This window comes from Eublepharis macularius, chromosome 2, assembly GCF_028583425.1.
Source record: "Eublepharis macularius isolate TG4126 chromosome 2, MPM_Emac_v1.0, whole genome shotgun sequence".
NCBI classification, from domain to species: Eukaryota; Metazoa; Chordata; class Lepidosauria; order Squamata; family Eublepharidae; genus Eublepharis; species Eublepharis macularius.
In genome coordinates this window covers 206,015,951-206,270,809 of record NC_072791.1, presented here as the reverse complement: position 1 = coordinate 206,270,809, position 254,859 = coordinate 206,015,951, and the positions used below count along the sequence as shown (strand labels likewise).

Sequence of the window (254,859 nt, the reverse complement as noted above, 5' to 3'; positions counted from 1 at the left end):
GATAGATAGATAGATAGATAGATAGATAGATAGATAGATAGATAGATAGATAGATAGATAGATAGATAGATAGATGACTTTTTTTCAGTGGGAACATGGTGGAATGGAGTTCCGGCACCTCTTAAATATGGTCACATGGCCGGTGGCCCTGCCCCCTGATCTCCAGACAGAGGGGTGTTTAGATTGCCTTCCACACCATTCGGTGCAGAAGGCAATCTAAACTCCCCTCTGTCTGGAGATCAGGGGTCAGGGCCACCGGCCATGTGACCATTTTCATTGAGGGTGATTTAAACTTTTAAAAACTCCCCCCTTGTTCCAGCTGACCCAAAGTGACATCATTGTGCTGTCTTGAGTAGAGATGGGCACAATCTGCATTACAAAAAAAACCCCACGATAATGGCATTCGCACAACCGGGACCTGATGGATCGTTGTCTTCCACGGCAAACGATCCAGCGGTTGGGAGGGGGCTGGACCAGGGCTGGACGGGGCGATCATGATAGGATCGGGAAGCTACACATTCAGGCGCCAACAATCTATTCCCCTGACAACGGAGGCAGGGGAATGCCTGAGCTCTGTTTGAAACTTGAGAATATTTCCCTTAGCGAGGAAAAGCAAACAGTTGTGAGTGAAAAGGTGGCTTCCTGAGAAGAGATCTCTTCTCAGTGTTAACTCTTTCTTTTTTTTTTTTTTATATATAATTTTTTATTTTCAATATCTAACATACAACTACTACATACATACATACCCTACAGAACAGTAACTACAAAAGACTACAATAACACAAGGGATAGGAAAGAGGAGAGAAAAAAGAGAGAGGGAGGGAGGGGTGGAAAAAAGGGGAAGGTACCCTACAAACACTAAACACTACATTTCTGTTTTCCCTTCATACTGCCATTATTCAAAAGTTAAAGCTTTATATTATATTGATGGAGTGGTTGACCTTACTAAATGCAAATTACAATTTAATTTCAAGTTAAATTTTTCTTCCCCTCCTGGGTCCCGGACGGAGTTCTGTCTGCGCAACTGCAGCCGCAGTGCTCGTTTCCTCCCCCTCCCCCTCAGACTTCTCCTTTTCGTCTTGCTTGGTGCACTGGAATTCTGGGTTCCTGCCCTCAAAATCCCTTAGTTGATCTTCTGATAATATCTTAAAGGCTTGATCTTTATGGGTGAACCAGATTCCTTCCGGAAATAACCATTTGTACTTTATTCCACGTTCCCTCAGAAGAGCTGCGAACTTTTTATACTTAAAACGTCTTTTCCGGACTAGAAATGGGACGTCTTTCAATATGTTAATTTTGTTGCCCAAGAAGTCCAAATCCGCATTGTATGAATTGTATAGGATAGTGTCCCGGATCCTCTTAGATGAAAAATCGATGATGATCTTGCGCGGCAACTGACGCTTCATTGCATACTTTGAAGTAGCCCGACGGGCTTCCAAAATGGCGCTTTTAACTTCTTCTTTAGTTGCCCTCGCGGGTGTTGCCAATAGTTCCGAGACAAGACCCCGTAAGTCCTCGTTTTCCTCCTCTTTCACATTCTGGAGGCGCAAAATTGTCTGTGTTCGTTCCACTTGTAGCCCGATCAACTGATTCTCCACCAGTTTAAGCTCTTTATTCGTAGCCTTCACGAGTGACGCACTTTCCCGAGCAGACTTCTCTGCCCCCCCCGCTGCTTCCTTGATGGTTTTCACTTCGCTCTCAATTAAGCCCACCCTTTGATCTGTTTCATTCAGCTTGTCAACAAAGGGTTTTATAGCTTCACCAACTGCCCTCCGTACAATTTCCTCCAGCGATTCTCCCTTTAAGGCAGCCGAAACTGACTTGCCAAGGGCAGGACTTTGTTTTTTTGTTGCCATTTTGGGGGGGGGGGCGCCAACCAAATTTTGAGACTCAGCAAAGGGGAAGAGTGAGCCTTCTTAGCTTCAGATCTCACCTCTCCTTCACGTACGCTTGTAATAACAGAAGGAATTCGCTTACTTGTAGGCTCTCGCCTAGTTCTGCTCTTTGCCGTTTCTCATGGCCCGGCAGCACTCGAGGCGCCGCGCACGTCCGCCGGCCTCCGTAGGGACAAACGGGCAATTAACCCCCCGCATTGATTCCAGGGGGCTCTTCCCGCAGCGTCCCGGACCCAGCCTCCCTCACTGGGAGTTTTGGGGGCTAATCTTCGCAGATCAGCCGCCCGGACAGGGTGCTCGGCCGCTTCCTCTCGAGCCAGCGAAGAGGAGCGTCCGACATGGCGGAGAAAACGAAACCGAATCATCAGTGTTAACTCTTTCAACGCACTGAATGAAAACAAAAAACCCTTGCTTTGAGAGCAGCTATCAATTGAAGCTGTTTTGCGCTCCTCTCCTGAGTTCATTCAGTGCTTTGAAAGAGTTAACACTGAAAAGAGATATCTCTCTCCTCCTGGCTTCTCAGCCCAGTGCCTGCTTTTTGCAAGAAGTTGGTATGTGATTTGATGTTTCATTTGTGTTTTTCCTATTTACAAAACCATAGGATCCGCGAGGATCCATGTGGATCCTGGTTTTACTTTCTTCCTGTTTAAAATATGCTTTTGGAAGACTGGCTGCTTGCTTTTAAAATTGGGTAGGGAGGAATGGAGGATTCTATCCCTGCTTTTTTAAAAAACCTGGCTGAAACTTGTTGACGGGGTCTCTCTCTCTCTCTCTCTCTCTCTCTCTCTCTCTATTTGGAGAGGCAGGGATGGGTTAAAAACTCCCCCCCCTCTGCTCTAAATGCATGCGTGCATGTGTGTGTGAGAGAAAACGTTCCCTCCCTGAAAGGAGGTGGCTCATTGCTGGGTTAAAAACTTTCTCCCCCTCTGCTCGAAGTGTGTGTGTGTGTGTGTGTGAAAACGTCCCCTACCTGACGGGGGGGGGGGGCGGCTCGTCTGTGAGTTAAAAACTTTTTTCCCCATCTGCTCTAAGTGTGTGTGTGTGGGGGGGGTCTCCGATCCCAGATCCCAGATTGGAAACGGGACTTGATCGGAGTGAATCGGTGATCTGGGGTCGTCACCAGCGTAGATCCACGAACAGCTTGATCAGTATTTTTTTGGGGATCGTGCCCATGTCTAGTCTTGAGTTCCACCCCTGAATTCCACCACCTCTTTTCCCAGAGAAAAAGCCCTGGATAGATAGAGAGACATCGATGAAAATGAAAATGAAAAGAATAAGTCTGATTGCAGGTCATCAGACTACAATTCTTTTAGAAGCTGCTGGTGGCAAGGCAGAGTAAAACCTATTTGTGGATTGGAATGAGTGAGATACAGCTGGAGAAGTAAACTGTTCATGGTGTTCCAACAGCTTGAGATCAAGGACAGCTGAATAAATCCTTCATTCTCTGTAGTAAAACCAAGATCATGAGGGGTTCATTTTAATATTGCCCCTTCAGGCTCTCACTAGAAGCTAATGACACTCTCTGGGCCATTTTTTTTATTTTGATGAGTCCTTTAAAATGTTAAAAATATTATTCATTCATTACTGACATATCTAAGCGGTGAGATGAATTTGGTCTCCCAGGGATATGACTTGTTCTGTTCATTGAATTGACAGAACACTCCTACACAAGACATCTACGGAATAATAAACAGTATAATTAGAAATATCCATTTCCATGGTGTGTCTCACAAGGCCACGTGATGGCCCAAGAATGGCTTTGCTTCTGTTCCGTAATTAAAAGCAACATAGAACAGAGTTTTTATTGTAAATAAATTCTTCATAATTTTAGGATAATTTTTGAAGGGCTGTCATGAAGAGAGATTTATATTGCGAATGTATTTGTTAGACGTGTTCTTGTGGAAATCAACTGGGCAGTAAAAAATGCTTTGACAACTTTCTGAAAGAAAAATGTTATGTAAATGTAATGAATTTACACAAATTAAATAAGTCAGGCTGGGTGTCATTTTTGTTGGGAATTCTACAGCATCTTGGTTTCTGAGGTGGCCCACTTTGTGTATAAACAAGATGAGAACGCTACCAAATGTCAATGGACTGTGGTATCTTAGGGACATGCCAGTTTATGGTAGAATGAAATTTGTTAAACTTCTTTAAGCCTCTCAGCAGAAGCAAATAGCAATCATGGTTGGTGAAGTAAGTTGGTGGTCTGTGGTGATGGTACACATCCCAATTGTCTGGGTCCAGTGGGAAATTCCCAGCTTCAATCTCCCACACTTGAGAAATTGAAAAACAGGTGAAGAAGTGAACAGAGACTCATGAAAGCTCATATCCTACCACAAATTTTGGTGTTACTGGACTCTTGCTCTTTTATACTGCAACAGACAGGCTAACACAGCTACCCATCAGGAGAAAAAAAATGACTTGTAGGAATTTCCCCATGTCTTTATGACCTTCACCACAGAGATCAGGAGAAATTCCCAGAGCCTCACCCATAAGTGACATCACATCCTGCCCAAACTCCATCCTTCCCAGGCACTGCTCTCCAAATCTCCTTGCATTTTCTTAAGCGGTGTTGGGATCCCTAGGTGGTTGATTTTTCAGGGTGGCATTTGCTGCTAACACCTCACTTTCATTGGTGCCTCTGCCCCCCCCCCAGGAGCCACAGAAGTTAATGTTCCTTCCCTCCTCATCCCCTGGTAAAAACATCACAGCAAGGCACACGTGCCTAATAAAGCTTTTCTAGTGTTCTCATGCAGGAAGCCACGTTTGGCAAGACCGTTGTGGAACTAGGGGGGAGGGAGTGTTAGAGCCAAGCTACAAGTGACGCCTGACACAGGTTGGACACTTGTCAGCTTCCCTCAAGTTTTGATGGGAAATGTAGGCATCCTGGTCTTGCAGCTGTAATGGAGAGCCAAGTCACCATTTGCCTCGGGGGTCTTCAGAGAAGGGAAAAGGTTTAGTCCTTGCACTTCCATTCACTTTTGCTATTCAAAACAGGAGTTCCTACTTTGTTATTAACATTTTAAAGACAAACATTTTGAAACTCATTCCCCCTCCCCCCTTTACGATGATAATAGATCTGGAGATCAAGTTCTGAACAGTGAAACCAAACAGCGGTTGAGGGGTTAAATCCCTTCTCCTTTCTCTGCAAAGCCTGGAGCCAAATTGAGGCCATAGGACATTGCATTTTACATTCAATGGGTTGGATCCAGCACAAAATTTCCCCTTGCACTAAAGCTCTTGCATAAACAGAAATGCAAGGAAAAGATCAGCATCGCCACTTGTGCTAAGTCATATTTACTGTATCCTGACTTGCTTTTCTGCTTGCACAAGATATTGCGCAACTAATTTATGGGATATAGGGAGAGAAATGCTAGGTATTGAATAAAATCTTGCACAACACAAGTGTGCTAAGTCCATTTTTATTTCCCCTTGTGCGTTGCTGGATCCAAGCCTGTGGCTGGAATAAGATGCCTGATCATCATGTCATCTAGTTAGGAACTTTTTATAGTGCTCTAAACTTTGTTCATCTCGGAAGCATGGGGTGGTTATTGGTTCTCAAGTGTATACTAAACAGCAGACACTTAATGTCAGATTAACACCAGAGACTCCATGTCTTTTATTTTAATGATTATTTATTGCAAGCAGACCTCCAACTAAGACCAAAGTTGCAGAGGCAGGCAATGGTAAACCACCTCTGTTAGTCTCTTGCCATGAAAACCCCAGCAGAGGTCGCCATAAGTCAACTCTGACTTGAGGGCTGGATTTCACATACAGAACAGCTTTCTCTACTAGGTTCCTTTTGCAGTGTGATTTGTTTCCTCCTTTGCACTGTGTTGCGGCTTCTGTCTCCTCCCCTCTTCCTTGCGCCTAGTAGAGGTTCACATTTCACTACACTCTGGAAATATGTACCACTTCTCCTGGGAGTGCAGTGGTTCTCTAAGCGAGGATACTAGCTGACCTAAATTTCAAGAACAAAAATATTTCCCCCTGGTACCTGGCACGTGCTCTTTTATTAAAGGACTAAAAACAGCTATTATAGCCATTTGTTTTTCTTTCTAATTGCTGAAGAGTAAAACGGTGCCCCAATCATATCTAGAAGAGCACTGCAATGATATGGGATAATAATAAGTGTTTAAGGAAACTTATGGGGGAACTTTATGAGTCTCAATGGCTCATAAACAGCATTTTTATTGACACTAACCTAGCAAATGTCATCCCAACAGAGAGCTTAGTGGTCCAATGATAAGTGGAGCAGCCATTCACTCTAGAGTTTTGTGAGAAATCAGGGCCCATAAGATTAATTAATATGAAATTTATGTTTTGGAGCTCCTGGGCCCAATTGCAACAAAAATAAAAATATATGCAGTGTAGTAAATGTGCAGTAAAACACGATGCACTAAACCCTATTATGGGTCAAGGCTCATTAGAATAAAGGAGGGTTTTGTTGAAGCACAAGATGGTTGACTGTGCCTGAAGTCAGGAAATGAGTCCCTGGGGATTTATTTTTCATTGCACCCCATTAATCTCTGCAGAGACCCAAAGAATATTACAAACACTGCACACATGAAGTCACAGAATCAATTTATCACTCGTTTAAACGGGTTCTGCCCAACAAATATTAAAATATTGTGAATGTGAAAGTTTAGGGAGGTATTTTAAATGGGTGCTTAAAATAGCAAGGGTTGAGGATCACTGAAAGAAAAACCATTTAGATAGGCAAAGAAAAATATTCACATACCCAAATGCTCTCTGAGCTCCAACATCCTGCTCGTTCTTGGGTTGCGGGGAACACATTCATTACATTTTTTAGAACAACTGTTCAGCAGTGGAGCCTGAACCTGTCAGCAACCCACAAGCTTATAAAGAATCCCCCGAGCACAGATTAGAAATAGTTTTCAGATTGTGTGTGAATGGTTTCTTTGGTAAAATTTCTAATATTTCCTGTTGTCCCTGAAGGACGCTAATCAATAATAGCAGAAAATGTAATTCCTTATCCACAATGATGGATGTTCCACATTCACGACAGCCTATGAAATTGAAGGACTTGTAGCAGATATTCATAAAACATATTGCTATGTGGTATCTAAAAGGACACCACTTTTATTTTTATATTTATGGCCTCTTTTTCTCCCCAAACAGACTCAACAAGATTTATGTACAGCATTTCTAACTGCTCTTTCTCTGGAACCAGACTTATTACAAGGACAATAAAAACAATGATTAAAATCAGTAAAAACTATAAGAAGAAGCAATTGGATGGTCATGTCCAAAGCCCTCCTGAGTAATTCTCTTACACAACAGGGAGAATCTCAAGAATGAGGAAAATTTCCAAACAGCTTCTGGAAGGATATTCCATAGAACAGGAGCAAACAGTATAAAAGCACAGCTACCGGTGGCCAGCCATAACAATTCTACAAGAGGGAATAACCAATAGGTGCTGGTCCGAGGAATGGACATCTTGCAGGTGAGACAACATCCTGCAGGTGTGTGGGTCCTAAGCTATGAAGGCATGGACAACTAGCACTTTGAATTGAAATTGGAAACAAACAGGCAAACAGTGCAGAGTAGAGATGGGCATGAAATGGGAAAAAACGAGCCCTGAGTTTTGTGGTTTGTCGCATTCCATGAACCACAAACTTTCACGAAATTGTCCCGTTTCATGAAACAATTCATTAAGTTCGTGATTCGTCAGATCCTGGGGCCCTACAATAGCCTCGTTCATACCCAGAGATGCCAAACTCACAGGGAGACGTCAAAGGCACCCTGACCCAACAACCTGCCCAGTAAGGACAAGAGCAGAAAATAAGAGTCTTTTCAGTCTCTTTTGAAGCAGCAGCAAATCCAGCCAAAAGCTCCCAAATCCATTCTCTCTCACTCCAAATCCCAGCAACAGCTCCTCCCTCCCCCTCTGTCTACTGGAACTGAAAGCAGGGGGCACAGAGCTGTGCCTTATATAAGAAATGCTCACATAGAGCAGAACAGAAGCTCTCTGGTTGGCAGACAGACCTGTCTAACACGGTTTGGAGGGATGAAATTGGTGTTCCCATAGCTACAGAAGGCCCATTTCCCCCCTGCTCATTGCTTTCATAGAACAGAATGGGAGATATCAGGTTGGTATGGAGAGCTGCCTATCAAGGTTAAGATTGGGGTTTCCACAGCAACAAAAGATCTGCAGACATTCCGGGCCTATGTTGCCTAGAGAATCAATGGATCGGCGCCAGCCTGTCTGGCATCATGAAGCATTCACAAATCGAACTAATCGGCCCCAAAAGTGGATTTTATGAAAAACGAGGCCCCACGAAATGCGTTTTCGTGATACACGAATTGGCCCAATTCATCATGAAATTTGATTTGTATTTTGATTCGTGCCCATGTCTAATGCATAGACTACAGAATAGGTGTTAATATGTGCCAGTCAGCTGGTCCAAGCTAGTAAGAGGTCTGCCACCTTTTGCACTAGTTGACGGTTCCAAATTAATTTCAAGGGCAGCCCCATACAGAGCACATTGCAGTAATCTTCTTTCGATTTCACTGTCACATGGATTAGCATGGCCAGATTTGGTGGGTCTAGAAGGAGGCTAGTCTTCAAACTCAGCATCACTGATAGAAGACACTTTTCATGTTTAAAACACTCTCCTGTAATACAAATAAATATAGCCAGGAACCTAAAGCCAAGAGATTGCTGTCAGTCCTATTGGCCAGTTTCAAATACCCTCCGAAATAATTCAGCCTTACAAAGCCTTCTAAAAGGCAAAAGTGCAGATGTCTTCCTGACATTCTCAAAAAGGCCATTTGACAGCATTAGTGGTGACATAATAAACCTGCAAAATGGAGCCATGACAGCTATCAGATAACGAATAGAATAATATTTAGACACATTCCAAACTTGTGGCAGTCAGGGGTCTCCTTGGAAACATAGGCACATTGTCAACAGTGCATGGAGGTGTTTTTGCAGTCTGAAGTTGACAGTCTGTACATGTTGGCCTAAACAAGCATACTGTGTCCTTTTTTTTGCTGCTGTGAGCCAGGCTGGCCCCCTCCAAGCAGAAATTGACAGATTCCCCAAATCCAACTGGTAACCAAACTGAGTGTGTTACTCTAGCATATCTATCTCTGTCCTCATTTCCACATCCTACATCAAAACACTGCCTCATACCCAAACCTCAAAGCTCTCTCTCATTGGTTACACACACCAGCAGCACCTCCTCCTAAGGAACAACACGCAGCAGTAAGAGTTCTGGAGCATCACCACTTGAAGCAGTTACCCCACACTCATGAATGGTAGGGGCAAAGGCTGTTTCTCCACCATGAGAAGCAGCTCTATGCAGCTCTATGACATAATGCAAACCAAAGGTATCTCTTTTTATCTGGCTTAGATTGGGTGAGAGTCTTATTTTGGACATCCTGCTAAGGGCAAAGAATGGATAGATATTTACATTACAATTTCTCACGGGAACCTTGGAGATAGATAATCTGAGATGGCTAACACATCTTGGAGATGGATAACACATATTACACCTGCCATGATTATCATTTAGAAATGTTGGTGCTAAATTAATAGCTCCCAAAGCTAACTATGGGATATTCTGTCTTTGGCACTATCAAAAATGATAAGAGCACATCTTATCCATCTTTCAATAGATTGCAGTGATGGGAATAGAGGACCACAGAGTTCTCTGAAACTATCCCATAGAAATAGATCCAGAGTGATTCCGCACACTTTGGATAATGCACTTCCAATCCTCTTTATAGATCATTTGGAACGGATTTTTTTGTGTGCGGAACAAAAAATCCACCTCAAACGATTGATGAAATGCATTGAAAGTGCATTATTCAACGTGTGCGGAATCAGCCCCAGAGGAGTTAGCCATGTTAGTCTGTAGTAGCAAAATAGAAAAGAGTCCAGTAGCACCTTTAAGACTAACCAACTTTACTGTAGCATAAGCTTTCGAGAACCACATGCATCTGACGAAGAGAACTGTGATTCTCGAAAGCTTATGCTTTCCCATAGAAAGAAGTTGATATAAGAGGCCCATTAGTCTGATCTCATTGGATCTCAAAAGCTAAGCAGGTTTGGCCCCAGTTAGTCCTTGGACGGGAAGCCACCAAGGAAGTCCAAAGTTGCTTCAGAGCAGCAGGCAATGGCAAACCACCTCTGCTCATCTCTTGCCTTGAAAACCCTGTGGGCTCACCATAAATTGACTGTGATAAATTGACAGCACTGTATATGCACACAACCTGACTAATGCAACCCTCAATTCATGTATGGCACTAGCAGCCCATCAGGGGCTTGATATAATCCTCCTGTATTACCGGCCTAAGAGCCAAAACAGAAGTGACAATGATCACAGATTCTTGCCAGACCTGAAAGGACAAATCTGAGTGGCATGGTAAGGTGAGAAGAGATTTACCTTTTCGATGCTTGTTAAGTTTTGCTTATCAAAACAAGCTGGATGGGACTTTTCTTAGCATTTTGAAAATGAAAAGGGATTTTTTTTAAAAGGACAAGTCCCCCTTAAAGTGCACATAGAACCATAGAGGGACAAGTTTTGCTTAATGAAACAGACCAGGGGTAGAAGATTAAATCCCTTCTCCCCTGCCCACATTGGGCTGTATATGCATGCAATTTACCTTTAACGGATGAGCAAAGATCCATGATCTTCATCAGTCATTCATTTTGGCCTTAAAATTGCAAAAACAACAAATAATGCACAGTTGGTGTTGGGCTTGACCTATGTCCTAAATGGTGTATGCCGGCATTAGAGCTATTGATCTCGAAATATGTAGAGGAATTTGGGGAGGTGTAATTGTAGTCGTCACACTTGCCCTCATGTTATTAAGAAGGCTAATGAATATGGCAATATCATAATACCCTCTCCTCATGTGTTTAAAACACAGACAAGCTGCCTGGTCTGGACAGACAAGCTGCCCGGAAACGTACTGGAATGTGAGAGGTGAAGTAAGATTAACTTAACCCCATCCTGGATGTGTGCAAAACCATGGAACAATTGAGGTTTCCAGAAGTACTTGAATGAATCCATTCACATACCTTTCCAATTCTATCCTTACCCACTTTCCTATTATAGCCTCACCCATCCAGCCATTGTGGGTCATCAAATAATCTTTATACATCTACAGTTCCTCTCAGGAAGATCTAATCAAACCTTCCTAGTTCGTTGTCCCACCTTGGAGACAGTTTGCCAGTCTTATTGTCTCACCCTGGAGAGAGTTTCCCAATCCTTTGTCCCACCCTGGGAAGAACCATTAAGGCATTGATTTAGGGCAGAGACTCTCAGTCCTGCCTCAGGGCATGTTTCACAGCATATCTGACTGTCCTGCCATGTGCTCAGTGTGTGTGTCTGCTCTGGACCTTCCACACACCCTCAGATGGCATGCCTGAGCCCTTCTCCCTCTTCTTGCCATGAAGTGCTGGTCACCGAAGCTGCTCTCCCTCGGACATCTTCTACCTTCTGGACCTGGTAACTATAAGCTCAGCTCTGCAGCTCTCTCCAACTGTCCTCTCTTTCTTTTTCTAGTTAGTTCTGTGTTTGTGTTGTGTGTTTTGTGTGCAATTGATCTGTAGTATTTTAAATAAATACCCCTTTTTCACTGAACATCTGCCTGCTTATTGAAAGGGTTCTCTGGAGGAAGGGACCCTCGTATACAAAGGTGCAAAATATCCCAGTTACCTCCCTTTGCAAGCTTCTCCTTGTTGCTAATTCCCCCTACTCACAAGGAGACCTGCTCTTTGGGTAACATAAGCATCTGTGTGCTCAGTACCAAACAACTAACACACAATAGTGAAAGACCAAGTCAAAAATGCTGTGAGCTCATTTGCACAATCATAAAAATCTATTTATGTTGAGATCAGAAAAGGTGACAAATGAAAAATCTGTTTGTAATAATGAAAATATTAATGTTGAGCAGTACCATTTATAATACCAGTCTAGTTACAGCTATTAAAAATTTCAACCAATCAGTATTTTATTAGTTCAAACCTGACTCATCACAAGATAAAATTACTGGGCTTTTTAATGCAAAAAATATACAGGAAAAATGTTCAAATTAACTGCTAAATCAAAGAGGGCTCATAGCAGTCTGCCACCGTGATCTGAAGATCTGAGCTTTAGCGTTGCTACCACAAAGAGCCAGCCGCCTTGAAGTCATATCGCCATTGCCGGTATATATCTCATTTTTGCACCGAAAAACAACAAAGGGAGCAAGCCAAAAGATATATTGCTCTATGTACAAAATTACAATAAAAATTACCACAGTGAATAACAATTTGATACAACAACCATTAGGAGCAAGAAAAGTTCCAATAAATATCTTCCAACATCCAACAGGTAAGTGGTTCTGTGTTTAGTCACCTTTGAATGGACTTTGTATTGACTCTGTATTTGAATGGTTTCTTTCACGTCCTAAGACTATGTTGGAATTGAAATAGTTGATGGCCTGATGAAGGATTTTTCCTGAAACGAGCCAAATTAGATTGGACCGGTAAGCTCGTTGCCACTCAGCGTTTTTTTGATGTCTTCAACCAGCTCCTATGGACCTCGGGACATCATAAATTAACAGCAACGTGACTAAACACAGAACCACTTACCTGTTGGATGTTGGAAGATATTTATTGGAACTTTTCTTGCTCCTAATGGTTGTTGTATCAAATTGTTATTCACTGTGGTAATTTTTATTGTAATTTTGTACATAGAGCAATATATCTTTTGGCTTGCTTCCTTTGCTGTTTTTTGGTGCAGCCTTATTGAGGAAGCTTCTTCCCTTTCGGTGTTTGTTGATATATCTCATTTTTCCCAGGGCTTCCCCAAACAATCTAAGAATCTCTGGCGAGATGGAGAACTCACTTCAAGCTTCCCTAGCACAAGTAGCAGAACGAAAGTTTCCAGGAAATCTTATGATTCATTTATAATGGATCAAGGTTGAGTGTGCCAACCATATGCTGTGCAGAGGAAGTTGTGTACTGTATTCTAATCTTGCAACAGGAGCTCATACTGGATACAAGAATCCATATGCAGAGCTGGGAATCCAGCAGAGGGGCACAGTACCCCTTTAGCACGCATGGGACCCAATCCATCTATTAGAGCTGCACATGGAAACCTGCTGCCCCTCATAGATTGCACTGGTTTGCACCCTCATTTGTGAACAAGGAAGGACTGCCGTTTACAATAAGCTTGGGAGCCTCGACAAACAAGAGCAGCAGCAACCTGCCATCCAAACAGTATCTTTATTTATTATTATCGACCTCCATGTCCGTTTTTAATAGACTTTCTGCTGAGTGTTTCCAAAAAGCAATTAAAAGGCCCATATAATGTTAAAGCCCCTTGATAAATGCAATAAACAAATGACATATTCGAAGGAGGGAATCAACGTCCCATTAGAACAGGAAAAGAAAGATGAGAACAACATATGGTTGTGTAATTAGCATGATTAGAGAGGCATGGGAGAGAGCAGAGGAGATGCTTTAGGGAATGTGTAATAAGAAACCACATCTCTGGTTCATTGCTGAGACAACATTAAAATCACGCTTTATTTTTTTTAAAGGGGGGTGTAGAAAAAGAAAGATATAAGCCAGCCAAAGTTACGAGTTTCAGGCTACAGTTCTATGCACACTTACCTGGGAGTGAGTCCTATGGAGCTCAGTGGGATTTCCTTCCAAGTAGACCTGCATGGTTAGCAACCTAACAGAGATTTAAGCACATGCATCATTTCCCACAGAAACCCATCGCCACACTTCCCCACAAACCCTGCTCCACCACATCAATAAGGAGCCGAGGCAGAGTCGGTCGTTCAAGGCCTTGGCTTTGGTTGTTGATGGTGTCACGATTATGGAGTGATTCTTTGAAGGAAGCCCAACAGACTCTTTGCTTTCTGCCGGTCAGTGAAAACCTGAAGCTGCGTTCTGTGCAATGCCAGTGGGAAGTACTGGTGGAGATGGACTTTCTCCTACCTCCTGCTTCCCCCAAGCTATGGGTTTGGGGATCACATGGATGAAAAGCCATGCAACATTGAGTAGAGGAAATGAAATTGTCCCTCTCTGCCTTGCTTGACAGGAAGCAAAGGTGGCAGAAAAGACACAATGGGCAGTTTTCTCCTTCTAAAGTTCAACCATCTATATTGCATGTGTGTCCTCTAGCCCGGGGAATCACATTCAAGACTCCCAAAGGATGCCACTAGGGGAAGAGGTGGGAGAGGGAAAATGTGTTTCCGCTATCCCTGATTGTTTCAGAGGGCTTTGGTGATCAGCACAATCGTGAGTTGTCATATTGCAGAGTGTTGACTATTGAGAGGTCTTCAGTGCCTTGCTAGTGTGATTTCTTCTACTGTGGCCGTTTCCACACTGCTTACCTTGTTCCGGAAAACAGCGAAATCTCGCAAGAAGATGCTGTTATTGCGCGAAATCTCGTGAGAAGACGCTGTTATCGCGCGAAATCTCACAAGAAGACACTGTTATCGCGCAAAATCTCGTGAGAAGATGCTGGCATCGCGCGAAATCTCACAAGAAGACGCTGTTATCGCACGAAATCTCACGAGAAGACGCTGTTATCGTGCAAAATCTCACAAGAAGACGCTGTTATCGCGCGAAATTTTGTGAGAAGATGCTGTTATCGCGCGAAATCTCGTGAGAAGACACTGTTATTGCACGAGAAGACGCGATAACAGCATCTTCTCGCATGATTTTGTGTGAGATTTTGCTGTTTTCTGGAACAAGGTAAGCAGGGTAGAAACGGCCTGTGATTAGTTTAGGTTGTGTTGGACAAATTTTCTTTGTATCATTTTTATACAGTTCTTAGTCACCTTAGGAATTCTTCAGACAGTCAAAACAGAAATATTTAATATAAATAAATTGACATCTGGTTGCCTCAGGGAAAGAAGTGAGATAGCGAGGGATTGGCTTGACGGGAGCCAACTGCCACTTGCTTCCTCTCTTCCCAGACCTTTTTCTTAGCACCCATTCGACTTGGTCATTTGACCACCTTTTGGAACTATTGTTTCCTCACAAGGTGCTGCTAGAAAGAAAACTCACCACTGAAGATAGATAGTTGGGCAGCGTATGAAGTGTTTGTGGTGTAGACAATTTTATTGTTTTTGTTTCATTCTCAAAAGCTTCAGAGGTGTTATTTTAGTACAGAATCGACTGAGATCCCAAGCCCTTCCCAAACTTTTGGATCAAAGTGTTAGAAGTAGGATAAAAATTCTCTGGCTAAACCCTGGCCTTTGAAGATAAAGCACAATGGTTGAGGATAATTTTACCTGAACTAATACATCTCCTGTGCAGAGATCACATTTTCTCAATATTCAAAATGCAATTTTGATCTTCTGAGGTTAAAAAACCAAAACAAAAAACACCTCTCCACTACCAAACAAGCACTCACATTGCGTTTGTGATTGTTGTATATAGGAATGAGACTCCTGCATGACACTTTGGTTGGGGACCTTTGTTATCACTGTGATGAGTCACACGTCTGTCCCCATCTACCCACATCATTTTCCGAAATTTGATTTTCTCTATAGAAACTCTTTTATGATTCTTTGTCATGCCATCCTGCTGGGCTACACCAGGGTTTCCCCAGGCCTCAGAACAGAAGGGCAAGAGGGGTGGGGGTTAAACCATACCTTGGTCCTCTGCACTGCTTTCCTGGGAGAGCTGACCGCTCAGTGCCCTGGCCAACTACTCTGTTCTCCTCCTTGGCCTGGTTCAGGAAATTCTCTTTTATCCCTCCCCCCCATCAGTGGCTCTAACCCCCTTCCTGGGCCCATTCCCCAGGGCCAGAGGCTTGAGCATCACGCCCCCGCCCCCCGATCTCCACATGGGCTTTCACTGGCTGTGCTTGAGGCTGAGCTCCTGTCCTGGATCAGCTGCAGGCCAAACATCCAAATGGATGCAGGCACCCCACCCCTTCCATTTTGATGTAGAGGAAGGGGGATGGAGTTTTTTGCTCTGGCTCAAAGGGAAAAGCACATGGAGTTACAAACATCCTACCCTGAATGAGACAACATCATGAGGAAGCAAGAAAAAAAAAGCTTGTTGTGGCTGAGGAAGCAGGGCCGTATTAACTCATGGCCGGGCCCCTAAGCTTTCAGGTATTTCAGGCTCCCTCCAGCACTTCAATCTTTCACCCCACTACAGCTGACAGCCTGACCCTGGTATGGTAGGTTCTAGACCGCAGTACCCCTACATGCATTTTGAAGGTCTCCTGAAGAATTCTATTTACAATTTTTTAAATATTTTTATTGCACGAGTGGAACTCTCCAGGAAAGCACATTTTGGGGGTATAATTGTTCAATACTGTATTATTTAGAAGTGAATAAAATTTTTATTATCTATTAAAAATATATATAATTTATGGATAATTGTTTTAATATAAGAGACAATTTGTTTCACTTCAATAAGGAAGCAGTTAATTAACCTATTAATAGAGGTTATATAAGAGAATCAATGAATTGTAATTTATGTGGGGGTGTGCCTTAACAAAAAAAAAAATTGACGAGCCCCTCGTCCCTGCGGGGCCCCTAGGCTTCGGCCTAGTCAGCCTTATGAATAATACGGCCCTGTGGGGAAGGATGGCAAAGCATAAACCCCAAGCAGAAGGCAAAGAGGTTCTCTGGACGTGGCCTTCCTTCTGGTTGGAAAGACTGTGGGAAAACACCGTCTTGTCTAAATGTATCTCGTCTTTTATTTTGAAGCATTCAAATCTGAACTATTTACAATCAATCTTAGACTGCATTCAGAGTTTAAGATGTGGCAGCACGAAAGATAAAAGGCTTAACATCTTTGCAAACTACATATCTGAAGTCATTAAAAACAAGAAGGGAAAAGGCTGTAAAAGAAAGGTCTCCCTCGGTTATAGGTTTTCACAGGCTATTTCAACAAACTGATGTCAATTCCACCATAAAATATTTCCTGCTGTTGGGTACTGAGGTGCTTTAGGCCAGGAACATGAAGCAACGAAGTTCCATTGTAAGTACAGAAAGTTTAGCAGTTCAGTTATTAACAAGAAAGATTCTCCCGCAGGCCCTCAGCACCAGTTATGGGCTCCACTCTTCATCTCTTTCACTGACCCCTTCATCTTCTTCTGGGAATGCAGAGCCAGTCTGGTTTTTCAGATGCTTGACCCCTGCAAGTAAAAACATTGTCTTTAAGATTGCACGAGCAAGCCAAAATTCTTCATCTTCTCTGCAAGAGGAAGAACTAAATCAGATCTAACAATGTATAGCATTGAGCCACATGAAGAAGAAATTATTCTTGTGGGTAAGATTATGTTTAAATGGATGGTAATAGTGGCATCTTGGGGATATCAGAGGAAGGAAGGGCAGGAGGCAGACAGGTTTCTCTCCATTTGTATCTGGATCCAGCTTTGACACATCCCTCCAACTCCCCCAAACCTACCCATCATTCCTGATTCCAGTTCCAGCTGCCCTCCTTCCTCCACCTCAGTATTGCCATTGATGAGGTCAACCAAGGGAAGGTAGGACACCCTTTTATTATTATACATGAATCCAGTGTTACCATCCCCAACATTTTCTTCTGTGTAACCTACACTCTCGCAGCCTGAATGTGTGTGGTGTGTGTGTAACTCCATGAGCAAATCTCATTCTCCTTGAGGCAAGCACAGAGTATGGGGATCAATTGCCATGTTTTATGTCTCAAGATGGATCCTGCTTAGGTGTGCCATTCCCCCACCCAGGGCGGGGGATCCCCTGCTCTCACCCTTCCCCCTGCGCCCACTTACTTGGCCATCAGGGGGACATACTCCCTGGGGCACCTCCAAGGTAGCGTGCCCCCGGGTGGCGCAGCACACTCCTGTGCCCACAGCAGTCTGAATTGCGCCCTGCAGCAGGCCATTCAGTCCCTTGGGAAGCACGGGGAACACCCTTTGATCTGTGGGGCTGCCCTTTGACCCACATGATGATGTCACTTCCCGGAAGTGACATCATCATGCAAGTCAGGAGCACGTGCGCATGCAAGAGACACCCCAGGGAACTCAGCAAGGTACGTGCCAGGCTCCCAATCTCCCACCAGAGGACTCAAGTGACCTAGCTCCAAATCCTGCTCCAAAACCAACAAGTTTTGAAGACGAAGCTTTTGGGCTGAAGAAACTAGGGATGGCAAATTGTGCAAATGGGGTGAAAGCAATCAAACCACCCCACGCTGGAAGCAAAGACACCACTGCCTTGTATTGTTCTTTTCATGGTAAAGCAATCACTGACCACTGGTGCAATTTGGACTTCAGTGCCTTGGGAAAACTGGGAGCATCTAATTCAAACCTTTCTCATTAGTTCAAAACTCCCATCACAGTTCTGTCTTTGTATCAGTCCCCAGTAATTCAATCATTATTCTCCCAATTCTATTGCCGTCTCCCTCGTAATTTAATCTACTCCCAACCATTCATTTATTCACTATTGCAATCTTTTTTGTCTTCTGAAAATCATCTCCAAAACCTATAACTAGCCTGGCTTTAGAGACAATAATCTGAGTCTCTCTCTGCACAAGACATCTTACGTGGGGACACTCGAGTGGCGTTCTTTCTGTGTGGTCTTATATTCGAGTGTGCTCTGTCTCCCTAGCAGGGCATGTGTATCCACAATGGAAGAAGATTCTACCCGTGTAAGATGTCTTGTATAGAGAGACTCTCAGTCGGAGTCAGATCCTGGCTACAACTTGGACTGCAACTCAGGCTCCAATTGCACTGGACCCCTCTTTTTCCCATCCTGATTTCTACACAGACCAGGAAAGGGATATCTTGGCTCCCCGTCTGGATCTATCATCTCCCCCTGTTTTCCAGCCCACAGTGCACCAAACAAAGAGCTGGCATTTTACTTCTCTCTGTGAGTTAGCAACTTATACCTGGAAACACCTATGTCCCAAAGTCCCCACTTCTCCTCTGTCCTGTTCCCCATTTCCCCCACATTTACACTTTGGGCTTAAAAGTAACCCTTGCTCCAAGTTGGAGTAATTCTGGTTGATTTCTGGTTGTTGTGATATTGTCAGAATCTCACTACACACGACATCTTAAACAGGGATGCTCAAATGGAAGATGTTACACTTATTCTCCCATTGTGGATACACATGCCCTGCTAGGGAGACAGAGTGCCCTAGAATATAAGATCACACAGAAAGTAAGTCACTTGAGCATCCCCGTGTAAGGTATCTTGTGTAGAGAAACTCTTAGGTCACTTCCACACGTTCTTAATGGGATGGCCTGCCAACAGAACTCTGGTGGGTTATCTCACTCATTTCAGGCTGATTCCACACATGTTGGATAATGCACTTTCAATGCACTTTATCAATCATTTGAGGTGGATTTTTTGTTCCGCACACAAAAAAATCCGTTCCAAATGATCTATAAAGAGGATTGGAAGCGCATTATCCAACGTGTGCGGAATCGCTCACACACGTCATCGTTTCCCATGCACGAGCAGGTCATGATGATCCTGGCTTTTAAGCATTTTTTGTGAAACTTGTTTTAGTTCTTCATTTTTAATGCCTCTTTTTCTGTGTGATTATCTACTGTATGAACGTATGTGGAGGCTTTTTTGTGCTTTTGAAGTGCCCTCCCACAAATCTCCAACCCCTCCTCTCGCCATTACCCGCCCCCCACACACACACATTTGCGATCATATAATTCCCTCTCCTTTTTTTACTTTTTTAAACAATCCTTGCGCTATTATGATATATATGTATGCAAATGGAATCATACTGCAGTGCTTGCTACATTGGATCACTCAGAAATCAGACTATCAGTCTAGGAACAACATTGAGAACAAAATGACATTTCTGATTTTATTTCAAACTATCAATAAGGCCTGTTGTTTGAGAAAATACAACAAGCCCTAGCAGTGCTTTCCCCCTCGTGCCTTTCCTTGTAGCATCAATCAAGGGGAGGACTAAGGAAGACCTCACGCACAAGCTTGGCTTGTACGTGGCCCTCTCAACGCCCCACGGAGTTGGCAGGGAGCCCTGCCCTCACTGCTGTGGGACCTTGGGAGGGCCTTGCCACCATGCTGAGCCTTCCCACAGGCCCTTCCAGGCCTCTGGAGGCCCCAAGGAGGCAGCAGAGAAGCAAACCATTTTGCCCCCCCCTCGCTTCTTATCCCTGTGTACTGTGCCTCCATGGGAATAAGGAGTGGTGGTGAACATATGGGGTTGTGCTACTCTACTGTTTGCATATTTATTAAGCACTTTTGCATTTAAAACTTTGAGTGGCAAATCAACGGTAGAGACTGGAGTACTATGCATTCCCAGTTTCTACAGGAGCTGAAAGCAGAGAAAGAACGTGTTTTCTGTTTGAGGACCTTTTTCCCCATGACAAACAGCCATAAAACACGCATGAGGCTGACGCATGTGAAAGGTGAGTTCTCGAAGCAGATCGGGAAGATGCAGCTTGGGGACAGGGAAAATTTAAAAAAAATGGAGCGTGTGGAAGCGGCTTTAGTTTGGATAAGGAATATGCTATCAGTCTGTGCCTTGATTTAATATTGTTAGTATTTGCTCAAGATAAGTTTTCCTTTCCCTAATATTGTAACAAATCCTTCAATGAACTCCACATTTCTTTAAAAACCATTAAATCTGATCTCTATTGTCCCTTTCCTACTGAACATGGTACTCACAGACACCTCTTTAGGTAAATTATTTGTTTTCTGCTTCCAGTGCAAACAAGCAAGCTAACTCCTAGTGACAGTCTGAACAAATGTCCATGCATTTGGGGGGTTTGTGATAATACCAGCTTAGCTGAGGAGTGAGGACCCCCTCTCTGCCAATCATTTCATTTCATTTCAGTTGTTATTTGTGATTTTCATTGTATCATATTATCCCATTTCACGTTGCATTCCCAGTTGGGGAAAGGTTGTGGTTCAGTGCGAAAGTGTCTGCTTTGCATAAATGAAAGTTCCAGGTTCAAGCTTAGGCATGCTCTGTTAAAAAGCCTCCACCTCAGACCCTAAAGAGCTGCTGCCAATTAGATCCAGAGGAGTTAGCCGTGTTAGTCTGTAGTAGCAAAATCAAAAAGAGTCCAGTAGCACCTTTAAAATTGGTTAGTCTTAAAGGTGCTACTGGACTCTTTTTGATGTTGCCAATTAGAGTAGATGATACTGACCTTGATAGCCCAATGGTGGATTCCAAACTTTTCAGACCCAGGACTCAACTTTAACATCCCAGGCAACAGCTGACATGTGCACATATGACTGGAAGTCACCTGACATCAAAGTCACAAGCGAGGAAAAGGGGTAGCCAGCATTATGACCTCACTGGTGCCAGGATTGTGGACAGTAGACCAAGAAAGCCAGAGGCAGGAAGAATAAGCCAAGCACCAGGAGGTAGTAGGAACTCCTGGCTTCCTTAAGGATGGTTCCTCTGTCCTACTGCTAAGTATGGCACTTTGCTAATCAAAGTCAATAATTAATGTATGTAAAATGCTTTGAGTACTCAAAAGACAATGCTAAGTATTTATAGCCCAGGTGAGTCTGATCTTGTTACATCTCAGAAGCTAAGCAGGTTTAGCCTTGGTTAGTAATTAGACATGGGAATGAACGGAAAAAAAAACCTTGAACACCTTGTTCAACATTCGTGCCATCCACGAACAATGAACAACGAACAGGGACGAACATGAACTGTTCCCGGACATGTTCGTTGTTCATTGTTTGTGGGGGCCAGAACCCCCCCACCCCCCAAACCCCCACTTAGCCCCCCTGTCTTCAAACCCACTTACCTGGCCCTTTAAAGACCCCTTTAAACTATCAGCTGGCAGGCACCGGGGGGGGGGGGAATTCCCCCTGCCAACTGCCAGCTGATAGTTTAAAGGGCCTGGAGAGCAGTCGCACAGCCAGGCTGCCTGCCCAGTGCAAGAGAGGTGGGGAGATTCTCCCCATCCCTCTTGCACCCGGGAAAATCTTCCCAATGTCCAATACCCACCAAATTTGCAGGGGATATAGTCATCACTATTCTCTGAAGACCCCCACCCCCAGTTTCAGAGAGATTGCATCCCAGAAAAGGCATGATCCATGGCTCTCCCCCTTTAGTCCCCACTGTCCTTTAAAGACCCCCCCCCCAGTTTCAGAGAGATTGCACCTCAGGAAATGCATGATCCATGGCTCTCCCCCTTTAGTCCCCACTGTCCTTTAAAGACCCCCCCAGTTTCAGAGAGATTGCACCCCAGGAAAGGCATCATCCATGGCTCTCCCCCTTTAGTCCTCACTGTCCTCTAAAGACCCCCCCCCCAGTTTCAGAGACAAAGGCATGATCCATTGGTCCTTCCCTTTGTTGTCATTTTCTCTTCACAGTGGCAAAAACAGGACTCTCTGCTGGAAGAACTTTGAAGGGTTAAAGCCAGAAGGCAAGCCAGAAGGAGTTCAGACAGAGTTCAGTCCCCCCCTCCAGTTGCCAAGGGGATTGATTGCAGCAGGTGCCAAACTGTCTGGCTTGGCGAACAGCTGCTGAAGGCAATGAACAAGGCTTTTAATGACCACCTGTTCGTTTAGGGTGGGGCCTCACAAACAGCTTGCTCGCAAACAGCAGATTGGGCTGTTCATGGGTTTTTTCTGTTCGTAATGCTGTTCGTACCCATGTCTATTAGTAATTGGATGGGAGACCTCCAATGAAGACCTGGGTTGCAGAGGCAGGCAACAGCAAACCATCTCTGTTGGTCTCTTTCCATGAAACCTCCACCAGAGGTGGCCATAAGCCAGCTATGATTTGAGGGCACTCTCTACCATCCTATTATTGTATTGTGTATATAATTATTATTATTTCTACTTGGGGACAAAATTATCTGATCACATCAGATAGTAGATTTTGAGTGCCCATTGAACAAGGAGAGTGGAAGACAGAAAGATGAGCTCAAGCTGCCATAACATTTTCCTGATCAAGCCCAACAAACATGAACAGAAATTATGCGCCTGCATGAATTAATGGAAGGTTGCCGTTTGAGTTTTCTGCTAAAGCTCCCCAAATAACGGCTTGGCCCTGGCTCCCTGGACTGAAAGGGTAGCATAGCAGCAAGGCAACCAGCCAACCTAATTAGGAAGGGAAACCATAATTTGTTTGAGCCTGTGGCTCCTCCTACGGGTTACTGGAGCAGCACGTCACCCGGAATCAATTTTTCATGCCATTCCAGAAACAGAAGATATAATATACCCTCTGGGTATATTAATATCCATACAGCTCAAAATGCATTTTCATTTTGCAGGGTTATCAAGGCCACTGCCTTGATGTGAGTTGCATAGCTGTTGACAACTGTCAATATAACCCAATGACTGTTTTGCAAAAGAAGGATTTTGTTTATTGTATATCAACCTGCTGCCATGGCATACCCCGTCTCTATTATAATTTAACACAGGGCTTTTTTTCTGGGAAAAGAGGTGGTGGAACTCAATGCATTGCCCTCGGAGAAAATGGTCACATGGCTGGTGGCCCTGCCCCCTGATCTCCAGACAGAGGGGAGTTTAGATTGCCCTCCGGGCCTGGAGGGCAACCTAAACTTCCCTCTGCCTGGAGATCAGAGGGCGGGGCCACCAGCCATGTGACCATTTTCAAGAGGTTCCGGAACTCCGTTCCACCGCGTTCCCACTGAAAAAAACGCCCTGATTAAACATAGTCCCCTAAACTTGCTTGCTATTGTGGCTATCCCCCTCACAGCTGCCTTGAAGTAATTCTGTTCACACTCTGCTGTACCTTTTGTGCTCTCCTTGCGCTTCTTATTACCGAATGGAGGTCTCTGAGCTCTGACTGAAATTCTGGTTGGAATTTCCACTTTTGTTCTTGGTGTTTTTCCTCTCTTGCCATCTGTCCTACGGCAAGGCTCATTCATTCTCTTTTCAGTATAAGTGTGATTTCCCTGGGTCCAGATTTTTATTCTACCAAACAACAATCAAAACATACCCTTAGGTTCACCTGCCTCAGAATTACCCTGATCAGCTTCCCTGATGTCACCAAATGAGCGAGAACACATCAATATTTGAGACTTATTTTGTCTCACTTCTAAAGTTTGCTGTTTTCTTCTTTCCTTTCCCTCAAAGGCTCAGATTTCACTGCAGGTAATATAATCCAATTAATGTTGAAGAAAGCCCGAATGCCGAGCCATTTTCTGTAAGCAGGCAGTAATACGCTTTGAACTGGTAATGCATTTTAGATTAAATCACCGCCTCAGAGCATATTTGCAGATTCGGGATAAATTATCTGTGCAAACGAGGCAACTTTCTGACATTTCCGCAGTTGTATCATGAAATCTCCAATGGGTACATGAAAACCTGACATCTGCTTAAGCCATCCAACTAAAAGTACACGGAATTTGAAAGTAAGTAAGTATTCAACAATGTGCCAGAGTGCTGCTAAAAATTCTGCTACAATAGCTAAAAAATTTGATACAAATCCAAGCTATTGATAAAATTCAATATATTAACATTTTTAAAGCTGGCTGTTAAACATCATGTGTGTTTTGTTACCCGTAGAAGAACTGATCTAAAGATTCTCTGTGGCACATCTGCGTTCATTGCCTTGACTCTGTGGATTTATTTCTTCCATTGTGGAAATGGAACTCCAGCAGAGCAGAGAGAGAACTCCAAATCATGGACTCTCTTCCCCCTATAGTTGCATTAACCGTTTTAAACAGAGTGTGCTACTTGGCAGCAGGTCACCATAGGTAAATTAACTCCAATTCTGCTTCTTTCTACATAAGAGACAGAGTGTATTTTTTAGATGGACACATACTCTGGAACAGGCTAAAATAAAGGTGAGATGGAATTAGGGTAGGGTTGCCAGGCCCCCTCAACCTCTGGGCGAGGGGTAGGGGCCTGGCACTTACCTTGGGGGAGAGGGGGTGCTCATGCACAAAGCACGCATGCGCCCCCCCCAACAGGCGCGATGATGTCACTTCAGAAGTGATGTCATCGCACAGCCCCTGGGAGCACATCCAGGCTCTGCAGGGGCTCAAAACAGGCTTGATCTGTGCTGAAATAGGCCCGTTTTTGAGGCACTGTGGAGCACAGGAGCGCTTCTGCACTCCGCAGCACCCAAAAACAAGCCTGTTCTGCTGTGGATCGGGCCTGTTTTGAGGTGCTGTGGAGTGCAGGCGCACTCCTGCATTCCGCAGCGCCTCAAAACGGGCCTGTTTCAGCATGGATTGGGCCTGTTTTTGAGGCACTGCAGAGTGCAGGAGCACTCCTACACTCCACAGCACCTCAAAATAGGCCTGATCCATGGCAGAACGGGCCCATTTTCAGGCGCTGTGGAGCGCAGGAGCACTCCTGCACTCTGCAGCACCTCAAAACAGGCCTGATTTGCACCGAAATGGCCCCCTTGGGGGGCTCTGTGGAGTGCAGGAGCTCTCCTTTGCTTCGCAGCACCCGAAAATGAGCCTGTTTTGCCACAGGTCGGGCCCGTTTTCAGGTGCTGCGGTGCACAGGAGCACTCTTGTGTTCCGCAGGGGCCCAATCTGGGCCAAAATGGGCCCAATCCCAGTGGCTGCTGCACACAGGAGCATGCAGCGCTGCGGGGGAGCCTGCAGGGAAGGTGCGCATCCCCCGCCGGTTAGGTAAGTGGGGGGGGCGGTGGCGGGGGATCCCCTGCCCCCACTGTGGGTCTGAGATTCCTAAACTTGGGATAAGAAGTGGCCAGAACATTTTAACACCAAAGGACTTAAAAGCTGACCTACACAATCCCCAGACTCTCCCAGTCCGCCGCTCCAGGATTCCACTGCATCATAATGTCTGTGTGGGAGCAGATTACTAAATACACTCCATAAAACAACTCTCTGCGGCTGAGAAGCTAATTTATCACAGGGGCAGAGTAAGCTAGATTTGCTGCCTTAATACATGACTGGGCATAGACCCAGTGCACCACCTGAAATAATGCTAAAGTACACTTGCACACCTAAAGATGTGTGTGCACAGAGCTGTCACCTCTCGGTAGATGAAAAGATCAACCAGAAGAAGATCAAGCGAAGGAATTGTATATGGGAATCAGTGCAAATATCTGGCCAGGCTACAGTCTGCAAAACATTAACTATTTTTACCCACTTCCCCCTTCTGGAAGGAGCTCAGGACCGCATATGTGGTTCTCCCTCCCTCCATTTTATCCTGCGATTGACAGAGTCACTGGCTCATGGTTACATAGCTTTATGACAGAGAGGGGATTTGAACTCAGGTCTCCCAAATCCCAGTCCAGTGCTCTGACCACTATACCACACTGCATCTGGGAGACCCAGGTTCAAATCCTCCCTCTGCCATGGAGGTGTACTGGATGATCTTGGGCCTGTCACTCTTTTTCAGCCTAACCTTCTCGCAGGGTTGTTCTGGGGATAAGGAGGGAAGAATGATGTTGTGAGGCACTTTGAGTCTCCATTGGGAAGAAAAGTGGGGTACAAACATCTAAATAAAAAAAAAATCTATGTCGCATAGGTAGACAGAAGAATTAAGTCTGATAGATAACAATGTAAACAATTTACCATGGCAACAACAACAACAACAACAACAACAACAACAACAACAACATTTAATGTATATACTGCCCTTCAGGACTTAACACCCACTCAGAGTGGTTTACAAAATATGTTATTATTATCCTCATGACAATCACCCTGTGAAGTGGATGGGGCTGAGAGAGCTCTGAGAGAGCATGACTGACCCAAAGTCGCCCAGCTGGCTTCAGGCGGTGTAGTGGGGAATCAAACCTGGCTCTCCAGATTAGACTCCAGCCACTCTTAACTACTACACCAAACTGGGATACAGACCACAGAGAAATTACAGCTACTTCGGAGTAGACATGGGCATGAATGGAAAAAAACCTAAACACCCTGTTCGTCGTTCAGTGCCATCCACGAACAATGAACATAGATGAACATGAACTGTTCCAGGACACGTTCATTGTTCGTGGGGGCCAGAACCCCCCACCCAGCCCCCTCCCCTCAAATCCACTTACCTGGCCCTTTAAAGATCCCTTTAAACTATCAGGATTCCCCCTGCTGCCTGCCAGCTGATCGTTTAAAGGGCCCTTTCCTGCCAGTGCAAGGGGCAGGGCCCTTTAAACACCCCACAAACTGACCTTCCCAATGTCCAATACCTACCAAATTTGCAGGGGACATATTCCTCACTGTCCTCTGAAGACCCGCCAAATTTCAGAGAGATTGCACCCCGGGAAAGGCATGATCCACGGGTCTCCCCGTTGGCTGCCATTTTCTCTTCACAGTGGCAAAAATGGGACTCTCTGCTGGAAGTACTTTGAAGGGTTAAAGCCAGAAGGAGTTCAGACAGAGTTCAGTCCCTCCCTGCCTCTGCTTGCCAAGGGGATTGATTGCAGCAGGTGCCAGACTGTCTGGCTTGCCAAAGGCTGCCAAAGGTAACGAACGAGGCTTTTAACGAACACCTGTTCGTTTAGGATGGGGCCTCACGAACAGCTTGTTCGAGAACAGCAGATTAGGCTGTTCGTGGGTTTTTTCTGTTCGTAATGCTGTTCGTGCCCACGTCTATTTCAGAGTATCGAATGTGGGATGATATTGTTCTTCTCAGGGTGACTTCTTATCAGGTTTGGCCTGTCCACTCGGTAGCCCTAGGCAATTGCTTCAGGCATGAGTGGTGGAGGGGTGCCAGACAGGCTGCCCACCTGGGCAGGGATGAGGAGGCCAGGACAAATCTTGCCTCCTTGCAACCTGGCAGAGGGCTGGGGAGTGAGGGAAGCAGGCACCACCTACCTTGGTGGTAGGGGAGGCTTTGGCATCCCAGGCCAAACTGATACTCATCCCATTGTTACCCAACAATGCTTGCAAATTTTTGTAATAGTTCCTCTACCAGGAAAAAAAATGTTTGTCCACAGCTGATCATGCAACAAAAGAAGCTAATTTCGACCACAGTATTCTCAGTTCTCTAAGGGAAAAAATGCCTCTAGCCTGATATAAAGCCTGGTTTTTTTCTTTTTGAATTGTGTGACATCAGAAGGCAATTGAGGCATTGTAGTATACCGAAAGGGAAAGTATTATATAGAAGCATCTTCAATCTTTGTTTAAAATCCAGGAATGGAAAGTAGAAACATTTGTTCTTGTTTTTTACAACTGGATCTATGAATGCCAAGGAAATGTGTCCAGCGTTTAGTGAAAGACAAATACCATGGCAATGTTAGTCTGTTACCATAAAATAAACAAAAAAACAGAATTTAAAGACTAACTGAGCTTTTGTGATCTAGAACCCATCAGAGATGCATGAAATCTATTCACAAAGCCCTCCGATTATTTTTTTTCCTTTAAGACTATACCTGTGTGTGTACATATACCCTCTCCCCAACTGATAGATCACTGCACACATGTGATCCACAAAATATTATGCCACAATAAATTCATTGGTCCTTAAGGTGCTACAATGCACCAGTCAAAATTTTATTCCAGCTCAAAGGAGCTCAAGCATTTATGGTTCTTTATATTTTCACAACAACCCTGTAAGGTAGATTAGGCTGAGAAAAAGAGTGGCTGAGCTAAGTTCACTTACGATCTGAACCCCGGTCTTCAAAGTCTAAGTCATGCACTCTAACTACCATACCACGCTGCAAGATTCCTTTATGTCTTATAAATGTGTCTATGAATCAGGGCTCATTTTGAGGGGGAACACGCAGGAATGTAGTTCCGGTAGTTCTCCATAAAGGTCACATGTCAGGTGGCTCTGCCCACCTGATTTTTGGTCATTTGGGGCCCATTTCGGCCTGGATCAAGGCCGAAATGGCCCAATTCGGGCCCAAAATGGCCAGGATCAGGCCCCAAACAGCCAGGATTGGTCCCAAAATGGCCAGGATCAGGCCTCTGACAGGTGGTGGATCACTCTCCTGCTCAGCAGCAGCCCAATCCTGACAATTTTGGGCCCCTTTTCAGCCATTTTCAGCCCCTTTTTTGCCACTTTGGGCCCAATTTTGGCTCTGAATGGCCAGGATTGGGTCCAAAACAGCCAGGATAGGTGATGTCAGGGGGTAGGGCATATGCAAATCAGTTGTGCTAATGACACACTTCCGGTGGTAGCAAGGGGCATGGCATATGCAAATGAGTTGTGCTAATGAGTCATGCTAATGAGTTCCTGCAGCTCTTTTTCTACGAAATGACCCCTGCTATGAATGTATTATGAATGATTTTTTCCCCTGCTCCCTTTTGTTTATGGGGCAGCGAGTACTAGTTGCAGGAAAATGGGAAAATGATGCTTATCCTCCTGAATCTCCCAGAGTGGAGAAATAAGGTTCACGAATATGCTTCAATGGCCAAATTGACTACCAACTTACAAAATAGACCGATAACCGAGTTTGGGGAAAAATGGAAGGATTTCTTCAATTACTTAGGCTAAACTAATTGACATAGAAGCTTAGAGGCAGGGAGGGAAGAAGAGAGAAGGAGAAATGTTATGTATTTAGACTTAGGGAAAACAAACAGGGCTTTTTTTCAGGGGGAACGGAGTTCCGGAACCTCTTGAAAATGGTCACATGGCTGGTGGCCCCGCCCCCTGATCTCCAGACAGAGGGGAGTTTAGATTGCCCTCCGCACCGCCAAGCGGCGCAGAGGGCAATCTAAACTCCCCTCTGTCTGGAGATCAGGGGGCAGGGCCACCAGCCATGTGACCATTTTCTCTGAGGGCAGCCCACTGAGTTCCACCACCTCTTTTCCCAGAAAAAAAGCTCTGGAAACAAATATGTAATGTTTTGTTTATCAGGTCAAAGAAACTTAAATGTATTGCTTGTTTTACTCCCAAAACTATCATTATTGTACTGTTTATATATTTATTGGTTGTATATGATGGGATAACTTTTAATTTGTCTAATTTAGAATCTGTATTACTTTTATACTATGCACTTACTTTATTTTCTTTAAATAAAATTCTTTTAAAAAATAAATTATGTTTATGGGAACGGTGTACCTCATTTTCTATATACAATGGAAAAACCTAGCCCGGGACTTTGGCCCTGATTAATCAACCCCTTTTAGATAAGGCATTTTAATTTGCAGCCCTGCTATATTAAGGTTTGCTTTGAAATAGTTTAAGGGGTCAGGAAGCATTAGGTCAGTATGTCAGGGAAGAGAAAGGAAAACTCTGGTCTCCCAAGAATCTATTTTGGGCACTGTGCTTGTGTTGTGTCCTTTTTCTAAAAAACAAACCCGTCTCTTGTATCTATATCTAAGATTTATTTGGCATGACCCGAACTCTGAAAATGTCATATCCAACAAAGTTCTGCAGCAGGCTGGGAGAGAGGAGGGTTTTCAGAAGGGAAATAAGAAACCCTTTGGGGCTCGCCCGTAAGTCTTTTTTCAACATGTTCATGAGGGTATTGTAGCTCCATAAATTGCTGCAGCCACTAAAACATACTAGCACTACAGTAAAACTATTAGAATCTTTTCTGCCTCAAGATGAGTTCGGAATTGCTATGGACTCTTCTTAAAAGGTAATGTTACCAGAACTCCAGTCTCTCAGCTTGGAGTTGTTATGCCTTTCCCCATATCCTTAATGGCCAAACAACCCATGGCCCCCTCCCATATTTATCCTATGGATGTAATAGTAATGAAATGATTTTCTAACAAATTGTTGCCTGTCAATAGAGTTTCCAGGTGTCCAGTTTTTCCCGGACAGTCTGGTATGTTGGGAGACTATTCGGGAAAAAATGTCCCACAAATATCGGATACCAAGCCTGGTCCCTCCCCCATTGGTTGCCTAGCCTGGCCATCAGTCTCCTGTGGCTTTGCAGCACTACCACCAGACTGGGAAAGCAACCTGCTTCCCTGGGAGACCAGCCGGCCTCCTGTAGCTGTGAGGCGCTGTTGCTGGGCCACAGAGGGGTCTGCCACCACAACTGCCTGGCTATCCTCCTGTGGCTTGTGCAGCGTCCCCCAGGAGTGGCCAGCCAGCCAGCCTGGGCACCTAGCCGGTCTCCTTTAGCTGTGTGGAACTGCCATCCAGCCGCAGAAGTGGCCTGTCACCTTGGGCAGCTTCCTGCAGCTGTGCAGTACCACACAGGAGTGGTGCCCAAAAGTTGGAATGGGTCAGCATGATGACATCACTTCCTGCAGTGACATCATCACGCTGCCCTGGGATCACATGCACGCTGCATGCATGTGCAAAAGGTAAGTGCCCTGGGTCTGGTATTAGTCTGTCCGTATCCGGCAACCCTGCCTGGCAACCTGTTGTGTTACCCGCTAGTGCCAGTGGGAGGACACGGGGGGCGGGGGACTTCACACTGCCACACTGTCACTTCTAGTAAAAACTGGAAGTGGTGTCATGGATGCTCTAGGATTTTCAAAAACTCTAGAGTTCTACCATACTTTTTGTAAATCCTACAATGCCTCATGGTGTCAGTTCCTTTACTGGAAATGATGGCAGAGTGCTAAAATGACTCCGGCGTGCCCGTCCCTGCATCTAGGTGTATCCAGGGTTCTCAGGGTGTATCCAAATGTAACACACGGCTTATAGAAAGGTCATTTTCCTCTTTCCTCTCTATCCGCACAGACTTCCAATTGGCCCGCCCTCCTGAAGATCCCTTCTCCTCCTAAAGCAGCATTTTGGGGTGATCCAGGGTGCTGCAGTGCAGGGGGAGGGGCACGCAGGAAAAGTGGGCGTGCCTTCCATGGGCAGAAAATGACCTTTGGAATAGGATTTGGTCCAGAGTTCCTCAGTTATAGAGCTACACAACACAAATCTTGAAAGGTGATTTATTTGATTTGAATATTTTGATCTAGTTTCTCTCATGAGAGAAACAAATATGAGTCTATATTTTTGCACCAGGTTCTTTTTTCTTGCGTCAGATTTTCATCTGTTCAAATTAATCTATTTTCATTATGATGTTCAAGTCAATTGTGTATAAAAGGCATATGAATGGCATACAGCGTATAAATTACATTGTCCAGTATTTTCAGTCCATGTTTCCTGGACCATCCAAGAAAATATCAGCCTGTCTGGGTGAAAACCGGACATCAGACAAACCCAGTACCGAGTACTATTGCCACCTCTGGGGCATTCGGGGCTTGGGTTGAGAGGGGAGAACATTGTGACTACTTTCTTTTTAAAAGAAAAAAGCACTGGCTGCTATTATACACAAGAACAACCTCAAGGTTGTTGAGGTGTATAATCCCCTCAAGGTGGGGCCTGGAGTTCTGCTGGAATTACAGCTTATCTCCAGACTACAGGGATCAGTTCCTCTGGAGGAAATGGCAACACTGGAGGGTGGACTCTATGGCATCACATCCCTTCTGAGCTTTTCCCCAAGCTCCGCCCTCTCCAGGCTCCACCCCCCTAATCTAAAGGAATTTTCCGACTCAGAATGAGCAGTCCAAATGACATGAAACGTCTCTTCTGAGTTCCCTCTCCTCCTCAAACTTCTCCTTCCCCAAGGTGGAGTTGGCAAATGTAAGAACGCCACAATATGGTGTAAAAGAAACAACAGGACCATCAATGACCCCATTGCGACTGAGGCAAACTGAAACCAATACATGAAATCAAAAGAAACAAAAATGGCCGTATCACTTCATCCTTACTCTAAGCAAAGTCAATGAGGTCATTGCTGCAGCCACTAAAACATACTAGCACTACAGTAAAACTATTAGAATCTTTTCTGCCTCAAGATGAGTTCGGAATTGCTATGGACTCTTCTTAAAAGGTAATGTTACCAGAACTCCAGTCTCTCAGCTTGGAGTTGTTATGCCTTTCCCCATATCCTTAATGGCCAAACAACCCATGGCCCCCTCCCTTATTTATCGTATGGATGTAATAGTAATGAAATGATTTTCTAACAAATTGTTGCCTGTCAATAGAGTTTCCAGGTGTCCAGTTTTTCCCGGACAGTCTGGTATGTTGGGAGACTATTCGGGAAAAAATGTCCCACAAATATCGGATACCAAGCCTGGTCCCTCCCCCATTGGTTGCCTAGCCTGGCCATCAGTCTCCTGTGGCTTTGCAGCACTACCACCAGACTGGGAAAGCAACCTGCTTCCCTGGGAGACCAGCCGGCCTCCTGTAGCTGTGAGGCGCTGTTGCTGGGCCACAGAGGGGTCTGCCACCACAACTGCCTGGCTATCCTCCTGTGGCTTGTGCAGCGTCCCCCAGGAGTGGCCAGCCAGCCAGCCTGGGCACCTAGCCGGTCTCCTTTAGCTGTGTGGAACTGCCATCCAGCCGCAGAAGTGGCCTGTCACCTTGGGCAGCTTCCTGCAGCTGTGCAGTACCACACAGGAGTGGTGCCCAAAAGTTGGAATGGGTCAGCATGATGACATCACTTCCTGCAGTGACATCATCACGCTGCCCTGGGATCACATGCACGCTGCATGCATGTGCAAAAGGTAAGTGCCCTGGGTCTGGTATTAGTCTGTCCGTATCCGGCAACCCTGCCTGGCAACCTGTTGTGTTACCCGCTAGTGCCAGTGGGAGGACACGGGGGGCGGGGGACTTCACACTGCCACACTGTCACTTCTAGTAAAAACTGGAAGTGGTGTCATGGATGCTCTAGGATTTTCAAAAACTCTAGAGTTCTACCATACTTTTTGTAAATCCTACAATGCCTCATGGTGTCAGTTCCTTTACTGGAAATGATGGCAGAGTGCTAAAATGACTCCGGCGTGCCCGTCCCTGCATCTAGGTGTATCCAGGGTTCTCAGGGTGTATCCAAATGTAACACACGGCTTATAGAAAGGTCATTTTCCTCTTTCCTCTCTATCCGCACAGACTTCCAATTGGCCCGCCCTCCTGAAGATCCCTTCTCCTCCTAAAGCAGCATTTTGGGGTGATCCAGGGTGCTGCAGTGCAGGGGGAGGGGCACGCAGGAAAAGTGGGCGTGCCTTCCATGGGCAGAAAATGACCTTTGGAATAGGATTTGGTCCAGAGTTCCTCAGTTATAGAGCTACACAACACAAATCTTGAAAGGTGATTTATTTGATTTGAATATTTTGATCTAGTTTCTCTCATGAGAGAAACAAATATGAGTCTATATTTTTGCACCAGGTTCTTTTTTCTTGCGTCAGATTTTCATCTGTTCAAATTAATCTATTTTCATTATGATGTTCAAGTCAATTGTGTATAAAAGGCATATGAATGGCATACAGCGTATAAATTACATTGTCCAGTATTTTCAGTCCATGTTTCCTGGACCATCCAAGAAAATATCAGCCTGTCTGGGTGAAAACCGGACATCAGACAAACCCAGTACCGAGTACTATTGCCACCTCTGGGGCATTCGGGGCTTGGGTTGAGAGGGGAGAACATTGTGACTACTTTCTTTTTAAAAGAAAAAAGCACTGGCTGCTATTATACACAAGAACAACCTCAAGGTTGTTGAGGTGTATAATCCCCTCAAGGTGGGGCCTGGAGTTCTGCTGGAATTACAGCTTATCTCCAGACTACAGGGATCAGTTCCTCTGGAGGAAATGGCAACACTGGAGGGTGGACTCTATGGCATCACATCCCTTCTGAGCTCTTCCCCAAGCTCCGCCCTCTCCAGGCTCCACCCCCCTAATCTAAAGGAATTTTCCGACTCAGAATGAGCAGTCCAAATGACATGAAACGTCTCTTCTGAGTTCCCTCTCCTCCTCAAACTTCTCCTTCCCCAAGGTGGAGTTGGCAAATGTAAGAACGCCACAATATGGTGTAAAAGAAACAACAGGACCATCAATGACCCCATTGCGACTGAGGCAAACTGAAACCAATACATGAAATCAAAAGAAACAAAAATGGCCGTATCACTTCATCCTTACTCTAAGCAAAGTCAATGAGGTCATTGCTGTTTTCAAAATTGCAGTTTGCATCATTGTTCTCTCAGATTGCCTGGCTTCAATTCTCTTCAATACACATTTTAAAAGCTGCTAAGAGCAGTGATGGCTCCTCATGATCAGAGAGAGGTTTCTTTAGCACCATGCTGCCATATCTGTCGAGTGAACAAAGTCTATGTGAGAGCTGAGAGTTGGTTTAGCTTGTGGTTGAACGACAGCACAGATCTTTTGCTGACAGGATTCAAAAAAATGGCAGCCTAAGGCTTTCGTACCTTCAGGCAAGCCTTGCCAGTATGTAAACATTTCACATTTGCTAATCTTCAGTTCCCTCACTAGTCCTCTAGCTGAACGCATCAGCTAGTCAGGAGACGTCAGATAAAAGAAATCACTGAGGTAATCTTAAAAGATTGCTGCTTAGTGGTTTTCACTGAAAGCAAGACAGCGTTTCTGTATTGGTCCCCCACCCCCAAGCCTTATAGTTCTTAGCTGGATACTCTTAACAATTGCTTTAGACTAGCCCAAGAGGTGAGAAAAACAGAATATTTTTAATAATGTTCCACATTGTTGTCACACAAGTGATTGTACAATGGAGTTTTCTTGACAGGCCGAACAAGATGAGTCTGTCCTTGTGAGCTTCATGACATTTTATTCAACTGTCATTTATCAGCTTATGCATTTTCGAATTTATCATAATATATGTTATGTACTAAAACTTCAAAACAAGTATTAAAGAATTCTCTGTGCTGCCCATCATAGAGACCAGAGTACGCCTGATTTACTTAAGCAGGAACCTGAGGTGTCAGGGATTGCCGATAGTAGACTCCAACTTTAAATGTTACTTGCACACACAAAAAAAACCCTTCCCTGCAAATAGTAAGCTAGCACAGCAAGGAGGAAAGTTACTCCCTCTTCTTTCTTGATGTGTTAGTTTTCTGTTTGCAGTGTTTTTAAAACTTCTGCACAATATTTTAAGCTTCTACACAATGCCAATGTAAAAATAAAGCTACAATTTGACTGATTCAGACTCGAGTACAGAAGAGTGAGTTCACAGCAGCAAACTCCATTGTTGAACTCTATGCATATATTTGAACACCAGTATAGAGCCTCTTGATGTACACATATGTCTGTGTTCATGCAGCTGGGAATGCCTACTGTGAACAGAACAGGCTATGTATATGCATGGGTTCTGTACAGGCACTCTGACAAATGTGAATCGATCGGGCAGAGCTTGTGGCTACCATCCCAATCCTCCCACCACTATGTATGTTTCTTATGTATTTTATTTTACTTCATTTATACCTCACTTTTCTCCACAACATGAACCCAAAGTGACTTACATCATTTTCTCCTTCTCCATTCACACGTCTCCCAGATCCTAGTCCCATACTCCAGCCACTACACCACGCTGCTTTCTTTCCCTTTAGCATCTTGTCTCCCCCACGCATTAGAAGGTTTGAAAAGGGATAAAGTAGCTTGTTGAAATGAGCATTTTTGCTTATCTGATGAAGACAGATATGAAAAACTGGTGGAAATGTGGAGAAATATAGCATCATAATGAATATATCTGATTCTCAACATGGCAAACTTAAATCCAGATACTGGTGCCATGAACAGAAAGGACAAATCTTTCTACAAACCTGATAAAAGCTCCAGATTAGTAGAAAATTGGAAACCTAAAAGGGGGGGGGGGGGCGGTGACTCTCCCAAGATAATAGAAGCATCACCTGTAGCTTTAAGAATCAAATGCTCTTAGTGGTCATTGCTAGGCAACCACAACAGTACTGCCAACATTCCAGCCTTGGTTTCCATCAATAAAAAGCTGGGGGAAGAAGCAGGGCCCTTTCTAGTCTTGTTTCAGCCTCTGAGGGAGGACTCATGGGAACCAAGCCTGGCACCAACCACCAGACAACTTGATACTATGCAACTTGCCTGACTCTCACGGGCGCAGTTGCTTGTTACTGTTGAACATCAGCCACCCCTTGAAAAATATTCAACAGCAGCCAGCTCTTGAAAAATATCGTGGAATAGAAGTCAGAGTTCAAGACTGAGATCTGGGAGATCCAGGTCTGAAGCTTGCTGGGTGATCTTGGGCTAGGTTCCCAAGTGCCCACCAGTGGCAGGCAAACTCCTGGGGGTTTGCCACCTTGCCAACCAACCTGCCAGTGGTCAGCGGGAAGTGGCAAGCTCCCAGAGGTTGCCTGCCACTGGCAGGCATCTCAGAAACATGTGCTGTGCGCGCGCTCCAAACAGGCACAGCGACGTCACTTCCGGAAGTGACGTTGTCACGCCGGCTACAGGAATGTTCCTGTGCTCCATGTCTCTGACAAAGAGAGCTATGGCTCTCAAAAGTTATGCTATAATCAAGTTGGTTAGTCTTAAAGGTGCAACTGGACTCTTTACTATTGTGCTTTGTTTGGGGCTGATTCGGGCCCCAAATGGGCTGAATTGGCCCCACATGGAGCGTGGGAGCACTCCTGTGGCTGGCATGATGACGTCACTTCCGGAAGTAATGTCAGTACTCAGGTGCCGGAGCAACCTTATCATGGGCCAGTCATAACCTCTCAGCCTAATGTACCTCACAGCTGGTGCTGTGAAGATAAAAATGGAGGCCAGACGAATGATGTCAGCTATTTTGAGTCTGTATTATGGAGGAAAGCAGGAGGTAACTGAAGTAAATAAATAATAAATGCAGCTGAAAATGGGGGGCACATAAAAGTGTGTTGATTGGTGGGTGGGAAGGAGAGACAGAAGCAAAGAAAGGTGACAATGTGGGGGTGCGAGAAGGCTAGAAAGAAGAAATAGTATGGGGAGGGGATACATAGCTAAGTGAGGTACTCATAAGGCTGCCAAACTCCTTGAGGGGGACTGGAGATCTGGAATTCAGCTGATTTCTATATTACAAAGATCAGTTCCCCTGGAAAAGATGGCAGCTTTGGAGGGTAAACTCTATGGCATTTTACTCCACTGAACTCTCTCCCCTCCCCAAATCTCCAAGGATTTTCATATGTGGAGTTGGTCACCTTAGGTACTTCCCACAAGTCTTTGTAGGTTCCTCACCCTGCAACTGAGCCTGGCTTAGCCAGAACCACACCACTTGGACAATGTGCAACTCTCCTCTCTCCAGGAGAATTTGGCAAGGGAGGGAAGGCGGGAAAGCTGAAGCCAGGGGGCAGATTGGCTGGTGAGTGAGAAGGAGAGACGGAAATAGGGAAATGGCTGTGTGGGCTGCCAGCAATGAGAAAGAGGCTGGGGGAATTTGAGGCCCTGCTTGTAAGATCTAAATGTCATTGTTAAGTGACTAGGGCAAAAAAGAAATCAAGGAAACTAGTGGCATAGTTCTTTTATGCACTTGTTTAGCCTGTAATTCCATTGATAGCCATCAGTAGAATTAAAAGGAGACAAAGCAAAGCTGACAGAACGCAGAAATCCTCTCATGAGTATATTAAAAGAGGCCTCTTCCTTGGTTACTATGCCGCCCAAAACAACCACCACCATTGTTCTCTTTTATGTCTCCCTATAAAGTATCCTCAAGAAGACATATTTGCAGAGACTCCTGCAATAAACAACACTGTCAAAAATAAATGTACGGAGTGAACATAAATAAAATGAGAACAATTCCATTCCCTCAGTGGAAACCAAATATTTATCTCCTCACATGCTTGTATTTGCCTGGATAGTGGATGGGAAGGGACAGTGGGGGGGAAAAAATCCCATGTGCATTTATGGAAGATAACTTATTTTAAGTAAGGGATTGGGGCTTTAATACCAATAAGTGCCTTTGCACTTAACCCAATAGAGCAACAGATGTTGCCTCAGAAGCCAGGGGGAAATGACATAGAAATCCACCATGAAAAAATGTTAGATATTTGAATTGGTTTAGCTGTAGGCAGCTGATCATCCTAAACTTTAGGGAAATGCAGGCATGAAGCCAAATAATACACTTCTTCTACACCTCATAAATTGCTGAGACGGAGCAAAGTTGATTTTCCAAGGGTACATTCAGTTTACTTCATTATACAGTCATATAAATCATTTCTAGAAAAGGGTTCATCAGCCAAGATTTGTACTCATTTGTTTTTTTTGGGGGGTGACTTTTATGGGCAATCTCCAGATCAATAAATATGGTGCATTTGGGAGGTAGGCTGTAATCCTATACACTTCAAAAGCCATGGGTGACTTATAGAATCATAAAATCATAGGGTTGGAAGGGACCTCTACGGTTATCTAGTCCAACCTCTTGGACAATGCAGGAAATCACAACTACCCCTCCTCCCACACCTACCCAGTGACTCCTGCTCCATGCCCAGAAGATGGCAAAACACTGTCAGGATCCCTAATCAAACTGGCCTGGGGGAAATTGCTACCTGACCCCAAGGTGGCAATCAGCATTACCCTGGGCATATAAGAAGGGCCATGAGAAATAAGCACTGATGTAGCCCTTCCTGCCCTCCCTCTCATGATCTGCCTAGATTCACAGAATCAGCACTGCTGTCAGGTGGCCATCTAGCCTCTGGTTAAAAACCTCCAAAGAAAGCCCTTCTCAGAAGGACCAAGTTAAACTTCCCCTCTAGTGCCAGGCCACTTCCGCACGGTCACTGCTATGCTCTTCAGAGATAGCCCACTTTGGCTTTTTAACAGAGGTCTGTCTGTTCCTCATAGGACAGCATGTGGAAGCTTGCTCATGCCCAGACCTCCCCCGTCCAAGTGCAGCTCCACTCTTGATGTGGGTATTAAGTGACTGACTTCCTTTATTGAATTAAGCCATCTCATTTTAGGTCTTCCTCTTTTCCTACTGTCTTCCACCTTTCCTTGCATTATTTTTCCAGTTGCCTTCTCATGATGTAACAAAGTACAATAGGCTCAATTTTGTTATTTTAGTTTCATGGGAGAATTCAGGCTTGATTTGGTCTTGATGGTATCCCTAAAACTCTTCTCGAGCACCACATTTCTAATGAATCAACTTTCTCACTGTCAGTTTTCTTCATTGTTCAACTTTCACATCCGTACATAATAATGGAGAATATCACAGTATGAATTATCTTGAACTTGGTCCCCAGAAACATCTTTAAGGATCTTTTCAAGTTCCTACATGGCTGGCTTTCTGAGTCTCAATCCCCTTCTGATTTCTTGGTTGCACTTTCCTTTTGGGTTGATGACTGAGTCAAGGAATAGAAAATCTTCATTGTTAATCTTAAAATTGTTTAATTTCTCAGTAGTCATTACTTTTATCTTCTGTTCAGCTGTTGTCCTGCTTTGGCACTTTCCCCTTTAACTTTCATCTGTAGTCATTTCAAGTCTTCATTATTTTCTTCCAGTATGGGTTGCAGTGGAGAGTGCTGTCAATTCACATCTGATTTATGGGAGACACCCCCCCCCCCGTGGGGTTTTCAAGGCAAGAGACTAGCAGAGGCGGTTTGCCCCTGCAACCTTGGTCTTGTTTTGAGGTCTCCCATCCAGTTACTAACCAAGGCTGACCCTGCTTAGCTTCCAAGACCTGATGGGATCCAGCTTGCCTGTGCTATCTAGATCAAGGCATGAGTTGCAGTACTTGGCCTGATTCTATAAGCAGTGTTAAACATTATAATTGTTATAAGAAATGTCAGGTGTTATGTTGACGGTTTCCACAACAAATGAGCCAACTGTGGAATTAAAATGTGTGTGTATACACATCACTAATGCATTGTGTGTGTCTCTGAGAAACTTGGTAGGATCTTCACATATGCATCAGCGTGCCCGCTGTCATGGTGAAGTCAGGATGTCACTTCTAGTAGTGATATCATCACATCGGAACCACTCTGGTATTTGGGCAAAAATGCTATGTTTTTTGCCCTAATATTGGGACTTCACAATGTGATGATGTCACTTCCTGACATACTGGAAATGACATTATCATGTTATAGGTGACATCACAATATCACCTGGAAAAACCCATGGGGACAGTGTAAGTTCCCTATTTCTTCCCCTGCTGGCCAGCTGAACAGCGGGGTGGGGGAGGGTGGGATAGCAAGCATAGAGCCCAAGAACATTCAGGATCATTGTTTTGTAGTAATATTTGCAGACTCTATTGTTTGCTCTACTTCCTGATAATCAGGAGGCACAGAAAACTGAAAATCTCATGAATCTTGGGAAGAAAAGATGCTCCTGACTATCTGTGGCTGCAGCCACACATATTGCATCACAGCAATAACTCACAACTACATTGTTGTTAAAGGTCTCAACTGGCTCCAAACAGCCCTCCCTGCCACCAGTTCTCCCAACTAGGGTTGCTTAGGAAATTCCTGGAACTATAGAGGTGATGCTTGCAGAGGCACAGTTTGGAAAGGGCGCTCAGGAGGGATTTGATTCCATACAGTCCACTCTCCAAAGCTGCCATTTCCTCCATGGGTACTGATCTCTGTAGACTGGAGCTCGGCTGTAACTTTGGGAGAAGCCCAAGATCCACCTGGAGGTTGGCAACCGTTTGCAAAGATTAGTGTGATTGGGGAGGGATATGACACCAAAGGTGATAAGTGATCTGCTACAGCTGAGCTGGCTCAATTTTCTGAGTTTTCTCAGAAAAAGCTTTAGAGGATCTGAGCTTTTTTTCTGAGAATTTGCTAAGAAAGCTTGGAAGCATTGAATACTTACTGAAATATACTGATGATTTTTTTTTCTTGAAAAGAATAAGCACTTAATGTCTGAACGCAAGTACAAATGGAATTTTAACTCTTGCGATGCAAATGGATGGAAATTTTCCAGGTGGACAGAATCTGTCCCTCTGATCTGCGCACATGCAGCTGACATCATGATGCCCAGCAAGTCACCAGTGACTTTAGTTGGTTTATCTGATGCAAAAGAAGACGGGCACTGGTTTAAAGTGCCGTTTAAAGTGCCATTTAAAGTGCCGTTTAAAGTCCATGTGAAAACTGTTCATCTGCTTAGCTCTCCCTTCCCTAAGTATCTATTTCCAACCAACTGGGACTGTGGAAACAACATGGAGTAATAGTCCCATGACTTTTGGGTGGTTGCCGTGAGGAGGGGGAAGGGATGAAATCATTGTTTTCCTTCTCTTCCGACAACAAAGTTCTGTTCATGCAAAAGGCAGGAAGGAGTGATTTTGCCCCATTCTCTCTCCCCCACTGCGACCTCCTGCCCCGTGTGCCCATTACTTCATGCAGGTCACATGACCCTGGGAATAAACTATACCAGGTTTGGAAGTGGCTGCTTGAAGAGTCACTGGATCCAACCTCCAAGGTCATTCGATGCACATAATGACATGCTATTAAAGCTGGATAGGTAAGGTAAGGTGCAAGCACCGAGTCATTACTGACATTTTCTTGGCAGACTTTTTGTGGGGTGGTTTGCCATTGCCTTCCCCAGTCATCTACAATTTACCCCCAGGAAGCTGGGTACTCATTTTACCAACCTCGGAAGGATGGAAACTGAGTCAACCTTGAACGGGCTATTTGAACCCTGCTTCCGCCAGGATCAAACTCAGGTCGTGAGCAGAGCTTGGACTTCAGTACTTCATCTTACCACTCTGTACCACAGCAGCTGGATAAAGCTAGATAGATCATATGAAAACTTGTGTCTGACCTATGCAGTTTATAGTTGGGTTTGCATTTCTTATTGGATTCCTATAAGAGAATTAACTGAAGTCTTGGGGTGAAATAACCGGTATTGTAAGGAAAACTCAAAGGAACATGACTATTTGGTCCCAATAAGACTTGGTTTCAGAATAGCAAAACAAAAATTAAAAATGTAATAAGCCTTCAGTACCACTAGAGGGAAGATAGTCACTAAATATAACAATTTGGAATCCAAGAATAAGGAATCTGTCTAGTTCCTGTTAGCTTATTCTTGTTGTATTTACAACAATGGAAATGTAAGTAATCTTGGAGCATTCCTCACTGCAATGCAAAATCTAACAGACCATTACATTAGCATAATGATGGTTGGACAGCAGAGGTCCTTTGCCCAGCATACAGCCACATGAGCTTGTATGCTTCCTTCCTTAAAACGACAAAACATACAGGAAAATTGTGGCTCTATGTGTTGTAGGTTGTAAAAGAATAATTCTAGGTTAATAATACCATTAATAAAGAACAAATTTGACTCTGATGTGCCCATTTTGCATACAGTGTGTGCAGGACAACTAAAAAGTCATAGCATAAATTCTCAGCAGATGTCAGCATAAATTCTCAGCACATGTTAAGAGTAACAGAATGTCTTACTGAAATCAGTGGACCTTGCACTGCAATTGTGGAGTCACACACTTCTAAGTTCATTGAAGTCAATGGGCTTAAAAGGGTGTGACTCTGCTCTGGGTGGTGCCATGAAATTGTGGCCTGGACAACATGGAAATGGCTGACATTAAACAGGAAAATAAACAAGGTGAATTCTGACTGTAGCCTGGTAGAATTCCCAAATATTGATATATCTTAATTATGGATCACATGGGGTTTTGCAGGAGGAAAAATGACAAAATTACACCTAGCAGGTGGTAGATGGTGACTTGGTTCCCATTCACTGGTGGTTCCCACATGAGCACCTGGGAAGTATTTTAATGGATCAGATGTATCCATCATAGCAACTGGCACCTCCATGTGAGAGGTACTTAGGGCCAAATTAGACGTTACAACATCCACAAGCCTGGCCCATGGACACTGGCACCATTTTGGAGAAGAATCTAACCATTAAAAAATTGTCATGAGGGCCTGATCCTGATGGGGCCCAGGGCATGGCAGAACCAGACAGTCTTGTCCCCTCCTTCCTGTGAGTTTTTCAAGTGCCAGCACAGCACCCCCTCACACACACTGAGCCAGTTTTAGGGCCCCTCCTTACTGCAGCCCACTGAACCACGTAGCTATTACTCTCTGTGGGACCCACACGCCTGGGAATTAACTTTCCTGGGGTCAGAAGGAAAGGCTAATGAGAGGAGAATGCCGAGAAGATCCACAACCATCAATACTTCTCACTGAGATCCAACATATCCTGTTTCCTGTTACTTCAATTTCAGTTCCCCCCCCCCCCGCCGAGTGGCTCAGCTGCTTCCAGCTTATCTTGACATGTATGAGAAGCAGGGTTTTTGCCATCCCCTCAAAAGCCAGACTGGTGTCGTGGGAAGAATGCTGATCTATGACAATGAAAATCCAAATTCAAATTACCACTTCACTATAGTGACCTCTGTTGAAGACTAAGCTACCTCACAGGGCTATTGTGAAGACTAAAGGACAAGGAGGAAATGACATAAGCCATGCTGAGCTCCTTGGAGGGAGGTTATGAAATCAATCAAAGAGGTAAGACCAGGTACAAAAGTCTCATTTGGAACTGCACCTGTTGTTTCACTGGCTTACATAGAGCTGGGATCTTTCTTATTTGTGAGTTTGTCCGCTTGTGTACAGAGTTAGCTCTCCAAGCAGAAGCTTCCAAAAATACTACAACCTCATGGAGACTGCCTCAGCTGCCCGGTTGTTCTCATGAAACGGCTTCACATGCTGATCCAAGAAGTTTCACCATGACAATCTACCCCAAAGGGGCTGCCCTGGGATTGTGAGAATGACCAGGTGGGCATTGTAAGCAGCTTCCCATGAATCCACATAGCTGAAGCTGCTATAGCACCAGGAAATGAATTCCTGACAGGTGTTACTAAACACACCAAGATGACCTGAGCATGTATTCAGAACAGATTGCACTTTCTGGCCTTGTATCTGCATATAATGATATTTCATTTTCACTTTGGAAAGCACCTCCCCTTTTATTACCACTGTTATCCTTACAACATCCTGTAAGATTGGCTGAGAGTAGACACCACACTGCAGACTGGGGGAGGAGCTGAAGCTTTTTGATTTGCCTAAAACCACATGGCTTCAGGACCTGGATAGCCCAGGCAAGCCCGATCTTGGCAGATCTCAGAAGCTAAGCTGGGTCGGCCTTAGTAATTGGATGGGGGACCTCCAAGGAACACCAGGGTTGCAGAAACAGGCAGTGGCAAACCACCTCTGTTAGTCTCTTGCCTTGAAAACCCCAGCAGGAGTTGCCGTAAGTCACCTATGACTTGGTGGTACTTTCCCCTACCAAAGCCGCATGGCAGAAATGAGTTTTGCTGGAAGACATCATGGAACACTCTTAGATATTCCACACAGCCATTGTTTGCTCATGTGAAGTACGTGTGTGTGATTAATGGAAATGGATATTTTGGTCTGAACATACAAAAAACGAGCCGAAGAACATAATCTGTTATGAACCAAAAGAACTAGAATCCCCCCAATCTACGAGGCTGCCAGGCACACATACAGTATGCCAGCATCCAGTCAGCAGCGCCAGGGAGCAGAGAATTTTTTAAGAGCAAAATGGAGAGACTGGCTCCCGACATCCATTAAGCGCAGAAACATAATCTTCGCGAGGATCCTGTCCTGAATGGTTCTCTGGCTGCTTTGCTCAAGAGATATCTTTGCAATCAATAGCACTCAGATTGATTTTTCCGGCACGGTGCATTCCAGTAAAACACATACATGCACAGAAGGGGAGGATGGTTTCCTGTCCGCTGGATAGAGCCTCTGCCCTTTTTGCAGTGCAAATCAAAACAGAGAAGAAGAGGATTTGAGAGAAAGCAAAGGGCTGTAAGTTCTAAGGCAGAAATATATTAGGTCTATGGATTAGCATCCTTGTTGCAAATAATAGCACATGGTATGCGATATCTAGATGGAACACAGAAACATAATGTAGAGGGCCATAGGGCAGTGGTACAGCAAACCTTGTGCATCTGGAAGATCCTGGGTTCAGATCTCATCATCTCCATGTTTTTTGGGCAGCAAGCAATGGAAAAGACTTCTCTGCCTAAGACCTAGGAGAGTTGTTGGCAACCAAAATGGACAGATCAACCTGTGGTATGACTGTTTGTAAGGAGGCTTCTCTGCATCTTCACAAAGTATGAGGTAGCCCTGAGGGACAATCTGCTTTTTCTATCTCAGCCTAGCACAAGACAGCATCACTTACTGTACCTTTTTGCTAAGAATTGTGTTTTCGAGGCCAAACGAAAGTTGATGGTGTCATCAGGTCTGACCGCCATTTTAAACCAATTTAAAAATTCCATGAGGGCCCGAACCTGAGGTGCTCTTGTTCCCACTTGCGTGCCTTCTCAAGTGCTGAAACAGCTGCTGTGGGGAGTGCTGACGTTTCAGCCCTTGAAAAGGTGTATGGGAGCAAACAAGAGTGCCTCATCCTGTTGCTCCGCAACCTGATCGGGATCGGGTCCTTGAGGCATTTTTAAATCGTTTTAAAATGGAGGCGGCATCCACAGCTCAGACCCGTGGATACTGCCATGTCTAGTTTGGCCCCGAGAATCAGAGTCAAGATGTGTTACCTTTGCTTGGACACTGACTTTGATCAAACTGGTTTCTGCATGTAAGCAAAGTAGTTTTCTATGCACAGGTGAATTTGCAGGATCCAGTTCTATCGAGAAGGGGAAGTATGCTTTGTGTACCTCTGGAGCAGATAACGGCCTGGTCAGCTATGGGGGCATCATGCTGAAAGGGCCTGATTTGTTAACATCTTTGTTTTAGAGATATGTGAGGCAGTGTGGTATCATGGTTAGAGCATCAGACTAGGACCAGACACCCAGATTCAAACCAACACTTAGCCCTGAAGTTTGCTGAGTGACTGCGGGTCAGTCACTCTTTCCTTCTCTAACTTACCTCACAAGGTTGTTGTGGGGACAAAATGTGGGAGAACCATGTATGCTGCTCTGAGCTTCATGGGGGAAGAGTAGGATAAAAATGTTCTACGTAGATAAATGATTACACTAAACACAAGGACACAATGTAAATTAGGCACACCTAAAGACCCACTACTTTCTGCACATCTGAGCAGTATACTGAGGCCACAAGTGCGAACATACTGACAAAGGTGCTGATGCAGCATCACAAAACACATAGGACAATATTGATAAATGACATGCTCACGTGAAATCAGCAATTCATGCTTCAAAAGCAGACAATATTGTGTTTGGGCTGGGAAGACAGAGGCGCAAATTACCATTTGACCATAAAGCTCACTGCAATATCACATCTACCTTACAGGGTTGTTGAGAGGATAAAATGGAATAATCCCCATGTAAGCTGCCCAAAGGTCCTTGAAGGAAGGCTGACATACAATTGTGGTAGAAAGATAGGTCGGTAGGTAGAGAGAGAGAGAGAGAGAGCCGAATAATTGCCTGATGGACTGAAATCCATGACTTGGATCCACCAGATTTCCACAGATGGAAGGGATTTCTATCCACAAAGTGCTTCCCTACTTCCTCCATCCCTCTGCAGTACCTTCCAAAATACTTGCTCACATGTGAAAGGAGAAACCAGAACTGCACGGATGAGGTAATCAGAGGTTGACAGTGGGTGGGAAACTGTGAACATTGCCCCCTTCCATCTACAGCAATCCTCCATGGGCTCCAAGCCCTACAGAGTGAAGTCTCACATCTTATAATTCACATGTACTTGCTTTGTGCCTGTAGCATTACAATGCAATCCTTTGCCAATTATTCCAATCTAGTCCCATTGAAATAAATGAGCTTTGGCTTAAGTAACTCAGAATCTTTCTACGAGTTACTAAGTGTCCGGGGTTGAGCACCCCAAGCACCCCGGACTTGCCACAGCCCCCTTACCTGAAAGCTGATAGGACACCAGTGGCAGGCGCAGGAAGCCCCTGGGAGGGGGTGCCGCTCCAGCCAGCAGAAAGGGAAGGGAAAAGGGAGCCAAAGGGAGAGACCAGCCAGGGGCATGCCACCCACCCCCACCCTAAAGGGCAACAGGAACCCACACCTGTCCAGAGTGCCAACAAGGGGGTAGAGGTACTGGAAGCCCTTGCCCAAGCCCTAGAGGAGAAAGAGGTAACCCAGCTACAGGAAGGTGGAGCAGCTCCCAAGCCCCAGAGGATCAGAAGGAGCAGGTGGAAGCCAAGCCAGCCCCACCCTCCAGTGGGAGACTAAGAGCCCAGCCAGGAGGGGGCCAGGGCAGAGGGAGAAAGTACAAGAAATAGGGGCAGCCAGCCCCCAGCCAGACAGCTACTTTACCGGCAGGACAGCAGAAGCAGCACAGGGCCACACCCCAAGCTGCAAATAGGGAGGAAGGGAGTAATAGAGACCAGCTGAGGCTGCTGGAAGCTCAGAACAGAGAAAGCTTGGCAGTCAGCCAAGAAAGCACAGCTGTAGCTGTCCAATGCAGCCAAATTAGCTACCCCAGCTGCAACTGTTTGAGGCAGCCCAGGCCAATGCTGGAAGGCAAAGGGGGTGTGTGGCCTGGCAGGTGGAGCCTGAGATGAGGGGCAAGATATAAGGGAAATCCACCCACAGGGTGTGTGGGTTGTGTAGGAGTGATGGAGTAGAGGAGGAGTGGAGAAAAGTGAGAGAGTGCAAGGAGGAAAGTTGATGAAGGAGGAGATGGAGGAGAGTAAGAGTGGTGATGGGGTCAGGTTGAACAGGCCAGCGAGTGGACTGAGAGGGAGCCAGGGTGAGGTATACCACCCCTCCTTCCACAGAGCAGGGTCCTGCAGTATCTCTGACACTCCCCTGAAGTCAGAGCCAGGCACGCTGGTGCCCCACCCAGCAGCGTCTGTGGTGAGCCCTGATGCTAAGTACTTAGGCATGCTCAAATGAACTTCATTTCATGTGTCCCCCCTCCAACTTTCCATGCACTCGATTGCACAATCACACTTGTGCATTGAGCAAGAACAGCCTGTATGTGAATTGAGGACTAGACATACAATCCTGCACTTGAGCGTCCTGAAGTACTTAGTAATGTGTACAGAGACTCTCAGTCATTAACGAATGACTCCAGTAGTATAGACAAAGGCATGTCTCACCTTCTGAGATCGGTTCATTCATTATGTTCTTCACCAAGTAAATTCAACTAATCACAATAAGCCAAACATGTAACCTTGATTGTGTCTCAACAAATCACAAAAATGACAGGGTGATTTTATTGCTAATTTTAAGTGGGAGACACCCTCACCGCATGCAACCATGGAGGAATGAGCTGTGATGTCCCCTTGAGAACCCCAGAGCTGGACCACACTTCTGACTTATGGCCCGTCTTCCCAGGAGAAATTTCATGACCTGTGTATGGCACCGTGCCTCTTTGCAGTCCATGTTATGATCCAGTTATGAGAACCAAGATGGGACTTGTTTTAGGTCTTGAGAAGTGGCACAAAGCCATGCACAGAAGTCATCAGCAAACCCAGGCCTTAGCGTTATAAGAAACAGTACCTGGACAGTACCTTTCATGGCAGGAGGGGTATAGACGCTCTGCTTCCTTTGTTTGGGGGAGGCATTCTGTGACTATGGATAAAGAAAAAGATGCTTTGAGAAAATGGAGGATAAAGAAACAATAAACATTAAATAGAATGAGTGTTTATTTCTGCTACTCAGTTACTAAGGCTCCTCAGTCTGTTAATGTTTGCATTAGGAAGGATCCAAAATGAGGGGGGGCACCACTTTTTATTAAACATTTGCACAGTGATAAAATATATTCCCCATTTTATGATAATCTGGGGTGGGAGCGGCCCTGAAATGGGATAACAGTATTTGCCCATTCAGAGTGAAAGTGAAGTCAGATCTATGAACAACTGTCCTGTCTCTCGCTCAGTTGGCATTGTGATGTCACTACCTAGTTAAGTCTAAGTGGTCATACAGTGTAATGATGTCATCACATTGACTATGTGATCCCCCATTGGCTGGAATCAATATTTCTGGAAAGGAAATGACCTCTTTTTGTGGCTTAATTCAAGCAAGGAGGCAACATCAGACAGGATACTTAACATAGGGCTGCCAGTCTCCTGGTGGGGGTGGGGGAATCCTCCACTCCCAGCCTCTGCTTCCCACTGCCGTTCACCTGGCCGGAGAGGGAAAAGGTCTGGGGAACAGCAGCACACAACAGGTGCACTCCTACCGAGCACGATGACATCACTTCCTCAAGTGATGTCATTGTTCCTGGCAGCGGGCATGCTCCCATGCTTTACAGGGGCCCTGTGAAGTGTGGCAGCATGCCCACTGCTGGGCATGATGATGTCACTTCCGGAAGTGATGTCACTGAGCCTATTGGGAATGCATGCATGCTTTGTACATGCACAAGATCTTCCAGGTAAATGCCAGGTTCCCTCCCACTTCCTGCCAGGAGGGTAAGGGGACCTGACAACCCTAAAAGAGATTTTATTCTTTTGTTACAGGCCCTGCTTTACTTTCTCCTCCATCTTTCTCCTTTTTCTTTCCCACTTCTGGTCTAGAGGGCCTAGTCTGTCTAGCAACCATCTCTGGTCTCCCTAATGAGACAAACTGCCAAATTTTAACCACGTGTTAGCAAAGCAGCTATTAAAACTCACCACCTCTTCTAAAGAAAAGTTGCCGAAGCAGTGGACTGTGGGATGAACATGCAGGAGGCAAACAGGGTTAGACAGAAATCTCCCTTCCAGCTCCCTTGAATCAAAAATAAGTGCAGCCCTTGTTCGTCAATTTTATTTTTTATTTCTGTGTCATGCACCCTGGGTGTCCCTGGTGTGAGGCATGTTTTTTGAAAAAACAGACTCAGTTAGCACTTGGCTCACAAAATTAGGAACTCTGATAACCTTCATTTAATGGTTAGATTAAGGATTGTCACTTGTACTCTGTAATCACTGGATCACAAGTGAGCCACTGTGAATGGCTGCTTTCCATCTTTGTACTGTGCTCACCAGTGTGCCCTACAACACACAAAAGCCACATGAACCCCTCTATTAGGGTTGCGAGGCGCCTATACCTTCCCGCTGGGAGGGGAAGTGACATGGCACTTACCTCGTGCCTATAGCGCCTGTGCAATGACATCACTCCCGGAAGTGATGTCATCACACCACCCACGTGAGCAGCCCCCCGCTTTGTGCAGGGCTGATTCTGCCCATTTGGGGCCAAAATTGGCCCCAAACAAAGCACGGGAATGCTCCCACAGCTGGCGCAATGACATTACTTCTGGGAGTGACATCGTTGTGCCTGCTGGGAACATGTGCACAATGCGCATTCCTGGAAAGCCTGCCAGCAGCGGGCAACCTCCGGGAGCTTGCTACTTCCCGCCGATCAATGGCAGGTCGGCAGGCAAGGAGGAAACCCCCCAGGAGTTTGCCCACCACCAGCAGGCACCTGGGAACCTTACCCTTTTTGCACAGCCCTCAAAATCCTCTCTGCCTTCCAAAGTAGGTCAACATTCCCTTGAACTAGCAAAAGTTAAGATAAGTGCTAATTGGTATCTATTTAACAATTTACAGATAAATATCAAATGTGAGCCTGCTGATGTGGGGAGGGCAGAATATAAATTGAATTAAATAAAATAAAAAAAATAAAACCCAGGCATGGCATTTGCCTGTGAAACAAACCTGTGCTCTCACTATATGGGAGCTGCTGCCCATGCCCTTCCCAGTCTGGTCTAGCATTACTCAGTCAAGTCCCCTGTTACAATTCCAATTGGCTTTTTTGCGGGGGGAGGGAACATGAATGATTCCTCCTTCCCAGTCCTGGCCCCAGCCTGGTGGAGCGCTCTGTCTAATGAGACCAGGGCCCAGCAGGAGCTGTTCTGCCAGGCGTATGGTTGATGCTAGGCGGAGCCCCCCCACCTCATCCAGTTGAGCATGGTCTATGCCCTCCCCCCCCCAGCGACATCCTCCATCTGTTGAGCTCCACTGTAAATGCTCTGGTGAAGGTGAAAGGGAGGTGCCTTGTGTATGCGTATAGTGCTTTTTATTATGCCACTAAGTATACGTGTATATATTTTAAATGTTAGAATGTTTATATATTTATAATTTTAAACTGTGTAAATTGTTAGATGTATTTTAAATGTATGTAAATTGTAATCTGCCATGAGCCTGCTGGTGTGGGGAGGGCAGAATATAAATCTAATAAATTAAATTAAATTAACACCTAGAGGTTTTCCGGCATGAATTTTCCATCAGAGTTGGACCTATGCTGCTTTGATGTATTCCCTGATTTCTGCATACCTTTTTGTCGCCTTTAGTTTTTGCTTCAGGTGTTTTGGTTCCCCCCCCCCCCCCAGTTTTTCCTGTTTCTTTAGAGACCACTTTTACCCTGATCTTTTTCTGGAAGCCAATATTGAGTCGATTTTTTCCCCTTGGGCATAATATTTCGGTTTTCTTTGTTCAGACGACTCCCACCCACCTCCAATGCACTTTTCGATACTGGAAATTCGTCATAGTCAAACTAGTCCTCCTCCACCTTCCTTCGTCCTCCAGCTTAGTTTTCTATCTTTTATGCTTAATCATCATTTTCATAGTTTTATATCAACCTACCATTGTAACAATACAGGCAGCAGATTCTCTGAATTCCCAGCTTTCGTTTTCTCTAGTCTATTCCATTGTGGACATATGCCTTTTTCTTTATAACTCTGTATTATTACAACAGTAAGTCAATATCACACTATGAAAATGATTTTTAAAAAAAGAAATTGTAAACGCTCTGGAGGCCTGAGGAGGGGGGCAGTTGCCACTTCTGGTGCCGGAAAAAGCATCATGTTTTGAAAAGCATATCGCTGCTGCCGCTCTAGTCTCTATCCCAACAGGGGTTGGTTTGCCCCGCCATGCTGGCCTTCACCTCCTAGCTCTGGGTCAGCCCATAAAAGGCTCTCTGGTTTGGACCACAGGGTAGGGGGAACGTAGGTATGAGTAGCAGAGCTGCTCCCTTTTTAGGTTTCCTCATGCAAAGACTTACCCATATGTTCATTTTTTATCTTCTTTTAAAAAATCCAGCCCTCATATTAATATAACATTATAAGCATGCAAAAAAAAAATAATTAAAAGGGTGTGTGTGGTGTGACATCACTGATGACGACAGCACCCTCACTTGAAAATCCTAATTATTTAAGGCACATGTGGAACGAAATAAACTGACTCCACAACTGTAAAAATGCAAAGGGAAGACAGACATGCAGAAAAATTGTTCCCAGATCAATTCTAATGCTTGGGAAGCAACTGCTAAGAAAATCAGGAATAAGTTGAGTGTGCAGAAAATCCCACCATTTGAGCTCAGATAAGCATGTACAACATGGGCTTTTACACGTGCATGGAAGGATCAGGGCTAAAGCTCCCCTTTCCCCCCATTATTATCAAATAGAATTATGTTGGTAAATGGATGGTTCCTGCCAAAATGCAACAAACAGTTAAGCCATCTACCAGTTTTAAAAAATAATTCTTGATGCTGTTTAAATGGAAAATTGACTGAGATTTTATAATAAACTGTTGGGTGTGAACGGCCAGTTCTTAAACTGTGCTCTTGCTTTATCAGTTTATAAGGAGCTGACACCACTGGAAATCATGTTTTTTGTTATTCATCATGCTAAAAATATTAACATTATTTTAAAATATCTTTCCTGCGACTGAGTACCACCGATATCACTTGAGTGGTATAAAATAATTAAAAGATGTCAGTTCTGCAGCACCAGAAAAGGTCTGCAAATGTACTTAAGCCCATACAATCTTCATGACATTGGAAAAGCTGAGACTATGTTAATGTCTTCATTTTAAAAGCTTTATTCCATTTCCTTGGATATTTAGGTCTGGTACATAAGAAATATATATATTTAACATGCTTAGTTTAACCAATGAAATTCAGCAAATATACCGTGTGTGTGTGTGTGTGTGTGTGTGTGTGTGTGTGTGTGTGTGTGTGTGTGTGTGTGTGTGCAAGAGGCTCATAATTTTTAATAACAATGGATGGAAAAATGCTTTTTAAGAATAAAAGATTGGGTACATTCTTAGAGTGCTAATTATATTTATTGCATGACAGGATGTTGAGTCTCATCACTGAGACTCAACATCCTTTTAAATGTTTGGGAGCTAAATCTGAAGAAAAAAATCAATAGTGTACATTGCTATTTAAAGCAATGCCAGTCTGTCTGGATCTCTGATGTAAAGAGATCTGGAATACAACAAAAGAGCACATAGAAGCAAAAGAAAGCAACCTGAAATGGCATTGCATATTTAAGGACTGATTGAGAGCCAAGCTACAAGAGACAAATTACACGAGGAAGAGCACATGCTTGGGAGTTGCAATGTTAGTTGGGAAGCTGAGTTTTAAGAGAGATTGGAAGGCTTTATCAATTTCCTCTCTCCACAGAGCCAGGGGACATGGCTCTGCAGAGGATTTGTTAATTTCCTCTTTGCCTTCTGAAGGCTCTGTCAGTTTCACCTTCCCTTCAAGGAGGCAAAGAGGAAATTAACAAACCCTCTGAGGAGAGCTCTCTCCCCTGGCTCTGTAGAGAGGGGAAACTGACAAAGCCTTCCAAGTCTCTTTTAAAACTCAGCTTCCCAGCTAACACTGCGACTCCCTTTACATGCATGTCCTCATGTAATTTGTCTCTTGTAGCTTAGCTCTGAGTGCTGAGTTCATGTTTTTATCAGGAGTAAGTCCTGAATTCAGTAGGCCTTCCATGTTAATAAATACAAGGTTGGATCCCGTCAAACATTTACACTGATGGTAGGATGATCACTGATTCTATTCTCCCACTATTGATGGGGGTCCCATCCCATAGAAGCAGGGGATATTTGGGGCTACAGTGGAGGGGAGGAAATAACACTTCATTGATATAAAATGCCCTTAAAGAATAGAAGGCGGAGCTAAGCTCTGTTCCCCTGCCCGGATTGGCTGCAGGCACAGCTTCCATATGTGCCTGCAACCGTACTACCATTTCCCCTTTAAGTTGGAGCAAAGGAGGTTTTCCTTTTCACTGGCTTAAAGGGGAAAGCTCTGCAAGACCCATCAACCATGCCCAGAAAGAGCATGAGGTAGCAGGGACTCTCCTTTAAATAGAAGGAGCGTGCTGTGTTCCATCTGGGGGGGAAAAATCTCTATGTGGAAGCAGAGCCTGCCATTGTGTTCCTGAATGAGTCAGTGTTCTGTATGTGCCATCTGCTTGGAAGAAAGCAACGAGCCACCTCTACAAAGCAAATACTGTTCTGCTTTTTCTGTATTTTGAGTGACTGAATGGTCGGTCCACTCATAAATGTTGCAGAGGTGGGCAAAACAAGCTCCAGATTACGGGGCTGGTCAGAAAGAATAAAGGCCAGAGCAGTGACTCTACAGATACCCAGCAAGTGCCATCTTCCACGAATCAGTGTTTTGGAATCCATGCACTCATATTATTTAATGTGTTTACTTTTTGCAACATGCCAACATGTCTCACTAACTCATCCTAAGAGACACATCAATTATTGTTACAGTCTAGGAGGGGGGAAAAGAGCATATTTTAAAATATTTCTTCAGCAGTTCTGGAGCATTAATTCCAACACACACACACACCCCACACACAATTAACTTACTTCTTCCTGAGAGTTGTTGTTCATTCTCTTGTCATCTATTTCTATGGGATGGAAAAACACAATTAGACCACATGGCAATTACCACATGAAAACAGTCCTTATCATACACAGCTGATATTTTGATCTAAACAGAGATATGATAATGGTGACTATGTCAACTCTACTCCCTCATTAAGCTGTGACATCTTTCAGCATGCCTGTGTTTGGATCCAGAGCACTGCATGTGCTCCTTTGCATACCTGGAGTATTGTGTGCAGCACATGCTAACTCTGTTTCAATTGAAATGGAAGGCAGCGGTGGCCTCTAAAAATGGGGAGCTCATTGCTCTCAAGGAGCTCCACACCCATACAGAATGTCTGAACCTCTTTCATTCCATTAAAGAATCAAAATTGGCCTAAGGATAGCAAATAGGCCATTGACCAATCCAGTGTCTTTACTAGAGATGGGCACGAACTAAAAAAGCTACAAACAGTCCAATCAGCTGTTCGCGAACAAACTTGTTCGTGAGGCCCCATTCTAAACGAACAAGTGGTCGTTGCAAGCCTCATTCGTTGCTGTTCATAAAGCCAGACAATCTGGACCTGCAATCAATTCCCTTCGGCAAATGGAGGCAGGGACTGCCTGAACTCTGTCTGAACTCCTGCTGTTGCCCTGGAAATCCCAATCTAAGCCCAATTTAGCTTGATAGGCAGGAATTCCTTTCAAGTGTGGAGCTCCAAATTTGTTACAAAGAAGCAAGGAGCAGGGGGGAGGGAGCTCCCAGCTCTGGTTTTGCAGACAGTGAGGGAGAGACAGTTGCTGTTGGCATTTTGAGAGAGAGCCAGGGAGAGTGCATTGGAGCTTGAATTTTCTTTGTGTGTGGTGGGATAGGAACTCTTCAAGTTCCATGGCTGCTGCCAGGCTCTGGGGCTAAGCTATTATTTATTACTGGTACCTTTCCTGCTGCCTGCTCAGGTAGGGTTTCTGGGAGTGGTGTGGTAGGGATCTTGATGGCTCGAGGAGAGCCTGCTGGCCCCCATGAACAATGAACATGTTTGTGAACAGGTCATGTTCGTCAATGTTCGTTGTTTGTGGATGGCAATGAACAATGAACACCACGTTTGGGTTTTTTTTCTGTTCGTGCCCATGTCTAGTCTTTACACCAGGGGTTCCCAGAACTGTTGAGCCTATGAGCATTTTTTTGAATTTTGAAAACAGACCATGGGCACCACTACAAAAGGCTGCCATGAGAGTGATGTGGCCAATCCCAAACATTAGATTTCCACAAAATGTTAGGAGGTTCCAAGCCAAGTATCCTCCTCTGATGGAGGCAGCTGTTTCCAAGTGAATACACTGGCTCCCGATTCATTTCTGAGCACAATTCCATGCGCTGATGTTGACCTTCAAAGCTCTATATGGTTTGAGACCAACATACTTGAAGGATCACTCACTCAATATAAGTATAACTTATATTGTGTAGTTCCCTTCTTAGTCATGGTACCAAAACTTTGGAACTCTTTCCCCAGATAGATTAGCCTGTCTCCTTCTGTTTCCATCTTCCACCATCAGGTGAAGACTTTTGTTTAGCATTTCCTCAGTGATCCCTCCATTGTTGTTTTAATATCTTCGTATGTTTTTAAGCTCTGATTTTAACTGTTTTATTGTCATTGTTTTAGTTGGTTTTAATAATCTTAAAATATAGTTTTATTATGTATGTTTAAATTTGTTAGCTGGTTGGTGGCCCTTATGATGGCAGAAAAGTGAGATATAAATTTGTTAAACAAACAAACAAACACCACCGCAAAGTTTAGCAAGGACTGATATCACTTCCAGGTTTTCCATGGAAGTGACATCACACCATCAGCCGGATGGCCATTAAAAAAAAAATATCCTGCAGCTACAAAAGGCACTGATAGGAAACAGGAGTTGGGGGCAGAGGATGTCCCACCTGGGATGCCCCACCTGGGGCAGAGGATGCCCCACCTGGGGGCAGTGTAGGACAATGTAGCTGTGTCTCCTGCCTCTCCTTGCATACCTGCTGAGAGGGCCAGCCGGATGACATGGCAAGGATTTCAGCAGAGGAGAAGATTACTTAATTCCTCTGTTCTTTGGCTTGTTCTTAACAGCAATAAACTTTCTGGTACTCAGTTTCTGTTTCCCACCCCTGATATCTTGATTTATTGCCCATTGCCTTGGCAGTGTATCGGTGAGTTCCTACTTCTGGCTCCCCCTGTCACTCCACTGTGATGTTATGAGACTTCCTGTCACATGCTTGCATCTCAGTGGCTTCCATGCTGCCAACTGGGGGTTAAAGGTTCATCCCAGATATGGAAAGGTTGAACAAAACTGGTCTGCAAGGTCAGTACTACAGCGTGTGTCCTTCGCAATAAGTATTAATGCATTAACATCTCTCATTATATTTTTCAACAATGCTTAAAAAGAAGCATAATGCTTTTTCATTAAAGCATTTTATAAGGAAATCATATTTTATTTGGAAGTTCTACTGTAAATGTGTGTCGTTCTTTATATTTTAGCTATCTTGTTAATAGACATGAAACTACTCAGAGGTTTGGTTTTTTTCACAGTGTTGAAAAACACATCCTTTTCTGATAATTTTTATTTTGGTATTCCTTGTGAAAATCTTAGTTTGTTAATTTTAATTTCCCTGTTTTGTTCTCATGCATTTGGCTTTGCTTGCCCTCAGAGATATCTTCACATACCCAGACCTTACTGGTTAACTGCTTAATCCCTGATTAGGTGCTATCACCAATGTGACTAGTTCCAGAAACACTGCGTTCGTTTTCCCAAGTGATACCATCATATAAATAAAATGGGGGAGGGAGTGTCAATGATAACACAAGTCTAGAAATTTCCCCCAATCTCTATGGTAAAAATCATAGAGAATTGAATTAATTTATTTGCAGTCAAAGACCATTATTATGGCAATACATCCTTTACAGTCTATAGAATAATTAATTCCAGCATAAAAGTGTAGAAGGACATAGAAAAATACATTTAGCATTTAAAATCTTAGAAGACACCTTAAAATGTATATAGTTCTCTAGGAACGGAAGTGACTCTAATATTTAAAATATCGACATTAAAATAGTTAAAATCGTAAAAAGAGCAGGACAGACTATGTATGGCCATACTTCTTATTATGGAACTAAACCAAATGGAGACAGAATTTGGCTATTTGCCTGGAGATAGCTGGATTTTCATCAATTAGGAATTTCTCTAGGCAGGCATTATTTGCCTCTGCAATTGGTCTGTCTAAGAGTGGGGAAATAAACTTGTCCCTCTAGACTTGATGGAAAGGACAGCAAAAGAACGTATGAATAAGTGATTCCACTTCACCAATGGAACAACGGCAGCATCTGTTCTAATATAGAGAAGGAAAATTCTTAGAGCATCACTCAGAAGTGACAATCATGTCTACCACCCTTCATCTGGAAGTGACATCATATCTTCCTTGCCACTCTATGAATTTCCCTGAATGGTAAACCACCACACACACCTGGTAAAGACAACAGGAACAGAGGAAATTTCTTGAGAGTTACCCAGAAGTGATGTCACATTCCCCCAAATGTCGATTCTCCCCAGGTACTGACCCCCAAATCTCCTGGCATTTGTCTGCGCAAGATTGTCAACCCTATGCACACGGAATGGAATGGCTCCATTAAACCCTATAATGATCACAATGGATTGGCTGAACAGTACTGAGCGCCAAGTGTTTATCCACATATATTTCTACTCCATTTGCAATAATTTGATGTTAGAAAATGAAAAATGGAGAGTATCTAGTGTAATAATTATTGATTATTGTCTTTAGCCATTTATGATATTCTTATTACATTTTCCAGAAAAAGAAAAAGTTACAGTCAAGTTAGAATATATTAACATATTAAATAGCTATAGCAACAAGGTCTCTTAACACGGACACACCCTACCTTTTATCATACCCACCCACACCCTTTCTTCTACCACACTCACTGCACTTAGCAGACATGGGAGATCTCTGTAGAAAGATGCAGGTGGGAGACACATCATCCACAGAGATCTCACAGGTTTAAAAAAATCTTCAATCCATTAAACCACTGCTAATTTGACCTTTCAGCTTCTTCTTGAGTTATAAGAAGTGCTGCTTTCTTCTTTTTATTTACCTATCAAGGAAAATCTTACGACTAGCTGCATGTAAATTATATGCCATTATTACTAGAGGTGTGCACCTGAAAAAAATCTGGGTTTCCAAAAATGTTCTGGAATAACCTGAAACTCGAAGTGGCAAGCCGCTTTGGGTTTCGGGTATTTAAATTGTTTTGGTATGCTCTGTAAAGATTCAGAGCATACCAAAGTGAGGGGGGAAGCTTTGTCCCAGGCCCCATCCCCACCCCTGCACCCCACTTACCTGGCAAGGAGGCAGCTAGGACAACCACCTAGGTGGCGGGAGTGCACGCTGCCACCACCTCTGTGGCAACCAGCAGAGAGGCAGGGAAGGCCTGGAGCCGCCTCTTCTGCTGCTGCAGCAGCCACCAGGGAGGTAGGAAGGCCCTTTAAACTTCAGCTGGCTTGCGGGGGGATTCCCCGCAGGCCAACTGAAGCCCAGGGGGGGCCTGAAGCTTCCCAAGCTACTCAAATCGCTTCAGGGAGCTTTGATTCAGGATTTCTGTATCGGGGCCAGCACACCCTGATTTTACTGATCAGGTCTGTTCTGGGTATTTTTCCCAAATCAGAAACCCAAAGTGCACACCTCTAACTATTACCACAGAAAATCGGGATAGAGCCAGCAGAACATTAGCATGGTCCTCTGTAGACCTCAGTTTGGTAAAAGTGCCTCAACAACATCGAGTAAAAGTGCCTCAACAAAACAACACTGGCCAGCTGCCATTGTATGTGTAGCTAGAGGATCTTTTTTATTATTGTGCCAGGGTTGAGAAGGGAATAAATACCATATAGTTCTACAGTATTTTACATACTAACCAGCATCTAAATTATTGCTTGATCCTTTAGGGAACTTGAATGACAAGACCAGAACACGAAAAAGTGCAAAACATCAAGGTATGATATGGAATATATCATGTATACTTGCTCTTTATTTCCTATTACACACACGTGCGAGCACACACAGATACTCATTAGGCTGGGGGAAAGGATAGGAGAACTAAGCCCAGACGGAGGATTAGTTGATGGCATTGCATGGAGAATAATTATACCTCAGGTTCTCTGGCTCATGTGGGACATTTTTAGTTTAACAAGAAAGGCCTGGAATAAATCATCCCTTTTTGCTGTAAAGCCCAGTTTTGTGAAGATTTCAGCTGACCAAAACTACAATTTATGATCTGGGGAAAGTCACATGAGCTTTAACTGGTTTGGGCACCTAGAAGGCTGTCAAGTACCTAGATGACCTATCAAGTACACTCAGGGTTGCCTGACAACCACTGGGAGGATTGGGGACAGAGAAATGGGGGTAGGGGGAAAGTAGGGTTGCCAGCCTCCAACTAGTGTCTGGACTCTGGAGATCTCCCAGAATTACAACTGATCTCCAGGCAATAGAAATCAGTTCACCTGGAGAAAATGGCTGCTTTGGAGGATGGTCTCTATGGCATTATACCCTGCTGTGGTCCCTCCCCTCCTCAAACCCTGCCTTCCCCAGGCTCCACCCCCCAAATCTCCAGGAATTAACCAACCCAGAATTGACAACCCTACTTCCCGCACTTCATTTGGGGTCAATTTGGGCCCCAAATGGGCCAAATCGGCCTTGTGCAGAGCACGGGAGCGCTTGTGTGGTCGCTGTGGTGACATCACTCCCAGAGGAAGGATCTCATTCCCGGCACAAGGTAAGTGTCAGGGACTCTACCCTCTTGACGGGAGGGTAGAGGGACCTGGCAACCCTAGGGGGAAGCAACATCAGATACGTTGGAATGTAGTGTAGCTCTAGGAATCACCAGAAATTCTGTGGTTTTACCTGGAAGTGACATAGTCACATTGCTGTTTTTCTTTTTTCTCCCAACACTGCTCAGAGCTGCAGTGGGCAATCAAGGCCTCCAGCAAGTGGCCTCCCACCACAGCAAGAGGCCTGGCACCCCGGAGTGCCCTTTACAGAAGGAGGACAGTGGTGAACCCCATCCATACTTGATGGCTATCTCAGGAGGATTTCCTCCCGATCTGATGCTTCTTGTGCACACTAACCAGGAGACCTTTGCAGTTCCCCTTCAGTCTCTTTAACCCACTCCTAGTTCTTCTCAAACTGTTCCCTGGTCTGCACCATTTTTGGAAGGAACATCTCCAGGCATTCCCCCACTTTCTAATTGGTCATAGATAAACCCCTCCTTCCCACAGAATCCATAAAGTAAGGACTAGCTTTTAACTATGAACCCTGAAACGCTTGGGCCACCTGCAAGGAACATAGGCATACTAGAGAATCCTTGTAAGTTTAAAGTTAGGGCCAAATGACACATTCAGGTTCTTAACGAGTTAACTCTTGTTCCCTGCAGCCACAAAGCAGCCTAGTCAGAACCTTCTGTAAACCGGTTCTCAACCAGTTTCTGTAAACTTCTGAGTTTCAGTCAGAACCTTCTGTACATTTGCAGCTGCTTCCAGGAACGTACATAAAGCTAATTAGTCTGATGAATGTCTGAGACTAACACCCCAGGTGACCGGCGCTGCCCACCTCTCCTGTCCCTTCGGGCGCTGGGCAGCTGATACTCCTTTCTTTGCTCCCCAGGTGCCTTGAGATATGAAGGTTCGAGAAGCTATTTGGGGCATGCAGAGCTTGCCCAATTCTAGATACCTGGTGAACGAGGAGCAAAGAATCATTGCTTAGCTATGCTTTTACTGTTAGGCGATCTGGAGTACACATACTTGCTTTATGAACCATGGAGATTTTAGGGTATTTTTAAAGGTTGACCTCACAAGACAGCAGTTGATCCACCCCTGATCTAAACCAGTTTGTACAACACCGTGCTGGAAGGCTGAGCCCAGTTAACCTGTGAGTCTGCTTTTGTGCTGCAAATTACACTGTGTCCTCTTATTCAGAGGCACCGCTTTCTTCCAACGCAGTATGGTTTTCTCTTGGCTGCCAGAGCTACAGGCTGGGTTTAGATATCAGATCAAATGGTGGTTTATTTTTGAAACAAGGGTTCTGGGTTCTGTTCACCAGCAAATGGTTTGCCTTGACAAATGTTGGCCTTATCAGTTTTTTCTCTGTAGCCTGGGAAGGCATTGCCAGGGACCAAGCCAGGATTGATCCAGGATGTCTTTATCGGTATATCATGTAAAAGCACAGTTTAAAACTATTCATGTTCAATCAACCAACTTCTGATGTTGGCTTTAATTCTTTGTTTCATGGACCCTGCCCACCATAACTGGTGGAACAGTCTGCATTCGATTACACTAACCATAGTTAGCTTATTTAAACCAGAATTTTATGTGATGTCTGAACAGACCCAAAGGGACATAAAACAAAACAGAGCGGCTCAAAGGTAGAACAGAATCTTCCAGGTGGAAGGTTAGTCCAGAGGTGGTCTTAGCCAAAGGGCATTCTGGGAATTTCCTGGAAGAACTTCTTTTAAGGAAGAAGTAGCTTTGGAACAAACATTTTTGAGAAGCAATAAAAGTGAAAGAAAATGTAATCCAGATTCTGCAAGATAACACAGTTGTGTTTAGGGGTGTGCAACAAAAAAAAACCTATTCGGTTTTCCCGCTTTGGAATCTCCAAAGTGGAAAAAGAGTTGGTAATAAGTGATTTTCAAAGTGGCAGGTGTTCAGTTTGAAATGCCTCACTGCTTTCTTCACCCAATGGGACGCTCACCCTCCCATTGGGTGAAGAAAGTGGCGAGGCATTTTGAATGCAGCAACATTTTTTTCACCACTTGCAAGCACGAGAAAAGTGTTCCTTTGAAACTTCCTGCCCTGCTGGCTTTTTCACCTGATGAGAGGGGGACGAGGGGGTTCCCTCCTCCCCTTCAATCGGATAAAAAAGCCAGCAGGGCAGGAACTTTTAAAGAAGCATTCCAAAAACTCCAAAGCTTTCAGAAAGCTTTGTTTCGGGATTTCCAAATTGGCCCAGCAATGCTGGGGCCGATTCGGAAATCCCGAAACTTTCCTAATAGGGCCCGATTCAGGTAAAATACCCGATTAGGAAACTTAAAGCACACACCCCTAGTTATAATCATAACACAGTTGGTCAGATTCAGTCTGGGGAATAAAAATTAAGAAAGAAGCCAGTGTGGTTTAATCGCTCAACAGTTGGACCACATCTGGGTTCAAAGCCCCACTCTGCCATGAAGTGCACTGAGGCTGCAACTTGAAAACACTTTCCCAGGAGTAAGCCCCATTGATTAAAGTGGGGCTTACTTCTGAGTAGCTATTCCTTGGGCCAGTCACTCTTTACCTTCCCTATCCTTCTTATGAAGAAGGGAGAACCACAAACTCTTCTCTGAGCACCTTGGAAAAAAGGCAGAATAAAAATGTACAAGGTAGATTAAAACGTAGCTGAAGCCCCAGGGTAAGGTGTTTGGTGCTTTATTAACGTGTGAGATAGACAACATATAGTAATAGAATAATCTCTAATTATTTATGTTTTTATTTAGGAAGTACCTCCTGCTTGAGTTATAGTAAAAAAAACCTATAAAACCATCATCAACTATCAATATAAAAAGCAAAACAAACCATTAAAATCAAGCTGGGGATATAAAAAGAGCATAAAGCTATCCATAAAATAGACCTCAGATCATAAAACACCAGAAAGGATAAAAACTCGTAATTATCAGCTTAGAGTAAAAAGAACTGTTTTGGTCTGGCACCTCAAAGATAATATGGAAAGAGACAGGAGAGCTTCATAGGACAGAAAATTTCAAAGGTGACCTCAATTGATTGTAGAAAACAATTTGATCATGTAACAGCGTATAATAGATATGTTCTTTTTAATCAAGACCTTAAATTAAAGGTCATCCACATGAGATAGCCAAATAAAATTTACAGTGAATAAGAAAGAAAGAAATCACACAAATAGCAAGATCAAGTTTTCATAATCCTCTTCACCCAGGAGGCTGTAATGAGGGATATCAATACTGAAAATGAAGGATACTAATTTATATTTTGGCTTGATTGTAAATGGTCTTTACAGCCATTTTAGTGGACAGGCTACATCTAAGCTGGGCTGGCCCCAAGGCTTTTGGTTTCTTAGCCCAGTAACAAGAGGTGCCCTCCCTAGCCTGGTTGCAGTTCCATTTCTACTGCCAACTGAGCACAGTCCAAGCCTCAAAGTTGCTGCAAAGCTAGGTGGAGAGGCGGGGAGCTTGATGAGCTGATGGCTCCTGCTTTCCCTCCCTCCCTCCTTCATGGAGATGGGGAAAGGCAGGTTGGGTGAGCTGCTACACCTTAAGCCCTCCTTCCCACCACAAAGCTGGAAGGAGAAAGAGGAGCCCTGTGTGGTGGATCAGGTGGCCACCTGTTTTTTCTCTTTCCCTCCTTCGGAGGAGAAGGCAGACAGGTGGCAGCTAGGGTTGTCAGGTCCCCCTGGCAACTGGATGAAGGGAGGGTGGGGAGGTGGAGGCACTTACCAGAGTTTATTTGTATGTGCGCTCCCATGACCAGCATGATGACATCACTTCTGGTGCGACCAGAAGTGACATTATTGTGCCAGGGCCAATTCAGCCCCCAACATCATTTTCACTATGTTTTGTGCTGATTGGCCCTGCCACGTTACTGTCTTTTCCCGTTAGACTGGAAGTGATGTCATTGCATGAGCAGCACTTGCCCAGAATGCCTGCCAATGGCAGGTGATCTTTGGGTGGCTTGCTTCCTCCTGCTGATTGGCAGTGACTGGCGGACAGAGGAAATAGCCATGAGTTTGCTTGCCACTGGCGGGCATCTGGCAAGCCTAGTATCAGCACTTGGGCTGGAGGCACTGCTCAGGGATTGACACCTGCTCTAGCCAGCATCTTTTGGTGCCCCTGGTACCCCGGTGCCCCTGCCCACTTGCACCCTAGGCAATTGCCTAGATCTGCCTAATGGGCAGACCGTCCCTGCATCAAACTGATTTCCAACGTTGACTTGAATCTTCTGCTTTAGAATCAATCTTCTTCTTTATTAAATATAGAGAGTCCATTTTCTATGGATGAAACCTAGATTTTTTTCACATGAAGCCCCTTCTCTAACTATACCAGATAAACTCTCAGAATTACAAAATGCTCAAGGTTTTTTTAAAAAAAACTTTCACACTCTGCCTTCATTAAAAAGCAAAAGAATCCTCATTCATCTGTTTCTTTCATCTGAAAACCTCTCCTGTCTGTCTATCAATCTTGTACATTTTTATGCAGTTTAACCTCAGTCAGAATCTTCTCTAAATTCCCATGTTGGCTGCTTCCAGGGTCTTACATAAAACTACTTACGGGCTCTGGTCTGATTAATGGATTTTTCTTAGTCTGATTAATGGATTTTGCTCTGTCTCTGTCCCTGTCTTCAGTTCTATATCATTTGGCTTGCAGAAATCAGTTCAGCGCCTCATGGAAGATCAGTGCCATAGGCCAAATGTTGTTATCTATCACATTTCTATATTATTTCTTGTGAGGATAAGGTTAAGAGATGGGCGGAAAGAAAAAAAATTAAACAAGACTAATAATATACCAACCAGAGAACATCACATTTGGTTCATCATATTAATAGCTTGAGATGTCTTATTTGTATACTGTTTTTTCCTGCTTCGGGTGCCCCCACCTTCTGAGATTAGGTTGTTGGCAACTTGGGAGGGGGCCTTCTCAGTCGTGGTACCAGAACTCTGGAACTCTCTTCCCAGAAAGACAAATCTGAGTGATTCCGCACACGTTGGATAATGCACTTCCAATCCTCTTTATAGATCATTTGGAATGGATTTTTTTGTGTGCGGAACAAAAAATCCACCTCAAACGATGGATAAAGTGCATTGAAAGTGCATTATCCAACCTGTGCGGAATCAGCCTCTATCAACTTTTACCATCTTCCACCCATGAGTGAAGACTTTTTTTGTTTCACTTGGAATTCCCTTAGTGATCTCTCCTTCCTGCCCAATGTTTTATTTGTTGTTTTTGTGGAGTTTTTGTGCATTTTAGCTCTGGTTTTAATTATCTTAATGATGTATTTTTGTTGGTCCTAGTGGTTTTTAAGAAGTGATTTTTATTACGTATTTTTTAAAAATTTGGTAGCCACTTTGGTGGCTCTAATGAGGGCAGAAAGGCAGGGTATAAATTTTGTAAAATGAATAAAATAAATAATGTCAAACAAACCCTTAGTTACCGGACATGAGAAATCTTTATTATTGCCACGTTAATATGCATGTGATTTAGTTGTATATTTATTGCTATTATGATGCGGCATGATCTTCCCAGGTTGGGAATTCCAGTACCCAAAAAGATCCAGAGGAGTTAGCTGCGTTAGTCTGTTGTAGCAAAATAGTGTGCACTCTAAAAAAAAAAGGGAAATAAATTCGGGGGGGGGGGGGAATTGGAAAAATTTTTTTGGAAAAACAATCCAGAATAACCCTAAACCTGAAGCAGCAAGCAACTTAGGTTTTGGGTATTTAAGCTGCTTCGGACTGCTCTGTAAATATTCCGAGCACACAAAGCAGCACTTAAGAATCATAGAATCATAGAGTTGGAAGGGGCCATACAGACCATCTAGTCCCACCCCCTGCCCGGTGCAGGCTTCCCGCAGGCTTTTTCATCCGATGGGAGGGGGAAGAGGGAGTTCTTTCTTCCCCCCTCCCACTATTTGAAAAAGCCAGGGTGGAATTTTGAAAGCTCAAAGCAGCCCTGAAAAGAGCTGATTTGAGCTTTTAAAACGTCCAGGCTGGCTTTTTCATCCCTTGGGTGAAAAAAAGGTCGGGGAGCTTTGACCTGCAGCAGCAACACTTTTCTCTTGCTCAGTTTGCAAACGGCAAGGCAAGTGCTTCTGCTGCTGCTGCTCTACACAAAGCTTCCCGAAGTGTTCCAAAATGCTTTGGAAAGCTTTGCTTCGGGATTCCCTAATCGGCTAAGCAATGCTGGGGCCGATTCAAGAACCCCGAATCTATACAAATCAGGCCGAATTCGGGTTAAAAACCCAAATGGGAAACCCAAAGCGCACACCCCAATCCTTAAGGACTAGCCAACTTTATTGTAGCGTAAGCTTTCGAGAATCACAGTTCTCTTCATCAGATGCATCTGATGAAGAGAACTGTGATTCTCGAAAGCTTACGCTACAATAAAGTTGGTTAGTCCTTAAGGTGCTACTGGACTCTTTACCAGTATCCAAAAAATAAGAAAGCATATGGAGTTAAGCAAACTAATGAGCCTCCTCTTGCAACCTTGGCAGTGTTTCATCTTTCTGTAGCTATTGCTTCTGGTCTATAGAGATATTGCTCTACTTCTTGATAAGAAGCAACCAGATGATAACAAAAACCGTCTACAGGCTTATTGGTCTCCGGCACTGAGTAATAAAGCAGCGCAAGTATTGTAATAGGAAACCATTTATATTGAAAACGATGTGTAAATAATTCCCTGAAATGGTGGTAGGTGGTTTCTATGGTTCTGCTTGTAAAGAATGATGCAATCCGAGAAAGGAGACAAGGTTCAGTTAGAACATTATCAAGTGCCTTTCCAGATAACTTCATTTCCAAGTGCTCTCCGACACACCCAGAGCCGGTCAAAAGCAATCTGTTGGCAGGAAATTACAAAAAAAAACACCCTGTTGAGATTATGCCTGTGCTGAATATATTTCAAATATAAATTTCAACAAGGTTTCTTTTTTTTTAATGCCTACTTTCATAAGGTCCTGTCCAGGGACACAAAACTACCTGCAATAATCTATTTAAAGAATTTCGTAAGGCATAAACTTGCGCTGCATCCAACCAATGTACCTGGTGTAGAAGAGTATTAATAGTGCGAAGTCAGTGGCTTCAATAATGTTGGCTATTTCTTCCAATGGAAGGAAGTGCCAATTTTCACTGATTCCCCCTTCCTCTGGCAGACCTACAATCCTGCCCTCATACCGTTCCTGAGAGTCCCCTCTATCCCCCTCAAACAGCATTTTGGAGGCATTTGGGGTTGCAGTGAAAGGGAGGAGGCAAAGCGGTTGTACTCCTCTGACAGAAATCCCTTCTGTCAATGGAAACTTTTGGATCCAAGCCAATCCTTTCCAGATGCCAGAGCTTAATTTAAATAAATCCTGTTTTAAAACTATTATTAGTTCTAATGCTCTAGTGAACAGTGCTAAGGAAACAGAATCATCACTCAAATTTTTTAAAAAAAATTTGTATCAGATTTGTAAGTTGCCCATCCTTAAAAATAAATAATTGCCCCACCTTTCTTCCTAACTTCAAAACAACCCTTTGAGGGAAAGTGACTGGTCCAAGGTGGGTGAGTTTCATGACAGGGTACAGAATTCAACCCTGGTCCCCCCCTCCCAGCTGTAGTCTAGCACTCCACCAGGTACACCACTGCTTCTCAGAGATGGGTAGCCATCTGTAGCAGTAGAAAAGAGCAAGAGTCCAGTAGCACCTATAAGACGAACAAAATTTGTGGTAGGGTATACTTTTGTGAGTCACAGCTCACTTCTTCAGATATGGTATCTGAGGAAGTAAGCTGTAATTCACATAAACTCATATCCTACTACAAATTTTGTTAATCTTATAGGTGCTACTGGACTCTTGCTCTTCTCAGAGAATCGGTAGGGGTGCAAAATACATTTTCAGTTGATGAACTCCAATGTTGATGAAGTCCAGTAAATACGAAATCTATTATGCAGGTTTCACAGTTCTGTCATTTGCTTTGGAGTAGACTAAATGTTTAGGCAGGGGAGTATGACAATACTTAATAACAATACTATATTTATCCTCAGGCTATATTAATGTGTAAGATTTTTCAGTTCCATTTCCCGTATACACTTCAATTCGTTATCTGATATTGTTTTACTGAGCTCTTATGTCATTACTTTTGAGGTTCATTTTGGGTGCAATCCAGTCCAGGACTCTGTCTCTGCAGTTAGGCGCATGCCACCTTTAACATGCAAACTCAAGTATTGATTGCTATTGATTGATTGATTGATAACATGCAAACTCACGGGACAGAAGAGGGGGAAGGTGGAATTCCTGGGTAGGGTATTTGGCATACCAGAGTAGCATGCACAGGAATGAGAGAGGAAGATTCATTGGGGTGTGGGGTTGTTTTTTGCTGTTATTTTTGATTTTTAAAGAAAATTAGAACTTTCCATTCTCTACCATTAAACCGTGGCACCAGATCTCTTTAGCATTTCTTAGGGGCCTTCCCCAGTACCACCCTCATCATTTGCTCAAGTAAGTCCTTACTAATTTCTATGGTTGCTGTACAATAAAGGTGGCCTGTCCCTTTAACTAAAATCTCTCATGCTCTCTTTGTAGGTTTAGAGCCTGTACACCCTGGAGACTCGGCCTTACTTTGGAGCATCACAACCAGTGGCTCAGATCTTCAGATGGACGTTCCTTCCATGCTGAGATCCTCCTGATGCCTCCCAAGAGCTACAACAAGAACAGCCATCTTGCTCCTCCTCCCAGAGCTAAGTAACTCCTGGTATATTGGAGAGAAAAGTGCCTGCTATTTCTCCACCTTCCTCTCCTCGTTTCCTTCCAGGGCCATACTTTTTATCAGGTTCTGACTCAAGATGGGAAATCTGCCCTGTCTGTGGTAGACCCATACTGTTTCCACCTTGGCCTTGTTTAAATCCAACTGGGCCAGCAGCAGTGTGAGCCGAATGTATGGTCCATGCAGCCACCTTCCCTGTACCCACTTTATCAATCCAAAGTGACCGTGCAGACACCGTCTCTTCCTACTTCTCGATCAATACATACAATCCAAAACCACTCAAACAGATAAACAAGAGCCATATGCTATGATAGAAGGAAAATGAAGATTTGGCGGTTTTCTCCAGCAGATAGAACAGGCTCCATCAAAAAATTAGAAAGTAGACCACATGTATACTAGTGTACGCTAGTGACCTCTGAGATGTCTTTTTACCCATTTTATTTTTATTTATTAAAATATTTATAACCTTCTGTTCCCACTGTCTGTGGCATTTCAAGGTGGCGTAAACTCGGTCAGCGTACTCATTGACAAGATCTGTCAATTGTTGTTGACAGATTGTTGTTTTTATACTATGTGTGTTAGTTACTGTAGTCTATGTTGTTAATTTGGTAGGGTATTGGGGTTTTGTGTATGTTTGATAGCTTAGTCTGTGATAGTTGGTGGGCTGTTGATTTTGTGAGGGTGGTGGGTTAGCACTATGATCATTGGTGAGGAGGCCGGCTTGGGGTCAGGGATCCCAGTGATCCGGGGACGCGGGAGGTATGGTGGTGGGAGCAGATTATGGAAGGGAAGGGCATTGAGACATGGTAGGGCTCGGTGCCCTTCCAATCTGCGTCCCATCCCAAGATATACCTGTTGTGGGGCTAGGATATTAAACCACTCTCCGACACTGGCGCTGTGCAATGCCAGGTCCATAAATAATAAGACCAAAACGCTGCAAGATTATCTTGCAGCATTGAATGTGGACCTGGCTTGCGTGACCGAGACATGGGTGAGGGAGGGCGAGACGGTCGCTTTGAAAGAACTAGCCCCCCCAGGTTATACGGTCCTCCACCAGTCCCGGACAAGTGGTCGGGGGGAAGGCGTGGCTTTGCTCATTCGGGAGTCTTTCTCCTTCAGACCACTCCCCACCCCAAAAATTACTGGCATTGATTGTGTGGGCCTAGAGTTGGACGCCGAGGAGAGGTTGGCAATATGCGTGGTGTACCGACCGCCTACTGCACCTGCATCTTCCCTGTCTGGTCTCTTGGAGGCGGTGGCCAGCTGGGCCTTGGAATTCCCGAAACTTTTGGTTCTCGGGGATTTCAACGTCCATGCTGACGACGATGCCTCCATGCAGGCCATTGACCTAGTGTCCTCCATGGCAGCCCTGGGACTCTCCCAGTTTGTTTCGGCTCCCACGCATCAAGCAGGTCACACGCTAGATTTGATTTTTGGGGCAGGGATGACGGTGGTCCTGGATGCCTATGATGCAGTGCCATGGTCAGATCACTTTGTTCTGAAGGCTCGTCTGAGCATGCCGCTCCTTTCCCGGGTGGGCGGTGAGCGGATTTACGCTCGCCCGCGGAGGCTTATGGATCCAATTGGTTTCCAGGCGGCTCTGCGGGATCCGATGCCCCCTGGCAGTACGTTAGATGAGCTGGTGGATGATTGGCATGGCCGTCTTTCCGAAGCCATCGACGCTATTGCCCCCTGCCGTCCTCTCCGAGCCCGCAAACGGGTAGCTCCTTGGTTTACCGAGGAGCTTCGCCAGATGAAGCGGTCTCTGAGACGACTAGAGCGAGTGTGGAGGTGGGGGCGCGACGAAGAGGCAAGAACATCTTATAGGACGTTTATGAAAGCCTATGAGGTGGCAGTGAAAGCAGCAAAGAGGGATTTCTTTGCTGCTTCCATTGCATCCGCTAGCTCACGCCCGGCTCAATTATTTCAAACAGTTCGGTCCTTGGTCTCCCTCTCTCAGGGAGACCACCAAATTCTTAATTCAACTATTGGCTGCGAGGCTTTTGCGAGCTATTTTGCGGGTAAAATCTTGTCCCTTCGCCGTGGCCTGCCACCCACTGTTGATACAGTAAGGGAACTGGAGACCCCTTGGCCGTCTTCTGGGTCCGTATTAGACCATTTCAGGCTGCTCTCTCAGGACGATGTTGACAGGATCCTGCAGGGGATGAGGCCAACCACCTGTCCTCTGGACCCCTGCCCATCCTGGCTGGTGAAGGCCAGCTCGGAGGGGCTACGGGACCATCTGGAGGCCATTGTTAACATCTCCCTGAGCTCTGGGGTTTTTCCAGGACTGTTAAAGGAGGCGGTAGTGCGGCCCCTCCTGAAAAAACCATCTTTGGACCCCACCGACCCGTCCAGTTACCGCCCAGTGTCGAACCTCCCGTTCCTGGGCAAGGTGATTGAGCGGGCGGTGGCGGTACAACTGCAGGAATTCCTGAATGATGCTCTAGTCCTGGACCCATTCCAGTCTGGCTTCCTTCCTGGCCATGGGACGGAGACAGCCTTGGTTGCCCTCACAGACGACCTTCGCAGGCATCTGGATCGAGGCGGGTCAGCGCTGCTTGTGTTACTTGATCTCACAGCAGCGTTTGACACGGTTGACTATGATTTGTTGGCCAGCCGCCTTGCCGATGTGGGGATTAGGGGGACAGTCTTACAGTGGCTGGTCTCCTTTCTCCAGGGTCGGGGACAGAGGGTGGCGCTCGGGGGAGATCTATCGCCCCGTCACCCTTTGGTGTGCGGGGTTCCCCAAGGGGCGATACTCTCCCCGATGTTATTTAACATCTATATGCGCCCCCTCGCCCAGTTGGTGCGGAGGTTTGGGCTGGGTTGTCATCAATACGCGGATGACACCCAACTTTTTCTGTTGATGGACGGCCGGCCAGACACGGCCCCAGACAATCTGGCCAGAGCTTTGGAGGCTGTGACGGCATGGTTGAAACAGAGCAGGCTGAAATTGAACCCAGTGAAGACGGAGGTCCTGCAGCTGGGACGGGGGCTGCCAGATGTTGGGATCCAGCTCCCTGCCCTGGATGGGACACCACTGGCAACTTTGCCAGTGGTAAAGAGTCTGGGTGTGTTCCTGGATGTCTCCCTATCGATGGAGGCCCAGGTCACGGCGGTTGCCAAGTCTGCATTTTTCCATCTTCGTCAGATCAGGCAACTTGCCCCCTACCTGACGCCCCAGGACCTGGCTACAGTGATCCATGCAACGGTCACCTCCAGGCTAGATTACTGTAACTCACTCTATGCTGGGCTACCCCTGGGCCTGATCCGGAAACTACAACTGGTCCAGAATGCGGCGGCACGGGTCCTGACTGGTATACCTTACCAGTCACACATCACACCTGTCTTGCGCCAGCTGCACTGGCTTCCGGTTGAATTCCGAATCAGGTTCAAAGTGTTGGTTCTTACCTTTAAAGCCCTGAGTGGGTTGGGACCGGCATATCTTCGGGACCGCCTCTCCCTGTACGTTCCCCGGAGATCGCTCCGATCAGCGAATAAATATTTACTTGTGGTCCCCGGCCCTAAGGAAGCCCGACTCGCTTCAACCAGGGCCAGGGCCTTTTCAGTCCTGGCCCCAGCCTGGTGGAACGCTCTGTCAATGGAAACCCGGGCCCAGCAGGACATATTATCGTTCCGCCGGGCCTGTAAGACAGAGCTGTTCCGCCAGGCGTTTGGTGATTGAAGGGGGCGGTGCCATGTCGGCCTCCCACCTTTGGGGTGGGGAAGGTTCTCCCCACCACTGCACCTTGTTAATTTGTTTTATTATTTGTATATTGATTTTAGTTTTTGTTTTTATCAATTTTAACTGTTCACCACCCAGAGCCCCTGGGGATGGGCGGTATATAAATTGAATAAATAATAATAATAATAATAATCTGTGGCTGGGATTTCTTGTGTATTTTATTTTATTTTAAATGTTTCTGTGTCACTTTTGTCAATGGAGGGTCCTCAAGGTGATGGACATTAAAATGTTAATTTATTTATTGACTTCATTTATATCCTATTTTTCTCCCCAAAGGGGACCTCCATCATTCTCCTTTCTTCCATTTTATCCCTGCAACAACTCTGTGAGGTAAATTAGGCTGAGAGCCTGTGACTGGCCCAAGGTCACTCAGTGAGCTTCCATGGCAGAGTAAGGATTTGAACTTGGATTTCCCAGACCCTAGTCTCACACTTTAACCACTGTACTTCAATGGCTCTCACACTGGCATACGCAAAGAATGTAATGCCGAATAACCGAATGATAATGCCGAATGATAGTCCAAATCTTCTATCATGGGTTCATATATTATGAACCAAACCTTGAAGCTTGCACCATGAGTACACAAAATACACTCACAATCATATGTAAAGTTATGCCCTTCTAAACTCATTGACTTTAAAGCATTTAGAAGGGTGTAACTGAGCTGTCAATTTACTTGCTGATTTTATAATAGGTAGTAGCAAATGTGTATATGCCCTGACCTGGGTGGCCCAGGCAACCTCAATCTCATTAGATCTTGTAAGATAACCAGGGCCAGCCTGGGTTAGTAATTGGATGGGAGACTTACAATGAAGACCTAGGTTGCACAGGCAGGCAATGGCAAACCACCTCTGTTAGTCTCTTGCCTAAAAAACACCACCAGGAGTCGCTATAAGTGAGTTATGACTTGATGGCATTCTCTAGCACCAAATCTGTATTTATAGAATCCCACGCTCACTTCTAATTAAGGATCTTAGGAAGCTAGGCCAGGTGAGATATTTGCCTAGCAAGTCACTTAACAGGCTTGAGAACCGAAAGGTAAGAACCTTATGGATAATTCCTCTTTTAAATAGCTTTATGCTTTATAGATGAAAGGAAATGCATTCGCTAGAGACTAAAAATTAATACCTCTGATGAATGTTTCCATTGTTTCTTCCCGTAGGTGACGTCATGGAATAATATGTACATAACAAATCATATCTTATGTAAAGACAAGTAATGATAAAGAAATTATATAGAGTATAAATTACAGCTAATATGCCGAATAGGAGTACTTCCACTTCCTCAAGCAATAAACCGAGCACTAGCTAATTAAATTTAACAACAACAAAATCAGATAAAGGAGGAATTGGGTGGGGGAGAATGCTCGGAGGAAGCTCTGGTGAGGTCCATCGTACTTTTCTTTTAATCCACTTCTCTGTACTAGAGTCAAACTCCACTAGTCCTTGGTTCCATTCCTACATCAATTCCTGAAAGAGCAAACAAAGGTTCCAAGTCCAACAAAACATCCTTGACAAATTAAATTGACTCTCCCTATGACCGGAAAGAAAACACTGAACTATCATTCAACAATGCCGTATTAAATCTAATTTACCCTCCTCAATGCCTATATACTACCCTGCTGCTCTCAGAGGTTTCTAGCAGGTTCAGCCATAAAGTTTCATTGTTGTTTGGCCCATACAGAAGAAAAAGGAAAAGATGACCTGCCCAACAAGATCGCTAGGAAAAGTGTATTATTGACAACTGTTTATACTAGGCTAACCATACCTATAGTAGTAAGCTGCGAGTAGCTACATCAGTGCTGATTCATACATGAAAATTGTTTGATATTTCATTACTTATTAATTGATGGTGGTGAATGTGACAAGAGGCTCCATCAAACAGCACTATGTTTGGGGTACCCTAAAGTGTTACAGATGTTCTATTTGGGGTTTTTGACCTTTAGTAGATCACAGGTAGGTCAACACTTTATACCTCTGTATACATCTGTAGCCACAGGTAGGTCAACACTTTATACCTCTGTATCCATCTAGTAGTGGACTTTATATTCATCTAGTAGTAGTGAACTGGCACGTGTTAACTGGGAGGAGGAATTTGGGAGCTTGGGCCAGCTGGGAAGTTCTGCTAAGCATCTGCTTTCAGGTACCTTGAGAAATCCAGTTTGCTAGAGGCTCAAGGCACCGATTTGTGGGCTGGTTTGAGCTACGGATGCTGTGAATTTTGCTAGAAATGAGAAAACTGGCTGCCTGATCAGGACTGGTGATCAGGACATGATCTGAACCAGCTAGTTTTCGAACATTCCTAGTTTGAGCAGTGTTTGTGGAAAGCAAGAATCATGCCAGCAGCAGAAAAAGAGGCTTCTTTTCCACTGGTGGCATTGCTGCCTGAGACCTTTTGCAACCCCTGTTCTTCAGACCAAGAAAGCAGGGTAAGACCAGACTGAAGGCTACCCCAACCAGCGAAGGTGGTGATGAGCGCTGATCAAGTTTATTGTGTTTCTAAAGTACTGTTTCTGCTGTATTTTATTCTTGCTTAATCTGTTTTCCCTTACCTTGTAGGAGGAAGGTGGGAGAGAAATATTTAAAATGAATAGATCAGCCCTTAGACTGATCCTGATGTTATCAAGCTCTTAATAAAAAGCCTACACCAATATTTCAAGGCGTGCACAACCTTCAGTGTAATATCCAACATCACTTACAGTGAAATCCAAAGTAGGGTTACTCCAGTCTAAGCCCATTGATTTGAGAAAACTGGCTGCCTGATCAGGACTGGTGATCAGGACATGATCTGAACCAGCTAGTTTTCGAACATTCCTAGTTTGAGCCATGTTCATGGGAAACAATTGATTTCAATGGGCTCAGACCGGAGTAACTCTGCTTAGGATTTCACTGTTAATGTGCTTTTAAATATATAAGATCTTTGCTGGATTAAAATGAAGGATCATCCAGTCTACCATCATTTCTCACAGCCATCAAATACTTCCAGGAAGCACACAAGCAAGAAATGGTGGCAAAAGATCACCTCCACCATTCCCCCAAACCACCTCTTTACTTCCATTTGGCTCTCTTAGCTTAAGCAGCTTGTCCCATACCTCTCAGTCAGTGACTTAACTACAGTTATCCAGGCAACAGTCAACTCTAGGCTGGATGACTATAACTCACTCTACGCGGGGCTTCCCTTGAGCCTGACCCAGAGACTGCAGCTGGTTCAAAATGCAGCAGCGCGTGTTATTGTAGGAGCGCTGACTGGAGTGCATATAACACCTATATTGCGCCAGCTGCATTGGCTGCCAGAGGAGTACTGGATCAGGTTCAAGGTTTTGGTATTAACCTACAAAGCCCTATGTGAACTGGGACCAGCATATCTGCAAGACCGCCTCTCTCCATATGTGCCCCAGAGGATGCTCTGATCAGGAGAGAAACATCTATTGGTGGTCCCTGGCCCTAAGGAGGCCCACCTGACCACAACCAGAGCCAGGGCATTCTCGGTCCTGGCTCCAGCCTGGTGGAACTCTCTGTCCACTGAGACCAGGGCCCAGCAGGATGTGTTACCATTTTGCCAGGCCTGTAAGACAAGAGATGTTCCGCCAGGCATATGGTTAAGGTTGGGCTTGGCCTCCACCAGCTGAAATAATGGAGAAGAATAAAATCTGAATCCTTCCCTACTAGGGTTGTCTACCACCTTATCTTGTCGAGCTGTCTGCTGCTATTGATTGCCACTATCTGAGTGTATATTTTCACGTGTGAAGTTTTAAAAAAAATCTATTTATGGTTTTAATTGCATAAGTTAATTTCAATGTGTTTTTAAAATTTTGTAATCCTCCCTGAGCCCTTTGTGGGGAGGGCAGAATAGAAAGCTAAAGAAAATAAATAAATAAATAGACCTACTTTCCATAAACAGGTCTCATCCCCTGCTGAAGCAATCAAAGACTTTCAGAAAAAAAGCAACTGCCAGTACACCTCCCATCCTGTTTACTGGCCATGAACAAGGAGCTAATTTTTTGATGACTGGCTCACCTGTTCATTGCCCTGTTTGTGGCTGTTCACAGGTTGCTTCACTGTATTCCTTCCTAATCAAGCAGCATAGCATAAATGGCCTTTTTGCTCATGTGCCTTCTCACATGGCCCAATTGAGTTCTACTCCCCCCATTCCCCACAGGTCCTTGCTGCATAACTGCTCCACTCAGCAGGCAATTGTTTAAACAGATAGTTAAATCAGCCAAAGAGAAAACCTACCCTCAGGTGTTTGTCTAAGTATTTGACACAAATGGCTGCTGATTGGTTTGAATTGGCAGCATCTTTGCACAGGCTCAGTTTTGCAAATGCAAATGCAAACCAGTCTGGCGTACGTCCGCAGCTATTCAGCATGAACTGGACAGGCTGGGTGGTCTCATCTGACTAACACCTTTGGACATAGTAAGTATGAACATGTTTGTGGTGAAATGTGCAGTTTCCTTAACAAGCTCAGCATATTTCTTTGCGTCAAAATAACTGAACAGTTATAAATGGACCTCTCTCCTATTCTCTCCATTATATGAAGAAAAACTTATCTTGAAACTGACCATAAGCAGGGGGAAGTAATCACGCCGGTAGAAAACCAGCAAGTTGGAGATAGGGTTGCTTGGCCTCCCACCAATTGCCACTGTGGCCCACCACTACTCTGAGCAGTGGCAGGAAAAAAATAGAAATAAAACCACCAGACCCCTCCTGCTGGTACACCACTTCTCAGCACAACCTAGAAGTAACAATAGTTGATTCCTAGAGTTACCCATTGTCACTTCTGAGTTGTATCCAGAAGTGACATAGTGATGTTGCTGATATCACATTCCCCATTCCCCCCCCATGTCCCCACTGGTTGCCCAGCTCAGCATAGTGTTGCCAATCCCTCTACCTTTAAGGTGGGGGAGGACGGGGTTGCAAGGCAGGTGTGGGGGCCCAATCCTGCACGTGCATGCTCAAGGTTCTGTTGGTGTCACTTCTGATTGAAAAGCAGAAGCTACGGGGCCTCATCAGGTCCAAAACTGGCCCAAAATACAGCATTTTCACTATGTTTGGGGCTGATCTGGCCTCACTGAAACCCTGTAGCTTCTGTTTTTCAACCAGAAGTGACATCGATGGTTGCGGTTGCCTTCGACAATACATAGAAGTGACATCATCAGGGCCTTCAGAGACCACACACCACTTTGCTGTGCGTTCTGACAGCTTCTGGCCTGCATCTTCTCTCCTTTGCTCCCCCTGGCCAGATGAACGGGGCGGAGGGTGAAAGGTGGAAGTTGATGGTCTGGCAACCTTCGCTTCTCACACTGGGGAGTGGGTGGACTGGCAACCTTACCTCAGACTGGCAACCATGCATACTTGGGAACTTGGTCAGCTAGGTAAATTCACATCCCTCATAGTACAGTGAGGTACCTGCATGAACATCACGCCACATAGGTAGTTAAAAGGAGGCTTATCAATCAATCCTGCCCTCGAATCAACCGCAAGCAGAACCCATTGCTGCCAGCCAGCCCAGCCCATGTCCTGTGAGCTGGTCTATCTAGCCAGGAGCATGGCTAAGGAAGCCCATTCATGTGCCACACACGGATCTTCCCCCTCCCCCTGAAGCATCTCCCTGATGTTTTGAGTTAACCTATCAAAATTAGAGCAAGCCTAGGAAGTCCAAATAAGATAGGCCTAATTCAAGTACAGACTGGTATGTAAGAGGACCCAAGTCCTCTTTCTTTTTCTCTCAAGTCATTCTTTCTGTGAATAAGAGACAGGGCTTTTTTTCAGCTGGAACACGGTGGAATGGAGTTCCGGAACCTCCTGAAAATGGTCACATGGCTGGTGGCCCCGCCCCCTGATCTCCAGACAGAGGGGAGTTGAGATTGCCCTCGGGCCTTCAGGCAATCTAAACTCTCTCTGTCTGGAGATCAGGGGGCGGGGCCACCAGCCATGTGATCATTTTCTCTGAGGGCAACCCACTGAGATCCACCACCTCTTTTCCCAGAAAAAAAGCCCTGATAAGAGCTAAAAACACTTAAAAATCTCTTCTATAAAGTAAGTCGTGGGCCATCCGGAATTGAACCTCTTATTCCAACGGCAGTACCATATTCACTGTCTCCTTTACTCAAACATTTCAGTTTTAGTAATAGTAAGCTTTCGAGAATCACAGTTCTCTTTGTCACGCATCTGACGAAGAGAACTGTGATTCTCGAAAGCTTATGCTACAGTAAAGTTGGTTAGTCTTAAAGGTGCTACTGAACTCTTTTCGATTTTGCTACTACAGACTAACACAGCTAACTCCTCTGGAGTAATAGTAAGGTAGATGAAATAGCCCTTGTTCTGTAAGCCTAAATCAAGTAAATATACAACAACAACAGCGCTTATATACCACTCTTCTAGACAGATTAGTGCCCCACTCAGATAGGTGAACAAAGTCAGTGTTATTATTATCTCCACAATACAGCTGGAGAGCTGGGGCTGAGAGGAGGGCCTTACCGAAGGCCACCTACTGAGCTCATGGCAGAAGCGGGATTCGAACCAGTAGAGTGCTGATTTGCATCCCAGCTACTTAACTACTATACTGCAGCAGAATAATAGCCCTATGTAGTATAGAATTAGAGAGAAAAAACAGCTGCATTCCCTGCTTAAAAAATATGTAAAAATCAGTAGTAGTTAATGATTGCTTTTACAGACACATGGCTTTTGTCAGAAGGCTGTATGTCTGAGGCCGAAGCAGAAATTTGCAATTGAAAACAGCTGTTGCTGGCTTTACTAAGCCCAAAAGATACAGCATGCCTTATTTCAAGCAGAAGCTTAGCCCTGTTGACAATAATGTCGACGTTCACAAGATAAGATTCTTTGAAAAACTTGGGATTCTATGTGAGTTCAGCCTTGTAAAACCTGAAGGATGCCTTAATCGTGCCAGATAAGCAGCGGGGGAAATGCTAAGCTTCAGCCAGGCTGTAATGTGTGGGAATTATTTGGAAAGAGCTTCTTTAGATCATTTCACTGGGTTAGATAGGGCTGAAGCTGATAAGCCATTATTTTTATACATACAGCACGGCCACTGAGCATGCAGTTTGAAGTGGAAGATTAGTATTGAGGTAGAAAGACTATTTCCCTTTTGAAAACTGATATCTGTCAACTCTTTCTATTGCAACTCTTTCTGTTGCTTTTTACCCAGTGTACGTCAGCACATTTGCCAAGGTTTCTTGTAATAAGGTTCACCTGTCTGCCTACAACAGATCTCAATAAGGTGGCTCATTCATTTAGTCAATGTTTGTTCCATAGAGTCTCCATGGACCTTATGATAGCATACGTGATCCTCCCAGCTCCCATCTTCCCAAAACTCCAAGAAAGGCTGCGTGTGTGACAGGTCCAAGGTCACCAGGTTTGAAAATACCTGAAGATTTGGTGGTGGAGCTTGAGGAAGTTGGGGTTTGAGAAGGGGAGGAACCTCAGCACCATGGAGTCCACCCTGCAAAACAGCCACTTTCTCCCAGAGAGCTGATCTGTGTAGTCTGAAGATCTCTTGGAATTCTGGGAGATCTTCAGGCCCTGCCTGAAGATTGGTTGGCAACCTTACCAGCCAAGGCACTTCATGACTGAGTGGGGTCTCCTTAGTCCTGGTCTGATATTCTAACCACTATACAACATTGACTCTTGACTCTTAGTAAGTGCATTTACAGAGCTTACATCTGGTCACATCACACACACACACACAGAGACATACATGTGACTGCTACTCGTTTTCAACATTCCAGAAAGAAAACCACCCAGTTGTTTTTAAGATATCACACAGAGAGCGAGCTTATTAAAACGTGTCAGCCTGTGCGATTAGTCACCAGCCCTTTGTACAGAGTGTTGCAATGCTTCTTCAACATCTGTTCTTGATATAATTTGGTACAGTGGAGCAACATTCCTCACAACAGGCAAAAATATTTCAGGGAAAGCCAAATGAACATTGAGAAGACACCTGCTGTACCACAGAAAGCTGACCTTCTCGGGATGACCTGAGGGCTGTGAAAACCATTCTTGCTTTATTAGTTTTTGGCTCGTAAAAATGGCTCACTGGAAACCTAGAAAGCTCTGAGCCTTTTGAAACTTAGGTTGTACCTGGATTCAGTGCAAGAAGCAGCATTTCCAGATTCAATTTTGCCTCATTTTCAATGAGGAGGCTTGGAAATCTATTTTCTCCACTCTGACTATTGTGCGTACAGGGGTATGTGTGAGTTGAAAGACTGCTAAGGTGTCCAAGCCATGCTGTGTTAAATTTCAAGGCATGCCTCTATATCTATCTGGCAAGAAGGGGTAAAATAAAAAGGGACGTGGGAGCATGGGCAGAGAAAACACAGGCAGATATCAGAACCTTGTGAGCAACCTTCTGTTATACCTCGTCTTGGAAAGTGACCTGGGCCTTGAAACAACCTTTTCTTATTTCCTTAGGATGTAAGGTTGATTAACTTTCTCTTGAGATGAGCTGTTATTGGTTTGCTTTATATCTACTACAAAAAGAGGGGCCCACAAGGACTTATAGAGAAGGGGGAAACCCCATTTCTCCACCAGCCCTCCTCTCCTCCACTGTGGGTTCAGTACTGCTTCTCTCTCTGCTCATCCATTCCTCCTTCTGGTCACACTTGCTGCTGCTGCAATGTTGGGTGCCATTTTATCTCAGAGCCAAGCTACAAGTGACGAATGACACTTGCCTGGCAAGTGAACAGACTCACATGTATTCCTCCCTGTTCACTTGCCATTCACTTGCACTCCACTTGTTTTCCAAATTCATCCACTGGGACTGCTTTTTTGAGGAGGAACAGGGTGGGGGAGTGAATCTTTATGAACCTTTTCCTCTCCTATGTTCCAGAACTTCACTTCCAAGCTATTTTACTTCCTACTGATGGGCATCTCCATTTTTCTCCAGCCAGGACACAAGCAGCTTGGAGTCACTTTTAACAGATGGAAAATGTCAGAGGAGCAGAGTCAAAGAGCCCTTCTAATTTCCACCCACCCCCTGTAAAAGCAGCCTCTGTAGCTTCATTTGGAAAAGAAAGAATAGTCTTTTAAAATGAACACTACAGAAAATATTTTAATTTAACCCTTATATATGATAAAAGTGATAGCCAGGGCTTTTTTTCAGCGGGAATGCAGTGGAACGGAGTTCCGGAACCTCTTGAAAAGGTCACATGGCTGGTGGCCCCGCCCCCTGCTCTCCAGACAGAGGGCTGGCAGGGCCACCAGCCATGTGACCATTTTCTCTGAGGGCAACCCACTGAGTTCCCCCACCTCTTTTCCCAGAAAAAAAGCCCTGGTGATAGCCCTCTTTTTTAAAAAAATATTTTTATTAACATTTTAAAATCAGTGAACAGAGTTAACAAAGAACAACAAAGTAATAGTTAACTATATACAATTATGTACAGGAATACTTAATCACAATTGGTATAGCTTTGAACAAGAAACAAGGATAACAGATAATAGTCAATAGGTCAGCTTTGTTAAGGTTCATATAACTAGATCTTCTTTGGGAGCTATTACTTCAATCTTGAGTAACAAAAAGTAAATGTTTGGGAGGATGCTGATCTATGATAGAAATAAATTCAATAAATGGTTGCCATTTTGCCATAAAATCAGTTTCCCTTGGGTAATGTTCAGTTTGATATATTTTATCATATATTTTTTCTTGTACATAGTGATCCCAAATTTTTTCTAACCATTTATCTTTTGTGGGGATTGTTTTGGATTTCCAATATAAAGCCAGCAAGTTCTTTGCCACAACCAAGAGATTGCCAATGAGGTCTTTTCTGATTTGTGGGATTTCAATTGTATCCCATAAATTTAAAAAAATGATCTTCGGGTCTAAAGGAATTTTATAGCCTGTTATTTCTTTAATATAATCTAAAATTTCGTTCCAAAAGGATTCTATCTTAGGGCATGGTGATAGCCCTCTTAGAAACACCACTCTAAATTGAGGGAGGGTCAGAACTGGGTAGTGATGTGAAGTTTGGAGCACTACCACTTTTGAAGGCTCACCAGCTGCCACTGATTTTTGAATCAGAAACACTCCTCTTCTAAAAACTAGGTGCTCGTTTGTGGAGTGACCTCAGTGGTGTATAATGCCACCCTTCAAAGCAACCATTTTCTCCAGGGGAATTGGTGTCTCTAGTCTGGAGCCTGGTTGTAATTCCAAGAAAACTCCAGGCCCCACCTAGAGTTGGGTTACTAGGCTGAGCCTAGCAATTGGTAGGAGGGTTGGAGATAGGAACATGGAAGGTGTTGCCACTATGATGATGTCACTTCTGGGGAGAACCCAGAAGTGATGGTGGGTAGCTCTAGGAATGTCTGAAAACTCAATGATAATTCCTAGAGCTACCCGCCATCACTTCCAGGTTTCCTGTTTCACACTGGTGTTGGTGCTGTTTTTTATTTGGCTGCAAGCAATGAGACAAGACATTTTTTTTACCAGACTTGTTGGCACCTCACAGTGGTAAAAGTGATGCTATTGACAACGTAAATGATGGGCTCAGGGGTCTTTATGCTGCCTTATAATCAGTGCCCTTAGATGACCTTAGAAAGAGACCTTAGTTCATAGAAACAGCTTGCTTTTTATATGAGAAGGTCTGAGGTTCAATCCCCAGTATATAAAAAAGGATCTCAAGAAGCAAATTTGAAAAAGTTTCCGGTGGGTAGCCATAAGATCCAATAGACTTTAAAGATAGAGCAAATGGCTGGGGGTATGTCAGTGTTGGTCTTTATGGTGCTCAAAACCTGAGAAAGAGGCTTTTTGAGGGCTACTGCTAATCCAATCCAAACAGTACTGGTTAAGATGGACATTTAGAATCTCTCTTTGCTGCCTCTCCGGAGAACCTGCCAGAGGTGGACAAATTAGATCTCACAGATCTGTTTCACTAACACCGGCGCCTCCCCTTGATGGAACAAGCACTTCTGTTGAGAGCCTTATGCACCGGTGGGAGCTGCCACTATTAATGGGATCCATCCCAGTGTAAGGTGGCTGCGTGCAGCCCACAATGGGAAAGCATTCTGTTGTAGCAGCATGAGGAAGTCCCAGCAGTGAAGGCAGCTCCTCTCAAGAACTAGTGGGGAAAGGGTTCTTTATTGCAGATGTTTGCCCGTTTTCTGTTCCTATATTCATTCTTAGAAAGTGCTGCAGCTGTTGAGAACGGACAGCATATCCCATGGACAATTGCTGAACTCTTCATGTGTTGCCATTAAGCGATTTTAAGTGTGTTGAGGAAGATGTTCCAATCAATGTCTCCCCCTCTCCTCCCACAATGAGCACATTTCTCAAAGCCAAACCTGCCGCCAATGTTTAAATCATTTAGTGTGGTCTGATGTGCAGCATCTCCTTGGAAGCAAAAGCTGAGGGAGTCAAGCAGGCTGCTCGGATCATTTCTGAGAAACAGCCATTAGATCAAAATGATTTAGCTGCAGCAACTGTTCCATTTTCCACACGGCATCGCATCAGTGTGGCTCCTGCTTATGCCAATATTGATAGACTCCTCTGCTTGTACACTGCAATTTGCAGTTGTGTCAGGAGGCATTAGGGTAGAGTGTAATAGCTCTCAGCTAAAATTCAAGACAGTTAAGGAAGCACAGGTACTTTGGGAGGACGGCCAGGCTCAGTGTCAGTTGGAAGAGAGGAGGGTGCAGAAAGCGATCTGGTGTCTCCAACTTCCCTCCCAGAGAAAATGAAAGTCGTTTCTCACGTCTGCTCCAGAAAGTAGATCTGTAAAGTTGCATAGCTATCCAGCACCCTTCTAGACAGGGGATCTGGGATCCCAGTGGGGGCAGGGGATCCCTCAATCCCACCTTCCGCCCCCCCTCCACCTGGCTATGGGTTCACTGCCGTCATTTTAAAGTGATTTTAAAATGCCACAAGTGCCTGACCCTGATTGGGATCTATGGGAAGAGCTCTTTCCCCCTCATCCCATGCCCGTACCTTTTCAATGCCAAAACAGCCTTAGGGTGTGTGGAAAGAGCTCCATGCTGCCGTCTCACAGCATTTTAAAGTCACTTTAAAATGGTGACAGCAAACTTGTGGTGACCACATGTTCATCATCACATTTATTTGTATTTATTTATGTATATCATTTCAACCCTGCTTTTCTCCACAGTGGGGAGCCAGAGTGGCTCACTTAGTTTTTTCTCTTCTCCATTTTATCCTCACAACAACCTTGTGAGGTAGGCCAGACTGGGTGTGTGTGACTGGCCCAAGATCACCCAGCACGTTTACACTGCAGAGTGAGAATTTGAGCTTGTGTCTCCCAGATCCTAGTCCGACCCCTTAACCACTACACCATGCTCTCTGTCACACTGTCCTCAACCCTAGTCCTTTTTAGATGGGCCATGAAGAACTGTCACGGACTGATAATCTGGGGTCATTTCTTTTCATGAGGATCAGGCAGACAGTGGCTGGTTCCACGCGGGTTGTGAGATTGTGTCCCTTCAGTGAGAAGTAGCAGCAAGTGTGTTAGAGGTAGGCAGGGACAGTATTCACATGTTGCTGTGTCCATGCCACTCCTTATTGGCAACCCTCCCCACCCCCTTTCCCCTTGTCAAATGGACACAGAAATTAGGGCTGCTAGTGCCACAGCAGGGATCAGGGATCCCCCGCTCCGAGCCTCTGCCTCCTGCCACCACTTAACTGGCAGGTGGAGGGGAACAGCATGGGGAACGGGCCCAGGAGGCAAGGAACCTCCTTGGCAAGTGCACAGTGGGTGTGCTCCTGGTAGGCACAACGACATCACTTCCTCAAGTGACGTCATCGTGTCCAGCAGTGGGCATGCTTCTGTGGTTCACAAGGGCCAAGTTTTGTCCCCAACGGGTTAAATTGGCCCCACACAAAGCTTCAAGGCACTCCTGCTGCTGACATGATGATGTCACTTCCTAGAAGTGATGTCTTTGCATTGGCTCCGGAAGTGTGCATGCAGGATTTTACTTCAAGGTAAGTGCCAGGTCCCTCCCTCCCGTTGGGAGGGTATAGGCACCTGGCAACCTTAACAGAAGTGCCAACCTGATGAGAATCTTGCCAGGCCTTTCTGCAGTCTACCAATCTCCCCTTCCAAAGGATTCCAGGTCCCCCAGTGGGGGCAGGAGATCCCTCCACCCCTGCCCTCCACCCCCTGCCACCGCTCACCTGGCCAGCGAGGGAGAGGGAACCGGCCTCCTATGCGCAGTGCCTGCGTGGTATGATGACGTCACTCCCAGAGCGATGGCATTGCTCCACCCTGAGAGCGCTCCTGCACTTTGCAGTGGGCTGATTTGGGGCCAAAATTGGCCTGCTGCGAAGCATGCATGCACAGGCCCAGGAGCACGTGCGTGTGAGGAGTCAAGAAAAGGTGATTGCGGGGTCCTCCTGACAGGAGGGAAAGAGGACCAGCCAACCCTACCTCTTCCCCACTAACGCCTCATACTTGAGCTGTCCCTCTGCTATCAAAGGAAAAAAAGCCCTCTTAAATAGCTGAAAGGGGAAGGAGAAAAAGAGAGCTTAGCTCCACCATTTTGAAGTTGGTGTTAAGCTATGCCTCGTCATCCAAATTGGCTGTGTGCACAACGTTCACATGGAGGTTTGTCACCATAGCACCATTCCTCCTTTAAGAGGAAGCAAAGGATGTTTTCCTTTGCTCCAGTTTAAAAGTGAAAGCCCACAAGCCTCGCTTGGAAAGAGCACAGCATTGTTTGGAAGGTCCCAAATAAAGTGTGGGGAGGGAGGGGATGCTGCATACCACTGGGGAAAACTCCCTGTGTGGAAATAGCCACTTGCACACTCATAAAGACAGGCAAAAATGATGCATTAAGTTCAGGCCCCCAACAATATGTTTATTTACTTTAAATGTTTATACTCTGCTTTATCTCCTTAGAAACCACTAACAAAATTATTGACACTAGTGGTGCCAAAAACTTGCACACTGCCCAGAACAGGTTTGAATTATATTTGCTAATGCTAAGGCAAACGAAATGTTTGTTTTAAAAATGTCAAAATATATTATTACATTCTCCCCACTTCCAGGGACAATGGTGGGTGAGGTTCCCTTTTGAGGAAACAGCACCAGAGATTGATGGCATTTTTGTAATATTTGCTGTATGTGCAAGTGCATGAAATGAGCACAGCTGAAAGCAAAGAGACGGTCTTATATGGCAGCACGTCCGCAAGGAGCCATGGCATAGGGGTAGTGCAACTGCTTTGCATTCAGAAGGTTGCAGGTTCAATTCCTGGCATCTCCAGTTGGAAGGATCAGGTAGTCGGTGATATGAAAGACCTCTGCCTGAGACCCTGGAGAACCATTGCCAGTCTGAGTAGACAATACTGACCTTGATGGACTAGGGTTGCCATCCTCCAGGTGGTGTCTGGAGATCTCCCAGAATTTCAACTAATCCTCAGGCCACAGAGATCAGTCCCCCTGGAGAAAATGGCTGCTTTGGAGGGTGAATTCTATGGCTATATACTCTGCTAAGCCCCCTTCCCTCCCCAAACCTCACCCTCTGCAGGCTCTACCCCCCCCCCAAATCTCCAGGAATTTCCCAGCCTGGAGCTGGCAACCGTATGATGGACCAAGGGTCTGATTCAATATAAGGCAGCTTCATGTGTTCCTCACCTCAGATCCTCAGAGGGTATGAGAGAATCCCTTCACAATAACTCTTCAGCCAGGTCTGAATTAAGACAAGCTGAGACCCTAAATTAAGTCAAGTTTAAGAGGCCCCATAGCATTTACCCTCCAAAGGGTAATTTAGTAATCTTAGCCTTTTAAATTGTTGGTCCATCATAATCTGAAGCCTTGAACTGTAATTTACTTCGCTTGCAGATTCAGCTGGCTTCAACTAGGGCCAGGGTCTTTTCTGCCCTGGCCCCAGCCCGGTGGAACGCTGTCCCAATGGAAATCCGGGCCCTGCGGGACCTTTTACAGTTTTGTAGGGCCTGCATGCAGAGATGTTCCACCAGGCCTTTGACTAGTAGCCAGCATTTTGTCCCCCCCTTCTGACCGCCATGCCTCCTCTGCAACCGGTCTGGGCCTTTATCATGGTGGTCCCGTGGTCCTATAGTAGTTTCGCAGTAGCCTGATATTGTTTAGAGATGCCTGGATTTTAGATGTTAAACTGGTTTTTATGCTGTTATGATGTTTTAAATTGTACTTTCTTGTTGTAAGCCACCCTGAGCCCGCTTGCGGGAAGGGCAGAGTATAAGCTGAATAAAATAAAATAAAAATAATAAATCCAGCTCTACCTTCAACCAGTGCAGAACTCTGTCTCTCTTTTGCTCTCTATAGCTGCTTTTATGCACATTGGACAATGCATTCTCAATGCAATAGAGCAACCCGTTGCAGCTGGAATTTCCTGGGTCAAACAGCTGCAAATGATTGCTGTAGTTCATTGACAGTGCATTCTCCAATTTGTGTGAAAGAAGCCTCTCCCAAAATAGCTTTTCCCCAACACAGATTCAGAGTCCTGCTCCCTCTTACACCGGGGAAGACAGGTATCACTTTCTCCAAGCTCCGAGAGATCCTTGAACAATTTCGCTAAGCTGGAAACCTGGCAAATAGCTAACACTGAAAGCCATCAAGAAATTTTACCAGTCTTTTGTCAAAGTCCCTGACTCCACAGAGCAAAACTATAGCAATAGACCATTAACTATAATCAAGTGGCAATCTCACAATATAATCCAGAAATAGGTACGCAAAATATTGTTTCGCTCAAGACCGAGCCACAAATAGTTCAGTCTTGCCTGCAAATTTGGGAACATGAATATTAACACTAAGGCACAGGTGCAGTGCTAAGAGAGCACTCTTAGAAACACAGAATGACAAGGAATAACAGGAAACGGCTTCTCGGTTAACAAGAAGACCCCCCTGTAAACCATGAAGGATTTCATATCACTATTTCAGTTGGGACCTCATAAGAGCGAGCTGAAAAATACAAAAGAAATTGCAGAATAGGGGCCAGTTGTCTCACACAAATGGTGTTGCAAGATCTCCTTATCAAAACTTTCCCACTGAGAACATCAGTAATGGTTGAAAAGCTTAGCTGACAAGACTCCCTGCTTATTGTTACTAATGTTCCTCTGCAATGCTCAGCTGTAGGAGTGTGTGTTCGAGCCTGCTTTCTCTGTTCACCAAGGGACACAACAAGCCCCCTCCCCCAAAAAACTGGCTTACACAGGGGTGTGACCAGTGTCTTATCCCAGAATTCTAGGGTTACCAGCTCCAGGTTGGAAAATTCCTGGAGATCTGGAGGGTGAAGAGGTCAGGGTTTGAGGAGGGATAGGAACTCAGGGGTGTATTGCCATAAAGCCCACCCTCCAAAGCAGCCATTTTCTCCAGGGAAATGAATCCGGGGAAGTCAGAATGGTTTTGTTCCTAACAGAACTTGCCAGACCAACCTGGTTTCCCTCTTTGATCAAGAGACCAGCTTACTGGATTGGGGGAACTCTGTTGACGTGATTTATCTGGATTTCAGTAAAGCCTTTGATAAGGTCCCCCATGACATTCTGTTGGGCAAACTGGAAGGCTGTGGACTGGACTATAGGACAGTTTGGTGGATAGGGAACTGGTTAGAGGACTGCACTCAAAGAGTGGTGGTCAACGGCGTTTCATCAGATTGGAGGGAGGTGTCCAGTGGGGTGCCGCAGGGCTCAGTTTTGGGCCCGGTACTTTTCAATATTTTTACCAATGATCTGGATGAAGGAGTGGAAGGGCTGCTCATTAAATTTGCTGATGATACCAAATTGGGAGGAGTAGCAAACACCCAAGAAGATAGAATTAAAATTCAACAAGACCTGAATACTCTGGAGAAGTGGGCAGCTGTGAATAGGATGCAATTCAACAAAGACAAGTGCACAGTATTACATCTGGGCCACAAAAATGGGAAGCACAAGTACTGAATGGGGGATACACTTCTGGGCAGTAGTATATGTGAAAGGGATCTTGCGGTAAGAGGGGATGGTAAACTAAATATGAGCAGTCAGTGTGATGCAGTGGCAAAAAAGGCTAATTCAATCTTGGGTTGTATCAAAGGGGCCATAGCATCAAAATCGCAGGAGGTCATAGCCCCTCTCTATACTGCCTTGGTCAGGCCGCACCTGGAGTATTGTGTGCAGTTCTGGTGGCCTCACTTCAAAAAGGATGTGGACAAAATCGAGAGGGTGCAGAGGAGAGCGACGAGGATGATCAGGGGTCTGGAGACTGAGCCCTATGAGGCAAGGCCTTGGGAATGTTTAGTTTGGAGAAGAGGAGGTTGAGGGGGGACATGATTGCTCTCTTTAAATATTTGAAAGGCTGTCATTTGGAGGAGGGCAAGGAGCTGTTCCAGTTGGCAGCAGAGGGTAGGACGCGAAGCAATGGGCTTAAATTACATGCAAAAAGGTACCGGCTGGATATTAGGAAAAACTTTTTCACGGTCAGAGTAGTTCAAAAGTGGAATCAGCTGCTTAGGGAGGTGGTGAGCTCCCCTTCACTGGCAGTTTTCAAGAAGAGGCTGGATGAATACTTGTCAGTGATGCTTTAGGCTGATCCTGCACTGGGCAGGGGGTTGGACTAGATGGTCTGTATGGCCCCTTCCAACTCTATGATTCTATGATCTCTGACCTGGAGATCAGTTGTAATTCTGGGAGACCTCCAGCCACTACCTGCAGGTTGGCAATCCTAGCTTTACAATTTTACCCATCCTGGATGATCTTACAGAAGTTAGATTCTGCAGTGTGACACTCAGTGGTCACATGCCTAGACTGCTTGTCTGAACAGCATTTAGGTTTTGTTGTTGTTGAATTGAACTGTTCCATATTGAGATTTTTGCCGGTGTAGACAAAGGGAAGCCCACACTGTATTTGGGAGCAATTTCACGGCATTGTGCCCAATGGAGGCATGACTTGTTTGACTCCCCGTATCATTCCCAGGTGACAGGGATTTTTTTTTGAAAAAACACACCTTTAATTTGGTTCACCAGGGAAATGGTGAGATTGCTCTAGGTGGAGCTTCTATGTAAATGCTCTGTCTGTAGCCATTTTGGTTTAGTGGTTAAGAGCAGCAGGACTCTAATCTGGAGAACCAGGTTTGATTCCCCACTCCTCTGCTTGGCCAGCTGGGTGACCTTGGGTCAGCCACAGCTTTCTCAGAGCTCTCTCAGCCTCACCCACCTCACAGGATTGTCATGAGGATAATAACACACTTTGCAAACTGCTCTGAGTGGGCATTAAGTTGTCCTGAAGGGCAGCATATAAATCAAATATTATTATTATTATTATATGGCCCTCCCCCTTGTAAGGTGTTTTTCCTCCTACTTTCCTAGCTGAACTGCCATGGAGCTTCCCACTGCAGCTCAGCTTGGAAGAACAAAAAGGGGAGGGGGACCAACAGCAAGACGGGCAAATGGGGCAGGCAGGAGATGGGGTCAGCTACAGCACTTTCCACTTCCATTCTGCTCACCGTCACTACAGCAGCAGAGGCAAGTTTTTGCAACCTGATGAGAAAACGTCCTAAATCAGCATTAGAACCAAGTTGGTGCGACGTAGCCCTGTGTGTGCATACGGAACTTTTCTTTTCACATCACAACAGCAGAGCCATCCATATGTACAAAATTTCCTGCAGAACAAGAGCGCTTCCCCATCCAAGCAATGGCACTAAGGGAGAGCCTCTTTCCCCCCATCTAATGGAAAGCCCTGCTGCTTATCGCCTGAGCAAAACTTATTTGAAACACGTAGCCCAGCATTTCTTAATGGTTATGATACGCTGTGAGGCTTCTGTAGGAAACGGGGAAGGAACATCAGTAAAACAGACATGGGGCTTTTCAAATGGCTTCTAAATGGACGGCGGTGAAAATTGATTGGGAAGTCTGTCGATGGCTTTACTTTGAGGGCGCATTAGCGGTACATGGATCTAAATTAGGACCTCTCCCAAGTTGCTGCACTGTAAGCTGAGAAGCATCATGCATAGAACACATTAAAAGGGTCTCTCCATTTTACCGTCAGGCAGGCAGACATCAAATGTCAAAATGTCATATTTAGTATATTTTCACCCTGCCCTTCCTCCAGGTTGCATGACTGGCCCAAGGTCACCCAGTGAGCGTGGAAATTCGAACCTGGATCTCCGAAGATCCTAGTCCAGCACTCCAACCACAGAATCTCTGGATCATAAGCATCTAGAGCCATATTTATCACTCTAGTCATCTTTAGATTTATGCTGCATTTATGCTGCATTTATGCTGCATGTGTAGAAATAGCCATGAATTACGTCTTTATCTGTAGGAAGCTATTTTAAATAAGTCTTTACTGCTTTAAGAAAACAGGGCCAGTCAAGAACTGACTGCGATGGAATTCTAAACTTCAATAAATGCGGCATATTGTTATAGAATGATCCCTGTCACATGCTTCATATTCTTAAGCTACCAATACACAAATGACTTTATCATATCCAGCGAGGGTATCACAGTATGTCTCCTTTCTCTCTCTGTCACTCTGTCGTTCACTTACAGACCCACACGTACAACAATAATTCTTGCTGTTAAAAAAACTTGCAGTTAAATCATTGTTGGTGTAATGTTGGGACAATGCTGTTCCTTAGAACAACATTCGGCTATAGCTGGACTTTTCAATATCCTATTCTCCCTCCCCATTCAGACAGGCCTGTTATGATGAATGTCCACAGAATAATGTAAGAATCATCCTGTGATGTACACAAAAAGTGTAGGGTTAACAGTAGCTGTTATCTGCATATCTATTTTCTTTAAGAGCGAATCCTAAAACCCAGGGGTCATTTCATAGAAAAAGAGCTGGAGGAATTCATTAGCATAACTCATTAGCATAACTCATCAGCGTATGCCATGCCCCTTGACATCACCAGAAGTGCGTCATTAGCATAACTGATTTGCATATGCCACACCCCTGACCTCACCAATCCTGGCTGTTTTGGACCCAATCCTGGCCTTTCAGGGCCAAAATTGGGCCCAAAATGGCAAAAAGGGGCTGAAAATGGCCAAAAAGGGGCCCAAAATGGTCAGGATCAAGCCACTGCTGAGCGGGAGAGAAATCCACCACCTGTCAGGGGCCCAATCCGGGCTGTTTCAGCCCCAATCCAGGCCGAAATGGGCCCAAATGGCCGAGATTCAGGTGGGCGGGGCCACCTGACATGTGACCTCTTTGGGGAACTGCCGGAACTGCGTTCCTGCACGTTCTTCCTCAAAATGAGCCCTGCTAAAACCACAGAAAACCATAATACTATGACTTTTTATTTCTAATTCTGCTTCCCCACCCCCATAGCCATTGTTCACTGAAGCACATAGCTAGCCCTTTTTGAAGCTACAGAAGTCACTTACCAGAAGGTGAATCGGTCATAATGACTAGTGATGCTGGAGTTGGCCGTCTTTTCCTAATCTGTGGGAAACAGAAGCCCAAACAGATTTGTTAAAAACAGCTACAACCAAAGTCAAGGGCAAATTGCTGAGCAGTGCCTTATGCTGGTAGCCAAAAAGCATTTTCAGACAGCATTCAAACTATCTCGTTGCTTTTAAGATCATCAAAAACAAAACTTACAAAGTTTGGTCAGGTCTATTTTAGAAATTAATACTTGTATGTTCCTCCACACTTACATTTATGGTTACAGTCTACTTAAATATAAAAATTCTTAAGTATATTTGGTACACTTTGTATTAAGCATACAAGAGACAGGATTGGATATTCGGTGCCATCTAGGGGTGCAAGACCTCCCAGCAATCTCCGATGTTGCCTGCCAGTGCCTCGAAGGCTAGTAAGGCGGGAAATAGAAGAAAATGGGCTGAATGAAGTAGCAATGAACTGATGTGTGATGTCACTTCTGGAGAAAAATGGTTTAACCATAAAGTTTTGGCGAATCCTGGAGTGGCACCCTCAACATGACATCACTTCCAGCTTATCACTGGAAGTGACATCGTGCATCAGCATGATGCTTGTGCACCTGTCCCTGCCCTCAAATCCTCCTGTGGGTGCCAAATGATGGCCTGGCATCAGTAGTGCAATCTCAATCAAACAGCTGGCATAAGTTGAAGAACATGGGAGAAACTGGATTGGCTCCTGCCAGCTTTTTTACTCAGTGTCATCCAATCTCCTCTCACACAGCTTTTGTCCATGATCCAACATCTCAGCATTGGTTTTTTTAGAGGTCAAAGGGGACTCCTTCCTTTTCCATCAATGGAAAAGCTGGTTGGATCCAACCCAGGGTTCAAGTCCAGAATCTCATGCTGTTTCCTGCAGGGCTGTACAAACTAGCAATGCATCCCACAATCCTTAGTAAAGTCACTGGAGATTCTGAGCTTTACTTTCAGTTTTAACAGTCTTCAGTCTTTTGATTACCTAGGGTGGAAAACTAATTCTTTGTGTTGGTTCTCTCTAGCTGTCCATTCTATCTTGGCCTCCTGTTCCACGCCCCCAACACTGTTGATAACAGTAAAGAAACTTTCATTTGCAGACATCTCTTTCTGTGAAAAATTTTCTTCTATTGTATCTGTTGGTTTTCTAAGTTTTATTTAGTCAGATGTATGCTCGGCATTTACACTTTAATAAAACGAATTACTTCACTGTTGGCCATGGTTTTGGCTTTGTGTTAACTATCGAATGACAATCTGCAGATAGTACATAAATCTGGGTCAGACCTTCTTCAAGTAATAGTAGTATAATGACAGTGTTGAAAAATATTCATTAGCTTTTTGATGAAATTATTATCAATCTAAGAGATCAAGAAACTAATTCTATGTGCACAAAAGGGATTTATAACAGTTTTTCTCTTTTGTATTACATGGCAAAATGCTTTGGAAACTTTGGAGGTTTTAAAAGTACTTTGTGATATAGCGTGGGAATTTATTTAAAAGAATCCCTCAAAATTCTACTGGGTTGGTCCAAACCCTTGGTGTGATTCTAGGCAGCTCTTTGGAACCCAGTCAGCAATGTCCGGCTTCTAACTATCAAATAATAACGGCATCAAAATGACTGGTCCAGGTGTCAATATTCTGTGTGCTTTTTCCTTAGCGTTCATTGCTGGTGAAGAAAGTGTTTGATCAGAGGGTAATATTTTGTCTTAGATAACCTGTATGCTATTAAGGACATTGGATGCTATGGAAGATATACAAAAGACCATTAAACAGTACAGGGCCTAGATTGTAACAATTTTGACGTCTATAAACAACGAAAAAAATCAAGCAAGGTATTTTATACATACAGTGGTATTTAATGATGGGCAGAATATTTAAGCTGTTGTAGGCTTGATCCTCGCTGATTTTAATGGGGACATGGTTCTAGTAATTACTTTTTCTTCTTCTGATGAATATGTAACATTCAGCAAACTGTTCTCTTTATGATTATCTCACTCTCAAGAGCTTTCACTGTGCCATTCTATGGCTACCAATACCAGCCCATCTCTTTCTTGCAAAGCTTGGTTTTTTCCCATAGAATATTTGGGATAGAACACTAATGTTATACAAATCCCTGTACTAAGCATGTGTAACCATGTATCATTATTGAATATGGACACAATGCTAGATAGTCAGAGCGGTGGACGCCAAACAATCAAACAAATATCCCATTATACTTTCAAGATTTCATCATTCTTGCGATGAGATAGACGTGGGTTTGAGTATATGCTTTTAAAAATTCAATTGACAATATATTGTGAAATGTAGGTAGATTCTCGAACATTCGTTTAGCCTGTGTGTGTGTGTATTGCCACACAAAATTATACGTGAAACTCTGAGAAGACTGTACTTTTTCTTGACATCTGTTTTCATAATCTGAGGATGCTCCACTGCTTTCAAATAAAACCCCTTTTACCAAACAGACTTCCTTGAAATCCTTACATATGTATGTCAGACAGTAACATCTTTTTTATTTTGAAATTCACTCAACTATATTTTTACACTAAATTAAAATGTATACACACACACAATACACACACATAGTAGTATTGGTAAAAAGCAAAACTATCATTGCTGCAATTTGTTGGTTCTTAAAGAATGAAGAAAATATTTTTCGGGGGAAATGCACACTATATTGAGAGTATTCAGAAGATAATTGTACTCTCTTGTAGCAATACATTTTAGAGAACTTCTGCAGAACGGTGTGCAATTTTTCTAAGCATCTCCCCTCTTAGCCCCTTTCATCCTCCGCTCTGGGCAGTGAAGATAAAACCTGCTTACCTGTTCTGCTGCTTCAGGATCTATTTGACTTTGAAATAATGGCACAGCAAATTGTATTTTTTTAGGGCTGTTAGGCTCCATGGCAATAACCAGAAGAGAAAAGACCCCCAGAACGGCTGAAAAACGAGACAGAGACAGAGAGAGAGTTGTTTCTGTGATTATCCCCTGGCACGCTCCCTGAAGCCACGCCAAGCGCTCCTTAATAACAGCTGTAATTCCCGAGTTAGCAAGCCAAGCTGCCCTGGACTGAGAAGCTCCCCTTATTCCACAGCAATGCCTCTGGCTGGAACCACAACTATTCTTCCTTTGGTCCTTCAAAATCCTCTCAGCACAAAGCTGAAGGCAACAATAAGCTAATTGTGTGCCGGTTGCCTTCTACGTATGCCAAGCATTCACTCAGAAGCTAATTGAAAATGCAATACTAGCCTAGCTTGGCCTGGTGCCCTGGGATTTGAAAGATGGGATCTCTCTGCTGTACATTACTAACTGGCTGCTCCGAAGTGCAGGGTAAGCGCCCTTCGGAGTATTGCTGATGGGCCATGAATTATTGATAAACGCAGAGATCAGGATGTTTTCGGATCCAAGATGTGAAGCGGCCAGGATGTGATCGCTTGATCCCCTTATGAAGTGCTTGCAGGATTCTTCCTCTCCCTCGTTCTCCATATCGTTTTGCGCCAAGTCGACATGACTGGTCCCCACTTGGCCCACACCTTACAAACATGTTAATGACAAATCATTTTCTGAATGTTTTCTAGGGCCTGAAAATATCATCCAGATGAATCTTGAGCTCCGTGAATTGGATCCTGTGGATCAGTTTCAAGTAGGGTTGCCAGGTCCCCATACCCTCTCAGTGGGAGGGGGAAACCCAGTGCTTACCTTCTCATTGCTTCTGGTGTGTTCCTTGTGCACCTACACTCCCGCTCCTGCACGATGACATCACGTCCAGGAAGTGACATCATCACATAGGCACAGAGTGTGCATGCTTTTCAGTGGGCCACTTTGGGCCCAAATCAGCCTGCTGTGAGGTGCAGGAGTGCAATCAGGGTGGCCCAATGACATCACTTCTAGAAAGTGACGTCATCGTGCTGCCCCAGGAGTGCACCCAGGAGGTCCGTTCCAGGTAAGTGATGACTGGTGGAAGCAACCAGGTAAGTGGTGGTGGGTGGAAGCGGGGAATCCCCCACCCCCATCAGGGGAATGGGATCCCTAGTTTCAAGTGCTGGGTAAACATTTCTGTCAGCAGAGCAACACTCATTAGGAGAAAGCTTTCACCAGAGGAAAAAGTCTTCAATACCAAAAGTATCTGTGCCCACAGGAGAGTTACTGCTTTGGGACACATGGAGAGGGGAAGTCCTATTCAGATGGAATCATCCAAGGAGCCTCTAGGGAAAGGAGTAGAGTTTCAATGGGACAAATTATATTGGGCAGGCGAGATGGAAGTCCCATGTATCCTTACGTTGCCCTAGATTTGGCCCTGTTGATGTTTTGAGTTAATGTTCCTGTTTGGATGAAATATCTGGAAAATTTTACATCCCACAAAAACACTGCAGGGAAGACGGGAGGCAAGAGAGTCTTCACACTTCTAGAGGCCAGGAATTTCCTTGTGGGAAGCACAAGCAGAAGGGTTTCCCCACGCAGCACAAATGCCAGCGATAGCCTGGGTCAGGGTTGACAGCCCTTGAGTAAGGCCTGGAGATCGCCCAGAATTACAACTGATCTCCAGATGGCAATGATCAGTTCTCCTGAAGAAAATGGCTGATATGGAGAAGGGGTGTGGACTCTGTGACATTATCCCTTGTTAAGATCCCTGAGAGAGGACAGAAACCTGTGCTTTTCATGTTAACACAACAATTCACAGAGTAAAAAACAGAGAGAAGAGAGAAGGCAGTTTGAATTTTGAAGGAGGAGGTGGAAACTATATGAATGAAACCAGTGCAGTCAATTTCCCATGGCATGGTGCCATCACTTAGGAGACAGGAAAGAGATAAGCCAATACTAGTCAAAGGCAGTTAGAGGGAAGCATACTGCATGCAGATGAAGAACTGGTTCACACATTACCACCAGTCAGCCAACTGCTGTAACTAATTGTTTGCGCAAGTGGCCTATTCACATCTGAAGTGAGAACACAGAGCAGGCTGCAGTAAATACTTCTGCAGCTAGATGTATTGCAGGATGCACTTTTTAAATCACAGACATATCTGCTGCCATCTTTTGCAGTCTAATACATAATGCAAAAACCAGCAGAAAACCTTAGCAAATTCAACATTAATCCCAGCTCTTATGTGGCTTTTAAACATCATAGGTGTGCCATTTATTTTATTTGGGGGATTTGAATGCCAGTTTGGTGTATTGGTTAAGAGCAGCAGGACTCTAATCTGGAGAGCCGGGTTTGATTCCCCACTCCTCCGCTTGAAGCCAGCTGGGTGACCTCGGGTCAGTCACAGCTCTTCCAGAGCGCTCTCAGCCCCACCCACCTCACAGGGTGATTGTTGTGGGGATAATAATCACACACTTTGTAAACCACTCTGAGTGGGGGTTATGCTTTCTTGAAGGGCGGTATATAAATCAAATGTTGTTGTTGTTGTTACCTCTCCAGAGACCTGTCTGAAAATCTTTTCCATAGGTTCATATCGTTCTGCCTGCTGTTATAATGGAAGGATTCCAAATCCTGAGGTGGCTACGGACATTTTTGGAATTTTGAGAAACAGTCATGGGTGTAATCATAAAATGGCCGCTAAAGGAGGTGGGACCAATAAAAATGGCTGCCATGGAGGTTATTAGAAAAGGTTGGGAGTCACAATCCATGTATCCTTCTAGGATGAGGGCTATTTCTGAATGGACACTACCTAGATACCCAAAGATGATGACTCCTGGGGCCTTCTGATCTCATCCTCAAATAAGGTGGAGGAAAGTCAAGACTGGCTTTCAGCTTTGAGGAAAGGATGTTTTCTGGGCACCAGGAAACATATATAATCACCAGTATTTATTACAGTTTGTAACCAGCACATATCGACCTAAATAAATTTTCAGAAACGCATATAAAAACGTTATAAATTTAAAACGATGCTCATAATAGACATGTAAAACATAGGCCTTGAGGAACTCTTGTTTCATGCCTCCGTGTCTCAACTTGAATAGGTTTGCAGGAATAAATACAAAAGTAGTATAAAATTTAAAATTTAAAGGCCAAGCTTAAGATGAGCAAATAAAACATAAGCCACATGGGAAACTCTTATATCATATATCCAATACCTTCTGTAGTTGTTCCTTGGGGATTCTATGTGCTACAGCAAGGAATCTAGCACATGCACATGGAAACATGTATTAAACATGTATAAAAATGTACCAACTGCACTGTGTGTACGCCTTCACAAATTAAGTTCACAGAAATTCACAATGCATCATCAAAAGGATGTTGTACAGAAACATGTCCCACAGTTTTGTTGTATTAAGTACAGAACATAATGTGTTTTTCCAAGAAAACACGCATTAGGCACATGCTGTTGGGATGGTAACCATACACATCATTGTTTAATGAGAACAGGAAGTGACACAAATTGCAAACAACGCAAAGGTGTTGTGGCCATTGACAGGAGTCCAGTGATAAAAGCCAATTTATCAAGTGTTTTTTTTTAAAGCAAACATGGATGGTTGCTCTGTCTTCCTTTATGCTAGTTTAGGTAGTTTGTGTCAACACATTTCTTTGGGGTTTGATAAGCCACCCCTCCACCAGTAGTATTTCGCTTTAAGAATGAGGCAACATGCTAGAAACAGGAACAGATTCTAGTGGGTAGATAAAAATTTGCAGCGAGGTCCAAACATCTTTTCTTTAACATAATAAATATTGAGTTAAAAAATAACGCTGCTTTGCCATCAAATCAAGCTGGAAAATGACAAGGGTTGGTGTTTTTAAGTGCATTTGCTGAGCTTCCTTATCACCGTCACAGCCAAAAACATCATCATGCTGTTAAAGTCAATAAAGCTTTGCATGCCTCATTTGTACAGGGGTTCATTTACAAGAATGGTCACGCAGCATGTAGAACAAGTGGGAACCATACTAGACAATCCATGCTCCAAATCTCTATGCATATAACCAAAATCTTACCTTAGATATATGCATCTCTCTCTCTTGATCTAGAGAGCTAGAAAGTCAGTGCGATGCAGTGGCTAGAGTGACAGACTAGGATCTGGGCAACCCAGGTTCGATTCCCCGCTCTGCTGAAGAAGTTTGCTGGGCGGCCTTGGGTCAGTCACAAACTATCAGTGTAACCAATCTCACAGGGTTTGTTGTGAGGAAAATGGAGGAGTGGGGAAAGATCTAGGTCCCAGCTGGGAAGAAGGATGGGGTATAAATGAAGTAAAATAAAATTAAAATACATACAGCTAAATCTATAATCTAGGAGTCTCTCTACATGAGACATCTGACATGTGAAGAACACGTGTTGGGAAATGCAGTTTTAACTGGGAAGGGTAGTTTTAAAAGTCAGAGCCAGCGGCAGGGCAAAGGCTTTGCTATACACTGGCACTGTGTGAAGGGGCTGTGAAATGCCAGAAGGGAAACTCCAGGCATTATAAACTCTCCAGGTCCAAGCCTGGTTCTGGAAGGCAGATCCAGCCTATTTCCATTCCTTGCTGTTCTCTAGTTGAGATCCCACACAGTTTGGAGAGGTGAAACTGACAGAGCCTTTGGGGAGGCAAAGATGAAATCGACAAACTGTCTGAGTCGCAATCTCCACTGGCTCTGTTTTTTTAAACTACATTTCTCCACTAACATTTTGTCTCCCTGCGCTAGACGAACACGCACCGAGGTGTCTCGTGTACAGAGACTCTAAATCTATATATATATCTAACAATCTCAACCAAGATGCTATTTAATGTATTGTTGATGCTATTTATTGAACAGGACAAACATGTACAGATACATCTATCGGGCATCGAGAAGCTCTTGGGGTTGTTGGGGGCCTGTTTTATAAATATTTATTTATTTTCGTAGAAAATATGCATGTCACTTCTTCAGAACCAACTCAAGGCAGCTCACAGCTAATATAATACCAACATGCCAATAAAAAGTAGCCAAGCCAATAAAGTCATCGTCAATAAAAACATACCAGAGCATAAAAGCATAAAATAAACACAGGAGTTTAAAATGATGACAGTTCTTAATAGGATCCTGACATCTATGAAAGCCCCTACTTGTGCACTGGATCCTTGCTCATTTTGGCTATTAAAATCAGTAAGGACTAGAGATGGGCACGATCCGCATTACGATAGAAAAAAACCCATGATAATGGCAATCGCGCGATTGGGACCCAGCGGATCGTGCTTGGCCATGGCCAACGATGCAGCGATCGGGGGGGGGGGCTGGATCAGGGCTTGATCGGGGCGATTGTGCTCAGATCGGGAAGCCAGACACTCAGGCACCAGCAATCTATTCCCCTGGCAACGGAGCCAGGGGAATGCCTGAGCTGTGTTTGCCCTCCTTCTGTCGCCCTGGAAACCCAAATGGAAGCCCAGCTTTCCTTGATCAGCAGGGCTTCCTTCCAACCACAGAGCAGCAAAGCAGTCACAAGTTGGGAGAAGACAGCCAGGGGAGGGAGGGGGAAGGGGGCGTTCTGTAGCCATGGGCACTCCAGCTCATCCCTGCAAACCCTGATAGGCAGCTCTGATGGTCAAACACAGGCCAGACCCCGCCCCCGCCGCCCCCTGAGGGGAGGTAGCTTGTCGCTGTCTCCCCATTCCTGCCGGGCCCAGCAGCCGCCGCCAGCACCCACCTTTCCACATAGCTAGGAATAGCAGTGTGCCCCGCTTTGGCCTCCACGATCCACGGCTCGGGAACAGGAGATGATCGGTGTGGATCGTTTATTGGGGATTGTTGCCGGTGCCGATCCATGATCGGCTGAATCGTTAATTTATTTTGGATCATGCCCATCTCTAGTAAGGACCACAAAGGTGGACCACTAAGGTCTATTGTAAATCTATCTCTGTTTCAGCATATCTTCAACCCTGTATTGGATTTTTTCTAATGTTAATACTAATGTCTTTTTGCTAATGTCTTTGTAAACTTGCATTTCTTTACCCTACGGCATTGTGTATTGAAATGTCCCTGATATTGACTGTACTATTCTCAAACTATGTAATCCACCTTAACTCTCGGTAAGAAAAGTGGACTATAAATGACAGAAATAAATAAATATAGAAGAATCTTCAGTCTCGGGCCAGACTGTAAATCAGATATATAGATCAGCAAGGTTTGAGTTCAGTAACGCCTTAAAGACCAACAGGATTTCCAAGGTCTAAGCTTTTGAGAGTCAAAACTCCTTTTTTCAGACACACAGTGGAGACTGGAAAATGATACCTCTCTCTCAGAAGCCCTGGGTGGAAGACCTCTCCTTGCCTACAGACAGCCCCCCAACCTTAAACGACTTCTCACTTACAATCATGAATCGGCCAGCAGGGTCACCAGCACAGGTACCAGGCCCTGCAACAGACCCAGATGCCAGCTCTGCCCTTATATCTACCCAGGGAATACAATTACAGGACCCAATGGCATCAACTACACTGTCTCTGGCTCTTACAGCTGCTCATCCTCCTATGTGATATATGCCCTCATGTGCCAACAATGTCCTTCTGCTCTGTACATTGGACAAACCAGCCAACCTCTACGCAAAAGAATAAATGGACACAAATCTGACATTAGAAATGGCAACATCCAGAAACCAGTGGGAGAACACTTCAATCTACCAGAACATTCCATCAAAGACTTAAAGGTCACTGTAGTTCAACAGAAACCTTTCAAAAACAAAATCCAACGGGAAGCTGCTGAATTGGAATTCATATGTAAATTTGACTCAGTTAGGCTGGGACTGAATAGGGACTATGAATGGTTATCTCATTATCAGAAGTAACTGATTTCCTTAACAAAAGCAAACTGATCTCCATATCAGAAGCAGCTGTTTGCATCTACTCCTCCCTCCCCTCCCCTCCCCTCCCCTATATCTGACCAGTTTCTTCTTGCCCTCCATGCATCTGACGAAGAGAACTGTGATTCTCGAAAGCTTATGCTACAATAAAGTTGGTTAGTCTTAAAGGTGCTACTGGACTCTTTTTGATCTTTGACTCTCAAAAGCTTATAAACTGAAAATCTTGTTGATCTTCAAGGTTCTACAGAACTTGGATCTCGCTCTTCTATTGCAGACCAACATGCCTACTCATCTAAAACAGCTAAAAAGATGACGCCTTTAGTCAAATTCTGGATAAAGAGAAATGTTTTGCCTTGGCACATAACGAAGCCTCAAGGTTGAAGGCATCCCAAAGACAAGGTGCCACTACCGAAAAAGTCCTGCCTCTGGTTACTACCTACGATACCTCTGCAGATGGGAGCACAGGCAACAGGTTTTCTGAAAGGAGCTTAATCGGTGGGCTACACAGTATGGGAAGAGCCAGTTCTTCAAATATCTTGGCCAGAGCCACAAGTAGAGTTGCCAGGTCCTCTTACCTTTCCAAAGGGAGGGGGGACTGGGCACTTATCTTGTGCCTTCTGTGTGATTGTTTTTGCACATACGCAAAGTGCATGCACACTCCGGCACGTGTGATGACATCACTTCTGGGAAGTGATGTCATCATGCCAGCCAAAAGCATACTCCCATGCTTCACATGGGGCTAATTCTGGCCCATTTGGGACCAAAATTGGCCTCAGCAAAGCATGGGAACACTCCTGCAGCAGGTGTGATGATATCATTTCAGGAAGTGATGTTACCCCACCCCACTGGAAACAGACCCGGTGTATGCTTTCCCGGGTTGCCTGCTAGTGGCAGACAATCTCAGGGGGGGGGGGTTGCCACCTCTGACCGATTGCCAGCAATCAGGGGGCAATGAGGCAATGAGGTTCAGAAGCTGCTTTCATCCTCAGCGTTGAGTCCTGGAACACGAAGAGATCGTAACACTGGACCAAGAGAGCAGGGACTGCTTTACACATAAAGTAGGATGAGATGGCCCTGAAGGGACAGAGTTTTGAGGTGGCAGAACTGACTATACTGCTTCAGATTGCAGGAAAGGGATCGCATTTTCCAAAGTTCCCCAATGTTCATAATTCCCATAAACAAAAACTAACAGCATCTCAAAAACTGAACATACCTATCTATCTATCTATCTATCTATCTATCTATCTATCTATCTATCTATCTATCTATCTATCTATCTATCTATCTATCTATCTATCTATCTATCTATCTATCTATCTATCTGTGTTACTTGTAGTCCATCTTTCTCACTGAGACCCAAGGCAAATTACACAGCATAAGTCCATGTGATCAACAGCTGAGGCATTCAATAAACAATACAATATGCATGGCAGAAATTTTAAAAGAAACATACTGTTCAAATACAGGAATATAGCGATGAAATATAGTTGAAAAAAACATGTCATTCGACGTGACCAATTAAATGATGTGGAAACTATCCAGTAAGGTTATATTTATATCCAGAGACAGTACTCCCTAGTATAGTCCACAGTCCAACTGATATGATTTTTGTTTTTATTTTTTTAATTTGCAATGAATTTTCATATTGCTGAGGGACATAAAAAACAAGGATACTGCACATTTCCCAATGAACGTGTTGAAGATAGTTAACTTTACCATGGTTGAATGTGTAGATCGGACATGAACTAATCACTGGGTGTGTTTGGTGTGGCACTGAATGAACTGAGCTCTTGCCAAAGTGAATTAAACAATGGACACACCAGATAGAGGAGGGAATAACAGAATTCCCTACGAGAAAAAGCTTTGCCCCTGCAATGAAGGAGAAATTGAGACTGTAGATCACGTTCTTCTGTGTTGTCCCTTCTATCAAGATGCTTGCATCAAGCTCATTACTCCCTTGATCAGTAGCATACCTGGAAGAAAGAGCTTGAAATATGCTAGGCTACTTCTAGAAGACGGAAATCCGACAACTACAGCCTCAGTCACAAAATTTTGTGCAACAGCCTATAAAATCCGTCAAATGCTTTCATTATCGAGGTTTATGTAAATATCACCCTTTTATATTACTGTTTCAATTAACTATTTTAATTTTGTGCTATTTTTACTAATAAGTTTAACTCTGTAATTTTGCAGTATTTCTTTTATGCTGGTCTTTGACCGTATAATACATTTGAACTTTGAACCCTTTGAACATTGAGGGGATAGGCTTGCCTTTTGTGGGGCTGGGGCTGCCGGTGTAACCCTTGTCCACAAGAGGGAGATAAAGTGTTGGGGTGTTCCTTATAAGGAAAAAAAGGCGCAATTTTCCCTGAGAGACTGGAAGGTCTGAAACTGCAGGGAGAAGCACTCTCTCCTCAGAAGGACTTCTTTGTATGAACTCTCTGTTAATGTTTTAGGACTCCTGTGAAGAACAGAAGGCATCCCAACGCAGAGCACAGCTACAAGTTGGTGCATTTCAAGGGACTGACCACACAGAAGTCAGAAAGACCGAGACTTGGGTCTGCTTGAGTAAAACATGCCTGTTTTGTTACATGATTGTTGTTATATATGCTTTATTGTTGTATTGTTCCAAATAACATGTTTTCTTTTTTTTTGCCAAGTTTGTTCATTGTTATCTTTTATAAATGCAAGCGTCACAAGGTGGGATCACACTGTCATAGACATGAACTCTCCCAGTTCTTAAATTAGATAGATCTATTTATTTGATATTGCTCCTTGAACAAAACAGGTTACACTGGCTCTGGTTAGGTGGCCTGCAGCAGTTTACACCTGCTTTGCACATGGTAGGTAGTGTCACTGTCTCCAGGGTGGAAGCTCCCATTCCCCTTGAGGGGGGCCACTTTCACTGGTGGCTATTTCAATGACCAATCTGCCCCAATTGATGTATATGATTTGTGACTGTTTAAAAGTTGCCTGCCAAGTTGGACAGTGGTAAAGCAAAGGGTGGGGGATAGAACTCCATTGGGTAGCGGAACAACAAGCTTGTGCTGTAAAGCAATTGTGGAACATTATATTTTTAAAAAGAAATAGTAGAAGAAACCTGCCGCCCAGCCATAAATGGGTCAATGGATAGATAAACAGTCCATTGAAAATTGGCTCTAAGTTCATGACCAACTTACAGAACATGAGCTAAACTAGTGAACGACTGTCCCCATGGTTGTTGTGGGTTTTCCGGGCTGTATTGCCGTGGTCTTGGCATTGTAGTTCCTGACGTTTCGCCAGCAGCTGTGGCTGGCATCTTCAGAGGTGTAGCACCAAAAGACCAAAAGAGTAGATATAAATGACCTGCCAACACCTTTTCCACACTGTGACACTGAGAGATCTCTGTCTTTTGGTGCTACACCTCTGAAGATGCCAGCCACAGCTGCTGGCGAAACGTCAGGAACTACAATGCCAAGACCACGGCAATACAGCCCGGAAAACCCACAACAACCATCGTTCTCCAGCCGTGAAAGCCTTCGACAATACATCAACTGTCCCCATCTTAGAGTCATTAAATGGTACAGCCCCTTCGATCTCCTCAGAAGTCAATCATCTCTGTTTTCTGCATGTAGAACAGCCCCAAATCATAGCCTGCTCCCAAAGAAGATTAGAAATAAGGGCTTTGGAGCCAGGTGGCTTGGCTTCAGGTGAGCAGGGGCTCTAGCATCTCTCACAAACTGCACTGTTATGCAAATATACTTGGAAAACTTAAATTAAATTGCAAGTGTTAGTTGTTGTAGATTTTCCAGGCTGTGTGGCCGTGGTCTTGGCATTGTAGTTCCTGACCACAGCCACACAGCCCAGAAAATCTACAACAACTAACGTTCTCCGGCTGTGAAAGCCTTCGACAATATTTCGACAATAAATTACAAGTGGTCTGGCTCCTCTTGATATTTTACCTGAGAGAGGGAGAATATCCAAACAATTTGATTTACAGGCAGCTACTCATTGCTACCATGTGTTGAAAGGGCAAGGCTAATGTACAAGGAAATGACAGAGAACAGAGACATAACCTCATTATAAACTGAAAACATTGCTTGGTTGTAAAGGCTACTGTTCAACATTAAAAGAGATGAATGGTTTGCTAACACACAGTTCCTAAACACATTTATGGGGAAGGAAGCTCAAATCGATTTCACCAAAGATTAGGTTCTAGTGAGGTACATTTAATTAGGAAATCATCAGGTATTCGAAATTTATTGAATTTCCAGTAATCAGCACTTTTGATGGGTAGATTTAACATTAAAAAGAACAATAATTGTGGTTTGTAATTGTTTTTCTGTAAAGCTGCACTCTAAAAAGAACATCTCTATTTGCTATAACAACAGTAAGAACTTGCTCTTCCCAAATTATTTAGATTATTGTAATATTGCACAGCAGTGTTTAACTGTTATATACAAGGAAAGCAAGAAAAAAAGTACTACTTCGAACTCTCCGGATGGGCGCATATTTTACAAAAACAAATCAGAAGTATAAAATGAAGTGGGAAAATAAAACACCGTACAGATTAATTAATGCGCCCTGGTTTCCAATTACAATGATGTTCATTATAGAAGGGGAGCCATGATAGACTGTTTAGCAACATAAGTCTTATAGTAGCTTAACACAATAGATCTGCAATAAATAAGTAAAAACCCCACTAAAACAGTTCGTCCTTAAGGTGCCACATACTGCTTTTTGTTTTTTGCTTCCATTCATGAATTGTGAGCTCACTGGATTTTCTCCAATGCAATAATGTTAAGAGTTTTCTCAGCCCGGGTGGAGTTTCTAGACTAGTCCTTTTCTCTCCTTGTGTCTAACATTCTTTCACTCATTTATTTTGAGGGATTCAGATGAAATCTAGTAAACTTAAGCCAATACCAGCAAAGAACTATTTTGCAGAAGAGAATCATGATAAAATAAATTCATAATCGCAGACTGCACTCTTCAAAACTACGTGAGCATTACCCAACTCCAAACACCCATACGGGCTCCGATCATGTTTGTTTGTGAGAATGCTCTGATGTGTATCTAACAGGCCAGCATTTTTTGTACAGCAGCTGGTTCTGTGTAGAAAAATATCACTCTTTGAAGGAGTTGAATTGACTCCTCATTTGCATCTGTAAGCAATTGCATCTTCTTTGCAGGCAGAAGGTCCCAGGTTCAATCCCCAGCATGTACATTTGAAAAGTTTAGGTAAGAAATAACGTGAAAGACCTGGGACCCTGGACAGGCACTGCTAGTCACAGTAGATAATGCTGACCTTGACAGACCATTGGGGTCCATACCAGACCCCGGGGAGAGGGGATGGTGGACTAGCTGACAGCCATTTTGGTGTAGTGGTTAAGATCGTGGGACACTAATCTGGAAAACTGGGTTTGATTCCTCACTCCTCCACTTGAAGCCAGCTGGGTGACCTTGGGTCAGTCACAGCTTCTAGGAGCTCTCTCAGCCCCCTCCCCCACCTCACAGGGTGATTGTTGTGGGGATAATAATGGCATACTTTGTAAACCGCTCTGAGTGGGTGTTAAGCCATCCTGAACAGTGGTATATAAATCAAATATTATTATTTTAACAAACACACACTTGCTCCCTGCTGGTGCAATGCCACTGCTAGATGTGATGTCATCCCGATGACCCAATTTTGGCATGTCTGGGCTGCTGGCCACTCCTGCCAGCAGCTGAGCTGGGCAACAGGGAAGGGGCTGGTCCAGGTGTCCAGTATTTGGAAAACATTTCCCTCAGACAGTCTTCTAAAATACCAGACTGTCCTTGTGTATACCAGACACCTGGCAACCCTACCCCCATGTTGTGGGCCCCATCAAATTGAGCACTTTTGGCATTTTTAAATGGCCAAAATCTTTTTCTAAAATGACTTCCTTAAGCAATTATAAAATTAAGACAAAATCGGATGAGATACTAAAAGATCTGAGAGAAGATTACCATTGCATTTTTCCTTTATAAACTGCAATTGCAAGGAGATCCTAACTTGAATCAGTTCCATGGGGGTGTGGTGTCATTGCAGAAGAACTCCCAAGGAGTATTAGGAATGGTGTTGTCAGGTGATCCTACACTGGCTTCAAGCATATTGGCACCTAGGTTCCATAACTACACGTAGCTACAGGATTACTTCCAGTGATTCAGCTTTCCTAGAAAAGGGTGAAGAGATCCAGGTGAAGGCATTAGTCTTCAGCCAGCAAGATTCAGCAAGCAACCAGGTATTGCTAGTCCTGAGAGGCAGCTCTTAACAGGCTAAAGGAAGTATAGAAAAGGAAGAGGAAGAGGTAGCAGGCTGGGTTTCACAGGGAACCAAGATAGGAGCGTGGCGGTTGCTGTATGAAGGCCCCAGCAACCTAGAAAGGGATGTGAGCAACTGTTACCTGGTTTATACATTGTCCCGTTTCTTTGGTTCATTTATTGTGAATTGCTTAGCCTCTTTGTTAAAACTGCTTTGTGCTGAAGGTGTGAGCAAAAGCACAGCCATTTTGCTTGGTAGCTTGAAATTTAAGTAGATTGGCCTGCAGAATGCAGCTACGCTTGGAATAGCTGAGCTAAAAGAAAGAAAGCAGTAAACACATACTGGCTGGAACTGGCTAGATAAAGGAGAAGAGAAAGTTCCACTAGAACTGAGAAACAGAAGGAGGTGGGCTTTGCCTCAAAATAGAGGCTTGTCTGAAAGAGAACAAGATGTAAAAAATCCCACGCCCCGCTCAGAGTATTTTTACTTGTTCAAAACTCTGTACCCCTTTTTGTCATTCTCTGGATCTGGTGTAGTTATTGGGCAATGCATCGGGTCAAAACAAACCAAGGCATTTTTGCAACAAAGGGTTAATTAAAACTGCTCTGAGTGGCAAAGGATATATCGCCCCTGCAAGCTTCCTTGACCTTCCAAATCCCTTAATAGAACCTTTACTTTAAACAAAGCAGTGCCTGGTAGAGGGGGGGGCACACCATTTCCCAATCTTGCGATACCCTTGGGCTATTTTTCTCACAGGTGGAAGCGCACACACACACACCCAACCTTGCATAGTTCCCCCAGGGCAACTGAGACTGCCACTACAATGCAGGAGCTATGTGCCAAGTTGCCAAAGGGGAGAATCAAACAAAATTACAGGAGCCTGTCAACCTATAGCCCACTGAACCAGGCAGGGTACCTCTAGAAGAAATCAGCTGCATACAGAGCCTCTTCTGGAGGGGGAAGGCAAGGCAGAGGGAATCTGTCTAGCTCACTTTATACTCTCAAAAGATTTGTTTTTCTGTTTTCAATGAAGATTCAGTCATGTTTCAGTACTATATTAATTGCATGTGGAAAAATAAGCCCAATTTATGTCCCCACTGTAACAGCATCTGCCTGAGAAGATTCCTTAGGTATGCATAGTCCTGTGAAGTGCCAGAAAAAACATTGTTCTTTGAAGGTACAGGTTGCCTGGCTTGAGCAAGTTTCATAAATAGTCAATGGAAGTACAGAAAGTAGTAATAAAACTGTCCTGCATCAAAAGGCCGTTCAATCTCCTACTTGCATTCAGTCGTGGCACAACACCCACAGAGCAGAACACCATGTGCTCATGTGCTTTTAAAAAAATGTTTCCTGGATCTTCAGTTCCCTTTACTCTACTTATATGAGAGTTCGACTGCGAAGTAACCATGGTGGGCTCCCATAGGGCTTCTTGAAGTGTAGCAAGGATAACAAAGAACAAAATGGTTCATTTCTTTGGGGCCGTTCTATCTAAAATTGCTTGAACCTAGTCCTTGCTTTAAATTATGTTCTCACAATTGCTGTTCTGTTAAGATCCAGATGTTCAAAGTCACTCCAATAAAGTAGTCAAGGAGTGTGACCTGTTCTGTAATGGTGCTGAGGCAATGGAACGGACTCTGATTTATGTACACACTTCTTAGTGCTTTTCAAGAAATAGCCATTCTAGAAGCCATTTCAAGGGCTGCAATTGTGCTCCAGACAATTGCCTTGATCTTGCTTATGAGGTATTCATGAGGATATTTTTGGTAACCTGCCTCAAATATGGGAGATGAGATCTAGACAAGCTTTTCAAGTTCTGAAGTGACTTTATAAAATGGACGCCAAACACATCATGCTTCTGTGAGGAAGATGGAACCAGTGGATATCAAGAGCTTCTGAAACTGCCACAAAAATCAACATGTACTGATGTTATAAACTAAGAATTACAGAGATTATTTGTTTAATTGAACCTCTTCACATCTTTCTTCTAGGCTGCGAATTCCCTGATCTGTCCACGTTGGCCAGTAACCAACTGCATAGCAAACGGTGTGGACAACCTTCCTCAACACAGATTGTATAAGGCTAATAATAATAATATTCAATTTATATACCACCCTTCAGGATGACTTAACACCCACTCAGAGTGGTTTACAAAGTATGCCATTATTATCCTCATAACAAAACACCCTGTGAGGTGGGTGGGGCTAAGAGAGCTCCTAGAAGCTGTGACTGACCCCAGGTCGCCCAGCTGGCTTCAAGTGGAGGAGTGAGGAATCAGACCCAGTTCTCAAGATTAGAGTCCCGCACTCTTAACCACTACACCAAACTGGCTAGATCCAGAACCAGCCCTTTCAGCAGTCTGAGGGCCAAGCTACACATGACGAATGACACTTGAACAGCAAGTGTATTTCTCCCTGTTCACTTGCCCTCCACTCAATCCACTTGCCGTTCAAGTGTCATTTGTCATGTGTAGCTTGCCCCTGAGGTGTAAAAGCCTTGAGATGGTACTGCTCATTCTACCATTTCAAGCTGCCAGTGGTGGCCACCTTCTTGAGTGTATTCATGCATATGGAAGTGGAAGCAGAAAACTAGCACCATAATCCAAGAACCTCTTATGTTCTACTGTCTTTCAAATGTGAGGGTGCATACAAAAAATGGCACATCCCGTGTGTGATCTGAAACAGCACAGGCCATTCTATTGACTCAGGTTTTTAAACACCTTATTGCACGATTCCTGTGTCAGCCGGGGTCTTCTCATAAATATTCATCACCACTGTTCACACAATTATTCCCCCCAGACAATTTCAGGCACTGCTTACAAACAGAATCTAGTAAAAGCAAAGAATTCCAACAACGTAACAGCTGACTTGTAGGCAAAATAAATATTTTATTGGCATAACAGCCCCCTTTTAAAAAGAAAATCAGCCCTTAGGTGTATTCCAAACACACATAAATCTTTGGACATACTTTCCCCATACAATATTGCTGTTATAGGTTTACTAGTCATTAATACATACAATTTAAAAACATTTTTATTAGCTGAAAAACAAACAAAAACTTTAAAGAATCCCAGTGGCATTCCCACGTTGTTAATATTTCAACCATCTAGCATCCTGTAGACAAAACCCACACATATACTGAACCCTGCCTACCTCCTGTCCTACATATTGTGATCAATGCCACTTTTCTCCTGGGCTCTAGTAAAACCTCAGAAAAGGTGTAGGGGAAATAGAGCCAAGTTCCCTGTAATACTCAAAGTGATCGACCCACTACAAGTCATTCACAATCATTTCTTTGTTTTAAACTAGTGTTTTATAGACTTATTAAAAGAAGGTACAGGCCTTCTTCCTGAAGTATCTGAGAAACAGTCCATTTATATATTAAGGCATTTTTGTAAAAGATAAGGCACATCTCTAAGGGAAAGAGGATTAAAAGAAGCAAAACATATGGTTTCTACAGCACAAATATAAGGCTTTCAGTGTAAGCATCTGTAGTAGTTTGTCTTTTTAAGGTAACTTTATGTAATTCTTTAAACTCTTTGCAAACAGTAGCTTCTCCCCAGAGATAACAGCAATTTTTTACAACAGGATATCCCTCTCTTTTTGAAGTGGTGCTAAGTAACAGCAGTGAAAATTGTTATTGGTTGTTTCAAGCTCTCAGAGTGAATCAGTTATTGCACAGTTAAATACCTCACAGAGGTCAGTGGGTTTTAATAAAAAATAAAATAGATGGACAATTCTAGGCTATTTATAATTGGGTAGGTCCAGAAACCTTCAAGTTTTATGAAGAATACCTCTACAAAGAAATAAAAACTCTGCACAAATGAACAGTAGGAATGTACAAATAAATATTCAGGGCTTGTAAGGTAGCCAGAGTTCTTGTGATAATTCCTGGGCAGTAGTAAAGGTGGAGACTGTCACAACTGTGGCGTGGTGATCTGAAGGGGGACTCGATGCAGTACACAAACACAGATAGTACACAACAGTCTTCTCTTTTGTCCCCTAGAGCAGAGACAGACAATTCCATCTAGATGTTCTGTAGTGTCCTCAGAACACGTGCCAACCTTTAAGAGGGGGGAAAAAAGATATTAAGTGAACTTCAGAAGAAGTAAATGGAAACATGTTTAGATGACCAAGCATGTTTAACTTCATAAGACCTATGACCAGATCTCCTCAATATTATTTATAAATGGAAATAGCAGCTATACAAGCTCCCAGCTTGAAACCTGATTCAAAAGTTTGTGGAGTGGTTGTAGATTACAGTAAACATCTTGTTTGCTTTGAAGTAATTCCAACTTATTGACTTCAAGGCACAAGCTGATTGCAACCTCTAAAGTCCGATCATCTGGGAATAGGTTATCTAAAGCATTACCTACTTCTTTTAAGAACCTGCCCATATCAGCTGAGATCATCTTGAGAAGCCCTGTTCTGTATACCCACTCCCAGTAATGTCATCTGGGCTGGACACTGTAACAATCTGGGACTCCAGCCACCCTGGCTCAGGAGAGGGGGCATCAAATGCAAGGTGTAGCTACAAATGGGCAAGCCAAGCTCAATTTACCTCCATTTTTCTTTCTTCATTTCTTTCCTTAGTGCATTCTGGGAACTGTAGTTCCTAGAATGCCTGGCATCAATAAGGAAGGGGTGCCCACTAAGTCCATTATATCTACAATCTCAAATGACCAGAGACTGGGCTTTTGATGGCTGGCTCACAACCGTATGTATTCTTAACCCATAGTTATGCTCCTGGCACCAAATTTGTTAAATATTTGATGCCATTTTTTTAAAAAAAATATTCTTATTCTGCCTTGGAACAGTAAGACAACCAGCAGTCCTAGGGAAAGACAATAAAGAACATACAGCCTGATAATTGACCATCCAGTTGTCTGTTGTCAGGAGACTGAGCCTGGATGACTTAATGAAAACCAGTCTTTGGGATGGATCACCGATATGCATTTTTAGGAAAAAATTGAATTAGAAAATTTTCAAGTGCCCTACATAGAGCACAATCTGATTCAGCATGTTAATTTTGATTTATATTTAATAAACAATTAAAATGTGCTTCATATTAATTTTATGTCCCAACAGAAACAAATATTTGAACCAACACGTTTCCTTAGGAAGAAAAAAATTAATCAAGTGTGGTTAAATGTTATATTCAAACAAATGCAACGCCTTATGTAGACTTTTTAGTGGAATAATAGTTGCAAAAATTTAAGACTGAGTTGAATCCAGACCAGTGTTTCAGACTAGTGAATAAGACCCTCTGTCATTGGAGCATAGTCCTTCCCCAGTGCCCCTGAAATCCTATTATATATATATTATACTGTTAGTAGTCCAACCCTCCCTCATACTGAAAGGACAGTTTATGAATAGGGTTATATCATGAACCCTGTTTCCAGCAGCGCAGAGGGCAATCTAAACTCCCCTCTGTCTAGAGATCAGGGGGTGGGGCCACTGGCCATGTGACCATTTTCAAGAGGTGCCGGAACTCCGTTCCACTGTGTTCCCGCTGGAAAAAAGCCCTGGTTGGTTCTATATCAGATGGAGGCCAATCTGATTCACAACTATTGAATCTCATTCTCTTTCACTAAAGGATGGTTTTATCAGTGAGTGATCTGAGCGAGGAAAACTTTTCACACTATTTTTTTTTTTGCTTGTGACCGATTCTCCAGAAGCAAGAGATTCTGAGAAAGAGAAACAAGCTTAGCAGCGTGATCACATTTGTTAGCTTTTTGGGGGGATGGGTGGGACATGAGTTAGAGTTGCTAACTCTATCTTGGGAAAATCCTGGAGATTAGGGGGCAGGGGAAGAAGCTCCGCAGGGATATTATGATATAGATTTTTTTTTCCTCCAAAGCTTCCATTTTCTCCAGGGGAACTGATTTTTGTAGTCTGGAGAGTAGTAATAATTTTGGAAGAACTCCAGGTCCCATCTGGAGGTTGGCATCTCTAATCTCAACTGAGCTGAATTTGTGGTATGGTATCAAAAGCAGGGGCTGGTTAGATATGTTAAAATAAAAACAGACTATAGTTCATTGCTTTGCTCTTGCCCTCGAATTCTAGATTTGCAGTATTAGTCCTTTGGCTTTTGGAAGTGATGATTTTATGCAGTGGTTAAAGACACTGTGGTTTTATTGTTAATGGGCCACACTTTTCATTGTTGTCTTGCTATAAAGGTGTTTTTTTTTTAATTGTACAATGCTGTTTAGCTAAGGGCGTGAGATACCAATGTTTTAAAAAAGGAAACGAACTGTAATTTAGATTTCAGGAAGCAAGAGAAGTGGCTCTATGAGTTTGTGTTGCAGTGAAGAATGCTACAAAGGGAAGGGGTGAAAGAAAATTCAGAGGTAGCTAACAGTTCAAAATATATTTATCATCCCTTATTTTAAGAAGAACCTCGCGTCCTTCTACCAAATTACACATTTGTGTTTAATGAGTTAGGTCTGGGTTCTGCAGACTCGGCCCACTTCTTCCCCTGCTACCTCACAGTGAATGGCATTTTAAAGGTCTGCAGGGGCTTGATTCAGCTCAGAGGGAAGATGGGCTCCTTCTTCCTCCTCTTGTCATTTTCCCAACCTCAAATCATCCAGATGGAGGCAGTCATTTGCTCCCTTTTTGGAGCTGCGCAGGAAACCAAGATATGACTTGTTTAAAGCCAGTTTGTTGTAGTGGTTAAGAGTGGCAGGACTCTAATCTGGAGAGTCGGGTTTGATTCCCCACTCCTCTGCTTGAAGTCAGCTGGGTGACCTTGGGTCAGTCATGGCTCTCTCAGAGCTCTCTCAACCCCACCCCCCTCACAGGGTGATTGCTGTGAGGATAAGAATAGCACACTTTGTAAACTCTTGAGTGGGCGTGAAGTTGTCTTGAAGGGTGGTATATAAATTGAATGTTGCTATTATAACTATTATATAAAATGTAATATGTAGTTTGGCTCTTTCTTTCAGTTAATACAGATTAATAAGGAATGGAGAAATTACCTGTGGTACCAATTCATGGCTGTGTTTCTTGCTTAGCGTTTTCTCTGTTTGGGGAAGAGACAGCTGCTAACAAGCCACTTACAATTTCCCGTCTGATTTCACCTACAATCGATTCTTTGATCTAAAACAAGATCACATTTTTCTTTAGATACAAGCTTATGCACCCCGCGGCCAACAATTAAGAGCAAGTAACGCAAAAAATCACACAAGCAAACAAATTCAGAATAGCAGAATACAATATTATACAATTCAATAAAGCTTCCCGACCCTCCATTTCCCACGTCCCAAATGAACATTGTACTTACAGTACCATACTCTACAGCATGCAGAACAAGACAATTACAGTTTAGAGTAGAATATAGATATGCACATTTTAAAATTTAGGCTATAAATGCACAATGCACTGCATTTTTTTAAAAAAATATGGCTTACATGGAGCTCCTCAATGGCTCCATGTAAGCCATATTCAAACTGGCCATCACACATTTGTTGCGCCATCAAATAGTGCTGGGTGTTATAGAGTTTCCGAACTATTATTCACATATGCTAGCTTAGGCCCTTTATCTTATTCCCATCGCCCATGTGGCTCCCTTTGCATGTACATCTAAAAACACGGGAGTCGCTTCAGTGTAAAAGAACTTGACAGGCCAGAGACACGCACGTGAGTAGAAAGACAGTCTGGACAGGGCTGATTTGGTTGTTGTTGTTTTTCCTATGGAGGTAATGCATCAGACAGACAATCCTCTATAGAGCCTTCCTCCAGCTCAAGTGCCTCTTCAGCTTCGTAGAGGATGGTTGGATCCACCCCACTTCTCCCCTACCAGGGTGAGCGTGCAACACTCAGTGGTCTTTCCCCCATATTAAATATCCTTCAGAGAAATACTTTTGGCTAATAAAACCACTAAAAATATAGTAGACCAGCTGTAAATCTAGTACCTTCTAGGACCAGTAGCCTATACCAAAAGTGAGACAGACAGCCCCTATGTACAATGTGGGATGAGTACCCCCCTGGGCTGATTCACTACCTAAGGAACTGAAGTGGCTATTTGAAGCACAGGAGGTTGGGGCAAAATACCTTGAGCCATCTTTGGGGCTAGCACTCCCACTTCCCCTCTGTCCTGAGACTCAAGCCAGTGGTTCAGTTTTACCACTTATATACATAGCTCTGCTTTTCCTGTTTGCTGCTACAGGGGTAAAAAAGAACACATATTGCTACTTGGATCAGGGTCCATTGCTATTCACCCCCGGGAAGCAGCAAAATTATAAGGTTGTGAATACGACTGATGATGGAAACAAATTATTGCATTCCAAAAACAAACCAATGATGGCTTCCTAAATTAGCCGAGTTAATGGATGGGGGAAAACAAGAGGACGGATTCATCTTTGTGGAAAGAAACAGGCTTAGGAACAGGCAACTTATGTTCTATTCCTGGCCTTGCAACAGCCAGACTTCCTGTGTGACCTTGGCAGGATGTTGCAAGACCTCTACATCCCAAATTTGCTCACTATTATGAGTAATACTTGTACACTTTTGGGGAGGTGTTGAGCGGTTCAGTTAAATAACGTTTGCAAAGGAATTGATTTCTCTCTGAACAGCTGTGCTGAAGAAAGAAACCATTGGCTTTAGTTGTCTGCTTTAAAAAAAAAGTCGTTCAGGTGATTATATTCCTAAAGGAATAAACAAACAGCAGCCATTGCCTGCCTCTGCAACCCAGGTCTTCATTGCAGGTCTCCCATCCAATTACTAACCAAGGCTGACTCTGCTTAGCTTCTGAGATCTGATGAGATCAGGCTCACCTGGGCTATCCAGGTCAGGGTGACAGGTAAATTACACGTACCTAATAAAGGCCTGCTGTTATGGGGGAAACTGAGGTATCTTCATACTTGGATCCTGAGGTGGCAGGCATACCATTGGTGCAAGAGCAGTTCCTCTAGAGCAGGGTTCCTCAACACGGTGCCCAGGGGCATCATGGTGCCTATTAGGACTTCCCCAGCTCCCACCAAGTTTTCAGTAAGCAGGCAGGGCCATTGAAAGGCAGAGCTTGCTACTGACTGTCCTCAATCAAATGAAAAGGTTTTCCATGAATGCAACAGCAGCCACAGCCACTAGAAAATCAGGACTGGTAAGCAACCTGGGATTGTGGTTTCATTTCTCCTTCAAGATTTCTTTTTATTTTTTATTCCCCTTGCGCAAGTCTTTTGCAAAATGATGAGGTAGGTATTGGCTCTGCCTCCTAAAGAAGCCATTTTCAGGTGGTGCTCACTGCCCCCTCTCAAAATTCCAAAGGTGCCCTACAGACTCGAGAAGTTTGGGCATCCCCTACTCTAGTGCTCAATCATCAACCAAAATGAAGAAATCAGAAGATTGCGTCTTGGAAGAGCAGCTGTGAGGGAGCTAGAAAATATCCTTAACTATGTCTCTCTGGGGACCAAGATCAAGATAATCCAAACTATGATATTCCCTGTTACTATGTATGGATGTGAAAGTTGGATGGTGAAGAAATCTGACAGGAAGAAAATGGATTCATTTGAAATGTGATCTGGAGGAGAGTTTTGCGGACAGTCAAAGAGACAAATAAGTGGGTTCTAGATCAAATCAAGCCTGAATTCTCCCAAGAAGCTAAAATGACAAACCTGAGGCTATTGTACTTTGGTCACATCATGAGATTCTCTGGAAAAGTCAGTAACGCTAGGAAAAGTGGAAGGCAGTAGGAAAAGCGGGGGGGGGGGGGGGGGAGAGGAAAAGAGGAAGACCTAAAATGAGATGTCTTGACTCATCAAAAGAAGCCACATCCTCCAGTTTGTAGGATCTGAGCAAGTCTGTTAATGAGCGGATGTTTTGGAGGTCTTTCGTAACACACACACACTCTTGTGGACTGGCATTTGCAGAGAAAGCAAAGATGATTGTGGGCAAGGCTCTTGCAGTAGACCTGCATTTTGCCCCCTACACTGTTCCTAAGGCTGATGCCCAGGAGTTCAATTTTGAGGGAACAAAACGTTGCAGTGAGAGAGGAAGGTGGGGAAAGTTCCTTCCTGAAATGCAACTCCACTCCTGCTGCCTAGGATCCAAGCCATCAATCCTCATCTTATCATCCTCTTATAAAAGTAAACCAGTGTCTTGAAAAGTAACAGGGACGTGCCCATAAATATTGGAAAGCCCATAACCTTGCTAAATCAGTTTGTTCAAATTTGTTATTCCTCAATAACCAACAGATCAATTTATTTAAACACATTATGTCAGTATATATTATTGCTTTCTATAACTAGAGACTAAATGGACTATTTTAATAAAGGCCAGACAGTGTGTTCTGTAATCCAAAAGAGAACAGTTAAGCGTCTTGGCATTTTGCAGCGCTCTTCTGTGGGAGTGTATTCATTTATCTGAAGGGCTAACGGGTTCTTTCTCATTCCAGAAACTAGTTACAGGTCAAAGCTCAAGCACATTACAGTCCACTCAAGCACGCTCTGAAACACTACACACTTCTTATACTTTTTTTTTTTTAAAAAAAGAGAAATAACATAATTCAAGTACACAGAAGGAGGAAAAATTATTCAATAAAGCCACAAGTTTAACATTTGTACTAAAATATCAAGAATGCATACTAATAGATTTCTTGGCAATGGATTCATTCTCTTTTAGAGGCAAGCAGATGCTTTTGGTATGTAGAAGATGCAGATTGTACATCAAATGGTACATTTATAGGCGCTTTAAAAAAAAAAACCCTTCCCTCTCATGATACACACCAAATGATTTGGTCAACTTCTGTTTAAGGGAAGTTATTGTAAGAACTTCCAAGGAACAACTTGAAAAGGGGATCCACAAAGAAGTCTGCCATGAGCAGCCATCAATTTCTCTCTCCAGACATTGCAAACAGCCCCTTCTGCAGACTCATATATGCATCATGAAGAACTCAAGAGAGGCAACAGATACCCTCCACTCTCCATGGTCCCTGACATGTACAAAGACCTTGGAGAAGGCCAATGTCTCATCCGTCATCTCTTTTGCTGGGTTCATGCTATCTACTATGTTAGGTTGGAAACCATGACACACGCTGATAATTCTGAGAGCCTCCACAATCCAGTGTGAAACAAGAGGCCAACCCGCATCCCTCTTTTATTCTCTAGGCAGGGTGAAGGATTTGAGCAAAGGGAGGGGGAATTCTTTCCCCTCCAAATAGGGTTTCTAGCTCCAGATCAGGAAATTCCTAGAGATTTGGGTTGGGGTAGGGGAGGTACTTCAGTGGAGTATAACGCCATAGAGTTCATTCTCCAAAGCAGCCCCTTTCCCCAGGGGAACTAATCTCTGTAGTGTGGAGATCAGTTGTAATTCTGGGAGATCCCCAGGCTCTACCCGAAGGTTGGCAACCCTAATTATGGACATAACGGTTAGTGATAACGTACAGCCAAAATTTAAGGATCCCTGATTTTATGTTCATAGATCCAGAGGAGTTAGCCGTGTTAGTCTGTAGTAGCAAAATCGAAAAGAGTGCTGTAACACCTTTAAGACTAACCAACTTTACTGTAGCATAAACTTTCGAGAATCACAGTTCTCTTCGTCAGATGATTTCATGTTGCCATCCTAGGCAGAGTTACTGGAAAATGAATTTCACTGAAATAAGTTGGGATCTTTCCATAGATGCCCTTTTGGACTGCAAGGCAAGAAGTTGGGGTTATGCATTTCCTGCCCCTATACATAAAATGCTTCAAACAGTTATGGATAAAAACTCAAAGATGCTTGCGCAGAGCAAAGCCTACTGCACAAGGATCTCTTCCTCCTTCTAACACTGAACAACCAGCCAGTGCTGTGAGCAACTGAGGAAGGGTGGAAGTACATCTTCTGAAGCTCAATCATCTTGTTTACAACTAACAGCACTGACCAATGCTCATAAAGTACAGGCGAGCTCTGCTTGGTGGATCTCCCTTCCTAGATCATGATTCCCACATTTCACGGGTGTTGACTAATCCACTGGCCTTCAGGGGCCCAGAGATTCTTTAAGTGACCCCCAAGCTAGTTGCTGACTTTTTGTATTAAAAAAGGTGTTATCTACTTGAAGCGGCTTAACAGTTGCATTGCTGAACGTGAGAAGCACTTGTCACTCATGGTAGAACCCGTACTTGGCATGGAAGAGACCCAAGTTCAAAAAGAACTCCACCTGTGACACTGGAGATGGCTAGACGGAACACTTGCTCAACTGGGAGTTGCTGAAAAATACTCTTTATGGTCTTGCTTCTGTGCAGTACTCCTTGAGGAATGACTCACAACAGACTTTGCCTCTTCATAATAGCAAAAGAAACTGTGCGAGGACATTAATGCTGACCACAGATACCTTCTTCTATAGATACCTTCTTCCTTAAGGCTCTCTCTGGTCTTTGTGTGCCGAATTTTCCCCTGTACTACTCTTATTTCTGAGTAACCCCATCCAAAGATTTAGACAGACAAACCCTAGTCTTGAGGTGAAAATTTCTAGTCAGATCGTTCTTACCTCTCGGATGACTTGCTGAAGTTCATCATTCTCTGTGCTTCTATGCATTTCATCAATAGTAGGTGCAGAAACCACCTTATCAAGCTTCGGTTCTGCTTCGGATTTGGAGGTCACAGGCTCCTCAGGAAATTCAGGAGCTTGCCCCATTCCTGGTCTGGCTGGTGGAGTGGGCATCAGGGCAACACATGCCCGGTACACTTTTTTGCTCTGGGGCTTGGCCTTAACCGTTGTCTCGGATGAATGTGCCCCAGCTTTCCTGCTGGCTTGACTAGAACACACTGATGAAGAATCTGAATTTCCATGATCGAAAGATTCTGAACTCTCTCCCAGGAGACCCTCCGTTCCAAGTTCTCCCAGCCCCAGCTCTGACTTCAGAAATGATTGTTCTCTTATGAGTTCAGAAACCTGTGGATTGAAGGAGGGGAGAGAAAAGTCAGCTGTTTCACCTACTACCTTGCAAAAATGGACAATGACCAACAACAACATTTGATTTATATACAGTCCTTCAGGACAACTTAGCGTCCACTCAGAGTGGTTTTCAAAGTATGCCATTATTATCCCCACAACAACAATCACCCTGTGAGGTGAGTGGGGCTGAGAGAGCTTTGGAGAGCTGTGACTGACTCAAGGTCACCCAGCTGGCTTCAAGTGGAAGAGTGGGGAATCAAACCCAGTTCTCCATATTAGAATCCCATCGCTCTTAACCACTACACCAAACTGGCTCTCTACACTACACCAACCCCTTATAACAGAACAGAGTGTTTCACACTTTGACAATAACACATCTTTCCAACAAAGAGAGATAAGACTTCATCCTCAGGCATTACACAACTTATTTTGTACACTGTGTAGTTATGTGGAAACTTCAGTCCCCATTTACAGGTTCCAGTCAATGAGAAGCAGAGCTGGCAACAAACATCATATATACAGATAGTGTGCATGTGTGAATACATAATATGCATACACAATCACATGATAGCAGGCCCTTCATCCTGTAGCAGGGTTGTGCCTATCTTTCTGTTCTGAAACTCTGAAGGGGAAGGCATCCTCTGCTTTCCTGCCAGGCCAAAGTTTTTCCTTTTGATAACATCACCAAACTCAGGGGCTGGACCCAACTTGGCAACTCCTGCTCTGCTCCTAGTGCTATGGGAGCTCTTGGAAGGGGGGGGGGGTTAGTGTTTTACTGACCTCAGCTGGAGAAGACTGTCACTTAGCAGGAGGGGACTATGTAAGTCCCAAAGAACTAAAGGGCAGAGAGAATGGAAATGCTCAATCCTGCTTCTAAAGATGCCTCGTTTAACTTCCAGGAACAATGGTTCTTGACTGGGCTAATTCCCTAAAGAGGGTTACAATGCAGTTAACTGTGACTCTAGTTTAATATTCTGTACTCCAACACTCTGAATAAAGAGTACTACTTTGGCTGAAACACAATAGGCTCCTTGGAATCTTCAACTGATGGAAACTCAGTCCTATGACATCTCTCTGCCTTCTGGGGGTATCACAACATTCTAATAGTCTGTCATTGCCTAAATGTTACATTCAATTCTTTTCCTATGCTCTAGTGGAACTGTAGCATATCTGAAGCCTATCTGGCACTAACGGATCATCTCAAGCATATTTGACTTCTTTTTCCTCCAATATATATTGGCCGTTTTCCACACGTCTTACCTGCCTGTGGAACACCGTGCAAAAGACCGGGAAGACAGCATCTTCTCATGCAAAATCGCGCCAGGAAGACGCTGTTATCTGAGAGTTTTGCTGTCTTCCGGGTCTTTCGCACAATGTTCCACAGGCAGGTAAGATGTGTGGAAATAGCTATTCTCTATTGAGGCTACAATCCCATACACACACACTTGACAGTCAACCTTATTGAAGTAGAAAGGACTTATTCCAAATAAACCAGCATAGGATAGGATCCACTCACAGCTACTGTTTATCATTTACATTTATGGGAAGTTCCACTGAAAGCAGTATGACTCCTCACTCAAGACTTAAACACCTTCGCTGAATCAAAACTATGCACATTCTTGTCTTGGTGCTCTTTGTTTACTTACTGGCTCCATCACATTCAGCGGAGAGGGGCACGACAAATTATCAGTACTTCTGCTTCCATACATGCCCTGCAATGAGACAGCAGAAACTCAGGAGCGTTGCCACTTTTAAGAAGCTGCCAAAACTGTTAACTGTCTTGTTCTGCATGGTGTCTTCCAAGGGTTGAGGCACAGAGACAAAAGTAGCCGGAGAAGTAACACATTTAAGTCTACGGTGGCATTTGAGAAACTAGATTGTATCCAATCATGAATGTAGTAAAAAAGAAAAAAATATTTAAAGAATTAGATGGATTTACAGTTATTTTCTCCCAACGTTTCCATGTTTTCTCTCCTACCTCCTCAAAAGAAAAATACTCTGATGCTGCAAAAGGGAACATTTTGTTTGATGGCAGAATCCATCGAACAAAGATGTCCCACTCAGAATGTCAGCATTAGCAGGCGTCACTTAGCCCACTAAACAAAGAGTCCAAACATACTCTCATCAGAGATGTCCCTCAGGTACAGTGAATCCAAGTGTCTGCTCCAGGCCCTGTGCTTTCGGAGACCTGGCACTCAAGTGTCCCCAAACCACTGCCAATTCCTTGGGCAGTGGGATCCGTATGGGGCAGGCTCTGATGTCCAGATGACTAGGTTGCTGGGCTTCAGGGCTGAAAGGGCACGATGCCACAAACATTCAGCCCCAAAGCCACTGCCGGTCAGCTGGTGGTGGGGCCATCTCCTTGGTGACCAGCAGGCAGATGGCTTCTTCACCCTGAGTGTTGAGCTGGTTGCTGCGCAGAGGTTGAGAACACTTGTCCCAGGTCCTGGCACCCCCTCAGAAGAATAGCCCTGCATCCTATACAATAATTTGTGTCTTGTGCTGTGCTGTTCCCCGAAAGTACATTTATGCAACGCAGTCAGACAAGAATTTAGGTTTGTTCACAACAAGAATGCCAGAGGAACTGGGGGTGTATTTGGAAGGTAGTACCTGAAATGCATGGTAAAACAATTCAGTGGCATGCTGAACTCCTAAAGCAGAACACAGCTCCAATGTTTTGTGGGAACTGGGCAGTGTAATCAAAAATACCACCTTTTCCTCCATTCACACTTATAGTGGAGACAGCTTCAAGCTGAGCCCCCAGGCTTTGGTCTTCAGACACCAGCATACTTTTATTTAAAGGAAGCAATCAACTTCGACGCCTCTATCATCTCGAGGACGTCAGAGCTACTGTCTTCTCTGCCCACTTCAAAGCATTGGCCCTGAAGACTCAGGCTTGGCCACAGGCCAATATGAACACGCATGAAGCTACCTAATACTGAATCATGCTATCGGTCCATCAAGATCAGTACTGTCTACTCAGACTGGCAGGGGTATTCCACATCTCCTTCTTCCTGATCCTTTCATTAGACATGCCAGGGATTCCACCTGGGTCCTTCTGCATGCCAAGCAAATGCTTTACCACTCAGTCACAGGCCCTGCCTTTAAGGCACGACTGCTATTCGCATGGTAAGCATTTCTCTTTGGGTTACAAGGATGCTCACAGCAACTGGCACCCACCATGAGCGTTTGTGATCGGTAAGGTGATGATACGTGTAAATTCCTAAGCTGCTCTTCAAGAGTAAGTAGACGTTCCTCCAACTGCATTTCTAATTCCTGGAGCTCCATCCGAACAGATTTTCTGAGAGTCTGGAGCTGATCGGCTTCATACCTAAATCAGAAGAGCAACGGAAAAGAGAATATGCCACCCGGTTAGCAAAAACAGAAGATAATGTGATTGTCAGAAACGTATCCTAAGTCAGCACAGCGGCATGCTGGTCTCTGCATGTTCACATGTAATCTACGGCAGTGGGATCTGCAAGCTTTCCAAACCTGGGACACCACCCTATATGGGACAAAGTTTCAAGCATGGGAGAGGAAGTCATGTGACATTGTGCTCAAGTGAGAGGAAGACAAGGATTCAGAACTATGACCAAGGCTAGGACTAAGGGCACCGGACCAAGAGCCAGGGACAGGAAATAAGCTAAGCACTAGTTGAGGACCAAGCTAAGGATCAGAGCCATGGAGGGCTTTCAACCACTGCGTGGCTTTGCCTTGCTGTCCCGCTGCTCCTCTCACTATGTATGCAAAGAGAGAGAGAGGAAGCCTGGCACCTTGGTGGCAGGTTTTTCCAAAAACCAGCAAAAAGAATGGTAGCCCTATAGAGGGCTGTGATGTAGCAAGGGTTCAACAATCCACCTGAAGCTCCTGCCCCATAGATTCAAGGCAACTCATCTACAACACCATCTACCGTGGAAGAAATATTGCGTTCTATGTTTACTTCTAAAGTAATTTTTTTCAAAGCAGGCCAGAAAATCCATTGGAGCAGAGATTAGTGAGGAAAGTCAATCTTTCAGGAAGGATAGCCTGACTTGCAAAGCTAACTGGGGTATTGTGAAAATCTGTAGATTAAATGCTATATAGCAGGATTCCCCAACGTGGTGCCTATGGGTGCCTGCCAATCATTTCCTTGACACCCACTGAATTTTTCAGGAAGTGGGCGGGGCCACTGTAAGGCAGGGCTTATTATTGGCTGTCCTCATTCAAATGAAAGAGTTTAGGAGGATTACTAAGCAATTGGGCTTTCCTTAGTCAGTGTGTGGTTCCATCCTTCCTTCAGAATCTCCTTCTTCCCAAGAGGTGTGAGGAGGGAACTGTTCTGTTTGGCTCTGCTACCTGAGGCAGCCATTTTTTCGGTCTGGTTCCACTTCCTATGGAAGCCACCCCCCTCTCAAACTTCCAAAGGTGCTCACAGCCTCAAAAAGGTTGGGGACTCCTGCTATACAGAGCTGAGTATGACCCACGTGTAGGGAGTAGTTTGACAGAAGAGAACAACAGGGTTGGTTTCATAGATGGTGAATGTATGAAGTGGGAAGTTCAGGAGCAATTGGTCAAAGAATGCTTTTGATGCATTCCACAATCATTTCCCTCCATTCAGACATGATACGTAGAAATTGTATTTTAGTGAAATTCAAATGGAAGAATACATAAACCTGTTTTATACTGAATCTGATCATTGTTCTATCAAGCTCCGTACTGTTGACTGGCAGTGACTCTCCAGAATGTCAGCCAGAAGTTTTTCATAGCACCTATTTTCTTATTCTTTTTCAACTGGAGATGGTGGGGATTGAATCTGGGACCTTTGGCATGTTCTGTCTCTGAATTACAGCCCCTCTCCAATTGCATTAAATGCACAAACTGCATAGTGGACCTCAGAGGGGTGATCTGCTTGGCAAGAGCATGGTGACCATTGCAAATTGATATTTTCAACAATCATAGTTCCATCAAAAAGAGTTCCTCATAGGGGTAGCTGCAAAAGTCTTTAACTGAGGTAGAAATCCCGAGCATCCAAGTCAACACCTTGGAAATGCAGAAAGTCCTATAGAATAGGAACTGGAAGAGAACTTACCAAAAGAAGAGAGGCCACAATAAAAGGATGGAAAGTTGACAGAAGTGTTCTTGACAGAAGTATTCTGAACCAAGTGGAGAGGAGAAAGGCTGCAATGATCAGAGCAGGAGACGAGCAGAAACAAAAGGTTTTAGCGGCAGAGAAAGCAACTAGGTGTTGGTTCTATGTATGCAGTACAGGAAGGAGGAGAAAGTGATGTGCCAGCCTGCTTGGGTTTGGGAGGAGAACAAAAGGAGGTTTGTGGTTTATTCAGGGTTGCTCACCTAGGAAGAAACAACATCTGAGAATGGAAGAAAACTAGGAGGTGTAGTAGATTTTAGCAAGAACAGGGAACTTAGTGCTTTGGAGCATATGCACCGATGTAATTAGCAGCCCCTCTAGTGCTAGTTGTTATGTTGTCAGTTCAAACTGTGTCACAAGCTATTCGTTTTACCTCTCTTCTTCAGTCATGTGCTGGTAAACTGTCGTCTGCTGGCGCAACATGGTCAATTCTAAATCCATCATTTGTGTCCTAAAGAGGTTAAGGCTTCTCCGAACTACTTGAAGATCTTGGAATGTATTCTAGATGAACATGGAGAAAGAAGAATCATTTATTCCACGAGTTCCAGGTAAAAGAATGGGGTCTCCCACTGAGTTTTCACTGAAATCATCTTGGCGCCATTGGAGGCCTGTGACTGATCAATGAATCAGTCTTCTAGATGATGGCCATCTACTAAGAGGAAGGAGAGGAAGCTTAGAAGAGCCTGCAAGCTTGGCTAGCACCAGCAGAGTAAGATCCGGCTGAAATCTGTTTCTTCTCTACTCACAGGTACTTGAGGCCTGGGAATGCCCAGGGGTACAAGCCAAAGGTCAAAACTGAACAGGCTGTTTAATTGTTAGCCTCAGGGTCATAGCCTAGAGCTGGGAGGGGAGAGAAACCTACACTTCAGCCAGAAACCTTTCCCCTCCCTTTCTCTTGTTTCAGTATTGTAAGTTGCTTTGGGAGATAAATAAATCAAAGAAAACTAAACTTTCTCTCTGACTTGTGTACACTTCTTGAAACAGCTTAGGTTGGAAGTTTGAATGGGGGGACAGAGAACTGAGTATAACAACAACAACAACAACATTCGATTTATATACTGCCCTTCAGGACAACTTAATGCCCACTCAGAGTGGTTTACAAAGTATGTTATTATCCCCACAACAAAACACCCTGTGAGGGGGGTGGGGCTGAGAGAGCTCCAGAGAGCTGTGACTGACCCAAGGTCACCCAGCTGGCTTCAAGCGGAGGAGTGGGGAATCAAACCTGGCTCTCCAGATTAGAGTCCTGCTGCTCTTAATTGACTGACTCAAGGTCACCCAGCTGGCTTCAAGTGGAGGAGTGGGGAATCAAACCCGGCCCTCCAGATTAGAGTCCCGTGTTCTTAACCACTACACCAAACTGGCTCTCTGATATATCCAAGTCTGTCATATCCAAGTCTTCATATGTTTTTGTTTTTATTTTGTAAAATGATTTCCTTCTGTGAGATAAGAAAGGCAAAGTCTGAACCATCTATACTGTCATAATTTAAACAATAAACACACTTTTATCATGAACAGAAAAAAATGAAGGAAAAGTGCCATTTACTTCATACAGAGGTAGAATGGATGATCTCTGAGTGTTGTAAGAAGGTGTCGTAATGTCATGACCTCTCATCACAGCATTCTAGAGAAAAAGAACCAACATATATAGATCAGTAAGAAAGTATGAACAAGCCAGTTACATTAAACAAACTAAAGCAATAGGCAACAGTCAAGCACCATATTAACTGGTGATGCGGCATAACCTGATTGTGAACAACTTTACATGAATGTAGAAAACTGGCTACTGCACCCCAGGTTGGTCTATAATAATTTAATGGAAAAATTAATTAGCATTGCTTAAATGCACAAACTTGATCCTCTTGTCTGATCTCACGCTGTGAAATCCACATACATTATTCTGATAATGTTACAGGCAATATGACTGCACTTTTACCTCTACCTTTCCCACACCAGATAAATCTGATACACAAAAATGGTACTTAAATTTGAGACAGGGTGGATTGGCCACTAACCGCCAATTCAATTCTTCTGTCACTCAGCTTTCATTTTGCGGTCTGAACATTTTCACATACAGTGAAATTTTAGCAGGGCACAGCCTTCTGACATGTTACATAATTAGAGTTATGTATGCATTCTCTAACAGCTCTAAGTGGCCCAATCTGAAGAAAAAGTATGAGCTCCAGTAAGCAGAACTCAGAACCCAATTTAGCTAATGAATTTTTAGGTAACAGGCTAGTATATTTGAGGCTGAAAGATTACCAGCAGTGGTATGAGGTAGGTAAGGCTGAGAGAGTGACTTGTTCAAGGATCCATAACGATCAGCTCTCCATTCCAAAAGGGCATGATTTCACCTATTATCATGTGAAACAAGAATTTTTATGATCTCTTGTTTGCAGTCTTTGAGAGACTTTTCTGGAAACAATTTCACTTGCAGGGAGCAATTTGTGCTTTCTGGCCATGAGTGGAAACACAGACCACTAACTTTGGCCCCTTAAAGCAAGGGGAAACATGGGTCAGTTCAGTAAAACTCAGAGTTTTATGAGCTATGAAAACATCATGGAAAAGTTCACAGACTAAACCAGGCTGTATCTCATTCATGATCACTAGGATTTCACAATTCTGGTCAAGTTCACTTGCTATTATGTTGCATGTCAGGTACAGAGGAATTTCCCCGTGGGAAACAACAGCACATTTCAATATTTGTCTGTGTAACAATACTCCATTTGAAGTCCCTTCAAAGCATCTGGCTACAGGCTGCTGAGAGCTACTTAATTTTTCTCAAGAACCTTGGGAGCAACCAGTCACAAACAGACCAAGTCTCAAAATGGTTGCTTGGCAGTCACAGAGTTGCTTTGGACTAGGAGTGTTGATATCTAGGTTCAAATAGTCTTTAAGCCTTGAAACTCACTGGGTGAACTACGGCCTAACCTACCTCAGTGGAGTATTGTAAGCACAAAGCGGGGAGGACAGAATATATGCCACTCTTTCCCTGGAAGAAGGGTGAGACTAGATTTTGTAATTTTCCCCCCAGTTAGAGAAAGTTTACCTCAGAAGAGGCATGTGAAATATTACTTCTTCCTAAAGGGGCATTTCTATCTCAGAACAGATGTGCCTGTGAGGGGGATGTAAATAGAAACTAGTTCAAGAGATGCATGCCCCTCCACTTAGGTAGAAGCTGCATAGGAATAACAGGCCTTTTGGCATTCTAAGAAAAACTTGCCTGCCCTGTTTGGCAGAAGAATTGGCTAGACAGCAAGGAAAATTCTGCGCTTCCCACCATTAAGGGCTTGGCCTGATCTGCCTCCCTCCTCCTTTTGTGAGAAAATTCACATACCCCTTGTGAAGCCTGTTCAAAACACCTAAACTATCTGGATCTTGTTTAAGCCAGAATCATCTCAAACTCCTCTGATACCGTGCATAGGATATGTGTAATAGATAACTAAAGTGAGGGATCCACAAGGACTTGAGGGCGGCATCTCATGCTCCCCTCCCACACCATGTCCTCTTTCCCATCCCTGTCCCCCATAGTGTCGCCCCCCCTTTGCTGCTTCCTTCTCTCCTTCCCACCTGCCTTTGCCTGTCCCACTGTTTTCACCTTTCCCCCTTCCACACCAGACAGCTTCTCTCCTATGGCCCAGTTGCATGGTGTTGGTTGAGCCAGGCCCAGTTGCATGGTGGGGAACCTGCAAGGACTTGTGCGGGGCACTTCACTTTTCCCTGTATCCCCTTTCCCACACTATTTCCTCTTTCCCTCCTCCTGGTAGTCTCCATATGCTCACCTTTCCCTATGTCCTCTCTTTCAAACCCATTAAACAAAATACCTTCTATCTGGCCCCCACCTTCATCTATATTTATTAATTTACTTCATTTATATGCTGCCTTCTTAACAGTGGGGACCCAAAGTAGCATACATCATGCTTCTTGCCTCCATTTTATCCTCACAACAATCCTGAGAGGTAGGTTAGGCTCAGTGTGTGTGATTGGATCAAAGTCACCTAGTAAGCTTCCACAGCAGAGTTGTGATTCAAACGTGGCTCACCCAGATCCTATTCTGAAACTCTAACCACTACACTACACTGGCTTTAGGGGAGGGGCTGCTGCTGAGCAGTAGCAAACAGCCAGGCCTAGGTGAGTCAGGTAAGTCATGTGGTATCAAGTTGCCTGGTGTTTGCTTCTGGGCCTGGCCCTGATAAGTCCTCCTTCAATGGCCATAATAGGCTCAGAAAGAGCCCTGCCCCTGCCCTCTCTGCTTTTTCCTGACAGAACCCAAGCCTGGAATACTGGCTAAACTCTTATGGTTGCTTAGCAACAGCCACTGAGAGCATCTGGTTAAAGCTACAGAAGTTCCTTTAATCATTTTGGGTTTTTAAAAACCCCGAATGTATTTTTTTAGATTTCAGATTTTTCTGCAAACCTGGGGCATTTTTCAGGTATGTAGGAAGATCTGTCTTGTCTGTTCATGGTTCCAGTCTCCATATTTAAGTATCCACAGATCAGGGTCACTTGCTATTTGTATATAAGATTATTGTGGACTTTTGATGCATCTTTCACTGAAAGACTTTCAGCACTACCATAGTCCCAACACTTTAATACAAAGTTGGGCATTTGTTTTCAGTCTTTGCTGGGCAGACAAGTTTACTATAGCATTATTCACAGACTAGTATTACAGTATTCAGATTATTTTTCAAGATCCTTTTCTAAGACAAACTCTTGAGTATTTCACTGAAGATTCAGGAAACAAAGCATAAATGAGCATTGGGAAGATTTCCCCCTAAGATTAGTAATCTTTGATTTTGGTCAAGCGTGATGCAATATTCTCCCAACTGGCAATACAGACTAGCTCTGGAAGTAAAGCAGTAATGTAGTACCCCACAATGAACATTTCTTTTACAAATGGCCGCTGAAAACATTTTAAGTGTCCTTCATTATCACTTTCACGTTTCTGCAATCAGTAATTCTTTTTGCCTCAAATATCCTTGGGGTTAAATCCAGATGAAAGTTGCATTTCCTGCTGATTTTCTCTTCCTACTGCATCCCCCTGCATGTAATGACATGCAGGGTTCCTTATCCCACAAAACCAGCATTTCCTGGGGAACAATGGGCTGCACTGGAAGGAGAGGCAGGAAAGTTCCATTCCGCCATAGAGAAAACTTGGTTGGGATCCAACTCTAAATCTCAAAACTGTATGATGAAACCTGGTGCAAATTCAGATTCTGATTTTCTGTAGGGATGCTGCAAATTTTGCCATGAACACGGCCAACTGTTGAACCTGACGTTTTCGAAAGTGGTGATCAGATGAAAACTGATCACTCAGTCTGTTTGATTCGTGACAAGCGGCCAAGAAAGCCTACCCAAATGGATTGCATTGGGTTTTCCCAAAACTGCGAATGCGCAAAGATGCTGCTGATTCAAACCAATTGGTGGTCCTTAGTTCCATTAAAGATTATGTAGATGAACACAAAAGAGTAGGATTTTATTCAAACAGTGTTCATTGATGACTGGTTTGTGAATGATTTAATTGTCTATTTAACTGCAGGCTCAAAGAGAGCTCTTAAGCAGCAAGGATTGGAGAGGGCAGCAGAACTCAACTGGGTAGCATAAAAACATGCATGCACAATAAGCCAATTATGTTTTTCTGCATGGGTAATAAGGGACACAGTGAAACAACCTGCCAAACACTACTGAACAGTTCGACAAATTATGGAACGGTTGAAAAATCAAGTCTCTGCAAACAGGATGTGAGCCGAACAGGTGAATGTTTAAACACCCCAAATTTTAGGTTGTTCGGGAACTCTCTCTCTCTCTTGAGCTTTTTATTATAGTTTTAATAGAGCCTTTTATTAATGTACCCATGGCACCTGCAACCGGAATATAATGGGCTTTATGCACCACTTACAAAGATGCCTAGAATAAAACTAAAAACACCTTTTGTCTTCAGTTGCTTTATATGAAAGAGGAGGATGGGGTGAGGTGCATGCATCCTTGTTCTGTATGAGAACTCATGCGGCTGTTTTCACTTTTTCATAAAAGCGAAGGATAAAAAAGTGACAGCAACATCTCTAGAGAAGGGGTGAGCAAAAGGCTGTGAGTGATCTTTAATTGCCTGGTCACTCATCAACATTGTTTTGTTCATTCTAGGTCTACAGTACATTGCATTTGGGAAGGAAAACAGTGGAATATTACAGAGCTATTAAGTACAAATGGAGAAGATCTCAGAATGATATTTGGAAGGCTTAATTTAGTGAAAATTACTTTTTAAAGCCAAAGAGTGAAAGCTTAACAATTAAATTTGCCATTTTTTAAAAAAATAATGCAATGAAAGATATGTTCCTAATGCTTCATTTTAATTTTCAAGCACTGCCAACACCCGTTTTGCATTCCTGCCTTCCAGTGTATTTCTTCCTCTAGGTTTCGTGCTAACTTTGTTTGGCTGAAACTTGGCTTTTATACAAATATCACTTGGTCTATCTGTGTTCACAGCAGCACTTGGGAAACGGCTACGCCTCCAGTTTACAGCACAAAAGAACTGTTCGGAGAGCCACTGGTTCACAGCCAGCAATGAGTACAAACATCCCCTTTGTTTAAGCGGGTTGACAAGTCCTGCACCCAGCATATGCATGCCCCGAGATCCATTGTATGCTACAAATATGCCATAATGATGAGGAAAGTACATACAAGAAGCAGTGGGGCAGTTAGCAGATTATTGCTGAGTAGAGAGAATTTCTCAGCACGAACTCCATTACGCCACTATTTGAGGTCTCAATTTGTTTTTCAACAAACAAAGATACCAAGAAACTGGCAGGGGAAAAGGAGTATTAATACCTGAATTGGTGCAATGTGCCCTGATATTCTGTTTTCATGCAAACATGCTTAGCAGTAACTTATATTTTGCAAGGCAAAATATTTAATGGCTAAAGCAGGAATAGGCAACCCCACGTATGTGACAAACAGTTGAATGCCAGACCTTTTGCCCAGTACGAAGGCCTGATCACCCAAGGAAAGCCTCTGAGCAGATATGGGCACAAACCGAAATACGAACCAAAGTTTGTGAAAGCCCATTTCTGACGAACCACCACGAACTTTAGGCTGGGCCGTTCGGTTCGTTTTTTGGTTCGTCACTGCAGACAGCCTGGTGCCGATCAATCAGTTTCCTAGGCAACAGGGGATGGACTTCCTGCAGACCTACTGCGGTCCGGAAGCGGCCTTCTGCTGGCCCGGAAGTGACCTTCTGCTGACCCGGAAGTGATTATTTGCTGACCTGGCTGTGACATTTTCATGAACCAAATGAACTGGTTCGTGAATCATGGCAGGTTCATGAAAGTTCGTGGTTCATGAAATGCGATGAACCACGAACCACAGGGTTCTTTTTTTTATGGTTCATGCCCATCTCTATCTCTGAGTGAACTGGCAGCATAAAAGGCAGCAACGTGCATGGTTTATGCCCACCCTCTCCTTCTGAGCCTGCACAACAGCCCACATGGTGCAAGACAAGCTGCTGGAGTGCTGGCAGTACAATGGAGCTTGCCTGGCCAAGTGTGTGTATTATGTGCCGTCAAGTCGCCTCTGACCTATGGTGATTCTATGAATGGCAATTCTATGAATGAGAGCCCTCCAAAATGTCCTCTCATTAACAGACTTGCTCAGGTCCTGTAAACTGGAGGGTGTGGCTTCTTTTTATTGAGCCAAATCATCTCATTCTGGGTCTTCCTCTTTACCTACTACCTTCCACTTTTCCTAGTATTATTGACTTTTCCAGAGAGTCTTGTCTTCTCACATGCCTGGCCAAGTACCATCCTTGTTTCTTCTCCCTCTTATTCACTGACAGAACAGCAGCATTTTCACGAATGGATGCTGTATTACTTCCACCCCCAAGTACTTGGGCCAAAAAAGGTCACTTACCCCAGATAAACTACATAATCCTTTAGGATGGATTTGTTGTTTGCAGCCCACATGTTTTCCAACCCACATGACTATTACTCTACATGGGTCCTGCATCCCAGGGAATCAACTTTCCCAGGGAAAACAGGGAAGAACCACAATCCTTGGTTAGTCTTCACACAGTCCTTGAGCTGGACCCAACCTGATACAACTGCATCCCCATCTCTCCCACCCCCGCCCCCACAAAAAACTCAACCCTCTCTTACCTGAGACAAGTTTTGCAAAGAGTTTCGGATATCATGCAAGACTCTCCTAAGTTGCATTTCAACCGTGGATGGAGACTGCATAGACTGAGACTGGTGGGAGTGGCCCAGGCTCCTCAGGGAGTAAGGACAGCCAAAAGGGGAAGGCAAGGCGCTGCAGGAGGACCCAGGGGTACTCGGGATGCTATGGGTACTGAACGTTCTCATGTGAGCGCACAGGGGCCTCTCCAGACAATCAGAATGAACAGAATGGAGCGAACATGATGACTGAGACAAGTGTGCCTGGAGGTGCAATGGACAACTCTGGATCCTGTTCCGGTAGGGTTCATCTGCTACCTTGCTTGCTCCGGGCAGAGATGTTCCTTTCCTAGATGAAGGAGCAATGAAAAGTGTGGATTTGCAGCGGGGAGGACTGTCATGGGCCTCAGCGATGGATTTCACTTCTTCATGGTCCTTCTTTCCATCTTCTTCAGGCGTGTCGTACTTGTAAGTAAACGAAGGAGGGCTGCACAATGTCTGCTTTCCTGGATTTAGCTGGACGTTCACTGAGGAGACAACTCTCACAGGGTTTAGAAGTGTGGTAGGGAGGGACTGGGAGCGCCGGAGGGGATAACCCAGGTCAGCAATTCGATGCCTGTGCTTGAAAAGAAGGTCTTTCGATTTCAGCAGGGTGCGTCCAGCTCTGGGATCAGATGAACTACTGAGCTTCTTCTGTGCTCTCTGCAAAGCAGTGTTAACTCGGTCTACAGAGGAAGGGGATGAGCTACTGCTTTCTATGGAGGACATAGATTTGAGAATGTGGTGTGTTTTATACTGAGGGAACTCACACTCGCTGCTTTTATCTAAATCACTTTCTTCACTGTCTTCTTCCAATACATCAAACTCAACTTGCTCTGCAGTAGCATCTTCTTTTTTCCTAACAAAATCTCCTTGGCCAAACTCTGTTTCTTCTCCAGCTTCAGCCTGACCAGCATCGCGTTCCGGAATGTTCTGACCTTCTCCTGAGTTTGCCTCAGAAGCCATCTCCCCCAGCTGTCGCTCTACTTCTGAAAGGAGGAACTTCTCCTCATCAAGCTCGTTAAAATATGATGGTTGTTCAGCTATTGGTGTTTTGAGTTCTTCGCTGTAAGACGTAACTGTTGTTTCGCTGTCACAACTGTCAGCGCTGCTCCCCATGGCTTGCAATGACTCGTGTACCTGTGGAAATACACAGGACAAAAATAATTTGTATCGTCATATAAAGAAAAGTTAACAATAGGAGAAGTTGGGTGAGCCAGTGCGGTGTAGTGGTTCAAACCCTGTGGACTGTGAAACTCACTAGGTAATCTTGGGACAGTCAGCCAAATCTACCTCATGGGGTTAAGGTAAGATAATGGTAGTCCCCTGTGCAAGCCCCGAGTCATTACTGACCCATGGGGGTGGATGTCGCATCATGACATTTTCTTGGCAGACTTTTGTTACGAGGTGGTTCCCCAGCTTTCCCCAGTCATCTACACTTTACCCCCAGGAAACTGGGTACTCATTTTACTGACTTTGGAAGGTCAGAAGGCTGAGTCTACCTTGAGCTGTCTACTTGAACCCGGCTTCCGCCAGGATCGAACTCAGGTCGTGAGCAGAGTTTGGGCTGCAGTACTGCAGCTTACCACTCTGCACCATGAGTCTTCCTCATGAGGTAATTGTGAGTATAAAAGGGACAAGAGAAGAAAACGATGTATGTCACCTTGAGCTCTTTGGAGGAAGGGTGGAGTAAAACATGCTAAATAAATGCCTTACAGAAATAAAACATGATAGGTTGTACCTAACACTCATTTTCTACAGGCAGAAGAATAATTATATGTACATGTTAATTCAAAGGAAGGATGGCCAGCTGCCAGCCTGAAGACGTTACTTCAGTTGCCAAAGCAACTTTACCTGACCCTTGGCAGCGTACTAAAATTAAGGTATACTAAAACAACTGTCTGCCATGTTATTTATCAGGACTTCAGAATGTGTGGAGCAGCACTGAATAGATCAAAGGTCCTCAACCTTTCTGAGCTTGTCGGCACCTTTTGAATTCAGACACAGTGTGGGGGCTGCACCCACAAATTGGCTGCTGCAGAATGCAGAGCCAGCCACAAAATGGTTGCCACAGCTTACCTCCAGCCATACAGTGAAGATCCTTACGCTGTGGTGGCAGCTGCTGTTAAAGCAACATTTTTAAAGGTCTGCAGAGCCCAGCAAATCTCCAATGGCCAATCAGAAGCCTTGCTCCACTTGTCCCCACCCACTTTCTAAAAACATTTGGTGGGCCTCAGGAAAGGTGTCAGTGGGTGCTATGAAGGCCATGGGCTCCATATTGAGAACCCCTGAAAAGTTGCACACAGTGACTTATCATCTAGTTGCCACCATAGTAGTGGCTTAGGTTACCTGCTTTTATGTAATCCATCTACCACAAAACAGGCGAAAAGATTGCATTAGCTGGGCCAGCTTCCATATTAAGAATCTGGGTTTGGGTGAACAATTTTCAATACAAGAACAAATATTTTTTTTTTAAAAAAACACCTTGCTCTATCTGGAAAGATTCATCATGAGTGAAAGGGTGAACATAGGTGCAATGTGCAGATGTTGTCTAGATGAAGCCCCAAAGAGACCACTTCTGCTTTCCACAAGCTCATGTGATAGTGGGCACACTCTTGCACATGCAGCTGTTTAAAAAAGAAGTCCATGTGTGTCTAAACTTTCAGAGTGTGTCCAGTCCAATAGTTTTTTGTGTAATCCAATATGGCTATTCACATGAAAAGGAGACAGATGATACCATATCTATCTATCTATCTATCTATCTATCTATCTATCTATCTATCTATCTATCTATCTATCTATCTATCTATCTATCTATCTATCTATCTATCTATCTATCTATCTATCTATCTATCTATCTATCTATCTATCTACATTTTTATGCCATTCTTTCACTAATGGCCAACAATGTCCATCTGCTCTGTACATTGGATAAACCAGCCAACCTCTGCACAAAAGAATAAATGGACACACATCTGACATTAAAAATGGCAACATCCAGAAACCAGTGGGAGAACACTTCAATCTATCAGGACATTCCATCAAGGACTTAAAGGTCACTGTAGTTCAACAGAAACCTTTCAAAAACAGAATCCAGCGGGAAGCTGCTGAATTGGAATTCATATGTAAATTTGACTCAGGCAGGCTTGGATTGAATAGAGACTATGAATGGTTATCTCATTATCAGAAGTAACTGATTTCATTATCAGAAGCTACTGATTGCATCTACTCCCCCCTCCCCTCTCCACCTATATATCTGACCCGTTTCTTCTTACCCTCCATGCATCTGAAGAAGAGAACTGTGATTCTCGAAAGCTTATGCTACAGTAAAGTTGGTTAGTCTTAAAGGTGCTACTGGAGTCTTTTCTATTCTTCCACTAAGGAATTCAGGGAAGCTTATATTGCATGTCTCCCCCCCCCGCCCCCCCCCCCACTCATACACTTCTTCAGCTTGTCCTCAATATCTCTGCAGGGCAGGCTACTCTTAGACAGTATGAAGATGAAGAGACAACTGGTGGAGAAGAAAAGGAATCTTTAATAATTGTACAACCCCTACGAGAGTCACAGGCAGCTTCGTCAGGGGAAAATCTTCCAGATTCTTTTTAGTTCTGTTCTCATATATACACTTTAGCAGAGTGAGTGAGGTTTTATTTGAGGGAGGTTTTATTTGAATCTACATCTCCCTGGTCTTAGTCCAGCACTCTAAACTACACCATACGGGCTCTGTGATTAAAAACTTCTTGGGGGATGATTTTGAAGCGAAGTTATACAAAATTTATGTCCGCAAGAGAACTCATAATATCATCATCAGGGAGTCAGTACTTCCCAACATGCACATCTAGGTAGGTACTTAAAGACACATGCAAACTCCTCAAGAGTAGCAGATGGTTGGAAAAAAGGTCAGATGACTGAGAAAAGAACTCAGATGAGATACCTGCTGTGGAGCTTCATTAACCACAAGGGGCTACAGGATTGAAAAATAGGGGAGGAGGAGAGCGACTGTCTTAATGAGGTTTGTTGGTTATATTTTGTTCTCTATATTATTATGAGACATGATATTAATGGTGCAAACCTAAGCATGTTTGCTCAGACTCCAGTTTTACTGAACACAATAGTGCTTCTTCTCTAGTAACCGAATTAAAGATTGCAGCTTAATTTTAGTAAATACGGCCAATGTATAGGAGATCCCGTGTTCGTTTTCTCTGCTGAAATCCAGACTTCAGTTTACTGAGAGCCCTAACAAATACAAGAAGGTAAATTTGAAGCTTTCCTTTCTCTAATTTGGTTTTAAATGCTGGATGCTGTCCAGGGCTCCAAGAAAAAGTTGTGACAGTAGAGGGCACTAATTTATCATATATATGTAGGAATACAAAAGCATTTTTTAAAGAAAAAAGTCATTGTCAGCTATTAAATTCAGATTTCTTTTTGTTCCTGAAATGTGCAGGAAAGACCTAAACAGACACGCTTAAGAACGATATGGCACCAGCCAAGCTCACTTCATCTGAAGTCAACGTTACATATCACCAGCGTGTCAATGCATTCATTCGGAAAAGCAGAAGTTACCGATGACATCAACAAACAACTGTTTTGTGCCCCGCCCCCCGATTAACTCTGAGAACTTGAACTAATGGGAGGCAGCTATTCATGGAGAAAAGAAAAGAACTTGTGATTTTGTTACAAAGCAAGTGAACCTTAAAATGTTAGCTTGTACCCTCCAAGACACTCCACTCGGCAAAGTCTAAAGCCTTCCTGCAGCCTAACAAGTCTTCCTTAAGCCGGAAAAAAAGCCTCAGATTTTGCTGAGCAGAGTAAGCAGCAAGATACCAACCAAACTTTTAAGCAATCTAAACATAACCAGAGGTTTCAGTTTTTCTTGGGACTGAACCTACATTACAGTAGGACTATCATCTATGTTTGCCAAGCAGTTCTTCTAACATTTTATGCTCAATTATTTGGTCTCCTTGTACCACTCCCCCCGCCCCCCGCAAAGTATGCTGGTATACCACAACAGGATTAGACTTTAGGCCAATTGCAAACATAATTAACATTTTTCACGAAACCTGACTGTGTAAGTAGGCACTATATCAGCGGTAAGGGCTGAAAAAGGCTACCGTCCTTTGGCATTTGGGAGGATTTGGGATGGACCTGGATTGGTCTCTGTATTTTAATAGGAAAAAAATATATAGACAACATGAACTCAGTAAATATAAAGGGAGCTCTGACTGTCCAGAGCTCATACCCTGGAAATCTAGTTGATCTCTAAGATGCTACTGGACCCAAATTTTACTCTTCTACTACAGACCAACACAATTATGCATCTGAAACTATCAGTAAATACAGCGTCCCTGAGGATGTGCTGCAAGGGGACACCACAGGCCAGCCAGAAAGTTAGCAATAAAATTAAGCTAATCGACTGCTTGTACGCTCCACACACGAGACCTCATACACAAGATCAGACCTCAACACCATGGCCTTAAGAATCTGTCTTTCCTCACCCCTCTATTTTTAAAATTTTGTAACATTCAGCCCGATGAAGAGTTCAAATGTGTTTAAAAGCTTTCACAACGTTTCGTGTCAATTTCCTTGGTCCTAATAAAAGGTTTTACACAGATTTTGTTCTTGTTTCTGGATTTGGCATGGACCGATATGGCTGCACAACTTTTTCGGAGAACAACCAGGAAAACATCATGGCAGTCACTCTGACCGCCAAAATACAATCTTAAGCAAAGTCACACCATGGGCTTCGAAGGATGCAGCTCTGGTTAGGATTGTCCTGTCAGTCACGGCTGCAGAACTTTGAAACACTCTTCTCAACTGGGGAGAAAATCACACCGACAGTTTGACACTTTCAAAGATTTTGGTTTAAGCAGGAGAAATGGAAGGAAATAAGAGAACACTTGACCATCCTTTTTTAAAAAGAGATCTCCAACCATACTGTAACACCTGCTTTGAAATCTTACCAGTTGAAATTTTAAAAGGAAAGTGAAGTATCTGACCAGTCAGATATTCAGCAACTACGTGCACAAGAATGAATTTTACCACGAAATCAGAAGTTCACTGGGGTTAGGGACCGGAACAGCATGCTATTTCCTCCTTCTTCCACAGACAAGCTAGGTCTTTGTCAAGAGTCTTTCATACATATTGGAAAATGGCAGGGTTTCCCCCCCCCCCTTTAAAAGGAGAATATGGAGCTACAGACGGCAGTATGTGGACCTGCACATTTTCACTGTATGCATTAACTTTCATTATGACTTCCTCATCAATGACTTAACATGACTTCCAAGAAAAGAGGTCCCCAAACATGGCTTCTGTCGTATATGAAAACATTGGTGAATATTTCATGGAGTTTGTAGTGAATGTCTTTGGTGGTGGAGGAGAAAAGGGCATATGGACTCTTTTATTTTACTTGCACAGGTATTTTGTTTAAATAATATCACCTAACATCATGTAACTTATGCAATACTTGAAATTTTCTGAACTGCATACATTTTCTTTTGGAACTGCACTCCTTCTCCCCCTGATCTGCACATTTTTCAAGGCTCTGGAAAATGCTAAGTATAGGAAGCTGTAAAAAGAGAGAGATTTGGAAACAGGGGTAAGACAATATCTCAGTAGTTGGTGAGTGGTTCCAACAACTGCAATAAACTTACCTGCAACTGATTTAGCAAAAAGCAGTCTGGGGAAGAATCCTCGGCAAAGCCGCTGCTGTCCGAATGCTGACTTGCAGATCGTAATAACTGATCTAGGGGAAAGAAGGAAGGGCAGGAACAAAACGTAAGTATGCAGACCAGGTCTTATGAATCAACACATACACAGGTCACGCTTGAACGTCCAGGGCTCTTAAGGACAACCATGGGCCCCCAGACAAAGATTCCATTGCCCCTCCCCATATGACCCAGATCCAAACCAAGTATCGTAACAAAACAAATTGCTTGGCTTGCTGTTACCATGAACCTCTGATAATAAAAAGATCTGTATATCCTCATTTGTGGCAGGTGACATTCATCAAAAATAAAATAAGGAGTTTCAAAACTGGCCACCAATGTCAGGAGGATTTGGGTGTTCCCATGCTAAAAAATAAAGGAAATTGGACTATTTTTAAAAAGGTTTGCCGGCACTCTATTTCCTAAATCACACTGCAAGCGCTGAAATTGCAAGAGGTAGCGATTTTCCTTTTTGCACGGAATTACGAGACCGAATGCAAAACTGGATGGTCACAAGAGATTTCCAGCATACAGACCTTTTTTTTTTATAATAAAGATTTTTATTGAGTAGGCTGACATACATATTCCATACTACATAATATAACTGTAATTACCCCTTTATATATATATATATATATATATATATATATATATATATATATATATATATATATATATATATCCCCACCCCTTCCCCCTCCCCCTTTTCTTTTTAGACCCCCAACAGCACTATAACCTCTTTATTTCTTATCATTGTCTCTATTCTAATATTTGTCCCTAATATTAAAGGTGAAGTTCATACATATCTCTATAAATTTTAGTAGTTATCCAAAGACTGACCTTATAAGCAGCCTAGCATAGTATAGGGCAGTGCCAGGGTGAAGATGCCATACCACTGCTGTGGTACAAACACCATACAACTAACAACAAACAGCTTAACAAAAAAAAAACCATGAAATATTTCCATGATGTTTCTTCATGCTTCCTCCCACCTCCACTCCAGTAAATTGTATTCCACCAGTAATGCATGCATATAGCCAAGAATACTTGGCTTCATTATCTGTTACCGAGGCTTAGGTTTTCACTTGGAGCAGATTTCCCCAAATTATTTCCATATGCAGATTCACAGTTGGGTTGGAGAAGCATAAGGATGGCCACATTTGTGTATTTTTTCCTCCCAATGTGTGGTGGGCAGCAGTACTAAAATTCCTATGTTACAAAGCATATTCTCATAGGAGAATTTTATTTATAAACATACAGTACTGGAATCAGCTCTGGATTTCTCCATCAGATATATATTACCCATCTGTAAATACTTCTGGTGTGGCTTTGCTTACTGAAATTTAGCCCTTACTATCCATCTCTCTCTCTCTCTCTCTCATCTTTCAGCACAGTCAATTTTAGAATATAAATGCTTTAGGTTAGGGACAGTCTTTTCATAAACAAAAGCCTAACTTTTGAAAAAAAAATAGGATTTCTATAATGCCATCAACTTGCACAATGCTTTATAGAATAAAAGGGATGGGTCTGTGCCCCAATGAGTTTGTAATCTAAAAGTGTATATTAGAGAAATAAAGAAGGGAGATAGGGATAAACAGGAAGAAATATGTGTTCACTTCACTTAAATGTAGTGAGGGCTAAGAGATCGCGTAAGCTGGCATCTGTCTAGTTCAGCTTTATTTCACCCTTCATCCAAGGAGCTCAGAGTTGCAGACATAGCTCCTTCCCCCAATTTTATCTTTACAGCCACCTTGCAAAGGAGGTTAGGCAGAGAGGGAGTGACTGGACTAAGGTCACCTAATAAACTTGATTTCAACTGGCTTAGACTGGAGTAACTCTGCTTAGGATTTCATTGTTAATGTCCGAGCCAGGTTTTGAACCCAAGGCGGTAGTCCAACACTGTAGCCACTGCAGAACCTTCACTAAACACAGCACAGGCCTGCTCGTTACCAGAATCTAAAACTGCATTGTATCATTGATAGTGCTGTGTGGATAAATGATGGCTGTGCACACATTTAATTGGGGGGGGATTATATGGAGAAATGGGTTCCTTTTCTCATTGTTGGTAGACTTGCAAGTTTATAAAAAAAAAACCTTTTGATTAAATGTACTTGCACGTATCAAGCAAATTACAGGCTGCAACGTTCCTTTAAAACCTGAACTAATTTTACTTAATTTTTCGACAGAACATGACGTGCCACAATGACCAAGAGATGTAATAGCTTCTTTGCTAGCTGCGGCTAAGGCTACAATAGCCACTTTATGGAAGAATCCCAAACCGCCACCAATTGCAAGTTTGGGACCACTTCTTCACGGAGAAGATCACTACGAATTTAAGCAAGCGGACTCAAATAATTTTCATTCATGTTTTTTGGAGGACTGGATTCCCGTTTTGGACTATACGACTAGTCATGGCATTAAACCATGCAAACCATATCCAACCGACCCTTTTAGCATTTGAAAGCCTACACCAACATACAGCACAATCACCCAAACTATCCGTCCGTGGACATTTCATTTTTTTGATATTACCATACGTACCTTTACCCTCGTTTGGATTTTTGAGTTGATTTGTTATGTTTCATATGTTATGATTGTTAGTTATAAACACACACAAAAATAAAAAAATGAGGGGCGGGGTTTTGAAGTTTGAGGAATTACATTCCACATTATTCTTTCATGGAGGGTAAATCCTAGAAATTGATAAGCCTTAACATTTACCAGATGAATGGCCCAGAAACAGCTTGGAATGGATTTTGACCTACAGGCTGATTTGCAGTAATGCGAAAGACAGAGTGGAGGAACTGAAACCTCCGTCTCACACTTATCGGCAACTGAATAGGAGGAACCGGCTTTTATAGAAACAAGTTTCATTGACTACAGTTGCTCCTGCAAATAATCATGTTAAACATTCAGTGTTTTCAGACTGTGAGAGTTAGGTCTTGCCCTCTTGCCTGCCACCTCAATGGATACAGCCCTCCCAAAAATCACCACAGTCAATGCTTAGATCCGGCTTTTGAATTATGCACTGAGGTGAAGTGCATGACTGGTGCCAATGTTGCCTACGGAACTTAGTATGGATCAGCTTTCAGCACTGGTAATAACTGAAGTTATATCCAGTTGCTGTGGGGTGCTAATAGCCAATCTGCACTGTGCTCGGTGTATGGAGAGCAGTTTCATGACCATCACAGCACACTGTACTTCAGCACGAACTTGCTGCAAAGCCCACATCAGAAGTGTATATTTAACAACAACAATTACATACTGCTCTTCCAGACAGATTAGTGGCTCACCCAGAGAAGTGAACAAGTTAGTGTTATTATTATCCCCACGATACAGCTGGGTAACTGGGGCTGAGAGGAGGGGCTTACCCAAGGCCACCTACTAAGCTCACGGCAGCAGTGGGATTCGAACTAGTAGAGTGTTGATTCGCAGCCGAACTACTTAACCACTGTGCTACAGTACCTCTATATATTTGAAGGGGAAGAAAAATGCACTCCCAGGAGTGGGGCAGGGTGGAGCTCTGCTTATCCCAACCACAAGGAGCTTCTGAGACATGCAAACCTGGCATTTACTCCAGCAAGAGATTTTTCACTTCTCCACTCCAACTGGCCGCTCATCCCATGACACTGACCATGTTTAAACATTTACACCTCCCTTTTTAAAAGCCTCTGGAGGGGCCTGGCTTTGTTTTAAAACAAGGCACATTGTTGTTCAGCAGAGAGGCTTGACAAATTGTCCACACGGCCAGCAAGTCAGACTTCTGCAAAGTCAAGAACAACTTCTTGCTTGGCTGGCTTAATTTTGGAATTTTTTCCAAAAGGGGCGATTAGGGACATGCAGCAGATTTACCGTTCAAGACACAACTACTGATTGTATCCCAACAGTCCTTAGGACACTTTTAGAAGTTCTGTTCTATGTCAAATACATCTGAGCAAGGGTCATTTTGTAGAAGAAGAGCTGGAGGAACTCATTAGCATAACTTATTAGCATATCTCAGCATATGCCATGCCCCTTGACGTCACCGGAAATGTGTCATTAGCACAACTGATTTGCATATACCACACCCCCTGACATCACCTATCCTGGCTGTTTTGGACCCAATCCTGGCCATTCAGGGACAAAATTGGGCCCAAAATGGCAAAAAGGGGTTGAAAATGGCCAAAAAGGGGCCCAAAATGGTCAGGATCGGGCCACTGCTGAGCAGGAGAGTGATTCACCACCCGTCAGAGACCCAATCCGGGCCGTTTCGGCCCCAATCCAGGACGAAATAGGCCCAAAATGGCCGAGAGTCAGGTGGGCGGAGCCACCTGACATGTGACCTCTTTGGGGAACTGCCGGAACTGTGTTCCAGTGCGTTCCCCCTCGAAATGAGCCCTGCATCTGATAAGGATTTTACAACACAGAGCATCCATTTTATGGGTGCTTCAGATTAACTGATTTTTAGATGTAGTTTGAGCACTCATAACTTGCCAGGATTAGTATCAAAGCATAAGTGTTCTGGCAGGAGTTAAATGCAAATCCCACTCCCCAGCTACAAAATGGTTTTAAGAAGCAGATGAAAATACACGTGAGCAATTTTCTAATGGTGAAAGTTTCTTCACCCGACAAAGATGAAGCAAGAACACATCCCCAATTTGATTCTAATACTAACAGAAGTCCAAAGTGCTCAAGAACTCCCAAGAGCACATCAAAGGGATTAACTGAGATGCAGTAATAAAAAAGGAATTCTTTCAACATGCTACAGCCCAGTCTGTCATTTGCAAGATATGAACAATTTGATTAGCTTACTTAAATTGTTGTTCAGAGATTAGTAGTCACTACTTCCATCTCAATCTTTTCGCCTCATTATAAATGGTTGTTTTTCAATTTTGTTTAGACAAAATTAATGGGACTGCTGGGTGTGTGTATAGCATAAAGTGGCAAGGTAGAATTTTATTTTCAGACCAGCAGAAAAAGCAATGAATTGTCACAATGTGCACACACCTATTCACTCCAGATTAGGATTGCCAGCCAACTGGTGGGATTCTGGCGGACTGGGGACCTGGGAGAGGGCACAATATGCACACTTAATTTATTAAAAGAAAGTGAGACTTCAAAATCCTTATCGCTGTTGGTACGTGGTCTTGGCCCATCCCTGTATTCTTCCAATGTGTTTAAATAAAATAGGTGGGTAGAAGCTTTCAGCTCTTTTCAGCAGAGAAGTAATGCTCTGGAAGAAAGAAGTTTGTTGGAGGAAGGCCTAACGAAAGGTAGCTGTAGGATCCAGCTTAGAACTAGAGGTGGGCACAAACCAGGAAAATTTGAACTGCGCAGTTTGTGGTTCGTCGTGTTCCATGAACCACGAACTTTCATGAACTTGCCCCGGTTCGCAAACGGGTTCGTTTGGTTCATGAAAACGTCACTTCTGGTTGTGAAAACGTCACTTCTGGGGCAGCAGCAGGTCTGCAGAAAGCCCCCTCCTTCCTGTTTCCTAGGAAACTGATTGAACGGCACCAGGCTGTCTGCGGTGACAAATCAAAAATTGAACCAAACAAACTGGCCCAAAGTTCGTGGTGGTACATCAGAAATGAGCTCTGACGAACTGCTGGTTCATGAACTTTGGTTCATATTTCGGTTCATGCCCGCCTCTACTTAGAACATTTAAAATTTATTTTAAAAACTGCCACCTCTCCAGGGAACCTGCCCAAGGCAGCTTACAAAATAAGACATAAAAAATTTAAGAGTTATTATTTAAAATGTAGTCACAGTCACTGCATAAAAATATTGATCTCCGAGCAGCTTAAAGTAATAGTTTGCAGACTACAAGCACATTATATTTAATTGTGCGCACACAGCTTGTCCCTAATCCGGGGCTTTCCAGCCACCTGTATATGCACATCAAGATGCTGTGAACATTGTTTTTCCTCATGTAGGGCACAGCAAATGTAAAACTTGGGATGCATGACATAATTATCCAGACTAATGGTATACTATCATATACTGAAATAACCCAAGTACTGCAGCGGCTAGAAACAAACAAGCAATACCTGGGTTCAGATTCTCATTGGGCCTTGAACCTAACCTAAATCACAGGAATGTTGTGAAGATTAAATGGGAGTAGAGGACAATCATATAAGTTTCCCCTGAGTTCCTTAGAAAAAGAGTAGAATAAAGATGTCATAGATAGCTACCTAGTGGACGCAACAGTACACTAGAGGAGACAGAGGTTCAATCCCCTGTGATAAAGCTCATTGGGCTACCTTGGACAAGTCACTAATTTTCAGGGTACCTGAAGAGATTAATGTGAGGACCCACCAGTTCCTGGATAGCCCAGGTGAGCCAGATCTTGTTAGACATCAGAAGCTAAGCAGGATCAGCCTTGGTTAGTAATTGGATGGGAGACCTCCAATGAAGACCAGGGCTGCAGAGGCAGGCAATGGCAAACCATCTCTGTTAGACGCTTGCCATGAAAACCTTACCAGGGGTCGCCATATAAGTCAACTATGACTTAAGGGCAGGATTTCATTTTCATACAGGAAAATGTATGAAAATGTTTTCATTCTTGAAAATTGAGCCTCATTGAAACTGACAACTGAAGAGTTACATTGCAAGTTGAAAGAGGCTGGTGAAGAAGCAAGGGACAGCAAAATGGGGTACAACCAATGCCAGCGCACCCATTGCCAACCCCCTGCCAGGAGCTTCCTTTCGGAAGCGGCTCAGTTTTCAAGAATACCATGGACCGCTCTTAATCATCTGAGCGGCCACAACAGTTCTTTTGCCTGTAAAAAGAAAGGAAATTATATAATAGAAGAATTTTGGTGAACTAATAACCATGATGATACACTAAATGGACACTGTTTGGAAACTTTGAAAGGTGTTCTAATGAAATGTGAATGCTGATTAATACACACTGAGTTGTTGTATGGTCTCCTTGGATTGTGTGTCCTCCTTTTTCTTTGACCTGTATATTGGAGACTATCCCCTTTGTATGTGGCTAGCTTTCATTTTCATACTCCACAGAGCTCTTTGGAAGAAGAGCAGGAAAAAAATATTTTAACCTTTTTGAATTAGGGTTCTAGGATATTTATAAGAGGCACCTCTTTTTATGCAGAAGATCCCAGCTTTAGTCTCTGACAGCAAGGCTTGAAATGCCTTCTCCCCAAGGCCTTGGAGAACTGCCGCCAAACCAAGTATATCAGTGATACCAAAACTTGCTGAGCCTGTGGGCGCCTGGAATTTTGAGAACAGCTAGTGGGTCCCATTACAAAATGGCTGCCCTGGGGCATGCACAACCACAAAATGGCTGCCCAGGCATTTGGCCCAGTCACAAAATGTTGGGAGGTTCCAAGCTAAGCATCCTGTTATGATGGTGGCCATTGTTTCCAAATACATGCTTCCTGTACACCAAAAGTGATACCTTCTGAGCTGAAGCACCTCCACCTCCAATTAGTTACAGGAAAGACAGGATTGACTCATTGATTTGGGAAGATGGAAGTGGGCAACAGGAAACTCACTGGTAGGTGCTCTGGGTATGTTGAATAAAGGCAGCTTCATATGTCATATTTAGTAGGTTATTTTCAGGACACACTGGTGTTAGTTTTCATTGTACTCAGTTTTAAAATGAGAGCTGGGATTATAGCATGAGCTGACGGAACACAGCTGGAAGGGCTTCATAGCTACCCTCCTATCATGATTATGCCAGGTCGTAATTAATGAAACAAACAAAAAAGTTGTGTCCCTAAAACTAAGTTTTCCCCAGGTTGCTGGCACTGTGCTTTATTGGGCATTTCAGCAAGTACTTCAATGTTTATAATACAACACAAGGGAGGAACCTTTTCATTCCAATCCTGCTTCTTCACAAAAAAGTGGGGAAAAGAGCAAAATACATTCCCACTTGAGTTATGTAACAACAAACGCTGAGGTGGCCTACTCTAAAGAAACTCGTTTGGTGACATTTAAGATGCACCGTCTAAATAGTACACACCTTATCATCTGCATGGAAGATTTTTTTGCTTCCACAACAATGAGTTTCAAAGAAAAAAAAATACTAAAGGCAACTGATTTTATGCTTTCCACCCTTAAAAAAATAAAAAAATAGAAAGCACAATTCATAAACAAAGGGCGCTATGAAAATCCTAGAAGCCTGTGTTACTGCATGGCCTCAGTAGCTGTAAAACTCCGTGGATATAAAAGTGAAAAGAATGTTTTTATGGTCTCTTTAAAAAAGAAAGAAAAAGGCCCAACCAATCAGCATTTGCTTTAGTGTACAGTTCACTGCAAGCCTATTAAAAACGTCACTCAGAAAGCAATAAAAGTTAAATAGCAACCACAGTCTCTTCAGAAGAGACACAACGCCATCATAAATACATCCTAAATTCATAACATTCTGTGCTGGAGAGCGTAACTTTGGTATGGGCAGTGAAATAGCTTCAGATACACAGAAGCACATCAGCCCAGGCACGGAAAACAAATGCATCTGAACCAAGTTTTGAGCTTTGGAAACAGGCAGCTCTGAACAGGTTGACAAGAACGAGATAATTTACTACAGCATAAGAGCAAGGTTTCCGTGCTGCACTGAATGAAGGTTAAAAGGAGAAAGACACTCAAACGAAACCTGGACAGGATAAGCTTATTACTTAATTACTGATAGCAATAAGGCCACCAATTCAATCAGGTGCACTCACAGACAGACATACAACCAGATGCCTAACATCAAATTGCATTCCAAACTTTTGACCCCAGGAGACACTTGCTCGAAAAGATATGTGCATACTAGAGGTGGGCACTAACTGAAATACGAACCAAAATTCGTCACGAACTGGTCCGGTTCACGGTTCACGAACTGGGCCAGTTTGTGGTTCGCAAACCGGCGGTTTGTCAGAGCCCATTTCTGATGAACTACCACAAACTTTAGGTGGGTTTGTTTGGTTCTTTTTCAGTTTGTCACTACAGACAGCCTGGCACCAATCAATCAGTCTCCTAGGCAACGTGGGGGGGGATGGGCTTTCCGCAGCTCCAGAAGTGATCTTCTGTTGCCCCAGAAATGACGTTTTCACATACCAAATGAACCAGTTCACAAACCGGGGCAAGTTCATGAAAGGTTGTGGTTCGTGAAACGTGACAAACCATGAACCGCACTGTTTGGTATTTTCCCGGTTCGTACCCACCTCTAGTGCATACATCTTCTCGGCTGCCAGAGCAACAGGAAAGCTCCTACCTTTGCAATAGAGACTTACATAAATGGTGTTCTGACCTGTGCGTGAAAGAGGCTTGGCCTAGATTCCTTGATTTCACTTTCCCCCTTTTATCTACACAACAACCCCGTGAGGCAGATGAGGCCAAAGGACAATGTTTCAAGGCTGTCCAACTAGCAGACGTTCTATCCTGTTGACCACATGAGAAATTGTACAGGCCTATTCATTTATGTTATCCAACACGTTTTAAATTTTAATGAGACGTGTATTTTATTGTTCTGGGTCTTGCTTCTGTTTGTTTTGTCATGTTTTGCAATGTTGCGATGCACTGGTTTTCTGCTTAAGACTTTGGGTCATATGAGCTTAATAATAATGGAAAGTGTCTCTGATTCCTCAGTTTTCTTTTCTTTCTTTTTTTTAAAGCACAAGACTCTAGCCTCTTTCGTTGCACAGATATGCTCTTTTATATATCTGCAAAAACGGATTAAAAAACTTAAATGTTTTTTTTAATGAAAGCCGGGAATTCATAGAACCTGTTGCATACACTGTTAATTCCATGACATCAATATAACAATATCCTGTTGCTGATTTCCCCCCCCCTCTAAAAATGCCCCTGGTGGGGGGGGGGGGAAATGACCACTGTGGGGAAAATAGCTGTGGGGAAATCTGAACTCTCCTGCCTACATGACAGCCACTCAGGCTTAGGAGCAAAGCAGGTATGCGAAAAGATTAGGAAAAGGCCAAGGAAACACCAGAAGGTTCATGAAAGCACCACAATGTTGTGGGGAAACCGTTTGCAACAACATGAGGGGAGTATGCGGTTGACACTGTTTAAAGAAGGAAGCTGGACTAGACAGAGCTTTGGCCTGATCCATTAGAGCTCTTCTTATGTTCTTAACCCAGCGCAAATAACCTGTGGGGAAACGGCCTACGGCACCTCAATATTTTTTGAAAGACAAGTTTGCAAAATCTGTTTCAAAACATTCTCTACTGAAAATAAAGCCCGAACGCACTGGACATTTGTGCAGTCAGTGTTCTGAAGCACATTCAAATGCTGCATGCACCAGACAATTTAGGTTTACGGACTATGTAATTTTAAGGTTTAAAACAGTCATTTTAAATGACAGGGATCAGGGAAAAAAATGTACAGCCTTTCAATTTCTCTACCCTGTCCTTTAAGTACAGAGAAGTCAAACCATTAACTGAGGTTACCCGCCCTGGTTTATCCCCTGTCATTTAAGGTGCCACTTCACAAGGAAAACACCATGATCTGAAAACTAACTGGGAAGCAGACTAAGGCCTTTTGGGTGGGCCGCAACTTAAAAAGCTTCCAGGACTAAAATCAACATGTCAAACGGGCACTCTAGGAAATAAACAGACTGTGCTAGAGCTGTCTGCAAAAAGGCAGAAGTCCACTCACCTTTTTTCGTTTTTGCTAAAGCCAGCTGGCATGTATTAGGAGCATGTGGGATCTCTCCCTCGGTGCTTTGGATCTGCAACAGAAGAAAAATCCAAGTAGTTTAAAGTTATGATTAACAGGCATTGTGTGCACTGGTCAGTTCATGTGAAACAATACACTCTGCAGAACTGGTCATTTCGCTGATTAGCAATTCTAATGAAATCAAATTTGGCAAGCCCAAACAATTGCTCAGAGTTCCTCATCATCAGTACTTCATGGATTGGCAAATAAGTACTTTGAAAGAAGCACATAAAACTCTAATGTTAAAAGACCACGACATCATGTCAGTATTTCATGTTGACATAGTCTCTTTTTTTATGGGAGATACTGCACAATTATTACCTTGTTCGTATTCATTCGGTGGGGAACCTTTTTTTAAAAAAAAAAATTACAAAGCAACAACAACACATTTTTGCATTTCACAGAATTTTTTTCTCTGGGTTGTTTGTAATGGGCATAACGTTACAGATCTTCAGATGGTAGCACAAGCCCCTTTCAGATGTTACAGTCCATGGGTACCGAGAGGTCGGCAATCGTGGTGAGATCCTTTTGATATGGTCTGAAAAGGGTGATGTGTGGATTTTCTGCTTTGCCAAACCCTGAAAAATCAGGATTTTGTGAAATGTAAACAGAAGTTGTACACACATATAAAATCCACATGCTGCCCTGTTCAGAAAACATGGAGTCCATGAGTCTCTCTACACAAGACCTCTTACAAGAGGATGCTCAAGTGAAGGGAGATGCAATGTTAGCTGAGAAATGTAGTTTATTTCATCTTTGCCTCCCCGAGGGCTCTGTCAATTTCAAGTCTCCTTTGGGGAGGCTAAGATGGAATAAACAAACCCTTTGAGGAACGATCTCTGCCAGCTCTAAAAAGGTGAAATTGACAGAGCCTTTGGCTCTCTCTTTTTAAACTATGCTTCCCTGCTAACATTACGTCTTCCTTCACTTGAGCATTCTCATGTAAGAGGTCTCATGTAGAAAGACTCCATGCCTATCAATATACGCAGTCGTCAAGCTCCCAGTACGTGCAATTGTAATATCTGAAAATGACTCTATTGTAGCAGCAATCCCACTCTTGTTTTCGGAAGCAGCCCCTGGTCTCTCCATCCTTTTAATTCAGACCCTATGTTTAAACAAATAAAGGACCGTGAAACACAAAAGCTAGATCTAACTTTACTGTTTCCAGTTGTCCTGTCAAAGACATTATGATACAGAGGTAAGAAAGCATTCCTAAAGGCAGATTCATCATCACTCAGAGACTTCAAATGCTATGGACCGGTGACACTCACATCAGTGAGCATTATCACACACACACACCAGAGATTCCAACAGTCATTATTACAGGGGACATCATGGGCATGTTTTTCTTTTGGAAACCCTGCAATGCACTCCAATATGGGCTAGCCTGCTTACAGTCTACAGAAATAGCAGTACAATGGAGCTCTTTTGTTTAAGCAGCCCAAAAAAAAAAAAAAGCAAGAAAAAGAAAGACTCTCGAAATTAATTGTTAGGTAAGCAGTTCTTGTGTGTGATTTTTTTTTTCAAATCACGAAGCTGGACAGGAAGGCTTTTGTTTGGAAGCTGTTGCACATTTATACACACAACAAAAGAGCCGTTTGATAGATGCCAGCCCAGGCTACTGAAGTAAAATCAGTGCCTATGCAGAAATCAAATTAAAAATGTAACTGCTGCTAGAAGAGAAACCACCTCATTAGCAACGATCAGTCTAATTAAAGGCAAACAAATATGCTTTAGGATCATAAACATGCAATAGGGCTTTGCAGCATTTACTCCATTGTTAAATTAGCTTGGCCCCCAAGGTCCCTATATGTCTGTGCTGCAATCTTCATTTGCCTCTCAGGAGTTACATCGAGACACCTTTTTAGATGTTGTGACCAGCTACATACATAATACAGCAATTACCTCTTGTCACAGTAGCCAAGCGGGAAAACTCCATTATGTCTATAAAGACTCTGCTTAAATAGAAAAGTGACATTACGATATAATACGGAGGAAAAGCTGTACTATGTTTTTCCAGTCAAAACAATAAAGATTCCCATGGCACCTTAAAGACTAATGAACGTTAGTCTTTAAGATACCATAAGATCCTTTGCTAGATTAATTTAATTCTCTTGATTATGGTGAATCTTTGAGTCGATTTTTGAGGCATTCAGGTTATACCGTCCATTTGCGTTACCCAGGATGACACAAAGAGGCTTGAGTTTTTATGTAATTTTATATTTAGAGCTACTTTTGAGTGCCGAAATGTTCGAACTCGTTTTGGGTCTATTCGATACAGTAGAATATCTGTAAAAAAAAAAAAATTAAAACATTCTGAAGTACAGAACATAGCCTCCTTTGTTTTATTAGCTTTTGGGGGACATCCTGGAGGTGTGAACGAACACGAAAAAAACCCGAACACAATGTTTGTTGTTCATTGCCATCCATGAACAGGGAATCATGAACAACCACAAACATGACCCTGTTCACTAAAATGTTCATGGTTAGCTGTTCATGGGAGGGAGGGGGGAGACTTGGAAAGGAAGAAAGTTCTGCGCCATTTGCAAATGGCGTGGGGAACCTCCGTCCCTTCAAAGTCTCCCTCCTTCCAGCCAGCTAGAGGGAGGGGGGAGACTCTGAAGGGAAGAAGGTTCCCCATGCCGTTTGCAAACAGCGTGGGGAGCCTCCTTCCCTTCAAAGTCTCCCTCCTTCCAGCCAGCTGGAGGGATGGGGGGAAAAAACCCCTGACAAGTGGCTGAGTCAGGGTTGAAGTGCCCCTCTCTGTGCTGCTGTGCAGCTGCAGGGAGAAGGGCATTTCATCCCGGCAGGCTGCACTCAGCTGCTTGTCAGGGGTTTCAAACAAATATGAAAAAAAAGCCACAAACAGCCCGATCAGCTGTTCGCTAGCAAGCTGTTCCTTAGGGGCCCCGTTCCCGAAGAACATGTGTTCGTTCCAAGACCTGTTCAAGGTGTTCATCAGCTGTTCGTCAAGCCAGACAGTCTGGCGCCTTTCAATCAATTCCCTTGGCAACAGTAGGCATGGACTTTCTGAACTCTGTCTGAACTCCTGTTGCCCTGGAATCTGAACTCCTGTTGCCCAATCTAAGCCCAGGGGCACTTCACCCCCCACCCTGACTCAGCCGCTTCCCTGACAAGCAACTGAGTGGGGGATTTAAATGTCCCTCTTCCTGCGCTGCGCAGCAGCAGGGAGAAGGAAATTTAAACCCTAGCAGGCTGCAATCAGCCCTTGTCAGGGTTTTCCCTGACAAGTGGCTGTGTCGGGGGGGTGAAGTGCCCCTGGGCTTAGATTGGGCAACAGGAGTTCAGATTCCAGGACAACAGGAGTTCAGAAAGTCCATGCCTACTGTTGCCAAGGGAATTGATTGAAAGGGGACAGACTGTCTGGCTTGATGAACAGCTGATGAACACCACGAACAGGTCTTGGAACGAACACATGTTCATGGGGAACGGGGCCCCTAAGGAACAGCTTGCTAGCGAACAGCTGATCGGGCTGTTTGTGGCTTTTTTTGGTTCGTATTGCTGTTTGTGCCCACCTCTTATCCTGACCCTTTCTAGTATCCACATTAGAAACCAAGAAACTTATTTTATGTTTGTAAAGCATTCGGAACCTGAATGATACAAGAAGCTATAAACGGCTGCTTCTTAATTACAGAGAAAGAGATCTATACCACAAGATTCTTGTGAATGGATAGAAGAGGCAGAGAATAACCACATACACCACTTTGAGTTCTATGAAGCTAGTGTAGTGTAGTGGTCAGAGAAACACATCAGGCCTGGAGAAGCCATGGTCTCCCGTGGTCAGCCATTAGAAACCAGGTCTTCCCTTGTCCTGCTCTGAACTCTTAACAAGTTTCTGTTGAGAGGGCAGGAAGAATAGAAGAATACAAGAAAATAGAGTTCCCAATTGGCACCAAAAGCTTACATTTTCTTACAGTAGTGGCTGGGCATGCCAGGATCACTCTGTGAAGCAAAGAATGAAAAAGAATTGCTGGGCTGGCCTGGGCTATGGAAAAGGAATCATTTCTATAGAATGCACAATTTCCCAAGCATGCACGTGTTCATTTGTTCTCTCTCTCTCTCTCACTGAAGTGACCTCAATAGTCCATCACACCACATTTTAATAACCCAGTCCTCTAATGGCTGTTGGAAAAAAGGCAGGTTTAAAATTAAAAAATAGAAAACACCCACTTGAAATGAGGCCAAGGAATGGATTACTGGAAGGGAAGAATTCGCTTTTTAAAACCACAGTGCGACTGACTTTTCTTTAGGCTTTATAACAGAATATACAGTATTTAAAAGTTGCAAATATTTAAGCCTATTTGATTAAGTAGTTCACCACCTAACTACAGGCAGCTTTTTTCTTTTTCTTTCTTTCTTTCTCTCTTTCTAAAAAGCACTTAGCTTTGTCATTTCACCTCCATCTTAAGATGTCCTTTGCTGATAAAACTGCTTTGTTTCTCTTTCACAAAACAAACTCTGACAACATTGTGGGTTATTAATATAGGAACAGCCATTATCAAAAGACTTCCTCTCAGGAAAAGGCATATTTTCAAAATATCAAGCCAAATGCATTGTGTCCCTCTTAGCATGTCTTTTTTTAAAAAATGGGTAAAATACTATTGAAAGAAAAAGTGCTTGAGCTTTGTCCAAGGAAACAAAATAGGGATATTTTTATATTCATTTTTGTTGTAATATCAATTTTCTTCAGGGCTGAAGGGAGGAAAAATATCCTCTACACCTGTTCTGGTCAGCATGCTAAACAATATGGTCCTACTCAAGAGAATGGATGTTAGAACCTCAGAGGCCTGGGCCTAACTTGCTATGTTAGAAGTAGGAAGCGGTTCAAAACAAGCCTTTAGGAGACAGGGAAAGAAAAACACTGCATGGAACCAATGAAGTTGGCTCTGGCTCACAATAGTTCACCATAAAAAGCCACCAATAAATATGCTCTTTTTAAAGGGGTCAATGGAACCTTTGTTGCCTCATGCAGCAACATCGCCACTCCTTAAGGTTGCTGTATGCCATCTAGTACTCTGCCAGCTAGCAGGAGAACTTTTTTTAAAAGCCATCAACAATGACATGACCTCACATTTGTCTAGGAAACACCAGAAACTCTATGGTTTTACCACAAAGTTTCCAGAAATTCATAGATAGACATGATACCACTTCCAGGTTTTCCCTGGAGAGATGTCACACTGTCAACAACAGCTTCTCCCATATCCCTGTCCCCCCGGTTGCGAAATCAGACCTGACACCTCTACTATTCTTCTGGCAAAATATCACCGATAACCCTTGAAATCAGTATCACCTCTGACACAGCAACTTCACACTTCGCCACAATATTTCAAACAAAAATTCTGTTGTAAATTCATTGTAAGGGCAACATCACCATGTTCATAACCCACAAAGTATTTATGTAAATCTGACTGAAACCTATACAAGCGAAGTTAATTACTTGGTTGCTGATAATGTAGGATTATCTGTTACGGCACATTACTGCCACTCCTACTTCAAGTAGCAACTGTATTTTTGTATCAATCAGAGGTCACAATCTTTTTGAAACTCCAGGCCCCTTTTGACACAGAGTGGTATGGTCTACTAAAAAATGTCTGCCACGGGAGAAGACAATCACAAAATATTAGGGAGTGAGGTGATACATGTATTTAATAGTCACTCTGCAACATTTCAGGCAGATGTTCTGCTTAATAAGATGCCTTTTAAAATGAATATATTGTTGAAAATATTTTTCTTGCATATACAAAAGCTTATCTTCAGTTCTATAGTGAAGATCCTTGTGTTGAGGTGGCAACTGCATCCAAAGAATTTTTTTTAAAACTCTGCACAGCCAACTAGATCTCCAACAGCGAAGCAGAAATCCTGCAGGGCAAAAGCTTAATCTGGCCACAGCCAATTTCTAGAAACACTTGTTGGGTGCCAGGAAAAATGCTGGCAGGTGCTGCACTGGAGTAGTCCCCCAATGGCCAGGGGCTGAAGTGCAGAGGCCAGTCATGACCAGGGAGCAAAGAATAAGTCCAGTCCAAGGGTCAGTGTTCCAGAGAAGCCAAGAGTCCAGTTCAGTCCAAGGGTCAGCGTTTCAGAGAAGCCACAAGTCAGGTCCAGTCCAAGGGTCAGAGTTCCAGAGTTTGAGTAACAGCAAGTACAGTGGAGCAGCCGTGTACTAGTTGCTTCCACAAACTGCTGCTCTTTCTAGCTGTTTTTATGGCAAAGTCTTAATGAGCTAATCTGTCAGCTACTTACAAGGCAGATATCCTGAACTAAGCTGCTGGTTGTTTGACAGCTGCTGCCGACTCATGAGCCTCACACTCCTTCTGCATCCTTGTAGCTCTAGCGGTCTCTGACAGCGTTGGCAAAGAGGGCGAGGAGGAATGGGCTTCTGCAGCCTTGTAATCTGCATCAGAGTTCCCTGATGCTGGGTCTTTTACAGCTGAAGGATGCTCTGGTTGATTAGCCGGAGATTTCTCCTCATCAGATCAAGGTCAGCTACAGCTGGGTCATTTTGGGGGCGAACTGCAGGCAGCTCTCTGTCTGATGACTCTTCACTGAGCACAGGCCAAGGCTCACTCACGACAGGTGCCATGGTATCCACAGGCACCACACTGGGGACCCCTGGTACGGATATTAGCTATATGTCCAAGCTGCACTACCTCAAAACGCCTTAAAGACCAAGAGAGCTTGAGGCATATCTTGGAAATTTTTTGTTGGCCTTTAAAGTGCTACCGGACTCAACTACTGTAGACCAGCATGGCCAGGAGATTCGCTGGGGGGAATGACTGGGGGGGTGGAGTTTAAGGAGGATATGGCACCAGTTCCGGATGATGTTGTATTATTTTTTCCTAATATCTATGGCATCATAGAGACTGGGAACATTCCTAGAGTGACACCATGAAGGCCTTTTTTCCTGCCAGTCCTCAAGGAATGGAGATGGAGGCTGGAGGCAGGGTATTCCCCACCACTCCCAGGTGTTGCCAGCCCCCTCTTTTTTACCTGAACACCCCCACTCCCAGCCTGAATGTATGTAATTGCATGAGGAACACTGTCAGCCAGCTTCAGTCTCTGCATATAGGGTTGCCAGGCCCCTTCAACCTCCTGGCAGGGAGATTGAGGCCTGGCACTCACCTTTCTGGGGGGGGGGTACAAGCACGCGTGCTCCCGCAAGCATGATGGCATCACTTCCGGGAAGTGTTGTCATCTCATGGTGGCCCCCACCCCGGAGCACACCCATGCTCTGCAGGGGCTTGGATCGGGACCACTGCAGAGGGCAGGAACACTCTTGCCCGATCCACACCAAAACGGGCTCATTTTGGGCCTGTTTTAGTGTGGATCGGGCCTGTTTTGAGCACAGAAGGTGCGCCCCCCATCCCCGCCGGCCAGGTAAGTGGGGGCGGGGTGTGAGGGGTGGGGGTATGGTATCCCTAGTTGCATACCATTTTACTGGTTGTTGACTAAGATATATTGTATGTTTTTTCTGCTCTGTTTTTTTCCTCTGAAGTCACCAAAAGATTCTTCTTAAAGGAGGGGTAAAAATACAAGCAAGCAAGCATGTATTTTAATTGCATGTAAACTAGAAGACGTCAAACAGTACAATCCTAAGAAGAGTTACTCCAGTCCAACCCACTGATTTCAATGGGCTTAGACTGGAGTAACTCTTCTCAGGATTGCAATGTAACTGTACCAACTATTGACACTGAACTTATGTCTAAAAATCAGAGAATGCTGACAAAGTGTGGCAGTTTGGATGAGAACCTTAGGAGTGTAATTAATCTCATCACTTCACTTAAGAACACCAGGGCCATATTATTCATAAGGCTGACTAGGCTGAAGCTTAGGGGCCCTGCAGGGATCAGGGACCCATCAATTTTTTTTTTGCTGAGGCACGGTCACCCATGTCCTAGGGCTCCGATAGTTAAAGGTAGTTTGCACAATGCACCGTTGCAATATGTGAACATTTGTATGTATCCATATACTCTCATAATATTTATTTATTCATATACATTACGGTAATGCCAGATTGCTTACCACTTCCTTTTTGGCCCATATCTCTATTCCAATATGAAGGTGAGAGTATTATTATTATTTATTTATTATTTATTCAATTTATATACCGCCCATCCCAGGGGCTCTGGGCGGTGAACAGTTAAAATTGATAAAAACAAAACTAAAATCAATATACAAATAATAAAACAAATTAACAAGGTGCAGTGGTGGGGAGAACCTTCCCCACCCCAAAGGTGGGAGGCCGACATGGCACCGCCCCCTTCAATCACCAAACGCCTGGCGGAACAGCTCTGTCTTACAGGCCCGGCGGAACGATAATATGTCCCGCTGGGCCCGGGTTTCCATTGACAGAGCGTTCCACCAGGCTGGGGCCAGGACTGAAAAAGCCCTGGCTCTGGTTGAAGCGAAGCGGGCTTCCTTAGGGCCGGGGACCACAAGTAAATATTTATTCGCTGATCGGAGCGATCTCCGGGGAACGTACAGGGAGAGGCGGTCCCGAAGATATGCCGGTCCCAACCCACTCAGGGCTTTAAAGGTAAGAACCAACACTTTGAACCTGATTCGGAATTCAACTGGAAGCCAGTGCAGCTGGCGCAGGACAGGTGTGATGTGTGACTGGTAAGGTATACCAGTCAGGACCCGTGCCACCGCATTCTGGACCAGTTGTAGTTTCCGGATCAGGCCCAGGGGTAGCCCAGCGTAGAGTGAGTTACAGTAATCTAGCCTGGAGGTGACCGTTGCATGGATCACTGTAGCCAGGTCCTGGGGCGTCAGGTAGGGGGCAAGTTGCCTGATCTGACGAAGATGGAAAAATGCAGACTTGGCAACCGCCGTGACCTGGGCCTCCATCGATAGGGAGGCATCCAGGAGCACACCCAGACTCTTTACCACTGGCAAAGTTGCCAGTGGTGTCCCATCCAGGGCAGGGAGCTGGATCCCAACATCTGGCAGCCCCCGTCCCAGCTGCAGGACCTCCGTCTTCACTGGGTTCAATTTCAGCCTGCTCTGTTTCAACCATGCCGTCACAGCCTCCAAAGCTCTGGCCAGATTGTCTGGGGCCGTGTCTGGCCGGCCGTCCATCAACAGAAAAAGTTGGGTGTCATCCGCGTATTGATGACAACCCAGCCCAAACCTCCGCACCAACTGGGCGAGGGGGCGCATATAGATGTTAAATAACATTGGGGAGAGTATCGCCCCTTGGGGAACCCCGCACACCAAAGGGTGACGGGCCGATAGATCTCCCCCGAGCGCCACCCTCTGTCCCCGACCCTGGAGAAAGGAGACCAGCCACTGTAAGACTGTCCCCCTAATCCCCACGTCGGCAAGGCGGCTGGCCAACAAATCATAGTCAACCGTGTCAAACGCTGCTGTGAGATCAAGTAACACAAGCAGCGCTGACCCGCCTCGATCCAGATGCCTGCGAAGGTCGTCTGTGAGGGCAACCAAGGCTGTCTCCGTCCCATGGCCAGGACGGAAGCCAGACTGGAATGGGTCCAGGACTAGAAGTTGAAGGACTGAAGTGTCGGCGGGGGCCTGAAATACCTGAAAGCCTAGGGCCGGGACATGGGTTAATACGGCCTTGAAGAACACATTTTGAGGATCATAAAATTTTAGTATTTGAATAAGGTATTATGAAGGTGATAAAAACTTTACAAGCTTCTCATTATAAGGTGAAATGCTTTACAGTTTGTGGAGAAATTTACATTTAGAAACTAATTTTTTTTAATTCAGCGGGGTCTGAAGGTGTGGACCATTCAAAGCAGCTCACTCCTTACAAAACCCATGCTTCCTCAAGAAAAATTACTTATGTTGTTTCAGAGGGTATGTAGTACATTTAAGAACGCAGACCTAAATCTAGAGCTGCCAGGTACTTGCTGGTAGCTGGCAAATTCCAAGCGGTTGGCCCCAGTGCTCGCTGACAACTGGCAGGAGGTAGGAAGCTGCCTAGCGATCACTTGCCACCAGCAAGCAACCCAGCCAAGCACACAGCACATATGCTTGCAGCGGAGCACGGCAAAATCACTTCCTGAAGAGATCTCATTGCACTGGCTGCGGGATTGCTCCCATGCTTTGCAGGGAACCAGCGCAATGACATCACTCTCCTCCATTTTTATCCCCACAACAACCTTATGAGGGAGATCAAGATGGGTAGCTGTGTTTGTCTGTCTGTAGCAGCAGAAAAGAGCAAGAGTCCAGCAGCACCTATAAGTCTAACAACATTTGTGGTAGGGGATGAGCTTTCGCGAGTCACAGCTCACTTCCTCAGATACAGCTAGAATGTGAGTCCACGTTTTAGCTGATCATCCCATTCTTCAAGATATAAGGACAGATGGACTTACATTCTAGCTATATCTGAGGAAGTGAGCTGTAACTCACGAAAGCTGATCCCCTACCACAAATGTTGTTAGTCTTACAGGTGCTACTGGACTCTTTTCTACTGCCTATGAGGTAGTTTAGGCTGAGAGAGTGTGATTGGCCCAAGCTGACAGCCAGAATCCAGCAAACCAAAAAACCAAATCTTACAACTTCACTACGACTAGAACCAAGTGCGTATCATGATATTCGATTCCCCTCTTCCAATTAAAAAAATTAAACCCAAATTCCAGCCTGCATCGTGGGTACAGAAGAATTTGAAACAGAAGAAAAACTGAGTAGAATTTGAATCTATCCTAATTTTAAAACAAGGCAATCGGTGGAGAGCAGTGGGATGGAAAGGGAGGACAGAGGGGATTCAGAACATATTACAGTGAATAATAATGGGGTGAAAAAGGGTTACGGCAAAGAGCGAAGCCTTTGCAAAGGAATAAATCAAACCTTAGCATTGGAAATAACCCACCACCGCACCTCTTCTAATCTCAGAATGCTTCACAAAGCTTGCTTCACTTTTTAAAATTCATCTCCACAAACCTGGTGCAGGTTAGGTGCTTTCTTTAAAAAATATCCAGACCGCCCGCACCCTGAATAATCCAGCTCTTTGATATTATCTGCCATTCGACACATTAACACCCTTCTCTTCACCCGCACTACAAAGCTCTTAGATAGGTTCCATCTTTGCCAAAACACAAAAGTAAAGATATAAATGAAAGAGACGCACTTCCGTAACTCAAATAAAACAAAAACACTAGTACGTCTGCAGAAAAGCAACAGATACGGCATTTTTTTCTAAAGAAATCAATTTAAAGGTCATCTTACAAGCCATTTGATGGATCTTCAGGTGATATACTCTTGTGGCTATTGCTTGTTCTTTGTGCTCCCCGGGGCTAATCGGTTTCCGTCACCCAGTCTGGCTTGGGCCACAGGATCTGAACGGTGCCTGAATTTCTGTCTGCTACTTTGCGAGCCCTGTTCCACTCCACCCATTCCCTTTTCCTTAGCCAATATCAACACTGGGCACAAGCTGAAGAGATTCCTGATTGGACCACGGAACAGAGAATCCAAAAAGTGGCAGAGGAAACTTTTGTTCTGACTCACTCCCGGAGCAGCTATCTTGACAGCAACAGACTTCCTAAAGGAGCACAAACCTCAAAGGATGGCATAGGAAAAAAAACCAGCTTTGATATCTTTGTACTTCTGTGTATGGAAAAAAGTTCCAGAGGCAACATTAGGGAAGTGGCAGGCTAGGAGGCCCTGTGTTACATTCCAACACCCTCTTATTGTTGCAAATATGTCTCTTAAGATTCAAAACCAAGAACTGTTCCTACTTTTCGGTTGGGAGACATATGGGATTTCTCACCTGCGTGGATTAAAATTCTGAAACTAAAATGTAGTTGCCGAGAATGAGCTCAATATAATTTTCACAAGAACAGCTATACAAAAGAGCTATACCCATTATAGTCCCGGAATGCATGGGAGAAGAGGTGGGTGTATATAATTAAATAAATGAAGACAAAGAGCCAAGCTTCAAGTGACGAATGACACTTGAACGGCAAGTGAACAGACTCGCATTTATTCCTCCCTGTTCACTTGCACTCCACTCGATCTGATCAAGGGGAGTGCAAGTGGAGTGCAAGTGAACAGGGAGGAATACACATGAGTCTGTTCACTTGCCGTTCAAGTGTCATTCATCACTTGTAGCTTGGCCCATACCTTTCTCATCAGTGCAATATTATGGTCTGGGGCTTAATGCACAGATCAGAACTATGATGGACCTATGGTAAGGAAATCAAGAGTTATTCATACTACCTATCATAACCTGTGAGCATTTGGACCATAAGGTCGGTGGCACCATTTCAGGAAGGGGATGAAAAACAAATCTTCCCTCTCCAACTCTGTTCACATATCACTAGACCTCAAGGGCATCTATAACTCTGACCAGGGCCCTTGAACAACTACAGTACTTGTTATCTGGAATTTTAATATCTAGATAATTTGGTTAACCAGAACATGGGAAAACCAGGTTGGCTTGTGGGGTCAGTGGGTGGGGAGAAGATACTGCAAGGTGCTATGGTTGCTGGAAGAACAAAACTATTAGGAGGGACAGGGTTAGAGAAAGGAAAAGAAAGCCAGTGGCAGAGACAGCAAGGCACCAGAAGAGTAAAGCCATGATGGAGATGAGTAGGAGCTGGCAGGAAGCCTCGAAACAAACACACATGGTGTAAAAGCTCAAGTAACCAGCACGTTTGATTAAGTGGCAACCCCCATTCCCCACAAATACTGGAAAAACAAAGCTTGTACTGTATTTTTTAAAAAACAATTAAGACATTGATTGTACATGACAAAGACACAAGAAATCCCAGCAAAAATACATTGCCTTCTGCAGGGCAGCTTTTCATATATCCAAGAATGGGGATCTGGGCCCCGTTAACTCTTTACTGAAAGTCGCTTCACCTCCACCAACTGAAAGCTGAAATGGCAGCGCTGCTCCCTCTGCAATCCGTTACAAGAATTATCATATGGCAGTGAGAATGGGAAGAAACATCAAGCTAAGCACAGGAGTACATTGCAACTAGCCTCAAGCTTGGCAACAACAGATTTGGACAGCTAATCCAATCCATCCCTAGCTCGGGTTACAGCATTAGAGAATCCCATACATTTATCTTTAGAGGAAGCAAAACATATCAACAAGTCACACTTCCAATATCAAAGCTTGAGTCCAGTTGCCAGCTGAAGAAAGGTCAGTCTTGGTATTTGGAAAGAGACGATGACACTGGTGTGTGTGTGCGTGGGGAGCTCCATCACTATAAAGGCAGCTACCGAGAATACGCCCCCACATCGGGGCCACAGCTGTCAAAAGTTGCCGCAGGATTGGAACACTGAAGAAACATGATGATGGGGCACAGGGATGCAAAGCAGTCTGCACCCGGCAGGCTTCATTAGGTTAAAAGAAACAGCCTGAGATGGGGATAAGACCCTCCTATCCTTACAGGGCTTGAATTCATGAAGTCCAGTACCTTCTATGCTGATTGGCAGTGGTGACTTAAGGTCACAGGCACAGAACTTTGCCCAACACCCATTTAACTGTAGATTCCACTGACTGAAGCTCGATATACTGTCTTCTCCCCCAGCCTCCTGATAGGAAGTCTCTACCAGCAATAAAATTACAATTAAGCATGAACACAAACACTGACATTAGATGAGGTTATGGCTAACCAGGACAACAATTAGGAATTTAAACGTTTCAGATCTTGGTTTAACATAGAAGCAAAAAGAGAATCCCAATTCTATGTTTTGTTTTAGCTAAGGTCAGCACTAATTTAACTGTGCTTAAGTGGGATAAAGGGATCCACGAAAGAGAGATGGGAAGTGTGGGGGCACAGGAGGGAGTGCAAGATCCTGTGACCCACTCCTGATCTCTTAAACTGATCGGTGCTATGGGAGCTCCAGGTACAAAGTTGGATAGAGCAGCTCATGGTATAACCAGATAATGCAGCAACCTTGCGGAAGCTAAGCAGGACTGAATCTGAACGCATGAAAACTGGAGCCTTGGTCCATCAAGGTCAATTTTGTCTGCTCAGACTGGCAGCGGCTCTCCAGGGTCTCAAGCAGAGGTCTTGCACATCACCTGCTACCTGGCCCTTTTGTTGTCCGGGATTGAATCTGGGACCTTCTGCATGCCAAGCAGATACTCTATCACTGAGCCGCAGCGCATCCCCCCACCCCCCACCAAGAGATATTTCAATCATCTGGCCAATTTTTCAATAATACAGTCAGTGACTGAATGAGGGGAGACCTCTTGTGGTATGTGCCACCACAAGTTCCATGATCTGGCAGAAGAGAAGTCTCAGTTATAGTTATGACGTTGTGTGTGTTGGTTTTCTTAGTATTATTACTGCTAACTGACGTTGTGACTTGGCACGGGACCCACTTTGATGTGAGAGAAAGTTGGGTTAAATCTTCCAATGAATACCAATAAAGAACTAAACCATAAAAAACAGAATGTCCCTCGGTTGGCCTTGCAGAACAATTCTTTCAATTTGCCATTTACAACATTAGCATACAATACCTGGGAGAATGTGAGCATTCCAGCATGCATTCCGTTCCACTTACCTCTTCCATCTCAAAGGAGTCCTTCTGCTGTAACATGAGATGAACAATGGATGGGTTTGCTATCGGAGCACAGGGTTCTTTCTCTGGCGGTGACAAAGGAAGCACTTGCAGTTCAGAGTTGCCCTCAAGCTCGCAAGTGGCCAAGTCTGGTATTTCCCTCTGGAGACCTGACGAGTCCATAACAGCAGCTTTCTCACTGTGTCCATCTGAATGACCAAGGGAGTCGTCATTTTGCTCATCTTCACAAGGCACATGGTCACCTGGCATACCTTGTGTAACATTAGCTCCAGAAGAAAGTTCAGAGGCGTGAAGAACATCCAGGATACTCGGCTGATTGCCAGATACCTCCTCTTTAACTGTAGCCAGCAAAGACGTCTTGAAGTGCTTTGGTGTTCTGGGTTCGTTTTTAGAGTCAGTGTCCTCAAGAGGTCCGTTTTCAGCTTTCCCCTTTTCAACTGGTGAAGGAGTTGAGCAGCTGCCCCCTTCACCTGCCTGCTGGTTCCCACAGAGGTTAAGCTTAGATAAAGTCTTCATTAAACGACTGGCAGTGTTGCTTCGGGTGAGAGGGGGAGGGCTGGCTTCCTCTTTGTTGGAAACTATTGAATTCATGCTCCCGATTTTCTGCAACGGGGTGCCAGACACTTGGGAATATAAGGAAGAGAACGCATTGGCCACAGTGGTGAGCACTTCAATTTGACGAAAGCGACCTGGCAGAGGGACAAGAAAGATGACAAACAGAACAATGGAGAGCACTGTAAAACTCCAGCATGAAGCTACAAATTACCTGGAACTTGAAAAGGTGAAAGAGCAAACACATAAAAACACAGAAGAGTTCAGTTTCTAACAATAAGATAACTTGGCCAAATCACATTCACAGCTTTGGTTCCTAAAATCTGGTTAAATCACAAGTTTTGAATTTAAAAGGAGAAAGTCCCTACATTTTTAGGGAAGCTCAAACTGATGTGTCAGCCACAATTTCATACCTTTGCTCCTTTTTAGACCACTGTTACAGTCAACACTCACACTAAATTGAATTGGTGCCAAGGAAGCAGTCTTAAAAACAAACCTGCCCTCTGAATGAAACTATGCATTGGATCAAGTGCAAGAATCGGTTTAGGTTCACCCTATTTATTGATCACTCATGCCCCATTCTCTGCAGAAATATTCATTTTTCCCACACCTGAGGCCTGATGAGCCATCTGAGAGAGGTCTCACACAGACTGTGGATCTTTACGGCCTTCACCTTCCCTTAGTGTCCTTTCTGCATCCAAGAAACTTTATTCTCAGGTTGTGGGAGCCACATGGAGTAAAAGAAACATGATTCAAGAGATCAGAGTGCGGTGAAATCAGTCCCTTCATCCTCTTATATCACTAGAGCTCCATTCATGAAAGAGGCAGGAAAGAGTGGTTTCACTCCTTTCCCATACAGCCTCCCAATCTTGCACAGCTATTACTCCACATGGGTCCAGCAACTCCAGGAATAAGCTTTCACATTACTGGAAAGGACTGTTGCTGGGAGGGGAAAGCTGGGAAGATCAGCAACTCGTGTCTTCCGCTGAAGAATCGTGGGATCCAGTCCATTAGTGAAATATCCAGCTATTTGCCTAAGGAATTTTACAGATATAGAAACAGGAGGGTTTTTGGTGATGAGGGCCAGTTTGGTATAGTGGTTAAGAGCGGCAGGACTCTAATCTGGAGAGCCAGGTTTGATTCCCCATTCCTCTGCTTGAAGCCAGCTGAGTGACCTTGGGTCAGTCACAGCTTTCTCAGCGCTCTCTCAGCCCCACCCAACGCACAGAGTGATTGTCTTAAAGATAATAATAGCACACTTGGTAAACCGCTCTGAGTGGAGGTTAAGTTGTCCTGAAGGGCAGTAGATAAATCTATCATTATCATTATAATATTAAAACAGGGCAGAGTTTCCATCACCTTTGACTACACCAATCCTTACCTGTTCCCTCCCTTTCATCCTCTTCTCCATTTTAATCCATCCCCTCCCTTTCAATCTGCCCTCTATGCCACCTTCTCCTTCTCTCTACCATCAGCAAAGAAAGGACTATGGCACTTACTGTACAGCAGCTCAATCCTCGGACAAGTTACACCCATCTCAGTCCACTGACAACAGTAGACTTAGAAGAGTGCAAGTCTGCTTGGGACTGTATCATAAACAGTCTAATTTTCTCACAGTACCATCTAAACACCCCTCTTGAAAATCTTGACCTCACTGAATGAAATGCCAAGAAGATGGTAAAAGAACAGGGAAGAGAAGAACAAGCAACCATGCTGATCACTCCCTTTCCCAAGGTGACCGGGCGCAGAATGTTCAAAACTCCGTAGCCCTCACTATTAAATTTCACAATAAATGGGAGTACCTCAATTTAGCACATAATCCATTCTGCTTTCATATTTTACAACCCAAGAGAATAATCTGGCAACATGACATCCTTCACTGTTACTCAGAACTTTAAAAAGGTAAAACTGCTCCTTCTGAGAGGTGCAAATTTAATGTTTACACACCGCTTACACAGAGTTGGAACTCAGCTTTGCTTCCCCTAGGCTACAAACAAAGCCCAGAAAGTTTCAGTTTGGGGGGAGGGGGAAATATGCGAGCTAACCTCTGAAGTAATGCAGATCTTTATCAAGCTTTAATTGAACACAGTATTACTTACTCGTTAAAGCAAAATTTGGATTTTCTACTTCCATGCGTTGCAACTGGGCATTCAGAAACACTTTGATATCTATCCCTCTGGCAAATGATACTGTATTAAAAAACCTTGATGGGATTTTAGAAGCGATATCTGGTTCATCGCGGCCAAACCCAAGATTGTAGAGAACTTCTTCGGGATCCTCTTCATATAGTTCCAGTAGTTCAGACACACTAGGAAAAAAAAGACATGAAAGAAAGGACTGTTGCTGGGAGGGGAAAGCTGGGAAGATCAGCAACTCTCAGCGTCTTCCGCTGAAGGATCGTGGGATCCAGTCCATTAGTGATATATCCAGCTCTCCCCTTCGATGAAATAACCTCTTTAGTAAGCATAGGCAGATAATAAGACATACAGTGCTAGTGAAGCAAGAACACCTGGATTTAAGATTTAAGCTGCGACCCCAAGCACTCAAGGGGGAGGGAAAGAATCCTTGGACTCCGCCGAATTTATCTCCCAGACTCCATTTTGGAGTTTAAGATGGAAATCCTAAGTTTGCTTGTTTAAATGCAACTTTTATCAAAGCGAGACTTACTTTCAAGGAAAGCTCTTTAACACCAGGCTGAGATACCACAAGTTGCTTCCCAAACAGGGCTTCAAGACTGAAGCCTTGTGGATTTCAAGGGAACAATTGTCTATGCAAATTCCATGCTCACTAGTGAGTTAAATAATTTAGCTTCAGCCACTGGCTATAAATCAGATCACACATGAACCTGCCCTAAACCAAATCAGACCCTCTTTATGACAACCTCACTCTTTTTATCGGAAAGACTGCAGGTTGCCCATACCCACCTAGCCCCATTCAAAGCTAAATGAAACCTCGAACAGAGGACTTCTCAGCTTACCCACCAGCTCTCCTCTAATTGACAGTTCTAATGGTGCTTTGCTGCATTCAGGTAACTATCCTCAAAGAAAATAAAGGCCATGATGATTCATTGCAGGAAAGACGGTGCACAAAGTTTGGTGAACTTTGAATTAGGTTGTAGCATAGTGGTTAAGTGGCTGGGCTATGAATTAGCATTTGCTAGTTCGAATCCTTGAGCTCAGCAGGTGACCTCGGATAAGCCACTCCTCTCAGCCTCAGCTCCCCAGCTGTATCGTGGGGATAACGACATTGACTTTGTTCACCACTCTGAGTGTAGCACTAACCTGTCCAGAATGGCAGTATATAAGCACACTGTTATTATTATTAAATATATTCAGCATGGCCTGCTCTACTTCTTAGGAAGAAAGAGAACCATCAGAAAAAGAAGGGAACAGTCCAACTACATCCCACACACACCCCAACAGTGACCCAGTTGGAGAAAAGAGAAAGAACAACAGAACAGGCAATAAGGTTGCCAAATCATCCTCCACAACAACAGAATCTATGGCTGATTCCGCATACGTTGGATAATGCACTTTCAATGCACTTTATCCATCGTTTGAGGTGGATTTTTTGTTCCGCACACAAAAAAATCCATTCCAAATGATCTATAAAGAGGATTGGAAGTGCATTATCCAACGTGTGCGGAATCAGCCATTGAAATATCAAGCCCATTTGGAACCACAAAAACAATTCAAAGGGACAGCCAAGTTTCTTGTCCACTTAGAAGAATAAGTGGAGGGTGGTCAGGTTTTAATATCAAAAAGGGTGAGTGGCTGAAAGGCGGGGCTTTGATTGATTCAGAAGAATGGAAAAATGCTTGGGGGAGCGGGGAGGTAAAAGCAGGGGGAGTTACAGGAGGGGGAGCTGCGGCTCAGTGGTGGAGCCTCTGCTTGGCATGCAGAAAGGTCACACCTGTGGTTGACAGTTACGTTCTCTTCACCCGTGTGCCAATTTCAACGTTAAACTCAGCTCCACCCATTCAGCCAGCTTGAGACCCAAAGTGGGGAGACTGAAGAACAACAAAAATGGCTCCCCCTTGAGGTTTAGCTTGATCCAAACCTGATAAAATTCCAGGAGCTGCAAGTCTGGGCCTGTACCCTAAATGGGTTATTATCAAACTGGACAGGACAGAGCTATGCAGGACATCAAGAAAAGTTAACTCAGGAAGGCTATCCTGGAAAAAAAGAAGAGAACACGTGCGAAGTAATACCTTTGTTCTATTTCACACTTCCAGAATAGCGATCCTTTGCTTACCTTGAAACTGTCGCACTGCTTTTCCCAGAACCGGTAGAATTCATGCTTCGGCCCTTCTGATGGAACTGAAGCCTCTTGTCCTTCGCCAACATACCATTACTGACCATGCAAATCAATCAAGAGGAATAAAGTAGTAAGTTCCCTTTCTTCCTAAAGAGACCAACATTTTATCATTTTTCTTTTCTTAAGGACCCTTGGGATTTATCATTGTCATGTGTGCAGGGGAAAAGACAAACATCTTTAACTAAGACATGCCCTTGGAGTGCTCCATTCATCCACAAATAATGAAGCAGGAGTCCTCCAAAATCCACTCTCCTGTATCATCGTCTCTCCTTTGCTATTTCTCCACTGACAAGACATCTGTGAGTAAATTACCCCTTCAGGGAACTGAACCAAACTAGTCAGTGTGGAAACTACTCTGCTCCATATTTCTGGGAGGAGGGACAGTTTCCTTCTACGGATTGATTTCAGTGATTCAAGCCTCAGGTCACAAATGGAACACTCCCCACCACCTCCGGTAAGTCATGTGAAAGTGGCAGGGAGATAACAACAGAACCGTGGCTTCCAGGCCTCATTCTTACTTAGCAGATCTAGTTGCCACACCACAGCAGAAGAAAATAACAATAACATCATTCGATTTACATATCACCATTCAGGACAACTTAGCACCCACTCAGAGTGGTTTACAAAGTATGTGAGGTGGGTGGGGCTGAGAGAGTTCTGAGAGAGCCGTGACTGACCCAAGGTCACCCAGCTGGCTTCAAGTGGAGGAGTGAGGAATCAAAACAGCTCTTCGGATTAGAGTCCTGCTGTTCTTAACCACTACACTGAACTGGCTCTGAACACTAGAGATCTATACTGAAAGCCGGTGTGGCGGTGCAGTGGTGTTGAGACTAGGACTGGGAGGCCCAGGTTCAAATACACATTTTCAGAGTCTCTCTACATGAGACATGTGAAGAACACGTGTCGGGAGATGCACTGTTAGCCGGGAAGAGTGGTTTAAAAAGACAGAGCTGGCGGCAAGGCGAAGGTATTGCTATACACTGGAACTGTGTGAAGGGGCTGTGCAATGCCAGAAGGCAAACATCACCCCATTATAACCTCTCCAGGTCCAAGCCCAGCTCTGGAAGGCAGCTCCAACCCATTTCCATTCCTCACTTCCCTCTGGTTGTGATCCCACACAGTTTTAGACCGGAAAGATGAAATTGACAGATCCTTTGGGGAGGTGAAGATGAAATTTGACAAACCATCTCAGAAGCAATTTCCACAGGCTCTGTCTTTTTAAACTACACTTCCCCACTAACATTGCAGCTATCTACACTTGACGAACATGCGCCGAGGTGTCTCGTGTAGAGAGATTAAGTTGTTAAGTCTGCTGGTTTTCCTTGAGCCAGTCACTCCTGATCAATCTCACAGGGTTCTTGTTAAGAAGAAGAAGTTTGTTACAAAGAAGAACCACACAGACACCCTTGAGATCTTTGGAGGGAAGACAGGATAAAAATGCACTTAAAAAAACACACATTCAAATGGGGTCCCAGGTGTCAGTGGGGATCTGGATGACCACCCAGATATTTTAAGTCCCTTAAAAGTTTTTAAAAACAAACTTTTCAATCTGCTTGGACATTACTAAAAATGCTATTTTTACAATCACTTCTTCTAAATTTATGTTCCCGATAATGACGCTTTACAGAAAGTAATGTTCTGTAGAGAGTGCCAGCCATTATTCCCAAGCCAGAAAAGTGATTATTTACCAGATTTCCATTTGTTCACCACCTTGGTGCAGCTGGTTAGCTGAAAGGAAAACAATACATATAAATTTCCTGCACTGCAATATAAATAACTATGAATAAATAGCAACTGTCGGATCCAAAAATAAACAGTGCCGTTCAACTTGCACAGCAGTCGTATAAATTCATATCATACAGTCCAAGAGTCTCCCAACCTTTTTGATCATGCAGGCATCTTGGGAATTTTAAGGGGCAGTGAGCAACTCCCCAAAATGGCTGCCACAGAAGGCGGAGCCAAACTCCAAGGGCGGTGAGCAACTCTCCAAACTGGCTGCCACAGAAGGTGGAGCCAAACCCCAAGGGCGGTGAGCAACTCCCCAAAATGGCTGCCACAGAAGGCGAAGCCAAACCTCAAGGGCAGTGAGCAACTTCCCAAAATGGCTGCCACAGAAGGCGGAGCCAAACCCCAAGGGCGGTGAGCAACTCTCCAAAATGGCTGCCACAGAAAGGGGAACCAAACCCTAAATGGCTGTTGCAGGAGATGATGACAATCACCATAGCTCCCCTCCACACTTCACAAAAGAACAACAGAAGGGGAATAAAAAGAAATGAAACCCAACTGGGGGAGGTGGGAAGAAGATGGGATAAGAAAAGTCTGGAAAGTTTTCCAGTCCCTCCAGGGACTACAACAGCTATTGCAGCCACGGAAAACCTTTTCATTTGACTGAGAGCAACCAATAACAAGCCCTGCCTTACAACAGCCCCATCCACTTTCTGAAAAACTTGGCTGACTTCTGTACTATACCAGGGCTGTCGGGGAGCCTTGGCACAGCACACGCAGACAACTTCATACATATTGGATGAGGGTTAAGAATATGCAGCTTGCACATGAAACTTTTCTAGAGTGAAGATGGGGACATATTGGCACACTGATATAGCAGACAGAGTCAGGGGGATGTGATCAGGAGACTATTCCATAACTGGAAGGATAAAAGCCAATCACGACATCTCTTGTTTGTTTGTTTGTTTCCATTTCTGTTCTGCCCTCCCCACACCGGCAGGCTCAGGGCGGATTACATTCTCTAAAAACATTACAATAAAACTTACATTTTAACAGTTTAAAACAACAGTAACAAACAGTATGATAGAAATATTTAAAAAGTACAAGAAAGCAGCGACAGAGGTAATCAGTCTGCCACCCAACCCTCACTTAAAAAGTTAGAAAGTTAGATGGTGGATGCCTCTACTAGGGAGGGACTCGTTCTCCTCTATTTGGCCAGTGGAGGCCCAGCTCAGCCTCAACCATATGTCTGGCAGAACAGCTCCGTCTTACAGGCCCGGCGGAAGGATAGCAAGTCCTGCCAGGCCCTGGTCTCATTAGACAGAGCGTTCCACCAGGTTGGAGGCAGGGCACAAGCAGCTGGTTTTTCAACGACTTGACGCATGGTGAGATCATTGCTGTTCGTGGGACATGTATTCATTGTCATTTCCCGTTACGGTCTCTTCTCAAAAAGGGGTTTCGGAAAAGCTGCAAAATATAGCCTGATGCGAATCACTAAGAATCTATACTCAGGCCATGATCTGATGCCTCTTTTTAAGTAAGTCTTGAACCCAACGGAAGGTACATCTGACACCAGGCAGTGCATGAATGCATAAACTTGGCCATAGACAGCGGCACAAATCCTTGGGTGTGAGCCAAAGAGCAATAGCTAAAGGGCTCTTGGCCTTTAGCCTGTGGCTCATGACCTTAAAAGAACTAGACCATTGGCTGCAAGACCAGGCCAAGTTACAGTTCATTACTTTGTTTTTTTTACTTAAATTGTATTTATGAATGTTGTAAGCTGCTCTGGTTACCTTGTGGGAGGAAAGCAGCAAAGGGTAAGTAAGTAACAGAGGGACGGGGTACGGGGAGAGGGTGTTCCGAGTTCCTCACTACCAACAATGCAAGTCGCGCTACCTTCAAGAATTTGAAAAGCTAAACCATTCATAGCCTGCAGGTCTGACCATGAGAAGAAACATATATTTAATATTCCAGAAGCAACTGGCTTAAAACAATTACTCAGAAAGCAGGTGGGTCTTGGCAGAATTCAAGAAGCCATAAATTTCTCTCCATATCCTGGCATTAAGTTTAGTACCCGGTCTCTCCAACATTCTTTTGTGAATGCCCTTTCAACACATTTATTTCACAGTCACTTTTATTGTATTTAACCACAGGCTATTACAACAAGGCACCAGCTCCACTGGTAATGGAGGGGAAGATTAACAAAACACATTTCACAATAAAGCACAACACCTACAAAACCAACTACACAAATTGCACGGAGTCTCTCATTCCATTCCTTGGCCTGGTTTCTTTAAAAAGATCTCTGATAAAAGAGCTGCTCTTTATATGCCTCCCTGAAAAAAGACAGCAAATAATACCTGCTGTAGACCAATCTCTGCATTATGTTTTCAACTGGTTCAATTTTTGCTTTACTCATAAATGTATATAATTGGGTAGTAATACAATAAGTAAATTTTACCAACCAAAGACATGCCCGTTGCAGAGAAGTATTTTTATCCTATATATTACCAATTTGGAAAAATTACACAAGAAAAAATGCAATTTTTTAGACCGACACAGATATTGGTAAATTGATCATTTTCCTCTGCCGATCTGATTTTTTTTAGCAATAATGGTGGCCTCTCCAGTCAAAGCCCTGATCCTGCTACCTTGGTGGCATCACTCAAAGAGACATCAACAAGAGTTGACAAAACATAGAAGAGATGGTATTTCCTCCAAAATGTACTAGCATCTCACGGAAGACCGAGAACAGCAGTTTCTGTTTCTCTTGTTATGAACATCTTAGAACCACAGTCAGGTTAACCAGCCAGGTATCTCTTGTCCAACTGCCCAAGACCCCAACCTCATTGCCACTCCATTACCTGCTTCAAACATCTCCGCCACACCTGCTTTTTCTTAAGCCGGCAAGAGCTAAAAGCTCTACACTGTTATGAAAGAACAAAGAGGTTCTTGAGTAGCTGCCCAAATGCTTGGTTTCTTCCATTCACCGTAATCATTTTCACACCGGCTCAAGAATTTTCACACCGGCTCAAGAATTTGGAAGAGCGTAACATAAGATACGGCCATAGGAGGAGATGGAAGATCCCTACTTCTAGTTTCAGCTCAGCCATGAAGACAATAGATAGTCTTTTTTGTACAGGTCATCTGTACTGACTGGCCCTACATATAATAACAACAACAACATTCAGTTTATATATCACCCTTCAGGACAACTTAATGTCCACTCAGAGCGGTTTACAAAGTATGTTATTATTATCTCCACAACAATCACCCTGTGAGATGGGTGAGGCTGAGAGCTCTGGAAGAGCTATGACTGACTCAAGGTCACCAGCTGACTTCAGGTAGAGGAGTGGGGAATCAAACCCGGTTCTCCATATTAGAGTCTCTCCACTCTTAACCACAACACAAAACTGGCTCTCTTTTAGTCCTGAACTAAAGAGAGGGAGACAGGGAGTGATTCTGCACACGTTGGATAATGCACTTCCAATCCTCTTTATAGATCATTTGGAACGGATTTTTTTGTGTGCGGAACAAAAAATCCACCTCAAACGATTGATAAAGTGCATTGAAAGTGCATTATCCAACGTGTGCGGAATCAGCCAGACACTACCTTCATCCCATCTTTCTTTCTTGAATATATAGGGTTCTCTCATCCAGGCACTGATGAACAGTCTCAGGGCAACTGAACTTCAGCCATGCTGCTGCATCACGTGCCTTCACTACATTCTGCGAACTCTTGACTAGATACCCTCAATAAAGCCAACTGTCAATAGAGGGCTGCTTTTAGACCCCGCTAGAAGAGTTTAGTAGAGTTTTCTAGTGCAATATGCTTCTGTTTCTCCTCCCACATGTGTGAACAGTAGGATAATCATTTCCTCTACTAGGTTCTACCACACAACTTTGTTAAAGGATAGTTATTGAATAGGATTTCAGTATGTCTTGTGGGAATAAACAATGCTTCAATGTAGTAATAATAACTACTATACAAAACATGACTTTCTTGCAGTTGTTGACATCTGTGGGGTGAGAAACTGAGGCTTAGTAATTGGACTGAGCTGAGGATGGGGCTCAGTGCCAGAGCATCTGCTTTGCATCCACATCTTCCCAGGTTCAATCCCCAGAATCTCCAGTTAAAAATATCAGCTAGCAGATGTCATGCAGGAACCTGGAAAGCCACTAGTTTTGGTGAGGGGCTACGGCTCGGTGGCAGAGTGCCAGGCTTTGCATGCAGAAAGCCCCAAATCCAACCGCCAGCATCTCCAGTTAAGGATCAAGTATTAAGTGACGTGAAAGACTTCTGCCTCAGATTTTGGATGGCCAGTGCCAGAAAAGTAAGAGTAGACAAGACAGACTTGGATAGACCAATAGATTGACTGAGGGCCAAACTACACGTGACGCCTGACACAGGTTGGACACTTGTCAGCTTCCCTCAAGTTTTGATGGGAAATGCAGGCATCCTGGTCTTGCAGCTTGGCTCTCCGACTGCTGTCCAATGGACTTTTCAACTGTCACTTGTCCAACATTCCGCCAAGCTGCCTACATTTCCCATCAAAACTTGAGGGAAGCTGACACGTGTCCAAACTGTGTCATTCGTCACTTGTAGTTTGGCCCTCAGTACAAGGTGTCTTCACATCCTCATGTAATGAGGTAATTTAAAAATTAGACATCTTTATTAGCCTTTGGATCATCATGACATATTTGTGGTCCACCCAGAACAATGCTTAATCTCCAAAGCAAGAGATGCCAGGGCTGCAGGTTGCAATTTCTCATTGTCATGCCATCTGCGTGAAGTCCCAGACATGTGGAAGCTGGCCGGGGATACTTTATAACAAAGAGAAAGAACTTCTTTGCTGCTCAAAGGCACTCTTTTACTTCACATATTCCAAGGCTGATCCCTAGCAACAAAGCCAGCTCCAAAGCAAAGGCCTCTTTCAAATTAAGCCCCAGACAGAATTGCTTCACATGTTTTTATAACAGAATGGACTTTTTAAAAACTGTAAGTTTTTTTTTCATGTACAAACATGAATTGTAGGTTTAAGATGTTTTCAAAAAGGCAACAAAGCACAGCTTCAATAAAGCTGTTATGCTTTACGGAATCACCCTGCATTTAACACAGAAGTGTCATTTCAAACTCCAAGCTTCCCCCCACCGCCCCGCACCTTGCCTCCGACCCCACTTATCAGCTAAGAAAGCCCCACTAAAATAAGAACACCGTCTGACTCTCAACAAAAAACAGCCGGATTTTGACTGGAAGAACAATCACATGTTGATACCACACCCACCTTCAGCTCCCAGGGATAAGTCATCTTCAAAACTTCCTCCATTTCTCACCAGCATGCCTGCAAAAAAAAAGGATGTAAAATTCATTAAGTTCTGTGTCGAGTCCCAATGACTTCATTTCAGTAACTGGGATTACACACTTAAAAACCAAGCACTAAACATGATCTTCAAAATTTTATTTACTTTATACGCTCACTTTTCTCCCCAACGGAGACCCAAAGTGGTTTACATCCTCTCTCCTCTCTTCCATTTTATCCTCACAGTAACCCTGTGAGGTAGGTTAAGCAGGTATGGCATGAACAGCCCAAGGTGATCCAGCGAGCTTCCATGCCAGAGCAAGGTTTCAAACTTCATCTGGCACTCTAGCCACGACACCAAATCAGCTTCCCTCCCTCTTATTTTTTGGATTAGTGCCCCAATTAGCTCTCAACAATGCCCTGCAAGCAGCCTCAAGTGGACACAGTTACTATTCAGCATGCAGATCACAAAATATAAGAACAAATACTGGTGACTTCCAGCTCAATTAAATCTTCCCTGCCAGGGAAAACTGTCTCGTCATAAGCAGAACATACTCGTGGTACAATTGCACAGCATACAACAAAAACACAAAGACTGCCTCTTAGGACACGCTTCAAGAACCTTACCCGTGAGCCTGAACCCTGCAAGACGTCTGGGATCAGACATCCCTTCTCGTCCCTGTGCATCAGGGGGGAAAGGACGCTCTAGCAACTGCCAGGGCTTCTTATACGCCTTGTCACTACGTGCAGATTCTTGCTGTACTTTGAACTTTTGCATTCTGGTTGGTGCAGGTGGTAACTTTTCAGGTGTGGCAAGTTCAGTCAGAGCAAGCCAAGAGAACTGTACCAAAAAAGCTGACCTACTTTTCCCTGTATGCACTTGATAAATTTCACACACACACACACACACACACACACACACACACACACAGAAACACACACACACTTCTTTTCCTGAGCAATGAAAATCCCCTATTGAACTCGCTGAACGAAAAACAAGCTGCTAGTTTAACCGTATTTGTATCAATATTTCAAACGAATATTCCCCACGAAAGAGAGAACAGTTTAACCGTCAGATCCTTACCCTTCAAAGTCTGGTTACTCTGCTCGTCCAGAGAGGCTCCCAGCGGCGTTCTGAAACCAAGGAAAAGATTAAAAGAAATACATGGCTGTCTTGAAAAGTTGCTTCCTCACGTCCTTCCTTTCATATCTGCTTCTCCACTCTTCCCAAACTCGTGCCCACAGAGAAATGTGGTGTGTGTGTGTGTGTAAAGCAACCACTACGAAAAATAAGCTCCTAACTGTGGTAGCTGCAAAATGAAATAAAATAAAATGGGCATGTTAATCGGTATGAATCAGTACCCAACTAGCAGCCTGAGTCTATGCAGGAAGTAAGCTTGGAGAAACAGAGGCGTGCAAGATTGCGACACAAGCCAAGAGGGGGGGGGGAGAGAGAGAAAGACTGACTTACAAGGAAGGTACTAGCCATTATCCTCTTTACTGTTAACTCATTAAGTAAATATTCCTATGTTGAACATTTCTCATCCATTTCTCTACTCCGTTTTCTAAAACACTGGCATGAGCATGCTCTAGTTACTAAGAAAAACCAACACCAACACCAGTATGGTTGGTTCCAAAATAAATAGGCAGTTTCCACCAATTTCCCCGTTCTGCTGCAGAACCCGCCCCTCATGTTTTTCCTCAGGGTCCCCCATCCCCTGGAGCAGCTTTTGGGGAGATGAGTGGGCTGCAGTGGGAGAAGAATGCCATTCTGCCGCCGGAAAATATAGTCCGGATCCAACCTCTAAGATTACTGGAAGAAGAATGTCATCTGCATCAACTCAGATATACGCATGCGAACCTGGATGGCCTTTTGGGCAGGGGCCATGGCTCAGTGGGAGAGCACCCACTTGTCACGTAGAAGGTCCCAGGTTCAATCCCGGGATCCTCCAGTTACAAAGATCGAATAGGAGGAGATATGAAAGATTCTACCCAAGACCCTGGAGAGCCACTACCAGTCTGAGTAGACAATTCTGACCCTGATGGACCGGTGTAGTCTGATTGAGCACAATGCAGCTCCATGAGTCTATGTTTTTCACTGCTTTACCCATCTTTGTCCATGAGCCTTTATTAGAATGGATAGCTGTCAACCAAAGATTATGCTGCCCATTAAAAAAAAAACAGAATAGTGAAAAGTGTATGTTTAGTATACCTCCTGCCTCACTTGCTCTCCTCACCCATACTTGCAGGACTTTTACCAAAAAGAAGATGAGGGTTAGTGAGTATAAGGCAGCAGCATTCTCCCTCATTGCTATGGAACACCGAACGTGACAAGTATTACAGGGTGGATTTGATTTAAATCAAATTGATTTAAATCACTAGTCAGTAAGACTAGATTTTAGTCATGGTTTTCTACATAAAGACTCCTCATACTTAACTTCTTGTGCAGATCTATTCTACTCCCAACAATCTTCTGTCAGTTGAATTTTTTGAAACTTAGCACTTAAGAGGTAAGGGGTTGGTTCTGTATACAAAGATTTGCAAAGGAACAATGGGATTAAGGTCTTATTCTCAACGGTGTATGTTTATTTTATCACCTTTTTGCTGCGCAGACACAAATTCACAGTTTTGAGAACTGTAAAACCAAGCATCTGTGATAATATCTTCTAGACAGAAAAACTGCCCAATAATCGTACAGAAACCTCTGGAAGAGCATGAGATTGTGACTGGATTAATGGAATTCATTTACCAAAAAAATTAAACATTGCATCAATATACAGCCTCACGCTACATAATTAAAAACGAATCCTTACTTCATGATGATAACCTTTGGATATCTTAAACAGAAAACTATCTTTAGATAGATTTTTTTCTCAAAAAACATTTTATTGAAAAATCCAATTAAAATTTTAAAAAATCCGATTTAAATTTTAAAAATCCGATTTTTGATATTTTTTTTAAAATCATTGATTTTTATCCACCCTGCAAGTATAACACAGAGGTTGACAACTGCCAATTCCAGCCCTTGAACAAGGTTGAAACTGGGCAGGAAAGAAGCCAGACCTGCTCTCGTGCCTTTGAACAGCCGCCGGGGTGTGCCGGAATCGGCAGGTGACGCTTCTGGTATCTAGGAGATAAAGCACTGCCAAATGCAAATATCTGCATACCAACCTGCTACAGCAGGTTGAAAATTGGCAAGCCTCTCCTTCAAGGGCAGAAAACCATTTTGCATATGTATGAAGTTGTTTCTAACCCATCCAAATCTCTTGAGGTGGAGGCAGGCTATCAAAAGAAGCGGCGTAGGTCTCCGTCATTAGACGTTTTCAAGGTGTTATTGCTTTAGCTGTTGTAGTGCACTGAAACCATCCAGCCCAATCCAGAATCTTCAAGTTCTTTAAGTATACTGGGGCAGGGCGGGGGGAGATGAAGAATTATTTTACATGGCTATCCAAGCATTGCAGGAGCAATTCTGTGTGGCAACGTGGCTATCTCACGTGCTAACAGTGCCGTGCCCTGCAGATTCATAGATTCAAGAGACAGGATTTCTGTCTGTGCCAACGACAGTGATCCCTATGGGCAGGGTGACTTGGCATGTGAAATAACCGCATCAAATCGGTACAGCTATTTTCGGCAGATGTCACTGGAGTGAAATGGAAGCAGCCAAACCAAGCCAGCTTCCACAATGTACAATAGGAGCTTTGATGGATTCTGGCTGTTCTTTGTGGTTTGCACTGCTTTCCAAATCCCAGTTGTTAGCTCCAAATCACCTGTATTTGAGGTAAATGACAAGATCGTTGCTGACACTAGACAAGCCACCCCATTGCCCCTGCCTTAGATGCTTTCAAAAAAATTCTATGACATAACAGTCCAACAGACATTAATAAAGTACTTCTTTGGAACACCGCTGTTCCACTGGGTTGCATTAACTAGGCATCTGGTGTTTCCATGGAAGCGCTTATTTCTGAAATTTTGATCCAGCTACCAGGGGAAAACACGGTTTATTTTCTTCAGGGACGCCATGTATTAAGGGTAATTAACACAGTCACCGTAAACAAGAACCTAGTGTACTAGGTAGGAGGAGAGGAAATATGTACAGCACATATTTTAGAACCTGAGTGTTGGATGACTTTCAACAAACTCGAGCTTTCAGTTCAAAAATGAGGAACAGACTGAATGGCAGTGCTAACCTCTGACCTCGCATCCAATGACAGCCATTATTCTTTTCTGGTCTCTGCCAGCTCGCAAGCCTTCTGGCATCTTTTGAAAATATTCAAGTATGCATTCCACATGTAGAGTTTTTGTGTGTGCGTGAGTGTGTATGCCTGCTATCATCTGTAAACAGATGGGGGATGGATCCAGCCACCTTTCCCACTCAATCTCACCCCATTCACCACCTTATTACAGCCCTCATCCCATGTGGCTTTTGTACACCCAGGTCCCCTGATCTATGGCATAGCCTTGTGGTGGTCAAAAGGGACTCCTGCCTCTTTTTTTAGCAGCAGAAAAGCTGGCTGGATCCAAACCATGTAGGTAAAGCTGATACGGGCAGGTACTTCATCACAAGCTACAAGGGCCAAACATTCAAAAGAAAGTGGGGAGAGGAAAACTGGTACTTTCTGTCCTTCAAACACTACAGATGGAAGATTTGCAAACAAAACACTTGACAGTTTGCACTGCAATAATCAGGATTTGGCATTTTTAAAGCCAAATCCTGTCATGAATCCATGGTTGTATTCAAACATAACAGCTAACCAAGGTTTGTCATTACAGAGAGGTGTCTTGGAAATAGTTTGGCTTGTTCCCTTCCCTCTTCCACTTCAGGAATTAAAATTACTACCCCCAAACTTGGACTGCCTATAAACCATGATTCCAAGCCAGGATTCAACCACTGTCAAAAATCCTGGTTCATGTGCAAGAGAGCAAGCTACGGTTTGTCATTTTGTTCAGTTTGGACAAATGAAAAACTGATTTGTCAGGAACAAAGAAGTCTTTAACATCTAAGCAGTCCTCAAGAGGGAATGTGTGAGCCTAAAAACATACACTATGATTTGTCATTACACCCAAATGTAGTCCGTTCCCTGATAGCGCTGAATTTTTCAGTGATGACCTTTAACTGTTGTCACATACCCTATCTCTGAAATGAGATCAGCCACAAACCAACATACACTTTGCAACACCCTCTCTGAACGTGAACAGCCAAGAGAGAGGAAGTTTCAATAGGGAACGGGTGCCAAATGGTAAACTAGTCTCTGGAAATCTGAGTCTGATGTAATCTCAGAGAATTTTCAGGTCAGTAAGTGAAGTTTCACACAAGAACATTTTTGAGCGACAGCCTTTCTAAAGCTCAGGTTTAAACAACAGCATTCATTGTTTATACCTCGGACTTTCAACAGCTCTTTTCAAATTCTTCTCCTCTGCTTGCTTAGAGCCAAGCTACAAGTGACGCCTTACACAGGTTGGACGCTTGTCAGCTTACCTCAAGTTTTGATGGGAAATGTAGGCGTCCTGGTTTTACAGCTTGGATCTCCATTACTGCTGCAAGACCAGGATGCCTACATTTCCCATCAAAACTTGAGGGAAGCTGACAAGTGTCCAACCTGTGTCAGGTGTCACTTGTAGCTTGGCTCTTCAGAAAGTTTGTGTTTTGTTTCCAAACCCTTCCTAGACTGGTCGGCAATGATACCCACCTTGGATGACAGCACAAGGGTTAACTGAGCGCTGTCTGCTGGCGCTCTCCTTTAAGAGCTAAACTTTTCCCCTCAGAAGCCAATTATCAGCTACCAAGAAAGCATCTCTGGCAAATGGTTTGTATTTCTACATACAAGCAGAGAACTGTAAATTATCCACTACAATGAAAACCTGAAGAAAGAAAATACCTGTGTTTTTCAACACAGCCCATTTGCCTGCATAGGAGGCCTTTGGGATCCAACAGAAAAACAAAGGGAATATTGGGAAATGAAGCTATTGCACAGCAGAAGTGACTTTTAAAAAGTCGACATCCGCCTCTCTGGAGATGAATTATACTGCTAAAGAGGAAGTTCGCATCCTGGAAGGAGGCCTCGGTTCTCTTTATTTCCTTACTATATTTAGATCCTCCTTTTCAAATCTAATATTCTGCTTACAGCGCTTTTAGAATACATTGGAGGGGATCCTACCCCATCCTGCTACTTCATTGGGGAAAGCTTTTTTATTAAAATATTTATACCCCACCATTCCTTTGGCTAAAGTTTGAAGTCTTCCTCCAATGTAAGTGGCTTTTCCTCCAAGAGAAGAGCTGCTTAAGTTGAAGTAGGATTCCTTAAACTGAAGGAAGGCTTCCTGGAAGATGGTTGGGTCCATCCCACTAACTAGATATTCCCTCTCTGTTCCCCTCAATATATTAGTCCCTTTTGCTAAGTGTACATTCTAGGCCCTTCTCCCAGGATGAGATGTTTAATGTCCTGAATGCCAAATATGGAGAAACTGGGCATTCCTCTGCCTCCAATGTCAGAATGGCAGCTACTCGGATACTTGGCCCAAAGATGTATCTAGATTCATTTCAGACATAACGCAAAACCATGGTTCATTTGTAAACCCAGGATTCAGTTCATAGACAATCAATCAGGTCCTGGCTAGCCTCTACAGATAGTGGCTCCACCACCTTCATTTTAACCAGGGCTTTTTTTCAGCAGGAATGCGGGGGAACAGAGTTCCGGAACCTCTTGAAAATGGTCACATGGCTGGTGGCCCCGCCCCGATATCCATACAGGGGGAAGTTTAGATTGCCCTCCACACATGGCGCATTGAGGGCAATCTAAACTCCCCTCTGTCTGGAGATCAGGGGGCGGGGCCACCAGCCATATGACCATTTTCTCCAAGGGCAACCTACTGAGTTCCACCACCTCTTTTCTCAGAAAAAAAGCCTTGATTGTAACCAGACATCTTTGCAGTTGGGGTGCTTGCAAACATGGCAGCAGGGAAGAAGCCAGAATATTTGCATCCGCATGTCACATGAAACCATGCTTAAGATTAAGGCTGTGCCTGCATTATCCTGGATACAGCAATCATTTGTAACTGGGATTCTGTCATCTGCAACAGGAAAATCCAGTTGCTACAGTGGCTGCTTCCATACACGTTCGATAATGCACTTTCAATGCTCTTTAGCGATCATTTGGAACTGGGTTTTCATGTGGAACACAAAATCCACTTCTAAGGGATAACTAAAGTGCATTGAAAGTGCATTATTAAACGTGTGTGGAAACGGCCAGTGTCATGATAGCTCAATATCCAGTGGATCTGTGGATGACACCTAGCTGTGGTTCATCAAGCAACCCTGAAGCCACGGCTTCAGATCTCAATTTGAAGGCGCCTAACTAGGCACAGAGTTGCTCGCACTCGCATTCAAGGCAAGCACATTGTTGGTTTAATTAAATTATGTTTCATGTTATATCTGAACTAAGGAAGGGGGGAATATCTTTTGCAGTTAGCTGTTACTGGAGGAGAAAACTATACAAAAGCAAAGGAAGGGCTAGGGTTTTAAAAAGACATAGACCTGAAATTCTTTACTATTTATTTTGAGATCATTATTCTCCTCCCTTATCAAAATAGCCCCTTATAGGGGACACTAGATACTCCGTCCTCGGCATCTACTCAGGCAGAACTAACTGCGGCACCAACATTTTGTTTTGCAAGGTATGCCATTTGGCATTGCCCCCTATAAACTTTTACTATCTGACACAGCAGATCTCAGGAGTGCTAAGAACATAAACCATAAATTTTCTTGTTGGTTTTGAATATTTGTATTGACTTTCAGAGGCAGGGGGACAGAAGTGACCCGCTCACATTTCTACGGAGCCTGGGTGAGCGCCAGTGTCTGAATGCCTGCTTCCCATCTGTTAAATGGGCACAGAGGCATTGTCTACCGCTTAGGGCTGCAACAAGGTCGCCAGAAATAAACTGAAATGCGTTCCGCATCAGAAGAGCTATAGAAGCAGCTAGGTTTTAAATTACTTGCAGATAGCCACGGGCCAGCAAAGGCTGCATCAGCAAATGCTAGTTTGTCAGATCAGTGGCTTCCCTAGCCACAAGAGTCTTTCTTTTGTTTCCTGAACCGCCACATCTCCAGAGCCAGTGTGGTACAGTGGTTGTTGTATGACAGCGCCCTGCGGTTATATGCCTCCCTCAGCCATGGAATTTCCCTGGGTAACCTTGAGCCAGCCACCCTCAGCCTCCTCATCAACACAGGATGGTTGCAAGGATAAAACAGAGGAGAGGAGAACCAGGTCTGCCACCCTGAGCTCATTAGAGGAAAGGCCGGATAAAGGAAGGCTAAAGGATGTATCACAGACAGGATGGAAGGATTTCCATCAGTGTAGCAAATAAGCCTTCTAAAATTACTAGCCCCTCCAAAACATTAATTAGGCGCCTGCTAATGCATGCCAGCAGAAGTCATTTGTTTCAGTGTTCTGGCTTTTAGGCTTCAAAAAGTCTACAGTTGATCAGCAGCCTGAGACAAATAAAAGAACCCCCAAACACTTGATTTGAAAAAGCTTGCTTATTTGATTGCAATTTACTCGTGGCACAAATAAATAGCAACTTGCATTGAAGAGGGTTTAACCACTGGAAGGGTAGTTTGCTTCAAACAGCCTGAGAGAAACAGAGAGAGAAAGAGAAAGAGAGAGAGAGAGAGAGAGAGAGAGAGAGAGAGAGAGAGAGAGAGAAAGAAAACTGGAGCCTTGAGCCTTCAACAGGAAGTGACCCACAGAGACAACTCTTCTAATTATTTAGCTGCCATACTTAGGGAAAAACTGCCCTAAAAATTCCTGTTTGTGGCACAACTGGAGAAAGAGTCAACTCTAAAGGTCCTTGTCCCTCATTTAGGCAGAACCCCTGGGGAGTCAGTTTGGTATAGTGGTTAAGAATGGCAGGACTCTAATCTGGAGAATTGGGTTTGATCCCCCACTCCTCCCGCTGAGGTCAGCTGGGTGACCTTGGGTCAGTCACAGCTCTTCCAGAGCTCTCTCAGCCCCACCCACCTCACAGCATGATTGTTGTCAGGATAATAATAACATACTTTGTAAACTGCTCTGAGTGGGCGTTAAATTGTCCTGAAGGCTGGTATATAAATTGAATGTTACTACTACTACTACTACTACTACTACTACTACTACTACTACATTGGCTGCTGCATACTGACAGACAGTCCCTTTAAATGGTTCTGAAAGGCCCGTCCCACTTCCAGCTTTTGAGGTACCCAGCCGTAATAAATTTAAAAACGACAATACATAATGAGCCTAAAAACAAGTTGCAAAACTTATTAAATGCACCTCAAATTTTAAAAGTGTCTAGATTTGAGCCCTCCCTCCTGCAGCTTGAGGCCCAGGTCAAAAGGCCATCTTGACCCTCCCTCTGGCTGGCCCTGCTGACAGAACATGCCGTGAACTCACTTTTAACAATTCCCATGTTTTAAAAGGCTCCATCTATTTATTCTGAAAATTTGCTTGCTACTTCTCCAGTGTCCTGCTTGATGCAGCTCACAATGCAATACAAATCATAAAAACCAACATCATCAAAATGATGTTTAATAAAACAAGCCACAATAAGAAGCCGGGGACATAGGAACAGCACCAAGCAACATTCAGCAGTCTAAAATGATATCCCCCCAAAAATCTTCAGGTCAGACCATAAAAAAAAAAAAGATGGAAAACCACAGTTTAGAAGGGGTGCGCATTGATGTATTTATCATGGAACATGAAACAATGAATTAGGGCTTTGTCATAATTTGCTATTTTCATTTTACCTGGCCTGACCAGGAATATTTCTCCCCCAAAAGCTCTTGACTGAAAGATTTCCTCTGTGTTTCTGTGCAAAAGGCCCACTGATCCTGAAGTTTGCTTTTCCAGTGTGCTTACTATTTTTAGTCACTTGCAAGCACTATACGAGATAAAACTGATCAAAGCTTCTTTGCAGAGGCAAACCTGACAGACTTGTATCTACCACTACAATATCCAGATCAAATACTCTCTTCCTTGTTTTTGAATCTAATGCTTTCCATCTCTTCATTTGTCTACTCCTCTTGTGTCTAACCAAGCAGTGGGTGTACGACAAAAGAGCAGGAGACTAGAGATGGGCATAAACCGAAATATGAACCAAGATTAAGCACGAACCAGGCTGGTTCTTGGTTCACGAACCACGGTTCGTCAGATCCCATTTCTGATGAACCGTCACGAACTTTTAGGCTGGTTCATTTTTTGGTTCGTCACTGCAGACAGCCTGGTGCCAATCAATCAGTTTCCTAGGCAACAGGGGATGGACTTCCTGCAGACCTTCTGCTGACCCAGAAGTGACCTTCTGCTGGCCCGGAAGTGATTATTTTCTGACCGGGATGTGTCGTTTTCATGAACCAAATGAACCAGTTCGCGAACCGGGGGCAGGTTCATGAAAGTTCGTGGTTTGTGAAATTTGACAAACCATGAACCACATGGTTCAGTTTTTTTCTGGTTCATGCCCATCTCTACAGGAGACCCTTTCCCTTGCGGGCACAATTTTATCTATCACAGAAGGGGATAAAGCCACAAGGGAAGGGCCAGCAGAGAGCAGGTAATCTCCTCTACTGCCTGCCCACCACTGGGTTCTAGCTGGTTTCTCCTTCTTTATATCCCACAAACTTTTTGTGTTTGCTGCAAGGAACTTTAAACAATGCAAATGACAACTGTACATTCGTACAGAGATAAGGGGCACCATTGTCCCAGCCCAGCCCTCGGTATCTGCTTTAGTTGCTGTAACTTTTGTTTCCAACAAGCATCTTTAACAGCTGTGTGCTAAGCAGGTGAAACTTTTCAGAGTGCTGTGCTACATGCAGAGGAAAGGAGAGATCCTTCACTTCCTGAATATCTGCTTATCATGTATATTCTACTACTCGACAGCGCCATGTTCTTCAAAGCCTTCCTCCAGTTTCTTTCAATGGAAGAGCCACTTAAATTGGAGGAAGACTTCTTAGGTTGGAGGAATTTCTCTCAACTCTAAGACAGGCTACAGGCTCATAGGACTTGGGTAAAGAGTTATCCGTTTGTATCCTGCCTTTCCTCCAGGGAGCTCAAAATGGTGTCTTTGAGGATTCACAGCAACCCAGTGAGACAGGTTCGAGACTCAAGGCCATCAAGTGTGGTTTCTGGGAGAGGGGGTTTAGTTGGGCAAGGATGTGAATGTCCCTTTACAGAGTGATGTTTACTCAGAGAGAATTAACTCCTTCCCTACTGTCTAAATGCTGGCTAGCATGTCTGCTTCTCCCGCTGAGCTGCAGCTCAGCAGTAGAGCATTTGTTCTGCTTGCAGAAGACCTCTGGTTCAATTCCTGGCATCAGTCAAGGAATCTCTGCTAGCAAATGCTAGAAACCTGCCTGAGACCATAAAGAGCCAAGAACCAGTAGAGAAGATCAAGAGTCCAGTAGCATCTATAAGACTAACAAAATTTGTGGTAGGGTATGAGCTTTCGACAGTAACCACTCACTTCTTCAGATACAGCTAGAAAGTCAGATTAGAGATGGGCATGAACCGAAATACGAACCAAAATTTGTGATGAACCAGGATGGTTCGTGGTTCGCAAACCGGCGGTTTGTCAGAGCCCATTTCTGACGAACCACCACAAACTTTAAGCGGATTCATTTGGTTTGCTTTTTGGTTCATCACTGCAGGTACAATGGGACTAAACCTGTCACCGATCAATCAGTTTCCTAGGCAACAGGGGATGGACTTCCTGCAGACCTTCTGCTGACCTGGAAGTGGTCTTCTGCTGACCCAGAAGTGATTATTTGCTGACCTGGAGGTGACATTTTCACGAACCAAATGAACTGGTTTGTGAAAGTTTGTGGTTCGTGAAAAAATGATGAACCACAAACTGCATGGTTCTTTTTTTTCTGGTTCGTGCCCATCTCTAAGTCAGATACAGCTAGAAAGCTAGCTGTATCTGAAGAAGTGAGCTGTAATTCACAAAAGCTTGTACCTTACCACAAATTTTCTACTGCTACAGACTAACACGGCCACCCATCTTGATCTATCTCCAAGAACCAGGACAGCTAGAGGACAATATAACACTGGATGGGCTCAGGACAGCTTCATATCCTCATATATGTGGTACTGTGGTTAGAGTATTGGACTAGGCTCCGACAGACCCAGGTCTGAATCTTCACTGTGCCATGGAAGCTTGCTAGGTGTCCTTGGGCCAGTCACACACTCAGCCTAACCTACCTCACAGGGTTGTTGAAGATAAAACAGAAGAGAGGAGAATGATGTAATCCACTTTAGGTCCCCAATGTAGAGAAAGGCAAGCTGCCAATGAAGTATGTAAGTTAATAAATAGATTATATATGTTACACAGGGAAGTCATTTTTTTAATAACATTCTCTTTAAAACAAGCACCTTCTCCTAAGCTTCAAGAAAGAAGCACAAGTGCAAGTGCTGATTTTCCACATTGGCTATACAAATTTAGAGAGCAGGAAAGAAAAAAGAACTCCTGTGCAGCCCCGATACCACTACAAGGAAATGCACTGCAAGTCCAGATGAAAAAGCCAACAGTCCCAAATGTTCATCTAGCTTGCACAGAAAACACACATGCACATAAACACTTTCTTTCCCGATTAAGCACTCCAGATGGTAGTTTCAAAAGCAAGAGGACAAATCTCACGGGATATCTCCAAACTCCTGTTAGTCCCATTGTACCTATTTAAGAACCCTGTACAATGCAGAACAAATCTGTTCTTGGAGGACTATGAAAATTGAAACTTAATTTAACAAACTGATTGAAATATTTTACATTTTTGCAGGGAGGGCTTTTAAAAAAAATAAAATAAAATGTTCCCTCACAGCAGTTTTACATGTTCACAACAAACCAGATTGTAATGTTTTGCATGTAAATAACCTTACACAGATCAAGTTAACCAATATCATCTTTCGATACTATTAAAAACCCTTGTTGCATCGGTGGGGGGGGGGGATCTAAAGGATTATAAAAGCATCAGTTTACCTGTATTTAGCCGCAGCTAACCCATACAGAATTAAGTTCACCTAAGCCTGCTGACATCAAATGGATTTAAGACTGTAATTTATTTCTTTTTTAAAGAACCTGTGTACTGTATCACTAATTTCTACTGTATCATTCGTCACCGGAAAAAGTAAATTCATTTGGAACAGTAGTTTCTAAACATGCTCTTATACTAAAATAAGAATTTTAATGTTCACATCTGTTTAATATTTTTAGGGCAAGAGCCCAAAGTTAAATTAGGAGTTTCAGTTAAAAATGCTTCCTGGCGTTACCAGTAATGAATGTCTGGGGAAAGGGTTTAGTCTAGGGACTTTCAAATGCATTTATAAAAATGCTTAAAATAAATGTGGAAAAGTTGCAAGTTGTTGGAACTAGGAATGCCAGCTTTTTGTCCTCCCACCAGGCCCCTTATTCTTTCCACAAAAAGTGTTGTGACATTGCCCACTGCTGCATCTTCCGGTTAAAATGCCATCCAGTCATCCAGCTATGAACCCAAATGTATAGAACTTAAGCTTAGACAGCCAACCAGGCTTATACTGTGGCTTGCCAAAGGGCTTGGCAACCGCCATTTTGTTCTGAACTTCCAGGCCTGTAGCAGCGAACAGGATTAGCCAACCCCCTAGTGGGCTGGCATACATGGCTAATGGTTTCAATTATCTTGGCGGGTCAGTTCTATTAAGAGGACAGAAGTCTTGTGGAAAAGAAAGCTAGCAGCTCTCTCCAAGTCAGATGATACCCAACTCTATATCTTGCTATCCAGGTCCCCACAGGTTGCAGTACAAATCTTAGATCGCTGCCTGACAGCCGTAGTGACATGTCTGAAAAATACATTAAAATTGAACCCAGACAAGACTGAAGTGATGCTTGTTGGGAAGTCAGAGATCTTGAAAGACATTGTGCTCCCCCCACCTTCGATGGAGTTCTTTTGACCCTTGCAGACTCGGTTAAGAGCCTAGGGGTTATACTGGATCCAGCGCTACTACTAGAAAAACAAGTTAAGGCAGCTACAAAAAATGCTTACTACAATCTCACTCTAGCCTGGAAAATGGCTTCTTATCTCAACACGGCTGACCTGGCCACCTGGATCCATGCTATGGTAACATCAAAACTTGACTATTGTAATGCATTATACATTGGTCTCCCATCTAAGTTAACTAGGAGGCTCCAATTGGTGCAAAACGCTGCGGCTCAACTATTATCATGAGCGAGCAGGAGCTTGAACATCACTCCCATCCTACAGTCATTCCATTGGCTACCTATCCGTTACCTTGCTCAGTTCAAGGTATTGGTCATTACATACAAAGGCCATAGTCCAGCATACCTATGGGACCACGTCCCTCCCTATGTCCCTCCACGGCAACTTTGCTCATCTGAACAGGGTCTCTTGCAGGTGCCAGCCTGTACATGGGCAAAATCAACAGCAGCCCATACACGGGCTTCCTCTGTGGTGGCCCCTACCCTATGGAACAGCCTGCCTGAGGAGGTCAGGAGAGCCCCCACCCTCCCGGCTTTCCGCAAACAATGCAAAACTGAATTATTCAGAAAGGCCTTTTTCTCAGCTAAGAAGGCAGTATTGTAGGAAAGGGATCCCAGATATTTCACTAACGAGTTAGAAACCATATATTTCACCATTATGTTGTCTTACATATTATCTGTTGCTTTAAATACGTACTCCTATATACTACCTGTGCTTTCTGTTGTTCAATGTAAGTCCTAGAACGGATTATATTCTGTTTCAGCAATTCCTCAACCCCATACTGGATCCTTGCTAATACTATATCTTTGTAAACTTATATTCTTTTACCCCATGACACTGTTTATGGAAATATTCTTGACACTGTATGGAAATGCCTTCCCTTCTCCTTGCCACTGATTGTACTAGTCTAACACCATGTAATCTGCGTTGAGTCTCAGTGAGAAAGGTGGAATGTAAATGACATAAATAAATAAAATAAATAAACACCTCAGTACTGGGTTTGGGTAACCAGGTGCCACAGAGGGCAGGTCCCCCGCACCTTGAATACAACACTACCACAATTTTATCTTCCTCAAGCTGCTCAAGACAACACAGGCAGTACTCTTACACCTTCTTTCCTCATAACACTCACATAACATACAGTGATTCCGCACACGTTGGATAATGCACTTCCAATCCTCTTTATAGATCATTTGGAATGGATTTTTTTGTGTGCGGAACAAAAAATCCACCTCAAATGACTGATAAAGTGCATTGAAAGTGCATTATCCAACATGTGCGGAATCATAGATTAGGCCAAGAGAGAGTAACTGGACCAAAGTCAACCAGCCAGCAGTCCAGTGAGTGGAGATTTGAACCCAGGCCTCCTAGGTCCTAGACTGGCACTACAACCATTCCACCACACCAGCTCTCTGGTCCAGTTGCACAGGAAGCAGACAGGACCAGTGTTTCACATCTCAGCACATTCAAGCTACCACATGCTAAACCCAGTTCAAAGCTCTGTTGCCTTGAACAGAGAAAATGGTATAACAAAGGGAAACTTTAGAGCCACCAGCCTTGATTTTGGGCCAAAGGGAGATGTCACTGCAAAGAAAAATATCTATAAGAAACAAAAGTCGGTGACACTGCCTCCCCATCTCCATGAAGGGAGGAAAGTGGCATTGTACCATACAACGAAAGCAGCCAGGCACCTCTTCCCGGTTTTCCAGAGGAAGGTAGGATAGCCGCATGCTTGGAGACAGGGGAGGGCCTGGGGCTTAAGCGATTAACCATTGGGTCCCAGGTTCAATCCCTGACATCTCCAGGTTAAAGCATCAGGTAGCAGACGATGGACAAGAGCCCTGCCTGCAACCCTAGAAAAACCCTGCTGCCAGTCAGAGTAGACAATGCGGATCAAGGATCTGTGTCAGTTTAAGTTAGCTTCACCTGTTCATGTGTGAGAATTGTAGATTTAAATACCTTGCAATCACCCTCTTTTTTTTTTTTTAATAAAGGGGTCTGCTTGGAATCTGGTTTTAAGAAATGCCCCAAATTACCAAGCTTTCTTCACCATTTTTTTCTTCCTAAAAGAACCTTTTCCCCATGCATTCGTTGAGATACTTTAGAACTTATTGCGTTCAAAAAATCTGAATGCCAACCATGAAACAAGGGGAAGTCTCTATTTCGGAAAGGGTGGTACCCACTGCAAAAACTGCTGACAAATGTATGGAGGAAACAAACTTGCAGCCTAGTTCTGTGCAGACTTAGGCATATCTAAGCCCAGGGTGATGCGCCGTCTTTGTTATTAGGCTGTAAACAAAACAAAAGCGTATTTTTATAGCGCTATGGAGGGTTGAGCATACTTAAAATGGTGGTCTCTCTCTCTCACAATGCAGACATCAGAATAATGGTTCAGAAAACGATAATGCTTTATTATATAACACAAATGTAAAAACCATAACCCATCTGCCTTCCCCCTGCCAAACTGCTACTGCCAGCCATTAGTCGAGTTGTTATGACTGAAATGGAATGTTCGCTAATATTCCAGTTGCTCAAGGGGAAGTGTCTGCAACAGACTGATGACACACAGTAAAGATGAGGGAAGTGAAAGGTTACTGTGGGTTGGAAAAGACCTATGGAAAAGAGCAGGGATGTGAACCACACAGCTGGAACTACAATCATACACAGGCTAGGAGTTTTATATTAAATTAAAAGCTACTACTGGCCATTATTATTATCAGCATCGTTATGAGGAAAGATCTATATACTTTGAACTGAAAAAACGTGCTGAAAAACCTGTTCAATTTGGTGCCAGCAGAAGCCAATAAGGACTGCTCTATAGCAGTCCCTCTTCATGTGGGATTGGAAGCTGTGTGAGAAAAGGGTCCCGGAAGTATGATTGCTACAGGAAGGAGACCACGGCTAGACAAGAGCATTAAAAAGACAGAAGTTGGAGGGGCAGACAGGAAGAGAAAGGGTAAGAGCTGGAGGAGGGGGTGTAAAGCCCAGAGAAAAGAAGGGGAGGGGGGGAAATGAGCACCGGAACACTCACTGGTGGTATAAGAGGCTGAAGATAAGACAGACGCTCCAAAGAGGTAGCCTTGCTGGTCTGTTACAACAAAAACCACCAAGCATCTTGTGGGTCCTTAAAAAGCAACAACCCCTCTGGTGGAGGTTTTTAAGATCCGCAACCCCATTTATCAGATGCATGAAGTGTTACGCTCAGTTGGTAGATGTAAGGGTGTGCAAATTTGTACATAACAAGAGAATACGTGAGGAACATTACTACAAAGGGAGGCCATATGACCTCAATTTCTAAGACAGGTTTTATTTTATTACATAGCACTGATGGTAAACAAGATCCGGTCTAAAGGATTAAACCAAATCAGGCATGGACCAGTTTTAACTGGCAAGACAAATCTGTAAGCTTTGCGATGCATGCCAGCCACTCTCAAACCTTATTAAGCCAAAGCTTATTAAGTCTATTTGCATAGGAATTTCAACTCAGTAAACTTCACATTGGTGACTCCCTTTCAAAGTTTGTTTTTGCTGAGGACAGTTTTTAAAGCTGAGTGATGGAGTGTCCTGGCATATCTACTGGTATCTGAGCATTTCCGCTACTAACTGTCTGATGTGTCAGTTTTATCTGGTGCCTCTTTGGAAGAGCAAAGCAACTGAAGGATGGGAGAGACCATCCTGAAGACAGTAAAACAGAGAGCCAAGCTACAAGTGACTTTTTTCATGTGGAGAACACTTGATTGTTGTCGCAAGTTTTCCTGGGAAGTGAAGTCCAGTGTCCTTCCCCTCTCTGCTAGAGAAAGCCAGCAGCAGCAGCAGCTTTTGCAAATCATTCCTCCAGTAACAATCCTGCTGGACAAGAGGGCTCCCAATGAATGATGCGCTCATTCTAGTTTTTCTCCACGAGCTCAGGAGCAAGGGAAGGGCATGTTAGAGCAGCAGCAGATTCTTCTGCAGTCACTGTGGCTGCAGCTTCACCAACACAGCGGCTTTCTCCAGAGCAGCTCCCTGGGAGCAGGATGCCCAGGGAGAAAGTAGCAGCTGCCCACCCCCAAACGATCATTGAGAGCCCTCTTGTCCAGCAGGCTTGTGACTGGAGGAATGATTTGCAAAAGGGAAGGACACTCGGACTTCAGTTCCCAGGAAAACTTGCAAAACAATCAAGTGTTCTCCACGTGAAAAATGTCACTTGTAGCTTGGCTCAGAGACAGTGGGCTGAAAAGCAGAAACTTTGGGGAAGGGGGGGAGGGTGCAGAAATGTGAGCCAAAGATGAGCAGAGATGCCATGGAGGAGACGATGGAAAAAGAGAGAAAGGACTGAAGAAAACATGATGCCAGGAAAGCAGAAATGGTGGGAATGCACTCAGGAAAAGCAAAACCATCCATGCTTCGAGAGTCTAATGAATCACGCTAGTTGGAGAGAATGACAAATTCCCCTATGAAGAATGCATAGAAATTTTTATGATATGACAAATATGAGACAATCCTTATATACACCACTTTGAATTCTTTGGATTAAGGGTGGAGAACAATCAAGATCAATAAAAAAAAATATGACTAACCAGCCAATGTTTTTTGGCGGCAGCTTTTACTGGCTTTGGCCTCCGACTGTACCTATACACACCCATGAATGCTAATATAATTGTGCGTTACAAACACATTTTTCAAGAAGAATAAACCACATTATCTACAGCCAGGAAAGGACTTGGGGGTTCAGAGGGGGATCATGGTGCCAATGCCAAACAACGGAAGCCTAAACAAACAAACAAGTAGCCTAAAAGTGAAATGGCTGGCAACGGAAAGAATCTGGACGCAAGCCAATTTCAAAGAAATGCTACATGTGCAAAAAAAGCCTTGCCCACATTTCAGGGACTGTGCCCTCCATAGTCAAGCCAATAGAAAGCAGGAGAATTTTTACTTCTCAATTAGCAACTGGACGGGATACTGTATGAATGCATTGCCTTATATCTCTGAAACGGCAAGGACTAATAGTGAAGTTTTAAGCAGAGTTACTTACTCCAGTCTATACCCAGAGGCTTAGAGTGGACTAACTCTGCTTAGGACTGCACTATAGGACAGTTATTTTAAATAATTAAAACCTGAGGGATTCAGGAAAAGGACTTAGAACACTGACCTCACCACGGTGCCCAATGGCACCATGGCATCTGCCCATGTGTTTCCTGACACCCACTTGTTTTATCTCCAAATCATCTCTTTTCTAAAGCAAAGAGAAAAAAATGCTGCCTTTTCCCCGCCTCAGAAGGCACCGCCTTTGGGTCTCCCATTCGGAAACAGCTGCCTCCATTGTAGGAAGATACTTGGCTTAGAACAGCCCAACATTTGGTTATGGGCTCCAGCCCCCAACAGCAGCCATTTTGTGATGGCACCCAATACTTATCCTCAAAAATCCTCATATGCTCACGGGCTCGACTAGGTACCTCCAACCTAAAATATCCTGGAGCTAAATATATCCCCATAGCTGGCACCATCAGTGAATATGGCCTTGTATCCAAGACTGAAAATACGGACATACTCGCCATGAACGTTTTCTCCTTAAATTGCTAAACTTCTCCAATATTTTTACAAATGCTATCAGAAGCTAGTCTATATGTGTACAGTGCTGTAATGTCATAGCCAAATTATGGAGACCCAATATGGTTTTCAAGACAAGAGACTTTCAGAGGTGGTTTGCCATTGCCTGTCTCTGCATAGCACCCTGGACTTCTTTGGTGGTCTCCCACCCAAGTACTAACCAGGCCGACCCTGCTTAGCTTCTGAGATCTGATGAGATTGGACTAGCATGAACCATCTGGGTCAAGGTGAAGCTAGCCCTCTAATTTCAGGGGAGCCCCGTGGACTTCAACACAGCTCTCAAAGAGAATGCAGCAAGAGCAAGGCTGAAAGAAATACACATCATATGAGAGCTGGCATGGTATGGCCTAGGACTTGTGACAATCAGGTTGGAATCTATGGAAGCTCAGTGAGGGCCAAACTAGACGTGATGGCAGCCTCATGGCCACCATGGTGATGATGAAACTATTTAAAATTATTTTAAAATGCCACCGGCGCCTGATCAGTGCAGTGGGCTGAGTAGGGTTGCCAGCCTCCAGGTAGTGGCTGGAGATCTCCCGGAATTACAACTGGTCTCCAGGCCACAGAGATCAGTTCACCTGGAGAAAATGGCTACTTTGGGGGAGTGGATTCTATGGAATTATGCCGCGCCAAGGTCCTTTCCCTCCCCAAACCCCTTTCTCCAGGTTTTAACCCCCAGATCTCCAGGAATTTCCCAACTTGGAGCTGGCAACCCTAGGGCTGAGGCACTTTTGTCCCCCCCCTCCCTGCCCCCTCCTATTGTATCAAGTGCTGAACTGGCCATACACACACACAGCCCACAGCTGTTTCGGCACTTGATAAGGCACAGGTGAGAAAAACAAGAGTGCCTCAGTCTGCTGAGGTAATCAGGCCCTCACAGCATTTTAAAATCACTTTAAAATGGCAAAGGCATCCCCATGGCAACTATGATGACATCATCATCTCTAGCTTGGCCCTCAGTGCCTCTGGGCCCAATACATCCTCTTATGCGATCCTCACAGGATTGTTGTGAGGATAAGGTGGGAAGAGGGGAGAATGATGTGATAAGCACCTTCAGGTCCTCATTAGGGATAAAAGTGGGATATAAAATAAGCATTTCTCAAGATCAGTCCCTGCTTCTTAAATCTGCACAGTTACTGGAGTTAAGCTCACTGAATTCAGAGTGGATTTCTCTTGAGTTGACGCACATCATGCAATTGCCATCTCAGAAAGATGAACAGTGAACAGAATTGCACCTTTCTGAATCTGCTGAAGTCCATAGGCTTAGAAGGGTGTAAATCTGTTTTGGACTGCACTGTGAACTTTGCAATAACTTCAAAACCAAAGGCAGAGACTGCTCTGGCTCAGGCCTCCTCAGTCGTAGGGGGAAGGATACATTTCAAGGATTCCATTTAAAGATTTCAAGGATTTCACTGAAATGATCTGTTTCACACAGTGTACTAAAGCACCGTAGAGCATCAGAGCTGGAGGTACGAACAAGACAAGCTGTTTTATTTTAAACAAGCCTCAAAATTAGCATGGAAATTAAAAAAAAAAAACCAAAGGCAAACCCTTGCTTTGTTAACTTCTTTCGTGTCTAACGTGCATTCTGCAGAACACACCCCTCGCTTTGTACATCGGTTTCCTCCTCTGAGAGCCAAACAGCCAAAGGGGGAAAAGAAGTTCCGCACGGAACTGGATGCTGGTAAAATGTAGATGCCCAGCCACTTAACCTAACATGAAGGGCTGGTTTTGAACAGCAGCCTCTGCTTCAGCACGATTTCCTTAAAGGAAGCCCACCGGGAAGCAGAAGGTTTTGTGCAGAAGTTCTCTCCCTAAGCAAGATAATCTTTAAAGGACCCTGAGAAGAATTTCCCTCGTCACTTGTTTTAGCTGCAGAACTGTGCAGAGAAAACAATACTGCTCATGTGCAAGCGTGACAAAGAATTTTTCCTGAGATCTGCTGAAAAGTTAATTCTCTTTCCAACAAGCGAGTCTTTCCAACAAGCCAGTAAGTCAAAGAAGGGGCACTTCCCCCCCTCCTTCCTTTCTTGTTCGAGATGAAAACAGTCATTCACAATCAAGTCAGTGAGATATGCCAGATGTAAATTCCAAGGTTTTGCTGTGCGGCAAACATTGTAAGCCTCCCCTCTATTCCAGACCCGATTGTCTATAAAGAGACTGTTTGATTCACGCATCAGCATTTTCATCCCAGACTGCTAAAACATGTCAGTTATATAGCTAACTGCTGGCTTCCCCTTCATTGGTCAAAACAATGGAAGGTGGGATCTCACTGAAGAATGGACAAAACGCTGGTTAAATCCCTAAAGTGCTTGTTTTCCCTCTAAGCAGCACACCTCATCCCATACTAGATTCTGCTTAGGATCAGACATCTGACCTGTCAAAACAGATTTAGCCAACTGACGGGCCAAATGTTTTTAAACCAGAACATTTATTAGTACAAAGCAATCCTCTTACAATTAACCAGCCCGATACTTAACGGGCTTGTTTTTGTAATTAATGTAACTGTCCTGCTGACGCAATGAAGTTAATTTTTTGAAATTATTGCAACCAATTATTATAACTTTTAACAACTCTAGGCAAGACTGCGACATGTGAACGATTCTCTCTCTTCAACTGTTGTCCTAGAACAACAGGGACAGTTTTACAGAGATGAAAAAGAAAAGAAAATTTTCTGGGGGCTCAAGATGCCTGGGAGAAAGGGTATATAAATATTTCAAAACAATAAATAAAAGCAGAAATAAAGTCATAGCCAGTCTTAGAAACGAACAAACAAGTTTGTCTGGAGTTGTCTGCAGTTACACTAGGTGGCCAGCAGGAGAAGCTTCAGCAGTCTGCCCTGGATGCTGATTGGCTACAAGTCAGCAGGCCTCAGACTTGACTTTCCTAACACACAGCACCATAATGAAATTTCAAAAGGAAGCTGCCACCCAGGGCTCATTTCGAGGGGGAACGCACCAGAACACAGTTCCGGTAGTTCCCCAAAGAGGTCATATGACAGGTGGCCCCGCCCACCTGACTCTCAGCCATTTTGGGCCTATTTCGGTCTGGATTGGGGCCAAAATGTCCCGGATCAGGCCTCTGATAGGTGGTGGATCACTCTCCCGCTCAGCAGCGGTCCAATCCTAACCATTTTCGGCCATTTTCAGCCCCTTTTTGCCATTTTGGGCCCAATTTTGGCCCTGAATGGCCAGGATTGGGTCCAAAACAGCCAGGATAGGGGATGTCAGGGGGTGTGGCATATGCTAATGACACACTTCCAGTGATGTCAAGGGGCATGGCATATGCTAATGAGTTATGCTAAAGACTTTCTCCAGCTCTTTTTCTACGAAATGACCCCTGCTGCCACCTATACAGTGGCATTTTTGGCTTTGCACAAGAGTCAATGGTCAATTAATAAGCAGTACACTGACTATCTTTGGCGGACGTTCCAAACCATAATCAGGATTTGAAATTCCTCCACAGTTTCAGTGGGGGGGTTGCTGCATTGCCTCTGAGCTGCTGTGTATGAAACTCCAGCCCCCTAAGGCACATGGAATTAGTCTCATGGGGATGTTCAATGCAGCTACTTTGCAATCAAAGTCAAAGTCAAAAGAGTTTATTGTCTACAGCCATAGGCCGTCACAATTCACCAAACACTGACTAATAAAACAATTAAACCCCTTATCACAGTTTGTATAGGTTACTAAAATTAATTAAAAACAATACCGTATGCCAAACCATCCCAGGAGCCACGAAACAGCCTCATTCAGTACCACCTTAGATCTTATCTTTTTGGTTGCAAGTGTAAACTGAGAGACTCTATAGGACACACTGCAATCAAATGGTAAAAGACATTTATTCCAGACAACAGGGAACGCTGCTTTAAACCAGTGATGGGGAAACTTAACTGACTTGGGGATTAGCTGCCAGCTCCCCCTCCAACCAAAGAAAAAGCACTATTAAAAGCCAGTGTAGTATAGTGGTTAGTGTGTCAGACCACAATCTAGGAGACCCAGGTTCAAATCCAAATTGTGCCACAGAAACTTGCTTGGGCCAGTCACATAGTCTCGCAGCCTAAACTACCTCACAGGGATGTTGTTATGATAAAATGGAGGAGAGGGGAATAATGTAAGCTGCTTTGAGCCCCCACTGGGAAGAAAGGCAGGGTAGAAATGAGTAAGATGTAATATTCATGTTCAATACTACAATTTCAAAACCAGTGCATTCTACCATTCTGCTTCATATTTAATGGAAGCAAGGCATCAAGGGTGGAAAGGGGAGAGTTCAGAACAGTATGTAAATTACTAGGAAAGAGGTACCCAACCTGAATTAAATGTTATGAACTAAAAGCTCCCCAAACTGTTCCCCTATCCTCCATTTTATCCTAACAACAAGCCTGTGAGGTAGGTTAGGCTGAGCCCACTTATATGACTGGCCTGTGAGGTAGGTTAGGCTGAGCCCACCTATATGACTGGCCTGTGAGGTAGGTTAGGCTGAGCCCACCTATATGACTGGCCCAAGGTTAGCCAATGAGTTCCAAGACCCATTCACTCATTATGCCTTTTCCTAAACTATAAAGGCAATTCTTTAAAAAAACATTCCTGCAATTAGGAAACAAAAAGCCTCTGTAGAGAGTTTATTATTGTTCGTTCTTTTTAAAAAATGGAAACTGATTTTAATAAATAAAATTTTAAAATCCAGCCACAGCCTCTTGAAGTTATACAGAAGCAGCAGTAAGTTTGATTTTTGTATTTTCATCCAAAGCTTTTCCAAGGGAGGGGGCATGCGCAGCTCCACTCCCGTCAGGTTCAAAACAACCAATGACTGGCCAAAGGTTATCCAGTAAACTTTGCGGCTAAAAGAAGGATTCCACTCCAGGTCTCCCTGATCAAAGCTGGACATTGTTTAATTTCCACTTTCTTCTAAAGAGCTCAGGGCAACACACAGGATTCTCTCCTTTCCTCCAAGTTTATCCTTACAACCACCCTGTGAGGTAGGTTAGGCTGAGTGTATGTGACTGGTCCAAATTCCCCCAGTGAATCTCACGTCAAATGGGGATTTGAATTTAAGATTTTCCAAGTCCTAACCTGACATTAACTGCTCTCCACCATACTGGCATCATTGCACAACATTCTAACACTGACTGCCTGGAATATTACAATCTTCTGAGAAATCTAACCCACAGCACACCACTGTTAAATATCCTCCACTGTATTGATCTAATAAAACTCATTTCTCAGTATCCAGAAGTTTGGTGTAGTGGTTAAGAATTGCAGGACTCTAATCTGGAGAGCCGGGTTTGATTCCCCACTCCTCCGCTTGAAGCCAGCTGGGTGCCCTTGGGTCACTCACAGCTCTTTCAGAGCTCTCTCAGCCCCACCCACCTCACAGGGCGATTGTTGTGAGGATAAAAACACACTTTGTAAACCACTCTGAGGGCCAAACTACAAGTGACAAATGACACAGGTTGGACACTTGTCAGCTTCCCTCAAGTTCTGATGGCAAATGTAGGCAGCTTGGCGTAATGTTGGACAAGTGACAGTTGAAAAGTCCATTGGACAGCAGTCAGAGAGCCAAGCTGCAAGACCAGGATGCCTACATTTCCCATGAAAACTTGAGGGAAGCTAACAAATGTCCAACCTGTGTCATTCGCCACTTGTAGCTTGGCCCTTTAAGTTGTTCTGAAGGGTGGTATATAAATTGAATGCTGTTATTGTTATTACAGAAACCTGAGTAATTGTAATATGATCAAATTATATACTGACATGTAGGTGTCAAAGTGTTTAGGATCTACATGTTTGATTTCAATTAAATTACACCTACATGTCTGATTTCAATCCAATTCACTTTAGGTAACAGACCTGAGAGAAACAGTGCGATCCTACAAAAAGAGATACCACAATCCAAACCCACTAATGTCAACAGACATTGATCCAGAGGAGTTAGCCGTGTTAGTCTGTAGTAGCAAAATCAAAAAGAGTCCAGTAGCACCTTTAAGACTAACCAATTTTATTTTATTGTAGCATAAGCTTTCGAGAATTAAGTTCTCTTCATCAGATGCCTGATCCGAACTGGTCAAATACAGAAGAGGAGGGGAGGGGAAAGAACGAGACATATCCCAGCTCAAACCCATCCAACGTATCATCAGGGAGCTACAACCCATCCTGGAAAATGATACCTCTCTCTCAGAAGTCCTGGGTGGAAGACCTTTCCTTGCCTACAGACAGCCCCCCAATCTTAAACGACTTCTCACTTACAATCATGAATCGGCCAGCAGGGCCACCAGCACAGGTACCAGGCCCTGCAACAGACCCAGATGCCAGCTCTGCCCCTATATCTACCCAGGGAATACAATTACAGGACCCAATGGCATCAACTACACTGTCTCTGGCTCTTACAGCTGCTCATCCTCCAATCTGATATATGCCCTCATGTGCCAACAATGTCCTTCTGCTCTGTACATTGGACAAACCAGCCAACCTCTACGAAAAAGAATAAATGGACACAAATCTGACATTAGAAATGGAAACGTCCAAAAATCAGTGGGAGAACACTTCAATCTACCAGGACATTCCACCAAAGACTTAAAAGTCGCTGTGGTTCAACAGAAACCCTTCAAAAACAAAATCCAATGGGAGGCTGCTGAATTGGAATTCATATGCAAATTTGACTCTGTCAAGCTGGGACTGAATAGAGACTATGAATGGTTATCACATTATCACAGGTAACAGATTTCCTTTACAGAGGCGTGGTCTGGGGGAGCCCAGAGACGCCTGGTGTGGGCTTTGTTTGTCAATTATCTCAGCCTGAGTGCGTGTGGGCTTTCGGGGACCACAGTTCTCTTTGTCAGATGCAGCTGGCACGGACAGCTGTGGTTATCGAGGGCTTATACTACATAGGAATTGTATACGTTCACTGCGGCAAACTGACTCCACACCAAAAGGAGATGTTTACATTTACAAGCAAAGGAATGTTTTGATTGCCTTCACACTAATTGCATCCTGTCTTCTTGTGATATATGTCCCGTTCTTTCCCCTCCCCTCCTCTTCTGTATTTGACCAGTTCGGATCAGGCATCTGATGAAGAGAACTTGATTCTCGAAAGCTTATGCTACAATGAAATAAAATTGGTTAGTCTTAAAGGTGCTACTGGACTCTTTTTGATTTTTAACAGACACTGAGACTCTCTACACAGGGCATCTTACACGGACACGCTCCAGTGTCTTACTTTCTGTGTGGTCTTCTATTCAAGTGTACTCTGTCTCCCTAGCAGTGCACGTGTAAGCCACAATGTGAGAACAAGTTTAAGATCTTTCACTTGAGCTTCCCTGTGTAAAATGTCTTGCGCAGAGGGACTCTTAGACAAGACGAAATCTGCACAGGGTTGTACTGTAGGGTAGTAATCCTCAATATACTTATTCAAGAGTAAGCCTCAATGAACATTCTTCTCCGTAAACCTGCATAGGACAGCTCAGTTGATCCTTATATCGCCCAGATTTCAAGCATATTATTTCATGCGCGGAAAAACCCAACTATTTGCAAAAGTGACAAGTTAAAGATGCATTTAAGATCACAGCTGAAATCACAAAGCGTAGACAGCATACAAGATTTAATTTGTTTACTTTTTTAAAAAAAATCATGTTTCCAAACTACAGCATTACGCGGTGGGCTAACATCTCCTTATGACACACAACCTGCAGTTCCAAAGAACAGCGGCTGTTTCCGGAACAACATCATAAACTCTAAAACTGACCAAGAATTTTTCCTTCACTCCCTAAACAACAAAAGTCTTCACCACACAGAGATAAAAATAGGATCCGGTCACAACCCTACACAGAGGTAGGCATACACAAGCCCGTTGAAATGAAGAGAATTAAACACACCTGTCAATGTAATCCTATGCATGTTTACTCACAAGCAAGTCCCAAAGTATTCAGATTTATTGATTCAATTTATATTCCACCCTAATGGGCTCAGGGTAGATAACACCGATAGTTAAAACCAAAAATAAAATCATAAATACAGACAATTCAGTTCAATAAAAAACATCACCGGAACGGCAGCTATACTTTCTTAACCCCAACCTACACACCTGCAGCGACCCTGACTACCAAGCAAACATGCACAAAACACAAGATCAAGATGGGTCAGTCTGTCTGTAGTAGTAGAAAAGAGCAAGAGTCCAGTAGCACCTATAAGGCTAACAACATTTGTAGTAAGGATATGTATGAGCTTTTGTGAGTCACAGCTCACTTCTGCAGATACAGACGGTTGCTGTCTGTCTGTATTGAAGAGTAGCTGATGATCCCAAACAGGTGTCTTTGGAAGCTTTCTGCTACAATCAAGGGGATTTACTCCCAAGTAGCACTACCAGGGATTCAGCTTTAAGAAGCTAGCTGCAGCTGCCAATACTACATTGCCAAGGAAACCTTTTCCAAAAGTGTAATCCTAAAGAGAGTTATATCCTTCCAAGCCCATTTGCTCAGACAGAAGTAAAGTCCTTTTAGGGCCACACTGTGGGTGTCATGAAATAAATCACAAGGGGGCACACTCACTGCCCCCTAATTAAAAAGACAGCTGGAGCTATTATTGCAATTTGTAAAAAGGCCTCCTTACCTGCAGTCTTTAAGCCATATTGCAATCTTTTCATTCGGAACATTGCCTGGAGGATAAAGAAAATTGGGGAAGGGGGAGAAAAAGCAAGGAATTGTCATTGACGGGCGAGCATTAAAAAGAGAAAGAACAGCCCGTTTAGGACGTCCCGCAACTTACTGGCATGGGAGAATGGAGTTCATTGACATGTAAACAAGTCAATGCACAAAATCAACAGTGTGTGTCTGCAGGATGGGGGGGGGGGGATGACACGTTTCATGTTTCAAATACAATGCAAGCGCCCTGCAGCGGTCAAGCCTTTACTCGCGAGTAAGCTTTCGAGAGTCCGAGCTCGCTTCTTCAGGCACGAGCAGGAATGGAGATCCCTGGGCTACTGGACTCCTTTCCTGCTGGCTGCCCATCGAGAGCTATACTCGTGAGTAAGCTCGGCTAAAATCTTTCTGGTGGAAGTAAGACGACCGAGCACACGTGTCCAGGGTTGAACAGCGCTCTTGACGGTTGCAGGCGTGCCTGTCCACGTTTACTCAAAAGTAAGCCCCTTACAGATCAATGGGATTTCTTCTGACTAAGCGTGGCAGCAACAGAGGCGGGGGCGATCTGGCGGCCGCTTTCCCGGGGCCCCTTTCCCGGGGCGAGGGACCCGCTGCCAGGACCGACCTCCTTCCCGCTCCGGGTTGAGCTCCGGCGCTTCTGGTGAGAGCTGCTCGGCCTCCGAGGCTTGCCAGGAGTCCCGGCTTTTGGCCCAGGCCTTCCTCTTGCTGACGGCCCCCGGTCCCTCGTCGCCCGCCGCAGCCTGCTCCATCGGACCGACCCGGCCGGCTTCTGCTGCAGGCTCGCCCGCTCGCTCCGCACACGCCGGCCGCTCGCCTGCAAAAGCCAAGCCCGGAGGCGGGTCGGGCTGCGCCGAGCCGGCGAAGTCGGCTGCCGCTTCTTGCAAAGTCTGCGTCCGGGAAAAGCAGCAGGCGGAAGGCGGGATCGGGGCCACCGCTAGCCCAGCCGGGCGCAGCAGAGCGGGGGGCTCCCGAGCAGCCGCCTAGCGCGTGGGAAACCTCCAGCGCCCACGGCCCTGCCCACCATGCCCGGCCGCCTCCGGCTCCCAGGACTACGGAGCGCTTCTGGCAGCTTCCCCCGCTCGCAACTTAGTAGCGAGGAGCGGATCCGCAGCAGGAGGAGGAAGGGGAAAGGAAGCGGATTCTGCGTTTGCTACCTCCCGGCCGCACCGGAATTCGCCCACTCCCCGCGGACGCCCCCGGCCAGCTTCTCCGCCCGTCTGTTCCGGGCAACGAGGCACCTCGCGGGGGGAACGCGCAGCCGGCGCCGAAGACAGGCGAGAGCCCTGGAGCGCCTGGATCCGAGCGCGCCCGCCCGAGCGCAGCGCAGTGGCGGCAACCGGAGAGTTTAATCAATCAGGGCGTTCCTCTTCGCCCTAGCCCCGGGAGGAGGCGCGGAGCGACCGGGGCAGGATCCGGCTCCTCCTCCGCCGAAGTCGAGGCTGAGCCTGGGTTGCGCAGCGGGGCCAGCCCGGCTCGGGCTAGTAGGGGGTGCCTGGCTCGCGCGGCCCCCTCCCCGGCTCGATTTTGCTCGCCCTGCAAAGCCCCCGGGCGGCGTTGGCCGGTTCTCACGCGCTTCCTTACGTCGCGGCGGCTGGGAGGCGAGTTTGCAGCTGTGTTGTGGGTCCCGGAGAAGGGGCGGGTTCGCGCAGGGGGCGAGGGCAGCCGCATCAGCTGCGCGAAGCTTTGGTTTCCGCCCTGGAGGGAGCGTTCAGACGTGCCAACTTAGTTCCGTGTTCCATCTTAAAAGACCAGCTACATTTCCGGGGTATGAACTTTCTAGAGTCAAAGCTCCCTTTTTCATGCCCTGGAAATCTAGTTGGCCTTTAAGGTGCTCTACTGTGTAGCAGCGACCCACCTGAAACCAGTGCTGAGACGAACGTTACATCCATTGAACTCAGGGGCTTGAGATTTCTCTCTTAATGCTCAGACTCGCGGGGTCGATTTAAGGCATTTTATGGTGTCTTGACCTGGGTAGCCCAGGCAAGCCCAGTCCTATCAGATTTCTGAAGCTAAGCAGGGTCCACATGATTAGAAATTGGCAGAGAGGCCTCCAAAGAAGATCAGGGTTGCTATGCAGAGGCAAGCAAAAAAAAGGCAAACCACCTTAAAATCCCCTGTGCAGGTCACACCATAAGTCGGACATGCCTTGATGGCACTTTCCACCACCTATAGTGCCCCCCACACACATACCGAGCACCATTTCCTTGACCTGAAAGGGGCCTACAATGCACCTGTTTGTCCCCTTGAAGAAATTCACTTCTAATGACAGTTTACACACAAGTTTCCCCAATAGGGCAAATGGCCATTCCCTGGGTCCATATCAATTGGAGAAAACAGTGTGGAGGAAAGGTATAGGTCTGCTTTCCCTACGTGCCATGGTTCTGGTCCAAATCAAGTCCAGGCACCCGGGAATTAAATTTCAACATGGGGCTCTCAGGACCAGCCAGGTTGGGTGGACCCAAAAGCAATTTATTTCAGTCATAGGAAATGGAGACTTGCGTCTCCTGAAGAGACAAATCCACAAAACTCCTGGGGTTTTTTGCTGCAACATATTAATACAGCTACTTCCATTGAAATTCTTAGCCAGAGGAACCATCTACCATCTGGTGGGTAGGAAAGAAGAAACGTGGTAGAAGACTTGGAGCTCTTTCATTCATCCTTTCCTCCATCTCCTTTCCCCCTTCTTAGTTATCCTGTATCTAATAGTAATAGGTGGCCATTCTTTGTGAATTGAAAAATCTACAATAGGGGCATGCACCCAGGGCTCGGGTATACACATCTTCCATTTCTGGATTATCTCAATTTTGCAGAAAAGACTGGCTTTCTGCCTAAGTCACCAAGGGGACTCCCTGCAGCAGTGGCAGCACCCCTGTGACCAACAGCACGGGAGAAGGTAACAGGCAAGCCGTAAGGCCTGTCATCAAAGACCCTCAGGTCCAAGGTGAGCCCCTGAGGATCTGCAAGTACCTCCCAAGTTGCTGGTTCTGTTCTTGTAGCCTGTTGCTCTAATTTCCAATTTACAGGGAATTAGTATTGTTAGGGGACCTTTGATTAATGTACGCTGCCCTCCAGTCTAATTTGTCCTACGCTTTCTACCAGGTGGTTGAGTGGACTGCTGTACTTCATTTTTATCTTGCCCTTCCTCTAAGAAGCTCAACGCAGCAGATATTGGTCTCCCTCCCTGGATTTTACCCTCCCCAACAACCCTGTGAGGTAGGTTAGGTTGAAAATGTATGACTGGCCCAAAGTCAAGCAGCTCTTTACAGAGGAGATTCAAACCTGGGCCTCCCACAAGTGCAGCACTCTATCCACTACACCACACTGGCTCTCTCATGGAAGTTCACATTTCAGAATGTTCTCCTATGTACTGATAGAAAGCTAGCAGCTGAAGCAAGGCATGTGAATACAGGATTTTTTCCTGCTGTGCTAGCTTTCTGTTTACATGGAGTTTCATGTGCAAAGGCACATTCCAAGTGGCTATACATCTCCTGTGGTACAAAGGGATGTGTTCCATTTTACCAATTCAACGTTCTAGTGCCTCACTCGCTGGCACCTGCGTGTCTTTTAGTTGTGAGTAAACATCTGTAAGATTGATATCTTCAGTTTCATTTATATTATACGATATTAGAGATGTCACTTTGCTGAAGAATTCAGATCCAGATTCTTTAGCAAAGGAAGACGACCAATGAGAGTTTACTTGGGGGTATGCCAAATGAAACAAAAACATCATCATCCACTGGCGGAATCCACCAATAGAGGGAGACAGACAAATCTCCCCAGGGAGGGAATTCCAAATTTTCAGTGCCACAACCAAAAAGACCCTTTCTTGGGTTGCCTCAGATGGCAGGGCACCCAAAACGGCTTCAAAAGATGACTGGAGGGGACAGGTAGGTTCATATGGGAGAAGGCGGTCCTAAAGATACGATGGCCGTAAGCCATAGAGAGCTTTAAGGGCAAGTACCGGTACCTTGAATTGATCCTAGAAGCAAATTGAGAGCCAGTGTAGATGGAGGAAGACTGGACCGATATGATCCCTGTAGCCCACTCCAATCAATATTCTGGGTGAAGCATTCTGTACCAACTGCAGGCAATAAAAATACAAGGGAGATAACTAGAGTCTGCAGAACTGAGCTCCTTAGTCCAATTCACTTGAAACTTGGGGGGGGGGCGGTCTTTAGTGAACAGGCAGCACTAGCTCTACTGCAACTGTGGTGTCATCGGATTGAAAAACAGCTATTCCACCCCTCCAAAGGTCCCCCCATAAGGAATAATCGAAGCATGTAATTCTGGAATCCTGAGAAAACCTGAATATTATTGAACACCAGTATTCACGCCATTCCCCAATCTGAAGTTGAAAAACACCAGTTTTCCCCAGCTGCACATGCCTAGACTTTCTCTAATATCACTCCAGTCATCTCCCTTGTCTCCATATCAACAGAATCTGCTAATGTCACCTGAAAACCAGTTGGACCCAGCAGGTCAGATGATCAGCCCCCACCCCTGCGCAGTCATATTACCCGTGTAAATCTAAACCCCGGCAAATAGCGATCTGCCTGTAACAAGCAAACTGTCTTCAATCCCACACCTTTAGATGACCATATATCATTAGACCTAGGCTGCTTCCACACACATTGGATAATGCCCCTGGGCTGCTTCCACACACGTTGGATAATGCACTTTCGATGCACATTAGTGATTGTTTGCAACTGGATTTTCCTGTGTGGAACAGGAAAATCCAGTTGCAAACAATCACTAATGTGCATCGAAAGTGCATTATCCAACGAGTGTGGAAGCAGCCCAAGTGAGAACCAACCATGTATCCATGACAGTGGTCTGGGAACAGGATATCTGATGGACCACTATCAGCTTGCCTTGTTATGTGTGTCAACATCATCTGGAATAAGGTGGGCGCAGGGGGCTTCTCTTGTGCTAGCATTTTTATTCTGGAATACCTTCTCCACAGATACTCAGTACTGGCACTAATGGTTCTGCATTTCCTATATCAGCTAAAGTTATACTAGTTTTCCCAGGCTTTGCATTGAGTGTTTTTTACATTGATTTTAACATGCAATTATTGTTTTTCTTCTTTTGTAATTGTCTGCAAACAGCTTTTGTGAAGAAATTGTAACCCCCATGAGCGAATTGCTTTAGCCCAGTGGAGTGGAGTTAGTATCTGGAGCCAGGTAGCTAAGGAAGAGGCTAGCTGCTGGAAGCTTTATAACACTTTACATGCTCTTATCACCTTGAATAAAGTAATCAGAAATACATTATATGGGAACAATAGTAACTAAAAGTGGTGCATGTGTGTTATAATTAGTTGGTACTATTATTGGAATCATACTACTGTTGCAGGGCTTTAATTCCCCAAGAAGAGGACAGAAGGCTGGGTTCCAGTTGCTTTATAGTTGGAAGGATTGTGGCAAAGGACTCTATTACTTGGCAGGGTCTGACAAATAATAGCAACAACAACAATTTGATTTATATATTGCCCTTCAGGACAGCTTAACATCCACTCAGAGCAGTTTATAAAGTATGTCATTATTATTATCCCCACAACAACAAGCACCCTGTGAGGTGGGTGGGGCTGAGAGAGCTCCTAGAAGCTGTGACTAGCCCAAGGTCACCTAGCTGGCTTCAAGCGGAGGAGTGGGGAATCAAACCCAGTTCTCCAGAGTCCCGCTGCTCTTAACCACTATACCAAACTAGCTCTCAAGTTGAGCTTGCTTACCTTGAGTGGTTTTCAAAGACATTGTTGGCTGAAAGTTTCTGTTTTTGTTGCACTTATGAGTTTAGTTAAAGAAAAGAAACAAAATAGTTGTGTTGTTCTAATTGTTAAAACGTTTGATGATTTTTTTTTCTTAACTTACGTTTGTATGAAAGTTTGCTTCCTAAATGAGCCTCATAGAACCCATACAAAAGAGGTTACAAAAGCAGGATGGAATGATTAAAATAAATAAAAATTAAGTAAATGCATGATATCATATGGAACATTGCAAATATCCCAACCACATTTGATCCATGGTCTGCAGCACTTCTGAGAAGGAGTTCATGCTGGCTTCCAGAAAATACTGGATAAGAATGAATTTCATTGTACTGTAATTGTTTTTTGTGTTTAGCAACCCTTATCTCAATGTTTTTCTTGTAGTTGAGGGCTTCCAGAAAATAACCAGGCTCCGACTCTGATTACTACCCCCCTCCAAGATATTACACAATTTCTCAGTGTGCCCAGTGTTAGAATTCCAAACTGGTGTATGGGTATCTAGTACAATAAAAAGGGATTTGTTTTGATTTATATAAAAATTCCTGAATGAAGCCGGATGGAGCGATGAGACCAATCACAAAATGTTGGGAGGGTCCAATCTTTGCCAGGGGCAGCTGCTTCGGAACCGTTCCTGGGCTTTTCTGAAGTCACTCCTGCACCAAGTATGTGGAGAATACCTGCAATCAGCTCTTTGCTTTGGATAAGAAGTGTTTGTTTTCAATTTCCAAAGAAACAAGAAGTTTGCTCGCTGCACGGACACAGAGAGAAGCTTCCAAGCCCAAAGACTTAAGAAAGTTTATGAACCTGGGATGAGTTCAACATGTTGCTAGACAGTCAGAGGCAAGCTACAAGTGACGCCTGACACAGGTTGGACACTTGTCAGCTTCCCTCAAGTTTTGATGGGAAATGTAGGCATCCTGGTCTTGCAGCTGTAATGGAGAGCCAAGCTGTAAAACCAGGACGCCTACATTTCCCATCAAAACTTGAGGGAAGCTGACAAGTGTCCAACCTGTGTAAGGCGTCGCTTGTAGCTTGGCACTCAGTTGGTAGGGAATAGCCTGAAGCTCCTTCTCCCGCCCCCCCCCCATCCCATTCAAGATAGTTTTTAACCTCAAAGCTGAAAAAATAAGTAGGGACCAGGAACATCAGCAGATGCCACGGCACCCTGGGCATCCCTTGGGTACGATTGATTCCTTTCTTCCATGGCTCTCTTCATTCATGCTTTCTTAAAGTACTTGAATTGCTCAGCCCAATTCTCCTGTCCCTCAAACAGAGATACAGAGTCTTTCTACATGAGATCTCTAATACATGAAGAACACGTGTTGGAAGATGCAATGGTAGCCGGGAAGGATAGTTTAAAAAGACAGAGCCAGCGGCAGGGCAAAGGCTTTGCTGTACACTGGAGCTGTGTGAAGAGGCTGTGAAATGCCAGAAGGGAAACATCAGCCCATTATAATCTCTCCAGGTCCAAGCTCGGCTGTGGAAGGCAGCTCCAGTCCATTTCCATTCCTTGGTGCCCTCTGGTTGCAATCCCACACAGTTTTAGACTGGAGAGGTGAAATTGACAGAACCTTCGGGAAGGTAAAGATGAAATTAACAAACCCTCTGAGGAGCAATCAGGGCCAGCCCTGTTTTTTTAAACTACATTTCCCGGTTAACATTGCGTCTCCCTGCACTTGACAAACACGCGTCGAGGCGTCTCATGTAGAGAGACTCACAGAAAACTTTGGTTGAAATCTATTGACTGATCCCTCAAGGTCAGCCTGTGAGCATCATGGCTAAATAAAGGTTTGATCCATAATCCAGGCTCATTTCTTGACGGGGCCAATCAGGGAGGGGCATTTGGCCTTGGCCCCAAGCTCAAAGGGAGCCTCACACTTGTTTACTTAGGGCATTTGACATGTTTCACTATTTGTTTCACAATTTGTATTGTGTGTCGGCATTTTTTATTTTTCTTCTGACCAGGGGGCTCAAAAGCTGGAAGTGTCTCAAACCTTTCTGGACCTCAAGAGCCTGTTGACATAAATCTGAGATGTTGTGTCCTCCTCCATACACACATTGCTGGGAGGGTTCACTGTACTCCACCCACCTCTGTAAGTCTGAAACTCTGAATTGCCACCCTTTAAAATGCAGAAATTAAATCCTGTTAACAATAAAAGATATTAATCCACATATGTAGTTTGCACTGTGACATTTTTAGGCCCATTTTTGGGCCCAGTTCTGCCACCTGAGAGCCAATGTTTTAGGTAATTTTTTTCGGCACAGTTTCATCTGGAAATACTGGGAATCGAACCTAGGCCCAGTTGCAGTACTCTTCCACTGAGTGATGACTCCTCCTGATTTAGCCAAATATCCCCCATCTCTAATTAGAAACAAACCGGGAAAGGCCAGACGTTGAAATATATATTGTCGAAGGCTTTCACGGCCGGAGAATGATGGTTGTTGTGGATTTTCCGGGCTGTATAACCGTGGTCTTGGCATTGTAGTTCCTGACGTTTTGCCAGCAGCTGTGACTGGCATCTTCAGAGGTATAGCACCAAAAGACAGAGATCTCTCAGTGTCACAGTGTGGAAAAGATGTTAGCAGGTAATTTATATCTACTCAGGAAGGTGGGGTTGGGCTGAGTCATCCTGTAAGAGTTTTCCCAGGGTTTGGGCTGAGTCAGTTTTGACACTGAGAGATCTCTGTCTTTTGGTGCTACACCTCTGAAGATGCCAGTCACAGCTGCTGGCGAAACGTCAGGAACTACAATGCCAAGACCATGGCTACACAGCCCGGAAAATCCATAACAACCATTGAAATATATACTTGCTCTGCATTGAAAAGCTGTTCTTTTTTTACAGTATAAATAAGTGTAACAGTTCAGCATGAGTCAGTTGGCCTCCCTATTGCCTGTTCATTGTTAAGAGCTAAAATTTGCTAATCCTCTTCTGATTCTGTCAGCGCTCCATAAAACTCCTGCCAATAGGAACTTTTTAAAATCTCATTTGAATTCATTTGAAGCCTTTACAAATCCCTAAAACTTGCAGTTAAGACGATTAAAGTAGCTTTCTGGAAACCCAAATCTGGGTGGAATGGAGGCTCAAGGTCTAGAAGTGAAAGGTTGTACACAAAATTCCTACTTTGGTGGTATCTTGTAATACACTGGGGGCTTGCCTGGATCCAAAAACAGACATCCTGCCCCACAACTTACCTCATGAAAACAACTTTTGTGTATTGAGCTGAGCTAGGGTTCAAGCGAGGCCTGGGGATAGTTTTGCCAGGTGTTCCTGTCACCCAGTGAGAGATTGAGAGGGGGGACCATGGGGGGGGTGCACACGCATCCCCATGCCTGACCGTGATATCACTTCCAGAATTGACATCATCGTAGGGAATCAGTTCTGCTTCACGGCAGAATTGATCCCCTAAGAATTGGCCCAATGGCTGTGTTTTGGACCAATTCTCAAAGAACTCGCCCTGAGGCAAAGCCCATGCAATGATGTCACTTCCAGAAGTGATGTTGTGGTGGGGTGCAGAAGAATGTGCACGTTTACCTGAGCTGCCTGCCAGTGGCGAGCAATCACCAGGCGGCTCACCTCCTTGTCCGGCAGAGTGGGAGGCACCTGGCAACACCTCCTGGGGATTTCTCAGAATGGCAATGATCTCCAGACAACACAGATCAGTTCTCCTGAAGGAAATGGTTACTTTAGAGTTTGGAATCTATGGCAATATGCCCCGCTGAGGTCTCGCCCCACCTTCCCCAGGCTCCAACTGCCCAGGTCTCTTCTGGTTGCTATGGAAGAAATTCTTACGTGCCAGACAATCCCTGCTGAGTGCTCATTTGCAGGCATGGACTATAGAGCACGATTTCACCCTGCACTTTGCTTGCTCCTGGCCAGCCTCAGTCCTCCAGGGCTGCTAGGCTAAGGGCCCGGCCATGGGTTAATACAACTCTGGTATCAGCTCCTGCTGTTTCTATGTTGGTGCAACCTGAGGCCTTTAATGTTCAAATTTCTAAGCACCTGAAGACACTAAGTAACCCAAGGGGCCTTCAAACCCTGCAGTCTCCAATTTAGGTTTTCTGTCGTCTTTGAAAACATGACCATATTAGCATAATATGTATATTTTATCGGTTTCCTTGCTGTAAGGAGCCCTTTTGGTTGAAAAATCTTTTCACACCTGCTCTGTTTACAAGGGAAATAAGAGATCTTTAGAGGACAAACACCTACTGTTTCACTCCTGTCAGGAGGACGATTGTTCTCACTCAGGGGTGGAGCGAGGACAATGGACTTTACAAACAAGCAAACAGGGTGAAAAGTACTACGGAAGAGCCTCCAGTCCACAGAAAAACTGGAACAATAGCAAGCTGTTGATTCTACATTATCACCGTACCTGCTCAATTGATGATGAATTTTGTGAAAATAAAGGGTCGTTCATAAAAGCACCAGTTCTGACACTCTTCCCAAATCCCTGGACCAGTAGCACCTTAAAGACCACTAGATTTCCAGGGTATGAGCTTCCAAGAGTCAGAGCTCGAGCTCTGACTCTCAAAAGCTCATACTCTGGAAATCTAGTTGGTGCTACTGGACCCGAATCTTGCTCTTCTACTACAGCCCAACACAGCTACCCACCTGAAACGATCTTCCCAGGTGGGAAGTCACCCGGGAAGTCACTTGAGGGCACCCTCCACCACACCCTGATAGAGATGATTTCCTGCCGAGTTTCCACATTAAATATTTCGTAATGTGAGAATGGCTGTTCCAGTGTTTGTGTGGGTATGGAGGGGTGGTGCTTGGTTTTTTGTCCCAGTATGCATGGGGAAAGGGAGGGAACCAGACCAACTTCCTAAAGTGTGCGATGGTGATGGAGAGATGATGTCATAGCTGACAATGGCGACCACTGGTGGGAATTTCATAGTAAGAGACTAACAGAGGTGGTTTGCCATTGCCTGCCTCTGCAACCCTGGTCTTTGGAGATCTCCCATCCAATTACTGACCAAGGTTGACCCTGCTTAGCTTCTGAGATCTGACAAGATGAGACTTGCCTGGGCTATCCAAGTCAGGGTCCTAAGAGTGGTAAAACAGACGCCATATAAGGATTTCCATGTTACAAAACAATTGCATACTTATATGCAAATGAAATGGATGTAAAGATTGACTTTCCCTTTCATAGCCTTCATTTAAGTATATCAATTAATCTACTCCTATTTTGTGTAGAACTGTAACATTTCCAGGACCATCCTAAGTATCTTCCCCTCTCTCCAACACTTGAAATTCTATCATCAGAAGAATGCACACATGTAACGGGGATCCAGTGTGGTGTAGTGGTTAAAGCAATGATCTTCAATGTGATGCCCATGGGTGCCGTGGTGCCCATTGATGTGTTTTCTGGTGTTCATTTCCTACTTTTACAAAAAATATCTTTCCAAAGCAGAAGAGCCAGCTCTGGTTTTCCACCATCTCACGGGAGAAGGAGGTGCTTCAGAAAAACACAGGAGTCGTTATTACCTTTGTGTCTCCAGAAAGCATCCATTTGGTATTTGTGCTATTGCGATATTTCAAGGGAGCCAGGGCTGTGGGGCTGGCGGGCGGCTGGACTCTGAACAGGACAGTATGGAGCTGGAGCAGAGCGGGCTGTGCTGGCGGGGGAAGGGGAAGGTTGCCAGGCAGGGGAGAGCCTCCGGCCAGCCTGCCCACTGCAGCCATCGGGGGCGGGAAGGGAGCAGGTGGTCTCCAGGAAGTGCTGCAGTGAGGAAGGACGAGAGTGCTCAGAACCTGCCTAATGAATTTTCAAAATAGCGCAAATCTTGGTTACTTTTTTTTTTAAAAAAGGTGGAGAAAGCCGGCAGTACGGCCCTGATGTCAACTGTGACGTGAACACGTACCACCCACTGTTGCGCTATTTCTGAAGCAAGTGTGAACTGCTGGGAGTGCGACGAGGTGCAACGAGGCGGATCGCAGATAAGTGATTCATTCTGCAAAATTTATGCTATATTTGGCCATGTGAAAACGGCCCTGGACCTGTCCTATTATTTATATCAATGGCATAACAATGGCACAGATTGGTGCTGAAGGGCTGGTGAGAGCTCCTTGCCAGATTTTGATAGGAACGTAAATGATGTTTGAAAAGCGAGCAAAATTTAATGTGGTGATGTTATTGCTAACTTTTACCCTAACTATAAAAATATAAACTGGAAAGATCTGAAGACTTCAATAGAGGTTTCAATTAGGTGCATTAAGCTATCTGACACAGTGAGCTTTGATTCACAAAAACATATACCCTGGACAGTTTTTCTGGGTTTTTAGGTGCTACTAGACTGACATTTTGTTCTACTGCTACAGAATAACGTTGTTGTTTTTTGGCCATCAAGTCACAGCTGACTTATGGTGACCCCATGGGGTTTTCAAGACAAGAGACTTTAGATGTGGTTTGCCATTGCCTGCCTCAGCCTAGCAGCCCTTGACTTCCTAACATGGACACAGACTCTGGGACCAGGACCTGCCACTAAGCAAGATGCCAACTCTGTCCTCATATTCACTCCAACACAGTCACTGGACCTAACAACACCAGTCATACAATCTCAGGTTCATTCACTTCTTCGTCTTCCAGTGTTATGTAGGCCGACCCTGCTTAGCTTCCGAGACCTGACAAGATCAGGTTTGCCTGGGCTGTCTGGGTCAGGGTGTCACCTGGCCCTGCCCACTTTCTATAAACACTTCTCGGGTACCAGGAAAGGTGCTGGCAGGCCACCATGGCATCCATGGACACCTTGCCAGAGACCCCTGTTATAGGTTGACCTGATTTGTTGGACGTTGTTGTACACTTTTGGAAATCAAGAAATTCCTGAAGTTTCAAAAACAAGTAGGATATATGTGGACAGTGAAGATGTGGTTGTTCTAAAAGGAGGACAAATCATACTAAGATCTGGTGTGCTTAAATTCTCTGGATTGTGACCCGTGACTTTAATGAAGTTGTGTTTTTAACTCACTGAAGAACCCTGCTTCCTTTCAGAAATTAAGCCATCTCAGGCTAAGCAATAGCTTTGAAACAATTATTTATGTAATCTAAAGAAAGGAATCTAAATGAGTCACAACACTATTTAGATATTTCATGTATATAAATAGTAACCAGCCTGACAAGTGGAGTCCCATACCCTAGGCAGGCGGGTTAGTAAAGCAGCAGAATGTATTTACTAATATCACGCCCAGCAGTCTGTGTGCCAAACCCTGAGATAAATTTGACTCTGCAAGATGCTGAGTCGCTTAGGCCAGACCTTGTCCATTTTTAAGCACTTCTTAATGCCAAACTCATTCACAGGTCATGGCTAGGGGAGTTTCAATGCTCATCAAGAACAACGTCTGACATGTGGATTCAAACTATCTTTCCTCTCTAGGATACTTCTTTCAATGATTCCCAATTAGACATGGGCATGAATCGAAATACGACTCAGATTTCATGACGAATTGGGCCGTTTCATGCTTTGTGAAAAGGTGATTCGTGGGGCCATGTTTTTCACGAAATCCATTACTTTTTTGACCGATTCGTAAGCTTCATGGTTGATTCATAATGCCAGACAGGCTGGTGCCAGTCTATTGATTCCCTAGGCAACGGGGGCCAGGAAAGTCTGCAGAACTTTCATTGCCCTGGTAACCCCAATCTTAACCCTCAAAACCCTGACAGGCAGCTCTCCTTCCAGCTGGAGATCTCCCAGTTTGCCCTACACAGCAAGGGATAGAGGATTAGGCAGCTGAGGAGATGGACCTTCTGTAGCCATGGGAACACCATGGCTCTTGCCTCCAATCCCTGATTGTGCAATAAGAAGGGCAATACTGTGTGGTAACGAGAATGCACACAAAAAAAACCAACCCACAGTAATAAGGTCTACAGACCTATACAATAATTATACAGTCACACAAATGTAACAACATAAGCCAAACACTTTATATATATATATCTCCAAGTTCAGGCTGCTGTTCACAGCTGTTAAGTAAGCACTATAGAGAATGCACAAACCAAAAGTCCTCCCCTGACAGGGTGTAAACATCCCAAAAGTAACTTTCAAATGTTGTAGAAGGTATTCCTTTCTTCTTGTCTGCAATGGACTATGCCGAAAACGTTCCTGAGACCAATTCCCCACCCGGAGAAATCACTTTTTCAAGAGCGCAGTGCAATTGGTGGTTCTGCAGTTCTGCAAAGTTACATTCACTCCTCCAATTCCATATGGATCCCAGATATTTCTTGAAAAAGAGATTACAAAACAGGAGTTCAGCTTGCGCCCTGTTGAGCGCATGGTGGTCTGTTGTCTTCCCTGAGGGTTGGACGTCTCAGCTGCGGTTTCTCCCAGTAGGGAATTGGTCTCAGGAACGTTTTCGTCATAGACCACTGCAGACAAGAAGAAAGGAATACCTTCTACAGCATTTGAAAGTTACTTTTGGGACGTTTACACCCTGTCAGGAGAGGACTTTTGGTTTGTGCATTCTCTATAGCACTTACTTAACAGCTGTGAACAGCAGCCTGAACTTGGAAATATATATATAAAGTGTTTGGCTTATATTGTTACATTTGTTTGACTGTATAATTATTGTATGGGTCTGTAGACCTTATTACTGTGGGTTGGTTTTTTTGTGTCCAATCCTTGATTGGTCTGTCTGCCAATGACCAGAGAACTCCTGTTCTGCAATATGTGAGCATTTCTTATTTAAGGCACAGCTCTCTCTGCCTTGTGGTTCAGTTCCAGCAGACAGAAGGAGATGGAGGAATTGTTGCTGGAATTGGGAGAGTGGATTTGGGAGTTTTGAGGAAGGGAGAGTGGAGTGGAGAGTTTGGGGGAAGCATTTGGCTTTTGGGGAAGAGAGGGAGAGTGGATTTTGGAGCTTGCTGGGAAGGTCTTTTGAGTGAGGGTGCCTTTTCCCCTCCAAGTTCCAACCCAACCCCCCTATCCTCAGGCCTGTGCCTGGCTCTGGGGCCTAGCTTGACTGAGGCCTCCCTTATTTATTTTTTGCTTGTCTTTCTCAGGCATTTCTGGGTGAAGGGGGCCGTTGAAATGCCCCTGGTTCTGATGAATCACAAAACGAACGAATCATTTTATGAAATGAGTCAATTTCATGAAAATTCGTGGTTCATGATTCGTGAAACATGACAAAACATGAACCTCTCGTTTCGGGTTTTTTACGTTTTGTGCCCATGTCTATTCCCAATATAAGATGGCTGGCCAGTCTCGTTATTTAGCAGGTCAGAGATTTACAGCACAATCTGTAGCCAAATTACAGTCTTCTAAGCCCATCAAAGAGTATCAAGTGGATGGGCATAAAAAAAAAGAGTATCAAGTGGATGGGATGAGTATCAAGTGACGGAGCCCATCAAGTGGAACACTACTTTTTTTTAAAAAAAAGAAGAACGTTTAGACAAGTCTTATAGGCTATTGAAAGGGTAACGTTCACTGCACATAAAGCTCAAAGAAAACAGAACCGTATTCATGAGAAAGTACATTAACTAAAGATGAAGCTATAAGGAACTCCTTATGCTGACTGATGAAAACAATGATGGTATCTTGTACTATGCTTAAGAGATTCTAAACAGTTGGATTGGTTGGGAATATATCTGCATGTTTGTATTTTATGTTTATAATACAGCTACAGAGCTAAGAAGAACCAGAGGTGTTAGCCATGTTAGTCTGCAGTAGCAAAATAGCAAAGAGTCCAGTAGCACCTTTAAAACTAACCAACTTTATTGTAGCATAAGCTTTTGAGAGCCACAGCTCTCTTCGTCAGATGCATCCTTCGTCAGATGCATGGGGGGTATGAAGAAACTGGCCAGCGATATATAGGGGGTGAGGGGAGTGGGGAGAGGGTGCAGGCAGTAAGGGTCATGTAAATATAAATAAGTTCATGAAAGAGGTGGAATGCACAATCCAGGCTGGGTGTGACTTTTGGTAATGAGATAGCCATTCATAGTCTCTATTCAATCCAAGTCTGACTGAGTCTGAGAGCCAAGCTACAAGTGACGCCTTACACAGGTTGGATGCTTGTCAGATTCCCTCAAGTTTTGATGGGAAATGTAGGCGTCCTGGTTTTACAGCTTGGCTGTCCGTTACAGCTGCAAGACCAGGACGCCTACATTTCCCATCAAAACTTGAGGGAAGCTGACAAGTGTCCAATCTGTGTCAGGCGTCACTTGTAGCTTGGCTCTGACTGCATCTGATGAAGAGAGCCGTGGCTCTTAAAAGCTTATGCTACAATAAAGTTGGTTAGTCTTAAAGGTGCTACTGGACTCAGAGGTAAGAAGAGCCACCATGAACCTCCAGACAAAGATTTCATCCATCCCCACCCCATTTATGCTTTCCAGGCTCACTCAACCGAATAACTGCGAAACAACGTAAGAACACAAGAAGTGCCCTGCAAGAATCAGTCCAACCCATCAAGACCAGCATTCTGTTCCACCCAGTGTCCAACCTCTTGCCCTGAAGGGCCAACAAACAGGACACAGAGGACAAGTCCTGATGGTGCCTCCTGGTACTGGTATTCAGGGGTTTGCTGCCTCCAGATGTGGCAAACTCCCTTCAGTCACCATGGGTCGTAGCCACCGTCCAACCTTTCCTCCACGATCACGAAAGCAAATCGCATGAGTTGCCCAGCTCCATTGTCCTCGAAGGTGACAAAGCTCCCTAGAACTGGTCTCCTTTGTATCCTCATGAACATGGTCTGTGCTTGAATGTTTTAAAAATGGGAAAATTTGCATGATCAAATGCTGGTGGGTTGCAAGGAGACCCAATTTCTGTGTTCATCAGGAGAAGCTGCACGTCTCTATGATAAAAAATATTTTTCTGAGGAAGTATTTCGTAATGTCTCGGAGTCTTCAGGGACTTCTCATTAAAGGTCTAATTGCAGCATTTTGGCCTTGCTTTTGGCAGTTTCTTGAACTCCCGGATTTCTGGGTAAATTCCCTCCCACAGAGAAAGAAAATCCAACCGGTCTCTTTATGAACAGAATTACCCGTCCATCTATCATCTCTTCTCCTCCCAGGCTGAAAAGTTTTCGAATTAGCATTCATTAAAAAAACACACTTGATATCTGTTTTTTTTCAAGAGCCTTTTTAATTGCCAGAATCATACACAATGCTGACATTCTGCAACTGGGAAAAAAAGATCTCCCTTCAGCCAGTTTACTTTCCCATACATTCGGGAAGGCCAGCAGACAGAGTCTTGTTTTATGAGATTATAATCAGTTCCTGTGGGAACTGTCCCACCATTATAACTTGGAAATCATAAACTGAAGTGGAGAAAAGACAGGATGAGCCCAATTTATAAGCTTCGTGGGCAAATGGGTTTCATTAGATCAAACGCTGCTGTGCTGTACCTGTAAGAGGTGTGGGCACGGCTCAGTGGTGAAGCATTTGCGTGGTATGCAGAAGGTCTCAAGTTCAATCCCTAGCATCTCCAACTAAAAGGATATGTAAAAGGCCTCTGCCTGAGATCCTGGACAGCTACAGCTAGTCCGAGTAGACAATACTGATTTTGATGAAAAGTCTGATTCAGTATAATGCAGTTTCATGTATTCATGCGTTTGTGCCTCCTTCCAAAGGCATTGTAATTAATGGCTTGGCATTCATTTGCAGCAGATTCTCTGGGAGTAAACGGCATCGCTGTTGCTGAGCTGCAGCAAGCAGTTTTTCTCCATAAACATACATACATACATTATCTATGTATAAGATTTATTATATATGTATATATAATGTCTATTAAAGAAGGGCAGCCTGTGTGGTACAAAGATTAGACCAGGATTGCAGAGATCCAGGGTCAAGTTCTCGCTCAACCATTAAAATCACGAGGTGACCTTGGGTCAGTTGCAGCCCAGCGCCAAGAGGGAGAGCTAGGAGGCAAGGTGACAAAATACAGCAGACAACCATGATGGTGTTAAAAGAGGCCACAACTTTATTGACTTACTGCTCGCGGAGCATTGGTGCTTCATAGGGCACTGATCCTCTACTGAGGTGGGGGGGGGGAACCATGGGATGACAATTAGGGGGATACCACATGGGTGTGCACCCCTGTGTGGATCCCCTGCCACCTGGGAGTGAGGCGGACCTGACAGCCCTCGAGCTGGGCCATGCCCCACTCCCCAGACCCCTTAAGGGAATCCCCATGATGAGGAAACTGAGCTCACAGGCCCTGTTTCCCCCCCAAACGGATCAGTGCCCAATGCCCACAGCGCCTGTTCTCTCCAAAGTTGTGATGAAAGGGAGGGCTGGGTGGGATGCTGGTCATGGGCCAAGTGTCAAAGGGCGGGAGGGGGCGCCTCTCTCTCCAGGAAGGGGCGGCAGATCTGTGCAGAAAGCACACCTCCCAGGTCCTCAGCCCTCTTCCCACCTCTCGCTGGCCCTGGCGTTTGCATCTAGGCTGCATGGGTTCCGCCCCCACCAAGGCCACTGGAAGCCCACACCGCCCTCTAATATGGTGGCTGCCTAGCATCCTGCCCTCCTCCCATGAGGCCTGCAACTGATCACCCCAGTTTAATCGGGGGGGGGGGGGTCTGCATTTACAGTGCAATCCTACATAGAGTTATTCCAGTCTAAGCCCATTAAAATCAATGGGCTTAGACTGGAGTAACTCTGCATAGGATTGCACTGTTACTCCCTTCCAGCCTAACCACCCTCACAGGGAAGTTAGGTGAAGATTAGAGAACCATGTCCACCTTCCTCAGCTCCTGGGAGGAAGAGCAGAATAAAAATGTAATCGTTAAGACCAAAGCAGCCAAAGGGAGATCTTTTCTCCTCCTAGCTGCAGAACGTCAGTAAGCTACATCTTTCCTCCTATTTATAAATGTCTAGTAATTATCAGTAGCCAGCAAATGTAGGAGGACACATGGCTCGGTGACAGGACATCAGTTTTGCATGCAGAAAGTTCTGAATTCAAATCCCAGCACCTCCAGTTAAAAGGATCAGGTAGTTGATGAGGTGAAAGACCTGCCCCTGAGATACTGGATATAGGGGGACCAGGTGGTCTCCTGATACAGCAAGAGCTTTCCTGCCCCCTGCCTCCAGGTTCCTACTGTTGCCTTGTGCAGCAGCAGGAGAAAATGCCCCCCCCCCCAATAGCACTTCCATGTAGACAACTGGAAGTGGCATTGTGCCATTCTGTGTAATGCCTGGCCCCACCCCCAAAAGCTCCCAAGGCTTTCCAGCCCTTGGCTGGCTACTACAGCTGCCAAGCCCCCAGTGGGAGCAGGGGGTCCCCACCTTGAGCTCTTGTAGTCTGACACCCCTTAGAGTGGAAGAGGTGGTGGGGAACTAAAAAAAAGTACTATCACCAGTGTGATGTCACTTCTGGGGAAAACTGGGAAGTGATGGCAGGTAGGTAGCTCTAGGAATTGCTCCAAACTGCGATCAGATTCCTAGAGCTATCCACCATCACGTCTGGGTTTTCCCCTGAAGTGACATCATCAAGCGTATGATGCCCCCCTACATGTCCCTGCCCCAATTCTCCCACTAGTCACCACCAGGCTTGGCTTAGCAACCCTGCCGGCTACCCTACTTGCATAGCCATTGCCAGTGAGATGAGCCAGTGCTGATTATGATAGCCCAGTGATCTGGGCTATCATAATCAGCACTTAGTGCAAGTCAGTAAAGCTGTGTTGTGTATAGTAGTTAGAGTGCCAACCTAAGACTGAAGTGACCTGGGTGCAGCCCTCTGCCAGGAAACCCACTGGACGACCTTGGGGGAATGGTCCCTCCTGGTTTATTTTCAAAGAAATCTGATTTTTGCCGAAACTCAAGATTTCCCCAGGATGGGAGGAATATAGCCAGGGCAGAACCCTTTTGTGGATTTTTTTACAAAACATCCTCACAGGGGGCCATCCATTTGGTGTTAGACACGACACAAAATAAACTTATTCATAATGTATTTGTTTTATAAACATTTCCTGTTTAAGATGTCTGCTGTTTGGTGGTGGGACATGAACCGTGTCCTGATTTAACATCTTCGAACACTTAGAAAACAAATTAACAAGTGCCGGCATTATACCTGTGTGTAGACAGTCATTAGTTTGGCAAGGTTAGGCCAAGATCCTGCCGTCCAGAAGTCTTTTTTCACCTGCCAGTTATTGTTTGAAGGATAAGGCCAAAGAGAAATGACGCAAGTGTCCCCAATTGTGTTTGCTTTGGCTGTGCTTGGAGCAAATCCATCTGTACCTTTTCCCAGCCTCTTGCTTTTCTGGGACTGTGAACATCAGCTTCTGAAAGGAACCCTTTCAGAATTTTCTGTGAAGAACACACCATGCCGATATTATCATTTAAAGAGAGGGATTATCTAATTACAGGACTTGTTTAAACAATTAAGGCTTGGAGGCTTTTTCTCAGCTAGAAGAAGAAGGAATTCTCCAGTGTTCCATCCACACCTTCTTGCTGGCTATTTTGGCTCCTTTGTGCGGCATTTACTGTATGGACTTGTGAGACCAACTTGTCAGAACAACTCTGTTATTATTTATATGAGTGAGTATGCCAGGTGGAGGCAGAGTCAAGAGCCTCTGATTTTGTTGGGGTTCTTGATTCTCCAATTAACCAGTGGGTCAAAAGTTGCTTGCCCTACAAGATCTAGATCTGAGACCTCCCACAGTTGTTAAAAGGGGGAAAATGCAAGTGTTGGGAAAGGAAGGCAAGGATTTGGTTCAGAAACTTGGTGTCTATGTGTGTGGTTAAGGACCTTGGTGAAGGTTTGATGACCTTGGAGACACATATATGAAGGACCTTCTTTCCCCCTTTGAACCTGCACAGCAGTGGTGATGCTCCATGGATGACATCTGCTGAAAGAAGTATTTCTTGGAGAGCCACAACTCATTCCCGTGCTTTCTCTGTTGCTGCCCCACAGTGGTGGGAAGAACTTTCTCCAGAGATTCATAAGTATCTCTATTTATTTTTAGCCAGTTTGGTGTAGTGGTTAGTAGTGGCAGGACTCTAATCTGGAGAGCTGGGTTTGATTCCCCGCTCCTCCACTTGAAGTCAGCTGGGTGACCTTGGGCTAGTCACAGCTCTCTGGAGCTCTCTCAGCCCCACCCACCACGCAGGGTGTTTTGTTGTGGGGATAACAATGGCATACTTTGTAAACTGCTCTGAGTGGTCGTTATGTTGTCCTGGAGGGCAGTATATAAATCGAATGTTGTTGTTGTTGTTATTTATAGAATTTATACACTACCTCACTAGAGGCCTGGTTGAAGAGTCTCAAAACAATTAAAAAACCCATAACTAAACATGGGCATGAACCAAAAATTTTTAATGAACCAGCGGTTCATGGTTTGGTGCCGCTGCCGAACCCGAACTAACGAACTTGCTCAGCATCAGACTTTTAAAGTTCTTTTAAAGTAAAGTACTTTAAAGTACTTTTCCTTGTAAAGTAGCCATGCAGTTAATATCGAGTGTAGTACCCTGGGGCAGAGCTAAATGGAGTCCTGAGTTCACAAATTTGCCATACTTTGCAGACAAGGAAGAAAATAACAGCGGGAAGTGGCACTGGCAAAAGTTGCCTGTGGCAAAAGGGATTTGAGGACCAGACCAATTTATGGACGAAAAGTTTATTGATGGCTATTCACATGCTTCAGGCAACCAAATAGACAATTGTATATGCGGCTCACAAACCGCTCAATCTATATCCCAGTTTTGAAAAAGGAGATGCTAAAGATTGCAGCAACTATCAAACCATCACATTAATTTCCCATGCAAGTTCTACAACAAAGATTCTAGATGGAATAAGAAACACCTTTCCTCTGACAGCTGCACTGGTTACCAGTTGAGTTCTGGGTCCGGTTCAAGGTTTTGGTGTTGACCTATAAAGCCCTATGCAGACTGGGCCCAGCATACCTTCGGGACCACCTCTCCCCATACGTTCCCTGGAGGTCGCTTCGATCAGCTAATAAGCATCTGCTGATGGTCCCCGGCCCCAGGGAGGTCCGTCTGGCCTCTACCAGAGCCAGGGCCTTTTCAGCCCTGGCTCCGACCTGGTGGAACTCTCTGTCTGAGGGGACCAGGGCCTGGCGGGATTTGTTATTTTTCTGCCAAGCCTGAAAGACAGAGATGTTCTGCCAGGCATTTGGTGGGGGCTAGGCTGTTCTCTTGTCGACCATACCGTTGAAGAACGTCCACCACCCATGCAGGAGCTCACAAAGTCTGATGCAGGGCATTTTGTAAGACCTAGGCCCTGAATTTTAATATTTATATCCGCCACTGAGAAAATGGAAAAATGTTTTAAATGTTTTAATTGTCTATTCATGATGTTTTTATTGTTTTATATTATATGTTGTAAATTGTTGGTTGTTGCACCGGCCTGAGCCCGTCTGATGGGGAGGGTGGTCTAGAAATGTAATGTAATAAATAAATAATAAATACCAGATGTTCAAGCTAGAGATTATGGCTGTTTCTGCCCATCCTTATAGGGACAGCCCACTCACGGGATGCTAGCGGCTTTCCCCCAGGAATCCAGATATCTCTGTTTGCAAAATGGTTGCAGGCTGTTTGTTTTCCAGTTTTTGGAGCCTTTTCTGGGACTTGATAATGATAATGGCAATATAAAAAAGGAGAGAAAAGAAATGAATGTTCATATGTCAAGGAAGGAAGGATGAAGAAAACCCTGCTAGCTGCAGTTGAGTATCATTGGGGCTGAGTTTGTTTTCTCCTCTCCTTGCAAGTACTTAAGCCTGTGCATCACCAGAGGTACAAACCTTAGATAGCTAAAGAGCAAGAGCTAAAGGGCTTGATCCTTGAGTCTTAGCATATGGCTCACAGCCTGGGGCTTTTGTTAGCCAGTCCAGGGAGTCTGGACAGGCCCAGGATGTGCTTGCTTTGTTTCTTCAAACTGGAATTGCGTACATTGGCTATTTTGTGCTTTGGAAATTCCCACAAGCTGTTTAGGGTTTCTTTGGGGAGAAAAGCAGCAGGGAAATGCTCAAATAAATAAATAACCACTTTGCAGGGAAAGCATTTGCCGATCAATGTGCAGATATGTTAAAGCATGCCAGTTCTAGGTGGGGGTGTGGAGCTTGTAGCTGCTTGGCTGGGAGTTTCGCAGAATCAGCACAACTCAAGGAAAGAGAATGTAAGAAAGCAATGGGCTGACGGGTGTCTTAAGACGCAGCCCACGGCTTCCCACTGTTTGCAGAAGACAAACCTTCACGCACAGGCATCCCTTGCCATGTTTGCATGAAACCACAGGCAAGGTGCGGTGCCTGCCGATATCAAGCTATCATTGCTGTGGTTTTTCCTGACAGGTCATGTATTTCAGCCTCACCTCTCTCATATCCTAAGTGGCATAAGACCATGGTTGTGTGTGAAGTTCGAAAAAGGCAGAGCTGACTCACTGTCTACTTTATGAGTCAGCTGTTGAATGGGCTGTTATGACTTCAAACATGATACACCAGGAAATGTTCTGCGGTGGGTGTGAACCTATTCCCTTGCCTTTTGAAATATACAGACGAGTTTAGCAGTTTTACTGGCGGGCTACGGAACTCTTTCACAAGTCAATTCAACATAGCTTTTCTTCCAGACTTCAATAGGGGAAGATTTGACAAGCTTTCTTAGTAGTTCAGTATACAAAGTGATCATTACGTTCATGAAAAGCTTCCTCTTTAAGGGTGACTATTACTGTGTCCTTCTGCATTTTAAACCCATTGATTTTTCATCTTCTTTATGACCTGTTTGTACTAGGTCAGCTTCCTACCGTTACAGGATGCTGCGTGATAAATTCCGCTTGTGGGCACAATGTGATTAAAACTGAGATAGTTACCCACTTATATTTCTACCATGTTCATCGGTTTAACTAGTTCACTCTGTGCTTTCTGACGAATTAAGTGTTTTCCAGGGCAGAGCAGGGAGACCTCTTTCCGATGCAATAAAATATTAAAAGTTGAACTGACCATTTTAGTAAAGGATGTTTTTTGAAATCTGATAAAAATCCCGCATCCCTCTATTTCACCTTTTGATACACCTAAACAAGAAATAAATCCACAAGTTACTACCACCTATGGATATTAGCACTAAGCAACAATGGAAGAATCCTTTCAAAATCCTTTTATAAAAACTTTTAAGACCGACAACCACTTTTGTGATATGCAATAATAGTACTCTGGGACCAAGGCTGGTATTCGTGAGAGACATTAAAAATAACGAAGTTGGCTGCTGATAGGGAACTGATTTTCACTGGTAAAACACCAAAATATCTGCACGTCAAATTTTGCATCTAAGCTCTACTGAGCATGCTCACTTACAATACATCAGCAATTTAAACCCTTTGCCTTTTTGCTGCCCACAGTTGCTATCAGATTTAGACAACATATAGAACAGTGATTTACAACATAGCGCCCACTGATGTGTTTCCTGGAGCTCACTTGCTTTTTCCTCAGAAGATCTCTTCCCCCAGTCAAAGACCCAACCTTGGCTATCATCCTCTACATTAGAGCAGGATGTATAACAACAACAATAACAACAACAAAAATAACAGCAACATTCAATTTACATACCACCCTTCAGGACAACTTAACACCCACTCAGAGCGGTTTACAAATTATATTATTATCCCCACAACAATCACCCTGTAAGGTAGGTGGGGCTGAGAAAGCTCGGGAGATCTGTGACTGAGCCAAGGTCACTCAGCTGGCTTCAAGAGGAGGAGTGAGGAATCAAACCCGGCTCTCCAGGTAAGAGTCCCACCGTTATTTCAGCAGACCCCAGGAGGTCCCACCTTTGGGGCTGCAGGGAGCACCCGTTCAGATATTGCTGTTTCATCACAGGAGGATCCTTGGCTTGGAGCCTCCAAACATTTTATAAGTGCTTCCTATTGCAGCCACATTGTGATTAGTCCTGCCTCCCATAGTAGCCATTTTGTGGTGGTGGCCACTACCCTTTCTCAACTTTCCAAAAGTGCCCAGCAAGACTGAGGTATATAGAAAATGAGGTAAAATGTATTTATTTAAAACTTCTCTATGCCACCTTTCTACCCAGTTTAGCATTTCCCAAGGCCCTCAAGCCTAAAGAGGCTGAGAGAGACTGTGTAATGTACTATGGGACTTTCAAAGAGGGCAAAAACTTGTAGATGGGAAGCATACAACATTGCTTAGAATGAAAAAAAAATCTGTCATGTTGCAAAATAGTTCCATAGCTGGGAAGAATACAACATGCTTGGTATCCCTCGTTGCTAGCCACTGCTGTTTTGGTTGCTACACTTCCAGTTCGCCTTAGACCCATGGCTACCCTTATATCAGGACTGCTGATGACTTTCAGCCAGAGATCTGCTCTTAACACTCCTTTTGGAAGTCCATCATGTTTTCTTTAGCTGAAACAGAAGCAGCGTTTTGCCCTAAAGCAAACTAGCTAAAGGAAACTCACTCATCACCAAAGGAAATGTGATCTCAACTCTGGGAACGGTTCACTAACAGCAGCTGATTAACTCAAAGATGTGAAAAGGTGTGATTTAATATCTGGGTGCATGGAAAGTGAAGGTCTCTCTTGACTCAACATCTCTCTCCTGATCCTTGCACCAACGTGGTTATAAAAATATGATTCAACATGGCACCCAGCTCTACCTTTCTGACTTGGCAGAGCTTTGGTTTGTGGAGAAAGCTCTTGGGAGGTGTTAATTAAGCGCTCAGAGCATATTTTTGAAAGCCAGTAAAAGCATATCAAACATTTCCTTCTGTTTTCTGCTGAGCCGGGGAATATAAGGAAGAAATGGATAGAGGGCCCAACTTTGCCTTGATCTTATCTCGAATTACCTTAATGGGGCCTTTTTCTGTATTTTTCAAGATAGCAGTGTTAAAGCAAGGCTGACCCCGTATAATCAGCCCCCTAGAGACACATTCTATAGAGCTCATTCTTGGAAGCAATTCTCCTAAATGTGCTCAATAAGCACCCTTCTGTAACAGAAGTGCAAACAACCTCCTAATACCCCTCTTGGTATTTCAACTAATCAACGTGACATTTCCCACTGTCCTTCTTTACAAAAGTGTAAGGCGAGTTTCGAACCTTGCTTCTTGGGAGGCTCTTTAGATCACAGCTGGAGAAGTCCTGTAGGAAATTTTCTGACCGATTTATAACTTGACTTCTGTTACAGTTTGATACAGTGATAGGATTGCCAGCCTCCAGGTAGTGGCTGGAGATCTCCTGGAATTACAACTGGGCTCCAGGCCACAGAGATCAGTTCACCTGGAGAAAATGGCTAATCTGGGGGGTGGGCTCTATGGAATTATGCCAAGGTCCTTTCCCTCCCCAAACCCCACTTTCTCCAGGTTTCTCCAGGTTTCACCCCCCAGATCTCCAGGAATTTCCCAACTTGGAGCTGGCAACCCTATACAGTGATCATTGGAGATGATAACAAGAACTTCAGAAATAACACTTACAAATCAAAGTCTCCTTGTTAGAGGATGCCCTTCATAGATCAGGCTTCAGTCTCTATCAGTGCGATCCTAAAAAGAGTTACTCCAATCTAAGCCCGTTCATTTCAATGGGTTTAGGATTGCACTGTCTATATGCTTTCAATTGAAATCCAGGTCCTGGAGATTTCTTACTATACAATTAATCTGTATTAATGATTGTGACCGAACTATTATTTAGAACATATTTGCCTTCCAGGATCAGACCAAAATCTAACCCTCTTTGCAAGTTAAGCTTTGCAAGAATTGCAGCAACCAGCAGGTAGGTGCAAGAATGTCGATTGAAAATTGGCTAGTGATCTGCCCAGTCCAGACACAGATGAGTTGTTTTCCATCAGATAATTGAGATTTATATTATAAAGACATTTTATAAGACAGTTGCCGGTTCATCTATGACTTGTCATGCTTTAAAATGCACTTGAGTGTATAAACACCAGAACACCTGTGTTATGATTTGAAATGATCATTGCTTCCTGCACACAGGCGTTCAGTGATGGGAGCTCAGCTAAGTTGCTAAGCACTACAGACTCCTAGAGTTTAGAAAAGGTTCATCAGACAAAAAGTACATCTGATGGGAATTTGAAGAGAAATGGGGAAACTATTTTGCTTACAACGGATAAAATTCATAAAACGTTTTAGTTCTGTAAATTTGAATATGTTTACACATTGATGTGTTTCATAATCTGACAGTTAAGATAGTTAAATAAAGATAACTGGTAGAATAGAATGTATGATATAAAGTACTGAAATACTGGTAAAAAGTTAACATTGTTATTGTTAAGAAATAAGAAATATATAAGTAGCCTCCTGCAAGATGAAATATAACCAGGGCTTTTTTTCAGCAGGAACGCGGTGGAATGGAGTTCCGGAACCTCATGAAAATGGTCACATGGCTGGTGGCCCTGCCCCCTGATCTCCAGACCAAGGGGAGTTTAGATTGCCCTCCGCGCCACTGGAGGGCAATTCAATTACTAACCAAGACCAACCCTGCTTAGCTTCCACGATCTAATGAGATTGGGCTTGCCTGAGAGATCAGGGGCTGGGGCCACCGGCCATGTGACCATTTTCCCTGAGGGCAATTTAAACTTTTAAAAACTCCCCTCTTGTCCAGCTGACCCAAAGTGATGTCATTGGCCTTGGGAGCATGTGTGCACTTTGCGCGTGCACATGTGGTACCAGGAGCACCACCTCCCATCAAGAGTTGCCCCCTGTGCTGGCAACACACTGAGTTCCACCACCTCTTTTCCCAGAAAAAAAGCCCTGAATATAACAATGGATTTTACAGAAAAATGGCTCTCCTTGATTGAACATATAGCCAAGAACAACATACAACCAAAAATCCAGTGTACCAAACCATGATGTTATGAAACTTTCAAATCTATGAACACTCATGGCTATACATCCTTAGTCGGACCTCGCACAACAAAAATGACATGCGCAAACAACTTATTCAATCATTTGGCTCATCATGATACATCTTATCCTCCTGAACAATCAGCAACAAAATGAAGCTTTCAATCTTGTGTAACATTGAAAGAATCCACACAGATAACTTAACTGAGTTATTGACTCAACAGACATATAACATAGGAAAGTCAATATTGTGCCTTGCAGCAGTTGGTTTTATTGTTATCCTTAATGTTATTGTTGTTTTTCTTTAATGTTATCATTGTTTATAAGAAGTTAAAATCAATTTTAAAAAATGCCTTAAAATTTTTTTGAAAGGAATATATAAGTAAAAGGTAATGACAAAATAGGGGAAATAAGGACTTTTTTATTTTCTAAGAGCAGAACCACAAGTGACAAAAGGCACAGATTGGACACTTGTCAGCTTCCCTCAAGTTTTGATGGGAAATGTAGGCATCCTGGTCTCGCAGCTTTGTTCTCTGACTGCGGTCCAATGGACTTTTCAACTGTCACTTGTCCAACATTCCGCCAAGCTGCCTACATTTCCCATCAAAACTTGAGGGAAGCTGACAAGTGTCCAATCTGTGCCTTTTGTCACTTGTGGTTCTGCTCTAAGATAAGGAGTAGAAATAGGTTTGAATTCCTAATATTATTTTAGCACTCTAACAGTGCAATCCTAAACAAAGTTACTCCAGTCTAAGCCCATTAAATGGGCTTAGACTGGAGTAACTCTGTTTAGGATTGCACTGTTAAAATTTATGATGCCCTGACCTGGATAGCTCAGGTGACCCAGATCTCAGAAGCTAAGCAGGATCAGTCTTGATTAGTAATTGGATGGGAGACCTCCAGTGAAGACCAGGGTTACAGAAGCAAGCAATGGCAAACCACCTCTGTTAGTCTCTTCCCATGAAAACCCCACCAGGGGTTGCCATAAGTCATCTATGACTTGAGGCCACTCTTATACACCAAGGTTATGATAATTCGTTGTATTAAGAAATCAGCATTGTTATTGTTAAGAAAAGGTAATGATAAGATGGGGTAATAATGGAATGATGATTTTTATATTTTTTTTAGATAAGGAGTAGAAATAGATGTGAATTCTGCCCATGTTGTTTATTTGAAAATAAATACACTAAACAGTTTTAATTATTATTCTAACACCTTTAAAAGTTATGATTTTTGTATTATGTACTTTAATAATCCTTTTAGCACACAGCTTTATATTTGTTTTTCTTGCCCCCTTCCTTTATCCCTCTTTTTTCTGTATTCCCTTATTGTTACAATAAAATAAAATATTAATTAAAAATACATCTGATGGGATCAAACGTGCATTTCAAAAATATGCGCTGAAGTAGACAACTGTATTTGGGACTCGGCCCACGGTTTGTTTGATGAAGTTTCCTTTTCACTTCTATTAGATCATTGAGACTCACTCAGTTCTCAGGACCCACATGTGGCTCTTCTGTGCACATTTCCCCAATATGGCACCTGCCCCTTGTTTTAGGGGAATTTAGATTGCCCTCTGCGCCACTCCAGTGGAGGGCAATCTAAAATCTCCAAGTCCTGTGATGGGCACTTTCTTAAGGTCTATTGAGGAGGCTACAAATTAAATTTTTAGCCATGAGCACATTTTTTTCCAATTTTCCAAATATAGTTGCATTGGCTTCTCCATTATATACCCATTGAAAATATACAGACCATTTCTCTTTTATCGCCTCCATTTTTCCATCTTTATCTTTTTTTAAACATTCCAACATATCCGATTGAATATATTCATACAAGTAATCATTCCATCTTTCTAAGGTCCATTTTAACTTCTCCTTCCAACCGTATGCAATCACTGCATGTGCAGCTAGTAACATTGCTTTGAAAATATCCTGGTTTTGTTTCTCAATTCTAGTGTTTCCCAATACACCCATGAATAATAGATCTACATCTATATTAAGGTTGACCTTACATACCAATGCTATTTCCCCCCGTACCTTTTCCCAAAAATCTATGACCTTTGGACACTCCCACCATAAGTGGGAGTACCACCCTTCTTTTGCATTGCAATGCCAGCAGTTAGGTTTCATCCCTTTAAGCATGTATGCCAATTGGGCAGTTATAGGATGGCCACCTTGCGGGGGGGGGGGAGGGTTACAAAAGGGGTAAAAGATGTATCATAGGAGAACTGTGACTGTATTGAAATGTAATGATATGTGATGCATTAATTTTAAAAAAATGGTCTATTGAGGAGGCATCTAATCCCTGAGAAACCCTGTCCTTCCTTTAGTTTGGCTCACCTTAAGTTATTCAAATTCATGCCAGGTCTGTAGGCTAGAACTATTTATTGTCAATTTAACGTCATGGTCTGGTCATATAACACAAGATGTTTCTGCCACCTTTTGGAATGTACCATGATTTATTGATATATTTATACCCCACTTTTCTCTGCAGTGAGGACCAAAGCGGCTAACAATGTAGTTCTCTCTCCCCCACCCCTTATTTTATCATCACAACAACCACCCTGTGAGATGACTGGCCCAAGGTCACTCAACAGGCTTCTGTGCCAGAGTAGGGGGCTTTGACCTGGATCTCCCAGATGTTAGTCCCACACTACACCATGCTGGCTGTCAATGAGACAGGCTATTCCAAATGTTTGCTTTTGTTTTCTTCTTACAGAGCCAATTAAGTAACATTTCGCACTTCTAAGGCCATTGAGTCTGCTTAGAACAGTAACAGCTCCGACGAGCATTGTATGAATTGTGTTGCATTTGCTATTGGCATAACACTGATTTGTAAATCATACACATATATATAGGCGATAGTGAAGTGTCATTACGGGGTTAATTTATTTGTTGGTAGAACAGTAACAGAGCAATCCAAAGCAGGTCTACTCAGAAGTAAGTGTAATCCCCACAAACACTTGCCTGGCAGTACACCCCTATTGGATTGACCTGGGAAGGATTCTGAGTTGACCTTCTTAGGATTTTGTTTACAATTCACATACATCAAATACACTCTGAAATGTTTTGCATGAGCAAAAGAAATGTGTCCCATCCCCTTCCCATTATCCTAATGCTATCATTTAACCACCTCATTTTTTTCTCTTGAAGTCCTTGCATCATTTTTGCATTGCACAATTGCACAATGTACAGCATTTTACATGTTACCATTTACAAACAGAAAAACCACAATTTCTGGGAATTCTTGAGTGCAGCAGCGCAGCCCTAAAGGAAGATCTGTTGTTTTTCCCCTCTATATTTGGAACACCATTGAAAAGGTAACCGGTAAGGAGAAAACACATTTGCAACAAACTGAATTACTGAGCAGGCATGTTCCTGAGGCAGGATATGGAGCCCATTAATCTCCAGCCATTTGATGCACATATTTCTACACCATCTCTTTATTGCCCAAATGTTAGATTCCTCATGGAAAATAAATTTTATGATCAGCTTATTCTTGGCATTTGGTGGTACAGCAGACACCTTACATAATGATATATAGTGTTCCAATACAGATAGGTAAGTCACCTTGCATGTTGACCCCCTGCAAGCAATTAGCAATAGATGCCAGCAATATCCAGCAGGGTGGTGGAAAGTCCCCACAGGTTATGAGCTCGTGACACCTCTTTATGTTGGATCAGACCATAGGACCATTCCGCTCCGTATAACATCCTGTGGTGCTCACTCCACAGTTCATGAGCTGCTTGTGGCTCTTCTAATCTTGGATTCCAGCTGTACGTTTCATTAAACGTGGTGCACCAAAATTAACACAGGAGTAGCAACATGCTTGAGATGAAACCATAGAGAAAAACTCTTGGAGGACTGAAGGACATTGGAAGGAGGAGGTAAAGAGAGGACATCCAGGAGAAAGAGGGAGGGCAGGTGACTGAGCAGAGGCAGAGACAGAGAACCCAAGGCAGGAAGAAAGAGGTGGGCATCTGATAGGGCTGATGAAATGACTGTCCATGAGCGCCAGAGTGAGTATGATTATGATGATTATGTTGTGATTGTGATTGTGATTTGTTCAATTTATAGTCTGCTCTCCCTTGTAAGATGGTTTAGTTGTTGTTTTTAATCTTGGCTTTTATTAAATTGCGTATACAATGTTGAGACCCTCTGAGGGACCTGGCATGCCTGGGAGAGAGGTGAGTATATAAATATTTAAAATAAAAATACAAATCAGATAAATAAACATACCACAGAGAAGGCCTTGTCGTCCACGGCTCATCAAACTTACCTTCAAATGCTAGGGCACATGGAATAGGGCATCATTAGAACATCTTAATAGAGGACATCTTTATGATAGACCTAAAGATATCCTGGTGCCTAGCTATTAAAGGCTTCATAAATAAACAAGCACTTTGAAATTGTGCCTAGACGCAGATAGCCACTGCAGATGTTAAACATCTGTAACATCTAACAACTGGGATACTGCACTGTAATATCATCTCTACTGATAGTCCCAGTTCTCATGTTCTTCCATGTCTTAATGGCAGCGGGACCACAAGTGATGCCTGACACAGGTTGGACACTAGTCAGCTTCCCTCAAGTTTTGATGGGAAATGTAGGCATCCTGGTCTTGCAGCTTGACTCTCTGACTGCTGTCCAATGGACTTTTCAACTGTCACTTGTCCAACATTCTGCCAAGCTGCCTACATTTCCCATCAAAACTTGAGGGAAGCTGGCAAGTGTCCAACCTGTGTTAGGCGTCACTTGTGGTCCCGCTTTGAGAGCGCAGTCCTAAGCCCGCGGAAGTCAAGGGACCTTGACTGGAGTAACTTTCCACAGGATTGCACCATTAAGTCTTTCCTGTGGGATTATCTGAGCAGCCCAATTTACTTTTGTTGAGGTAGACTTTGCAAGGAGGAAGTCTTTATTGGGCAGGGTCACCAGCCCAGTGCTGAAGCCACCAAAAGCTGGAAGGTGATGTTGAATGTGGAACACTAGTTTCTATGGCAACTGATAGTTCATCTTCTTGGCATTCTGCTGGGTCCAAAAAGAGACTGTAGTATTCGGTGAAACTTCTTCCATTTTTCAGGGCTTTAAAATCATCACAACAATGGATGAGAGTGGGAGAAAAGGTTTTTTTGGCGGGGAGAGTAGGGATATTGATAATTTCTCCACAAACATGTGGAGAATATTATCATACTGTGTTTGAAGGTGTTGATAAGACAGGAGCTGGTCACCCAGCTTGTTTGGTTCATAACAACAACAACATTTGATTTATTTGATTTCAGGTCATCTTTATGCCCACTCAGAGCAGTTTACAAAGTATGTTATTATGATCCACACAACAATCACCCTGTGAGGTGAGTGGGGCTGAGAGAGCTCTGAGAGAGCTGTGTGACAGACCAAAGGTCACCCAGCTGGCTTCATGCAGAGGAGTGGGGAATCAAACCCGGTTCTAGACGAATCTTTAGCCGCTACTAAGGCAACAGCTAAATTTTGTGCAATGGTGATCAAATTACGCAACAATCACCAACCAGGTGTATCTGGGCTTTAATTCAGACCACTTTAGGAGGTTACCATATGGTGGCTGTTTAAGAGCTCTGCTTCCTAATTTTAAAGTGTTTATGCAGGGCTATATTTATATTTATGATAACTGTTACAAGATATGTGATGTATACTAATTAGATTTTATAATATTTATTTTTGAACTATTTTAACTGAAGTTTTAACTTGTATAACACTTACCAAATAAGGGAATGTCTTATTTTACTAGTTTAAAGCTGGTTGTGAACCGAAATAAATAGATTCAGATTCAGATTCTGGTTCTCCGGATCACACTTCTGCTGCTCTTATCCACTACACCAAACTGGCTCATGTCAAGCAGCCCTGAACACCTGCCAAATGGGTCAGCATCAACTTTTTTGCAAGACTGCGCATGAACATGGACACTGCCAATTCAATTTAAACCGAACTGCTGGGTGTCCAAGCATCCCTAGGAAAAAGAGGAGGAACCTGGATCCTGCTGTGGATACATTTATTTAAAAGAGGTTTTGAGAGCACAGCTCAGCAATTCTGGGATCCAGTTTCTCTTCAGTAGTCATTGTCACCATCTGGGGTAGCTTAACAAGTATCGGCTCTTCTGTGCACAGTTCCCCAATATGGCACCTGCCCCTTGTTTTAGGAAAGTAGGTGATTCCTTTACCCAGTGTGGCTTGTAGTTAGCAGGTGGTTCCCACCTTGGAACAGCTACCACAGGAACAGTGGGTAAGCTGTGAACCTCACCAGAGGAGCAGATCTCATGCCAGGGATGGAAGAAGGGTTGCCAACTCTGGTTCGAGAAATTCCTGGAGCTTTAGGGGTGGAGCTTGGGTAAGGTTTGAACAGGTGAGGGATCTCAGCAGAGTATAATGCCAGAGAGTCTGTCCTTCAAAGGAGCCATTTTCTTCAGTGGAACGGATCTCTATCGTCAAACTCCAGGAGCTCTCCAGGTCGCACTTGGAGGTTGACAACCCTCGATGGAAGTAAAGGTGGCTCTTTTGGTGATGGCAATCATGAACGTGGCTCTTTGTGAGGCATGGAGTGAGTTACAACAGTATCAGATACATTTCAGAGAGGTCCAGAGTTTTATCAAAGCTGAAGTCCAGAGCATGTTTATTTGGAAGCATGGCTTTTTTTCAGCTGGAACATGGTGGAACAGAGTTCCGGCACCTTTTGAAAATGGTCACATGGCCAGTGGCCCCGCCCCCTGATCTCCAGACAGAGGGGAGTTTAGATTGCCCTCCGCGCCACTCCAGTGGAGGGCAATCTAAATTCTCCAAGTCCTGTGATGGGCACTTTCTTAAGGTCTATTGAGGAGGCATCTAATCCCAAGCAGCCCTGAACACCTGCCAAATGGGTCAGCATCAGCTTTTTTGCAAGACTGCGCATGAACATGGACACTGCCAATTCAATGTAAGCCGAACTGCTGGGTGTCCAAGCATCCCTAGGAAAAAGAGGAGGAACCTGGATCCTGCTGTGGATACATTTATTTAAAAGAGGTTTTGAGAGCACAGCTCAGCAATTCTGGGATCCAGTTTCTCTTCAGTAGTCATTGTCACTATCTGGGGTAGCTTAACAAGTATCAGGGGTCATAGCTGAGCTGCTCTTGACCAGCTTGAGCATGTGGTGCATGGACCAGAGAGGTTCCACAAGGGAAATACCTTCATTTCTGCTGAGTCATTGCAGAGGGGGGAGGAGGCAATCCAGCCCAATCTTTCAGCAGGAAAAGATCGAACTATAAAAGGTATATTTATGAGCATGCATCCCAAAAGCAAGACAGTGGGGTGTAGGGGAATGGAAACTATAGAACACCAAATATAAAATAAAAATAGAGATTCTGGGTTAGCTAAACACTTAAAGAATATCTCTTACACTCCTGCTGGAGGGACGGATCAGGCGATCCACTGGTACAGCTGACTGAGTGATCGATCCCTGTCTGACTGAGAAAAGATGCCCCCTTCAGGCTTGAACTAATAAAAAGTGGAGGGAAATTCATTAAAAAGCTCCCTTAAAAAAAGGATCCATCCATCCATTTATCTGGAGAAACCTCAAGTTCCTGGGATACATGTAAGTTTCTCCAACGAGGCCCAACAGCACTTGCCTGGGATTGTTTCAGGAAGGGGAAGGCTGAAGCTCTTTTTCTGTGTGCTCCAATCCAAATGGAGCACCACACATATGGGAATTGAGAAGAACCCACAACTCACATGTGATTATGTTGTCTGACATGGGGGGGGGGGGGGCATTTAGACCCTAACTGTGTACTCTGTAACATGTGAAGAGTGCACTGATCTGAAACATCTAGAGGTATGTACCCCCCCCCCCCAAAAAAACCTGGTTTAATCCAGATCCAGGTATCAGGAATACCATAAAAATTTGGTATCCTCAAAATCTGGGTCAGGATCTCTAATCCATTTGGTACAATTAGAGAATCCTAAATTTATCTGGCCATTATTCCCTATCCCCCAGAAAGAAAAACTATCTGGGGGATGGGAGTGGGGGGCATTTTTAAAGCAAACACCACCAAATTTGCAGGGAACCCATTTCTTCCTGTCCACTAAAGACCCCCTCCCCAATTTTCAGGAAGATTGGACCCCAGGGTCCAATTCTATGGGCCCCTGAACAAGGTGCCTCCAGCTACTCTCTATTTTCCAAGGCTTTCAAGGCAAAGAGAAACCTTAAGCAAAGGCAATCGCTGCGCAAAAGACAGTCCTAAACACATCTCCATTCTCCTGTGATGGAAAACTCTAGGCATCCAGAATGTGAGCCTTCTGCTTCATTTAAGATAGTAAGGGCTCGTTTTGAGGGGGAATGTGCAGGAACACAGTTCCGGCAGTTCCTCAAACAGGTCACATGTCAGGTGGCCCCGCCCACCTGACTCTCAGCCATTTGGGCCCATTTCGGCCAGGATTGGGGCCAAGACAGCCTGGATCGGGCCTCTGACGGGTGGTGGATCACTCTCCCACTCAGCAGCGACCTGATCCTGACCATTTTGGGCCCCTTTTCAGCCATTGTCAGCCTCTTTTTGCCATTTTGGGCCCAATTTCATCCCTGAATGGCCAGGATTGGGTCCAAAACAGCCAGGATAGGTGATGTCAGGGGGTGTGGCATACGCAGATCAGTTATGCTAATGACATACTTTTGGTGATGTCAAGGGGCATGGCATATGCTAATGAGTTATGCTAATGAGTTCCTCCAGGTCTATTTCTACTAACTGACCCCTGGAGATAGTTAACTCAACAACCTTATTAGGTAGGTCAGACTAAGAGGGAATAAATGGCTCAATATCATCCAAGGAGCTTCATGGCTGAACAGAGATTTGAACACAGTCCAGTACACCACACTGGTTTGCAGAACTAATGGCTGCATTCTGTATTACACGAAATTGCCATACAATCTCCAAAATCCACTCCACGTCCTGATATAATCCATCTAACCTGGATACTATCATATCACAGTTAGCAACAGGAGAACAGAACATAATAATATTCTTATTGTTATGGAATGTAATTGTTGTAAAAAGTTATTATAAAAACACATGCAGGTACGCAAGATACAGCAATAATAAAGTTGCACCAAACTCAACAACGATCAGCGTTTCATTTCCCCCAGCCTGGAACTGTGGCCTCCGCCCGTATCCTTTGTTTTACCACAATTCCACCCAGAATGCCAAGCCAGCAGTCTCTTAATTCTAAACAGCATTTGGGTGTCGCTGCTGCTGCTGCTGCATAGTACAACTGTTGCATGAAGCTTCCCGGCTGATTTAATCATCTGCTACATTCCTGCAAAGTCAAAGTGTGTTTATGTAAAAACATTTTTTAAAAAAAAATCCCCCAAGGGGAAGGAAAGCCAGAGCAATGGAGTGAATTTCCCCAAAGGTCTCATGGTGTGTCTATGTCAGAATCCAGACTGGAACACATTTACAGGCAGTATTTATCCTTCAGGCTATGCTGCTGCCTATTACACCCATCGCCGCTACAAGTCATCCTGACAGTGACTAATATGAAAATAGCTCACACAGATTAAAGCAGTGGCTCGCTTTCAAGGGCAAGCCTTCTGTTCCATAGTTACCAAAAGAAAAACCCTCCCTTCCCCTAGTAGGATTAAGGTGTAATTTACTAATCTGTTTGACCCCCCACCTCCCTTTCTGTGGGTTATGGTACACAAGGGAATAATTTAGCTAGTAGCCTCAGCCAACTTCCTTTGTTTTCCCAAATACTAGGAATATATTCCTAGCTATAAACAGGATAAACTTTAAGCAACTGCTCACTGTGACAGTAAGACTGAAATCTACAGCTGATTAAAAAGCAGAACTCTGTCGTCCATATGGTTGCCAACCTCCTGGAGATCTCCTGATCCCCAGCCTACAGAGATCAGTTCCCCTGGAGAAAACTGCTGCTTCGGAGGGTGGACTCTATTGCATTATACCCTCTTGAGTTCCCTCCCCTCCCCAAACGCTGGCCTTCCCAGCCTCCCCTCCCAAATCTCTAGTTCTCCGCTGAAGACACACATCCAATAACCTTCTCCCAAAGCAATGTCACATTAATATTCTGTTTGCACACAGTCTCTATTATCAGAACTTCATATCCATATGATTGAAGGGAAGGAGAACAACGTAATTCAAGTCCAAACAAACACAAAGCACGAAGAACGGAGATATGGCATGCAAATAGAAACCTATTTCCCTAAACCAGAAAAGAGTATTCCATAGAAACAATATTCTGGGGTGTGTGTATCTTTCCTGATGTGATGCAAATTCATTTCAATCATTAACTAATTCTAATTGACGCAGTACCTGAGAAACTGCCAACTGGAAAAACATCCCGAGATGTGCTCCTATTATTACCGGCCTGCAGATTTCTCAGAAATGAATTATTATACCTGACTTGATATCCTGGTGGCCTTGATTTTTAACTCCCCTGCAGCTACAAAATACATCAACTGTACATAAATCCATTACTAAACATAACTAGTAAAAGCTGGAAGAAACCCTGCTGTAATCACTTGAAACTACACATGGATTTCCAAACAGGGGAGTAGGTGTCAGAATACACTCTAAGCAGTGGCTCAGATGAGAAGTTTACAGGGCCCAGGAACAAGCCAAGCTGAGCAGCCCCTATGGTTCTACAAGCAGTTCTGTCAACAGGCATTGCCTGCAGTGGTGGTGTGGCAGGAGACAAATGGTGAGTTGGCCACTGAACACTGGTGCTGCTAAAAAGACCTCCTGCCCTCAGCAGAGCAGCAGGGAAAAATAGGAAAAATAGGTGAGAAAATCAGAGTTACATCAATGATGTGATGTCTCTTCTAGTGAATAACTGGAAGTGACATCATCATGTTGGCATGATGCTCTGGGCTTCACCCAAAACTCTATGGTAAAAGAACGGCTGGCTGACCTAGCACTGGTGGAACTACTAGAACTTAGCTCTGCTTGTTCCTAGCCACAAGCAGCCCTCCAAGAAATTTTCCTGGTAAGTTAACTGGCCAGTCCAAACATGACTCTGAGTTTTATGTCTGTTTGTATGCATCCAGCAAGGGCTGACTGCAGCAGAACCCACGCAAGTAATTAACAGTGACACTGAGCATCTGGATAACACCTTTGAACATTCAAAGCATTTCACACCAAAATCTCCTTGGAATCCTAATGTAGCTCAGCAACTGCTTACTGGAGTAGAGGAGAACTAAAGGTGAGATTGGCTGCAAGGTTAGATTCTATCTGGGGACTTGCTCAATCTTTTAGCTATGCCAGAATAAGAGTCGGGCAACAGCTGTGCCCAAAGTCACACAATCCACCCAGACTCTTTTGTTTCGCCCACGCTTTTCGCAGTAATGGTTGCTCTGGTAAAAGCTTGATGGATTTTCATAATTAAGATAATTGTTGCCACCTTGTTTTATGGCAGACTGCAAATAACCTCATAATGGCAGGACTGGCACTTTTATACACCCATATTTCTATGTTATTTTGGCTCCGTACTTTAGAAAGGATAAAAACGGTGAGATAATGTATCTTTAAACAACTAAGTTCTCCCTCTCTCTTTTTTTTCCTGTTAGAATCAGGGCACTACTTATCTTCCTGAAACAATAAAAGAGAACAACTCATTCATTTTACAGCCGCAACACTGAAAAAGCAACAGAGGGGTGTGTGAAAAGATGCTCCTGCCATGACCGCAGCGGCAAGGGGCATGGGAGCAGGTGGAAACACCTGGCTGGTCCCACCCTCTGTTCTTGTGCCTCTCAGTGTTGGCACTGCCCCTTCTTTATTCAATTGTGAAATAGCCCCCCCATGGTCCAGGACCCCCCCCCCTTTCCCTACCAAGCTGTGATGTACCACTGCAGGACATCTTGACAGGGAAAGGATAGGAGGAAAAGCCCTTTAAAGAGCTAAATTAAGATGAATGGTGTGGGGCAGTGAGCCGTCTTGTGTCCTTTTGAAAATACCCCCTTCCCATAGAGGCTACAGGGGAATATCTAGATAGATGCTCCACCTGCAGCCACCCCACTGACTCACTTGTGAGCTTTGATTCATAAAAACAAACATCCCAGAAAATTTTTTGGTCTCAAGGTGCTATTGGACATGTATTTTGTTCCACAGATTCCCTGTAAATTCAGATAATCCGCACTGTAAATAAAGCAGGAAAAACAAATTCCAAGTGGACATTATGGGGCTTGTAACACAAGAACATAAACCTTTTGTTTGTTCGTTTGTTTCTTTATGGAATGAAAATTTCAAACACCTTGGATTAATATTTTAGATCTCCAGTGGGAAGGCACAGAGGAAGTCTCAAGGTTTATATTGAGCATTTCAGTACAATATGCTTTGTCAAGACTGTGAAACATCACATTCAACCTTCTTCCATCCCCCCTGAGCTAATACTAAATGAAGGAAATAGCTTGCAAATCTCATTTATCTTGGGAAGCTTTCTGTGGCTTTTAGAGTAAATCACACTATAGCTAGGCCAAGAAACAGAACCTAAGAAATCTCCGAAAGTATTACAAAAAACACATTTGACATATTTCTATATTTTAATGACTGGATTTGGGTTTATTTGTTCAAGCTGTACACCCTATTTCACCTTTCAGCTTACCCTCTAGTGTTTAGGATCCCAGCAGAGAGACCATAGGGTTTGATTCCCCGCTCCTCCACTTGAAGCCAGCTGGGTGACCTTGGTCAGTCACAGCTCTTCCAGAGCTCTCTCAGCCCCACCTACGTCACAGGGTGTTTGTTGTGGGGATAATAATAACATACTTTGTTCTGAGTGGGTGTTAAGTTGTCCTGAAGGGCAATATATAAATCGAATGTTATTAAAAGGGAGTCCACAGTGGAATGGAAAGGGAAAGTTCGGTTAAACTAGTTTACGCCAGAGCCAGTGTGGTGTACTGGTTAGAGTGCTGGACTAGGATCTTGGAGGCACAAGTTCAAATTCCCACTCAATAAATAAATTCAGTCAGTGAATAAGTAAATGTGCCAGTTACAAATGATTTAATTAATTAATTAAGTTTCATGTGCCCAACCTGAGAATTTAGAAGTAGTTGGGAGAGGAATGCCAAACTACTAATACTGGAATACTGTTCAGTATCTGGATCACAGCCGGTATCTGGATCACAGTCGAAAATTGAAGTCTGATGGACCCCAGGGGATTCGAACCCCCACCCCATTGCACTTAGTAGAAAGGAACTGTGTGTATTCATGAAGAAGGAACCATCCACTTACTTGTGTTGTCTAGAATGGAGTAACTGTTCATTATTACTTCCCTGATTTTTACTAGCATATGGAAAATTCAGCATATTTAAAACTGCCCAGTGATTTGGATGATGTTTAGATTTTTAAAACTCTAAAAATACTATAAACAGCAGATTGCTTATGATTAACTACGGAACAAGCATAGACCATTATAAAGGCTAGGTATGATGTGAGAGTTTAATCCTAAAAGGGGATTAAATAGGATTTGAGGTCAGAGTGATTTCAATGGGCTTAGTCTGGAGCAAGTCTGCTTAGGATTTCACTGTTAATTTAGGTAACAGAGCATTTTAGTTCCGGCCCGGGTAAAATCAAGAGTCCCAAACATTTAACGGCAACAGGGATGCAATCAGAGGAAAGATAGTGTGTGAAAACTATTATATTTTATATATTAACAATCCATGGCTAGATTGCTTCTGAATTATAGCAAACATATTGTGCTATTCTATTTATGGAGCATGTTCTTCATATAGTTGGTAACTTGAAGAAATTAATATTGTGGATGTGAAGAAACAGTTAAAAGTATGTGTGGAAAGTTATCAAATAGATATCTAAATAATTGGTCCACAGAAGCAGGTAAATTACATATTACAAAACTGCAAAATTATGAGATAAATGAGAGGTGATTTTTCTTCTGTGAGGGAAGTAAAGACTATGCCTAACTACTGTTATCAAGGGCGGGATTATTTTGTCTGAGGTTTTCAGAGTGTCTGTCTCATATTTATAAAGGTCAGAAGGATTCAAAATGTGCCATTTTGATTAGTCAACTTTATGATAGGTCAGTTAGTGGACAGTTTAACTGCTTTCATTCATCTTTAGCTTAGAACCAATAAGACGAGCCAGAGACAACATGAACTTTAATTGGCTGAAGGATCTAGTAGGAGAGAATAAATGGCCAGGCAGCCTGGTCAGCGCCAGTCAGAAATGCTCTCAGGGTTTCTGAAGATTCAGCCGTTGCTGGTGGAAGCAATGAAAAGAGCTGGACAGGAGGGAGGACACTAGAGCTGTTTGTAGGAAAGAGTCTTATCTGATAGACTGAACTGAGAAGAAGATTGTGGGGAGCTGAGTGGGTAGAATATTCCAGGTGTACTGCCTGGGTCTTTATCCCAGCATCTTCAGTTATTAGTCCTTACTAGAGGTGGGCATGAACCAAAATACAAATGTCATAAACCAGGCCAGGTTTTGGTTCGTGAATTGGAAGTTCGTCGGAGGGCATTTCTGACGAACCGTAACGATTTTTAGACCAGTTTGTTTAGTTCGCTTTTTTGGTTCATCACTGCAGACAGCCTAGCGGCTATCAATCAGTTTCCTAGGCAATGGGGGGGGGGATTGGCTTTCTGCAGACCTGCTGCTGCCCCAAAAGTGACTTATTCATGAATCAAATGAACCGGTTCGTGAACCAGGCAATTTCATGCCGGTTTGTAGTTTGTGGTTTGTGAAACGTGACGAACCATGAACCGCAACGAATCGCCATTTTCCTGGTTTGTGCCTATCTCTAGTCCTGACCAGTGGGAAATCACTAGCTTGCCAGGACCTTCAAGATAACGGAATGAGCAGAGCCTAGCCTGAAAGAAAACTTCACAAGCCCTATGAGAGCGAACTTGGAGTTTGTGCTATTCCTTTTTGCTTGCAAGTCAGGAATAGGAAACTCTCTCTGGATCCTGCTCCTAGGTTCACATAGTGGAGACAGATGTGTTTAAAACAACTGAATTATTAGCATGAAGATAAATGAATGGGAGCAACTGGTTTCAGGACAAAGAGGGTGTGCAGTTCAGAATTCTAACTAACAGAATCCAGCAGAGACTCCGTCACATGAGACTAAACCAACTCACATAAATATCAGAGGGGGGGAACAGACTGTTCCATTATAATGTACATGATAAATATATCACATACCACAGGAGTAAAGGCTAGATAAAGCGAAACTGGCTATTTGAATTCTGTTAGGGAGGAGAGCTAGCACAGGGATCGCCACCTCCCTTAGTTACAGCAATGCTAAAGAAAGCTATAACAAGGTGTGCCTACATAACAAATGTCCAATTAAATGCTCATATCATCTGTTTAAATATGTAATAGTTCGATAAGCATTTCTATATTTGGTTCTACCTTCTGCCTACTAAAACAGACTACCAGAGTATAAATTTAAAAGTGTATTTTATCTCTGCAGATAAATGGTGGCAGCAGAAAGCAAGAGATAAATATACAAGACCAAGTTCTACTCTAAGTGGTAGGGTTGTTGACTGGTGGGCCAAGTAATAGCAACAATTAATAAAAGCTGCATCCCAAGTTGCCAGACTGGGGCCGTTTCCGCACGGCTTACCTGAAGCCAGGCCATGCCGCAATGTTGCGGATCGTGCCGGGGAAAACGCGAAATATCGCGTTTTCTCGAGCGAGTTTTGCGCGACATTGTGCAAAACTTGCGCGAGAAAACGCGATATTTCGCGTTTTCCCCGGCACGATCCGCAACGTCGCAGCATGGCCCGGCTTCAGGTAAGCCGTGTGGAAATGGCCTGGGTTGCAACAAGAAAGTAGTGTAAACATCTGTCTCACAGAAGTAACCAATCTGAGTATCTGTTGCTCCCATCCACTGGGGAACATGAATTGTTGTGCCTAAAAACTGAAATCTTGTCCAAGAGTACTAAAGTCCTGAGGAGTCTTGAGGAAGTAAGTTCCATTCATTCACATCAACACAGATGATATCCTGATTGGTACAGTCAAGGCCAGGCCTACTCTGATGTGACTCTTTGAGATGGCAGGTGCTAGAAAGTAGTCCTGTGCATTTCTTTCATTATTAAATAAAATAATTACAAAAATGGGGGTATTCTGTAATTATAGTAATTAATATGAAAACAAAACAAACACTCTATCTAAACAGAAGCTTTTGTTTCTCTCTGGGCTGACCCAACCTGTCTCCTTTGATGTGTTCTCCTAACAAGGGCATACAAAGCTGTGTTTCTTTGGAGGAGGGGGAAGAGAGGCTCTGTGTTTTCTTAGCTGGTTGCAGACTGTAGCCACTGAGATTGCATATATATTTGAAGTAGTCCAGTCTTGAAGTGTATGGTAGGCTTGCCAGGGATGTGGAGTCCCTCAACGGGAGATCCCCAGGTCCCTGGACTCTCCCGGCGGGGGATTAGGAGCCCGCACTTACCCCCGCTTCCATTTTTGCTCACGTGTACAGCACGCACATGCTGGCTTGTGTGATGACATCACTTCCAGGAGTGACATCATCATGCAGGGTCAAAGGGCACCCCCAGGTCAAAGAGCCCTTGTCCTCACTGGTGCAGGCTGCTCTTGCTGCGGCTCACTCTTGCTGCCACCACCGTGGCCAGCTCTCATTTGGTGTAAAGGGGCTGCGGCAGCAGCAGCAGCGAAAGTGGGCAGCGGTGAGAGCGGGCGGTGGTGGCAAGAGTGGGTGGCAGCAAGAGTGGGTGGTGGGGGCAGTGGGGGCAAGAGCAGGCGGCGGTGAGAGTGGCCTTCTCTTGCCGCCACCACAGCCCGCTCTCGCTGCCACTGCCGCCTGCTCTCGTGGTGTGGGAGTGCGCCCCCCACCTGGGGATGCACCATGCCACCTGGGGAGGGAGTGTCCCAGGGAGCACACCCCCTGCCAGCCAAGTAAGTGGGCACAGGGGGGAAAGGGTGGGATCAGGAGATCCCTCGCCCCGGGCGGGGGAATGGGAACCCTAGTGTATGGGCTGGGACTTTGAATCAGATAAGAGTTAGTTTCACATTCTGGAGAGTGCCTGTTTCTGAGGAATAAACCTAGAGATAGGGAGAGGGAAAGGGAGAAAGCGTTTGCAAGATTTTGTGTGCCAAAGGACACTGTAATATTTTATACTATATTATCCCTTTTTTTAACTTTCTTAGCTTTCTTGAATATAGTTTCTTTTTTAAGGTGTGCTGTCTCTTTCTTTTATGTGTGTGTGTTTGTGTCCTGTTCTTTCTCAAGCATTTTACTGTTTTTACTTTTAATTTTTAATTCTCCCCCCGCCCCCCAAGCTGCTGCTGCAGTTTATATAGTTAATTTGGGATTTGTCTTTCTTTTTCTAACTTTTTTATTGAAAAGTTATAAAACCCGATACAAATTAAAAAGTAGAAGAAAAAAACTACGGAAAAAGAGCAAAATAAAAAAGAGAGGAGAGAATTTGTCTGCCTTGTGCAACTCAGCCTGTATTGTATGTCTGGGTATCCCACGTGTAACCCAACCACAACACTTCAGTTTTACTCATTTATTTTCCACATACGGTCTGGTAATAAAATTACATGCATTTCATATACACATGACAGTATCTTATCTGACATCTGTGCGCAAACAGCATGTCAAGACTGGCAGCATGTCAAGGGGGACCTTCTAACTCTGGCGATAATGTCCAGAATGGTAGGGGCCGATCTGAAAGAGGGAGAAGAACAGGTGATTTTGAAAAAGCAACAGCAGCCAAGAACAGTAGCAGTCTACCTGCCCCTGGGAGTCCCCCCCTGTAAGCTCAGCTACTGTTCTTCAAGCTAAGTGGCTGCAATGCCCATTCTTCAAGCTGCCTTATGTGTTACTGTTTCCTGTTCCTATTCTCCCATAGATTTTCATGTTAAACACGGACAGCTTTCATTGTCTCAAAAAGGGGACCCCTTTAACTCTTTCTGTCTGATATTTGGCAGCGTAGATGCCCTAGTGGCATACTGCAACCTCTCTAAGTTTTGTCCAGATTATATAGAAAACCAGGAAGGTACAGACTAGTTTTGCCAGCCTCCAGGTAGCGGCTGGAGATCTCCTGGAATTACAACTGGTTTCCAGGCCACAGAGATCAGTTCACCTGGAGAAAATGGCTACTTTTGGGATGGACTCTATGGAATTATGCCATGCTGAGGTCCTTTCCCTCCCCAAACTCCACTTTCTCCAGGTTTCTCCAGTCTTCACAACCCAGATCTCCACAAATTTGCCAACTTAGGGCCCTAGTACAGACCCAAGAAAGGAAGGAGTACTTCCATTGAAACGAATGGGAAATAATGAAATAGAACTACAGAAGTGACACAACAATAACAAAAGAAACAATGGCTGAATCCACACATCCTGGCATAGTGCTAAATTGTCAGAACGGTAGCATCTTCCTGGCACGATTTCTGACGTCATTGTGCCACGATTCCACTCTCATGGCACGATGACGTCAGAAATCGTGCCAGGAAGATGCTATCATTCCAACAGCTTAGCGCTATGCCGGGACGTGTGGATTCAGCCAATGATGAAACAAAACCATACAAAACAATCCAATAATGAAACAGTCCCTTTCGGCAGTAATAATAAAAACGAAAGAAATCAACTAAATTCCCATTCACAAGTCATCTAAAAAGGGACATCTAACTGCCAGTTGTTTAAATGCCTGTGGCTATATTTAACCAGATCTGGTTTAGCATTAAATTAGTTTCTTCCACATTTAGATGTGGAAAAGAGAAGGGAAAGAAAGAGCCCATTGTGTATTATAATGGGAACTTGGGAAGATTATCCAGGTTCCCCAAAGAACTGACCCCAGACACTTGATAAGGAACATAAGAGGTGTTGTTTACACATAGACAACTTGGGCCTCAAGACTCTTACTGCAACAACTCCAGCAGCCATCTTAACAACAACCACCGTTTCTTCTTCTCAGTCACCACCAGAAAGAATATGGCTTCTCCTCTAAATACTAAATCTTTCTTAACTGTAATTATTCTTGACCACATTGTGGAAGCTCAAAAAAGAGAGGATGTCTTGCTTTGTTCGGTTGGCCCTGGCATGAAGATATGTTCTCCCTCATGCCTGCTAAAAATAGTCAAGATTCTAGCAGGTGTTTCCTTTCAGAAATGCATATATATCTATATATTGCTAGAAGGGGGCAAGGCGATTTGTTTTGGTTATTAAACCAGCGCTAATATAATTCCCACCATGTTAGCGATTTTAAGGTGAAAAGAGAGAAGAGGCTCTGCGAACTTTGCGACGTTGTTCTCCTTTCCTGTTTATATTATACACTTTCATAGGCCAAACATAAAATTTTCAGGCAGTCTAAAGCAAGGAAGTATTAAAGTGTTCTTTAAGTCACTGGGTGTGAATTTGAGCCTTACGTATTTCCACAGCGTTTTCTCTGAACAGCACCCAGGAATATCCCAAGACATTTTGGCACCCTTGTCAGAAAATCCAGGTGTTTCCCCACCAGTAACAACAGCAGAGAGGATCGAAAGCTTTGGTGTGTGGAGAGAGTTCACAGAAGTGTTCGCCCCCTCCGCTGCCCCAGCAACTACCTGGGCTCCCAGAAAACTACTGCTGAGGGCTCAGATAACTATCCAGAACAGTAAGTTGTGTGTCCCGGGGGGTATAGTAAA

The 254,859-nt window shown here is 44.1% G+C and overlaps 2 protein-coding genes across 3 annotated transcripts; both read right to left on the bottom strand.

Moving 5' to 3' along the window:
- Window positions 1–16,532: 16,532 nt before the first annotated feature.
- On the bottom strand, window positions 16,533–96,586 carry PPP1R1C (protein phosphatase 1 regulatory inhibitor subunit 1C). The gene is made up of 5 exons (XM_054972318.1): window positions 96,376–96,586; window positions 93,529–93,586; window positions 54,932–54,972; window positions 48,860–48,920; window positions 16,533–17,032 (listed from the first exon to the last, which is right to left on the bottom strand). The coding sequence occupies exons 1-5, from the start codon at window positions 96,454–96,456 to the stop codon at window positions 16,944–16,946; spliced, it is 330 nt and encodes a 109-aa protein (XP_054828293.1). The 5' UTR covers window positions 96,457–96,586; the 3' UTR covers window positions 16,533–16,943.
- Window positions 96,587–112,429: 15,843 nt separating this feature from the next.
- Window positions 112,430–208,816, bottom strand: ITPRID2 (ITPR interacting domain containing 2). Of its 2 annotated transcripts, XM_054971720.1 has the most exons (18): window positions 208,361–208,816; window positions 207,707–207,752; window positions 180,612–180,661; window positions 179,513–179,569; window positions 174,191–174,230; window positions 172,440–172,538; window positions 170,285–170,493; window positions 167,616–168,322; window positions 153,051–153,123; window positions 142,401–142,492; window positions 135,697–136,890; window positions 129,096–129,173; window positions 127,923–128,050; window positions 125,602–125,752; window positions 124,068–124,133; window positions 122,014–122,418; window positions 116,531–116,651; window positions 112,430–113,614 (listed from the first exon to the last, which is right to left on the bottom strand). In XM_054971720.1, the coding sequence occupies exons 1-17, from the start codon at window positions 208,503–208,505 to the stop codon at window positions 116,544–116,546; spliced, it is 3,648 nt and encodes a 1,215-aa protein (XP_054827695.1). In that variant the 5' UTR covers window positions 208,506–208,816; the 3' UTR covers window positions 112,430–113,614; window positions 116,531–116,543. The 2 variants fall into 2 exon arrangements, with proteins under 2 accessions (XP_054827695.1, XP_054827696.1); XM_054971721.1 differs by lacking the exons at window positions 180,612–180,661; window positions 207,707–207,752; window positions 208,361–208,816 and adding an exon at window positions 180,155–180,195.
- Window positions 208,817–254,859: the final 46,043 nt, after the last annotated feature.

Coding starts and splice junctions, on each gene's coding strand:
- PPP1R1C (XM_054972318.1), bottom strand. CDS start 96,456: ATGGAGCCTAACAGCCCTAAAAAAATACAATTTGCTGTGCCATTATTT. Junction 93,587..96,375: donor ATCCTGAAGCAGCAGAACAG/GTAAGCAGGTTT, acceptor TGTTTCCCACAG/ATTAGGAAAAGACGGCCAAC. Junction 48,921..54,931: donor ACAACAACTCTCAGGAAGAA/GTAAGTTAATTG, acceptor CTTTATCCATAG/TCACAGAATGCCTCCCCCAA.
- ITPRID2 (XM_054971720.1), bottom strand. CDS start 208,505: ATGGAGCAGGCTGCGGCGGGCGACGAGGGACCGGGGGCCGTCAGCAAG. Junction 179,570..180,611: donor GAGTAACCAGACTTTGAAGG/GTAAGGATCTGA, acceptor TTTTTTTTGCAG/GCATGCTGGTGAGAAATGGA. Junction 153,124..167,615: donor ACTCCTTTGAGATGGAAGAG/GTAAGTGGAACG, acceptor CTTCTGTTGCAG/ATCCAAAGCACCGAGGGAGA.